The sequence below is a fragment of the Thunnus albacares genome, chromosome 3 (genome assembly GCF_914725855.1).
Source record: "Thunnus albacares chromosome 3, fThuAlb1.1, whole genome shotgun sequence".
NCBI classification, from domain to species: domain Eukaryota; kingdom Metazoa; phylum Chordata; class Actinopteri; order Scombriformes; family Scombridae; genus Thunnus; species Thunnus albacares.
In genome coordinates, this window is record NC_058108.1 from 23,808,131 (window position 1) to 24,029,209 (window position 221,079).

A 221,079-nucleotide genomic window follows, 5' to 3' on the forward strand; every position below is an offset into this window, starting at 1 on the left:
ACTATTACTAACAGAAATTTTAAATAATAACTTCTGTGTTCGGCTTAGGGAAAAATATTTTCTGTGAGGAACTCGGTGGTTTTGACTTCCAAAGACCTCTTTCTTATGTGTCAGTATATATAAATAAATAAATAAACACAATAAATAAAATGTTTTTGTTCTTCTTGCAAGTAAAGAATTATGATCTTAATTTAAAACAAGACAAACCTCCAGAGCTTCAGTACAATGCTGTGGCCTCGTATTTTTCTTCTCCTTGTTAGTAATAATTTTCATGCAGCTTTCATGATTTTCATCTCTGTCTTTGCTGCCTCAGTGTAATTTGGAGGAATTTGACCATTAAAGACACTGAGGTCATGTCCTCAGTACTTAGGAGAATGCGGGTGTTTTAGCAACCTGCCACCATGTGTAAGTTTCAATTTTGGTGGATATAATAGTTTTGGTTTTTTTGTGACCAAATTTTTATTGTTTTTTCTTCTTTCTTTCATTATGTAGGAGACATTACATTTCATAATCAATTAACTGAAATATTGTGTTGATATAACACATCTACATCTATACACTAAGGTAATCACATATGCATTATAAATGTACATACATTTACATTCACATAGTGAGATGAAACGAAATACAAAAATAAATTATATGAATAATAAAGAATGTGTACCCAGGAGAACCCAAGATAAACACGTTGGTGTGCTATGTCCTAGCTGAACTTTAAAATAAAATTTGATCGCAATTTATTATAAATAATTTTCAAACCTCTATTTAGCCCTCATATGATCCTGATTATAACTTAACCTGCTCTTTACTCATTCCATCCTTCTGTTGCCTCAGCCTTCATACAACGTACTATTACTTCTAAAGAAAGAGGATTATATAACGATGAAAGCCAGTGTTGTATATTCAGATCATGTGGATATTTCCATCTCATTAATACTATTTCTTTTGATGCTGTTATTCCACAGAACAATGTCTTTTTTGATGGCTTGTTAAAGCAAGAGAAGACTCATTATTCAATAAGATAATGTTTGGAAGGGAAGGTATAATTACATCCATTATATCTGAAAAGGCTCTTACTATTTGTATCCAGAAGGTATTAACCCCCCGACCTTCCCACAACATGTTTATGTGTGTTCTCATTTCATTTTGCGAGCATAGTGAACATGCAGGGCTTGGAGTCAATTTTTAGTTGGTAACGGTTTTTTGGACATAAATAAAACCTATGAATAACTTTATAATTTAGCAAGTGATGGTTATAATTACATGAAATGAGTGGAATATTATTCCAAACTCTCCTCTAATCTATGTTCTGATCATAGCTTTTAAGGTCTATCTTTCATTCAGTAACAATGCCCAGTGAACAGCACAAAGCCCCTAAAACCTGTAATTGTTTCTACAAACGGGTGAATATGTAATGACTGAGTCCATGGAACAACATATGGCAGTGCGCAACTGTAAATAAAAAAAGAAAGCTGACCCAGTAAATTATAGCTATCTCTCAGGTCCTGGAATAACCTCCGTCCATCATTGTTGTAGATATCTGGGAAGGTGTGAACACCACAGTTTTGCCACTGTGGTAATTTTATGGGTTTTCCACCTATTTGTATGATGTTATTATTGAATATTTGTGTATCCATATGCCATTTTGCTTCCCATTGGCCTAGCATTCCAAAATGTTGCCATGTATAAATCTACTGGCCTAAAATTGGTCCAAAATGGGTGTTACAATACTTATGTGATAAACATGAAAAAAGCACATCTTTAAAAGTATATGGTGATACACGTTTTTCTAATTGGACCCAATGTATCTTTAACTCCTGTACAAACCATTTTATCAATGGATGGAGCATAAACGATAAATAATACATTTCAAAATGTAGGACATTGAAACCTCCTGATCTGTTATCACGCTGGTGTATTGTAGTTCTAATTCTTAGTTTTTGTCCTTCCCATGTAAATTTCTATTCCAATAACCTGCTGAATCTTCTGTAGTGGATTTAAAAAGGGTTGTTTTTTTTTTATAATTTTTTTGTCACAATTTTGTCCAAAGAAGAATAAATGTTGAGTCCCAAGTATCTAAAATTTGAAACCATTGGTATACCTGAATAAAGATTTGTGTTAGTAGTATTCATTGTCGAGTTTAGAGGAAGTAGACAATGCTTTTTCAAATTTATCTTACAACCAGATATTGATCAAAATTCTTTGGGAGTCAGTACCTGGTCAAGATATATTAACAAGTCATCGGCGTACAAGGATGTCTTATGTATGGTGGCCTTCACTGATACTGTATCCCCTTCACTTCTTGGAATTCCGTCAAAGGCTTTTTCCACCTCTACAAACAGCAATGCGCATGGTGGTGATAGAGTTTGCCCTAAATGTATAATATGCAGGAGATGTCCCATATTGTGTGAAGACAGTCTGTGCTTAACAAAACCCGTTTGGCCCGGGTGGCCCAACATCGGCAGCACTGTCTCAAGATGACGGGCCATTACCTTTGTACACAATTTATCACTTATCAATTAATAAGGGATAAAAGATGCCAATTTGAGCATAGCTTGGGGTCTCTACCTTATGCAAAACATAATAATTGCAGTGTTAACATCTCTGTGAAATTCAGGGGAGATACCATTCCAACCTGGTGATTTACCCCGGTTCATATCTTTCAGTGCGGCATATGATTCCTTTAATGTTATGGGAGAATCAAATGATTTAGCATCCTTGCAAGAAAGTATTTATTAAGCCCTTCAGAGAAACTGTCTGAGTTATTTCTTGTCCACAGTTCTTTTGAAGACATAGGACATAGACATAATTGATTAAATATCAACCATTCGATCATTTTCATTTTACTATCCAGAAGAAAACTGGGTCAGCTACCATCCAGGTACTCTGTCTTGCTCTATGAACTAAAATCATTTAACTCAACTTTGACTTTGGATAATTATTTTTTATTTTGAGGATCAAAATGTTCTCTCTGTTGTTCTGCAATTAATCTGAATAAGTAAATAGTAAAAAAAGTTAAAAAAAAAAAAAAAAGTAAGTAAGTAGTAAATATTAAAATTTTGTGTCTTAGTGCCATTATGTTTTTGATTCTGTGGCATATATGGTCTTGTATATATGTGTGTGCACATTTGAAATAAAATGAAAACATAATATACAGTATGCACTTCATCATAATCTTTGTTTTAAGGTGGTTCCTTTATTTGCTTCAGAACAGCATGTTTTCAGTAATTTTAACTTTCAGTAACACTGAAAAGAAGCTTTGGGAACATGTCTGGAAATTAACACATAGTATGCTGTAACTGAACTTCAGTCATTTCTCTCAACAAACTGGATAAAAACTCATCTTATCCATAAAAGCCTCACAGAGGACTCATGACCTCAGTAAAATACAGCTCTGACTCTCACATTATCACTATTAATTAGGTCTTGGTTTTAAAGTATGAGAAAAAAAAACTTTATTGAACTATTTCTTCCTGTCCAATCCCCAATCAGACTAACGGAATACCTACACAAGCATACTGTCAGAACCCAAATTAAGATGAGTGAGATATTGCTGAAATCTTCTGAATAAGATGTTGGTGCAAAGTAACGGAAAGTTTAATTGCAGTGACTTACCAGGCTGTGAAGCTGTGAGAAGGCTGCTGGTACTGAGTCCTGCTGCAGCCTTCAGGAGCGCCGCTGCTGCAGACTGACAGAGCAGACAGAGAGAGAGAGAGAGAGAGAGAGAGAGAGAGAGAGAGAGAGAGAGAGAGGCCAAACTGACCAACATCAGCTCATGACAGCAGAGAGAGGCGCCTCAACATTCAGCCTCACACTCACACAAATCTGCACAGGTTTAACCCTTTCTTTACCACTCAACTCACAAATAATTCAAATTGAGACAGTTTTCACATGTGTGACATCATTGGTTTCTACTGATTTCTACAGTATGAAAATCTATTAGCAATAGTGCATTACTTTCTTTTTTATTTTTTTTATTTTTATTTTTTTTACATTACACTATCAATGCATGGTCTACTGTGATGGATTTCAAAAGTTGAGCAAGATAAAGAAGTTTGCTAATTGATTTTTGTATGGGACAAAAATGAATGGAAATCAATAGGCCTATCTGCCTATAGTCATTGTAAAAAAATCTGAAAAGGTTAATAGGGTTGCAACAGGACTCACAATTATTTTCATTATTGATTAATATGCAAGTGGTTTTCTAATCAAGTAAAAGAAAGAGCTTGTGGTATTTGTGTAACCATTTAAAAATAGATAAATAGCTGCTCAGTGAGAATCAAGCAAATTGAATTTCAAAGGTGTTTGATACTATTGTCCTAATAAATAACAGTTGGAGGAGGAAAAAGAGAACTTTTGAAAAAACGTTACAAAAAACGAGACAATGAACTGAGTAGCTCTGAAGAGGATGGTCATCACTTCCTCTACAACATTGTGGATGGTCCTGCAAACTGTGGCTAGTGGCACGTCAAAAACGCCTACATTTACCCTGTAGAAGGCTCCACAGGCAAGTTGGTAAACCGTAAACCTCAGATTCATGGCTCCATCCGTGGGCTTTTTGCTGGGGCAGCATCTGGACCAGCATGTTGATGCTGTTCTGGATATCCTGAAGGCTGGTTTCAAGTCAGCTCCAGAAAAGAAAATGGCGAGAATAATAGACACACAGTCGTTCATTTGTGCATACCTTTGTAAGGGACTTTGGTCCTGTTAAAAAAAAGAAACCAATTTTTAGATTTTTTTAAACATTGCTTATTAATTGTTATATTTATTATGTAGTATATTTATTACTTATTTATGTGTTTTTACTATTAAATATTTATTCAACTGTATATATATATCTAATATCTAAATACAAATTGTAAGTCTACCCTCTGACATCTGACCTGTTTGATCAGGTGTTTGCTTCTGCTTGAGAGGGTTTCTATTTCTTTCATTGCTTGATAGATATTGTAAGAGCACAGCTACCTTCCCAGGTTCTGAGTCAAAAAGTTACTGTAGCCTATATGATAACTGTATCATAGACATGAAATATTGTGTTTGTGTTTAAGTCTGTCCTGTGCAATAATAAATTAATGATGTACATGACAAAGATGAGGTACAGGTACTTGCATTGATGTATAGTGATGATTGAGTACCAAATATGTATAAGGAATGTAGGATAATCCATTTCAATATTATTAAACTATCAAAAGTATCAAACCTCACCTGTACTTGTCAGATTATTAGATGGAGAATAATAAAACAAATGCAGTCTAATACAACAGCCCTGCAATAAATGTCAACCTCAGTAAGGTTATAATGTTAATGTTTTTTTAATGTAATGTTTATGTGAGGTGTTTGTCCCATTTATATGAATGAGGATAGACTAAATATTAGAAAAATCTCTCTGACACATTAAATGAAGACTTTATACAATATTAAACTGCATTAGTTTTTATCTCAGTGTAGCAAGTAAACTGTCAAGTCTACATATAAATGGTTAACAAAAAAGCACAATGATTAGACGTACAAAGCTAATATGTCTCCTCTCCATCCTCCTCCTCATCCTGGCTCTTCTTTGACAGCATCCTCCTCTTCAGCCTCTCTATAAAGCATACAGACGAATACAGCAATTGGCATCTGATCCATTTTGATGTTTATTGTCTAATTTTCTAATGTCTTAATTTTGTTCCTCATTCATTCATTCATTAATGTCCACAACAACAACCTTCCACACTACATATATATATATATATATAGTAATATTTTAAAAAAGAAAACGTGAAGCGGCAGGGTTGTGTTTTATATTATATTTAATTTTATTTTAAATATATATTACAGTGAGGATAACCACAGTAATTCATTTATCTTTTTTCTTTATTGTACTCATGTTCATATTCAGAGGAACAAATAGATACATATGAAAACAAAAACAAAAACAAAAAAAGACAACAAACAAACAAACAAAAAAAGATTACATTTTACATTTTACAATGCCAGAGTTTGTGTTGTATGCAGCATATTATATTTGCTTAATAACTTGGTCTTAATAGCTTTTGTGTTTTTAACATTAGATAAAATGATGCTATATTGTTTAAGTTCATTAATAAAGTGCAGGAAAGTTGGTTTGGTTCTTCACCATTTTTTCTCATGAATATGGAATTTTCCAAAAATAATAAATCAAAGTTGTATGATATACAGCATGTTCTTTTCAATCGCATCTTGACTGAAATATAGCATTACATCAAAATATCTTTTTCAACATTCATCTGAAGTTTCTTTTATAGAAAGTTGGCTATGCCAATCCAGAACATTGTTGTATATATACAGTGAAAAAATAGATGGGAAATATTCTCTTTTTCTAGTCCAAAAAAAATCACACTTATAATCAATATCCAGTCTGAATCTGTCTAACACGTTTTACCAGATGAAAGACATTTCCTTAAACTTGTTATTGATACAGTATTTATCACAAATATCCCATGCTTTCTCACACTGTAGATCGTTAAATAAGGAAGACCAAAAACATCTAGATGATGGGACAATGACACAGCTGTGTTCCTAATATTAATCCTAATATTTTTCCACACCATCTTCAAAATTAAAAGGTAGGTCTACAGCTCCAGAGTATAAGGACACTTTCTGGTAGCATGCTCCTTTGGTTTTATAGGTATTTTGAACTTATCAAGAAATTCTTAATAAGATAATAAATAACCATTTTGATTAAATAATTGGTGTCAATATTCCATTATTAAACCATGTGTCATATTTTTATATCAGATGCCTTTATTGTTCCATATTAAGTACCTGTTAGGTAAAAAGTAAAGACTGTTAGCTAATAACCAAGCTGTCAGTGCTTGCTGATGAAAAACTGTCAACTTAAAGAGATTTTTATCAACAGTCACATTTTAGTAGAAATTTGATACCTGGATCAAACAGATAATGGGGAAAAATATTTCAAATACTATCCTTGTTTTTTAAGTATTCAATAATCCACTTCAACTCAAACTTGTTATTAAAGGAGGTAAAATCTAGAATTTCCAGACCTCCGTGGTTTTTGGTGTTACAAAGCTCGAATTTATTTAAATGATGAGACTTATTCCTCCTTGTAAAGCACCTTATCTGTGGGAAATAAAGTGACAAAACAACAGATCTGGATATTCCCTCCGTTTTGGATAATAGTACCCGACCATAAAGAGCTCTCTCATTAGCCGGAGGCCTTTTTTTCCTAGGATGGCGAAGTCATGACCCGCCCTTCTCCGCCTGTGATTGGCTAGTACACGTTGCTTTCGTTCGTTGAGTTGGCTATGAGGATTGAGATTGGTTAGGATTGAGATAAGAATATCAGGGTAAGCCAATCAGAGGCAGAGTAGGGCGGGTCATGACTTCGCCGTCCTGGGAAAAATATCTCTAACCGGAGTAAATACGTATCGCCAAAACGAGTTGGGATGGTGACGTCATCAAGCAGAATGACCCTTTTACGTTGCATGTTGCTTAGCAACGCAAACGGCGGGAACTCTTAAGTACAATAACTAGCTTGCTAGTTACCTATTGCAACAGTCTATATTCATGATATTTAAACCTGAAGAACGAGATTAAAAATACAGTAAATTCACTAATGATATTTAATTTGATTACAGATGGCATATTGTTGGGCAAGCAGTCACAGTATAATTAGTGGTTTGTGCTTTAGTTTGCCTGTTACAGTGAAGCTAGGTCAACTTGTTAAAGCTAACCACATAAACTACTGTCAAGACACCTGGCAATTGATTAATCTAGAGGTTAAGGATTATAGTTGATTTTGCAGAAACACTTGAATACTAAGATATCCAGGAATGAGCAGATTACTTTTTCAAACAACAGACAAGAAAGTGCTCTAATATCAAATGTTTACATGTCAGTTAAATTCTTATCTTGGCTAAAATATTTGGTTTTTAAAAATTTACTTGTCTTTCATGGTCATACTGATTTGAATAGACATGGTCAGTCAATATTAGCTCATTTGGTATTCATTTATGTCACATAAAAATGAATATCATCAATATACTGTTAAATATTAATGATCAGTGCTGGCCTCAAAAAACAAACAAAACAAAACAACAGTATTCATCAGACCCTGGTTGTCTATAACTATATCTCTATATGTATATGAGGAAATATGAAGCCAGTAAACTTGTAGACATCATATAAATGTAGTCTAAAATCTTGTTTCACGACTGTAACATTCTACAATTGATTTACTACAGTAAACTGTTTTAATGGCTGTTTCAAATTCCAAGACAATATAACTACATTCAGTAAATTTCAACAAACAGCACACATTTTGATGTACAGTTTTTTTTAATTGAAGTGTCACAAGCCATTTAGACCAAAAATACAGTACTAACAGTGTTGTTGACACAGTCACATTAAGGTCCCAGGTACAGGTCCACTGCTACAGTGATTATATTTGATATTTGACAGTAAAACAAAATACAGTTAAGAAAAATTGAATACACTGTGATAGATAACTTGAACAGATGAGAAGGCTTGTAAGCAGGACGTGTTATGTATAAAGACAAAGTCCTCATAATAAAATCAAGATTATTTTTCAAAAAGTGAATGAGGGAAAAATTTACTTATTTACAAAACATTTATAAATGGTGTTTGAGGAAAAACATTTGTAAGTTTCACAGATAGAGAAGAAGTATGCAGATAAATATGAGGTGTTGCATTTGTCTAGCTTCAATAACCACAGAACAAAAGATCATACCAACAATGAACAAAAACTGAACAGTCGATCATGGTTTAAAGGGCCAGTGTGTAAGATTTAGTGACCTCTAGCAGTGAGACTGCAGATTGCAACCAACTGAATTCCAAGCATGTACTATAGGAGAAGCTACAGTGGCCCCAAAACTCGTGAAAAACGCGAAAGGCCCTCTTTAGAGCCAGTGTTTGGTTTGTCCATTCTGGGCTACTGTAGAAACATGGTGGTGCAACATGGCCGTCTCTGTGGAAGATATATCTATATATAGATATAAAAGGGTTCATTTTGAGTTAACGGAAACACAATGATACTTATTTTCAGGCAATTATACACCAATTAAACCACACTTACATATAATATTATATTCCATTTCTGCAAAATCCGTTCCGCTAAATGCCACTAAATTCTACAAACTGCACCTTTAAGTCTTCCATAAATGACGTCACATTACGTTAGCCAAGACTTGCACAGCTTAATTACTCCTATACCCTACATGGTTTGATTATCTTTTTAGTCATGGAGGGCATTTAAGCAAACATTCACATTGTCATACATGGCTCTTAGCTGAACAATTCTTTAGTGTTGCATTAAGTGTGCTTTGCTCTTTGAGTGACATACACGGTGGAAATTAGGAATTACTGACTAACAGAGTTACACAACACAAGCTTAAGTCCAGCGTGTGTGAAATATTCTGATATGAGATTCTCTTCAGCCGAGTAATTAAGTAAATGTAACAGAGAACTATTGTTTTCCAGATGTACATAAATAGACTTATTCACACTACATAAACTGTACATTTCTGTACCCTGAACACGTCTTAGTGCCCTAATAAGACCTGTCTCAAAACAGTACAGATATTAACACTTAACACAAGCTTGAGCTTATATGTTTATATTGCAATAAACATGAATATCATATTATTATAAATGTCAGGTTCAGCCACTGAAGTGCTGTTCATTTAAACAGCTCCACTCACACAGCCCGCTAGCACACCAGGTCAAAGAACATTCAGGGTTTTGTTGATTTATCTTTGACCCTCAAGATTGTGCAATTAGGCATCAATGATTTTCAGTGGCGCTGTAGTACTTTTTAAAAGTACGATGAAAACAAGAAGTGTAGAACCTTGTTTGAGAAATTCTTAGAAATGGAGAAATGTTTAGAAGAGCGATCGTTCCATGAAACAAACTAAGAATTTTCAAAACTGTTCAGTTTTCTGTATGGTCCAATTTGGATGCTTTAACATATACAAGATAAAAAGGAAACTGACTTATTTTTTCTCATGACACTTGTACTCAAGTTGTTCAAAAGCCATGAGGTTCTATGATTATCAAAGTAGATTTTGTATTCTCAAGGGTTCAATTAATGCGGTTTAATTATCATATTTTCCCACTTTCTTCTATGCATATGGTCCAACAACAACACTGAGAAACTGTCCAAAATAAAAGACTGCTGACTTTAAAACAGCTAATAAAATCACTGTTTTTAAAAATGAAACCAAGTTAATTTCACCTTGAAAATAAAAAAAAGTGCAAAATTGGGTGCTTATGAACAGCTAAATAGATAAAAGAAAATATCTGAATGGCAGACAGTTGGGAATACTAGCCTTAAAAACTTAGCTCATGTAGAGAAGGCTACACGTTTTGCTATGTGACAGCTCACGTTTTGAATTTCTGCCTGCCAATCAGAAATTTCTCAGCTTTTAGCACCTACAAGGTCATTGGTTTGCTAGTGGATAAAACCTTGTATAAAGAGGATGTTTTTCATTTAGTGCACATCATGTATTCACCGCCTCTTATTTCAGGGGCGAATAAATATCATGCTACTCTAAATAACATCTTGTAACCCTCTGGTATTATTGTTTGGGCCAACCTCACCCTTTATAATGTTTTCACAAGGACACCATTGTTCGATTGTATTGCACACATTAATAAGGTCCGCCGACCACACCTTTTCATCCAACATCCTGCCATCTACGCCCAGCGCCCGCTGGACACAATACTTCGGCTGAAGGAGAAACTTGTGTCTGAACTTTTATGCTTTCCCCAAGCACCGAAGGGCACGACAATAATTGTGCTATTGTCTTCTGTTCCATACTGAAGAGCCTGAGAGAGAAGACATCCACAATGTAAAATAACTTTACTCACAAAATCCAATGTAGAGCAACAAATAAGAGATAAAATAATAGGAATTATGGGGACATACTGCATGCTACAGGGAAGAGGCAATTAAAAAACTACATTGATATTCAGTGTGTGCATAATACTACCCTGATGTAGGCAATTTCCAAAAACGAGAGAGAGATTACGAATTCTCTGAAATATTTAAACATACTAAAAGTTCATCATATAGAAGATAAATCTGTATACATTTATGGGGTTTCATTATGGGCGAATCAAAAGCCAGTATAAAATTCCTACCTGGTCAGATATTCTCTGTGCTGCCTCTTTGGGATCATGGCACTGGTTGATGACATTACAGATCTCCTGGCTGTTCATAATGAAGTTAATGCCGTCTGTGGTCAGTGCCAGGAAGGAGTCATGGACATGGGTCAACTAAAGAAAAGGGCAAGCGATATTTAACAACAATTACAACTTTTTAAAGCCATTTTCCACCAAGTGGGATTGAAATATTACTGTAATTTATAAGAGGTATGATCAGAAATTCAACAAAACTTTGAAAGGGGTTATGAAAGAAAGAAATTGTGAACTAATATCTTATTATACAGTGTCTTTATAGAGATATTTAGAGTTTGGAGCAGATGTGAAAATGTGTTTTGCTGCTTATTCAGAATTAATATGACGGAGGGGAGAATATTTATACAAAAGTATATCTAGATGAACAATATTTACTGTAGAATATTCACATCATCACATACATACAGATAAGGGTAAAAAATATGGACTGGTTCATATCCAAAAATAAGAAGATTAAGTGTTTGTTAAATACTGAGAGTCTGTGTTGTCGTTATGCTACCGTACACATATTTAACACATATCATTTAGGCTATAATTCCTGTATGAATTAACCTTAAACATCCAGTGGACCAAGTTGTGACAGAATAGATTTTTATGAACCTACCGATATTCTCTTGGTCTCAGGCTCAGCAATGACACCCATGTTCTTCAAGTCAAAGTCTCCGATGCTGCGCGTCATAGCCAACCTGCCGTTGACGTTCGGCTGTCCCAGACTATTCCAGGTAATGAAACCTCCGCTTCTCTTTATCCTTGTGGCAAGTGCAAAAGGGGCAGAGATGTAAACAAAGAACGAGTTATTTTTACAAATCAAGTAACAATATCCCTCTAAAGCTCATTACAGCAAATACCAACAGTGCTTATAGCATAACTTTTAAATGTGTTTTGAAGCTGTATGACTCATCAATAATGAGATTCTGAAGCTACAGAAAAATCCTGATTCGTTGGGTTATACTCCTTCATCCTGCTCTGGTCATCAGAGCCATGGTCAGACCCAACTGTTATCTGTATAGATGTTTTAAGGTCTTCTCCATCACCTGAATTTTTTCTACATCCAACATTACCTTCTCCTATGAGCTCCTACTAGGTGCCAGGTAGTCACTAGATGTTGTAATCCATAGAAAAAGACCAAAAACCAGCAGTGAGCTTATTTAACATTCAATAAATAAACATACAAGCTATCTTGAGCACTACTTAGAGATTTATAGTCTAAATACCTGTTCCAAAAATGGTCCTTTTAAACACTAAATGTTGATGTTCTCACAGATATGAGTTACATTACTCTCTGGAAGTTACATTTAGGGAAAAAAGCATCAGTAGGGTTTGCACTTCAACACAAATATTTTCATTTATTCTGCCTGGTGCCTGATCTCATGAGGTCAGCAAAATCCATGTGCTAATAGGATGATAAGGATGTAAGTTGCCCTAATAGGTGCAACAAAACAGCAGCGGCACTGACAAACATCTATGTACCTCTCTTTCTCGTCCTTCCTCTCAGGAGTGTGGTCGACAGTGAGTTTTAGGGCCTTGCCCTTGCGACACAGCATGGCACGGCTGTCACCCACACTGCCCACCACCAGCTCAATGCCGTCCCTCAAAAGCGCCACAGTGGCGGTGCTTCCTGCGTTCATCCCAGGTACTACAGAGACATAAAAAGAAACATCAGAGGAGGAACATGCCATGATGGTCCACACAAAGAAGTCACTGTTCACAACAATCACATGGTGTGTATCTCACACTCTCACATCCATCACACACACTAAAACATGAACACATGGGTGGGAAGTCATATAGTGGACTTATAGTGAACTAGAGATTACACAGTAAACAACAGAGGAGGGAGTCACACATGCAGGTCGAACTGTTTCAGCAGAGTTGAGGTCCAGAGCAAATGTTACAGCAGAGTTCAGTCTACAGCTGAAACTAAAAACAATAAATATTAACAACTGACACAAAACTTATCAGTGTCCAGTGTTGTTGTTGATGTTAGTAACACATAAACTCATCTAAAAAGAGAAAACTTCTTTCTTGATACTCCCTGAGAAGGTGATTTGTTTTACTTCTATGTTTTGCATGCATTTATCTAAAGTTACAAATGTAAAAAATATACTATGTATCTTCTATAAGGAAAGTTATATCAAATTTAATCACTTTGTACTTGGTAAAGGTATTTAATAACAATTCTCATTAATGCTGGCAAACAGTAAGATGTTACTTTCACATACTGTAGAACACAGCAACATGTTTCCAGCCAACTTTATGAGAGTCATTAAATGTCACTAAGTAGATTTATCTGCTGAAATTTGTAGGTCTGCATTCAACCTTTCTCGCTCCGAAGAAATGACTGGAGATTTTAAGCTATGTTTTTGTTTTTTTAATCCTACTCTACATATTTAACATGCTGCATCTCTCATGGACTAGATCTGTCGCTGACAACATACATCTCATACGACTTCTCAAAACTGAAGCACTGTCTCACAAGAAGCTTTGCATACACTTGGTGAGAGTAGAAAGAAAAGGAAGAGAGCGAGAGAGAGAGTGAGGAGTGAGAGAAAGATAAGGAACCTTCCAGTAGTCCAGGATTTAGGACCCGCTGGACTCTCCTTCAATATCTAGCCTCTCGTCATCCACATTGGTGCCAAGGGCCTCCAGCTCTAGGCTGGGTCAGCAGCTGCCGTAGATAACATGCACACACACACACAAGCATATTGGGACATTTCACACAGCGTGGCCGATGTTTGGCCACATAACAGGTAAACTAGCTTTCATATGAACAGATACCTTAATCAGACATAATGTCGGCTGAGAAAAGTCAAGCTAATTTGAAAGGTTTCTATATAAATAAGGGAAAACCTGCAGATCATATGATTTGTTGAGAAAGAAGTTTTACATTTATTCTCAGAGTGATGCTCAGATTAACCCTAATATTAATTTAAATGCCAGTGTTAAATACTACAGTCTGCAGTATGAGAAAATATCAAGCGATGGGTGACAAATAAAAGGAAAAACCACCATAAAGTGTCTTGGCAAGGTGTTGGGCTACCATAAGCCTCCAGAACTTCAATATTAACACAGATTCGACACATTTCGGGAGCTCTACTGGAGAAATAAACACCATTCGTCCAAAAGATATTCTCTCATTTGGTATTTTGATGATGGTGGTGAAGATCGCTGTCCAAAATCTCCCATAGGTGCTCAACTGGGTTGAGGCCTGCTGACTACACAGTATATGATTCACATCATTTTTATACACATAAAACCGTTCAAGCAGCCACATTTATTATGTTCATCCACACACGTATCCAGGTTTTTCCCTTTATTTGTTGCCCGTCTTTATGTTTAGTACTGGAAGCAGTGAAGCACTAGTGTCGGTCCTGCTACTTGTGGCTGGTTTATTGCTCATCAATCATTAAGTAATTTTGGGTTAAATGACAGACCTCTGACCAAATGTGCTCGGGTCATGTCAGTTGGGAAATCCAAGGCTTCAAAGCCTAGGTAAGATAAGTCAGTTAAGTTTTGAAAGGAAAGAAAAAAGTGGCATTACATACATATATGTGTATATATACACAGAATATCTATGTACATGTAACATGAAAGAACCTACCGTTTGGAGAGAAGTGTAAGTGCTTTGCAAGAGCTTTGTCTACTTCAAGGAAGGCTTTAGTTAAAACTAGTTCCAGATTGTCCTCCTCTGTCACAAGGTCCCTGAAACAACAACCAAAAACTACAATGATCAGAATATCAACTACAAAAGTATGACTTTTTCTTGATATCATCCCATTTGCGGACAGTCAAACTGTTGATCATATAAATTTTTTCCTCTGATAATGAGTGGAATATAAAATATTGTAATTCCCTCACTTGATGAATTTCTCCATGTATTTGTCACAGAAGTCAGCTGCGTCTGGTCCACCGTGCCCATCAAAAACAGCGAAGTAGAGGATGTTGTCAGTCATTTGGGAGACCTGGAAGCGGTCTTCGTTCTCCTTGCGTTGACCAATGAGCGAGGCGCAGCCAACCTTAGATAGACTGACCTTAGGAATGGGTTTGCCGTAGCGAATACTAGAGGGCAGCAGGATGGGCTCATCGATACGATTGTCCCAGATGCCAAATGAATCCCAAGTGGTGGGGCGGCCGCTGCTGTCGGGATCAAAGCGTGTGTTGCTATGTCGTCTTCCTGAAGGGCTGTAAAGATGTCTTCGGAAGATAGTGAACTGGAGGTGGCTGTCTTGCTGGAATGAAAGTGGGACTAGGGCCATTTGTAAAAGCCCACTGCGACCTGCATGGGGCCCACCGCACCTTGCCAGACGCGTGAGACAGGCTGCTGACATCACCCTGACAGCACAAACACTGGAGAAGCACTGGATGCAGAGGCAGAGGGATGTGCTGTCCAAACACTGGGGGAAAATAGGTTTGTTAGATACAGAATTTTCAAAACATATGCACAGACACTACCAAATCTCTTATCAAGCCTTTAATCTCCCCTCACTCTTTTTTTTATAAGCAAAGAGCCATGGAAAATATTTAGGTTGCAGTTTTTAGCTGACTGTTGCTGTCTCTGGTTAATATGAAATGCTGTTCATCACAGGGCAGATTAGATCAGCTATAATTAGCCTTGACTTTGTTATGACTAAGATTTGGCTGTTCTCTGGTTGATGCGCTCTTTGCAGCTGGTGTCTGTATTGAGCCAAAGCTTGATTGTGAGTGAAAAGAGACATCACTCCGCAACACCACTGTACGACCGCAAGTGAACTATGTGTTTTTGTTGTTTGACAGAGTAGCGACTCAACTCTTCTCAAGACAATTGATCCTATTAGCTTATCACGTCATTTTAAGAATCACTCAGTTTAACTTTGATTCATGTCAACATTTTAATCTGATCAATTTCATAGTTCTAAATCAGGACTTTCAGTATTCAGAGAAAGTAGCTCATGAAGTACAGCAGGCTACAGCTGTTCATTGAATGTGTCACATACATTTATGCAAACAATTTATGCATTACAAAATTTCATATATTATGCTGCTCATGTCATTTACAGGTTGTAGGTACAAATTTTGAATATCAGAACATAAGTTTGGCTGCCACTAAATTCTGTAGTGTTTCTGTCTTCTCAGCCAACAAGAGGTGATTAAACATCTTTGAGCTGTAGTTATTTCAGCCTTTTTACTTTATTTTTTACTTGCTAATGTTGAACAGTAAACCTAACAACATTCAATAAGGGATTTAAAAAAGAATCCCTTGTTGAAGAAGAGTAAAATGCTATCAAACTCCATCCCTGATTGCCATCGACTCTGTGTTATTCAGGTTAAAGATTGACAAGAAATGATTATTGAACGTTTTGGATTCCTATTATCTCAGAACAGACAAACAGGTTTAGATGAAAACCCTTTACCCAAGGTTAACTAAAGGTGTTTAAAACAGTGTTCAAATTATGTGAACGGATTGAAGGTGCCAAGAAACTCTTGTACAATCATGTTAAGTCTTAAGTAGAAACAATTAGTTGATTGATAGAAACTTAATTGGCAACTTCATGATATTTTAATGTTTCATTTATCAACATACTAAACGTTTACTGGTTCCAACTTCTCCAATATGAGGATTTGATGCTTTTCTTTCACATATATACTATCAGAAGGATTATTTTGGGTTTGGGACCATTTAAGAATGAAACAAGCATTTTGCTTACATAATCTTTGGCCCTGCAAAACTGACATTTAAGAATAACTATTAATCGAGAAAATAATCAGCATATTAATCAATACTGAACACGATGATTACATATTTAAAAGCTGACCAAGATTTAATCCAAATGTAACCAATTGCAATATCTTTATGTGACAATCCTTACCTTTTGCGTGTAACTGTGATCTTATTTCATATTTAATTAAAGGGTTTGTCATAATGATGGAAAATAAGCATTGTAAGTTATGTATTCATGATTGAAATTTCAGGCCTGTTGTGTTTGCAGTCATTACCAATTAATATACACTTTGACAGCATCGGATAATATTGACAACGCACTTATATATACAAGTTTATAACCTGTATACACTGCCATTCTGTTCAACAGGATTCACAAAATAGGACTTAGCAGTTGAATTACATCGAAGGTAAATATTTTTCTTAGAAAAGCAACGCTACAAGAATGATGTAACTCCTGACAGTTATAAAACTAGCTGTTTACGCCAATAATATAGCAGTTATTTTGTGATGTAAACACCAAAGTACCATACGGGGGTGTGCCCATTTCTGTCAGAATACTTTAATAGCCGTACGTAACATAAAGTTACTGTACTGATGAAGAAAAGCAGCAGATCAGCGTTAGTTTGGTTTCGAATGTGTTAGCATTACCTTGTTAGCTACATAACGCTAGCGATCTTTAGCTAGCTAGGTGACTAGCATTAGCTATGATTTCGCAGTTTGTCCAATATCACGGAGACAACCCCCCTCACCTTTCTGCGGCGTGTATTAATAAAAACTCATACCTTTGATGTTTTAGATATATTTGTCTGATTTAATCCTCTTCTGGCTACTTGAGAAGTAGCTTACTGACTTAAACCGCCCTCGTCTCCTCTCAGCGTCTCCAATGCATAGACTGTGCTTCAATGTTATCAAACAGGGCCTCTGATGTCCCCGCGCCAATCAGCGTGCTAGAAACGTCTACGCCTCCTTTGACGCCCCATGTATGGTGCACATGATTGGTCAAAGAGATGATGAATGACAGCTGTATACGCCAATCATTGATCAGCAAGTTTGGCCTCCGCAGCCAGTCAGAGAATGGAATTTCCTCAACATATTGACTTCTACAGTCACTCTTCCCTTAGTCCTTCTGGGATCCAGACACCTCCTACTTCCTCTACGACATGTGCTATAATATTATGTAATATTTACATTATTATTACATAACTCGTCGAAGGCCTGAATGTTTAACCTAATCATCCTGCAGGCCTAATCCTTGGCTTCGGGGTACAGAATTTACTGCCGCTGCTGTCCTATGTCCTGACATTGTTACTGACAACTGATTTTTTTTAAAAAACGGCCTCCTCCTTATTATTATTAAATGGAAGAATCTGCTCCTGTCACTGTATTAACCTGCACACAGTGCACCAAAACCTGCATGCACCTGTTGACCTTACACAAGGGGTCAGCAATTAGCCAGTTTTTCTCAGCACTTCTTATAAGGGCCGATATTGTACAGGCATTGTACAACATCAGTGAAAACACATCCTAATATGTTGTTAACATGTTTTGCTTATTTATTTCCTTTAATTCATTCAAGAATAAACTTGATTTATAAAACAGTTTCAGGGTTAGGCTATATCTGAGGGCATTTGTCATCGTTCCCATTAGTAAGAGAGGGTGTCTTATGTTAAAACTCAATTGGCAATAATGTCTCATTTTTTGAAAATGTTTATGCAGTAACTGTCTGATCCACTGCCATCATGCATCACCCAGGTTGTCTTGGATACTTTAAGTATTATAAATGCTATATAGCTGAAAGAGTTTTGCAGAAAAGTGAACTCACTGTGAATTAGGAGATTCTACAAGATACTTTTCCAGAGTAAGGTGAGTGATAATTCAAATACCCTTAGATATTTGTTGTAAACAGTTGATCTCTGAGTTAATCAAAACCAGGGGATTCAGTTGCTCCTGGATCTTCAAATAAAATTCAAAGAGATTTAATGAGAAGATTAAAAATATTCAATCAGGCAAATACTTAGCCTACATATTGAGTGCAATAAATGTGTAGTGGGTCTCTTCCTCACCAGACTTGGTGCTTTTAAACCTTTAAATATCTCAGATTAATTATCATTATCATTAAAGCTTCTGTCAGTCCATTGAAACTATCAAAAGAATTTAAAAAGGAGATAGCTGAAATAGTGCAAGCCACTATTTTGACAAATTGAATTATCTCTATCATGTACTGTATAAGTCAACTGTATAACAAACCAGAGTTCAAACAATGTAAATGAGGAAAACAGAGGAAGGAGAGGGGAAATATTAGACAAAAACATGATAAATTACAAATTAATTGGGATAATTCTGGTGCTATCAATGTGTTTTTCACATTAGAGGAATTGAAAAGAGCTATAAATCATGGCAAAGATATCACTCCAGGTAGAGAAGGATTGGGATGACATCACCTATTTAAACACACTGGAGGGCTGGTGCTAGAGGAAATGCTAGCTCTAATCAATAATGTGTGGGAGATTGGTCATCTTCATAAGGAGTGGAAACATGTAATAATTCCAAATTTGAAACCTGTGAAAGGAGCCAGATAACCCTAGTTCTTATAGGCACACTGCCCTCACCTCTGTATTATGTAAAATAATGGAACAGATGATAACAGACAGACTAGTGCAGATGCTGGAAAAACGGGGTTACTGACAGAGTACTGCAATACGGACTGTCAGAATACACTTCAGTCATAACCAAGTCACTAAGAGTAATGTGGCAGAATACATGGAAAAAGGAAAAGAAGGGGAGGTCTTACAGAAAAAAGTGGAAAAAACAAAGAGCAATTTTCCCTACAACAGAAAGGATTCGGTTGTCACAACCAGATTGAGGGTTGGGCATTGTGGGTTTAGGAGCAGGCTGGCTATGACTGAGAAACACCCGGATGGCAAATGTGAGTGTGGAGGCTCAGAGACAGTGAGACACATCTCATCCAGTGCAAGAATTACTCACATCAAAGGACTGAAGCTGTTCAAAGAACTGGGAGCAGTTGGAGAAACTCTGCTCACTTTACTCAACCTGGATAATTGGACTAAAATGAAGAAATTTCTGGAATGTTTGCACAGTATTAGACTACACAACAAAATATAAATAACTGTCAAAAGGAACATTAGAGGGCAGCAATACGCCATGGTAGCTTGCAAGGATCTGCAATTCTTTCTATGAATGGGGTCTTTTTTTTCTTTACAGCTATCGAAATGGGCAACCCTCTCTGAACAATATGGAGACCCCATTTTTGGCAACAGCTCATATGAAAGATAAAGATACAATGGGATAAAGCGTTTGCAATGTAAATATTAGCTAGCTGCGATTCCTAAACAAACCACAGAATCTGACGGGTCACAGAATTTGCTGTAACACCTGCACTTCCTGTTCGGCGGGCCAATCGTAGCTTTTTCTCAGGTGACGTTTAGTGACGTAGCCAGCAGTGGCATTTCCTCGTTTGTTTTTCGAGCTTAACTCATTAACTGGAATCAAACGCCCAATATCAGAATGCATCTGCCCAGGTAACATCCTCTTTGAATTTGGGACGAACTACCTACATTACATTTCTGTTTTAGTCACACTTAATGATGTCGGTTAACCAGTGGATTTAATGTTTTTCCTGCGTAAGACTTAAAGTCAGCGTTAGTGTAGCTCGCTAAGGTTAGCGTTAGGTAGCTAACTATTACCTATGATGGATTGTGTGGGTCGACAAGACGTTTTCCGTTTCCGTCACTAAACTGTTTTACAAGCTAATAATGTCAGTGGAGATATTTCGCTACGGCTGCTGACTGTGTTTATCATGTTTATCCTCTTCACTTTCTCCCCAACAGCAAGCTAACGTAAATGTCCTTTCAGATGAAAAGGGCTGGACCATTTACAGTTCACTAATAAACATAGCGACTAACTGAACGGCATTCATATTAAACTCATTGCTAATTGCTAATTTTAATTGCCACAGATCATAAACTTGGATTCAAATAGTTTCTTAGCATCTCGAAACCGAGTTTGGGATGTTATAGCAAGCTACGAGCTATATTAACGTTACTTATGAATGTGTTAGTCACTGTGGTGGAAAGTAACTAAGTACATTTACTCAAGTACTGTACCTAATTTAAGGTATTTCTACTTTACTTGAGTATTTTCATTTTATGCTGATTTATACTTCTACTCCACTGCATGTATTTGACAGCTTTAGTGACTTTTCAGATGAAGATTCGACATAATGGATGGTATAACAAGCTTTTAAAATGCACCACATTGTTAAAGATTAAACCAGTGGTTTCCAACTTTTTTGGCTTTTGATGTCTTACAAAAAGCAGGGTGTAGTCAAGGTCACATTTCAGATGTCTATGAGTTGTTAACAGCTCCACGAAATAGTGATTTTTCCCTCTAAACTTCTTTCATGGGCTGTTGAATTAGATTACATCAGTTTTAGCAAACAGCTTTTCAAATGGGGCTCAGCGTGACAACGGAGAGGTCAAATCAGGGTCTGATATGGTTCTTGACATGAAGTCATTTTATAACTCCTGGTTAGAGATACTCTAATGAGTATGATGAGGTGACTCCTGTGTGGGATGGTCCCATGTGGTTGAATCCATGCTGCTTGCACGTCTCTTTCTCTCTCTGTCTCCTTATTTATCTCCATTTGTTTATTACCTTTGGCTAACTCAGTAACATGCATGCTGCGAGTGGATTGACATTAAGGCGGGCCGCTTGGAGCTGCTTAAGCAGGGATTACACTGACAGGATTTATTTAAACACACTGCCTATTCCTCTGTTGTAGCTCCTCTTACATCATTCTCACACTCCACCACGTTCCCACCTCTAAACCCATCCTTCTTTCATTCTTAAAACATTGTCAGAGTTCACACATGGAGCACAGTGATCAGTATGTGTTCCTAATGAAGAAAGATGACATAATCACTCTGTTTGTTTCTTTTAGGGTTGGCATTCACATGAAGAGGAGAAAACGGGGCTGCTTTCGAGCCTGAACAATTTTGTCTTCCTCCATCTGGACATCACTGTCTCTGCCTCTTCAGACCGGTGCTCATCCCCTCTCCTTCGCCAACATGCTGTGTTGGGGTAACGCGAAAGAAGGACAGTTGGGTATTGGTGTGGAGAAAAACCCCATGTTTGAGCCAAGGAGCTGTCAGGCGTTCAGTGGCAGGGGACTGATAGAGGTAGCTTGTGGAGGACAACATTCAATGTTCCTGCTTCATGATGGCAGTGTGTACACATGTGGCTCTAACAGCTGTGGGCAGCTGGGCCACGACAAACCAGGGAATTCCCCAGGTAAACTTTAAGTGTAAATGGCAGATTCATTTCCTTTTGGTTAATCATTATACATTGTAGGTTGTTGCACCACCCTGCACTCTCACTGCTTGGTGTGTGTGGAAAGTTACAAAGCATGTGTGAGAATACGGGTGAGCATGACATGATCTATATCGCTAGTGCGTGAGTCGGTGGCCTTATTAAAGTGGAGAATTCATTCCCTCTCTCATTGGTGTTATGTGAAATAATATGTTTTGACTATTTCTAAACCTTTTTTATTCATATTTCAAACTTCCTAAATGATTAAAAGTGCTATTAAACTAAAAGAGGAAGGCCTATTATGTAGCAGTTACAGCCAGACGTACTGCAGTAGAGTCACCTTCTCATATGAGAATATCTCAAGATGACGTTGCTCCAACATTTCCACATTTATGTAGAACTGAAGTAGCTTCTCCAATGTGCCATTAAATGTCTTCTACAGGTCTTAGCAAGTCCAATTAGTTTGTTTTCATCGCTGCTAAATATGATACGACCTGCATGACTGATAACCGATGTTGATAAAGTTACCAGGCAAAAACATGGTGACAACACAAGCTTTATGTAACAATTCATGTATTTTATTCACTTGTGTTATACACAACACAACATTACTTTGGCTGCAAAATTGACTGCAAAGAGAAAGCGTCAATATTATCAAAATAAATACACATTTTAGTCAATGTGCCTCCATTTCTAGGTCTTTTTTATTGGTAGCATGAGATTGCACAGCTAGCTTCATTGCCATTTCTAGATTTGAAACTCTTGTAGCTTGTAAAGTGATTACAGACAGCGGTGGGTTTGTGTTTGTGTCATGTGAGCAGACGTTTGTATTATACAGGCATGTGAGAGCCTACACGATAGCAGGAAACCACTCAGGAAATGAGCACACCGACTGCAAAGTTTCTAATTGTTTACTGCACATGTTCCCTTCACACATGCTTCCTACTGCATTTCTCCATTTTCTATTATGTGACATCAAGTATTGTCTCGAGACAAGCCCATTTTTACAGCGTAGTTGAAAACAAAGATGACTCGGATTTTTTTCTGTGTATTAATGGTTTTATTTGTTCTTAGCATCTTGAATCTCGGGCGTTACTATGTTATCACATACAGTACATTAATGTTTTCTTGCTTAGGTAATTTGAAGAACACATATCTAAGTTGGTGCTGTAGGAAAGATTGTTGATGAGATAGACTGCACATGTTAAATGCCTTACATGGGTTGGGTTCATGAGGACATCATAAATGCCCTCTGTGTCATAAGATCCTAAAATAAGATTAAGCACCAGTTGTCAATTAAAATGGATATCTAGCTATTTGTAAAATGAACATTTACAGCACCAGAATCAAAACATTACATACCTTGATCTCTTATTTTTCATGCAGCTGTTTCTGTGATAGTCTTACAAGCTCTTCCTCCTCTCCGCAGAGCTAGTAGGAGCTCTGGACACTCAGAAGATAACAATGGTGTCATGTGGTCGGGCCCACTCTATGGCGGTGAATGAGCAGGGCCAGGTGTTTGCCTGGGGAGCTGGTGAAGGGGGCCAGCTCGGTCTGGGGACTGCAGAGGCGACTGTTCGAATCCCAAGGTGACTGTGTAGTGCACTATAGAGGAACTGATGCTTTGAGTCTGAAAAGAGAAACAAACACATAGACTAGGGATCCATAGTAACAATGTTCTGACTGCTTATGTTTCCATTAAAATATAATTGATTTTAAAATGTAATGAACTATTATAATGACTTTTCAGATGCATTCAGTAGCCTGAAACCAAGTTAGTTTTACAGGATTTCGGACCTGATGAACAAATGTTTTTTGTGTTTTCCTCAGGTTGGTGAAAAGGCTGTGTGACCACCGCATCTCTCAAGTAATGTGTGGGAATCAACACTGCATCGCACTTTCTAGAGGTGTGAAAGGCACAATCTCTTCATAATACACGATTATATCACTCTTTAGATCTGGAATCTCATATCCACACACTGTACATTCAAACTGATTGCAGTTCACATCTGGTGTCAGAATACACATCTCAAATTCTTCTTGAGAGACAAATTGTGTTTATTTTCTTTATTTTGTTTATGTTTATGTTGAGATTGGAGATGGTTCGGGGTTTGGTGATGGTTGGCTGTAGGTTTTAGAGGTTATTTTTAGGACTTACAGTTAACAGTGTCCTATGTGCTTTCCAAACTCTTAGATGGCCAGCTGTTCACGTGGGGCCAGAACACCAGTGGCCAGCTTGGACTGGGTAAAGGAGAGCCCAGTAAGCTGTTCCCTCATCCTCTGAAGTCTCTGGCGGGAATTCCTTTGGCACAGATAACCGCTGGTGGAGATCACAGCTTTGCGCTCTCCTTGTCCGGAGCTGTGTTTGGTTGGGGAAAGAACAGAGCTGGACAGCTGGGTCTCAATGATAAACAAGGTAAAAAAATCAGCTGGATAGAAAGATGCTGGACTCTTTACATTTTTAAAGTGCATTGTGTTTCTAAGACATAAGATGTATTATTATTTATTCCAGTGTAGCATAGTGTTTGTTGCTAATTATAATGTAGAATTAACGTTGCACATAGCACTTACAGTATTGTTTGGACAATAGAGAAGTGTGTATATTTCACCAAGTACTGTGTGTCTATATAGAGGAAATATACACACTGAACTGAAGTAATACATTGGTGTTTGGCAATGTTTTACCAGCAGTACAGGAAGTGGGTTATTCCTTTGAAAATGGTTTATAAAATGGTTATAGGTGGCCATGTTGAAGCAGAGAATAGTATAAAATGTTTAATTGAAAACCTTATGTTTCCCTTCCACAGATCGTGCTGTCCCTTGCCACATCAAATTTTTGAGATCTCAAAAAGTTGTTTACATCAGTTGTGGAGATGAACATACAGCTGCCCTCACAAAGGTATCAATATAGCTGAACCCTCACCTGTGCTTACATATATAACATATTTTGCTGCCTCTGATGGCATGCCACCAAATCTATAATAATTGTCAGTTGTTGGATAATTAGAGTATTTTCTTTTTATACTGTAGTGACCTGCTTCTTGTTATACTGAGCATTTGTTTCAAGAGGACCTTGAAAAATCTAAAACATATTCCAACCAGTCTGTTTAAATCTGCCTAAATAACCCCGACCCAATACCTGATACATGTGCTTTAATAAGCAAAATTACATTGTATTTTCTCTCTGGCAGGATGGTGGCTTGTTTACGTTCGGTGATGGCTCATGGGGTCAGCTGGGGCACGCCTCCACCAATAATGAACTTTTACCCAGACGAGTGCTGGAGCTCATGGGCACAGAGGTGTCCCAGATCGCCTGTGGCAGGTAAAGCTACACAGAGTATTAGGTAACACCTGTACAATCTGATGTAGCTGAATACAATAATCCTGCAGTAAATTATATGTTTGTGAAGTCAGAAAGGTGTTGATTAAGTTCAATAGTAGGTTAGTGGTGGTGTTTAACTTACATAGTATTTTCAGTGTTTTATTCACTTCCATTGATATACATAAGAGGGAGAGAATATAAGAAACACTACAGCCTTAGCAGTAGAGTTACTGTAGAGAACACATTTCTGAAACAAAAACTGAGCATTAAAAGATCACAAATGAATTGCAGGGTAATTTAATTGGCTTAAATTAAGACTATACAGGCATAACTAATGAATTCATTGTATAAATTGTGTCCTTCTGCATCTTTCTTTTTCTTTTTGTCAGGCACCACACGTTGGCGTTCGTTCCTTCCTCTGGTATGGTTTATGCATTTGGTTGTAACAGCCATGGCCAGCTGGGTACAGGAGTACTGGGAGATGCCAGAGGCCCATCTCCTGTCAAGACCAGTTTCCTGCATGGACATTCCAATAGAACAGGTAAGGCAGAAGACTTTGTTTGCTCACTCTATGAGGCTGTTTACGCTTGGTTTCGGTGATCCGAACAGAAGTGGACAGCCGAGACACATCGCCGTTCACACCCGTGTCTATCATGTGTCTCCAGGGTGAGAGCTGACCACTTGTGTTCAGATTTCGTTACTGCCTACGTCACTTCCGCCACAATGTCGAAGGGCCCTGCGCAGAGTTATTATGTCAGTCTGTCACCAGACAAGCGTCAGAGTTGTTTCGTACATTCTAGCTAAGAAAACAGAAATGTTTCAATATCTGATATACATGTACAACTATTCCAACTGTTGAGATTGGCGGGACAAAGTTATTTGGCGTTAGCGTGCTGTCATCAAAACAACCACCACGTCCTGCATTGATGATGTATTTTCCTGTTAAGTCCTTGTCGGGGATCCATCAGGATACATCAGCGTTTATACTACAAAAGATATGTGGTCAAATGCATCCCAGACCATCTCGACAAGTGCTTTGAGTGATCGGATCACAATGCGTCTTCGTGGTCATTTACACTTGTATTTAACGCTGTCCACTTGTGATCCGATCAGCCAAGATGCATTTTAAAACCAAGTGTAAACAGGGTCTGTGGTATAAACTTATACTGTAGTTACCAGATATGTGTGGCTTGAATTACTTTTTTGAAATCTCTGGCTACTATTTAAAACATTTTCCATTTATTAATACTTATGTATTTAGATGTGCGCTCTTTATTTTCTAGCAAGTAAAAGTGACATTTTTTGGAAATGTATTATTTAAAATATTTATTATTTACGACATGGAAAATAAGCAAAGTACAAGTATGACGACTATCATGTGAATATTTTAAGATTGCATCTACAATTGATCTATAATTGAACAGCCTTTAACACCACATACTTAGGTTCAAGTTTATTTGTGAAGCACCATGTCATACAAATGCAGGTGAAAAGCAGATACATTAAGGCATCAAAGTGAGTATTTGATTCACTGTTATAAAATGTCAGCCAGCTAACGTGTTGTATTTGTCTTTCTTTATCAGATTCAAAACAATATACAGTGACCAAAATCATCTGTGGAGGAGACCATAGTTTCTTATTCTACTCTAATGAACAGGTATGTATGTGACTTGATAAAGCGTTGAGTAATCCCCGTTTTTAAGCTTGTTGCCTTATTTATGATGTTTTCATCAGTTGGTCCCCACTATTTGTGTAGTTTGTACATCTTCTGACAATAGTCCCATTGATTCATATCACTCTCTTCAGTTTTTGCAGTTCTTCAGTCACAGAATTGATTTTTTTTTAATGACAATTTTACTGTAATTTTTAATTTTACCACATGCATACTGTATCACCTAAAGTTAGAAAACATGGATAAATGTGTGATGCAGACAGAAAATCAGGTGTCTTAAGAAGATGAGATGTATTATAAGATAGACGAAGCCAACAATGTTACATATACCATGACTGAAAAAGGTTATACAAATCTACTCCACACACACATCCTTGAGCTGCTGATCTTCTGGGGATTATCAGGATCCTCTATTTAATCTACTAATTCCTTATCCTCTAACCTTACCATCAACACTAGCTGCCTACTGTAAACCCTCAACATTGACTGTAATATAATAGTTTCAACACAAAAATGCTTTTTAAAGCAAAATAAGATGCATACTTTAAAAACTACACCTAAATAAATCGGTCAATTTAAGTTGCAGCTAATGTGGTATGTATTTTCTTTTTGCCAGTGTTGCTGCACTCCGGTTCATCACTGTCAGCGTTTCACCACAGGGTGGCATTAACGGCTAAACTTTGACCGGTTCATATATTGGCCCTGAAGGATCTATGGAGCAATTGTCTGGTACAAATATGCAACAAATTGCCAGGAATGTCCACTGATAAAGACATAACACACATTCAATCTCTACAACAAAAATATTTAGACCTCAGGCGTGGCCTATTTATTTTATCTTCATGGAGGAAAGAGATGCACAAGCCAAGCCAGCTCTGTGCTTTACTGTGCCAAACGCAGTGGAAGTGCCAGCACAAACAATCTTCCAAATGTTTGTAACATTGCTGTTCTGTTTCTGCTTGTCTTCCTCTCTGCAGAGTTCAGCCCCCCCAGAAGATTTCAGAGTGATTAATATCAGTAAAACTCTCTCCCCAATCAATTATGAAAGATTAAATTCGTGGAGGTTAAAACTGATGTACACCACAGATTCTAGTGTCAAAAAGTAAGTAATAAACAATAATTGTTTGAAACGGATTTGATTGTATATTTCAAAGTATTAACTTGTTGTACACCATCAGTTTTAATGGTGATATTGGATTTGCTTGCTTTGATATGTATAGATATTAACTCAATTTGTATTTTAATGGTCTCTGTACTTGTTGTTCAGTTTAAACTTTTCATTGTAATGCTCTGTTTTCTGTTTTTGTGCACAGTGATATCATAATACAACTCTCCTCTACGGCTTGCTGGAACGCCAGCTTCTTGGACCAAAGGTACTCGACCCCTTCATGTTTTTTCTGTATCCGAACACTTATTGTAAATGGCACAGGAAGTGATGTCTTGGCCTTTTCTCACATCACAGCAGGTTTACGTGTTTTAATAAGAAGGGCTACCGTAAGAATAAGATAAGAAAACCCTGTGATGACTGTGAGGAAACTGGTCTTTACAGCATCAAATGGTCGTAGAATATAGCACTGTAATGGACAAACGAAAGACAGGGTGATATCATGCTTAACCACCCATGCAAGATTTAATCAGGGTAACCTTGATCTTGTGTGCATAACTGTGCTCTCACAATGCACGGCACTTAAGTTCAGGACTGCAGATGTTACACATACACCTGCTGTGTTGATGACAAATGATGTGGATGACAAATTCCATTGCCAGAATAAAACTGCCTTTCTGTGTAGACTGATTGAAGGCTGTTATCAAAATTAACAACAGCAACCGTAGCATACATAAAACAGGTTAGTCTCTTTTCGGAGGTGGTCTATGTTGGTGAGCCTCCACCGATTAAAGTACCAAAAAAAAAAGCACTGAATATGGTTGCAGCAAGTGCAAATTGCACTGTGCTGCTGGATTTCCAGTGTTTGTCCTCCTCGCTTTGCATTTCACACAATACATCTGACCGTGGTGAGGATCAGTAGGTATTTTATTAGTGTCTTTATTAAAGCTAGCTGCAGGTAATGATTATTTTCATTATTGATTAATCGTTTTGTCAAAAAAAATGTCAGAAAATAGTGAAAAATGTCCATCATCATTTCTTAGAGTTCAAGGTGACATCTTCAAATGTTGTGTTTTATTTGACCTACAGTCTAAAATCCAAAGATATTCAGTTTATAATCTTTTATGACACAGAAAAGCTTCAAATCTTCACATTCAAGAAGCTACAACCAGCAAATTTTTAGCATTTTTGCTTTAAAAATTACTAAAACGATTATTCGATTTTCTGTATATTGACTAATTGGTTAACCAACTAATCGTTGCAGCTCTAGTGTCATTTACATTCGTTTTTCATCATATAGATACTGGCATGCTATCCAGACATGTTCACCTAAATAAAAATGAAGAGGAAGAGTACAGTACTATGATACTAAAAACCATGTAGCTGAATGCACAGACTCGTATGTCAGCAAAATTCTTGAGAACCGATTCACCAGCAACCTCACAGGATCTACTTGGTTTACTTGTCACATGCTCTCACTCGTGTTATGTCATCTTATCCGTCAAACATGCTGATCATCAGGGCTGAGAAAGATGCTATCTTTTTGGTCACTGAGACCTGTGAGACTCCAGATTTCTTTGACAGTCAGCCTGTGTGGGTGGTTTTTGAGGACAGACTCATCAGCAGATAGTTATCGTGTTCGGGGAATGAGCTTTGGAGACCATGAAGGACCGTTTTATTCTACTCCCTCCCTTGAAACTCAGAAGGACTTATCGAGACTGTTGGCAAAGCTACTAAAGCCACTGTTACATGTGACAGAGATGACAGATGACTTTATTCCACAACTTTAAGTAGTTACATGTGTACAACTGCGCATACGGGAAAAAGAAACAGAAAAATTAACTTTTTTTTTTTTTTTGCAGAAGACATCTGGGCATGTCACAGTAAGAAAAGCACAGGTGTCAATAATAATTAATAATCAGTAATACTTGTGCGTTTCTACTATGACAAGTTAAAACGTCTGCTGTGAGGAAAGGCTTAAGAACAGAAACAGCAGCTGAAGTTAAACACTGGACGAACACAATACAATAGAAATTGGAATCTTGAATCTAGCCATTATTATCTTAATAAATATATCAGGATTAGTTCTTTATTTTAATGCATTTTTGGCTTTGAAAAGTTTCTCTGTTTTGACAGTGCTTTGTCTAATCACGTAGTATCTTAACCTCCTTTAATAGCTTGCTTCTGTCTTCCTAAAACTTATGACAAACCAGTGTATAATGGTCAAATTATGAGTACCACACTTACCTTTAAACTGATTTCCTCTGTCCACAGAGCTAAAAAAGTAACTTTTCAAAAACAAAATAATGATAATAATAAACTTTATTTATATAGCACCTTTCATATCATAAAATGCAGCTCAAACTGCTTAGAGATAGAGAGATACAATAGAAATCAGTAACACAGGTATTAAAAACAGGAGACACAAGGAGCAAAATGTACAAATAAAAATCCTAAAGATACAGAAAAAAATAGGATAATACTAGTAATAAAAACAAGTTGATAATGGTAAAGACAATCTTAAGATATAAAAAGCAGAAAACAAGTATGAGAAATATAAAATAAATATCAAATAATAACAATGGTGTTAAAAAAGGTGGAATTCATTAAAAGCAAGATCATAAAAATATGTTTTGAGCTGTTTCTTACAACCATCAACAGAGGTTGCTTGTCTTATTTATGATGGGACTTTGTTCCAAACCTTTGGTGCATAATAACAGAAAACTGCTTCACCATACTGTTTGTAATTCATTTTTGGTATATTGAGCAAGCCGACACTAAACGACTTAAGGGAACAGTTTGGAACGTACTCAGATAAACAATCAGTAAAGTAAAAGAATTTTAAAATCAATCCTCAACATTACAGGTAGCCGGTGTAATGATGCTAGAACTGGTGCGATACTCTTTTCCTGGTCTTCACTATCACTATTGAACAGCCTGTAGGATCACTCCTCATCATGCCAATCCTGTAGATGCATTTCCTTTTTACTGTAAGATAAACTTAAAATTTAATGTACACTGGATTTGTATCTGCCCATGAGCTTTGGGGTGTGATGTAGTTGCTTGGCTACACCACACACAGCAAGTGTCGTCCTCTCCGGTGTTACATTTGGGATCCAGAACAGCTCATATCGTTCTTAATTTAAAGTAAAGCTGACAGAGTTCAGTGAGTGCTCATGGCTCATATTCACTGTTCACTGGAATGTAGCACAACCGCTGTGCTATTGACATCAGTGTTATTTGTTTGGCAAACAGTCTCCGCAAGATCAGATCTGATGTGTTTGTTTTATGACTAAATAAAAGCTGTGCTACGAGACTGTGAAGGCTTACACTGTAAATAGTTGCCGCCAGTCACGTTGAGGATTCTGTCGGCTTTTTTGGAGGTGATGCCGTGGGCGCGTCCATCAGTTAGTACTCTCTGTCCCCGGCTCTGAGGCTGAAGAGGAGATCTGCTTAGGGATTGGCTTAAATACCTTTAGCCTGTGTGTTCACCTAACAAGCATTGCTCATATCGGTGTGTGTTGATGCTGGGAGTGTTGAGAATTAGCACACCCACCCTGGCTCACAGCTGACGTGCCAAATGACAGGTTGGAATAGATTTGTGTTTAATCCAAAGCAACGTCTGCCTTTTATACCGAGGCTTCACAACAAAAGTCCCTGAATCTGAGCTCTGGTCTATTTTTATCCTGTTAGTGATCACTGGAACATTATAGGTAGTCTAGACAATCATATGTTTGTTTGCTTTCTCAGTGATGACGCCCACTTCAAAACCAATCCAAAGATCCCAGGAATTGATCTCAACTCTGTCAGAATGCTATTTGAGACGCTCAGCAAACCAGCCTTCTCTGGACTTCTGGAGCAGGTATTGGCCAATAGTGTATTCATAAATTAATGTGTACAAGGAAGTAAAACGTCTCTGTTAACATCCAAACTCAACTTCCTGCATTCCAAGGACACGGACATGCAGTACGTTTTGGATGTTAACAGTGTTTTCCCCTCTGTTGTCTCACTTTTTTTTAATCTGATCTCAAGTGATAATAGAGAAAGATAACATTTGTGAATCCTTATGTAGTCTCAGTGTCCCCTACACGTACTCTTCCACTCACTCTCCGTCAGGAAACTTAATGATAATATCTTTAAAGCTGGTCGCCTGTGGTGACAATCCTATGGAAAATGATCCCCTGACTCCGCAGTTCTACGAAGCGTTTTAGCAGCTCTCAGCCTGCAGCTTTACTGTTTTGGTTCACGTTCACTGCTCTCAGCAGAGTTCTTTTCCTCCCGTACCAGACAGCTGTTTTCAGCAAAAAAAAAAAGCTCTGATGAATTCCCAGTACTCTACCTACCCGACACCAAATGGCAGACAGACAAAGTTAGCGACTAGCTGGTGAACATATTTGAGCATTTGGTTGCTGAAGAGGCAGATATTTTTAAAACGAGAGCGACTGTTTGGTTTACATTTGCCAGATGGGTAGAAACAAAACTCCTCTTCTTGCTCTGTTTGCTGGATGTGTAAATAAGTAACTTTTGCCAACACGTTCCCCATAACAACTTCATAAGGTGAAAACACTCTCACCAAGCACTTTATTATGAACACCTGTGCAATCTGATGAAATCCAATGCAACAACTCTGCCATAAATTCTACTTTTATGAAGCTTATACATTTTCAGTTTTTGTTGACATCGTCAGTAAGATGATAATTCTACTTTATGTTTATTATGTAGGTCATAGTGGGTGGTGGTGGTGTACTGGAGTCCTCATGTATGTTAGTGGATGGACAAAATATAATGAACATAAAGTAGAATTAACACCTTTCTGATGATGTCAACAAAAACTGAAAGTGTATAAGCTTTGTAAATGTAGAATTTATGGCAGAGCTGTTGTATTGGATTACATTAGATTGCACAGGTGTTCCTAATAAAGTGCTCGATGAGTGTGCGTCAGTTATGTTTTGTGAACAACTTTCCAATGAATTTAAAGCAACCGATTTATGATAGTCTCAGAAATCGAGACAAAAATGTCTTAGTCTCGCTTTAAGGAGGTGTGTATTACAAGTTGCTATGGAGAAAACATTTAATATCAAATCTAAATCACAAATCTCCAAACACAAAGTTATTTTAAGAGCCATTTGTATCAATCAAAACCATAGAATTTGATTTTAGGAGACAACATTTCCAAATACCTAAACTTATGAATCAGATTTAATACTGAGTGAAGATTCAAATCATCTCCCAGTTTGTGTTTTTGTCATCTTAATGAAGCAGTTAAAGGAGAAGCATCTGGGCTTTTATACATATCTAGCTTGTGGTTAAAAACATCCATGTCATAAGTGAATATTCAGCTTGTTTTGAAAGCACATCAAGTTCTGCCACAGCTACATGGCACAAACTGCAGGACTGAGTCATAATCTCTAACATTAGCTCAGTAATGTTAGGTTTAGGATTCATGTGCTCAATCCAACATGATTTATAATCTGTGTGTTGACTGAGGCCGCGTTCCAAACCACTAAAAGCTTCTCCCAAATTTTAGTGACCTGATATTTTTGACTGATATTTTTCTACAGCTGTCTACTTGAGCTAAGTTGTTTTGGAATTGGAAAATATCTCATAAATGTATACTTATGGTGCAGACACACAGACTCCGACGAGGACGCACCGGACCACTGAACGCTCCAACCGACGGGCAACATGCTGCGAGTTGGGCGGTGCTCTGCCGTACACTAAATTAAAATAGGCAATGTAGTAACAGAATCTGGATTCATATTTGATCAGCACTGCAAAGTTTGATAGTTTGATCTGAGTTTCGTGAGCCGACCGTGTAGCGCTGGACGGACCTCAATTGCACAAAGTTGAGGTCCAGTGGTGATTATGCAAATTCAGATGCCGTGCCGTATCCATGATGCACTGTGCGGCCGGGTTTCCTGCTCTCTGAGATCCGTCGACTTGATATCAGTCAACGGATCCAGTGTGTCTGCACCATTACACATCATAGTGCAGTAAATTTCAATTAAGTTAATCAATAATGACAAAATGTATATTGATTCTGATTCTGATATTGTTTCATAGAGCTGTTCTGTTATTCAGTCCTACGTCTCTTCGCTCTTTCTATGTCCAACCGTCTATTTAGGCCACCAAGAGTTTCGAGAGTCTGTTGATCCCCCAGCTGCCGCGCTCTCCTCCTGATGTCGAGGCCATGAGGATCTACCTCATCTTGTCTGAGTACCCGGCCCTGCAGGACTCCAAGAACTACATCCGCCTCACCATCCCCCTGGCAATGGCCATCCTTCGGCTAGACGCCAACCCCAGCAAAGTATTGGGTATCATATATGCATGCACACACTTCTTTTTTTTTTTTTTTCTTTTTCAAATTACAATTGGTAGCTAATAACGGAGCATATCACGACATGTCACACCACACCATGTGGTGACGCCATGACACACACCATGACACCATGACAGACCACATCAGTCTTAATGACGACATCTACAGAATGTCAGTGTCCTCGTCCACATCCATGTCAACTATCCCCAGATAAAAACACACCACCAGACAAGAAAATGGTTCTAGAAACTGTAAGCTTATTGGTAATTAAATTTACATTTTAAACAAATATCTGTCAAATTTGGTTATTAGAGAGTTTAAAAAAACGACACATTACTGTTAAGAAATAAACTTTTCACTGGTCTCTGGTGAAAAACTACATAATGACAACATTGTTTCTAAATGCCCTCAAACGTATCTTTGGCACATCTGTACTGCAGTTTCTTGTTACTTATAGGTCAACATATACGCTGATTCCTTCATATCTTTGATAAGCTAATATTGATTGATAATATCGGACAGGTGATTAATCGGTTGGGCTCTACTTTGACTGATCTAATGTAAAATCTTCCTTAAGTATTTTGCAAGTTGTTGTAAATGACTTTTCCAAACACCTGCCGGCATTTAGCCTGGCTACATATCTTATTCTTTCACCAGACTCTGTCACATATGTACATGAGATATGACAGAATAAAACTCTGGTTTATAGACTAACAGGGTCCCTGTGGCGTTTTCTTGGAAACAAAGTTACATTTACAATGAGTGTTAATCACCAAAACACATTGTATGTATTCTCGAGGTCTAACTGAAGTATTAAATGCATTTTCTTCGTTATAAAACATTTGCAAATCTGATTTTTTTTAAAAAGTACTTTAAACCCTGCAAAGTTAGTGTCCATGTTTACTATCTTACAGTCTGACGCCATGGGCAGGAAAATGTATGTGTCAACCGCATGCTTTCATGCAGGCATGTGCATCCTCGTGTGCATGCACAATGCAAACAAAATGGGAACCCATTCATAAAAAAACTGCCTCATATCGCTACTGGAGGTCAGAAACTCCACAGGGTACCTTTAAGGCCAGTGGTGTGCTTGAAGCTAAGTAGTTTGTCCTTGTGTTGTCCACATTAACCAGCAGGGTAATTTGTACTGTACATACAAAAAATGAGAAACATACCTGCTGGTGTGTGAAGTGGGTGTGAATTGTTAGTTTTGGTAAATTGCAAAAATTGTTATACTCAACCCCCCCCCCCAATTTCAACGTCAGAAAGGTTTTGGCTGAAGGGGTTTCCGACGATGTCCACCAATCCAACAAGCACTTCGTTACTTACACATTTGCACACTCACAATGGACGGTGCTTTTACACATTCATTGCCCATGTGTAGAAGCACCTGCTAATGAATACTAGAAGTAGATGCTATTGTGCACACAAACAAACATATTTACAACTGGAGGCAGGTAGAACAACTTCTCACACAACTAATTCTATTACAATATTGCCAGTCATTTAATTTTACTCTATTCTTTGTCCCTGCAGATAACTGGTGGAGTTTAGTGGATTGCAGTGTGTTTACCAGAATGGTCGACATGTATAAGAGCATCGTTGTGTTCATGCTAATGGCTGGCAAGACCCTGCTCGTACCAGTGTTCTATGAGAACTATTTTCTCGCCACACTAAGGCTGCTGGAGAAACTCCACAAGGTATTTACAAAGGTCACCTGCTGCTCCTGTAAACAAGCCATGAATTCTGTATTGTTCCTCAGTACAATACGAGGAGGAAATGCTGTGTTGTTCCTGGTCAAATTGTTCTTGGTAGCTGTTGAGATGAACTGTACTTTGCCAGTTCCTGGAGTTGAGGCAGGTGTTTGTTCCATGTTACCAGGTCAACTTAAAGGCCCAACATGTGGAGTACAACCGCTTTTATATCCCTGACATCACCAGCCTGGTGGACATCCAGGAAGACTACCTCAAGTGGTTTCTGAGTAAAGCTGAAATTGTGAGTACTGAAATTCTCTGACTGTAGTTTGAAGTCTTTCATTACCTTGTTACTTGACGTCTGCTGATTCTGACCACACACACACACACACACACGTGCGTGCGCGCTTAGAGCAGCATATTCAGGATTTAGCTGTGCTGCTTTTAGCTCATGTTATTCTCAGTGTCTGCAGAGATGGTGAGGAATTTTATTCATGGCTGCTTCTGTAAGGAGGGTGTGTCGCTGTTTGTTAGTCCTTGGTTTTCCCATGAGTGTCTAAGTTGACAGACATGCCTTTATGACTCACTGGACATGGAGGGGAAGAGAATTTTTAAACAATTTTAACTATTGTACACTTTGAATAATGTCACACAAGTTAACCTGTTTTGCTTTCTCTCTCATTTTGTTTTCTAGAAAATGGGATCATCCCCTTCACAGGTACTTGAATTAACAATTGACCTCAAACATGTCAAAGTTAGATATTTGATTTGTTCCACCCTTTTATAACATTATTCTGTTTTTTCCCTGCAGAGTGACTTCCCCCCAGTGAACCTATGTGCCTATCCGTTCATACTGAACGCTCAAGCCAAGACAACCATGCTGCAAACAGATGCTGAACTGCAAATGCAGGTACGATGTGGGTTTAACTTGACGTAACCTCTTAACATCCACCAGGTCGCCGGCGACCTGCTTTAGACAGCTGTAAGCCGTTTAGCATCACACAGTAATGACTAAAAGCAATTGGCACAATTTGGCCACTTGGAGACATTTTGGAGAGGTTTGGGGACACCAGTGACACCACCAAACTAAAAAGTTTCCGTAAGGTTACGCCTAGAGGTCTGGAATTATATACAGGTGTGGTTGACAAGATGTGGAAAGTATGTGGTGGTTTGCATAGTTCTGACATAAAGCATTTCCTAGTTATTGTTGTTCAAATATGACTCATTATAGACGAGGACCAAAAACACTTTTTTGAGCCTTATTTGAACTGATGTAGTTTTGGTTGTGTTTTAGCTACATGCTAATGTGCTAACAAGTACATCTCAAGAAACTAGAAGGTGTCACCTTTCAAATGAAGCCTAATACATGCATTTTGGCCTTACAGTTCTTCTGTTATAAGCTTTTTCATTTGGGTATGCCATTGAATGAATCATTGAATGTCATCTTACTCTCTATTTGACTTTGACTAAAGCATCTCTCCTCTCCCACATGCGACCGTAACCTAGATGGCAGTAAGCGGTGCAAACCTACACAATGTCTTCATGCTGCTCACACTGGAACCCCACCTTGCGAGGAATCCTTACCTGGTGCTCCATGTGCGCAGGAACCATTTAGTAAGTGACACGCTACGAGAGCTCACCATGTACTCTGACGTGGACCTCAAGAAACCGCTCAAGGTGAGAACCAGGCGTAAGCTTTGTCTCCCACAGAGAAGTAACATTTTTTCCACAAACGTCTGCACTTTCTTGTCATCTCTCCTCTTATCTTTTATCTCTTCCCTGCCTCCAGGTGATATTTGACGGAGAGGAGGCTGTGGATGCAGGCGGAGTAACTAAAGAGTTCTTCCTGCTGCTGTTAAAGGAGCTGATGGATCCTGTGTATGGGATGTTCACTCATTACAAAGAGTCCAACCTGCTGTGGTTCTCAGACAAAGTAAGATATAGACACACAGATGAAGCAAAAAGATTCAGAAGACAGTTTTTCCATTTGCTTAACTTATTAAACCTACTTACCTACAATTTAACAGTAGATACGTTTATTTAAAGTGTAAAATCTCAGAAGTCTCAGTACACGTTACAAGAAGGTAGTTCACATTATAGATAAATAGATTCTAACACATTGAAACACATAAAACAAAATAAAAATAACAATTCAAGACAGAACAGAAACTAGTACTAAGGAAAGTAGAGCTTTTGCAAACAGTTTAAAGTGGGCCATATTATGAAAAACTCACTTTTTCAGTGCTTATGTGTTTTCAATGTATGTGTTTGGGTCACCCAGTCAGTTTGGTGTGGGCTGGCTTGCTCTGTACTCTTGTGATTCAACAAGCCAATCAGATTCGATGCCCTTTCTTATGTCACATGGGGTGAAGTTGGCTAAGCTAAGGGTGAAAAATTTGCGTGGGAAAGGGGTATAATATGGCCCCTTTAAGTATTTAACTGAAGGCGAGTGAAAATAAACAGGTTTTTAGTCTTGATTTAAAGGTCTCTGTAGTCTGAGTGTAGTAAATTATTCCACAGTAGTCAAGCTTGGTATGAAAATGCTTTGCAGCTGTTTATTAATATTTTAATAAAAAGTGAAAACTTGAAACAGATGAGCTTTTTGAAACCTTTTTATAACAGGAAGTGCAGTCATATAAGTTGTTTCAAATTCTTGACCATGGAAACAGGAGTTTGACAAAATAAAATATCAACTCAATGTCCCTTTACTACCTTTTCCGGATCTTTCAGTCCCATCAGATGAAGTCTGCCCAGTTGTTGTTCAGTCATGTGATTAAGCGATTGTACAAAAGTGTATTAAACCTTAATGCGCCACCACAGAAAGGTAATTACTGCCATTTCATAAGAAAATGTGAAAATAAGTATTTTAAGTGAGTCTTGGTATCTAAAACCAACTGTAGCACGTTTTTGTTAGTTTTCAAATGATAACATTAGAGTTTAAGCATTTTAATGTCAACTTGAAACAAAGTAGAGTCAAACAGTCGCGAGAAAAACTTCTCACAGCTGCATAAAATGAAATGCTGAGCATTTCCCTGTTGAGAAAAGCAGACATTTTTCTGCTAAACTGTCTTTGTTACACTCTTTTAAATTCCAAGGTAAGCTTGTCTGGTGAACTCCTCCTACGCTGTGAAAGCTCGGCAGTGACAAGACATCAGTCTGTTTTTGACATGAGAGAAAATGTGCCTGGAAGGTTTTTCTAAAGCTCAAAATGGATTTACCATCTGTTACTTAGAAGGCAGTTTAGAGTTTGGCGTCATTATTTCAGTGACTCAGATGACCTTTTGTTTGGAAGTTATTTAACATGCTTTGTTTTTTATACTTGATAGCAGTAAGCCTATAATGGATCTGCAGACTGGTTGCTTTGGCTTTTATTTGACCTGCTGCTGTGTTTTCCAAGAACAGCTGCGGTTTCTGGCGTTACACATAGTGATATGTCACTGGGAACATTCAAGTTTACAAAACACCACCCTCTATCAGGAGACGTGTCTTTGAACTTTGATAGAGATCCAACAATGAAACAGAAAAAAATTTCAGCTCCTTTTTCAATGACCATTTTGTCAGTCAAAGCAAGATCGAATCACTCTTTTTTTTTTTTTTTCTCACTATTTATTTTCAACCCATATAAACACGAGTTGTAATAAAATAAATTGCAGGAGAATCTTAAATACCTACACCTCTTAAAATAGAGTTTGCCAAGGACAAAATGAGGGTCATATAAAAAAAAAAAGTGCATTTATGTGTAATAATAATGAAACTTAATTAGTGGAAGGGGCTTGTTCACCACACCGACTTGTTTTGTATTAAATGTTTTATTAAAATGTTTCAGTTAACCAGCTGCTTTACTTTGTAGAAATAGCAGCACAGCTAAAAGATGGTAGAATATTTACCATGAGTCTAATCTAATAGGCTAAAAATGTTAAAACATGTGGGATTTTTTTCTGGTTAGTTTAATCAGAGCTCTAATGTTTTTGAGATGCTGGGTTTTGAGAGATCATCAGTTTCAAGGTTTCATGGTTTTATTGTCATTCCAACACATTGTAGATGTAAAGGAACAAAATTCACATTACTCAGATCCTGGTGTAATAAGATATAAAAAAACACACGTTAAAATCACTCAAAATATGGGAATAAATAACGGAAAATACCAAATAATAATAATAAAACACCAAAGTATAAATAAAGTATGAAAAGTATGAAGTAATAGCAGTTATGTTCAAACATGTCACTTTGTCGGAGAGACGGCAAGAAAGATAATCATTTTCTTGTCTTTGTCTCCAGTGTTTTGTGGAGCACAACTGGTTTCACCTGATCGGGATCATCTGTGGTCTGGCCATCTATAACTCCACAGTGGTGGATCTCCATTTCCCTCTGGCTCTCTATAAGAAGCTGCTGAGTGTGGTGCCCACGCTGGAGGACTTCATGGAGCTCTCGCCCACCGAGGCCAGGTAACTGTGGTGTTTTACCGTTTGCTGCACCTGTTTCAAGCAGTTTATCTTGACTGTGTTCGTGATTTTGGTAACTCTAGTGGTTCAAAGTGGGAACATGTTTAATAGGATTTTGTTTTGTTCTTTTAAAGGGGACATATCATGCACATTTCCAGCTCCATATTTATATTTTAGGGCTCTACTAGAATGTCTTTGCATGATTTACAGTTAAAAAAAAAAGCTCCTGTCTCTTTAAGGCCCCCCCTTCCAATGAGCCCACTCTGTTTGGATTGGTCAGTTTCAGGAAGCTTGGGGGACATCCGGCTCAGGAGACTATGTAAACAAACAGTAGTAGTAAGATTTCATGTCTTTTTCTTGTTCTTTACTCGAAATGGAAACTTCTTAAATACATCTGTACATGTTCGAGCCTGAATCTGTGCGAAACATGCGAGTGGACAACCCGAACAACCTGCAGAACAATCTTATTATTAGGAGGAAGTAGATGTAATGTTGCAAACCAAGCCTGTAGCCCTGGCTTTTGACTTGCAGGGAACATTTTTACAAACGTTCATCTCAAGTTTAGGAACTTTGACCATGTTTAAAGGGCAGGTCCATTATTTTTTAATTTTTTTTATATTATTCTGTAGCTTCCCAGTAGTGTTCCATATGTGTTCAAATGTGAAAACTCAAATCTTGGTGGAAGTACATATGTTTTAGCGTTAAAATGTTATTTTCTGAAACCCTTCTAAAAACTCTGTTCTACATGACCTGACGCAGGTTTCTGCATGATGATGTTGCTACATATAAACTGATATAGACCACCTAGCCGTTCTAGACAGTAGCCACAGAGACGGACTGAGCACTCTGCTAAACGTGCTAACAGACACACACTCACTGTAGCTGCTACTCAAAGTTTAAAAAAAATAAACTCTGAGCTCTCCTCACGCCAGTAAACGGCTCCGGATCAGAGCAAAATCCGGTGTGACTCGCGGGTGTTATTTGTCCTGGCTAAGGTGGTGGTGGGGGGGGGGGGGTGGGCATCAGCACTCTAACCCACGTCACTACTTTTCACTAATGTCTGAGTGGGTGTTTCCATTTGAACATCCCGGAAAAGAGCGCAGATGGAGTTGGCTTTTAACAGACATCTGACATCATAACACTATAAAAAGAAAAACAGAAAATCAAAAAAAGGATGATACGTCCCCTTTAAAAAGCTATAACGCAGCAGAGCTCAAACACACATAAAAAAAATTCACTCTGCAAGTTTGTCATCAGGGCACAACAGTGTGTCACCCACTTACATAACCAGTCTGGTTTTTTTTTTTTTTAATACTTGTGAAAGTTATTGCCTCTGGGAAACGCCTTTTCATTGAATTTGGAGCAGGGTGGGTAAGCATTTCCTCAGCGTCTAATTGTCTCCAGTTGTAAACACAGAGAAGTGTTCGCACTATTGATTTTAAAGATTAACCCTCTAAACAAGTCGGGCAGCTCAGCCTGTAGAGAAGCTCAACTTTGAGGGACACGATCCCGAAAAACTCTTAATGTGCTGCACTTTGATTTTGACTGTTGTTAAACTTTGAGCTGAGCTCGGCACCGTGGTCACCTCGCACTGACAGAAGAAGAATATTAGATGAATATAGATGAACTAGCTTTAATCTGTGATAAAGATTCAGATTAATCTCATTTGTATTGTTAAGATTGATTTCTTTAGTTTTTTTTAATTACTGGAAAGTTATTTCAGTCTGTATTTTTGCAAGACAATGATATTTCACCCACTTACTTCACTAATTAGCATTTCCTCTGCCAGCTCTACTTGTCCTCTTTCCATGTTTCCTGTGTTTCTGGTTGGTAAATATCCAGCATGCTATTCGCAGGAAACATAACACAACACTCCCTGTGAGTCACTTTCCGTTATGAGCTCTTATTGTTAACACTTAGCCTCTGAACTAACAGACAGTTTTTGGGGGTTCCCTGTTTATTTGATCCTTCAGGACAGGCACAGCTGATCCCTGGCTTTTGTTCAAAATAACAGTGAAACAGGGATTTAAACCTGAGATGGAAAGTGAATGCACGAAAATATCAAAAAGAGCAGCACTTGAAGACTGAGAGCGACGTATTAGTTTCTCATCTCAAATAGAACATTTGGCCTTTTGTTTGTTTTGTTTTTTTACCACGCTTTTCTTCACTGTCATGATTTGTTAATAGTGTTTCTCCTTCTTGACATTAATTCCTTTGGTTTATTCTTCTGTAGGAGTCTACAACAACTTCTAGACTATGAAGGAGGTGATGTGGAGGAGACATTTCTTCTCAACTTTGCTGTAAGTGTAACTTTTCAGCTTTTACCCTGATTTAAGCCAACAAATATAAACGAGATCGAAAACATGTTAAATTATGAGTAAACTCACAACAACTTCTACACTTCACTCCTGCAAAAATCACTTATGACCACATGCACTTATGACCAAAATTAAATACATTTTAAAAGATTATATGTATTTGTATAAATGTATATGATAAAACTAAACGAAGACCTGTTAAACATTTAAAAGCAGTGGAACGATGCTGGTAAATGATGTAACAGATTGCACAGATGGCTACGACTGTTAAACCCTGATTCAATTCAGTGTAATTCAATTTTATTTATATAGCGCCAAATCATGACAAAAGTTATCTCAGGGCATTTTTCACACAGAGCAGGTCTAGACCGTACTCTTTAATTTACAGAGACCCAACATTCCCACATGAGCAAGCACTTGGCAACAGCGGAAAGGAAAAACTCCACTTTAACGGGAAGAAACCTCGAGCAGAACCGGGCTCTTGGTGGACGGCCATCTGTCTTTACCGGTTGGGTTGAGAGAGAAAGAGGGAGATGGAGAGGGAAGAGAGAGACACAGAGAAGCATAATAACAATAACGACGATAATAATAATAGAAATATGACTAGTAATAATAGATGGCAGCTAGAATGAAGGATTGCTTAAATCTTAAAGTTTTACTTTGCAACTTTGGCAACTATTTTCATTTGATTTGAAGTCATTTTTCATGCAAAGCTACCAAACATTTCCTGGTTCCAGCTTCTCATATGTGATGATTTGCTGTTTTCTTTGTCATTTATGACAGTAAATTGAATATCTGAAGGTTTTGGACTGTTCAGACAAACTGAAAAACTTCAAATTCACTCTTTTATAACATTTCATTCACTAAATGATTAACGGACTAACCAAGAAGATAAATGCTAGATAATAATTGTCGGTTGCAGCTGTAGACTCAAATCAAACCTCAGGTGTTTGAGTTGAATGAGGTCAATCTCAGATGTAAAACTGTGTCGTCACCTCAGATCACCAGGGAGAACTACGGGATGACAGAAGTCAAGGAGCTCATCCCCGGAGGAGAGCACATCAGCGTGGACAAAAACAACAGGTGAGACAAATCAAACACAGGATGTACTGTGTGTAATTTAAGCTGACATGTTAGATTAATCAGTTCTTCGTTTGAAATCACTTTGTTTTTGGCGCATTTTGAATGCTCCTTTTCTCTCTGTGAGCGATAAACAGATGACTGTGAAGGTTTTTTAAATATATTTTTCTCTGAACACGTAATAATATTCAGTGCCAAACAGCTGGCAGCTCGTGTCCCATTGTTCCACCTGAAGGTCACGGCACGTATTGAAAACATAAAAACAAATCAGCGGGTTTGTTTAGCGTCAGTCTACGTGTTTTTCTCCACCATCCCCACCTCGTTCCCTCAGCTCGTCCTTGCTCCGGTGCCGCTGATTGCACGAAGGAGTCCTCGGAGAGTTGTCGGGGCGGGCGGTGTCAACGTGTCTGGCTGCTGGTGTTGAACAGATGGCGAGTTGGCAGTGACCCAAGTCATGCCAGCAAAATCCCCTCAACACTCTGATATAAAAGTGGAATCGGGTGTTGTAGTGTAAAACAGAGCAACAAGGACGTCAGCTTTTCCACAACACGCTAAAGGAGAGTTGATTTAGACTGAGGGAGGGTCAGTTTACCAGACAGCAGATGTACGTGTGCCGGTTTGTTATACAACGAAGGTGGCTCTATTTCCTGCGAAACAATATTTTTAAAGCATCTTTCTTCCTTTTGTTAATGCTTTTCCTGTTGAAATAGGAAGTTGTGGCGGTGTGAGAAACAGAAAGTCATCGTTTTTGTGTGGAAATCAAAATTTTGTTTTGTGGGAGAAGTTTAGAGGTGGGATTGTTAAAATATCTGTGATGTTTCTGTTTGATATTCTTTGGAGTTTTTAATTAATCAACTCCTCCTAGTTCATGATGGAGTCTCCAGTAAGATATCTGTTTGCCAGAAAGTAGAAATTAAAGGTGCAGTTTGTAGAATTTAGTGGCATCTTTTCAATTCAATTCAATTCAGTTTTATTTATATAGCGCCAAATCACAACAAAAGTCATCTCAGGGCACTTTTCACATTGAGCAGGTCTAGACCGCACTCTTTAATTTACAGAGTCCCAACAATTCCCCCAGGAGCAAGCACTTGGCAGCAGCGGTTCCTGTTAAAACTCCCCTTTAACAGGAAGAAACGTCAAGCAGAACCCAGCTCTAGGTGGGCGGCCATCTGCCTGGACCGGTCTAGTGGAACGGACTTGGTAGAAATACAATATTCATAAGTATGTTTTAATTAGTGTATAATCACCTGAAACTAAGGTGTTTTCGTTACCTTAGAATGAGCCCTTTATATCTACACAGGGAGTGGGTCCTCTTCCACGGAGGCCGCTATGTCGCACCGCCATGTTTCTACAGTAGCCCAGAACGGACAAACCAAACACAGACTCTAGAGAGGGCCTTTCGCATTTTTCCATGAGTTTCGCGGTCACCGTAGATTCCCCCAACATGCTTGAAGGGGGGAGGGGGAGGAGTATTCAGTTGGTTGTAATCAGCAACCTCACCGCTAGATGGCGCTAAATCCTACATACTGGTCCTTTAAGAGATGTTGATTTAATTACAGGAAACATTTACATTATTGGAATTGATTTACACTAAATTAATTTTATTTTTATGCCGTAAAATTCAAATTCATGAAAAATGGGTGTGCAGAAGTGTATGCAGCCCTTCTGTCAGAGTTAATGTTAACATTTTGAAGCTACACATTTTTTCACACACGACAACAGTTTTATATGATGCTTATATTAACTATTTTTATGGCTGCATCCCTTCATCAAACAGAAATAATTTAGATGTTTGTTTCATCATTTTATGTACATTTTTCTGTAGTTTAGTTTAAAATATTCTCTATCTCTAGAATCTCTGGGATCTCTATTAGAATTTAAAACAAACTTTTTGCGGGTTTGATTACTGTGAAACTGGGCCACCTGTATTTGTAATGACGGACTCACAGGTGGATCCAGCAAAGCTGAAGAGATTATCAATTTAATCTACATAAGCAACGTCTGCAGTGAGATCTCACTTCAGCCTGAATGAAGAAGTCGTTGATGAACTCCTGTGAGCCTGACAGATCTCATCATCATTAAACTTTAAAGACTCTAAACAACAGTGTTTTTTTTTTTCCCCCCAGTAACACAGTCATCATAGACCTAACCAACACATATACACACACACACACACACACACACACACACACACACAGAGACACAATGAGGGAGGAAGCGAGTGTTTACAGTCACAATTTGAAGGCTGAATAGATTTTTTCCTTATAAGCCGATTCGTGAGGAAACCGCTGCTGTGCAGAACAAACGAATGATCTAAGTGTTTACTTTACCTGTGTATGTGTACGTGTGTGTGTGCGTGTGTTTCAGGAAAGAGTTTGTGGATGCCTACCTGCGCTACGTGTTCTCAGACTCGGCGAGCGAGCAGTACTCGGCCTTCTCCTCGGGCTTCCTGAAGGTGTGCGGAGGGGAGATCCTGTCTCTGTTCCAGCCCTCTGAGCTGATGGCCATGGTGGTCGGCAACAGCAACTACAACTGGGAGGAGATGGAGAAGGTCAGTATGTGGTTTAACAAAAACTGAAATGTGTTGGTTGCGTTAAAAACATGTCCCAACAGTTCTGACTTGGACATATTGACCATCTTGCAGCAGAAAACATCTCACTTCCTGTTTTTTTTTTTTTAAATCAGATTTGTCCTTCTTAGCTCAGTTTTTTTTTTTAATTCTTATGGTCGGATCACAGTTCTTGTAAATAGAAATTGATGTGACGAGTGACACGTTTGTACAGACCGAGGTGATGATGAGCACGTTTCACTGGACAGTGTGACTTTTACATCATCAACGCTCACAGTGCAGCAGACCAAACAGGGAGTACATTATATTACAACACAGTGGTGAACAGTGACACATGACATCATGAAGACTTACGCAGACTCTGACTGGGAAATTTTGTTCAGTAGCTGCAGTTTTTTTTCAGTTAAAGTTCCTGTGGTTCGTGCGGCTCAGCACAGTAACTGAAAGAGTGTGTAGTCTCTGTTTGTTTCTGTTCTGTCTGCAAATAATTCAGCCAGGAAATCTCACCAAGTTCCTCTTTTACAGCTGTGTCCTAACCAAGAAAACACCAAAGACCACATAGAATATTAAAAAATGAGGCTACAAAACATTTAAAATAGACTAATAATGAATGAAATCAATATAAGAGGAGCAATAACCTGATGCTCAGTATGTAAAAACTCTTTAAAAATGTAATGTAATGGATTAAAAATATCATAAAACAGATAATAACACTGTTGATCATAATATATATTAATATTTTGACCAAATAGATCGTTTAGAAACACTATTTATATTGTAAGTAAACGTGTGATGTTGTTTCACGTTTGACTTGTGATATTAATTCTTGTGTGAGTTCCTGTTGTGCAGATTACAACATAGCATCAGCAGGGAAACATAGTGAGAATAAAAACTGGAGTCTTTTCAGAGATCGTAGCAAAAATGAGGAACTTTTATGATTTTTTTTAATGATTTTATTTTTTTTTAAAGGTTAAAAACCTTCAGCTTTACTGTCATTATAGATTACAGGGTTGCAGAAGGAACTGCAGCTGACTCCACACTACACACACACACACACACACAGGAAATGTATAAACAAATATTTAAAAAAAAGTTAAATTAGAATATAATAAAACTGTAAAACGGACAATAAAACAGAGCAAAGTATATAAAAGTGGCACTAAAGGAGGAAATAAAAAAGGAAAACTATGCAACAGAGGGGAAAACTCACAGCTGGACGCACGTCTGTGAGGAATTAGTTTTAATGATGAATGTTGTGTAAATGTTTCTGCCAGAGTGGAAATGGTTTAGTGACGATAAAACAGGCTTTTCATCGCCTCGTTTCTCTGTCTCTATGTCTCTCTCTCTCTCTCTCTGCAGAACGCCGTCTACAAAGGGGAATATTCAGCCACTCATCCAACAGTCCGATTGTTCTGGGAGGTTTTCCACGAGTTCCCTCTGGAAAAGAAGAAGCAGTTCTTATGTAAGCGTTTAATTGTCGCAGTGTTCGATCTGCAATGACGGTTTAATTGTCACGTTATCGCCCAAAGAGATGTTATAAATACTGTATATGTGCAGTTTGTTCCTGTGGAAAAATTTAAAGGAAGCAGCCTTGATATTTTTGTTACTTATTATTATTTAACCGAGAAGTCTCTGGAGATACATGATCTCTTTTACAAGGGAGACGTGGCCAAAATCGCTGCTTAAAATACACAAAGTTACATAAAACACATTAATTTACAACAAACTTAAAACCCAAATAAAACAGAGTCTGAGAAATATGAGCGAGATAAAACATTACCACATTTTTTTATATGAAGGCAGCGTTTCCAGGTGAAGTATATCTTCTAAGGATACTGATGATTATCAATCTAGATGATCGGGTCTGAACGCTGTTAGAAACAGGAGAAAGAATTCAAAAGGTTGTTGCGTTCTTCACGTTCAACAACATTCATTGAAATCATGATGGTTGTTATGTTGCCCTGTCTTATGTAACACAGGTGTGTGATTGTTTGTGGGGGTTTTTTAAACATTCACACAGTTACACACATTCATACCTGGAAGACACACCTGTCTAAAATTAACAGTCAAGTCCCCAAATAAACATCGAAACAGGTTTTTCTTGCTGTAATCATTCCTCCTGCTCAAACTGGCCGTTAAAAGATCCTTCATAATGCACTTAAGTGATGGGAGACAAATCAACAACCTCCTTCTGTGCAAAAATGTATTTAAAAGTTTATTTGAAGCTAATATGAAGCTTCAGCCTCCAAATCAGTCAAATCAAGTAGATAGCTGTCAACATTAGTCTTTTTAGTGTCAAAGTTCCTCTTTTTGTTACTAAACTTCCACCGCAGCTCAACAGGGAAACACAAAGAGGGAATTTGATGCTAAAATAATGTAAATGTGGCAGATATCCACTTGATATGACTAACTCTGACTACTGAAGCTTCATATAAGCTTCACATCAACTTTAAAATGAATTTTTGCGCAAAATGAGCGTGTGGATACTTGGGGTGTAACATACTCAAAATTCAGCTTTGAGTTTGCAGTTCGGTACGTTCCGGTACAGCAGGAAAAAAAGGAAAGGAAGAGAATAATACATTACTTGTAAATGTAAACATCCAACAATGGCTCTTTGGCCAAAACTATTACTGAAACTGTTTAGTTGTGCTGCAGTGGAAAGAAAACAACCTCTCTGTTTCTTGTTAGGAGTCAGAACACCTGCTGACGGCTGTTTTATGTTGATTTATGGTCGTTCAGAACTGGTTCTTACGACATCAAATGTGTTTATAGTTGATCCGAAGGGCTTCATTCAAAGGCGACCGTCACAGAGAAGAGGGGAGGGAGACGGGAAGACACAATATACAGAGATAATGGTGCATAATTTAATAATAATGACGTCAGCAACACTACATGAGCATGGGTTACCATGGTAACTTGGCTGAACTGGCGGGCATACACCCATGAGCGTCCTACATGGATGTATTAGTGGTGTGCTGCCAAAACGTTCCAGGTGGAAGTCGCGCTCTAGAATTATTCTTCCACATGTCGGAGTAAGTGGATCATTAAACTATTTTATCAGCAATTGTTTGGATCAGGGAGCATAACAAACCAAACATCCTGTACCGAACAGTTCGAGACGAATACACAAACCGTTAAACCCCTGTTGGACACCATCACTTGCGTTGAATGTCTGTTGTTTCAAAACAGAATTGAAAAATTGCGAACCCGTCCTTTAATCCTTTATTAACCTTTCAAGAAGCTCAGAGGAACCAAATCATTTGAGTGCGCTTTTAACAGTCAGTAAAAAGTTGCACACCGATTAAAAGTTTAGCAAAATGAACAGTTTAATAGTTTAGTTTATTCATTTATGTGACAGGAAGGATGCGTTTTCATCTGTAGTCCATGAGTACAGATGAAAGATAAAACATGAAAGAGCACAATATGATACAATACAAGACGAGCACTGGCATTATACTATGAAATAACTTGATATTATTTCATAATATTATTGTATGTTTAATGTTTACTGTTTCATAAGCCCTTTGTGGTTCATGTGAACGTGTTAATGCTGATCAGATTCATATTCAGGTTGTATCTGCTGGTTTCATTACCATTAATTATTGTAGTAATTCATCTTTTTTTCCCCACAAATGTGGCCTCATTATCAGACTGAATCATCATTTTGTTTCACTTCATTTGTTCTGGTTGAACAGCTGCAAAAGTCTGAGATGCGGGCGGCGGTTCAGATGTTTATAACCAGATTACAACAAAAACTCTGAGAGGAAACTCAGAGGATTTGAGATGAGCCGTTAGATCCATTTCACATTTTACGTAATGTTCCATTTGAGAAGTGTTATCAGCTTTAGTTGAACTAAATATAAAATGTAGTTTAAAGGATCAGTCTGGTGATTTTCTACATGTTTCTTACTGTCAACAAATCCCATAAAAGGACTAAAACCAACAGTGAATTGATCTCTACTAGTTAAGTATCGTCTGTGTAGTCAGAGCCTGATTTATCTTCTTCCTCTTTGTTTTCCAAAAACTATTAAAAACACATGAGTGAGTCACACTGTTGCACCGGCTGACATGTTCTTATATTACATTGAGCACCGTTAATCCCGCACACGCTGTCCTGAGGCCTGAAATACTCACTAGAGCACCAAATGTGTATTAATCCGCTGCAGAAAATAGTCCCCAACAAATTCACCATTTTGTCCTGTTTGAGTAACATTTGCTAAAAGCTTCAAACTTTTTTCGTCTAGTCTAGACTAATTGAGTGTGTTTGGGTTTTGGTCTGGTCTTGATGGGTCTAAAATGAGGAAAAATACAGAAAAACACCAGATTTATCCTTTAAAGATCCCACCAGTTAATTTTTAGGGTATATAAATATACTTAGAATAATAATTTGTCTCTGATGTGTTTTTTTTTCCATTTTTAAAATGTCATCCACAGTCAATTTTCAGTGTTTGTGCACTGGAGGCTTCAAGTTTCCACCTCACGCTCGTGTACGTTGCACATTGGACTACAATTGGCACCAAACTAGTTGTGATGTTACAAATCGTGCTCATAGTCCCGCCTCTTCTGCGGATGAATCTGAAAACTCTCCAGTGTCAAACTGCACAAACATCAGTCGATAAGAAAAACACTTAAAATATACTTTAAATATATAGAAAGTACGAATATTTTCATGACACTCCAGTCACTGATTTGAACTCCGTGTGTCTCTCTTCCTGCAGTGTTCCTGACCGGCAGCGATCGTATCCCCATCCACGGCATGGAGAGCCTGCGTATCGTCATCCAGTCCACCACAGCGGAGGAGCACTACCTGCCGGTGGCCCACACCTGCTACAACCTGCTGGACATGCCACGCTACCAGACCAAAGACACCCTGCGCCGCCGCCTCACGCAGGCCGTGGAGCAGTACGAGGGCTTCAGCCTGGTCTGAGCGGCCGAGGAGATCTGCAGCAGTTTGAAACGCACTTTCCCAGCAATACAACCCCCCCTCCTCTCCTCTCCTCTCCTCCTCCGCCGCCCCCCCCCCGTGCGTCGGTGTCAGCAGAGAGTTTTGGGAGGAGGTCATCTCTCTTAAGACGCTCTCACAAGATTGTGCAGCATCTCGAATCTTAAAAAAAGGTCTATCGATGTAAACGCAGAGTATTATTGTTTTTATCGCTTTGGTTTCTCAACCTTTCGGGACCATCTGGAGGAGATTTGAAACGTTGATTTATTGATCAACGATGACACATGACAACTGTCTAATTGCTGGAATCATGAGAATTTTGGGACCTAAAATTAAAGGCTGGAGAAGGTTGAGAAACTCTAGCTTTTTGATTTTTGTGTAGTTTTTTTTTTTTTCTTTTGTTCTTTTTTTTTTGTTTTGTTTTTGCAAAGCTGTGTATTTTATATTTAACTCCTTAAATTCTATTTTTCACCTTTTAAAGAATTATGTTATTATCTTGAGACGATATATCTGCTTTTTGTTATTTTTAATTTATTAAATAGATTATTTTTTGACAAAATAAAGATGTATGTGTGTATGTATATAGCACTTTGAATATAATCTTTTGCCCTCGACGTCGGGAGGAGGAGGAGTAGCTGCCACGCCGATCCTTTTAAATCTGGACACCAGCACGTCCTCTCTGCCTGATTTAAAGAAAACAAACAAACAAACAAACAAAAGGACAAACGAGGAGTATCAGAGCGAGCAGACGGGTGCAGGATGAAAACACGATGAATATTATTTGCAATCCCTCGTTTTGTTTTGTTGTTTTTTTTTTTTTTAATTTAAGCTGTGGATCACAGAGCAGCTGATTTTGTCTCAAACCTGCATTCAACAGTGTTGCCTTCTACAGCAAAAACCCACAAACTAAACGGACACGAAAACTTTTTAATAGTTGATTTTTTTTTTTTGTTTTGTTTTTTGTTGGATGTCGTCTGTGTGCATGTTGTTGAGTGAAAGCAAAAAAAACCCTGATTGTCATTTAAAACTAAATATACAAACGTTAGAATTAATAATTGTAATTAGTTTGATATTGAAGTTGCAGATAAATAATTATCCAATAAAACACAATAAGTGCATATTCAGGGCAGATGTCAACATCTGTCACTTGTTCCAAAACCTGCTGCTCTTATTTATTCCTACAGTCAAACCTTTAATCCAAAATGATGTTTAATTAGGTCGTGCATTGGCGTGAAGTGTGTGAAACGGTCTTGCATATATATATATATATATTTTTTTTATATATATATTTCGTACATGACAGCGTATGTGACTTGATGTGTCCTGACTAACGGGTCACACTGACGCGTCCGTTTAGCAATAACCGCTCAGTAAATGTTAGAGCTCGCTGGGTTTTTCCTCTAAAGGTCTGAAACACAAGAGACAGTTTGCTCTTTACTGCATGTTCACACACTCACACACATACACACTCACACTCACACACACACACACACTACATGTTCAGTCCATTTCTGTCCTGATTAACGAAGCTGATTTCTCCTGCAGAGTTTAGTTCTATGCAAAAGTTTGTGCAGCCCTCGACTCTTTTGCACCTTTTAATGTGCTATAACTTAAAAATTCAATGATTTTTTCTTTTTTTTTTTTTTTTTGCATATTTGTCTGAATTCTACACACAAGCTCTGTGTTGCAGCCAAACTTTTTAAATAAAACAAAACGGTGTAAAAGTATGTTTCATGACTTTATGTTCATCATATCCTACAGACTTCACAGTCGTCCAGTCTGAAGGTTGATGGTTCAGTTCCTGACGACTCCTGTTCACGTATCCTCGTGTCCTTCAGCAAAACAAACTCCAGCATCTTGTACGGCGGCTCAACCTGCGCTGATGTGTGTTGTGTCAAAAGTGATTCGTCCTACTAGGTTTAAAAAGTGCTGCAGTATAAATATGTTGAGATTATAAATTCATTATTGACCTTGGAAACAATCACCTCAAGGTTCAGCTTTCAGTCATATCACATGATCTTCCTTAGCTGACAAGCTTCGTCAACTGAGGAAGATCATGTGATTAATTCAAAAGCTCCAGGATAGCTCAGTTATATTTCATTCTGAATAGTTCATTTGGTATCAGAGCACTAAAATATGAAATATAGAAGTTTTTTTAGTTGAAGTTTTGGGATGCAGGATGAAACAAACGTTTTTCTGCAGTCTGGATTAATGTTTTAATTTAATTATTTATTTTGATCCTTAAAATAAAACAACAAACAGTCCATAATCTCTGCCTGCAGGTTCGTGTTTACCCACACATGACGTCACTGAAACAAGTTCCTCAACCTTTTTAAAGTTATTTATAGTTCAACAAAATGTGCTGAAGTGAAGCGTGCAAACACGACTACAGTTTGATGTTGTCCATCCCAAAAGAAGAGATTCTCATGTCTGCAAACAAGATATTTTACCTCATTTTCACTGAACTGCTTCGTTGTTTCACCTCGTAGCTTTGTCTTGTTCTTATATTGTGTACGACACATTTTTATAGACTTTCTTTCTTGTCTGACAACTAGACTTGTTTATTACAGCCAGATTTTAAGCTTATTTTAACTGTGTTACTTTTTGTGGATGATTTTACTTTTAAATGTCATTTTAGCTGTTGATCCTATTCTGTGTGTGATTGTCTTTCTGGAAAGTACTTTTATTATTATTATTATTGTTATTACTATTGTATTAAGAGTATAGAGCTGAAAGAATTAATTAATCCACAAATTAATTATCAGTATTAACAATTTTCATAACTGCTAAATCTTTTAAATCATTTTTCAAGAACAAGAGAGAATTTCCTGCTTTTCTCAGTTTGAAATTATTGTAAACTGAACATATTTGGGGTTTTTTTGACTCTTGGTTGGACAAAAGACATTTGAAAAGTCACCTTGGACTCTGACAAACTGTGATGTTCATTTTCCCGCCATTTTCTAACATTTTATGGACTAAACTATCAGTTTAAATATTTTCATCCCAACCCGGAAAATGCTCATGAAGGAAAACCACACGGCACAAAAACATCAGTAAAAATATGATTTCATTCTTAATATATACAAAATACAAATACAATTTATGTACTAAAATGTACACACTCAAAAATTCATTAAGCCTCGCCAGTGTTTACATTCAGTAAAAACGAAATTCACACTGATAATCATCCATTTTGGAGAAAGAAAGGAGAAATGTAGTCGCTCACAGAAATGTAAACATACATCCATATTTACAAGAAGAACGGACGAGCTCTGGAGAAGAAGGAGAAGCAGAGCGACGTCTCACAAAATGACCTTGTCGATGTTTCTAAGTGTGAACTAAAAAAAACATAACCAGTGATTTCAAGACGAGAAATAGCTTATTTGACATGAAGTTAAACGGGGGGGAGGAAAAGAAAAAGCACATCAAATGCATCAAATATACAGTCAAATGTTTTTTTAAGTACCAGTCATCACAAAAAAAAAAAAAAGCTGTTTTTTTGTGAACATGATGAGCATCTGTGTCATTTTGGTGTGCAGTTTGCTGTCTTTGGGTTGTGTTAAAATAAAAAAAAACACTTCTTTTAGTGAGCAAATACTCGATTCGACTTCTAGAGAAGTAACACAAGATCATTTCAGACGTTATGTGGTAAGAACTGAAACAGAGAACACTGTTAAGAAGCTGATTGAAGTTACACAAATATCTCCCTTACAAAAATACACAGAAATCTTGATCGCAAAATCCTTCTTTTAAAAAATAGCGTTAATTTCATCTTTTTTTTTTCTTTTTTTTTTTAAACGTACAAGGTTTTTTTTTTTTTTTAAGACTTCTACAGTAAAGAAAAAAAAACTCTTCTGCTCTGATACAAACGTTCAAAAGGATAGAAATAAATTATTAGCGATACAAGTGTGATCCTTTGCTGATAAAGAATTCAGGTTATTCATGTGCGTCTCGCTCGGTCTCGAGAAAACGTCCTTATGTATGAAGTCTGCTGGGAACCAACTTCTCAGGTGAAGAAGGGGAGTTTGTGTCGCTTTGAATCAAGTCGTGGGTCGGCGGCTCCGGAGGGGGAAACCCTCTCTCCCGCTGTGCTCGACAGAACCAACTAACAGGAAAAGCCGCTTCTTCAGCTCCAAAAAACGTTGAGTGGCAACAAGAAAGAAAACCATCAGTTCCTACCGGGTGAGACGTGTGACAGGTTTGGTATCTCTAGAGACTAAGCAGCAGTTCTTCTTTCAGAGTCTTTTATGTGTTTTTATTTCTTTCTCAGATGAACTTAGTCGAGTCTCTTTTGCTGATGAGGACTTCCAGCAGCCGCAGCTTGGCTTTGACGTGCTTGTATTCATTGTACTCCACTGCCAACGGGGAGCGGTCCTCCTTCTGCACGTTTCTATGGGAACAGGACAATAACATTAAGAAATGAAAAACGTCGTTCTGCAGTGGAAAACACACACTTGTTATATAATCTGAACAAATTCCTCTTGTTTTTTTTGTTTTTTACCTTCCATTTTGTCTAAAGAACTGGTCCTCAAACTCTTTCAGGTTCTTGCGGATTCTCTTCTTCTCCTCTCTGGTCTCTTGGAGTTGCTCCACAAGTTCTTGCCTGTGAGGAAAAACAAACACAGAAACATTGAAATATCTCCGTCAAACTAAAATATTTAACCCTTACACACCATTCAGGTCAAATTTGACCCTGTTTTTTACATTTCAGAGCAGTAAAAAACACCCTGAATTCCCCAGTTTGACCCAGAATACACAAAAATGAAAACATTTCAACTTATTTTTGTGCATCTGACACACATTTTTGAAATTTGACCTGTATTTATTCAAAAATGACCATTAAAAGATGTTGTTGTGTTCTTCACATTCAGTAAAATTCATTGAAATCATGTAAAACCTAAAGAATACGCTCTCTCTACTCTCTGAAAGCTTCATTAAAGCATTAATCACCTGTTTATTAACGACTGATTTGTTATTTATGAATAAATAATTGAGCAGAAGTTTGGTATTGAGACTAGAGACTGTGCGTTCTCTCTTTTCTTGCTTACGTGGTGGCGGAGTGCAGGTTGGACAGCCTCATGTCGATGGTGTTCTTCGAGGGTGAAAGTTCGTCCACCGGTGAAATGAAACCGTCCGCTTCCTCGTCCATGTGGTCCAGGAAGCTGAGCACGCTGAGGTCGGGCCGTACGGTCACGGTGAACTGGGTCTTTGAGTCTCCCTCGTCCTCTGAGCCGTCCTCTTCCTCCTGCAGAAGTAAAGAGAGAGTGAGAGAGAGAGGTCAGATGGTGGCTGAGAGGGGTGGGGGGTGGGGGTGGGGTGGGGGGGGGTCACATCACGCAGCGAGCGGCATCGTTGATGGAGAGCGAGGCGGGCAGCCGGCCTCCGGGCTCGAACACCGCAGCTCGTGCAGAGTTAGTTAAATCATCACGGTGCAACAGCAAAATGCACTTCCATGGTCCTCGTTCGTGATTCTGCACTCGTTAGTGTGTGTAGATGGAGTTAATGAAGGCAGTCGACTAGAAGACACACAATCCAACCGGGAAGCTACTTAGTCCTGAACCAGCTATGAAATATATAAACAGCAACTGCATTCAAACACAGAGACGGCAAAGATCTGTTGAGATTTGATCACATTTTGTCTTAAAACACACTTAAAGGATCATTTGTGTTTATTACATCATGGGTCTTATTGCTTGTAGCTGCGACCATCATTTCTATCAGTTATTATAACAATGAACTCTGAGATCTGGGAACACGACGACATTCACAGTCAGATGATTCCCAAACTTTTCTGTCCGACGTTCCTCCAAAGCTTCACTGACAACATTTTGTTCATTTGAACTGATTTTAAAGTCGTTGTTATTTAACCTTCGTGTTTTTCTGTAGGTTTAGTCATGTTTGCATCTGTATTTTTACCATTTTAACCATTCATTCCTCACTTTAAGCTACTCATTTCCACTTCTCCACTCGCTTGCTGACTAGTATCACAAACTGTGATTCGGGCTGTTGTAGCTGGTAGTTAATTGGTCGTTGTGACAATAAATACTCTTAAGATCAGTATCACGCCAATTTGTAATCCAATGTGGATGTTTATTTCCCCTCATAAACACAAATATGTGGGTTTATGATGGCCACAACGATGAAAAATAAGACCAAAGTTGCAATAAAAGACAATTATCCTTTAAAAACACGGCATGTTCTACTCATATATCTGGATTAAATTAAGAAAAAACAATCACAGAGCGATTCAAACATCAGATCCAGGCAACTACTGATTCAACATTTCTACAAAGGCTTTTTCTACAGATGCTGGTGGCAGGAAAACAGGCAACCGCCCAATCATCAGGCAGCAATCAGGTTCATTAGAGGGGTGGATGGCAGTAAATAAGTGGGGTGGGGGAGTTGGAGGTGGTGGGGCTGGGTTTGGGTTCGGGGAGCTGGTGACTGATTACTGAAGCAGCAGCAGCAGCAGCTCTTCACCTTGATATCATCGAAGAAGAGTGAGGTTTCGCCCTCGATAATGGGCTGAAGGAGGGGACCTCTGCGCTTGCTGGAGGGAGAGCCCTGTGGTGACGGTTAAGAAGGAGGAGTTAACCAGGCAGAGACGCTAACGCTGGTGTTTACAGCAAAAGGCCACGAAAGAAAAACTGCATTTCTTTTCAACAAATTCTGTTTCTAAGCTTTTATCAGAGCAGAAGCTGAGCAGAGTTGTCCGCTCTTTTCTTTCTTTTCTCTTCTTTTTCCCAGCTCAGCACCACAGAAAGGTTCAAATGACAGTTTTGAAAACCTGACTTGATTGTTATTAATCTTTTAACCTTTAAACAAACAGCGGTCTGAGTATGAGTCCATACGGGGGTCAGTTATCCTTATTTGGGAAGGCAACTTGAAGCCTCATAGTCTAATAGGCGAGAAGACATATTTTCACCATCTTTGTGCTTCTATAAATTTGGGTCAGTGCACTAATTCTGACTTTTTGAGAATAAACTCAAAAGAGTTCCCTTCCACAGGAGACCAGGATCATGACTGGATTTAAAAATGTCTCATTTTAGGCATCATTTTTCATGGCTATTTCACAAAAAAGTGGTTCTTGTTTCGGTGTTAAAAGCTGAAAAAAATAGTTCTCAGATTGCAAAAATGTTGTGGATTCATGCAGCATCGTTTGCCCTGACCTGTAGCACTTCTAGTATATAGAATAATCTACAGCAGTGGCCCCAATTTGCATGATGGGGATTAGATGGAGTGCATTATATAATGGATATAGAGTGTCCATAATGCAGATTATATCTTACATAATAAAAAATCATTATCAAACAGTTGAATACAAGAGTACAGTACATTATGGGCAGAATTAATTTATGCCGATTACATATTAAGCATTAATAAAACTGATTTTTCTGTTTCTTATCTTCATTTCATCATAGGAAAACTGACTCTCTCCTGCACTCAGCTGCTCATGTTGTGCTGTGAACTCAATCTGTCACCTTACGACCTCCTTTTGACCGGTGATTCACTGAGCTGCTAAAGCTGGACTTAAAGCCTCGCAGGTGGAAAACACGCCTGTAGCACGGCTGCCACCGGTTCCCACAGCGGGTACTAAAGCCAGCATGAGCTGGGATTAAGTGTCAGCAGACGTTTTGACAATGTGCTGATCTTTGCCGCTCTCTTGTCAAAGAGCAGCAGGACAACCGGGCAGCTGCGGAGGAAAAAAAAAAAAAAAAAAAAACGAACGAAGGAAAGACGGGGGAGGTTAAGATGTGATAACTTACAATGACGGGGATGGTGGAGGCTCTGCACAGGATCTGCTTGACCAGCCGGTATCTGTCGTACAGAGGTTTCATGATCTGCCTCTCGCTCTTGGTCACCTGAAGTAGCAAAAAAAAAGAAGAGAAAAAGAGGTAAACAAAGACACCTTGTTAATACAGTACTTCCTGCCGTCCTCGGTCTCACATAAAACAAGATGACAGCTAACCCAGTTTGGCCCAGTGTTCACTGCAACTCTTCAGGCCGCGTGACGGTCATTAACCACAAAGCACCGTGGCACACAGCGTGAGGAGGGACAGAGGTGACAGCAAGGTCAGCTGCACTTCCTCATATACGACAATACTAGCAGCGATTAGACGACACAATTATTGCAATTGGATTTGGTCTCGACATCAAACAAAGTGTCTGCCAGTCCTTTAATTTCTGTCAAAAACTCCTGTGATGACAAATGTTTTGTTTCCTTATAGCACAAATTAATAAAATTCCAGATAAAGGAAAACATTGCAAAACCTTAGAAATAAAAACATACCCATCATTTTCATTTTTCATGGCCACAAAAGCTAACCGCACGCACGCGCACACACACACACACACACACACACACACACACGCTGCGGCTTGAGACATTATTCACCCTTGACTTGCAATCTGGGTCACAATCATGTGGTAAACAAGATTTTCTCCGTTTGGACCAATGTGGCTGGCAGGAGGTCAGATCCTTCTGAAGGAGCTGCATGTATCTCTGTTAGTTTAGCTGAAGAAGTGGAGGACAGGGAGACTTACTGGTCGACCGTGTATGCTCTCGTAGTAGAGGAGAGCTTTCTGCAGGGCGACTTTCTCTGCTCCGATCTGCTCCCGTGTCATATCCTGCCAAAGCAGAGAACAGGAGGTGAGTCAACATGTTTCAGAAATGTGAAAAACAAACACGCATTTCAGCACCTTAATAAAATTCAAATCCCTGCCGCCTGCTCTCAAAGTCATGCTGTTTGTTTTTCCATTTGCTTGATACGTCTGTCTATGATTTATTCATTCCTTCCAGCGAGCGTGTCTCGGTCTTACCTTGATATCCTCGGGGCGGTTCACCTCCTCCCTCTTCTCCTGCAGCTTCTTCAAAATTGTCTCCAGTGTGCTCTCCACCGGTGGCTTCTGCACCTTCTCCTGCTGTGGTTTCTTCTCCAGCTGAGAGCCGAAGCTTTTGGGCAGCGTGTTGCTGCGCTGGCGGGTCAGAGGTGGCAGGTCCTCCTCAGACTTCATCAGCTTGTGTTCTGATGGGAGAGAGAATGTAATGATATGAGATTTACTGAGTTTCTTTTGGATTATCTTATTACAGAGAAACTATCAGTTGGTTTTAGGGGTGATTTTTCTTTTTTTTTTGTTTTACCTTTTAGGTCTTTGCGAAGCTTGGCCAGTTCATTCACCCATCTCAGCACTTCTGGGTTTGCAACTTTATCGCTGTGAGATGGCTGAATAAAAACAGAACAAAGATAAAACAACCGATTCTCCTTTCAGAGTGAAGCAGCACATCCCTCCTGATGAGTCACCACAATCCTCTCAGACAGCCAATAGCCTTTTTTAATGTCTCTCAATATGATTAACGGACAGGTTGTTACTTCTTACCCTGTATTTACGCTCCTCTTCAAACCTCTCCTCAAACTTGTGGATCTTTTTCTTCAGTACATGAATCCTCTTAGTGAGCTGGGCGGATGTCAGCTCCTCTTTCTCGTCGTCACAGGAGCCGAGAGATGAACTCCTCCTGCGACTGGAGAGACACACAAAGTTGTTAATTTACCGCTGACAGCTCCTTCTTCTCTACTTACTTACTGCAGTTTGGTGATACGAGAGCATGTGATTTGTGCTTACCTGACGAATGAGTGCGCGTTTGGCGGCGAGGGAGGCACTTCAGTGTCGTCCAGGTACTGCTGGCACTGTCCGTAGGCGTAAAAACGAGGGGACACCATCGGGTCGCTGTCCTCCTCCACTAGCTGGCGAATCAGGCGTCCTCCGGCATGGGGGGACAGTCGAGCCTCCTCACGGTCCATACTCTCCCTCTGCAGTGACGAGTACGCCGGTACTGGTTCTGTGTAAAACACAAATAAACACATTTACGGTTAGTTTGGTATCTCTATCAAACTGAAGATGCAGATAAATAAAAATAGAAGTTAGTTTGGGAAAATGTGGCTCACTCTGACCAACAACGACAACTTATCGCTCCCCTTTGTACACTAACAGCAGAGTTGCCGCATCATCCCCAAGAGCTCTGTAGCCAAAACATGATGAAACAGTTTCCTCATGAGTTCCGGCTTGATGGAATTTTTGATTATAAACATTACAAACAACCATTTTCAAGCAAAACTGCCAAATATTCTCTGGGTCCAACTTCTTACATGTGAAGATTTGCAGATTTTCTTCAACATAGAAAACAGTCAGTTTAATGTCTTTATGTTCTGGACTGTTGAGAGGAAACAAACTGAAGGCATCACTGCTCTAAGAGATGTTTAATTACTATTTTTTGACATTTCATAGACCAAATAATTAAATAAAAATAAACAAAATCAGCTGATTATTATGCATTTGATTGAATCAGAATCCTTTAAGGTTCTATTATTTATCAAAACTTACAAATAACTTAATATTTAAGGATGACATTCAAATAACTGGATTGATTTTTTATTCTACATACAGCTCCCTGAGGTTTTTTATTCCTTTTGTGTGCTTTGTACTGTATTATTTATTTGTTTGTATGTTATTGTGTTGTGTGCACGACAAGCTGCTTCAAACAAATTGCCCCCAGTGGGATTAATAAAGATGTATGTATTGTATTGTACCTACAACTCAAATTCTGCCAGTTAGATTACTTTTTTTAAATGCCTGTTTTTAATGGAGTGGTATTTACATTTCTTTTAGCTAATAAAAAAAAAGAAATTTGTTACACTCAACAGGGTAAGCAACATACAAGACAGGTCAAAATGTTGTGGGAAAGTCTGACAGCGTGCTTGTTTTTAAGAACGAGCATAAAATGTCATCATACAAACACTGTGCGGCCATTTTTCTCCCTGGTAACATCCTCTTGGATCCTCTCTAGCGTTGTGGAAGTTACTGGACATGATCAATCTGCTCTCTCTAAAATGGTTGCGAGGCAAAAAAATAAAAAATAAAAAAAACTTCCTCTGGGACTCGACAGATGTTGTTCTGAAACTGTGGGTAACTGGGTAAGACTCGCCTGCCCTTCCCTCTCTCTGTTCATCCCCTGGTTACAGTCTCCACTCTGGCAATCATTATGTCTGGTGAAAAATAGCCATGCAGATACCCCTGACAATCCCCGGGGCTATTAATAATGCCTGCCTCTCCGTGGGATAATGTCAGGGTGCGACCCCTGTTGAGAGGTACAGTGATGAGTTTGTGTTTTAGTTTCCACTCCGCATGGTGAGAGATTAATTAGTGTGTGTCCGTCTGAGCACGTGGGCTCGACGGAGAAACGGCAGATTGTCTGAGAGAGCTCCTCTATAGAAAACTGTGTCGAAACATGAAACCCTGCAGGAATAATAATGTCGATTTCATGGAGAAAAAAGAGAGAGACTCCATAACATCAGGTGTCAGGAGGGCTCTAGAAATACACTGAGGAGTCGTTACACAGGGAGAAGAGATGGAGGGAGTAAAAACAAGCTCTGAGGGAAACCAACCGTCAGTGTAAACATTCAAGGTGTCAGTATGCGCCCGTGAAAATATGCACGCCCAGTCTAAAACTGCACATGCATATTTTTCTTAGCTGGGGTGAGTTGGAGCGTTTGTGAAGCGACTTAGCTCAAATTCCAGCTCTGGAGTCCCGGGGGTCCCTCCTGCACTTGCAGGTACGTGCAGTTTATCAAGTAGGAACTCCCTGGCATGTTAGTGCTTGCTCACAGCGGCAGGTGAAACACTCAATCACGCCGAAATGTCTTCTGAGGTCTATTATCTAGCTCAGAGTGCAGTTCAGTGCAGCCGGCCAGAGAGGCTCCATGGCATTTGAAATTAATCCTCTAAATCAACTGCTCGCTGATGCTTCAGGATTAACTAGACTAATGAAACCCCCCAAAAAAAAACATGCCAGTTTGCCATTTCAGTAAAGGTTGTTGTGTGTGTGTGAGATGCTTGGCCACAATGTTCCAGATCATTCAAGCATGTTGCCATGCAGTGGGGAAAAGGTCATTCAGACAGCCTTTTCTTTCTTTCTGACATGTTATATGCAGCAAAGCAAGTCAGTGCCGACAAATGATGTAACACTTACCATCACAAACACTCGGATGGAAAATGCTTTTGAAATCAAGGAAAGGGGAGTTAAAGAACGGAGAATCTAGAGGAGCAAAGGGAACAAAAAAAGAAGGGGGGAAGAGAACGAGATGAGAGAATGAAAACAAAGAAACAGAAGTAAAAGAAACCAGCATGCACCCTTCTTGTTGCATCAAAAAAAAAAAAATATGGGAAATGAGAACTGACACGTGAGCTTTAGAGCCTCGTCTTCCTGTTCAAATGTCTGCTTATGTCTTTCAACCATCACTGGCAGACAGGCAAGGACACAGCAGAGGTAAATATCAGGTCAACATGACAGGCGCTGGCACAAAGTGTACTGGGACAAAGGTCTCACAGGGCTGCCTAAGTCCCTCACCCACTCTCATACCCATTTGTACAGTATTACGCCTTCTGTACAGTATGCACACGTCCTCTAACAATACTCACTATCATTATAGCGCTTTATGAACCGCTGACTCAGTTTGGCTCTCTCTGCCAGAACATAAATCCTTCTTTGGCTCTCCTTGGTGAAGAACAAACGCGCCAGCCACGTAGAGAAAAAAAAAACTTTAATCTCTCACAATACATTTAAACAAGTTGAGCTACAGCAAGCCCCGCTGGCTCTCATGCTTCAGAGGACCTGATTTGATCAGCATCTCAGGCACCTAACAGAGATACTGAGTGTATGTATGTATGTATGAAGTGCCTGTCACAGCCAATCACGCAGGCTTCCCTGTGGCGTCCCCGCTGCCACGAGCTCAGTTATGCATCCAGGACAGAATGTACAGGAAGGAGATTTAAGAAGGGAGATCCTGCACAAAATGTCTTCACGATGTCAGAGAAAAACAGCCACCTGGTTTGTAAATTTCCTGAACAAACAGCCACATCCTCCCTCATCATAAATTACGTTTTAATTACAGGCGCACACACACACACACAACCACACACACACACACACAGTCAGGAGACTTCATGCGCCTGGGTAGAGAGAGCCACAACAACTCACACCACACCTTCAAATAACAGCCCTGAACAGTTTGTTTGCTCACGGTCAATATTTCACTTCTTGACTTGTCTTCTCGCCTGCACCGCGGGGACAACCAACAAAAAACAAACCTCTCCCAGAGCTGTGCTGTTTTTCCATGTATCATATTTGGCCACTAGGGAGCTCCACATAACATACAATCGCCTGCTCCAAACATGAGGTAGTTGAAGTTGAGAGAATTTGTTGCATGGAACATTTTTTGTGCTCTGGCTGCCACATCAAACAGGAAACGGCGATGGCGACGGCAGCGGCAGTGGCGGTGGTGGTGGTGGGAGTGGTGACCAACTTTCGCAGAAGAAAGATGTCAACACACGTGGCAACATGCCCTTTAACTGTACTTAACTGTAGGAATGAACCTGTTAGTGATCATTCCTGTGTATAGTTCAGCTTCAGCAAAGTGCTTGGCTTCCACCGCTGAACGCAGAAAAAAAAAATCTCCACCCACCTCCGCTCTGTCACAACGTCCTAACAAAACAATCAAAGTCTCAGCGCACGGTGATTGTGCATGACTTCCTTTCTGCACAAATGCCAACGCTGCATAAACAAACGCATTAATAACAAACTAAGCAGCTAAAAGGAGGCGGAGGAGACTTGTAGCAAACGCAATGCTCGTGGCTATTTCCGCAAACTCTGCATTAGAAATGACATCTGATAAGCCAGCATCAATAAATTAACCCAACGATCGTACATTAGTTGCATCGAATTTGATCTTGTGCAGAGCTGCCACTGAATGCACATGCACAGGCATCACGCTCACTATTCCTGGATTAATAGTGTAAACGTGAGCTGCTCACAACGTCACGTTAAATGGAATGTTTAATGTTTAAATGAACGCCTGAAAATATCAACCGGGATTAATAAAGTCTCCAAAAGCAAGCCAAGTTTCTACAGCCAGCTGACTAGTGCGCTGTTATCACAATTTGACCCCTTTAATGATTGATTTTGACTGGGAATTACAGCAGCAGTCATGTCTGGAAACTATTCACTGACATAAATTGACAAATAGCTGATGCATCCTGGTAAAAACAAAAACAACAGTTTCCTCCTTTAATAACAGCACAGGAGAGAAGCTACATGTTCATATTTTCTTTGTGAAATGTGATTCAAGGTTCCCATGTGTCATAATTCAACAGCAGCAAAACAACAAGCTGTCTTCAGTGCCGTCTTATCTTGCAAACCAGAGCAAACAAACACGTCTCCGGCGAGTGTTTTCTCTTCCAGATATAGGTAGCTAGAGAACTTAAGAGGATCTTTTACAATTAAATCCTGCAGGAGAGGCAGAAGGAGCTGCATCAGGAAGAGGAGGAGGAGGAGGAGGAGGAGAGGCAGCAGAAGGTGTGCAGCTGCTACCCAGACACCCATGTGCAGAGCTGGGTGGAGGGTTGTCTGGACATGTGTGCGTTTGTGTGAAAAGGTGGGTAATCCACATACTATTAGACATAATCCAAAATTAGGTCATGAATGCATGTATGGAGAAATCTAAGCATGAGAACAACGAGAGGATCGGCTCTTCCCTCACCTCCCCAGTTGTTGTCCTCAGTCAGTGCTGTCAGGTCCAGCCGGGGGACGTCCTCGCAGCTCGTCTTTTCGCAGTCCGGGTCCGAGCCTCGCACCTCTACTCCTCCTCCGCCGCCGACCCTCCCCGTGTCACAAGTGACGGGCGACTCCTGGATCTTCATCCTTAGCGTCTGCACAACCATGAGAGAAAAGAAAAGAGCGCTCAATGGACGATGACCAGCCAGTGAACACACTCTTTAAGTTGAGCCACACACTCCCTCAGACTGGCCCTGCCCTAACAGAGGGGGCTGCTCCCTGCTCGCCATTGGCTGCCTCTGCTGGCCAAAACATCCGCCCATCTCCCTTTGGCTGTGTGTGTGTGAGAGCAGGAGTGGATTGGCTCCTCCCTCGTCTTTCACCCGCTGGAATCCCTCCCTCCTTCCCCTCTCTTGTTTTTCTTTTTTTTCCCTCTCTCTTTTCTCTACAGTAGCCCTCCTTGCTTTCTCTCTTGCCTGACATGCATATATTCCCCACCCGAGAGAGCCGCCCTGGCCTTGTTTGTTTCACAGCAGCGAGAGCAAGAGGGAGAGGAGAGGAGGGGTGTTAGTGAGAGAGAGAGGGAGGGAGGGAAGGAGGGAAGGAGGGAGGTGAGGACAAAAAAAAAAAAAAGCAGACAGATTGTGAGCCAGCACACGTAGGCTGACTGGGTGATTTTTTTTTTTTTTTCTCTTCCCTATCTGTCTCTCTCTGCAGACTAACATTGAGCTCAGAGCAGAGGATCTCCATGCAAACCATCTCTTCCATCACCTCTTCTGTTTTCTCCCATTTTGACACCGCTACTGCTTATCTGCGATCAAAGCTGTGTAATCAAATTCTCGTGGAAAGTAAATAATTTGGGTAAACAACATACTCAGCTGGTCATGCATTTAGAACGTGTCCATGGGTCACTTAGCGGTAAGCCCATGGGGTCCCATTTCCTCTGTCTGGGCGTGGGACCGAGCTATTTTTATGAAAAACAGATCAAGACACACACACTGCTACTAGACCTCATAAATGCCACAGACCGCTTTACAGGACGTGGTGCACTTGAATCCAGTTACAACACTCTTTGTTTTGTTATTTTGTTAACGATACTAAGTTGTTGTTGGCAAGTTTGTGACTGATTATGGGGAGCGACATAATTAGTCTCAGGTGTGTGTGTGTGTATGTGTGTGTGCGCATGTGTGTGTTCTTGTGCGGAAGTCTGGGGCACGACGCCAAAAACCGGGGTTATCAAGTCTCCTCAGCTGTTGCATGGGAAATAACTGATGTGATGGGAATCACTGGGGATACAATGTGGTATTATTGCCCAACATGCGGATTGTGACCAAGTAACAGCGGAAAATACCCCTAAGTAGTGCTTACCGCCACTGTTTTCAAGTCAAGAACCAACCCGGCAGACCAGACCAGCACAGCACTTACTGCATCCCATTCAAATCCCCTTATCACAGATCCACACTAAGCAACATTCAGAGGGAATGACATATCCAGTTGTACCAGCTTCCAGATCCAGCATGCACACATATAAACTACCTGTCAAACAAAACAAACCTTAGTTTATCATAGATAAACAAAATTATGTAAATATGAGTAAGGAACACGTTAGGAAGAAACAAGGGTCTAGTGTGGCTGTGTGAGCAAATAATATGACATACGGAGGTGAATATCAATACATGTTCTTTGAATATGATTATTTTTTTTTTAGAAGTGGTGTCATTCAATAACTAACAGTGCATTCCCTGTAAACAAGCAGTTTGGTAGGATGATGCTTTACTTTACTTTAGGTTACATGGAAATAATATCTACATAACAAGGAAGTAATGATTAGTTTCTTTTTCAATACTTCTCAGTCATTATTTTAACTTTTTATCACAATATTCCTGGTTAAAAAAAACCCCACAATTGATCATACAATCGGTCTTTTTCCTGGCGGACATTTTCATTTGTCGTAGTAGGAAAAGCACAGGTGTTACATAAAGATTAACGATGGTTATGTTCTGTTCTCTGTACGTCACGACACTAACAGTGAGCCAGCATGCATTCAGATGTCATTGATTTTATTATTTACACCTGTGCTTTTCCTACTGCGACATGTCAAAATGTCTTCTATAAAAAAGGCCTGTCGATTATACAACTGTGGGTATAGAGGTGTAATGCCGAATAGTAAAAACAAAACGTATCATTAATGTGACTAAAAAGTTTCTTAACTGAAGATCTATTTAATAGTTTTTGCTTTTGAGCTTCCAGCTGCATCTTATGGTCTTGCTCAGTGACTGTGAGATACAGATGAAAAGAACAAAGCAAGAGGACCTTAAGTTAAGATATATATTTTTTTGTCATGATAATAAAAATAACTTTATTTGTGTAGCACCTTTCATGCAAAGATGCAACCCAAAGTGCTTCACAAAACAGGATCAAAAATATTGTTAGTCCAAAAACAAATATTACATAACAGATACGAAGTTAAAACTGAATAAAGAAATGATAATGATTTTTTATCGTGATTGATTACTGGTTTTGTGTCAATTATCACCTTGTTTGGAGTTGATCAAGAACAATTCATATGAAAATGGAAGTGATGGCGTCTTTGATCCAAGAAAAACATGTTAATTGTTTGCTGACGAGCAGCCAGTTTCTAATTTAGTCCTTCCTCGATAACAGCTGTACTTTGTGTGACCTTCTTGTTATGTGTTGAAGGTAATCGTGCAACTGAAATTATGGACTCATTAGGCTTTGAAACAGAGGAGTCTACTGGGTCCTTGGAGTGAGTGTTATGTAATCTTATGAGTCTCAGAGGTGAGATGTGTCGAGAGGAGAGCGACTCAACAAAAACAACAACATCTAATACATGCACACATTTGTTATGTAACTCTTATGGGGCCAAAAAGTTTCGTCAGTAAACAAAACATTTGTTCTCAAATTCTTTTCTATGCAAATGACTCATTAAAAAGGTGATTACAGTAGCTATCTGATCATCTTCACCTGATGAAGAGTTTATCCTGCTCGTTATGGTGGATTGATTAATCAGTTTACTGACAATAATCACCGGCAGAGTCACTGGTGAACGGCTCCTCTCAGGCATCAGTGTAGGGCAATACGAGTACAAGATGCTCCGACGGTGGATTAACATAAGCACAGATGTTACAGCTGACCGTGGTCCTGCTGTGTACGTGTGCACGCACATATACACACACACACACACACACACACACAGTTTCCTGGAACATCAGCCACTGTGTTCACACCAACACACTTAAACCATGATTACATCATCATGATCATCATCCAGCTGGTGCAAAAGGGGAGCAAGACAGACAGAGCTACTGTGTGTGTGTGTGTGTGTGTGTGTGTGTGTGTGTGTGTGTGTGTGGAGAGGGGTGGGGATGCATTAGACAATGATTAAACTGTGTTTGGGGGCTTAAGCACAGTGTACATACAAACACAGTGGAATTAAAAATTTAAGGGGCATTTTGCTGAGATGGCACAGACGAGCATATAACCACACATGCGTGCACGCACGCACACACATACACACACACACACCAGGAGGATTTAGCCTGATATGAGCTTCATCTCTGATAGCTTTGCTTTTTTCCCACTCTCTCACACCATTTGTGGAGCTGTGTCCACATTTCAAAACACTTCAAAAACTTCAACTAACAATTATTTTTTTTACCATAGATTAATGTCATGTGCATTTTCATTTGTACAGCCCAATATCACAAATCGCAAATTTGCCTCAAGGGGTTTTATAATTTGTACAGCAAACAACATCCACTGTCCTTAGACCCTCGATTCAAAAAGGAAAGACTCCCTAAACAACTCGGAAGGAAAATGGAAAAGCAACAGAGGAGGGATCCCTTTTCCAGGACAGACAGGCATGCAATATATGTTGTATGTACAGAACAAAATTATAGTATATAAAGACAGGATGACAAACTTATAGATAGATTGATAGCTTATATGAAGAATATGATCACATCAAGCAACTTCCAGATGCTGCCAAAAAGAGACCTGAGCCACACAACCTCCTCTCACCATGGTCGATTATTTATTTGATTAATTGTTAAATCAATAAAATGTCAGGAAGTAGTATAAAAATACCCATAATGTACAGAAAATGTCTTCATTGTTTTGTCCTACCAGCAGTTCAAGCCCAAAAACATTCAGTTTACTGTCACATATGACAAAAACAAACTGCACGTCCTCACATTTGAAAAGCTAGTGGGGAATGTTCAGCATTTTTGCATGAAAAATGATCAAAACTGATTATTTTTCTATCAATCCATTAATCGACTTACTGTTTCAGCTCTACACAACAGACACATGCTTGTGCACAAACCTGATGTTACAAGAAGGCCAACACCTTTTTTTTTTTACAGGAAAAGCTGTGTCAATGCAATGGCATTTCTGTAGAAAACAAAGACAAACTTGTGCACATTATCCCAGACTTTCTGAGGAGCTCAGTGTCTCTCTGGGAAACATAAAGAGTGACTCATCATCAAGTAAAAGACTTTATCTGCTGCAAAAAATTCCACTAAAATGTTTTGAGTTGGCATATGAAGCACTGCACTGCAATGAGCCGGGTGAAAATATGACAGATCTCACTTCTCAGTTTTCTCGCGCTGTAGGTACAACATGTTCTGACGGGGGAGTCATGTGTGTTATCAATTTACAGTGACTGACACTCCAACCGATGCATTAGAACACACACTACTCAGATGGCACACACCACATGACATACTGACACACTACGATGAAGGGTGTGGGTGTTTAAGAAAGAAAAAAAAAAAAAAGGTGGCTTCATAAATGACTAACTGTCATTTAACTGTCAATTAATTTTTTGTCTATTGGCTAATTAGTTAAACAGTGAATAGAGTACAGGCCTCATGATTTCTGCCAGACCACCAAAACATACAAGTCAAATTAACAGCAGCTCCAACTCACTGCAGCTCAGAGGAAGACAAAGCAAGCCTGATGATACCAATCATATCTGTGTGATGCTCGCGTTGTAACCCGGGCATTAATGACCAGCTGAGAGGCTGCTGTACCAGCCTCCACTCGGAGCTGCGCCACTTCGGCTCCAGATGGTCGCTCAGTGGCACAATGTGGTGGTGACAAGAGCTGCAGCTTGAGCTGCTACTAGAATCCATCTGGGCTGCTCTGAAAATACTGAACCATATTGGTGCAGAGTTGCATGATCGTGTTCGGTGCTCCTGCTCCTAACTTCAACCAAAGAACCGGCTTTCCACAATGTTTCATACAGCTGACTGAAGATGTGCTGCATGTTTGTGCGAGAATAACTGCAGGAAATTCCCTTTTCTTACAAACGCTAAAATCTCCCTTTGTTAAAAGTGAAATTTCATGTTTCTCTGGAACTGCAGACAAGTTTCTGTTCAGTGAAAGCAGCTCTGTGGCAACATCCCGACACACTGATGAGTAAGAGTCTTTTGAAGATTAGTAACACTCTTATCAAAACAAATGTCAGTGGTTGTCCTTGCATGAGTTAAATTTGGGGTTTTTTATTAATTTCTCTCAATGCACTTGTTACTTTTTCTTCCGTTCTATTCCTGTTTAGTGTATTTTTAATCTGCTACTTTTTTCTGTTCCTTTTAAAAACCTATTAATATGTATCATTCTATTTTGCCTTATCTTACTTGCTTTTTGTATCTTCTTTCAGGCCCTTTAATTACCTTTTTGTTGAAAGGTGCACCACAAATTAACTTGCCATGCCTTCCTCTCTGTCTCTAACACTTGATTCATGATGGCTGGGTTTGAATATTTTTGATGCTAGTGTCCAAATGTTGCCTGGCTTTAAGTACCAATACCAAAACAAGACTTTTTCAATACTTTACTTTGGGGAATATAATCTTTTATTTCTACAAAACAGGCCAAACTTGTTAAATGTCTTTGTTTTTGACACTTGGTGACACATTTTGGTTGGTACCAAATAAAGTAGTGAGATTTCATCTTAGCCCTACTTCTTACTCCTATATTCTCTCTTCCCTTATATCTGAGACTCCATTTTTCTCTAGTGGCACATACATAGCAGAGCACATGTACTCTATTGGATAAGGGAGGAGGAGCGCTGGAACCAAGTGCAACACACCAGACAGAAAGAGAGAGACACATAAAAGCATGGTGATCCTACCTGTGGAGGAGAAGGAGGGTCTTCTTTTCTTGAAGAGTCATTCCTGAAAAATCAGACAAAGAAACTTTAGTGGCACCACTTCAGGAAAAGAAGCCTCATTGTTTACCCAAGAGAGACGTTTATCTTACAGTCAGTTTACACATACTGTACATACTGTATATCTGTGCTGCCTCTCTTTATCAGACGACATGTACGTGATAAACACCACAGTATGCTAAACAGATCTCTAGAGATAATGGAAGCCAGTAGCTTATCAATGTAAAATAAACACTTAGGCAACAGGAGGTACAAGTTGGGTGTTTAAGCAAAAAGTTGAAATAGGTGAGAAAGAGCGATACAGGATCTGTAATGACCTTTTAAAAAACACATCAAAGGGATCAAGTTAAGTTTTTGATGAGCTTACCCTTTCTTTAATGTCTCCATGTGGTTTGTTCCAGGTCTCTCATATGTTACCGACACACCAACACTCTCCTTTAACTGGAAAAAGACATGCAGAGTTTGAATGTTAATTACCTGAATAGCTGAGTTTATATCTGACTTTTAAAATAAACGGAACAAACCACTGTACATCAAACCAGAAACGAGCCTTTTTGGATTAATCATTTTCTGTGATCCTTTGGATAATTGATCTCAAGTGTTAGTTGATACTATAACAGTTTGGAGTTAATGTTTGTATTGGGGCCCATTTCATGAAAGGGATTTGCGAGCACTGCTAACACACAGATCACAAATGGTGCCACAGTCCCATTTCAGGTTGCAGATACATTTACGAGTCCTCTTGCATGTTTATGTATGGATCACGAGTATTTTGTTTTTTGTTTGTTTGCAAGAGGAAATGATCTCATTTGCTAGTCACAGCTTGAAACAGGCCCCTTAAAACTTATCTATAATCAGTTTACTATAAGTGTGCGAGTGTGCAGTGTGCGAGAACTTAAATAACCTTTATTTGTATTGTTGTTAAGCTTTATTTATCCTATTCAGGAAATCTCATTGAGATCAAGCTTACATATACACAAGATCACATTAAGACGGTTCATTCACATCACGATAACAAAACAATGATCATACACACTCACAGACGCGCTAATTAAAACAATCACAAACACACTGAAAAATATCAGCAAGTCCCTCAGAGGGATGAGTGCAGGACTTTTCAAAAATAGAAGTTTACAAGGTTCTTAACGAGCCAGAATACAATTATGAAAAGATCCCTTCTAGTTCTGACTCTTATTCTATAAAATATGACACAAGAAAGCATGATTACTTTTATGAATGTTTTGGGGTGCTGAATCATAAAGATGTAAACTAAAATCCTTCACTTGTCTCTTGCAGCAGTTGCCAAAATATATATGGATTTATATTTAAAAATGTTCATTTAATTTTAGCACTACTTTGTTTATTTTGAAAAATGTCATCACCATCCTGGAGTACAAGGTGATGTCTTATTATTGTTGGAAAAATGAGAAAAACAGCAAATTCTCACATGTGAAAAGCTGAAAACAGCAAATGTTTTGGCATTTTTTGCTTCATAAATGACTAACTGCTGGTGATTAATTTTCTGCCCATTGGCTAATTAGTTAAACAGTAAATAGAGTACGGGCCTCATGATTTCTGCCAGACCACCAAAACATACAAGTCACATTAACAGCAGCTCCAAATCAGCCTAAAATACACAAAGCAACATGTATCTGCTTTGGATGATGTCAGCAAGTATACAAACAGGATCTGTCTATTAAGGAACAAGTGACTGCAGCTCAGGGGAAGACAAAGCAGGCCTGATGATACCAGTCATGTAAGTGTGATGCTCACGTTGTAACACGGGGAATTAATGACCTACTTTGTTTATTTTATTATTTCATAATATTATTATTACCTTACTTGTTATATTTTTATTCTTCCATGTTGCGTTTGTGGAAGCAAACTAATTCTTTGTATGCTGCGTATTTGGCTAATAAACAAATTCTGATTCTGATAACACAATACATGCGGTACACAAAATACATAAATATATAAAATATAAAAACATAGTACTTTATATATTTATCAATATTCTTTTTTCTATAAAATGTTAGAAAATAGTGACTTCAGCTCAAAAAAAAGGGAACTTTGGTATGTTATGGTGATGTGGTTGCATTATCTAGACCTTTTCTCCTTTTTCCCTCTTACTTCCTTCTCAGTTTATTTTGTTATTACTGTTGCACTTTTTTTTTTTTTTTACATTTTTCATTTAGTCATTTTTTCTTATGCACTGATTGAGAGTCAAGTGGGTGCCTGTAGAACGCATCCTTTGGCTTTATAATTGTTAAATTGAGCAACAATTGACTAATTGTCATCTGTATATGAGCAAAACTGTTCAATGAAAATATCTTTGACAAACAATCTTATTTTGTCCAACCAACAGACCAAAACCCAAACAGAAGACGAGGAAAACCAGCAAATATTCACAGTGTTTGGCCTATAATCAATTATCAAAATAGTTGGCGATCAAAATAGTTTTCTGTCAATCTTACAACTCCCTGGTGGGAAACAATGGTGCAATTTAAGCAGTAACTATATCAACTTTTCAAATACATAATTCAACTTTCACACAAAAAAGGCCATTTGATTTATCAAAAAAGGTTCAATAGAACAAAAAAACAAACAAACATCACCAGAAATACCGATCAAGCTCTTTCTGGGCCGCTGATTACCTTCAAAGCCTCTTGACATAACAGAGACGGCTGTTCACACTGACAGAGACACAGACCCTCAATCACATCGAACCTCTCTTGTCAGCGCAACACTCGCTCCAGCCAATCACTGCACCAGATGTGTGTCAAGGTGTTGTGTGTCATTTGTACTGTTACATAAGGGGTCAGCATGGGTGGGAAAAAAAACAAAAAAAAAAACAGCTTGGTGGTCTGGGATTCAGTTCCTTAGGTGAGAAGGTGTAACTCGACAAATCTATTTCCATCAAGTCGGTTGGTGGGATGGCACTCCATGCAGCTGAACTTTACATTAGCACATATCATTTATGAGCCAAGTGTGGATAATAATCCAACTCGCTTACATGCAGCTGTAGTGTAAGAAGAGTCTGTAGAGACTGGATCATGTTACTGACCGTACATGCCTCACACTATCACTGTCCTCGCCGTGACTTTGACTTCTCTCACGCTCTCGTATAGAGGTCTCACTGCATGCTGTATGACTCACTGCGTTTTGGTTGGCAGGCGAGAGGTAGTTGACCAAGTTTTTTTTTTATCTGGTTGTACTGGGACACTTAACCTAGATGCTAAATGAGCTGGGGATAAAATCCTCTACAGGTGTCATGCTGGTATTGTATTAAAGCTGGTATTGTTTGAAGTGTTATATATTAGTTTGTATTAGGACTGCAGATAATGATTATTTTCATTAACTATTAATCTACTAGTTATTTATCGACACTTTATTTATACTATAAAACTCTTTCATCTCTGTGCTTTGGTCCCTCCTAGATTCACTGGTTGGGGAAAGATCCAACTGCCCTCCAAATGAAAACTGGTATCCTTGACTTTGTCGTTGTTGTACTGATATTTTTTAACTGGGTCAACACCTCTGTGTGTGTGTGTGTGTATAGAGTACCTACACTATTTGTCTGATGTTTTAATTCAATATTGTGCAGTGTGTGTAAAGTGTGCAAAGACTCATTGAGTAATGTTGCACTATAAATAAACTGAAGCTGAGTTGAAGTTGACTATAAAATGTGACAAAATATTGCAAAATACTAAATTCAACTTCCTAGAATTGAGATGTCCTCAAATGGTTTGTTTTGTCAGACAAACAGTCCAAAACTCAAAGATATTTAATTAACAATTATATAAACAAGAGAAAAGCAGCAAATCCTCACATTGGAGGAGCTGAAATCAGAGAATATTTGGCATTTTTGCTTGAAAAATTACTTTCAAGTAAAAATTAAATTCACTGATTATCGAAATTGTTATCAATAAATTATCTGACCATTAACTAACTGATTAATCAGTGAATCATTTCAGCTCTTGTTGATATAAAAGTTTCAGCACCAATATGATATTTTTTCCCAATACCCTCCTTTGAGGAATATAAACATGTTTTTCTACAAAACATTTCATTAAATAATAGAAACCTCTCAAACTTTAAATGTTTACTAAACTACTACAAACAAGAACTTAGCTTGAATAAAAGAAAATGTAAAACCGGGAAAATCTTGATTTTAATCTGAAACTTTCTGATCAAAGACTAATGAGAGAAGGGTACAAATCTGACCAGACATTCATGCTACTGTAACTTTCAGTATTCCACACATTAATGTTGATACCAAAAAAGTATTGAGGTTTGATACACAGCCTTAGTAATTTTATATCCCATTCTGTGATTGATTTACATCACAGTAACATTGTATAGAATTTTTGGGGGAAATTCAATTAAGAAACTATTACGACAAGAACGTTTGTTTTTACTTAATTTGATGACTGAAATGAGGTAAAAATAAGGTACTTCATCACATTGATGCAAAAAGCCTTTAAATTCAATATTGTCATAAAACACGGATATGTAACAGTGCCAGTAACCATTTCACCAGTTATATGGGATAGACACCTCAGTAGAAACCAGTTGACACATTTCCATTGTCTCCGTATACAGCATCATATCAACCAACCCTTGCAGGACCTACTTCAGTAGGTAAACTGTCATAACCAATACAATAAAAGACAATCAAAACTGTAAGGCTTCAGAAAAAAAGGTAAAATAAACTATAAAAGTAACATCCTACACAGAAGAAGTACTTGACTGTATCTGAATCACTTCTCCGCTGCACAATACAAATGCAGAGCACTAAACAAACGCAGCGTCTGGAACATTGTGGCCTCGAGTACCAACCAGTGAAAGGACAATCTGCTCTCTGGTGCATCATCTCCTACAGCGGATAAAAGCTGCTGCTAATTGCACACTTATAACTGGGCAATACATTTTCCACTGCCTCTGAAAAAAAGTGGTTAACAATTATTGTTTATTACAAGCTGCTGTGTGATGAGAATGGCTGTGGAACCATTAGGGAGCTGTACTGCTTCCTGTCATCCTCAAACTCACTGACGTATCCATCTACTGTTTCTTGTTAACTGCAACTGATAATTATTTGCAATTAAAATAAGAGCGACAAGGGTTGAACTGAATTTTTTGACAATTTATTGGAGAGGAGGAGAAGATCTGTGAATGTAGTGTTGCTGTTTTTAATGCAAGCCCAGTGAACAGAGAGAGAAAGCATTAACTAAAACAACAAAGGAAAAAGAGAAAGTAGAAAACAGAGAAGAGTAGCAGAGATACTAACAAGATGGTGATGAATCACAGAGATAAAAAGAGATGAGCAGAAGAAGCAGGATGACTCACTGCGTGGGCGTCCTGGTTGTCAGTGAGCTGCACCAGCGTAGGACTGTGTTTTGACTTCCTGGGTTTCGGGGTTCGCTCACCGTGACCACCCTGGCCTCCCTGCGAGTCCACGCTGCTGCCCGTGTCCTCCCCCGCGGTGCCAGAGCTGCTACCACCGCTCGACGGGATGTTCTCCTTGTTGGTGTCTGCTCTGACTGATGCAGCTCTGCTCTCGGACAGAAAAGAAATGGGTGAGGAAATCAGACATCTGCTTTCCATCTCACCCTCTCTCACACACTTTGATCTGTCTTTATCAGCTGGACATTGAGCGAAATGCTACAGGAAACAAAATGCCAAGGTCGTTCTGATGCCTCATTTACTTATACCTTCTCAAGCAGCTAATGTGCTGTTTAGCTTTGGTGCTAATTCTATTTACTGTCCACACTTTTATTGACATTTTTGGCTGTCTTTGGACTAATGCACTCCCGTAATCCACGTGTCAATGATCTCTCAGACACCACCAGGTGTCCATCAACAAGGATTAGCTTCTTACTGCTGTGACTTCGGTTGTTATGACTGTGCTGCGTCTCAGTGGGTGAGATTAAGAATACTTCCAGTTACCAAAACACCAACTGGAAGTAGTAACATTTCAGTGTAGCGTTGAGGTCACGCTTTTGTCATGAATGGCCTCTTACTGTACTTTACCAGTACAGTTTAAATTATACATAACATACATGCAAAAAAAATATTCATCTATGTCATTTTCTTTTTATATGGCTTAAAGAGGACACATCACACTTTTTTTGTGATTTTCTGTCATTTATATACTGTATATAATGTCAGATGTCATGGTGAAGTTCCAAAACTTATTTGAGAGGTTTATATTTCAAGTAAATAATAGTGAAAAAAGAAGCGAAACTTGTTGGTTTTCTGTGGAAGTTTGCTGAGGAGAAACTTCCTGGAGCCAATATATATATATTTAGGGCCAAGATAAGATAAATAAGGAGTTTTTTGAACTGTAAATCATGCACAGATATTTCAGCAAAGCCCCAGAATATAAATAAAGATTTGGAAATGTACATGTTATGTCCTTTTTAATGTATTTATTTATCTTATGAGGAGTCAGCCAGTTGGAGGGTTTTATGCGATTGCTCAGAAAGTAACAAGGTGGGCTGGTGAGTCAAATAGCTCTGTTGTTTCGAGTAGGTGTTTAAAGAGAAAAACAATGATGAAAATGAAAATATGTACAAAATAATTTTCTAGTGTCTGTATCTTAAAATTTGAGAGAGAATATGGCAGTTTTCTGGAATAGAATCAAGAAAAATTAAATTTAACCTTGATTTACTTTAGAAAAATTGAATTATTCTTACTGTAACAGCAGATTTCTTCACTTTCATTTTAGAATATAAGACTTTAAGGCCATAATTCCAGACAAAAATGAAATGATGAGAACAAGGTTTGTGCAGTGTACTTCAGTGTTGCTACTGAGGACACTGATTTCATGCTGGTACCATAAAATACCAGCATCATGTTGATGCCAGACCCACTATACCTGTTTTCTCTGTGTCTTAAGCCCTCCTCCTGCTGCTCTCTCTGATGTCGACGTCTCTGTCGTGCAGTTGGCGTCACCCTTGGTGATGACGGACATGGGGTCGACTCACAGTCCTCTGAACTTTGATCCTCTAAAGGGTTCACATCAAAGAGGTGCTGCTCCACTGTTGAACGTATTGTCCTGTCCAGAAAACTGTAGAGAGCAAGAAAGAAAAATGACAAAATGTAACACTTTATGCTCCAAATTTTATATGTAAGATTTAAGAAAATGTCTCTAAATAAAAACTGTAAATTGATTCATTACAAGAGCAATACTATGCTGCATTTCATGTGACAAAAGTCCACTTACTTTACCACATCTGGTCTGCAGTGAACAGGGAAGAGGTGGTTACTGGAAGAAACAAGAGAGAAGGTGAATTGATGCTGCAGAAACAGGTGGTCACAACAGGTCACTGAGCAACGCTGAAAATCTCCCCGGGGCTCTGTTTCTGTTTCTGGCCCTAGGTGATCAAGGCAGCTAGTGTGCATGAGCGTATGTTAACTTCAGCTGTGTTCAGAGCATAAGTAGGTCCTCTGAGAGCAAAGTGGCTGGCTTCTATGGCTACCAGTAAGTCCTACAATAAAATACAAGGGTATTACTCCCTATATTTATCTTATTCTCTCTGGCTTTCTTTTCGTCTTACTGCCTCTCTCCTTCTGTTAAAATACAGGATACATCTGCAGGAAAACAGTAATGAATGGTGGTTATACTGTATGTTCAGGGGAGTGTTGATATCTACATCTACATCTAGATATATTGGATTATTATTACACTTACGATCAGGCAGCAGCTTCAAACAAGTACTGACATGTTAACTAAACTGTTTGGTTTGTTATTGGAGGGTGCAACCGTGCTTCTATTTCAATTAAGGGCTTTTCTCATTGGGCCACAGACACAATAATATCGTCAGGTTAACTTTTCATTCTTTCTAAAAAAGCTTAAGCGTAGGATGTAGGCTGGAGTTGACATTGGTGTGTTTGCTAGGTGGGTGGGTTGTGAAAACTAAATAAAAATATTTGAGTAAGGATTAAAACAAGCAATCTATCCAATTAAATCAGTCCATAATTTAAGTTAAATGTATCTACTACTTTACTGAACAGTAAAATCTGTACATTTTATCATCTAATAAATGATAATGAAAGTGACTGTAAAATGCAGGTCTATACCAACATAATATTTTTTGTTTTGTCTTAATTAATTTAATTTTCCACTAAGCTAAATATCTAAAAAGAGGTCAGAATATTTTGACAGAGTTGGTGACAAAAGTGAAAGAGAAATCTTCCTTTTACAATCTTCTCATAAAGACCCTCTAACTGATACACAGTATGTCTGCTTTTCTTGGAGTACAGCTATATCAACATGTATAGGGGTGACTTGCATGAATCTCCCATAAACAGCGGTGTTTACAGTAACAGCACAGCTTGGCAGAGGCATTAATAAAGGAAGAGATAATAACGGAGTGATGGTACACTGTGAAGGTGACTGGTGAAACTGTGTGAAATGCCACGGACATGTACTGACATTATCACGGTTGTAAAAAAAGGATTGTTAATCAGATGAAAAGGTGACACGCCCTATCGTGTCACAACCTGATGATCACTCTGATGAGTTTAACAAGTTCAAATCATAAACACGGGCTGTAAATGTCTGGTGCTTTTAATGTCTGTGTTCATGACAAAAATTTGCCAAAACAAACATTTTTATCATGTGAAGATTAGAAAGATCCTTCACCTTATGTACGGTTTCATTTATTTGAACAGTTGGAAAGTAAAGAGTGACACAGAGGAGTGAAAGTTGCTCCAGAGGCAGCAGACTAAACCGCTCGATTATCTCTGGGCACAGCAGGAAAAATATTAGCCCATTACCTAATAATAGACCTGGCACAGACTGCAACAGGTTAAAACAACAGAAAACGGTTTAATGGCTTACTAGAGTTGACTTAACCTTAGACCTTAATGACTGAAAATGTCAGAGGCAAGACTTCATTAAGTGCAGAGGACACATTAATGCCTGAAATATGACCAAAGTTTTTAGAACTGTTTGCAACTTTAGAGGCCCGTCTTTCCACGCCACAGACCCCTGCTGATGTTAAAGTGATGAGATGGTCAATTATATAACTGCCGTGTGCGTCAGGGCAAGATGGTTATGATGCCTGGGGGCATGTTTATAGTACATCTCCATGACCAACAAATCCAGCTTACTATGCTCCTTGTTGCAATGGCACTCATGCTGTGATGGTTTAAGAAAGTGGTTCCCAAAAGTTTTGGCCCTGTGACCCTTTAGAACTTTAAGAAGTATTGTCAACCTGTAACCCCTCATCTCAGGGTTAGTGTCACAGGTTATGTTTACCCCTCCTTTTAACGCAGACTCTCGTTGGCTATTGTAGGCTGTAGACAGGACATGGAAGCTCCTATTGGGTCAACTGAGGTGTTGATTGAAAGGCCAGAGTGCAGCCGCCATTTTGATACCAAGATGTGGCTTGTTGTTTACATGCTAACATGAGTTATGACGGAGAATACGTTGGGAGATTAGGACGTCTGATGGCTTATTTGAAATGATGCAACAGCCGTTTGTGGATATTTATTGATGTAATAATGTGTTTGGACTAAATATTTTACTGGATTGGAACAATTGGACCTTTGCCAATGTAACAAGACTGTTTTTGTCGGAGTTGTATCAGTCAGTACAGTAATATGAGGCTTCATAGGTGAGTAGTGTGAATTTTGTAATAGTTTGTTTGTTTGTTGGTGGTCTGACAGAGGCATTGATTGCACTTGCTGGTATGATTGTATCTTGAAATGGTTTGCATCAATCGAATCACAAGAATCTTAGCTTTCCAAAGATGTGTCACATGAGTATGCACTTAAACATAAGAGTTGTGTACAAAGTACGTAGTATAGTTGTGTACTTCACATTCGGAATGTTGAGGGGTTTTAAGAGGCGCTGGATTATTTACACAATTTGATCATATCTGTATTATTAATATGATATCAATATTTTATGTTTTTAATATCACGGTTATTGTCAATACAGGTATATCGCAACATCCCTAGTCTCTAACTCTAGATTACTTGTAACGTCCTTGTGTAATTAGTTTGATAAGTTTAACTAGCTTGTAACCTTTCGCCCAAGCATAAATTGAAAACAAAGTACAACTCATTAACTTCTGTTGAGCGACTCTTATCAAAATTTTAGAGTGACCTACCATAAATTAGCCTTTACTTGGTTGATAAATTTGCTTCAATAAAAAATATTAAAATAATATGTAATTTTTGGATATTTTTTGTGTGTGTGGACCATTTCTTCTACTTTAAGGACACCATATGGAAACCAAATTTGTATATAAAAGTTCTCAGAATCTAAGAATGAAATCTTTAAAAAAAACAAAAAACTCCTTTTAAAGGTAGGTACAGTACTCTAATTCATTTTTATGACATCCTGCAATACACTACAGATATTGTAACCATGCTAGTAAAATCAGCCCTCTAATATATCCAAGTGCCACATTTAGTCTGTTGATTTAATAAACAGCTGAGCGTGGTTGTCTGTAGTGTCAAGTGCGAGATATTTGGTAATTAAATATCCTGTGGTTGCTATCATGGTGCTAAATAGTCTTCAGGTTGGCACAGTACAGAAGTTGTTTGGCAGTTTGGTAAATCCCTGAAGGAAGTAACATCACTGCCCGGAAGGACCTTTGCACCACAGACTAAAAAAAGACACAGCATGCAGTCACTCTGGTATGAGACAATATTGCTGCTTGGTGTGCAATGGTGACAGTCTGAGTCACTAACTGCTGGCAAAATAGACCTAAAGGCAAGAGGGGTGAGTCACTGCGTCAGAAACATACAGCGAACATCACCACCAGAATGCCAATAAGCCTTTCTTAAACACAGACTGTCTAAAAATATAAAATTATACCACCAACAATAACCAAACGTGATCAGAAACTCGTCAGCTGGTGATTTTGCATCGGTGATTATGTAACTTCATTCAGTTATAAAAGGCTTTATGTGAGCTATAAAGTCTTAATACCTCTAGAATCACTCGCTACTACAGCTGCAATGATTAATCGATTAATTAATTTATCGGTCGACAAAATATTAATTGGAAGCTATTTTGATAATTGCATAATCATCACTTTTATTACTCAAAAATGCCAGAAATGATTTGGTTTCAGCTCCTCAAACGTGAAAATTCAAGACTTTTTTTGTCATATATGACAGTAAACTGAACATTTTGTTTGTTTAAGTGTATGATAACTATGATCCCACTTCACCCCTACAGATGGATTAAAAAAGAAAGGGAGTTGTATAAGAATAACAGTTGTTTGGTCCAAGGTCTGCTCCAGTTACTTGTGAAAGCAAACATGAACTTAGATTGAGGCCGATGCAGAGAGGACAACAGTGCACTGAAGGTTTATGTAATAGAAATCATAACATGCATTAAGCTGGTAACAGTTTCGAAACTTTGTAAACTAAGAAATATTCCAGCAGTGAGCGAGACAGTGTGCAGGAGTTTTCCCATTTTTATTCAAGTTATGCTTTTCTCTTCACCTAAGAGCCTATTTGAACTTTTTGAGAACTATTTGTTTAAGAAATATTTGAAACATTTCTTATCTTTTTTTTTTTTAATTGACCCAAATGACCATTTACGAACCAGCAGTGTCAGTTGTTTTTTGTTTTCAGTTTTAATGTTGTCTGTAAGATTTGCTGAACTGTTAAGTCAGGTCTGTAATTATATGACAGCTCTGGTTTAATTGTTCTATTGTGCTATTTTTGTTCTGCTGAGTGTGCTTTAAAGCAGCCAGCAGTGCAAGTCTTTATTTTACGAAAGCTTAATATAATTGCTTCATTCAGGACCTTCTAACTAAGAAAGTTGCTTTGCAAATAATACTAAGACAAAGATAATATGTGTCTGTAGTGAATGTATCTATGTGTCTCAAAGTCAAGTGTTGCTTGGAGGCATAAAAGTGGAGAGGAAACAACTCCAAAGCCTTTGCAGCAGCAGCTTATAACAGTTAAATCCCCAGCACTGTGTACCCAGGGGCATCCATTCAGGTAATCCAGTGTTACACCACAGTCAGATATTAGCCAGGACCCTCAGAGTCTTTGGTCAACACACAGAAGAAAATTATGTTGATCTATGATCCATTTTGACTGGGCTGAGGTTAAGCTCCTATGTGGCTGCCTGAGAGTTTCTGTGTGTGAAGGAATGCGAGTAGACTTCAGTAGAGGGAGAAAACGTCTGTATGGAATGTGTGTGTGTGTATGTGACAAAATGCAAGTGGCCTTGGAGTGAGTCATTGATAAACATGAGCTGCAGAGGAGAGACGGACACAGAGAATTTGTATGTGTCAGCAGATATTATTCATTCAGAGATGTCAAAGTGAGATAGACTGGGGCTGCAACTAAAGACTTATTTTAATAGATTATTAAAGTTGATTGATTAATCTTTAAGTGTATAAGATGTCAGAATATAGTAAAAAAAAGTTCCCAGTGCCCAAGGTGACTCTTCAAATATGTTATTTTGTCTGAAAAACCCACAGAAATTAGATTTTAGATCAATTACATAACATGATTGATTGATAAATGAGTTCAACGATTAATTGAGCACCTACAATGTTGGCAACCAATTGTCTGTCAGCTGCCATGTTGATTAATTGACCATTGTTAATTGTTTTAGCAGTGAAGTGGACTTAACGAGAGATTGACAGATTGTTAATAAAACATGAATGAATATGAAAGTGAGTGCAACGAATGTTTTCCATGTAACCTCCATGTTCCCGTGACCCGTCAACATTAACTTCAATTCAAAATAAAGGCTTTTTAAATTTTTTTATTTTTTTTTTACATAAATATAAGTATACATATATGGTTACTGTACTTATACATGCATAATAAAGCACAATAACAATGTATAATAAGACAGGCTGAGTCAGTGGCTTCTTTTATATCTAAGCTCAAAATGTACTTTCATTGGTCCCTGACTTTACTTGATGCTAGTGTTATTCTGTTTTATGGGTCTTACTATGTTTATTTATTGTCTGACAGCTATTTTATGTTGTTCTTTTACCTCTTTTATTGTTGTGTGTTGTTATCTGCTATTCTACATGAAGCACTTTGTGACTGTTTTGATAAGTGCTATATAAATATAGGGATATCAGGGAACACATTTATATGCACTGTAGGATCGTGGTCCATGTAAATCCGCATGCATACACATGCAGCAGATCACTAACCAGATTTGGACTTCTACCAGCTGCTTTGTTTTTCAGAAACCCGGTTATGTGTATACATGGCAGAGAAATCAATGTTCTCCAGGATACATCTACCTGGGGAAACCAGGTAGAACCAGGTATATATATATATGTATATGTATATGTATATGTATATGTGTATATATATATATACACACACACACATATATACACATACATATACACACACACACAATATGAGTTATAGACCTATGAAATGTTATGGATGGGATTTTCTTTTTATTGCATAATGAGAGTAGTTTTGCTCCAGTTTATTGAGTAAATATACATGTATGCATGTGATTATGTTATGTATTTTAGGTTATGTCTATTGTTTTTATGATATACTACACGTACATGGCTGACTCTATGATCACATGTCTGGGATTAGTGAACTAGTTGGAACCTTTGACCTTTCATCATGGATGACTAAGCTTGGAGTTTTATTACATTCAAAGATAAGACAAAATATTTTTGTTCTGTCTGGCGTTACTGCTGCTACAAAATAATTTTGTAAAGCAACACAATTCTTACACACTTACTATGTTTGGTCATCTATTCTTTAGTGAACATTGCTACCTGTGACTCTAGTGAACATTTTACTATGAGCTTGAATGTCCAAATATCATATGAAGCATAAAATCATAAGAGTTGCACTGCATCCTATTTTTTTAACCTTTTGTCTCTGACGATTATCCTGTGAGGCTTTTGTCCTGAATCTATGACTCAGTTCTTTTTCGGGAAAAGCAATAAAAACACTTGACCACACAAACACAAGCTGCCCTAGAGCCCTATCAGCTCTAGGGTCATATCAGTGAACAACACTCCAGTCAAAATGTTCCAGTGACGAACCAGCCGGTAAGATTAACTGGAAGATCTGCTGTGTTTGAAGGCTTTAGGTCGACATGCACTGAAGGATTGATGGGAAACAATGACAGTGGTTATTGATGTTTAACTGATGATTATTAATGATGTTTTGTCGGCCTTTTACGGTATGTTGTATATGTTAAGTATATGTTGCATTTATTTGTAACAGGTCATTTTAGCCATTCTAGTGGTGTGGCTCTAGGGAAAGCAATCATCTAGGTAAGGCAATGATGGTTGGTTGGTTGGTCCAGACTGAAATATCTTAACAACTATTGGATGGATTGCCATGAAATTTTGTACAGACATTCATGGTCTCTGAAGGATGAATCCCACTGACTATGGCGATCCTTGGACTTTTCTTCCTCCTCTAGCGCCACCATGAGCTGGACTTTGGTACTTTTGCGAGAAATGGTTTGACAGCTGTTGGATGGATCGCCATGATATTTGATACATAAATTCATGTCGCCCTCAGAATAAATTGTAATAATTTTTGATCATCAGGTCAAAATTTTAATTTGTCCGATACTTCAACTTGTAACAAAATAACTAGAAAAGTAATGACATTCCCATCAGCCTCAGCTATATTTAGTGTTTAGTAGTTTAGCTTACTAAGACTAATGTAGCAAATTTTAGCATGCTACCATGCTAAACTAAGATGGTCAACATGGTAAACATAGCCGCTTATCATTGACTTATTACCATTGTTTTTGTGAACATGTTAGCATGCAGGTAGTCGCATTTAGCTCAAAGCCCAGCTCTGCCTGAGTACAGCCTCACAATGCTGCTTGCATGGCTGTAGACTCTTAGTTTTGTTTACTGATGAGTAAACAACTCACATCCACATTGACACTTAACAAAAATATATTAAAATCAGTAACTGATTTGATGGAGACAATTATAATATAATATAATAATTGTTCACACATTATCATAAAGATAAACAAATGCCGTGTGACAGACGTGTCTTTTGTTTTGTGTGGTGTGTCCACAGACTGTGGGTGTGTCTGAAACATGTGCTGTGGTGGCCACAATAACCAAACAGCGGTGAGCAAACTGTTGCATGTGCACGCTGCCCTGCTTTCCCTCTAACTGGTGATTCCATTGTTTTCGATGATAATGCACTGAGGCAGCACGGAGCCACTTCCCCCCACACTTCCAGTCCAAAACAACATGCTTTCACCCAATTTTGTCAGCTTTCTAACATACAGAGACAAGAAGCCTACCTCATGTAGAAAGGAGATATTGGTCTCTCTTCTTCTTGGGAGCTGTAATGGGAAAACAAACAGACGTTATTAATTAGCTTGCAGGATGTGGCTATGAAGAGCTATGGCATAAAAACATTACATCCCTCCCCTCACCCCACTACATGTTACTGGGGCTGAAAATAGGAGCATAAGGCTGGCTTTTGTCTGCAGAATAATAGCCATGCAGTGCAACAGATCAATGCCTTTGTGGAACTTGTCTCGGGTAATTATTATGAACCACTAGAGAAATGCTGCTCTAGAATATAGGCTGACTGCGGCCACTGGATGTATGCCCAGGAACACATGATAAAATTATGCAACGACAAGAGGAACTCTTTGTTGGCACTGAATGTTGAGATTGCTTCACATTTTCATATCCTTGCACTTACAGGGTGAAATTTCATAATCGCTCAGTCTTGTTTGCCTAAGCAGAGCTGAATACTGTATTATCTTCTCTAAAGTCAAAGCAGGAAGAAAAACACAGCAACCAAACCTGAACTGTCAGACAATGTAACAAATTAATTGTCTTCAAAACTGTCTTTCTATTTGTTTATTTCCTTCAATTTGAGACATTCTCTCACAGTTAAATTTAGTGATGTCTTGCTACCTTGACAATATGTTACAACTAAACTTTAAATATATTTTAAAACTGCAAATCAGATGCGTGGTTAAATGTAAACTTTTAAGCAAGTTAGACATGAGTCTTCAGTGTTAATGAGATGTTTTCACATGTTACAACAGGAAACACACAGGTGTAAATAATAAAATGAATGATGGCTGAATCACATTTAGCTGCTCCAGCTTCAGGGGCCTTATAATGTGCATGTTGGCTCGCTGTCACACTGTCATGACTTCCTGATTGCAGAGCCGTCGTTAATGTTATTAGTAACATCTGTGCTTTTCCTACTATGATGAGTCAAAATGTCTGCTGTGAGATATTTTCTCTTTAAAAGACACAACAGTGTGACCAAGCATCAATTTAAACCCCTTGTGGGACTTTATTTGTATGTTCACCTGTGACAAGAGAACACATATTGGGCTAGCATGAACCATAACAGCGCTCTCAGTTTACAGATATGCAACAGCAGGATTTATACAAAGGTTTGAGTGCAAAAAAAATGTTGACAAACCAGGTACCACAGATGCACATTGCTTTTTTATTGTTCTTATTGTAATATAATATCTTTAAATTTTAGTCTGTTGGTAGGATAAAATGTCATGACATCACCTTGGGGTTTAGGAAATTGTGAAGGCCAGTTGTCACAGTTTTCTGACATTTCATGGACCAAACAAACTGAAAAAATGACCAGCAGATTAATCGACAATGAAAATAATCGTTAATTGCAGCCCTACTCATTAATGGCTGAGTGGTTTATATTCAGTCTTCTACATGATGACTGACTGACAATCATAAATATCTCAAGCAACATGTGTTTTTGTTTTAGTTAATACTGTTATCCAAGTTTACTCTCCTTTACACTATATAGAGCTCAGCAGACGCCAAACAGAGCAGTCACACAATATTGTCGATAGAGCAGCATAATATTCTGTTTTGCTACTTTTGTTTTTGTCTTATAGAGGAACAGAAAACATAGAAAATCCAACATTTCCAACATTAGATAACTGTGCCTGCTGTGCCAATAAACAATCAGTCTGATCATTGGTTGTAAACATGTTGAGTCTCAGATACTCCCAGACACAGAATAAAGACCTGTTTTTGACTGGACCATTCAGGGAATGTTCAGTACTCTGATGTGTTTTGGTACGTGACTGACGTACCTTCATGTGGCTTACAGTAAGGGGCAGGCATATTGAGGGGAGGAGAAAACACATTGGCCATTCGGGCAGCACCTCAATAAGTTCAAAACAAAGGATTTAGGTTTCAAGTCAGGCAGGAATCAAAATGGGCCAAAGTTCGCTGAACTTCAAAGGTTTTGTAAAATGACACAATGCACAGGAAATGTGCACATATTCCTCCAACTTCCTTTTAGGTGCAGGTGTAGGTCACCACAAATACTTTCAAATTCTTTCAGAGCCCCCCCACACCAATGTTCTCAACTGGTGTTACACAGTCTGGCAAGCGTATTAAAATAATGTGTGCCGTCATTGCTGCCGTGAATTGCAAAAGCGGAAATCCTGCTTACCCACTACCTTACTGAGGGGATAACAAGAAGCTTTATAGGGATACTCAGAAATCCCTCCTGGCTGAATGGAAAACTACCAATGACAAGTTGGTTCAATCTGGATACGCTCCACTTTTTCAACATATTTAAAAATGTGTAGACAAAGGCAGTCTAGCTTACCAACGGATGCTGGTCACTTGAATAATCCTCCCACTGGCTCCAGCTATTTTTGGTGGGGTCCCTTCCGCCCTGCCCTGCCTCACCTTTTTCAAAATCCCTCTACAATATATATATATATATATATATATATATATATATATATATATATATATATATATATATAGGTATTTGTGCCTTTATTGGACGATGGGCAGTGAAGAGGCAGACAGGAAACAAAGGGAGAGAGACACAGACACAGGTATAACATGCAACAAGGGTCCCTTGTTGGAACTGAATCAGGGATGTTGCGATTATGTGGTCCGTGCAGTAACCTTTCGGCTACTGAAGTGCTCCCAAAAATCCCTCTACAACATGCAATAACATTCTCTTTTTAGCTAGCAGCAGTGAGACACTGATGTCTATGAAGTATGATTAAATCTTTTTGTATTGCAGATGTAAATACTAGTTCCACAACATTTTTCACCAACAACAATTTGGAAGTGCAATCAGTACATTATTGGCTGAACACTGCCCATTACAGTAGTGTTCTTGTTTTATTATTTTTTATTTTATCTTTATTCAAAAATAAGTTGTGACTGTTTTTTGAACTGAAACTGTAAAACAAAGTGTGTGACCAGTCAAGACAGATCCAAAATGCATCAATCCTACAGAGAAGTTCTTTTTTGCAATTTGTTGATTAACTAAGAGGCAAAGATGGGTAGGGACCACAGCCAGAGTCCCCTTGTGTCTAAGCCCCTCTCACCAGCCTCCACTGCTTTCAGGACCCCCAAAACCATCAGGTTTTAGATGAGTGCTGAACATTCTTAGAATACCTCTGAGCAGAAACTGTGTGGTGATCAAGACCCTAAGTATTTGTTGGATAAGCCTGGCTAAGCTATGGTTGGTATATATCGTTCTATTAGAGAAAATGGTGTTAAAGGAACACAAAGCCATCATGCATCATGTCAAGGTCTATATTTATATTCTTTGAATGATTTACAGTTAATTTACAGTCTTATTTATCTTATATTGGCACTTAATGCAGCCTCAGTTCAGCCTCTGTCTGAAACTGGCTGTTTTAGCTCACTTGTGAGGGGCTTAAAAAAGAGACTATTTGGCATTTTGGCTTCAAAATTTGTTAACCAGCTATCAGAATTGTTGTTGATTCATTTTCTAATCATGAACTCATGGATTTATTGACTTGTTGTTACAAGTTGAAATAAATATTTTTGACAAAGGACAGAAGTAGAACTGCAGTCATTCTTTCCCTTCACAGTCAAGCAGGTGTTTGACTCTGTGTTAGGTCTATAACTGAACTTCAACATCAAACATAGTATCTAGAACCACAAAGTCAAAAGTATAAAAATGAGGTATTTGTTTTTGTTCTTTGAGATGTTTTCCCCACATTTCCAAGAGGCTCCTTCAGTTCTCCTTACTGGTAAAGCATGAGAAGACTAAAGAGGCCTCTTGGATTAGTGGTGTAACATCTTCATGAATAAAACAGCAAAACCAGTTGGATGAAATCTTGATATGATTAAGGGCAAATATATGAGATTTGGGGAAAAAAGGTACGAACATTAAAAAAAAAAAAGTAGTAAAACCAGTTTGATCCAGCCAGCAGGTTCTTGCTGTTCAGGCTGATGGATGAGACTTCCTGACAGGCGGCCAACAATACTGTTACTGCCTGTACTCACACCACACCGCAACGTTCCTCACTTCCACCTATTTCCAATGGGCTTCTAAGAAACTCAATGGTTACATCACAAGACTCAGTGAACCATGGCAACTCCACACAAAAGCCAGTATGCATCCCCCTACGTGTAACTACGCAATGCTAAGAGCATAATAAGTTCACATGACGCTGCTATGTTGGCTCATGTGGCCCGTGTGGTGAATGAGGCTGGTGTCATATTTCAGGTAAAGGTGAGAGCGCTGTGGCATTTATTTGATAAAGAGGAGGCAAAGTGTTAAAGATGTTACAGCACGGTGGATGTAAGACTCATACTGCTTGATCTGCACTGCTCTGATACAGTACTGGGAAGTCAAGAGTGTGGATGCAAAGGAAGATCTAAAAGTGGAGCCACTAATAGAAAAGCCTGAGTATGACGATTTGATTTCTAGCGTGTGTGGAACATGACCTGAGTGAGCAGGGTGACTCAGGCCAGGGGTAGTTCCTGGTATGAAGGAATTACCCTTTCAAATAAAATAATACTAAACAGAACTTCTTTACAACCAACAAGATGCACACAAGAACATACTTTCCTTGATTATTTCACACCCTGAAAATAAACATAGTACAACATACAACAAAGTTTATGAAAACAAAACTTTTTTATTAAAAAATGAATTTGGTCGTTCAAGATACTTCAGTTGTGGTCAAGTTTGCTGTGCCGCTGTATGTGTTGCGCTATGCTGACACAGATTTGTCTGACACGTACCTATGGAAAGTGAGAGCAAGCTGACAAGTAGGCATGAGAGTGGCTACACACATGAACACACAGATGTCCACTCATGGAAAATTACCATATATTTGCTGTGGATTTTATGTGTCAAAATCACAGCTACTCAGACCTGAAACTATTTTCTATACAAACACATATCAACTATTTTTGACCACATTCACAAACATGCTTTGTCTTTGAAAGTTTGAAAGCTCCACTGTCTTTAATTTGAGTATCTATGGCTTTAAGCCGGTAAAATCATCTCAGTCTTTTTGGCCGCTGCGGTTGTCTATTGGTAAATACCAGCGCTGATTGCTGACGCACTTTAGTGGGGTCCCCCGTCACGCTGTCTGAAGATCAGTCACCCAATACGACCTGACAAGGAGAATTTTAGGGTGGGGGGGGTTCGCCAGAGGATTTACTGGTACCCTGCCATGACGAGGAAAGCTCTTGCCACCTTGGAAGTATTATATTTGCTACTTCACGTAGACAGGAACATCTGTTCCACTAAGAGCTGATGGTTTGCCTTGTTGATTTAATAAATTAGGTTGCACCCGAGCGGTACTCTTCACTCTCTTGAGAATTAATCAGGTTGACCTTTTGGATACAGAATATAGAAAAGTATTTGATTTATGATGAATGTGTGTTATACCTGTTAATTTGTATAACACTGCTTGTTAATACTAGTACCAACTACTAGTTACTTACAATATACCTCCACACATCCTACGATAAAAATACATTCCACAATACCCTGGAATAAAAAACAATTTGTGTTTATAGGATTTTTAAAATATATATATATATATATATATATATATATATATATATTATTATTATTATTTTGAAATATTTCTGTATACAAGTGCGTGTGAAAGAACACCAGATGTAATGTCTCAATGTATCTGGTGCTGACACGGTTTTAAACTCATGATTAATGTTCTTGTGAAAAAGGTCAGTGGTGTGTCTGACAAGCCGTAGTAGAAGCCAAAACAGCATCATCATTTCTCATTTTAGTGTTTCAACATTACGTGTATGACTTTTATTGCTTTGCTCCACATTTTAACTTTCAGTTTTTCCATTGAGACATATTTTACTTATGTCCTATCGTCAGTAAAGAGCTTTACTAATCTTGAAACATACACAGTGGATGAACTGGATTTTGGGTAAATGAGCAGAGGTTTTAAAAAGCACAGTAGCAAGCAAAGCGTGTAAGTCAACCAGTGCAGGTGTGATCGCATCCAAGGTTAATGCTAGTCTAAGCCACCAGTCAAAGCAGTAAAGAGCCCCAACAACAGACACAGCTGTAGCCTTGCTATTCCAGGACTGAGGACACTCGACACCAAGTGGTTCCAGTTTCAGCTTCTTATAATAGGCTTGTTTGCATGCCAAAGGCACATGGCCACGGGGCTCGGGCTTTAGATCCCTGATCACTGTCAGACACTCACCCTAATTCTTCACCCTTGGCCTCGGCTAATAGCACATCACCTATACAAACAGTGTTCATAACCTATTTACCACAGATAAAAGTCCCCTCTAATATCGACATTGGAAAGTTATTTTTATTATCTTGTTTCATGCTTCAATTTTATCCATAACACTTTTTATGTGCTGTTTACAGTTTTTCATTATTTTCTTTAATATTTTGTTCATTTTGTTATTTTGTGTGTCCATGTTTTATATTTATAGTTTTAATCTGTGTGCTTTTGTTTGTTAGGTTTCCTGCTGGATATGTGGAAAAAAGTATATTACCGTATGTGTAGGTTGTTTGATGACATAATAAAACCAACTCGAAACAGTGAAATCACGATGACATCGGAAAAGGAAAACAGGAATGATTTAGCACCTAATGTGAGGTATGTGGCAGTCAACATTTGTTTTGTGTTATATGACCTTAGGTTTTATTTTACAGTGGTCGTAAAGCATCGAGCTCACAGATAAGATTTTGATCCATATAAAATCATAAAACTACAGGAGTAACTGTAGTTTTATGACTAAGCATGCAACTATTTTTGGTGCATGCTTAATTATTTGCCTCTTATTTATTTGAACAAGAACTATTTATTTCATGCTTTTAACTCATGCTAGTATAAATGTAATATATTCATCTCTGACTATACTGTACATACTAATTCATTTCCAGTAACGGAACATGCACAACATGCTATCTAAAAATGTCTGATATATCTACATATTCATGAACATCTGCCATTAATTCAGCTCTAAGCTCTATTTTTAAAATTCAGTCATTATATTATTATATATTTGTATTTTTTCTCAGAGACAGGTGCATGTACTTAAACTGGACACACTGACCTGCTGAGGGCCTCCATGCTATCAGAGGGGCTGACATCGAGGTGGCTGAGGTGCGAGGAAGTATCTGGGGTGTCTTTGCGAACCAAGGGCATCGGACCCGTCTCCATGGCCTCTGGGCTGGGGCTCCTGAGCTCTGAGGTCAGGGGCAAAACTATTGGTATGGAAAGAGGCCTTGCATGGGGCAACCGAGTAGAACAGCTGGGTTGAGGGATGACTTGAGGCATGCCGTCACTCTTCCCTTTCCTCACCTGTTTTACAGAGAGACGCAAGCAACAGGTTAGTCCCGTGACAGGAAATGAGAGACAGCACGCAAGGTAAATGATACACGGCTGTGAACATTTCTGCTCGATCAAGCTAAACAACTTCATACCGCACACACACACATACACACACATTGGAGCTTTCAACCTTTGCTCAGATAAAACACGCATTTGAAGATCTTCTGAGGTGAGACAGAGAGCAATAAAAGAACCACAAAAGAGATGAGGTGAAAAAAGAGGTTAGCTTGTAAAACTGTAAGGTTAGACTGATGTTTGTCTTACCGTGTCGACCCTGAGTGGGTATAAACAGCGTGAACCACCGACCGTTGTGTAGGAGAAGAACCTTAACCTAATAACAGCCACATTGTGAACAGTACCCTTCTGCATTTTTACGGAGCTTCAACCACGGAAACCTGAGAGAGGTGTTAAAGAATGTGTCAAAGTGTTTTCTCTTGGTATATACGAGTTGTATGCAGGCTCAGGTACACTGAGGGCAAATAGCTGGCTGACAAACAGAGTATAAAATGGGTCTGACGCCAGCAGCTTAAGTATTGATAATGGTTAAAACACCCATTGCTAAAAAAAGGCTTGGCTCCCGGTAAACATGTCGGTTGAATTAAAAAGCTAACCTTTTTTTTTTCTTTAAACCAATTATCAGTGGAACATTTCCATTTGGGTTTTAACTTAATGGGTTGCTCTAAAATCTATGGATGCGGCCTCCATTTAGACATTTAGCCATTGGTGCACTTTAGGGGTGAATCTTTGGGAACGTAATTAGCTCCACAAACTTCTTTAGCTAGACCTGGTATGGATTTTGCCCCTTGGGGCTTTGAAATTGATTTAGCTAAATTTGTCATTGACACAAAACCACAGAGGACGGGAAAGGACAGGAAAAATTAATGTGAATATTAGCTTGTTTTCTTACAGGAGGTTGGAGCCTATTTTGTCACGGAGGCAACACAGACAGGTAACCATCCTCAAATCCAGGTAGAAAAGTGTGTTGTGACAATGAACTTTAACAGTGATGGTGAGATGTTGGTGTCATCTGGGTTGGTCTGTGTTTTTAGGTTTTTCTGATTATGTGTTTTGTCCGTTGTGCTTTTGTTGTTGTGTTCTTCTTAAATATGTACAAAGAAAAACAAAAAAAAAAGCAAAACCTCACATTTGTACAGGCACCTGGCGCCAATTTAGGCTACATTCACACAGCAAGACTTGGTGTTCAATTTGGATTTATTGCTCAGATCCGCTTTTTTGTTTTGCTGTTCATATTATTTTTTAAATATGGCCAATATCAGATTCGAGTGTGAACTGGTCACAGTCCTGAACTGACCTGCATGCACAAAAGAACAATAACAAAGACGTTACATGCAGCATGCTGTTGTACGGAAGTAAACACAGAGACAACTGAAGTCAGTGTTTACGATGTCATTTATAAGTTGATGTACAGTGTAAGCCAGTGAATTCATGAGCAGATGATAACGAGGACAAGGCTGAGGAGAATTGTGGCTTTTTGTGGAGCAATGGCCGCTACTTCTGTACGGAGGTGTGTGTGGATGCGGAGTCAGGAGTGGTGGGATTGTGACGTGAATAGCACAGAAACAACCTAAAAGTCGCATGAATTTCAATATGACTGTTCAGAGGTCACATTGCAACAAATCAGACCTGTATCTGATTTAGGATAAGATCAGTTTCTATATGATTTGTGCTGTTCAAATTGTTATGAAAACCCCCCCCAGATCTGACTCACATAAGAGCAAAACAATCTGATTTGGGCCACTTTTGCCTGCAGTCTGAACATAGCCATAGAGCCTCCAATACATACATTGTATATGCCTTTAAAACATGGGAACTGAAATTGTTCACCTATTCTGTACTCACTATGGCAAATAAAACAATTTCTAACACTGCTTTCTTTCTTTCATTTTGAGTTACATTTTCTCATATTTAGTGTATAGGGTATATTTAGTATAGGATATATACAGTATATTTTATATCATATATATATATATATATGTATATACACGGTATAATAATTCTCTCTATGTGGAAAACACTACAAAATTAACAACACATTACATAGTGGACTATATATTGAATAGTAAAGCCATGTAAGTAAGTCATGGAAACTCCCAACAGACAGAGATTTAAAAAAAAAATCAAACACAGTGTTGACCACTGACCCATCACGCTGCCTCCATTCCTGGTTCTCAGTTTCTGTCTACACATAAAAAAGAGCTCAAACAGAGCAACAACAAGTTGGAGGTAAATAGGCCAGATGGCAAACAAGCCTGACAGACCAATATGACCTGGTTTCTAAATCATGGATTAACTAATAATTTTCTCAAAACACTGTAAAAGAAAGCCAAATACAATGTTTAGAACTTAGAATTTTAACTTGGTTTGCTTTTTCTCAAATAACGTACTACAGTGAAAAAAGTAGTTATAGCTGAAATAAACTATACCTATGTTAACTGATCTCTATTCACTGACTGCTGACGGCTCGGCTCTCAGATGTCTAGCTTTGTGGATGCGTCTTGCAATCTGATCCATGCTTGTAGAATCACTTTCACCAGATGAAACATGTGACTTTTACCTATGTCAAAAAAGTAATCAGATTGTTCACTGTGGTTGTACCATAGCAACTGAGGGTTTCTTGCAATGTAATATTCATTCAATAACAAGGATTTATTAGAACTCTGCCTTTAATAATTTTGTGCCTTTTGGAGCCCAAAGCTAATGTATGGACATGGACGTTGGTGTGTGTGTTCAAGGAAACACAAGTTCCCCTTTGATCACATGCTTTTTAATGAGAGGTGCATCATAAATCAAACAGATACAACTGATATGTTTAGGGCTCTAACTGTGTGTATGTTTGTTTGTTTGTATGTGTCTCACCAATAGGCCTAACCTCAGGTAGATAAATACTGTGTAATCTATAAACGTATAACACTTCTGCTTTACAACGCCACACAGTATAGCAACCAATCCAAACGTTTCAGTTTTAACGGTCTGTAGCAGCAGGAAGCATCAAGGCCAAATCTCTAGTGTGTTTGGCCTTGTGAGTCAAACAGATTTTATGGAGGAGTTTTCCAGATCTGTTTGGGAAATACAGATATGAAAGTTAATATGTATAGTTATGACTAATAACCTGATAAATCATTAAGAGGTAAAGCCTTTTCCTGTAAAAGCCCATTTTCATTTTTATAGGAAGTGAGGATCTCTGTGATTCAGAATTAGTATATACAGAAATCAGCAGTTGATGTGGTTAGGCAGGGAGCAAAACTAACTTTTTGGTCCACCAGCCAAATGACTAGTAAATGTTAAAATTTTCCCAGCCACTCAATAGACTACCATTGTTTTTTTTTTTTGGCTGGTGAATGAAGCAAATCTACCAGCCACTTGCATATTTTACCAGCATTTGGCTGGTGTCTGGTGCTCATTTTGTGCTCTGTGGTTAGTATTTCAAAGGCTCCTTAACTCCTGATATTAATTATTTGTTGACTGCGGACGGCTACCTTTTTATCTTTAAGTAACTTCAGGCATTTAAAAACATTAATACCTTCTATATAGCTGCTCTGCTACAAGCTGAATATGTTTCACTGACTGCTGTGGGAAGCAAACATTCTTCATCAGCAGAAGTCTTGCCTTCCTTTGAGCTCATCCTGCTGTCAGTCAGCATTTATTTTATCTCTACAGTGATACGTCATATGTAAACCACATTTATGTCATCAGATCTTTCTTTCTACACTCATTTCAGCTTTTCTTGGCAAACTGAAGCCAACATCAGAAAATGTATTTCTGCTGCATACTGTATTTAAATATGAAGGTAATCAAAACTAATTTTACAGTTATGTGAGTTATGTGATCAAAGGAGCAGAGTTTATAACTTAACCAGATTTAAATTTAATTTAATAAATGTAGCTCTCTTAATGACCTCATATATATATATATAGATTAATTCACAGCTCAATTTCTGCTACATATACACAAACAGGAGATTTCCAAGCTTTAATTCCAATCAAATCTACGAGCAAATGACGTTTTTCTGGCAGAGCTCATTTGTAATAAAACCACAACAGAGCTGGAAGAGCATACCACAGCCCGTGTTTGTCTCGCACTGCAAATAAGCGCGCTGTTGTTTCCTGCAGCAGATTGCCTTTATCAAATCACATCATGTGACTGAGCAGCGAGGCCACAGGCATCAGAGGCTGTCTGAGAGATGACCTCAGGCTAATCAGCACCAGGGCAATACAGCAGATAAGAAAGCAGCAAAGTATTTATTGAAAAGGGTGAGAAATAGACTGTAGTAAACCATTAGACCAAGCCCTTAAACGAAAACAATTAATCACTCCGACAGTAACAAACTGTTATTTTCTCTACCTTCTTTTTCCTTGGCCTTGCCTTTGGAGTGTTAGTGGAGGATTTTGTCAGACCTTCTGCATTTTCTGGTGGGTTTTTATGTTCAGCCTGGGAAAATGTACAGAAGATGAAGAGATTAAGATTTACAGTGCAAATAAACCATATTTGTATGACATTAATTACACAAGTAAATGTATACTGAAATGTTAGGAATGTATTTACTGGAGCAACCATAAACATTTTGAACAAGCCAGGAATACTATAAAATAAAGTCAGGCAGCAGAATAATCCTGATCAATTTTCTACGTCTTATATAAATATAATGACAAAATGTGCTACAGAGTCTGTTCTTGTGGAAATAATATGAATCGAGACTTACATTTTAATAATGCTGCAGTTCATGCAATGTTTCTAAGTGTGTCTAACCGCTGTTTTAATATCAGCAAGTATGAGAAAATGCACATCTTCAAGAGTATTATTTTTAAAGACTCCTACCCTTAGAGAAAATAATAACTTATCAGTAATGTCAGAGGCGTACTATTAAATTGGTCGTCAACTATTCACACACAGTAACCTCAAATACCATTGCGGGCAGTATACACAAGTCAGCTGACACTGATAACATCTTTAAAGCTCACAGAAACCCACACAGACGCACACAGAAATGGCTTTGGTTTCAGAAAACAGCTTTTCCAAAACATGCCCATGTTATGTTAATCACGTCACACAGATCACATGGTTGGGGTTAAAAGGACTATGTAAGGGAATTTGAAGGGTTCATAAAGTTTGACCCTGGAATGTCACGCATAAACAACAACGCTGCATTTCACAGCGGACAGACTTGGACAAAGGCTTCCGTAACAGGTACGCTGAGGAGCATTAAGCGTAAACAAAAGATGCACACATGCCAGCATGCTGCTAAAAAAGCCGAGCACGCACCTTTGTTCTGGGAACTGGTGTCGGTGTCTTTGCGTTGAGGTGGCTGGGTGACTCCTTTGTGTCTGCATCTGTCACGTGCACCTCCTGGGACCAGAAAGAGGACACAGACGGTCACATTTGTAATCCACATCTTCCATACAGAAGTGTAACAAAGGGCGCAACAAATCATGCTAAATTGAGTTCAGGAAGCTTTGTTCTCCAGTTCTTATTGTTGTAGCCTCATATATACAGTAGCTATGAACTCTCTTTTTACAATTAGAGTCATTTTAGAAGACCTCCTGGGTATGTGTGCTCTACTTTTGCTTTTCCACTGAGGACCTTAACAACAGAGTCCAGAATAGATTTAAACAGGTCGACAATCTGCGTCCTCAAACACATACACCCATATAAACATCTCCTGCTCATCAGCATTTTATGAGTAAAGGAAAAGGCAACACCGTCGACGGTATGTGCTGCGTTCAAAGGCATCAAGAGGAAGGTCAGAGGGCAAGGGGCCTCCTCAGACTGTGTGTACATGCGCATGTGTGTGAGTGTTTTTGTGTAAGTGTGCATGTTTGTTTGTAAGATGATCTCATTCTGACTGAGGGGTTTCCTTTAGGTCAGCGAGGTCTCATGTAGCAGTTCTCTTATAGGCATTCAAAGCGCAGAACAGACTCTAGTGACTGAAAACAAACATGACACTATATCGTTAGCGTTTCCAGATTTGATTTTACTGCTACTAGAAATCGGAACCTTTGGATTTTATGAGCTCAAGTCGCACGTGATCGCTTAATTGCTCAAAACATCTTCAGCATGTCTTAGTTATTTTTTTTGCATGGCAAGCATGGTGTCACATGGGAATCGGACACTGTGTTTGAAAATGGTAGGAGAGGTACCCTGAGAGAGGAGATGAGAGGTCAAGTGCAAAGGGAGCCAAATCACCTGGTGATTGCCTGGTCCACCCACCAGGGCATCAGATGGCTCATGTCACGTTTCACACCGATAACACCATCATCAATCAACAATCAAGACGTTGTTCATAGACTTTGGTGATGGATGTCTTTCCAAAAGTGGAAATTCGGACAAGGTTTTGCAATATGACTAACAGCAGCTGTTGTAGTATATATTCCTCTCATTTCAGTTTCTGAAGTGGGCTGGAATGAACTTCAATTTACTGTAATTTCATGCTACACTTTCTTATTGAATTCTTGAATAAAGATAATTCCAAGGTCTTGAAAGCTGTTAAATATGTCATCCTAGTTAAGATGGTTAGCTTCTCTCTGTTAGCATTGTCACAGCATAAAGCAGTTGGCTTTGAGTCTCTGCTCGTTCTGTGTGAGTATGTGTGTTTTTGTTATGTTCACATGAGGTTGCTCTGGGTTACGTATGTAGGATTTTAGCATTTCATTGAGGAACCTGTGGGGAGATATTTCATAGGCTGATTCCAGTATTTTTTTATTTTTAGACATAATGCAGTATATTCAACTTTGACTGCCTTTAGAGCAACAAACAAATAAATAAATATGTAAATAAAGGATTCATTATTTCTACAATAGAACTTTATTCTTTGGTGAAGTGTGGAGTTGCTTTCCAGTAAAAACAAAGTATCTTCAAATTTGGTGATTTTAAATGTTTGAATAAACTTGAGAAATAAATGGTCTCTTAAGAGTTGAGAGATTTCTCTATTTCTTACAGTAAAAATGGCTATTGGATTATCTGAAAAATGCATTGTCACAAAAGCTGAAAACAGCAATATTTTTCTTAGCTCATGAAAAGTTGATGTTCTGGAGATACATGGTTTTCACAGGACAGAGACTCTCATGTTGAAGAATAAAGTTTACAGATATTTTAACAGAACAGTTAATTGAAAACATTTAAAAAATTCTAAATAACTATAAAAAATTTTAAAAAGTGGGAAGGAGGAATTTCTAAAATCCTGGTTTCCGTCTTGCATTTCCCTGTATTATTGTCTCAGTTCATTAACAGAATTCATTATGTATTTTATGAAAATTATATTATAAAACAGAATCTGACATTATATAATGGATGGAAGATGATCTGTTGCGCTTGGTTTGTTTCTTGCTACACTTTCTTAAGGATGCTACAGATGCAGAAACAAGATGCTGCCAGGAAAACCAGCTAATCAATAAAGACATCAGACATCCAAGCAGCAAATATAAATCAACAACCAGAGACTCAAAACAGGCACCTGTGGAGGAGTCGTTACTGCAAGGCTGTGATAGAAGATCAATATGTGAATCAATTTCAGCTTGACATTATATAAGTCTGTATTTATAAACCATCACTCCAAATAAATGGGCAGAGGGTGAGGTCACCGACCAGAGATGAGGAACTCATACTGGTTAAAGTACACTGGCACAACATGTGAGTGTTGTCTTACCAGTTGCACTTCACTGCGCTGACCACCAGAACGGATCTATTTCATATAATCATTGGCACCTGGTGTTTCTGTAAGTAAATACAGACCTTGAAAATGATAAGGGTCGATGGTTCTTTTGTGCCACCCTCTTTGTTTAGGTTGGTCTCGAAGATGTTGCTGTAGTTCTGGATGAGCTTGACCATGATCTTGTTACAGATATTTTGGTCCTTCAGCGCTTCAAAACCGGGAGCCACACTGGGAAGAGAGAGAAGAAATAAAAGCTTAGTGATCAGATGTAAAGTAGCAATCTCAAAGATCTCTGTTTTGTTCTCTTTGGCGGCACCTATGGTAATAAGCGGTATTTGCAGATGTGTTTTTGGACCTCCCTTCCCAGATATCCAAACAGTGTCCCCACGTGACGTCAATCAGCAGAGACCGGAATAAACAGTATGCCACTTCACATACAAGTTGAAGAGCCTGTTGCGTTAGCTCTGCCTACCCTCTCTGGCGGACCAACCGGACACCCGGTTTGTAATACTGCAAATGCAAGGGCTTTCATCAGTGTGCCATAGGTTTAATCACCATTGTGTTACCTCATTCAGCGATACATAGTGACTTAACAGAGATTTATTTAAATGAAAATCTTTGAGATTATTACTTTAATCAAAATTCTTTTAACATGACATTTTGGGAGCACCCTGTTAGCTGATTGGTTATGGCGCATGCAGCGTTTCCACCAGTGTATTGCAAGGCTGGCGGCCAACCAGGCCTAAGTTAACCCCCGGTCGGGCCTAGGCATCGGGGAATTTAAAAAAAAAGTATTTTAAGATGTTTTCTAAACTATCCCTTAAGGAATAGCTCAGTAAAGCGTTTCAGTGACGGTGAGGCTGCTGCGACCAGAGAGTATGAAGTTAGCAGTATAGCTTTGAAGAGCGCAGTGTGTGTACAGTTTAGGGTATTTGTTGGTGAATTAATGCTACAGCTCCTCAAGACCCAAGCCGAGTTCCCGTGTCTTGCTTGTTTCTGACAAACACAAGCACCAAGACCCCAAAGAGCAGGAGGGAGGATGGACTTCTCACTCCACTAGTTTGTGCTGCAGCTCTGCTGCTGCTGTAGTCAGTCACAGAGCAGACACTTTCAGTTTATAACTGTCCGTTGTCCGACTAAGTATTGATAACACGCTTAATACTTATTTGATGAACATGGGCTCTGATATGTGAAAATGAATTACATTTTATTTTATTTATATATTTAAAAAATCATATATATTAAAAAAAAAAAAAAAAAAAAAAGGAGCAACAACAGTTGGGGAAGTAACACACAGTAAGACATTTTGCTCAGCACCCTCCCTCCCCCCGCCGCTGGGCCTAACAACTTTTCGAGTGGAAACGCAACGTCCCTGGTTCGATTCTAGCCAGTGACCTTTGTTGCATGTTGAACCCCTCTCTCTCTTTTTGTTTCCTGTCTGCCACTTCACGATCCTCTACCTAATAAAAGGCAAAAATGTCAAAAAATAATCTTAAAAAACAAACAAACAAAAAAAAAGAATACATTTTGGCATTTGTGGTTCAACAGTAATTTTGTTACTGAAATGGAGAGTTAGTCATCAGTTCATCAACCTGATTAAGAAGAGCTGAATGCAGCTGTTACTGAACAGCTGTGTGAGATGTACACTGGGCTGTAAGCCTAAATGTAGGTCTAATTATATAACTTCAACACACAAGTATAGCCTCCGATGAAGAGAACAGGTTGTACAGTATGAAAGACTATCCAGTACAGTTTATTACGGGAGATGACCACTAGTCTGGTGAACAGTCAGCTGGAGAACAGTAAAGCTGAAGGTCTTCGAGAAATGTACAAGTGGGATTTAAAATGCGCTGCCAGGTGAAAATAGAATAGCGAGAAAAAGCGGTACTGACCTCAGCAGCTGAAAGGAGACACATGAAGCCACTGACTGCATCATTTATTTATGAACATAATACTAACATTTGAAAATACATCAATAAAGTTGGAGCGTTTCTTATCTGTCACATGGCATCTACTTCAAAATTGTGCACTTGACTCAATTAGTGTTCTTAACCTATAGAGAGTGACTTTTATATATAATGTCAGACTTTGAAGAATCACACGTCTAATACCACAAGTAATGCAGGTCAGAAAATGCATGAACATCTTTCATTCACTTTTGAATCATATAGGAATGTAATCAGCTCTTTATCACACAGAGACAGAGCTGTTTAAACACAAGTATCTAACAAAATGTAAAGAAGCTTACTAATAGGACAGTTATGAGCAAGCTCTGGATTCCAAGAGCAAGTCAGTTTTTAATGCTGTGCTTTTATTCTCACTACATACACTATAGCACCACCTGCTGGCCAAACATTTCAAGTCAAATAAGAGTAGGTATGAGCTATAAATTAATCTAAATCTTTATATTAATACTTTCAGATTCATTGCCTACTTCTTTCTTGATACACTTACTTAGATTTCCCCTAATATTGGCTGCACTTCATTTTCCATTTTAAAACAAATATTTACTCTGTTTCAAGCCAAAAAGTTATTATTTCTATTTTCAGTTATAGACAAAAATTTGCAAAAACAGCTAAAATGTCTCTGTGGGCTTGACTTGACGTTCATTATCTTACTCTGTGTACTGCATGTTTTTAAAGTGGAATCACTGTAGCAATCCTACTGCTCTGATATATGAAACCAATGTTTAATATCTGACTCAACAACCAGAAGTAGGGGAAAGTTCCCTGAGCCTCAGTTATCATGAATGTCTGTCTGCATATTTTTTCAGGGCGACGCTAAGTTGTTGAGAAGGCTGCAACAAACATCTTATGTAAAAGGTCTCAAAGACAGACATCAAACCTGCCAAAACCTTTAGGAATGTCAGTTATGTCCTTCAAAGATATGAACACACTGAAGTCGACTTGTTTATAGGACTGACGTTTAGTGAGGTTTTGTTTGGTCAAAGTGCCTTCTAGGCCCTTGAGTGTGAATCATTAAAACTATCTCAGATTAAGGTTTTCATTTAGCCAGTAGACCATCCTTAAAGGTAGAAAAGGTCAAAATTCCAGCGACACTTGTATAAAGAACGACTTAATTGTGAGACCAAAAAGTTTCGGTTTGCAGCCTTAATTAGGGTCTCACAATAAAGTTGTTCTTTATACTATATGTGTTGGTATATTTTTTTAACTTTTCAGACTTCTTTCCTTCTCCATGCACCTTGGAAGTAGGTGAACTTGTGCCAGAAATCCCTACTATCCTTAAAAGTAGTACAGCTTTGATTACAGATTGAATGAGCTCATTTAGAAGGCTGGCTCTATATTTAATGTTTTCGAGATTAGTTTGTGCCCACAGGTGATATTTGATGTATTTTTGATATAATTTTATGTTCGTGTTAGCAGTGGTATAATGTCTTTCATATGTCATCTGTTTTGACCTATCAGACTTCTCTCTTCCCTTCTTCTAAACTGCAGTCAGTGCATAAATGCTAAATGTGCTTACTGAACACTGACTAGATCAAAAGCAATAAGAATGACGGTGTGAAAGCCATAAAAAAATAAGTTAGACTCACTGGAAGACACTGGGTCCAAACACAGTAGCAAGATTGAGGGCAGTCATGCGGTTGTCCTTGTGGTTGCACTCCACAAGGGTGAGGAAGTGACAAAGGTAGCGGAGGAGGCTGTGGTGGACGTCTGGAAGCTGCTGAATCAGGTCTCTCATATCTGACCAGGAGCCATCATCACCGCACTCTACAGACACACAACAACATGTCAAAGCAGGTCAAAGGTTGGGATGTGACTAAATTTATTTATTTATTTTTTTACAGTCACTGTTATTTTCCTTTTAGAAACACTGACACTTTTGGCTGAAGTTCCTCCAGTGCTTGAAGCAGCTTTTATTCAAGGTCTTCTCAATCACAATTAAGTCATTAAAAATCTAATGGCCAGAGTTGAGTGACAGGAACAACTGGATCTCCTTTGGAACACTTCACAAAATGTAAAACATAAATCTACTTTTAGTTTAGTGAATAGTTTTACAGCCTGTCTCCAGCAGGCAGCGACAGCTCCATCCATCTGCTCTGTGTAATATTGAATCTTGAGTTGTGGTGACTAGTAATACGTGAGCATTAGAGCAAAGAGCCTGAAAATATGTTGATGCTATTACTCAGAATACATAATTGGGTCAGAGTTGGATAAACGGATATGGCCACTGATCCCCAATGACTGAGTGACGCAAACGTTGTGAGTGTGTGCGCCTACATGTATGCGCATGTGTGGGTACGCGGGTATGTGTGTCTGGGTATGTAGGGGGGGGGTTTCTTTTGGTTTCTTTTGACTAGGATTTTACAGGTCAATGTGTTAGACAAACATTTGAGAGATGAAACTGAGAAACCCCCTTCCTCACATATGACACAGTGTATGCAAAGAGGATGAAATGAGATCCTGTCAGAAAGCCGGACAGTCAGAGGACCAGGTCACTGCAGAGAATTACACACTATACAAGGATATGACATATTTAGAAAGACTAAAAATTAAAAAAACTTACAATAATACTTAACAATAATTTTCAAATATAAACAAACACATTAGAAAACATCAATATCAAAGTCGCACTGCACATAACCTTAACAAACATGGTTGTAGGTGTTTGTATGTGTTGATCAGTGATACCGTGATGTAGCCACACAATATAAATGTGTCTACTGCCAGAGATACTGTTTATACCATGCATCTATCCTTTAACATCTCTGGGTGTATTAAGTCGCTGTAGGCAATGTTGAAATCAATAAGCAGGACTGCTGTATGGAAATATTGACATTTATTATGTGTTTTTTGCATAACGGTGATGATGTACGTTGATCTGCACAGTATTTCATGTGCTGCAACAACCATTTTATCAATTAACAGTTTCTCAACTGAAAATGTGTTATATCATGATATATCTTGATATCACATGATAAAATGACAATTGTAGTGTGTTTGCATAGGCATTGCTACCGCAAGATGCATCTTTAGTAGCCGCAAAAGTGTGCATGTATTTAATATTTGCAGCAGTTGTACTGAACACAAACTGGGTAATAAACTGTGTCTAGTACTGATAACAAAAAATTAAGTAGTCAAAAATATATACGTATATATTAGACTTTAAACCTATTTTCAGTTGAATGATGCCATAAAAGCAATAAAACGTTATTACTCACTATTGTTTACTTTTTGTCTGTTTAGTCTAAGATACTGTAGTTTCTTTATCTAAGCTATGCAGACAAGAAAACCCCTCATGTGAGATAATGCTTCAGGATGAGATTGAGAATCTGGACTTTGGAAAGTATAAACATAATTTTCCCTCAACAGCAAAATTTCAACCACTGCAAACAAGTTGTTAATTAACATAATGTTTCTGGTGCAGTAACAGTTTAGGGCTGCAACTGATGATTATTTTCATTACCAATAAATCAAACTTTTTTTTCATTTAGGATTAATGTAAAGAAAATAATAACAACATCCATCACAACTTCCCAGAGCTCAATGTAATGTCTATGAATTGCTCACTTTGACTAAGGCCTTGCAGGTATTCAATTTACAATGATATTTAATGTACAATTTACAATTGTATTCAACTGAAAAATCAAGAAAATCAAAAAGAAGCTGTAAAGAGCGAATGTTTGGGATTTTTACTGGATAAATGACTTACAATGATTAGTCAATTCTCAAAATAGTCAGCGAATAGTTATCTGTGAGTCAACTTATCAATTAATCAATACACTACATGAATTAAGTATAACAAAACATAAAAACATCCCAAAGCTGATCAAAATGTCACTTAAGTCTTCCTATCCTTGTTAATGTGTTGATGTCTGACGGCTGAACTTACAATATGTGAATCTATGTGTTTTTTCATATTCAATGAGCATATTGCTAAGTTAGCTGTAACTTAATCTGCGGATCCATCTCTCCATCTATTCATCATACATCTCATGTTTTTAATTTCGCCAAACACTGGCGAGGACACTGGCCAATGTTATAGAGTACAAAATCATTTTATTCAGTCGTTGTGGCCAAGTCCTGTGCAAAGAGCAGTCTTCTAATGTGCCGTTTGGCCATAAGCCCTGAAAAATGATATTTATGGGGTCTATGAGGGCAAAGAAAATACTAGAGCCAAAAATTGCACTCGTCCCCCATCAAAGAGATTAAACCTCATGATGGAGGAGAGCAGGGAGTAAGCACAGCTGTCTCACCTGCCAAACGACTCATTTTACCTTTTATAACCTACAACATTATTGCCAGAAATATGAGGCCCAACACTCTTCAAATCACACACACACACACACACACACACACACACACACACACACACACACACACTTAACTCAGCAGTGCTTTTTTATGCATTTCCTGGTGCAGTGGTGCAGATGAATGCAGTGATAGTAAATTTCACCACCTAAAGATAGCCTTGCTTATCATCCAATCGGAGTTATGACCCAGATACTCACTGGTCAGGGTATTAATATCACATTGTGGATTTGGGAAGTTGGATTTTGGGAAGTATCACATGACAGTTGTAAATATTTAAGGATTGATCTTGTAAGGATACTTCCAGAAAACAAATAAACAGACAACAATTAGGGCATAAAGTTGAAGTTCTAACAAACAGAAACCGCTGTACTTCTCTTACCTTGGTGGTGCTGTATCAGCGCCTGTTGGACTGTTGAGTCTACCAGGCCCTGAGGCAGGTCCCTGAGGTACTGTTTGAGCAAGCTGGCCACCGTACATGTATCAGATTCAGACAACAAGTCCACATCCTCGCCACTCTCTAGACGGTGTTTCAGGGTCTCCACAGCACGGACATTCCCATTCACTCTGAACAAACCCTCCTGCTGTAGGGCTGGAGGAAAGTCAGAGAAACACTAGTTGCAGTTCAGTCATGTCATTAAGAGCCAGCCTATCTATCAATTATTCAATAAGAGGGATCACAAGGAATGTGATTAAGTCGGGCCCCTAAAAGTAGCTTTCTTGGTCATGTTTTCCATTTATTTTGTTCTTACAGTAGACTATGGGCAGTGATGTCAGTCTGTCCTCACAACAAATATCTCAAAAACACTCAAAACAATTAACTGGACAGATTTATAACTGATATTCATTGTCACCAGAGATTCATATGTAATGATTTTGGTAAACTCTTGATATTTTCTGTGGCACCACTGCCAAATCTGAATTTCTCCTTTACTTTGATCCATTACAGGTATCAGTTTTTTGGGTTTTTTTTTTTTGCTATCCATGGCTTGACCTTTCCAGTAGCAATACAATCAGGCCAAAAGTCCAACTCTTACACACACAAAAACACAGAGTTGGACTTTCGGTCTGATGAGCATGCTGATTTTGATGATCCCAGGCTTTTCTTCTACACCGACCCCCAGGACAAACTTCACATGTTTATCCCCACTGTGATCTAATAACGCAAATTTGTCAGTATGTTATTTCTTCAACACTTTTGAATTGTGAGGTGTAAAAAAAACATCGCAATTGGTTTTGATTTTTCACACAGGTTGTGAAAAATCAAAACCAAATTAAAGTGACGTTAATGTCTGAAAGATGGAGGATGCTTTAGACACTTAGCATTTCTGATTAATGATGTCGAGCTGACATTGTATTAATTGGACAGGTAATTAACGATGTAGCTAGCTAGTGTTAGCCAAATGCCACATTGACGTCTTGCCACAGCACTGCAGTGGCTCGCTAGGCTATTTTACAAAACGCATGCCTTTTCTTGTTGGCTGTTTGTCAGTTTATAACGTTACAGTGCTGAAAGTAGACAGATAACACTTCGTGGTATGCTAATTTAAGATTTACTACAATACAAACGTTAGCAGCAGTTGTTAATTGGCAAAATCTTGCTTCACACAGGTGAAGTGGACTTTAAGTTAGCTAACTTAAGAAACGTTGGGTAGCTATACCGACGTATATGTAACGTATAACTTTGCTATATCACTACTATGATATGCAGCCTTACCTCTACAGTACTGTTGTGGTAAATTTGAAATGTGTATATCACCAATGTTAGTATAAGATGTGTTTTCCTGTGACATCACTGGCTATCAACACGACTTTGACGGTGTTGTTGTAGGTTTCCATGGCAGCCACTAGATGTTACTAGAGAGACCTATTTAACTGTTAGGACCTTTAAAGGCTCAGTCCACTCAATATAGATAAAGCCAATCAAATACAATTAAATACAGTTTGTCAATTCCAGCCTATATACAACATCATGGCCACCTTTACTGTTACTTCACACTTTAATGACTTACCACAAACACAAACACAAAACAATAAACAAAGAAGCTAAAAACATTACCTCTGTCATGCTGGTGAGAGATATCAGATTTCTACATCCACCACATGGATGTATTACTCCACCCCACTACCATGCACGGTGAATATCATTTTGTTTTGTGGTGTTCACAACATTGAAAATCACATTTTAAAAACAGTGTTGGCGTTACTCTGGATGATCCACCAAACAGGCTGTCAGTACTTTTCATAGGGACTATTTTCTATGTAGAAAGTAGTTCCGGTGAAAACGGTTCACGGTGATGTCTGGAGGTTTTCCAACTGTTTTTTTTTTATTTGTTTGTTTGTTTTTTTTATATAATTTTCATCGCACAATAGCCGAAATCACATTCACCTCCATTGTTTTGTGGTGGCGGCAAAAACCCTAAACAAACACAGCAGCACTTTGTCTGCTGACATACCAAATAAATAGAAACAGTACTATGGACAGCAGTCATCAATATTATACTGCATGTTCACTCAGGAGACTGGCAGATGAAGTCAAATAGTTTTATACAAACATTATACTGACATCTAGTGGTAAAACGGAAGAACTACGGAAAATAATAAAATAGGTCAAGTACAATACCAGTATGTTTTCAAGTTTCAGCTCTTTAAAGACCCTGCACACCCATACAGGTGTTTTCAGTAATTCTGGCCGATTTGACCTCTGCTCAGGTTGATGTTGGGTTGGGGCTATGCTGGGAATTATGTCACCAAACTTCATGTACCAATAAGAATGATAAATTTGTTAAAGGATAGGTTCACATTTTTTCAAGTCCGTCTTAAACAACAGTCAGATGCCCAAATGAACACTGAAAGCTGTAATTATTCCTCAAGTTTACACTGGCTATTAAAAGACCCCCTTCAAATGCACTTTCAATGTAAATGTAAGTGAGTAATTTATCTGAAGCTTATATGAGACTTAAGCAGTCTGAGTTATCATATCATATCTACTCGATTTGACTAATTTGGATGGCTGAAGCTTCATATTAGCTTAAGATACACTTTTAAAGACTGTAAGTGGATTATGAAAGGATCTTCTAAGGGCCAGTATGAACAGGAGGAATGATTATGGCAAGAAAAACCTATTTCAATAATTTGGGCACCGGGCTATTGTTTTAAGACAGACTTGAAAAATTAACAGGTACAAAAAAACTTAACAGGAGAGTGAGGGAGGTGTCAATCAAGCACAGTCTATACATGTCCACACTGTCCTGAGAAGATGTCTAATCAGATACAGTAAGAGAAAAGATCAGTGTGGGTGGACCAAGACTGTATATGGGCTTTACTTTGCATTTTTGTTGATAATTTTATAATACATGTTAAGCAGTATTAGAGTATTTTGGATATATTTTTGTTACTTTTACATGCACCGCAAGGCTTCTGTACACTACAATCAGTTAATAGATTTTTTTTTTAATTTCTTGAATCGTGCAATCCGTCATACTGAACATCAAATTTGCTTTGGGTTTTGTTAGTTACATTATTAGCATTGATGAGCACTTTTTCTTACCTAGAAAATTGTCCTTTTACTTTATTTTATTTGTTCCAATAAAGTCATTTGTATTTCGACTTTTACTGATTTATAATGTTGATTCTCTGATTATATTTTAAAATAAAAAATTGCAACAAAAGTTTGGCAGAAATAAAAGTAGACTTGATGTTCTCTGTGGTGGATTACACAACTCAAGCAAGTTTCATTTGTCCACAGATAGATTTTTATACTGTAAATGGAAGGAAACAAATAAATGCCTCGAACAGTAAACAAAATAAGTCTGCAAAATAGTTAGCTGTCAAGTGCAACCAGCACTATTGAAAAAGCCAACACCTTCTATAGTGCTATTCTGCCTGAAATTGATAGACATTTCCCTATGAAGATAGTGGAAATCTATCCTTTGGATGGATTGCCCGCAAGATCAAGCACAAATCCATCAGAGACAAAAAGCCTTCAAGAGTGGAGAATCATGTGCCCTGGCAAAGTTCTACAGAAATAAGGTCCAAAAGGAAATGTATGCGGCAAAAAAAAAAAAAAACACTTCTACAAATCCAAATCAATATGCAAAACTCTGAAAAAGGAAGAATGAATCAACATTACAATAATTAATCCCCAGAACTTTGTGACGATTGCTAACGCAATCAACACAAATTTGTCAAAGTGTCTGAGTCGCTTCAGCCTCTTGAACGTTCAGCTTTACCTCCTTTCCTACCTTCCCCACCTATGCCCACTATTCCAGTGTGAGAGGTATATAGCAGACTGTCTTCCATCAACTGCCACAAATCCCCCGGCCCAGACATGATTCCCTCAAGAACATTGAAGGAGTTTGCATGAGAGATCACCCTTGCTTTCTGTGACATCATCAACAGTTCATTTGATGAAGGGGTCATCCCTGGACAATGAAAAGAGGCCACTGTTGTCCCCATGCCAAAATCTTCCCCTCCAAACACTGATGAACTGAGGTCGATCTCATTAACAGTTCAGCTCTTGAAAATATGTGAACAGTTTGCTGCACAGTGGATCCTGAATGACAACATGCCAAATCTAGATCACATGCGGTTTAGCAGCTGACAGAACCGCTCCACAGCACACAATCTAGTCAGTCTAATGGACTTTGTGTAGGCCTGTGATGTTCCGGGTTCAGTGTGCACACTAATTACAGCTGATTTTGCTGAGGCCTTTGATGTTGTAGATCACACAGTGGCAGTACAGTATCTACTCGATCTAGGAATGAGCCTGAGCCTGAGCCTGATTCCATTGGATCTGCAGCTTCATGACCGACTGTCATCAGAAAGCGCTACAAGGGACATCTCTCTGATTGGGAATATCCTACATGTGGAATTGTGCAGGGAACAGTACTGGGCCTACAGTCATCCTAGCAGTGATTAACAGTGCCCTCCATTACGAAACAGACTACTGGAAATATGTGGATGATATGACTCTGGCCCAGACATGGACATCCCAACTACCTTGTACTCTCCAACAGATTCTGAATGGTCTTTACATCTGGGTAGAGGAGCACAAAAAGAAACTCAACCCAAGGAAACTCTCTGCACTCTCAGATTGTGCATTCTAGCAGAGAGACATGCTCAACTGTGTCTTGGCTTTGCCAGAAAGCTGCTTCAGTCCAACTTCAGTGATTGGCCACCAACCCTCAGGGAGGATCTCACAGTCTGTCAGAGAAGGAACTCAAACTGACCATCCCGAGATGCCGAACTGAGAGATACAGGAGATCACCAATCCCCTATATGTGCAGACTCCTAATTGACAGCGGATTTCAGATTTCATATTTGTGACATGAGATATTAGATTTTAGCTTAGATAATTGCAAATTTTTAATTTTGGTCTGTTTGAAATTTTTAATCTATTTTAAATTTTTGGTCTACATATATTGATGTTTCATTGTAACAGCAAAATAATTCAGTGTTTTTAATGACAATTGTCTTTATGAACCTTTAATAATGTTGAAATGTCAATAAGCAAACTAACTAAATATGTCTAGATTCATAATATATTGTCTTATTTGGAGGAAACTGTGATGTCACTAAAACTGATGAAACTGAAAAATGACACCCTACAATGACAAAGTGAAGTTCAGAATGGGGCATCAAATGTGTCCAGCAGGTCCACAAAAACAATTTTGATTCAATCTTTTCAATTTTGATTTTACTCACCATGCTTGCCGAGATACTCCACCATCTTCCGCACCACCAGAGGCACACCATCCTCCACGAGGCCCTTCTCACACAGCTCAAACAGGGGCGCTCCAAACAGCTTTGTGTGCTTGGCTGCCACTGTTCTGGGTCTCAGCATGGGTATCTGGACCATCTTCTTCATGTCTTCTTTAACCTGCACCGCTGTCTTGTTGTGCTGCAGGTAGAAGAGCAGAGAGCAGCTGTCAGACACTGACACTATTGGCACAGAGGGCAACGCTGTAGCTGGCATCAGGTTAGACACCAGTGACACAGCTGTCCTGGAGGAGGGAGGCCCCCACTGCTCCAAAGACTAAAAGGTGTATGATGTGGGGGTATCTCTGTGGAGTCCATACATGCACACCTCCTGCAGTCGCGCTGTCATGCACTTAGAGGACAGTGTGTGCTGAGAGCTGGAGGGAAGAGAAAGAGGAGGGCTGGCTGTGCATGTGTTGCTACGACAAATGTCAGGTTACCACGCAACACCTTTGGTCAAAGGCACTGCAGTGATAGTGATACGCACACCTGCACAAATACACATACGCACATGTAGACACAAATGCACTCAGATGAGGTGATGACCAGCTGTTGTTAAAGGAGAAGTTCACAATTTTTCAAGTCTGTCTTAAAACAGTAGTCAGGTGCCCATGTAAACAGTGAAACATGTTTTGCTTGCAAGATTTATTTGTCCTGTTCATACTGACCATTAAAAGATCCCTCCCTAATGTTCTTCTAATGTACGTGATGGGGACAAAATTCACAGTCCTTGTTCAATGCAAAAACGTATTTTAAAATTCATCTGACGTTAATATGAGGCTTCAACAGTCTAAATTTGACAAATCAAAACGGTTTCATCAAATGTTATAGGCTATGTCTGAAATTACTCCCTCACACTCTTCACTACTCCCAATATCTGTGGTTCTTAAAGTGGGTTCCAAGGACCCCCAGGGGTCCTTAATGGGTTTCCAGGGGGTCCCTAGCAAGCATTTATTTTCACCATAATTCCATCCATAAGCAACACAATGACAGAATGTATGACTATTTGGGTTTCATACACTTTCTGTAATAAAACATCTAAAAGCAAAAATCTTATCAGATGGGGGACCCTGGGACAAAATCTTACCAAATGGGGGTCCATGGTCTAATTTGTGTCAGTTTAGGGGTCCTTGACTTTAAAGTTTGAGAATCACTGCCCTAAATAATAGATACTCAATAGTTTAATCAACAGTGAGCAATAAATTGTGATTACAATGATAATTTTCACATCTATAAAATGTGATGCAGAATGGGGTTAACAGAAAGTAGAATTTTTTGAGGACACTATATAGTGCATAAATTTACACACTCAGAATTTGGACACTCAAATAAAATGACAGACAGTATATTTTACTGTATAGTTAATAGGGAGTAATTTCGGACATGGACAGACTCTTGTCTTTTTAACACAAAAATTTCCTCTTCCCTCATTTCATACTAAAAAGACTTTAACTTTGGAAGACACCACTTAATTTGTCTAACTCAGACTACTAAAGCCTCATATTAACATCAGATGAACTTTGGAAAACATTTTTGCATAGAACGAAGACTGTGGATTTCGTCCCCCATCATTCACACATTGGGAAGCAGGTTCTGTTCATATGGGCAACTGACACCTGAAAAATTGTGAACCTGTACATGAACAGCTTGCATATTATTTTCAATGGATGGTAAGCATAATAATCTAAATTTCAGCTGTTCATTTGGACATTAAGAAGAGTGGAAGATGAAAAGGTTTTACTGGAAACCTTTCTAAGACCACTGTGTGTATAAAACGTACAGTATTGTGTGAGCCAAGAGTAAAGCATACAGGAGTTGGCTCCTTGAACAGAAATGTATTTCATCTCTTGAAATGTGTGCATGTGCTCTAATTGCCAGGCTGAGCCCATTTGCCTCAGTGGACAAACATTCACCAGCTGTACATCTTATCTGATTTTAATGCAGGCAAACAGTGCCACATGTTGTCTCTATTTCTTCATATATAGAGACACAGACTGTACAGCATGCTCTCTCATTGTTTTTCCCTGAGTGTAAACATTGATTGTGCACACATTCTCCCAACAAAAGCGTCACCTCAATTCGATGAGGCAACATTAGACAGAGCAGTGTAAATTATTGATTCATTCTGCATACTCAACTACAGTTTATTGCATTTCTGTCAATGTTAAATCAACACCAGGAGCAAAGAGGGTTAAGACACAAACCGGAAGCAGGTTTCGGACACTGGGTGAGGAGGAAAAGACCTCCTGCACCACAGATTGAGTTTTACTGTTGTTGCCATAGCTACAACCACACCATGTGACATTGTTTCGTTTCAGAGTTCACCACTTCAAACAAGTGAAATGACCCATGAAGTGAAATGAGTGGCCCTGCTCGCTATGATTTGGCATCAATGAGGTCCACAGTGACACAGTGGGTTTACTGTGTGGAGAGGGGGAAGAAAAAGTACCATTTATTCCCTATGGGGCCAATTGTTTAGACATAATGGGTACAGGCATGTGCCATTCTTAGGTCAGCTGATTAAAAGCCCACTTCACAGATGGTGCTGAGATGGCTAAGGAGACAAGATCTTTACCGTGGCAGATGCTGCGGCAGCGTTATTACGACATGCATCCACACTGAAATGAGCATCTGAGAAACTTTTACAGACAAGCTGATACGTGTTAATGGCACTCCGTCATCCATTCCTCTCTGGCAGGTGCATAAAAATATGCAAATTGCACCTTTGTGATGAATGTGAAATGATAATAAAGTATACTTCCTTTTTTATTCTGACTGCTTCATGCTTGAATGGCTGCTTGAGAAGCAGCACAACTGAATGGGCTAAGCTGCACTAATATATTGTAGTCTGACATATGGACTATAGAGCTGCAGAAATTAGATTGATTAGTCGATCGGCAGAAAATTATGACAGTTCTATGACAGTAAACAGAATATCTTTGGGTTGGGGACTGTTGGTCGGGACAAAACAAGACATTTGAGGACGTCACCTTGGGCTTTAGGAAATAGTGATCAAAATTGTTTACAATTTTCTGATATTTTATTGATCAAATAACAAATAGATTAGTCGATAATGAAAATAATCATTTGTTGCAGCCCTAATGGACTAGGTTTTAAGAGTCAGCACAAATTAGAGTATTGGTAGGTATGAAGACAATAGCCATAACAAAGTGAAGCACAAATCAGAATTCTTGTATTTTTTAACTGTATTGTAGACGGTAAGGAATAATAACAATAATAATAATAATTAGAATAATAATAATAATAACAATAATAATAATAAAAATGGATGATGTTTATATAGCTCTTTATCATGATACCCAAAGTGCTTCACAGTGAAGGGGGGAAACTCACCTCAACCACCACCAATGTTTAGTAAACACACCTGGGTGATGCACGGCAGCCGTTTTGCACCAGAACACTCGCCACACATCAGCTTGAGGTGGAGAGGGAGGAAATAATTGAGCCAATTACACTTGGGAATGATTAGGTGGCCAGATGGAGAGAGCCAGGTTGGGAATTTTGCCAGGACACCGGGGGAACCCCCTACTCTTTGCGATAAGTACTATGGGATCTTTAATGACCACAGTGAGTCAGGAACTCGGTTTAACATCTCATCTGAAGGACGGAATGAAGGATGAACTTAACCTGAAATCTGTGCATCCATTTTTTTAGTCTGATTTGTCTCTATGACATAGAAAATTGATAATACTGCCTGGATCAATATAATACAAAGTGCCTTTTAAAATGCAGTTGGTCAAAGTTAACTGCACTTTATTGATCATTATATAACTTTAGAAGGTTTACCAGATCCTACAGTTTTTTTTATATTATGCTGTACATGCATCACAGTCTGTTGTTGGTAGTAATGTTAGTAGGTCACAGCACAGTTTGAGTAGCCATGAGTAAACTCCAGTAGTACTACTACTCATGCAGGTGTTAAAGAGTTAAGCCGGTCTGAGCTAGGTCTGACTGTGATAGGCCTTACTGAACAGATGTCCCCTAAATCTGTCTTTACCCTTGTATAAACTCACATACATACATGCACACACCTTTTCTTGGTATTGAGCTATATGCAAAACCAGAGATATATTTTCAGAAATATAATCTCAGACATATGCACACTCATATGCATTCACATGTACAATAACACCAATGTACGTATGTGACACTGACCCATATATTTGTCATTGAAAAAACCCACTGTCTAACTCTCTCAGTATTGTGTCAGTGATCCAGAGGGGACACACACCTCATTGAAATTGAGTTCTACCCACATTTTACCTTTCACTTGAGCCTGTCTGTCACAGTTCACATGAGACCCAACAACTGCTGTTCTGGGGTCATGTCAGGTTTTGCTGCCTTCAGTGTTATTTTCACAGTGGTGATTTGATATGGCCGTTCAAGATTTATTTTTCTTTATTTTCTCACCTTATGAAAAGTTAATGCAACGGCTTATACTCTGTACATATGTGAACTGAAATTGAGAAAACAAGAATTTACACCCGAGAGGACTAAGTCGCAGGCAGTATCTTTGTAATCCGTGTTGACACTTTCATATCAAAGCTGAGCTGCAGTGTTGGACCCATGTAAAACTCTAGTTATAAGCATGGTCCCCTACTTGAGCTTTTATCACTTGGTTGGTGTGAAAGTGACAGTAACTGAGCATATAAAAACATTATACTCCTCACTTTGTACTCCCACTAAAGCAGACCTCCCCCCATGCACTGTAATTAATATTCAGCGTTAATAGTAATTTTCAAGGTTTTGTCCCTTTTGTCCCACAGTATAGAGCCTGTGTGAACCGGAACAGCCAAGCATAAAGGGAAACACACACTGGTAGAACCAAATTGCCTCTATTGTTTACAAGGACAGTCAGCCGTGATTAGCCTAATAATCCTCATCCCCGTCTCCCCTCCCCCATCCTTAAAATATTTTCACACTACAACTTCTGACAGTGAGAAAGAAACCTATTGTCAAGGGACAATTGAGAGACTCCGGAAGCTAAATGACTGTGGAAGTCTGCTTTCCTCCCTCTTTTTCTTAAGCATTTTTAATAAAGCGCCTGCTCGGGATTATTTTCTCAACCATTTGGTATAATTTAAATCAGTACACAAATGTTTTTTGAGGAGGTTTAACACATGTTAACTGGTAACAGATGAGGGGAATTTGTTTATGCCTTTATAACTTGCTCATGGAGGAGATAGCAAGCCCTAGCATGTGCCCTCCTTTCCCAACCCTCTACCCTCTCCCTCCCCTTGACTCTGCCTCTGTCCCTATGTGGGTGGCCATTGAAGCAACTGGTAGCAGAGGCACCACGAGAAGTAACAGCTGCAAGGCTCAAAGAAACTACTGCTAGAGTTTTTAAAAGTACATAAATATAAGTCTGTTAGAGCCATTTTGTGCTTATAAAGACACTATTTCCAGTGTGGAAAGTTTGTGGAAGGTGACCTCATTGAGGCTCTAGATCATTGCTAGGAAAAAAATTGCAGGTATGAACAGGAAACATGAAGCTCACTGTATGTGTTTGTTCCCTCTCTCTTTTTTCAAACTGCATGTACAAGGATGGCAGACTAAAAACAGAAAACAGCACTGTCTGGTAAGGAAGCTGTTTTCTCTGTGAAGACTGCAGGGGAAAGTTTTTCAGCATGATGCCAACAGTCACGTAATCACTGAGGAAAGCTACTTTAATTTAGGGAGGGAAAGAAGTTTGTCCCTCCTTGACATTTTAAAAAGCCACCAGGACATCCAAGACAGATATACACACCATCACAAAAGAGTGTGTAGACTGACACTGAAGCATACAGTCCCCGTTATGCATTCTTTAGCCCTTAATCACAGACTGAATGGGAAGTCTCTGAGCCAACCCAGGCTTTGTAGCTTTTACTCACACAGATGGTCAGAGCTCCTGCCCCCATTCTTGCACAGAAGAAACGCCTGCCGAGGCAAAGATGAGAGGAAAAGTTGGTGCTATCTTCCCTCCTCCTCTTCTCCTCACTCTGTTCCAGGGCGCACTTCTTGACTTTTCCCAATGGTGGGAATCCCTTTCACCTTAAAAAGTGCCATCCAAAAACCCCCAAAACACAACACAGATAGTCCAAGCTGGGAGAGAGTGTAAAGAAGTGCTGTCAGCATAGGCAGTCCTACCCATGAGCACAGATTAGTGCTTGTGTCTTTCTCTTCCTCCCTCTTTATTCCCCTCTCTCCTCCTAGGCTGAAATCTGAGCCGAGCTTTCCCATTGGCCAAGTTGCCTGGTCATGTGACAGAGGGGTTAAAACCCAAAACTTTAAATCTGTGCCTGCATGATTCATCTGTCTGCGAGTGAGGGAATAAAGGAGAAGCACTGAAAACTGGGAGGTTGAAGAGACACAAATTCATGTTGTAGTCAAAACTTTAGTAGCATTAAAATAACTCACAGAAAAAGGAAATATAACATCTATATCTGAGTGAAACATCTATATCTAAACATCTACAACTATAAGAGTGAAACAATGCAATGCAATGCTTATCATGGATTAAACACTTGGGCGATTTTTCACTTTTGTATGTTGTATTTATTATAATTTTAACAACATAGTGTATTATTTGTAATTTATGATCATTTATAATAGTACATATACTGTAATGATACAGAAACTTCATTACAATGTAAACTCATAATAATCATAGTCTACATTTAAACATCTGAACTATAAAAAGCAAAAGAGCAGCAAAAGAGATGCATAGAAAAATTTAATGTGAAGTTTATAGTTTCAATCATTTAAATATCACTTATTTCTCCATTAGAGAAAAATATTAGTATTGTTAGAAACTTATTTCCTTTTTCCCTTAGAACATGCAATGTTTCTTTAACTGTATACTGTATACAATGTATGAAATATTAAATATAGCATCAAATAAAGTTGTTCTACCATTACATACCAGAAGATTCCTTATTAGTCAGAAGGGTTGTAAACTGAATGGGGCTGAGAACAATTTTACTTATATAGTTAATGATGAACCCTAAATAAAAAGGTACAATGACTTGGTTAGTTGGTTTTGCCATTTTCATACGTAAACTTCTTGATGTTGTGGTGGATCCAGTCACTGAAGGCAGAGACACGGGTGAACACTGATGGTTTCTTGTCTTTGATGCAGCCCTGAGGTCCAAAGCTGACGATACCGTGCACCTCCCAGGTTGTGCTTATTCCAGTGGCCTTGCAGGCAAAAGGACCGCCAGAGTCACCCTACAGGAGAGCAGGAGAAGGAAATCATTAAAGATTTACTGCACAGGTAAGAAGATGCATTGGTGATATTTGATTTTGACAGATACTATAAATCATCACGTTGCTAGAATTTGTAGGTCAATTTTTATCAAAAACCTGACAGTTTTCCTGAGGCAAGTCAGTGTTGTGTTTTATAAAACTCTAAAAGCCTGCAGTACTTTTCCCACTTCTAAATTTCTAATCTTCCAAGGTCCCCGCTTGCATATTGGCTCATTATAGCTAACAAATAATGCTCCTATGTTATTTTGTTCAATTATGCATGCAAACTAGGCTGCCATTTGCAATCAAGGCTGAATGATCACAAACAAAGCAGTTTACAGGCTGTTACATAAAAGACAATCCAATCATGAGAGGCCAACACGCTTATATAATAATACACTTTTACTGCATATAATATGTAGTTTAATAATGTGTGAGAAAAGCTTGAAGGGAATTTCAACATCCAAGTCCCATCCTCTAAAATAGTTCAGCTTGTCCATCCAAAAAAAGTTTTAATTACTTTCTATAATTAATGTATTTTGCAACTGTTTTTGCAAGGAGGAATGTGTCCTCTCACCTGGCAGGCTGACTTAAGCTCATCTGGAGACTCGTAGCCAGCACAGATCATGGAGGGCCTGAGGGTGTCCCACCAGTATGCAGGCTTACTGCAGGTCTGGAAGTCAACAATAGGGAGGGCTGCCTGATTTAGCTTCTCAGACACTTTGGGGAACAGGTTACCTAAGATAGAAGTGGAAAGGACATGTTATTTTAGAAGGCATAGTCACAGAGACACACACATTTACACCAAGATAAACTTCCAACTCTCTTATCTTTAGTAATCAAGCCAAGGCTACAGCAAATATGAGCCGATCAAACAAAACACCCACATGCCTGATAACAAGATTTTAGTGGAGCCTGTAAAGCTGTTGTACGAGTAAACATTCCCATTACTGTTAATTGGTGCAGAAATCAGAAATCCTGGACTGAACCTTGCACATGTGAAATAGAGCAAAATTTCAATTAAAGGACGGGTTCACAATTTTTCAAGTCTGTTGTAAAACAATAGTCAGATGCCCAAATAAATATTGACACATGTTTTTCTTGTTATAATCATTCCTCCTGTTCATACTGACCATTAGAAGACAAAATCCACAAGAATCCTTCTGTACAAAAATGTAAACAAGTTTGTTTGAAGCTAACATGAAGCTCCAGCGTCCAAATTAGTCAAATCAAATCGATGTATTTCAGTTACTGTCTTTTTATTGCCTAATTTCCTTTTTTGTTAAACTTTTAAAATACATTTTGTTCAAAGCGCATTTGGAGGGAATCTTCTAATGATACGTATGAACAGGAGGAATGAATACAGCGATGAAAACCTCTTTCAGTGTTCATATGGGCACCTGACTGTTGTTTGAAGACGGACTTAAAAAATGTGAACCTATTCTTTAAAATGAAACAAATAGGAAAACAGAAAAAGTACAGAACAAAAGATCAAAAGGGGTAACAAAGCTGGAATCACAATTTTACACAACAAATTTCATACATGAAATTCAGTTTTAGAAGCAGCAACCTACAGCTACTTCTACAATTACTTCTAGTTCCAGTTGCATTACGACTACAGTTCTTGTAAAGGAAACTGAATTGTGAGATAACTTCTACCTTTCTCATCTCCCCAGCCGGTGACGAAGCAGGGTGTCCCACCAGCCATCACATCCCCAGGTTTAGGCAGACAGATGGGGCTGATCTCCCTTGTCATATTGACGGGCTTAGCCAAATGCACCAGGGCTATGTCATTCGTGATGTCACTGCGATCCTGCTCATAAACGAAGCCCTCATGGCGGATGATTCCGTCCACCTTGTAGCATGCCTCTGTTGAAGGAACATCCATGGAGGAGTTCATGTGGTGCTTCCCCAGACACATGCGCCAGTAGGAGGGTTTATTCAGTGGGCTGGAGAGCAGGTGGATGATTGAAGGTGAAGGAAAAAAATTAGAACTTGTTTTACTTTTCCCTATGGGTATTGTGTGAGCTGTTAGCCAAGATAAAATGAAGAAAAATGTATGTTTCTAAAAGCTGCTTTTAAAGAACTGTGAGCTTTTAAAATGGCATGTACTGTAGGTATTTCTGTAGTTATATCTTACACCATGAAACAATGAGCAGCAGTAAGGATCCATTCCTCGTGAATCAAAGAACCTCCACAACCGTGCATGTGAGGTATGGGAAACATTGGTGAAGCCTGGGGAAGAAAAAATACATTTTTACCAAATAAAAGCTCTCATCTATCACTGTTAGTCAGTCAGGCACAGGGAGAAGCAGACTTGACAGTACCTGCATGGAGACTTGCCAGGGCCAGGAGTGGGGGATCGCCTCTACCCCATTAACCACCCTTGAGGTGGCTGTATTGGGTGTCACTTCTGGGTTTCCGCAATTTTCTGGCCAGTCTGGAAAGAGAAAATATACAATTCAAATAAGCTATCGTGAAATCATTCATCAATTAATTCAACCTCTATTTATACAGATATAGGCTGTGGCAAAGTTTAAAATCGGAAATCAGGTGATCCAGGTTCAGATCCTGCAACAGTTCTCCACATGACAACACAACACATGAGTGGTGGCTGTGGCTCAGAGGTCAACTAACCGGCGGTTTGATCCCCGGCTCCTCCAGTGTCAAAGTGTCCTTGGGCAAAATACTATACCCCAAATTGCTCCCAAAGGCTATACCATCGGTGTGTGAGTATGTGTGAATGGGTAAATGTCGGCATGTAGTGTAAAGTGCTTTGAGTGGTCAGAGGACTAGAAAGGCGTTATGTTTACCATTTACCAGGCCACATTTATCATTTACCATGAGATATAGGGGTGCTATAAGTTGGAATAGGCCAAAACTCACTGATAGTAATGTTGTCCCATAGATTAGGAAGTGGAGGAGGTAAAGTTGGGATTATATTGGCATCGGTAGTCCAGTAACCACGAAAACCCTTCTGCTGATTGGCTCCGTTACTAAGGAAGCGAATGACGACTGTGTTGCTGGGGATGGCAATTTTGGGTGGAGGGGCAAAGCCACAGAAACGACCTGCATAACAGACAAGGAATTAGTTTTTTCACCATTAACATATGATAATGTTACACTGGCCTGTACAGAAGATAGTTTAAAAAAATTGAACACAAAATGGAAACAAAAGAGCATTTGAGTACAATATCCAACCTTGTGATTTCATGCTTTCTCCATTGAAGATCTCCACATAGTCCACACAGTTTCCTAACATGTTTACAGCTTGAAGCTCAAAGTGAGTGAAGGCCACATGGACACTTTTTGCTGAAGGAACTTTGATGCGCCATGTGCACACAGACTGAGCGTTGTAGTCACTGGGCCAGTTAGGAGAGGTGATTTCATCCTGAGCACTGTTGAAACTTCCTCCACAAGGAGCTATGTGTGTGTGCGTGTGTGTGTGTGTGTGTGTGTGGACAAGAGGATATTGTGATGAGAAAGAAGGAAAGGAGAAAAAAAAGAAAAAACAGACGATGAGGTTAAATCCTGACAGAAGAAACATTTGTCTTGACTGGAGGTTATTCCCTCAGTGTTTTGTCAGGCTCATTTTTCTCTTGTCTTACCCTCTTTAGGGTCCACTGCCTTCCAGGTGGCAGTGAAGCCTGTATCCACCACCTTGTCATTGGAGGAGAAGCTGATGTGAAGTGTGTCCCCATCACTCACCAGATCTTTAGGTGGTACGTGGCTGCAGTAGGTGCCTGAGGAGAAATGAACATGATACTGACTTTTCTTCAAACCTTTGGACCTCCTGTCCTAATGATGGTGTTATAAATATATTAACAGCGTTATCTGCCCTGTTTTTATATTATGTATGTGAGTAAACAAGTTAACATTTAAGGCCAGGACATATCACAAACAACACAGCAGTAGGCTCTGAGCTATATCTGTCAGTGTGTTTTATATGTCTCTCAATGCAGAGTAAAAAGCTGAAGGGAAACATACACCTATTCTAGTGAGGTGCTGGCTCATAGGCAGAGATAAAAAAAGAATGGTTAACCACACACTTGTAACACCAATGCAATGATTTATTTCAACATTTTAGACACTTTTTTGGACAATCATGTACTCTCCCTGTTGATATACAGGGATTAAAAAGGCTGACTTTTCCAGATGTGGTGGGGACTTCTTTAATTCTTTACTGTTTAGACAACAGACAGCCTGACTGTAGTATTTGTACCAATGTTTTTCTATTTTGTAATTTTTAATATTGTAAATGGCATTGACTAAACATTGACTAAAGATATTTAGAGTCAATTTCTGTATTAGAATTTATATTCATTATATTGAGTTGAAACATTATATGTGTAGATATAGATTTGAATTTAATTCGTTCCCTAATTTCAATGTAAGATGTTTTCCATTTCGACTCATATCCACTATGTGTACGTGTTCTCCAAGTTTGTGCAGTTGTTTTCTTGATATGTAGACATGTTTTTGTTTCAGGCCTTCCTTGGTTTGGCCTCTCAAGTTGTTTGTCCTGATATGAAACACTAAGTATACTGTAAATGCCAGCCACGTGACTTTTTGACTTTAACCATACGAAAACAATTTGCTGAAACATCTATATTTATAATTTGAAGTAAATAGTTGGAGTTATAGGTGTGAGACACCGTGAGATGCCATTCTCACATAATATACAGTAATAGATAATAATAGACCACAATAACTATGCTGAAGTCTTTGAGGGGTGGAGATGTGATGTAAAATAAGGTAATCACATCACAGAATGACTCAGGAAATTCATTATCAAGGAAGATAAAGAAAGCAGATATTTACATACCTAGAGTTCCTGTACTGTCAGACAGACTGACTTTGTCCTTCATGCACATCTGACTCTCCTCCAGGGAAAAATTGTGGAAATGGAGATGGACCAGTTTGCCGACGGGCGCCTGGATGTTCCACTGGCAGCGGGCGTTGTTGCTGTAGCTGACAGGGTAACCCATAGAGGAGATGGTGCCACTTGTGCCAGTCAAGTCCTTTGGTCCACCACAGCCAGATGCTACACAGGGAGGATAGAGGGTGAAAACCAGCAGTGGATCCTGACTTTGTACCGTATTTAGTTTTTGAGCAAAGTAGGTCAGTTTAGACCAGCTGGAATCATACTGTGCTCATTGTAGATGTCTCTGCGGATGACATTCTTGATCCAGGGGAGGTAGGCAGAGGAGCGGGTGAACACGGAGGGCTTCTTATTCATAATACATCCGATAGGGCCAAAGCTAGTTATACCGTGAACTTCCCATGGACCAGTGGGGTTATCCTGGCACACCAGAGGACCACCTGAATCTCCCTGTCATAGTTGTGAATCAACATCAAAAATACCATGAGCATGTTGTAAAATACCGTGTGTGTAGTCAGGTGTGTTCTTCTCATTGTTGTCATCTATTAGTCCTACACTTGGGGTCTTGTTTTACCTGACAGACAGATTTGAGCTCCTCAGGCAGGGTATACCCGCAGCAGATCATGGAGGTCTTGACCTGGAACCACCAGTAATCCATCCTCTTGCAGGTGTCATACGGCACAACAGGCAGGGCAACCTGGTTAAGGGCCTCTGAGGCTTTAGCATTCAGTGAATCACCTGATAATCACAGGAAACAATTTAAATGGTTACAAAAAATTCAACTTGTCACACTTGGGGGCATAAAAACAAGAGGTATTTGCACATTAAGTCCAGCAGAGGGCATGCAAACTATGCAACAATGAATGTTTAACAGCATAAAAATATTATGAGGGGCGAGTGTCTCTCCTTAAAAATCAATTTTAAAGCACCGAAGCTCAGAAACAGCACCTGTTTCATCTCCCCAGCCGGTGGCGTAGCACTTCTTGCCCCCAGGTAGTATTTCTTCCTCAGAAGGAAGGCAGGCGACAGAGATCTCATCACTGAATATCACGTCCCCATCCAGCCTGACCAGGGCAATGTCAAACTCCACTGTGGGCACTGTGGGATACTTGAAGCCCTCATGGCGATAGATACCAGTCACATTGAAGCAGTGTTCACTCGGCTCTGTGTTGGTCAGGTTGTGTTTGCCAAGACACATGTGCCAACGCTGCAGCTCATCAGCATAGCTGGGTAGGAAATAAGCAGATTCATAAATAATAAAACTTTGACTCTTTGGTCTTGTTCTTTGTAAATCTTTGTAATATTGTGCCTTTTGTCTTGCAATCATACAATAAATAATACTTATAGTTTACAATACAGTTTAGAGTAAAGTAAACAATGATGTATATAGTGTAGTGGTACATGTCACTGTCACTGCACAATGTAAGCTGAAAGGATACTGGAGCATTTTTTTTTACAAAAACAAACACAATTTTACTGTGCACACCCCACCTCTGTGGCATATAAACTTGTATACATCCTACTCAGGCTCACAGCAGAAAATATATAATACGCAGGCTCCACAGTGCACCAGCTACAAAGGGCACTGTAGACCATTAGCCAAGGCGGCGAGGCATCTCTAAGAAGACATTGTTCTGACACTGTAATAGGCCTGAGGTAAAAAAGCACAGACTACAGACACCAATAACTGCCTTCTGAGATTACGCAAATGGGCTTCCAGGAAGTTTGATAAAAACTTCCTGTAGCGTTAAAAGGCAAGGCAAGGCAAGTTTATTTATATAGCACATTTCAGCAACAAGGCAATTCAAAGTGCTTTACATAAAACTTTAAAAGCATCAAGACAGGAGTGCAAAAGAAACACACTATGAAAGGACATTTAAATACAATTAAAAACAGTCATTAAAGAGCTAAGAGAATAGAAAACAAAAATAAGCTAAAATAGAATAAGACAAGTATAAAATACAAGAATAAAAGTTACAGTGCAGTGTAAGAAATGAATAATCATTTGATTTAATAAAAGGCAGCAGCAAACAGAAAAGTCTTCAGCCTTGATTTAAAAGAACTGAGAGTTGCTGCAGACCTGCAGTTTTTAGGGAGTTTGTTCCAGATATGTGGAGCATAAAACCATAGAGGGCTGAACTATCTCCTGTTTTGAAAATGAATGACTGGAAATGAATGATGTCATGAGGCATCTTCCTTTTGATCGTGTCTAAACTCATTTTATATAAGATTATGAAACAGAGCTGCAACAATTAGTTAATTAGTCGATTGACAGAAATTAATTGGCAACTACATTGATAATTGTTGAGTTGTTTTATAATAATTTTACTCACTTTTTAGGGAAAAATACCAAACGTTTGCTGGTTTCAGCTTCTCAAATGATTTAAACTTTTATGTGTATCATACCTGATAAACTGAATATCTTGGAATATTTTGGACTGTTGATCAGACAAAACAAGACATTTAAAGACTTTAACTTGGGCTTTAAGAAACTATAACATGCTTTTTTTTCTACTGTTTTCTGACCTTATAGACAGAGCAATTAATTTAGAAAATAACCAGTAGATCAATCAATAATGAAACTAATTGTTAGTTGCAGCCCTACAGAGCACTCACTTTATGAAGCAGTGGGCGGCTGTAAGTACCCAGTTCTTATGAATAAGAGTACCGCCACAGATATGGGAGAATTTTGGTTCTGGACGACTGGGCGGCCAGACCTGAAACAAAAGCACAAGGCAAGCAGAGAAGAAAGTCACTATGGAAACAGCATACTGGTCATTAAAGATGATATATGCACACAATTGGCTGATGTCTTTTAAGTTTAGATTCATGTCAGTCAATGAATTTATATGAGATGAAGACAGTATGGAGGAAGATGGAACAAATTACTCTTTGATATCAGATTATCAACTGTAACTCTGCAAGTTTAACTGCATCTGAATCTGTATCCTTTGAAATCACAGTAAATTCTGATGTAATTTGTTCTATCTTCACGTGAAATCTCATTAGGGGAGTCTCTCACCTGCATGGACACTTGCCAGGGCCAGGAGTGTGGCTTGGCTGGCTCTCCATTCACAATGCGTGACATAATAGTAGGAGGAATGGCTGGTTTTCCACATGTACTGGGCCAGTCTAGAAAATGAAAGGAAACCACTGTAATCTATCATGTTTCCGGTTGTCTGTGCTTATGTGAATTTGTTTGTGGTTTGTGTGTGTATAAACAAAGCCTGAATATACAGTACATGTCTGCAGCTAACAGATAAGCCTGCATGTTGGAGGGAAGTGGCTTTCGATCACTGGCTCTGGCACTCTGATACATATTTTTAAAATAATTTTCTAATCGCACCAAGTTGACAATGCTGGCTACAGTGAACTATGTCCCTCTGTTTTTGGCTTTCACTAATCTGCTAGTTTGCAGTCATGTATTCAGTGTATATTTGTGCTCCTGCTGAAAACAAAGGATGGGTCCTGAACCAGATTTGAAAAATTGTAACTTGCAGGCCAAAGTCAACATCACAACAGCAGCACACATAAAGATATTAATGTCCCTTGGTCATCCAAAGAGTTGACATTAAATTCTTGTATCCAATATTTTCTCCCTTCATGACTTTTTCTTACTCTCACTCTCTCTTTCCTTTCTTTGTCCAACACAGGGCACCTCTGCTCAGAGCATGGGTAGGGAAAAAAAAATACCCCAGAGGCAGCAGAGTCCATTTATATAACTCTATTTCAGCAATTGGCTTGGCAGGGGCCTGGACCACCTGGGGCCCATCGCTGGGTGAAGAATGGGGATTGGGTGACAGCCAGCTTGGAAGGAGAGTGGAGCACTAGGACACTTCACATTGTGTTCTCAGCACACCAAATCACCTTGCCTTACTGCACATCTGGGCGCAACAAGGAGGAGATGGGTGAGGGGGGTGAGGACGGGAGGACGCATGAATCAATGTAATATAGAGCAGGCCTCTGTACAGCAAGGAGCAGCTTTGAAACTAGATGTTGTGACTGGTGATAGGAAAATATTGCTTGCTAACCCGAAGACAGTGTACAATACAATATGATTTTAATGTGTAAATAAATAAAAATCCAGAATATTAAATGTAAAGCCTAAATCATCATCATTTTAAAACTATTTACAGCTTTCAGTCCAGCTGAGGACACTCATTTCCCGTCATTTCTCTACTAACAACTTAGTAATAAAGGTGCTTCAAAAGAAAAGAGGCCAAGGTCATGTCCCCAAATTACTTGTTTTGTCCAACCAACAGTCTCAAAACTCAAAGGTACCTTACAGTGATTATGTATCAAAGAAAATAAGCAAATCCTCACATTTAAGAGGCTGAAACCAACATTGTTTTGTTTTGTGTTTTCACCTAAAAACTGTATTGTATTCTTTAATGAAATGAAATGAGTTGAGTAATTGTTTCAGCAATGGGCAATGTAACAAGACAAAACATCTAAAATACTTGGCATTGCAAACTATTATTGGGTTCATCACTACGAGCAATCAACTTTCATATTACACATCATCATTTGATCCATTGTTAATATGAAAAATACTGACTAGTGCAGCTTTAAATGTACTTATAGTTGTTAGTAGTTAGTAGTTATGTAAACGCAGTGTAATGCATTTAGCTGAGGCAGATACTCCACCTATGGAGATGTCGTCCCAAGGGTTGGGCTGAGCAGGCGGCTCAGTGGGAGCGGGCAGACTGGGGTTTGTTGTCCAGTAGGCCCTGAAGCCTTTGGCCTCAGTAAATATGTCACTATGGAAGCGTATCATCAGCCTGTTGCCTTTTGTCCGGATGGTACGAGGCAGTTTAGTCCCACAAAATGGACCTAAAATCAATTAAAAGAGTAATTTGTTCATAAAAATAAAGTGATACAGAGGCTATGCAGTACTTTTAGCAGTGTAGATACATAGTTTTATTAATTAGGATTAAAATAGGGTGAACGAATTCATGGCTGGGTCTTATGATTTTATTGACCATCATGAAATATACAAGCAGTTTTGTGATCAGTCAGTAATGTAGGAACCAACTTACCGTGCTTTTTAATCAGGCCATTGGTCAAACTGTTGATTTCATACACCACTATATTATCAAGGCATTTGAACGTTAATAAATCTTTGTTTTCTAGGTCGAAGTGGGTGAAATTCAGTGTGATTTTTTTCCCAAAAGGCAACACGATGTTCCACATGCACTCAGTGTTAGCCTTGTAGTTCATAGGCCAGTTCTGAGACTTGATAACCCCTGTTTCCTCTCTGGAAAAAAATCCACAGCCCTGGACTTCTGCAACACAAAGAGGAAAAGAAATTGTATGAGATTCATGTATGAGAAAAGTTACAGTATCTGTCTGTGATAAGAAAGACTCGTGAGAAGTAAATATACAACCATCATGGCAAAATGTGAACATGTATCTTATATCCTTATTTGAGTACAATTCCATTTTATTTATTTACTAGAGGTAAATATGGAGTATTCTACTACATTTATTTGACAGCTATAACATCTATTTTCAATTTATGCGATTAAAATTTTACATACTAAATAACACTAAATATGACATACATTATATATAACAGTAGTTAATAGTATAAGAGATATAGAGGAGTATTTTCACTTTAATATACAAATACACTTTGCTGATAATCATTATGTATTTCTGTTTAAATAAAATCTACAAGACTTTATCTTGTAATGAAGAACTTCTGTATTGTTACTTTTAGTTAAAGGACTAGTACGTAGGATTTAGTGGCATCTAGCTTTGAGATTGCAGATTGCAACCAAATGAATACCCCTCCCATCACCCTCCCCTTCCAAGTGTGTAGAAATATCTACAGTGGCCGCAAAACTCGTAAAAAAATGCAACTCTCTCTGGAGCCAGTGTTTGGTTTGTCTATTCTGGGCTACTGTAGAAACATGGCGGGCTCCGTGGAAGGGGACCCACTTTCTATGTAGATATAAAGGGCTCATAACGACAGGTAACGAAAAGTACAGCAATTCTTATTTTCATGGGCTTATACACTAATTAAACATAGTTATGTCATAGTTAAGTCAGTTCCGCTAGATAACATTAAATTCTACACACTGCACCTTTAAGTACTTCTTCCGCTGCTGCACGTGGGGTCACAAGACATTTTTCTTGCCTGATAATCATGATAAAGAAAAAGATAAAGGACTTTTATCTTTTTTTATGCTTAACAGTGTACTCTGACCTGTGCTTTGATAGAGTTGACACTGTTTATGTAATGACTTTGCTGTTTTTATAAATATGTGACAGAGGGGTGCAATGTTTTATTGTTAGTCTTACTGAGGTGCTGAGCTGCATCAGTGATGTCTGCCTCAGGTGTGAGTATCTCCCTGCGTGTCCCTGTGTGTTCCTGTGTGTTCCTGTGTGTTCCTGTGCATGCATGTTTGTGTGTGCTTGTTGTGTGTTGAGTGCGTATGGGCATGTGTGTGTATTAGTCCTCACTACCTGCGATATCCGCAGGGTACACAGCTTCCCACTTGGCAGAGAATCCTCGGTCTGTTAGGCGACTGTCAGACTGGAAGGTGACAGACATTGTGTCACCGGCACTGACCACCACTGGAGGAAGGATGTAGCCACAGTGTGTGCCTGAAAATGAGGGAGAGGAAGGACAGAGGAGGTAAAGGATGGCAGGAAATGGAGAGAGCAGAGAGAGGGGTGAGGAGATGGTTCAAAGGATGCAGCTAAACATTAAGAGCAGAGGGGGGTAAATAAGCACTATTGGGTGTACATGAGTGTGTGTGTTATTGTGAGGCTGAGTGTGTCAGGGTGTGGTCAGTGGTTGGTGGATGTGGATGCAAATGAGGGTGACTTTATTCAGTACTGTACATCAACCACTTATAAACTAAACACAAAATCAGTTATCAAATTAATTCTGTACCTACTTACCCAGAGCAAATGAACACAAAAGACAGCATAAACTAGTAATTGCTTATTAGTGCAATAAGTTCAGTAGCTAAATCAACTTCTGATGAAGATATATTTCTGGGTGACGGAGGATAACGTTTTAGCAATCAGGAGCATTCGATGTGTGATTCTGCAGATAAATGCAGATTGTAAATCAGGACTGCATGTAAACAGTAGTAGTTTCACATTAATGTTTAGTTTTTATTCTTTGATGAAAATTGTTATACATTTTGAACAACAATTTTCATTGTCGAAGGTTGCTTTTTATTTGGTTTTTGACTCAATTGCATTGTGCAAAATATGATATTTTTCATCATAGTTTTCATTTAGGAATACATACATATAATATGCAAAAAGCCTATGCAATAAATATCCTGTAAAATAAATGCAATTAACTAATTCCTGTGCATTAAATCACACAAATCTCTTCACACATACTATAAAACTAAACCTGTAATGACTCATTTTGTTAATTTTTAATCACAATTTACTCAGAATCTTTAATTTGGTTAATGTTAGGAATTTACAGGGGACATATTATGTGTTTTGTGATTTTCAAATTTCAAACGTATGTAGAAATGCCCTCTGCGAGGCGAAAGCCCAGGCTTCAACCTGCCCTGAACACTGTTTTTACATTGTCCACTCTCAGTTTTTTGAACTGTAAATCATGTCAATGATTGTCATGTCAATATTACTATAAGAGCCCCAGATTTAAAATATAGACATGGAAATGTACATAATACGTCCCTTTTAAGTTTTTATTTGTAAATGGAAGAATGTATTGTATCCTCTTTTATAAATTACAGTCTCACCTTTAGCTGCTTGCTCTAACTAACTAACAGGACACACCACTAAAACACTCCCATCATCTACAGTATCTGTGTGTGTTTCACAGACAACGTGTGCTTACACCTCAGCTCTTTAGTCCTTGAGAACTCAGCAATAGATAAAGCTGTATCAGCCTCACTGCCGCCACTGAGGAGAATAATAAGGACAGGTAATTTATAGTTTAATGGGCTCTTTGCAAAGATCCTAATCAACATTTATTACAGCAAGGGACAGATATTGAGCTATCCTGCTGTACCAGAGCTGTTACCTTAGCAAAATGCACCAAACACAAGCCAAAGTCCTCATATTTAATGACACAGTGCATTCTTAGCAGGGTTGCTTGTTTGCTGTGTTCGTCTTGGTGCCTGACCACATAATTTTGAAATGCAAGAAGAAGAGGAGTTTATAACTGTGACTATAGTGGCTGCTAGTCTTGCTACACAAAGACAGACATGGCTGATAAAGCAAAAGCAGAGAAGATTTTCTAAGATTATTTAAGATGCATTTGGGGAGTTAAAACAGTAAGCTCAACGCACACAAATATACAGAATGTCAAACTTGGAAAACTTAAATTGTAGAAATAAAATATATACAAAAAAACAAGCAGATACAATTAATACATTTAATGTAATGTAAAATGTAATACAAAGAAGGTTAAGTTATGGCTCACCTAGTACGCTGTAGTCATCTGAGATGACCAGTTTGTCCTCCTTGCATTGTCCAGTCTCTCCTGTGATGGCCATGTCAGTAATCTGCAGTTTAACCAGGAATCCTTGGGGTACAGATATCTTCCAGGAACTACTCAGATGAGCAGGATATGAATTTGGGAAACCCAAAGACTGGATCACTCCTTTACGTCCATGGAGGATCACTGGACCACTTCCTGCCCAATAACAGTGCGGGAAGTAATGTTGAAAACAATATTTATTCACATTCACACTTTATTGTAGAAATGGTCTTTAGAAGAAGGGAAACTGGATTAAAGGCTGGGGTTTCTGTGCATCTGAACTCCATTTAATCAAGTTTATTCTTTCTTTTTCTTCAGTTGATGAGAATCAGCTTGCTTTGATACAAAACTGCTCCATGAACAGGTTCATTATGAACTACCTTAATTGGCCACTGGAGAGAACCGCTCCGTCTACCAATAGCTTTAATACAGTGATGAATAGATAAACCTCAAGGGGGATCTCCCCACTCCTACGCAGAGAGCAACTTGCATTCATCCTTATTTAGTAGCTGTCACCTGATCAGAGCAAGGAAATTGCAGAGGAGGCAGAACAGCAAGGTGTATCAAGAAGCTCTCATTGGCCAGGAACCTCATAGATCATGATATTATAGTTTATTGTGCATCAATATTTACTTTCAAGAGATAAGCGATTATAGATTGGCAGTCTAACTGATAAAATTGCTCTGGAGTGGACTAAAAAAATTAGTTGTGACGGCCAATGTCTTCGGGAAGCCGCATAAATATTGATGCTGTTATCTGCTGGTGAGGCAATCAGGTATGTCTTATGTTGTATATTTCCACTGAAATCAAAATGGAGACATGCAGGGAAGGGTACGAAAAGTCAATTGAACCAAACGGTGTTGTAGGATTTATTAGTATTTAGTGAATATGGATCCTAGTTTACAGGTTTATTTAAAGTACGCAAGAGGGAAACGTAGGTTAGGGCTTGGAGAGAATGCTTACCAGAGGATGTGGGAGGTGGATTGGTTTGTGTGGTGGTGGGTCCTGGTCCTGGTCCTGGTGTGGTGGGAACAATAACGGGTGGAAGGCTGGACTTTGTGTAAGTTGCTCTGAATCCTTTAGAAGTCGAACTGCTGTCCGATTTGAAGCGGACCATCATTGTGTTGGAACTGGACTCCATTGGCTTTGGCATTGTTCCACCACAGAATTTACCTTTAATGGATAATATGTTAAAAAGTGGAAGATCATCCATGCTACTATAACAATGAAGTTTATGCAGACAGACTTAAAGTCATTAAGTTTAAAATAGACTCCAGAATCTTTGCCCATTGTACAACTTCTCAAACATTTAATTGAGCTCATCTTTTATTCATGGGCCCACACAGTTGACATTGTTAATGTTGAACAAAGCCTACACTCTGTTCTGATATTCTAACACTTCCCATTGCCTTATAATAGCACATCCAGCTTTCAAAATAAACTTCGCTGATGCGTGAAGATGTTTGGTGTATTTTAAAATCCCTGTTCATCATCATCTTGCATTCTTCAGTGCATACTGGAAACATGTCATGCTCACCTAATAAAGAAGAGCCAGCCTTGTAGCCATCATAGACCTGAATAAAGTCTCCACAGACTTCAGGCACCAGGTCAAAGGAGGTGAATGTCAGTCGAACCTTCTCGCCTTCAGGCACCGTGATTCTCCACTGATCCAACAAACAAACACACACACAAACACCAATTGCAGTTGTCAAAGTGCAGTTGATTTTAAACAACATAAAGAATGCAAATGGATTCACCCACCAATCTTTAATCAATTCAATGATTGATGAATCACTGATGTACCAAACTGCTATCTGCATCACCCCCTTTGTTTTCCTGCCCCTAGTTTCAGGGTTGTAACCTAGGCTGCATTTTAACAAACTGTTACTCATAAATCATTTTATCACTGACTCTGCTCTTATTTGGACAGACAGTGACCCGTCAAGCTAAAGCAAAGCAAGATGAAATCATGATGACAGTCAAATAACACCACATGACTCCACGTCCAAACCCAGCATGGAAACCCTGCCATGAAAACTGACTGATTTAATTAAATGCATTAATCACTGATCAAGATCATAAATTCTGTCAACATGACTGTGTTGAAATCCATAGCTAATGGATTTACTTTAAGATGCTAATCTGAGATCTAAACTTGTTTAGAACCATATGCTAATCAGTACTAAGGCACTGTGTAAATGTAATATGGTAATGTGTTTTGCACACACAAAATGCACAAAATATTCTGGACATCTTTCTAGTATTGAGTTGCAGTTAATTTGTATTAGTGCCAAAATTAGATTTTATTTAGTTGTAACAACCAGTGAAGGTAACTTTGCCAGCGACTCCAGGAGGTCTCTGGCACTGCACACCATCTATAACCAGTTGCCTCTTTTTACATTCAGTAGATATGGAGTAACGTTATCGTTGGAGACATGTTTCTGGTGACTTGATATATGTAAATCTAATATTCACTCTCCTTTTAGCTCTGTTGTTGGACTCCTGAAGGAGATATCTGGCTCTGGCTACCAAATGCTCCATTATGTTCATCAGCTAGTTAACTTTGTCTTCTGTTTGGTACTGGATAGGTTGTGTACAGTGGGTTTATCAGAGCCTTTTCACTGACAACAGTTGCAAACTGTGTCTGGAAATGACGCAGATGAGAACAAATGACTGCATTTATATAGCGCTTTTATCCAAGGCGCTTTACAATGTTTCTGCTACTCATTCACCGATACACAGAGCAATTTGGGGTTCAGTATCTTGCCCAAGGACACCATGACATGTGGACAAGAGGAGTCGGGGATCGAACGACCAACCTTCTAATTAGTGGACGACCCGCTCCACCTCCTGAGCCACAGCCGCCCCAAGAGAACAGTGAGAATATATTATCTATACTAATATTCATATTGATATTAAAAAATTCTCTGTAGAACTGAGGGACATCTGCAGAGACAGGTCACAATTCTCTATGGGTTACTACAAGTGTCCCTCTCACTTACAACATGATCCATATATAAAAATATTGATTATAGCCACTTTAAAGAGAATAATGTTCAGTTTAAAGTATATGCTGTGTTGAATACTGTAGTAGAGTGCGCACTGTGTAGTATATTTTACTACAAGCTTGCAATTAGAGCTTTTATTGTGTGTGTTTGTTCATGTGTATGGCAGTACCTGGTATAATGCTGTGTTCAGGTAGTTCTGCTCAGGGAAGCCGGGGGTCATCAGATCCCCCTGGTCACCTTGGAGAAAGCCACCAGCTCCGGCTATTTCTAGCAGTGGGGATGGAGGGCACTTGAGCTTCACATACACCTCAAGGATACCCGCAATATAACCCCCCTTTCCCACCCCATTTCATTTCCTCACCCCTGTTCATCCAGCGGCCATATACGTACAACATTCAGTTTCTAGGTCAATCATATACTTTAATACAGACATCCGACATTACAGCAATTTTCTTGCTCAAATGGATTTTTACTCATCCTCTTACCTGGTGTGAGTTCTGGAGCCACAGCTTTGTAATGAGCCTTGAATCCTTGGTCTGTTTTTCTATCATTGGTGTCAAAGTGGATTGTCAGGTGGTTTGTCAGTGACACTAGTGGATTTGGTTTGGTGTAGCCACAGTATTTCCCTAGAAAAAATACAGCTCAAGGTTATACAGATCTGCACAATGTTGCTTATAAAAACTAAGTGCAGTTGTTAATATATTCTTTTTTATATAGAGAACACAAAATGGGGGGTGCATGATAGCAAATTATTCCAAATTTACAGAAATCAAAAATGTGTGTGAACTAAACTCTACAGTCTGGTTGGAGAACTAGTGTTAGAGTGGGTGTTGGGTGGGTGCAGTGTGCGGTGGACCAGAGGACTGTGTGGCTCACTAGATGAGTCTGCCCATGGATGGAGGGCTGATTTGGGCATGACATCAAAGCTCAATCCCCTTAGTCTTGGATGGGTGGATAGCACTGCAGGCTCATGTATTTATGCAAAGTAAGTGTGTGTATGTGTCTGTATGTAACCTAGATCTATCTAGAAAAAAGTAGGAACAACACCATATTTAAAATTTTCCTTTCCCCCCATATGTTGGAATTGATGTAAGATTTTTACCAATGACTCCCATTGAGTCTTGTAGTGTGATGAAGTCTGCCGTGCAGAGCTGAGTGTCCTCTAAAGCAAACTCCTCAAACCACAGATGAATCACCTGCAACAGAAACATGTAGAGGTGTTTCATCTCTCTTTTTTAAATCTGAGAAGTCGATAAGAGAGACGGGCTGCCGACAGGGAGAGGCAAGAGCTCAGTGTGAAATGTGAGTGTGTGCATGTGTGTCTGCATGCACATGGCCCTCTCTATGTATGTTTATGTGTGTTTGAAGGCAGCAACAGGAAGAGACAGACATGCAGAGGGAGAGAGAAAAGCAGCCACTGCATCAGGCAGGCAGCCATGCTAGCAGAGAAAGAAGAATCAAGGATTTAGTTTTTTTTCTCCTGTGGGTGGGGGGAAGAGCTGAGGAGAATGAAGGAGACAAGGCAGCCATCTGTCTACGATGCTGCCACTGCATTCCTCCCAGCTGTCCTCCACCGCTTTGGCCTCACATGAGACAGTTTCCCCAACAGTTAGTTGACAAACTCTACTGACAATTTGGCACCAGACAGAATCACTATAAAAGACCCTGTCGGAAATATAGACAAGGGTGAGTTGTTTAAATCTGCATCTTTCTGTTGATGTAAACAAGAGAGAAAATGGGTGTATTGGAGGAGCTGTATTGCAAGTAACATTTTCTTTTACTGTAAGTCAATTAAGCTGTTTTTTGTTTTCAAGAGGACGTTTATTTCTGACCATCATTGTATAACCTTATATCTTAACAACACTGTGTTTGTACTATATTAAACTCTCCAGGAATTTTATTGCACTCATGGCATGTTCTATAAACTGAGATGAAGATGTAAATTAACAATATTAAAAAACAAATAACAATAATATTGTCATTAAGATGCAGTGTCCCTGTCAGTAGTCCTCATCATTGTCCCGTATTGTCAATTATCCTACTCTAACTAACTAATTAACTAACTAACTAAATAACTAAGAAGCACTCTTGTTGCTTGCATATTGAATTCAATATGCGAGGTTGCCCCAATAAGTTGTTTGGCGCAGCATTCAAATGCATTATTTTTTACTTAAATGGTTTTCAACAGAAGTAAACTTACTTCTACTTGAGTAAAATTAAAATCCAATACTTCTAGTTGTGTAAAATTTGAAGTACTTTCCCCTAAAGTCAACAGTTTATCATCACATTCTTTTTGATCAGAGGGAGAGAGGCAGTTTGAAGAGGGGACTATTAAAAAAAAAGGTAGTGGAAAGTAGCTAAAGTAGCTGCTTGAAAAGTCACTAGATGTTGCTAGATGACGCCACATGCTAATTTACATATCTGTGACATCAAGACTTAACACATATATATAAAAGATTTTGAAAAATGAAGTAAAGTAAAGTAAAGAAAATGAAGTAAAGAAAATGAAGCAAAGAAAATGAAGTCAATTTGTAAAAAACACACTGGAATAAAGCCACTGTTGTAAAATATTGGCACTCCTTTAAAGGAGAAGAATTAAGGTCTGATAAAAGGGTCTTAAAAGTCATCAAATCTTGCGAGAAAGCCGCTAAGTTGACAACACTGACTGTACGTCTCCAGACTGTAAGACTTCACTGATTGAGGATTAGAAGAGCAGTGATGCTGATCTGTGTCACCTTGTCAGGGTCCACAGTGATTTGCCAGGTGCAGCTCTTGCCGTTGTCATAGCTACTGGGGTAGTTCAAGCTGGTGAAGGTGCCTGACTCTCCGGAGAGCTCCTGAGGTCCACCACAGCCCGGCCCTGGAAATGTATGACAAAAGAAGACACTTGTTATTGAGCCTTTTTGGTAAAATTAGCAAAATAAAACCTGTTTTATCAACAGTTTATCAATATTCTCCCTTTTCTTTCACTAATAGGGTTTCTCTATTGCCTTCACTGTTTTCACTGCTGTTTTGTTGCTTAATTTTTAAAGTTTTGACACAAAGCTGACACAAGGCTGTTACAGGGCTGTGTCCCCATTGGCCAATTTCGTTTCCTTTCCTCTCGGAGTGACAGGTCAATGGTCTGGAAGTGCAACAAGTAGTACAACTTATTTTTCCTGGCAATCCAAATAGAAGGTAAGAGTCTTCTGGATTTTTCTCAGGGTTATTATTAGTAAATATAAATAACAATTTGCTGTAGATATGTTGGCCGCTGAGTATATATAAATTTAAAAAATGTGACGCGATAATGTTGTGTTTATTTTTGTGTTAATCAGCTGCAAGCTAAAGCTAACAGACTATTTAGCCAGGCAATGTGTGGCCATCCATCCTGTGTCCGGTCTCATGTCATCATGTTGTCCTGTGAAATAGTCTGTTAGCTTTAACTTGCAGCTGTATAAGGCCTAAACAAACGTTACATTATCGCATACAAATGTAATGTTATTGCATCACATTCTTTAAATCCATATATTCAGCAGCCAACATATCAATATGGTTATTTATAATCACTAAAAATAGCCTGAGAAAAATTAAGACTCTTTCCTTCTATTAGGATTGCCAGTTAATTAATTGAAATCATACTACTTGTTGCACTTCCAAATCATTGACCTGTCTGTCCGTGAGGTAATTGGCCAATGGGGATGCAGCCCAGTAACACCCGCCCACAGGAAAGCTTTGTGTCAGAACTGAAAAATTAAGCAGCAAAACTGACAAAAAGTGACCACAATAGTGAAATAGTGAAAGAAAAGTGAGAATATTGTAATCAAATATAGCTCTCTTGTATAGTGTGATTGTAAATTTTGCCTTTGAGGTCATTTTTTTTCTTTTTAATTTAGTTTTATTCATTTCCAATTCAATTCAATTCAGTCTTAGGAAACTTAAAACCGACTTACTATGAGCTATTAAATGTTTTTTACTCATGTAAAGGATCATACAATTTCTATTTTCAAGCCGTCAGCAGACAAATCACAGAACTTGAGATGTTTTAAAGAAATAACTCATATTGTACACGTAGCAACACTGAAAGTTAAGAGGGAAAATGTTTACTATGAAATTCCAGTGATTAAAAAACACCTTCTGGTAGCTGCAATGCTGCATTAAAATCAATTGAGAAGCCTTGGTAACAGCATTGATTATACAGTATGTCATCACCCACAGCAGCAGCACACTGTAGTGGCTTCTGTTAGGAGTCTGGAGCACAGCTGTGTTTAACAGCACAAAACTAGAAATATATTGTGTCATTTAGGCAGCACATTACCGTCAACATAATTACATTGTTGTCCCGTTATGTGCAACAAGCCATCTTATTTTGTGAGCAATGATCCTTTTAATGCTTTTCATAAAGATGGACTGCTTTTTTTCATTTGTTGCGATGATGAAGACCCCACAGTGAAATAATGTGTAATATAATGTGTGTAATATTAACAAGCGACAGTAACAGTCCTCACTCTTCAGAACGTGTTTTATCTGCCAACACACTTGTCATAAGGACATTTATTAAGATGTTCAGAAGACTCTGATGACTTGTGGCGCTTAAAGCAAATTGGTTCATACGATATTCATTTCATCACTTTACTCCACTCATGCAAACCCAAACAATTCACCCACTTCAATTTCCAAGATTGAAGAAGGCGTGTTTTTTCTGCATAAGGCCAAAGTAAATAATGAGTTTCCTAAATGATAAATGACACATTGGTTAAGAGATGAAGGAGACGCAGAAGAGGACCTTTGGTGTATTATATTAAATAATGCAGGTGTGGCACATGTAGGGTCATTTCTTTCAGGGAGATTGATGATACATATATTATTACTATGAAATCAAAGTGACTTTTTGCTTAAAGGCATAAACATAACAGTGTAAATGTAATACAGTATGTCTTGCTTTTGGTTGTCCACTCTTATACGTTGTATATCCAGGGGGCAGACACCCTCTCCACGTTTAAAAGTAGGCTTAAAACTTTCCTTTTTGATCAAGCTTATAGTTAGGGCTGTCCCAGGTTTGCCTTGGACCAGCCCATAGTTATGCTGCTAGGCCTAGACTGCCGGGGGACTTCACATGATGCACTGAGCTCCTCTCTCCTCCTCCCCCTCTCCATCTGTACACATTCATGTACCATTAATGCATATTACTAACTTAGCTTCTTCCCCGGAGTTTTTGTGCTCTCACAGGATAAGGGACATGGACCCCCTGGTTATGGACAGTAGGCCTCCGTGGACCATGGCTGCAGGGACGCTGCTTGTTATTTTTGTTCTTATTGTGCTTCTCTGTGTCTCTCTCTCCCCTCTCTCCCTCCCTCCTTCTTTCTCTCTCAACCCAACCAGTCCAGGCAGATGGCAGCTCAGTTCTGCTTGAGGTTTCTTCCCGTTAAAGGGGAGTTTTTCCTTGCCGCTGTCACCAAGTGCTTGCTCATGGGGGAATGTTGGGTCTCTGTAAATTAAAGAGTACGGTCTAGACCTGTGAAAAGTGCCTTGAGATAACTTCTGTTGTGACTTGGCACTATATAAATAAAATTGAATTGAATTGAATATTTTAATTTTCTGTGGCTCAGAAAAGAGAAAATGAAGATAAATCTAATTATGTATTTATCTGTCCAAGGTATTTGCATGTATACCTTGCATGTATACCCCCCCCCCCTCACCCCAACAGCTAAGCACAATCCTAACTCATATCTCTTATTTAGATCACAAGAAATTATATTTTCAATATTGATTTTCAGTGAAAACTCCTGCTCCTGCTGAATAAAAGTGGACATTCTCCAGTTCAAGGACATCTTTTAATTTTTTAAAGAACAAGACTTTCAGTTTTGATTAAGTGAAATAATTTTGTCACTCTGAAATCACAATTTCATCACCATTAGTCCTCTTTACAAATACAATTATTATAAAAGTATAAAATTCTTGGCAGTATTAATATAATTTCATTTTGGTTAATTATTTGCAGTTTCACATTTTAGATAAGGACTGCAGACTTCTGTGCACTCTCTCTATGTACCTCCAAGGACTGTAACTCTATGTTGACTTAATGTTCACTGACAGTCAGACCTTTACATGAACCAGAGGAGAGATTTATGTTTTATTTGTGTGTCTTCTGTATAATTTGATTTGCTGCTTAAATTTCAATTCCAAATGTGTTTTCCTATTTCTTTCTTTCTTTTCTTCTGTAAATATGTCAATCAGTTGTATTACTATATGCTTGTCCCGTTCACACAATGTAAAACGAACCAAAAATAATAATAAGTTGGTCATAAAAAAAGAAAGAAGCTCCATGCAGATTGTCATTTGCCACCTTGTCAAGTTTAAATCACCTCCTGCAGCTAAATTGACAGTGAAAAACCACTGACAGTGACATTTGATCAAAAATAGACTGCAAGTCCATCTTGACAACATGCTTTTCAGTGATGCTGAGTCACTGATGCAGTGGCCTCAGAAAGCTCTCACTTTGGATTTTTGATGAAATTCCTCACTGTCCCTGCCTTGTCTTGTTGAATTTCTTCACAGCTACTTAACGCTCGACTACACATTGTGTCTGGATGGAAACGTCCAGAGTTTTGAGTGTATTGTTCTGCTTGGTTGAGCTGATTTTGTATCTTATCTGAAAGGAACTGTAAGCAAATAACTATAAGAGATAGAATCAGTATTACATTGTGTTTTTAAGGATTGTGCTGGAGATACACATTGGTATTGAAACAGTACAATTCTCACCTTCTGCATGAGTAGCATCATCAGCTTTATCAGTGAAGTAGATGACCACGAGGCCGATGCAGGTGCCGGTCATGGCCACAAAGAGAAATATCAGGATCTTCTCCAGGGTGCTCAAGCCCCTGGACCGATGACGACTCTTCTCCATATCCATTTTCCTCTCAGTGGAGGAGATGCACCAGACTGTGCCTCATCCAACAATTCACCGGCTTATTACCAACACAAGGAGCGTCAGGGTATCTGAACTTTGACAGCACAGATGAACCTTGAGCTCTCTCACATGTGGTATTGCAGCATGCCAGCCTGGATGTTATGGAGCCATAAATCATTAATTATCATAACCACAAGTTAATGAGTATTGATGCTGTTGTTATCCTTATCAAAGGGTCATTAGGATATCTTTCAAGGGAGCTGAAAGAGAAGGTTAAAGGCAAATTGCTCACCTGCAGCACAGAAAAGCTGTTACATGTCCGGTGTGATCATTATTCAAAAGTCCTTGTATGTCCCAAAATCCAATTTTTAACATTCACTCATGCCTTTCTTTGACTCTGACCTTTCAGTATCAAGGAACTCATTATTTAAAGATCTTAAAACATATGTAGGATGCTGGAAAAAAAGGGAAAAGGTTCAGCTGGGCCCCTGCGTGATAATCAAGGGTGGACAATGACTTCTGTGACAATATACAGTATCATAAGGACTTTAAAGATGCAGTGTGTTGAATTTAGTGGCATCTAGCAGACAAGACTTGGCAGAAATGGAATATAATATTCATAAGTATGGTTTAATTAGTGTATAATCACCTGAAAATAAGAATTGTTCTGTTTTTGTTATCTTAGAATGAGCCCTTTATAGCTACATAGGGAGTGGGTCCTCTTCCATGGAGGCCGCCATGTTGCACCGCCATGTTTCTACAGTAGCCCAGAATGGACAAACCAAACAATGGTTCTAGAGAAGGCCTTTCACCTTTTTCCTGAGTTCCGCAGTCACCGTAGGTTCTCCTACTCGCTTTGGAAGGGAAGGCGAGGGGAGCGGTATTGATTTGGTTCCAATCTGCAGCCTCACTGCTAGTTGCCACTAAATTTTACACGCTGCACCTTTAAAATTAGCCTTTTTTTATCACATCTCAGGCAGTTTTTCTCTTTGAATAGTTTATAAAAATCAAGTGCTGTGTCTTTTATTTTAGTTTCCCACTACAATTGAGCAAAACCAGCATTTTCTCAGCTGTAAACAGCAAATTCATTACATTAAAAATGGATGGCTTAATGTTTTATTTATTGCTCGCCATAAACAAAACTCAGCATGAAATTTATTGATAGTCAACACATTAAAATGAGCAATAGGCCTTAAACAGAGATTATGAGGACCATAGATACCATTGAAGACACTGAGGTCATGTCCTTTGTAGTTTTTTCTTTTTTTTTTTTTTTTAATGTGGATTTGGGTTAAAACAACCCTGGGGTTCACAGTTTCCAATTATAAACATACACATTGTGAATACTTTATGAGCTGATTCCAATGTTTTTAGACTCAGTGTTTAAATTTGACTACTTTCATGCCAAGAAAACAATGAATAGATGAAGACATCATTATTTTTCCATGAGAATTTTTATTCCTGGCATTGTGGAGAAGCCTTTTTTTTTTTAACACTGTTTATACCTCCATGTTGGAAGGTAAAATTTACATAAAGTATAACTGAACATTTAACTGAACTAAAAAAATATATATCTATGTATATATATAAAACCTTCATTTTGGTTTCTAGTCAAGACTTTTGAGAGTGGTGAGGGGATTATTGGGGATATGACTTGGCTACACTCCTGGTGATTATAATAAGTGAAAAATTAGACATTGTAACATTTGTAAAGTTGATCCAAAGTGTCTTTTTCACAGATATGTAAGAGCTCATTTGTGTGTCTGTCAAGGTAAAAAAAAAAAAAAAGAAAAAAAAGAGGAGGTTTAACTTCCTTTGCAGTGTCTCAGACAATGCAGAGTGACACAGATAGCGTGGTAACAAAAGCTCTGAGGTCAGAGGTAATAAGTTTCACACAGAGGATCTTCGTCTCGGGCTGAATCTCCATATAAATCCACTCGACTGGGTTTTATCAGAATCATCTCCTTGACTCACTTTGGATGTATTAGAATCTGAAGCAGCAATCTGTCCGTCATTCCCCTTTAACACTTCATTTTTCTTTCAAGATAAGGACTTTCCTTCCATTTTCTATCTGTGTGACAAAAGGCGATGATGTAACAAAAGCTGCTTATCGCTCTACAGGGACGCCCAAGATGAAGGAAAAAAAAATCTTTAGGCAGTGTGATAGCAGAGACCTATTGTTCAAGACACTGTCAATAAATACAATATATTGATAAATGTGTATGTGCTTCCATGTCTGTCTGTCTGTCTCTTTCTATCTATCTCTACCTCTCTCTCCCATTCCCTCTCACTCTCTGTGTTTCACCTTTATGAGTTTGTTTTGGATCTTCGTGCTCCACCGGGGGGACCTATGATTTATGGGCACATCTGTCAGCCATAATAAAGCAGTCTCTAATGAAGCTGGGTAAGGTGACCTTTGTGTATACTGTATGTGTGTGTATATTTGTACGTGTATACTGTTTTTATTGGTGTATTTTTACACCTATATGCTCTGTTACAAAGGTAACAAGGGCAATGTGCTTGTGAGCTGAATGGTAAGCAATCAATGATGAGCTCTAAAATACTGGATATGTGCGTGTATTTGTGTCTGTGTTGCAGAGAAGACAGAGAGAAAGAGAAAAGGAAAGAAAAGACACAGGCAGACAAATAGAAAGACAATGTATGGCCACAAAATAGTGACCGTACGAGGAGACAAAAGGGGGCACAGTGCAGAAAACTGGAATTGTTTGATAAAGGAACACACTCACACGGCCTAATGCTGCACTGCAAATAAATGTAGGCCACATATTCCACTGGGAATGGAGCGGCCATCAGGAGGACGAGCCTCACTTCCAGCTATCTCACTATAATACAATAAGAGGGGGATAAATAAGGGGAAGGAGTAGTAGTAGACTGCTTTATGGGAAATATTCTGCAGAGTGGAAGCCAGCCGAAGCTTTAATCACATCACTGTTACTGGCTTAGGATGCTTTATTATGATATCATCATCAAAGATATCATCGTCAAAGAGAGAAAAAGGAGCGTCTGGGACAGAGAGGAATGGAGGCGTGAAGAGAAAATGGGTAGTTGAAGTTGAAGGGGGAGGCACAGCGAGAGAGAGAGAGAGAGAGAGAGAGAGAGAGAGAGAGAGAGAGAGAGAGAGAGAAGTTGACAGAGATGAAGAAGAAAAACGATTATGAAAAATGACACAGATATTGTTGAAAAATGAAGACGTTCAAAGCTTTCAACATTCAACAGTTAAATCTCCAGAGCAGGTTTCAGAGTCTGGGTTATGCAGAATTAAATGGCAGCACCACCCCTAATTACCCACTCCACAATCTCAAAATATGATCTGTAAATAGCAATTAACATTCACCCCCATGATAAAAGTGTGTCTAATGTGCCACCAATGATGCGTAAGGGAATAAATTTTATTATTCTGATGATGGTCTGGATAATTGTGATGGCTTCTGTCCAAGTTGTATCTACAGGGACTCGGTAAGGGTTTCTATATGAGCTGAAGAAGCTCGCGTGTTTATGAAGCTAACTGGGTCACAGCAAGTAGATCTCAAATCCCAATACCAGGCCATCAACTTATCTGTAGGGCTTCAATTATAGCTCAAAAATGTTGCTGCTGCCCTGAATTCCCCTCAGAATCCCAAGATGCTATTACTGAGTTACACACAGGGGGTGTTTACACTTTGAAATGTTAAAAAACACATCTGTTTCATCTAAATAGGACTACAGTAAGTCAGGGCGAGATAGTATATAATGTTTTCTACTCAAGAAAACATAATTAGAGTCGCCTCTATTCATTTTTTCTAGATTACCATAAATTATCCAACTGTAGATGAACACAGCCTCTCATACTGTAAACTGAATTTAGTAATCAGAAGAGATCTGCGGCTTAAAGTGTATTTTTTTTCATCAATTAAATCAAATCTGATAACGCCTTGAGCTTTTAAAAGAAGGTGAAATTTTCCATTTCAAAATGCAAGATTTTTCTTTTTATCAATGACCAAAAATACCTGTTTTTACGTCTGTTACATCTACATAGGGTGTCCCTACGGCCCAGCAGCTGCTCGCCCAGCACCATTAGTTTCAACATCTCAGCATGAGTCATAGGAGGCCCTTGGGCTCCTGCTTCCTCTCATGGACTATCAGTCTTTAATTTTACACAGCCTGGGAATTTCCTTGTTAAGTAGTAACACTTGAGAGATTATTATTTTGCTCTCAAGCCAAGTATTAGTGCAGTGCTGTCACTGTCTTGGTTTGAAGATGTGAAAATAATCACCAGTGTTTTTAACAGTGTATTTGTTATAGGGGCTTAGTTTTGTTTAATACAGACAAATATGAACTAACTTTACACTTCAGCATCAAGTCATGATAGATATATTATGCAATGATTCATTATGTCTTTGTTAATATCCTATTCCAAGTGTTAATGGTTAAGTGCAGCTACAGGAGAAAACTGCAGAATCACTTATTTTATGATAATTGTGGCTGAACAGACAAGTAAGCTGCTAATATATCAATAAAAAATAAAATAAAAAGTTTAAGTTAAATATTTAACTTTTTTAGTATACTTATTTTAGGATACTTCGGCTTTAATGTAATCATTATTATTATTATAGCCTTGATATTTTATGTTTTTCTTCCCATGAAAATGATAATTTATTCCATTAACGACAAGTAGCCTGTTATATCTTATTCCTCTGCGCCACAGAGCTCCATTGCTGTCTAAAAAGGATTAAAAACACATAAATTAACCACACTGTTGCACTGGGTGACATGTACCTTCATTACCATGAAAACACACACACACACACACACACACACACACACTGTTACATAAACCATAAGCCGACATAAACCATCTTGCTGCTGTAAATAAGGACTAGTGCACCAAATAATCCTCAATAAATAAACGATTTACTCCTGTTTCAGTAATGTTTGCAAAAAACTACAACTGCTTTAGGAAATAACTGAAACTTTTTAAAAAAAAATTTTATCAAACTATGGATGACTTGTTTTCATTTTGAATAAAGCCACAGATAGGTGAAAGGAAATCAGAGAGTATTTAGAGATGAACTGATGTGTTGTTGTATTAGGTCTTTTCATTGGAGAAAAACGCTGAATAATGACAGCGTTATCCTTTAATTTGGTGAAAGTAGAGACAGGAAACATAAGGAGAGAGAGTAGGATGACAAGCCCAGGCCAGGTTTGGACTGATGATGTCTCTGACATACAGTATGAGCATTAAATTAAAATCGGTAAGAATTGAGAGTGCAGTTATGTGCCCAAGGCATCAGTTCATTAAAATACCTGAGGAGGGCACGGAGCACAGCTGGTGAGGTGAATATTGAGAGCAAGTTGAATGCTGTCTTCCAGTAACTATGGCAGTGGGTGGTATTTGTCCATATGTCTTTGAAATCCCCCTCCATGTCCCTTGTCTTTGGAATAAATCTCCCTCTCCTCCACCGCCTGTGGCCAAATCTAATCTGCACTTCCAAGTGGAAACCAGTCATAACGACACAGCCAGTAGGGGGTTATTAAAAATCGAAACAGAGCTAATTAAAGCTAGGGTGAAAGAATCTGAGTTAAGGCTGGTGACCGGGCATACCATAGTAGACAGAGTTGATGTATAGAAGACAAACTGACCTAGACTGGAAGAGGAGGGAGAGAGAGATGTGTTAATCTAGCTGAGAATTGTCTTAAATAACAGAGTATGTATATAAGGAGGTCACCGGGGCACTGCCACTTCCAGAAACATTCACACGCCCTTGTTCTCGCACAAATCTGAGCAGGTAGGATGGACCAGATATAAATCCGACTTAGTGGCTCCGTCGTCTGATCCCAGAGGATCAAAAAAGTCATAAGGATTCAACGCATCATCCTGGGTTGTTCTTGACAGGTTGTGACATTTCACAGCACAGACACTGCGGATATAGAGGACTTTTTTTTTTCTTCCCCTTGCTATCACATCCTGACATTAACAAGAAGTGACATGCTTGTTAAGACAATAACAGCAGTCTCCTGAAATCAGTGTTACACCCGCCAGGACAGTAAATTCACTCTGAAGGCAAGCTTTCAACATCAAATAATGGTATATTCCTGTGTGTTTTTGGTTCATGCAAAGCAATTAACCAGGATTTTTAAAATTTTTGAACTCCATACATTTAACACTCAATATTGCCTCTTTGTTTATAATGCTTCAAATGTATCTCCTGATTTGCTTTGTAAACTACCAAACCTGGGGAAAAGGGAACACTCTCTTTTCCTCGACGCCTAAATCCAATCAGAAGCATGAAATCACAAAACACCCACAGAAAACTAATGCAACAGATTCCATGTATTTTCTCTCTTTTTTATCTTTATCTTTGATATCTATTTCTATAAGAAACAGTCTATTTTGTATTTCCTACCTTCACCTCCTTTGATCACAAACATCAACCATAGAAAACTAATTTAACAGATTCCATGTATATTTTTTATACATGGATATTCTTATTTTAAACATACATTTTCAAAATGCATCATTTTTCCAAGGATCTGTCTGGTTCTTCTTTTGAATTCATTCTGAGCTTTATAAATCTTTAAAACCCCCATGGCCCCACACTCACTCATGTTTCCTGTTTAGACCTCTCCTCAGGGTGTGTACAAACTGTGCTTGATTAGCATCTCCCTTTCTCTCCTGTTAGTTTTTTTTTTTTTTTATAACTTGCTGAGGCAGAACACATTTATCATTCTTATTATTACATAGAGTTTGGTGGCATCACATAATTCCTGTGTTCACATCATATGGTGATGGATGTAAAGATTCTCATGTTAAAGACTTGTGAGTGTCATTGGGCGGTTTTATGATTACAGAGTTGGTTGTGTGATGGTTAAAAATAATGTACAATGACAAAATAACACTATGTCCATTTAAATTTGGTTTAATACATTGAGCAATGGTCTTTGGCTGAAGTGAGCCATCCATGTTTGCTTGGTTTTCAGGTATTCTGTATAACTAAGTGCCAATGATAAAGATATATCAGAGCTTTCAGAAAAGTCTGGGTTTCCCAATCTTAATTACAACCTGGATGTTGACGTGTCTTTTAACGTCCAGTATAAACAGGAAGAATGATTACAGCAAGACAAACCTGTCGTTCATTTGGGCACCTGACTGTTGTTTTAAGACAGACTTGAAAAATTGTGAACCTATCCTTTAATTTTATCTGCTAACGTGTCAGCAAGGTCTATTTTGGTGCTCCTCAACACTCTCAGGTCTAGCATCTTTCCTGTTCTCTCTCTACCTGGTAAAATGGTAAAATGAGATGCACTTCTGGCACCTTTCTAATCTCTTATCCACACGGTGCAAAACCTTTACATAACAATAAACCACAGCAATAACTAATTTTCAGCTGTCTCTCCCACATACACTTATTGCAAATGATCTGTTCAAAATCTTATCTTTGCTTCAGACTTACATCATAATACGACAATGCTTCAAATGCTACAAATATTACCAAGATCTCTTGTCCTTTACTGACCTACAAAAACTTGACATGCTTTGCATTTTTGTATGACTGACCCAACTCAGTACTTAAGAGCTCTTCAAAGCACACAAAGCTATAATGCAAACTATTGTACTCAGGTAAAAGCATACATTGATTATGAAATCTTTCTATAGGCCCACCTGCAAACATTACAGGGTGTCAATCAAAAGGAAATAGTTGGGAGCAAACTGGCCTTTCCCTCTGAACAAACTTGATGCCCTCGTTAGAGCTCAGGAACTGTCTCGTTAAGCTTGTGACTAATTTATCCAGCACAGTCTCCAACCTACAGCTTCTTTACTCTCAGCTGCAGTCTGTCACTCGCTCACATCTTCTGTTGACTGCCCTGATGTTGCGTGCTGCTCTCACATCCCCTGACATTCAGACATGCACTTGGCTTCAACACAAACACATTCGCTTACTGAGTTATTGATATCCTCGGTCTCCTTTTTCTTAAGGTTTTATGACCTTTTCATGTCTGTAAATCCCTAATGTGATGAAACTTCCTGTCTAGAAATTCAATTAAACACTTCAAACATTCTTCAAAATCACCAGAACAGTGATGATACACCTGCTTAAAGTCACTGCCAATAAGTCAGAAATAAAGAATGTGTAAAGCTCAACTTTTTTCTTTGTTTTTAATAGAAAACCAAAGAACAGCGATTAAACAACGCATGTGTGCATACAGTCCCTTTTTTTTTTTAAATCACTCACTAAAAATAAATGTGCAAGAGAAAAGAAAATACAGCAATCTTATAAATATAGGGCCCCAAAAACACCTCAAAAACATATACCAAATGCACCAAATGTAATGAGATGTTGGGTGAATATATTTGCACAAATATTTTGACAGTAAGTAATATGTCTACCCCATAATCTGAGCCTTTTACTGTGAAGGTCTGGACTTCCTTTCAGGTCATACAACTGCCAGTATAACTAATATACATGCGTTTCACTATTATTGCCTTTTTTTAATTTAAAAACTGTTAGATATTTTCTCTCTTTTTTAATATCTATTTCTATAAAATAAGTCTTGTGTTCATTTTATATTTCTATGTCCTACCTTTATCTCCTTTCATCACAAACATCACAAATGGTTTGACTCTTTATGCTACAACATTTCAGTATACTTACAGGGACCGACGTTCCATTAATGTTTTACTTGGCATTGCAATCATGACGAGGGGAGGACAAACGTTTTGACCTCTAGGAAAAGGGAGGAGTCTGACATTGGCTACCTGTGTGCTGTGCTACTCGAGGACGGAGGAGGGAGGGGGACGCACGCAGCAGTTGGGCCGTCTGACATTTTGCAGCATTGACCTGAAAATGTTCTGCTGCCTCCTTTTGTTCTTCCTGCCATGTCGCGGTGAGTCCACACCGGAGATTGACTTTCGGAGGGAGGTCTGGACTATCAGTTTCCTCTCTTGTTCCTTGATTTTGCACTGCAAGTGGCTCTGAATGGCAAAACCGAGGGATTCTGGGTCCACAGAAGCCCCGTAGACTTCCCAAGTCATCCCTTGTTCATCCCAGACAACATCATGGACGCTCTTTCCTTTCTGCTTCCCTGACTGGTCATCCTCCTCGTCATTTCTCTCTGGTTCCATCTTCTTCTTGTCAGAATTCGTCTGCTTCGTCAGGGCTTTACTTACAGCTTTAGTCTTTTCTTTAGGACTTTCAGCTTTCTTTTTTGTTGAATCTGACTTTGTGTTTGCTGTAGTTACTGTTGGCAGGGCCTCCTTGGGCTTGGTTGTTACAGCAGCCTGAGACAGCGCAGCATTGTTACTGTCAGCAGATCCAGGCTTGGTAGCAACATTTGTCTCTGGGGGTGTTCCTGATTTAAAAGAGGGAGCTCCAGCAGTGGATGTTTTCGCTGCAGATGTCTGAACTGCAGTTTTATTTTGGGAGTTACTTGTCTCTCCCTGCTCCTTGTGATTGCTGTGTTCAATGTTGATTTGATAAACTGGCTGGGTGTTGCATAGAGCTGATCCTGGTTCATTAGGCTTTGCTCCCAGCTTGGTGTCTTGCTGCTGCAACAAAGTTTCTGAGAGAAAAACCTTGCCAGCATTCTGGTTGGGGCACATCTCTGCCTCAACAGTGAGTCTCTCTGACTTGGGATCAGTAGAGGTGTTAAGAGAAGTTATGTTCATCTGTGACGGCCCAATCTGATGGAGGCCCAGACCCCCGTCGACCTGGTACACTACAGCCAGGCTCTGCGCCTCCTCCCTGGGTACCGCACCAGTGCTTGGCCTGCGAGTCACAGGCAACAGACTCGGACTTGTGGACACAGCCTTACTGCACATTTTTGCTACCGCTTGAACCTCCATATCATGAAACTGCTTGACTGGGGTGGATGATAGGGATGAGGTCATGGTTGAAGCTTCCTTGTAGAGCTTCGGCTGCTGCTGCTGCTCCTCAAAGACAGCTGTGTCAGTTTGGCTGTTTACCTCAGCCAACTGCCCATATGTCGGCATGTTTCGTATAGCCTGGGGCAGAGTGGAGGAATCCTTCTGTGAAGATACTGGCTGATGCATATCTGTGGAGACTTGTGATTTCTTTACTAGTTGCAAATCTTTCTCTGGATGTATTGAACTTGAACTCTTATTTGTAGGCTCAGCCTCTGCGTCTTGGCTCTTAGCTGGAGGTGAAGTAGAGCTAAGTAGAGCTGCTTTTTCCATACTTTGTTTAGGTTTGGGTGACTCTTGCAGAGAGATGGAGCTTAGTGAGCACTTTTGTATATGATCTGGCTCTTTAGATTTCTGTGGTAAAGCAGTGTCCTTGTTTAAAGCAGCTGAGGTACTTCCTTTATTATCCTGTTGGGGTGTCAGCACTTCAGATGCTGCTTGTTTTAAGTCACAAGCGTTGTTAGGATTTTGATTATTTGCAGAGACATGTTTTGTAGTGTCCTCTTGTGCTGTGGCTTTGGCTGAGGATGTTCCACTTCTCACGGCAGGCTTTGCACACTCCTCCTCTGGTGCACTTGGCCCTTTTACTCTGCAGTCATTGGTTGGTGTGTCGACCTTTGACGCTGTAATAGCAGATGACAAACCGGCCTTAAAGATATCCTTTTCATCAGCTGGGCTTAACATTCTCATATTAGCATTAGCATCCCTCTGGTCGACTCCTACCTCACCCACACCTTGGCCTGCGAGAGACAGGTTTGGCATCTGTTGGTCTCCACCTGCCACAAACTCGGATTTTTGCTGGTTTCCATTGGTTGGTGTTTGTATGTCCGACACAGCACTGCTAAGTGGATCGCCTCCCTTAGAAGCGGTTTTTTGGGGAGGTGGGATGGCATTAGCAGGAGCAGCAGTCAGAGATAAGTTATCCTTTTTGTGATCGGTAGATGTGAGGCTGGGTTTTGGACAAACCTGAGAGAGGTTTAGGTTGGGCTCTTTAGCCCAGTTGGCATTCGACTCCTTATTGCCCAGCGTGTCCGCCACATCCAGCTGAGGCACCATCTGGACCGTCACTGTCCTTTTTGGGTTAGTTCCCATGCTGGATTCACTGTTTCAGTCTTTAAATATTTTCGTAATCCAAAGATGAAAACAGAAGCAGAGTGTGATATGAGTCACTTCGTGCAATTTCCTATAGGAGGAAAATAGACATAGACTTAGTTTTTGGAAAAGTGACTGTTCTTTACTAAATTCAGATCTACAAAAACAATCAGATCAGATAATCTTCATGTAAGTTGCATCTTGCATTCCACTTAGTTTTGTTTGAACAAAATGCACTCAGACAATCCTTTTTTAGAAAAAAAACCCCAAATGCCAGATCAATCAATGACCTGTATTTGCCTAATTCAATCACTGCTTTCAATCCAAATTAATTTGAATGCAAGCCTAATCATCAAATAAATCATAACCATAATACTCTTTGTCCAAGTCACTATAATGTGGAGTGCAGGCCTCTGTGTATTTCAAACATGTTTTTCTGTAGTGCAGTAAAGTTTTTATCTGTAAAGTCCTTTAATGTTTGCTTGTGGCTAAAGAAATTAGCAAACTCTAAATTAAAGCAGGATTCAGATAATTCTGGACACACGTCATCTTTTGATGATAATATCTTATAAATCTCTTTATTAGAGAATTTAAATACATATCAAGCAGTTTGGTCCACCTGTAGCAATAACACAAATATAAGAGTATCTACAGTAGGAGTCATCCTTACAGAGCACACATAAATACTGTGTCAGACTAAAGCAAAATAAAGTTCATAAAACTAAAAAAAAGTAAGCAAAGTGCAGAAAAAGACTTTGACATATGTAGGCTGAAACTGCTTACAGTGGATGTTCCACATTTACCACCAGTCCAAAATATGTAGAATAATGAGTGTTAAATTATATAAGGAGGTGGCAAGTAAAGGTTATCTGATGAACGCTCACATGTTGCTCACAAAAGGGCTAACCACTGTTATATCAGTTCAATTGAACCTGTGTTACTGTTTTCTGCAATAACATTGTTCATATATAAATCAACAATGAAATTTCTGTCTAACACAATTTTATTCACACACATATTTGAGGCAGAACAATGTCAGCTTCATTTCAATTTCAAATAAATAATACTGCCAAACACCAAACATACTGAATGTGTACCCTGAAAACAATCTACTAGTCTTTTAGTTTATCTACCTTTTTTTATCATGACACATTTAGTGAAAAATAAACAGAGCAAATTATGTCTTTAGATCCTCTTTTGTTTCATAATCAATCTTGTACAAATTCTAAGCAGTAACCTACAGTTTTACAAATGTCTTCTTCATCCCGAGCTTGATGAATGACTCCATCTCAGTCTGTCTCCTAAAAGTGTAAAAGCATCTGGGCCAATCCTGCAAGTAATGTGCCAGCAGCCAGCAGACCAGATATGTGAAATATCTGCTCCTTTGGAGTCAGACAAATGATTTCCACTGTGATCAAGACTTTAATCATACATAACAGCCCATACGTATAATTCATCGGCCCACGGAGAGCACTGGTTAGCCATTTCATTGACATTATTGATGATGAGTTCTATCCTACATACTGTGCTCTGAATATTAAACTCATCTGTTGAATTGTTCTGCTTTCTCTCAACAGCAAGCATCATCACCACAGTGTTCCTCTCTGGCGAGGGAACACATTTGGAGTAGGTTTTGCACTCATCAGGCAATATTTCTGTCTAGAAATAAAGCAACTCTAATTAAAATGTACTTGGTAACCTGAAAACATCTTTTTTTTTTTTTTTTTTTTGAGTGTGACTAGAATAAAACCAGAATAGTGGGCTACTGTTTTGGGTCACAGGCAGGTGTTGCCCATTCGTGTGTGTTCATCTGCCTGTCTGTTGTCAAAGTGCAAATATTTATGGAAAGCATATCCTGGCTGTAATTAGAAACAATAAATAAAACGCACCGGTGTCTGTGTTTCTTTGCCTGCAGCAGTTTTAGGAGAGTGGATGGATGGAGTGCATGCAGAATGTGAATTCATGCAAAACGGCAAACATAAACATACGTGCGACCAATTCACGCCAATTAAGATCTATGTCATGTACTGTAGCCTACATTTGCAGTCCTGTCCCACCCCAACATCTCAGAGGCCACTGATATTTGCTGATTTGATTTGACCTTGCGGACGAATTCAAACATCTGACACGAAACAAACCTCTAGTGTGATGAAAAGGAGGGAATGGCTTACCTTGAGAGAGAGAGAGACGCTTTATGTCCCGTACAGTTGGGTGCCGTTTGCGCGTCCGTGTCAGTGAGATGAGGCTAAACCCTAGATATGAATATGGAAAATCAACCCCTGTGTCGGTGACATCAAGCCACGCCTTCTACCAGAATATGGGTCTTTTTTTTTTTTTTTTTTTTAGAGGTATCGATCCTCCGCAGCAAAGCGCAAAAAAAATAAAGCGCCCTGGCTGGATGACCGTGCGCAATGAGTCACCGACTCCGACAACCGATGGATGCTTCCTCCGAGGTCTTTATTAGCGTCGCCTTGTGCCAAGAAAAAAGTGGACCCCTCACAAAACGCATCTGTCACCAATTCACGGTGCGTGTGCCATCCCGCACTGAGCTGCTCCGGTGCAGGCAACGTGGTGCAGCGGAGTAAACCAGATGAATGGATGAATGGAGGATGAAGAGGGAGGCAGCTCTGTAATCCACACAGCCGCAGGCACGCATAGGAGGGTCACCTGCACTTGAAATTGATTCACTTTAAATCCTAGAATGAGCCTTTGTCTCCTAAGGCAGAGTATAATATCGCAGGAAGATATATGATTTATTTTGTTGTGCCTTTTTTTGTGTATAGTTCAGACAGTGATTGGAGTCTGTGTCTTTTAGGTGGGGGGTGTGTTTCTAAATAGATCCCTTTATATTAGTAACTGCGTTTTGATATGCAGAAAAATGAGGTTATAAGAGGTCTGATGAAGAAATGACCTTTAGAAACAGGCTCGGTGACATGAAGAAGCATGCTGTCATTGCAGCCATTTCAGTTTAGCTCACTTTTTATGTGATATCTGATCTATACAGAGAAGATTCATATTTCTCTCTTTATTATATTGCTTTACAAAATGGTGCAATGTGGACAGAAAGGGTTGCAATTCTCAAATACAGAATGATGAATCATAAATCAATTTGTGTCAGAAAGTCTTGAGATTCTTTAAACTCCACTCATGAAAAATATAAGTTCAAATAAATAAATTCAAATGAAACTATTTTATTACTGAATATTATAACTCAACTGCAGTGGGGTAGTAATATTTCTTGTTTTACTACTGAGAAAAAAAAAAGAAGGGAGCCGTCAAATGCAAAAAATTGAGAGAATTTACTGAGCTGAAATACAGGCACTAAATGGCATGAAGAACACAGAAAAGCTTGGATCAGCAGCTAGTCTGGATTGCAACACGTTTCAAACTTGGCGCTCTTCCTCAGGCAGCATTGCTTTACTACTGCAGAGAAACTGCAGTTTCTTTCTCTGTGGTTACAACTGTTCCAGGTGGACACTGGACACTGTTAGATCAGTGGTTCCAAACCCAGGGATCAAGACATGCCCGAGATGTCGCAAGATGAATCTGATATGGAAGAAGCTGAAAAATCATAAATCTTTTTTAAGGTTATTTTTTGGCCTGTGTTTGATAAACGGTAGAGATACAGACAGGACATGCTGGCATAGAGAGAGAGATGACATGCAACAAAGGTCCCTGAGCATGAATCAAACCAGCAGTTATATGGTATGCACTCACCTACTGGATGCCTTTAAAAAAACATATTTTCGCTGTTTTTACTTGTGAAATATTAATAGTTTGACCCCAACAGGCCTTTAAAATGATTAAAATGAAAATATTCTGAGTGCCTTTAGCTCTCAGACTTGTACAACCTATGACAGGAGCTTTGTAACTAGACAAAGCTTTGTTTAAGGTGTCATAAGGGTTGCTGGTGTAAACTGGTTTGGATGGGGTGGCCACAGAGACACAGTGTCACATTGAGCATGACATTTCAATTACTTGCTCCTGATACAGAGCATCAATATCTTACTTAAGCATCATGTTAATCAAACATATAGACTTGCTTCAGATAAAGAATGGCTGAGGCATGCCATTGTAAAAGATAATTAGAGGGACATGTTAATGATCTCAAACCATCATTCTCTGCCATATCAGATAAAGAGCTCTGAAATTAGATCTTGGTTTTATCCTTAGATCTGTGCTGTGTATATACTATGTGTGTTTGATTGAGGCTGTCTTCATCAGAGAAAGGGCAGCATTTGTTGTTTTTTCCCTACTGACAGTCAATGCAATGCGACTTTGGAAAGCTCCCTCCAGAGTCTCAGAGGACAGTAGACCTCTTTATGTCGAGTAAACTGAACTTCATGTGTAAAATCAGTAGTGTTCCTATAACCATAACAATGCAGATCAGAAAACAACATGAATCATTTTCATAACAGTCATATTCATTTTGGAAGGCATTTACACAACGTCATCCTGTCAACAGGGACCCAGGATACTGTGTGAGAACACAGTGATGACCTATTTTGTCATTAAATTGGAGGATTTTTAGATTTGGTCAGAAATATTGAATTTACTCATGTCAAAGGAGTCCTGCTTTGGTTTTCTCTTAATTAAGGAGAGTAGAGAGAAACAACAACACAACATTTAAGGCCTCAATTAAATTGCCGTGATCACATCTGATTTTCCATCTCACCTATGGTGCTGGAGGAAAAAAAAGATTTTGTGTCACATCTGTCAATGCTGTTATAAGTGATTTAATATCAGTATTATTGGCTATTATAGGCTAATCTCTCAAATTGTTATCATAATCCAAGTCAGTGGTCAACAACCCTGCTCCTGGAGAGCTACTGCTCTGTATGTTTTAGGTATCTCCCCACTCTAAAACACCTGATTCTAATTATTAACTCATTATCAAGCCCTTGAAAAAGCTTCAGTTGCCTTATAACGAGTTAATAATTAGAATCAGGCGTGTTAGAGTGGGAAAATACTTAAAACATGCAGGGCAGTAGCTCTCCAGGAGCAGGGTTGGTGATCACTGATCTAAGTTGTTACTTTGGGGATTTGGTTTTCAAATATAGCCTGGGCCTGATCTGAGACAGGAGTTCCTCTTGGAATGCAGTAATTGTATAGGATAGACCTCCTGCCTTTAAAAGCCCAGAGGGACTGATTACTGTAGGTGAGAAGATAGACCGCGACTTAATTACAGTAGAGTGCACGGTCAGATAGGCTGCACTCATTGTTGAAATGCCAGACTTGTGCTTCAGGGTGAAAGTGTGCACCCAGTTTGGAAAAAATGAAACAATTGGTGAGAGGAAATATCATTAAGCGATAAAGATGTGTGGTCTGTCTGCCACCATTTGTGGCTAGACGTTATTATGATGACACAGCAAGTGTACAACTTTACAACTCAGATGTGTCAATTGAGTCATGGCTACTTAATGTTAAATATCAGGAAAATTATATGATTTATCTATATTAATTATAAACAGACTTTGATAACAATTTAAAACACATAGTTATAGTGGGGATCTGGCAGCATCTTGTGGTTGAATTGGGGATGGCAAACACAGGGACATATTAGTTGTTTTTTGTTGTTTTTTCATCCAAAAGTTTCATCCAAAACTAAGAGGTACAACAATTGTCATACAAAAACTGTAAAAACAAAACAAAACAAACAAACCTTTGTGGAAGCCAGATGAGTCTTGAGTCTGGTCATTGTTCTTTTAGAGTTAAAATAAAATGTACTTCCTTTAAAGGACCAGTGTGTAAGACTTATTGGCATCTAGCAGGACAGACTATAATCTCATGAAAATAAGAATCGTTGTGTTTTTGTTACCTTAAAATGAGCCCTTTATATCTACATTGGGAGCGGGTCCTCTTCCACAAAGGCCACCATGTTGCACTGCCATGTTTCTACTAGGGGTGTGCCCGAATACAAATACATTATTTGGCAAAGCACAAATAGTGGGTTTTATACGAATATTTGTTTCATACAAATATTTTAAAAATTATTTGTTGGGGGTGTTCCTCAGAGATAAAGCTGAGCTACTGACACATGCAAAGTGCTCCAAAGGGACTCTCCATAACCTGTTGTTCCCCTTCTCCTTTCCACAAGTTAGATTGTAAAAAATAGGCAATAAATGAAAAATGCAAAGCAATAATTGCCTGTGAAGTTCCTCCCTACATGTTACATGGTGTGCTGTCTATGTGTTATGGGTATATAAATGGGAGTCTGTCTACAATAGAGGTCTGTCTACAAAGAGGCGATGAGTAAAGTTTTAGCTCAGTAATCAGCGCAGTTGTCTATGATCTTGGAGACTCCAGTTCAAAACCTGGTGTGGGGACCTACTTCGTAAGGTAGTTTATTCATGAATTCTTATTGTAACACTTTAATTTTCTAAAATTAAAAGTGCAATAAAAACAAAAACAATATTTTTAAGCCTCTTTCTACTTTTATTTGAATACAAATACAGATACAAATAGTTTTGCTGCCTCAACAAATACAGATACAAATACAAATACTGGGGTATCTGCACATCCCTAATTTCTACAATAGCCCAGAATGGACAAACCATACCTCTACAGAGGGCTTTTTGCTTCGTTTTTTGGAGAGTTTTGCAGCCACCTTAGGTTCTCCTACACGATTGAAAGGGGGAGGTGAGGGACAGGGTATTCAGTATTCAGTTAGTTGCAATCTGCAACCTCACTGCTAGATGCCACTAAATCTTACACACTGGTCCTTTAAAATATTGAAAGTCTTCTTAGATTTATTGTTCTTCACATCTTCAATTAAGGCATTATACTGCTTGAGTTCAACAATACACCGATGAAAGCAGGGTTTGGAGCTGGACCATTTAGATTTATGGGTGTGAAATTTGCTGAGAATAATCAGCAGCTGAATTACAAAGGTAATATTGCTCTTCATCCCACTGAACACAAAACACAACATCACATCAAACACATCAATCTGTACATTAGAGGGTCCTATTACTACAAATTGGACAGTAGATGGCGCTGCAGCAACATTGACGTCTAGACCGTCATTGACAGGCTGGCATGTGCTATGTTCAAAGACGGCATGTGAATTGCATTAATCATGAAATTATTATTATTGTGTTATTTTCCAAAAGTTTTAAAAGGTTTTTTGACATTTATTGCAATACCTCCAACCACAAAAATCATTTAAATAAATCTATATATAATTATGAATGTTATCCAAAACAACAAATCTCCAGTTTCTTGAGTGCCTGTTAATGCTAGCTTAGCAACGGCTGTTAAACCTGAACGCATCACAGCCAGACTGTTGTCAAAGGAAACGTTGCTAACCGTTCACACGGCCGTCGGCTATAGCTTGTATGTGAAGTTAAGTTTGGGTATATTTTTGTTATCAGCGACAATACTAGGGTAAGAATCACAAATTAACATCAGCTTCTTGCTCGTCGTAAATACTATCAAGCACATTAATCCTAGCGACTAAACCTGATCTAGGTTAACAATAGCTACCGTTAGGCGAACACAATGACAACCTGTTGTCTTTACATTGCCCCGGTTAACTGTCATCTGTGAGTTTTAAAGCCGGCTAGTTTGTCAATTGCAATCAGAGGTAACTAACCAGATATCACTTTGCTAACATAAATGTGCAGTAGCGATACTCAACTCACGCTGGATGTAATGTTATCGTTAGCTAAATGGACACGTTTAAGTTAGCCTTAGCTATAATGCTAGCTAACCGCAACACTATTGTTATGGCTGTTTGAATAACTGAGTTCAGTCTAAATGTATCGATTTGGATTTAAATGACCAGCTGATCTTCTCATACACTGATTAATGAATTATATGGTTTTAAAAACACATTATTGTCTCATCTTCGAACAATGGTCATTGTCAAGTACTCTGAATGACACAAACAGCAGTCACAGTAATCCTATTCATAGTGATCAGATCTGTGTGTTTCGTTGGCAGTCGTTACTTAGGTAACGTTACAGGTAAGAAGTATTTGTACTTAACTAGAGTATTTTCGTGTCATGTCTACTCCACAACATGTCAGGGAGAAATATACTTTCTATTCCACTGATAGCTAGCTGCCAGCAGTGGTGGAAAGTACATTTACACAAGTTAGTGTAAGTTACTTAAGTTCAATTTTGATTTACTCCACTACATTTCAGAGGGAAATATTGTACTTTCTACTCCACTACATTTATTTGACAGCTTTAGTTACTTTTCAGACGGAGATTTGATACAATGGATAATATAACAAGCTTTTACAATACAAAACATTATTAAAGATGAAACCAGTTGTTTCCAACCTTTTTGGCTTTTGACGTCTTACAAAAAGCAGTGTGTAGTCTGGGTCACATTTCACATGTCTATCAGTTGTTAACAGCTCCACCAAATAGTGATTTTTCCCTCTAAACTTCTCACATGGTCTCATTTCAATAAATGTTCAAATGATCCAATATTTCACCAAAAATCAAAGATTACAGATAAAGTCCAAAAGACTAAAACAGATTTCTGTACCAGAACTTTGTTTTTTCTTCTTTCCTCTTCCATTAATCATCTCACGATCACTCAGATTTATCTGGTGGCCCTTTGGAGGGGCCCAACCCCTAGGTTGGGAACCACTGGACTAAACTTGCTAACTGTATATAAAGTAGTTCAAACTAGCTCCACCTCCAGCAGCTACAACAGTAACATGCTGCTTACACACTGATGCTTCAGTATTAATAATCTAATGTTGTCATATATATTAATATATCAGTCAGTGGGACGAAATGAGTACTTTCACTTTAATAATTTAAGTGCCTTTTGGTGCAAATACTTTTAATGTACTTTTACTTAAAAAGGGTTTTTCATGAAGGACTTTTGCTTGTAAGGAGTATTTTTTCATTGTTGTATTGGTACTTTTACTTAAGTAAAGGATCTAAGTACCTTTTCCACCACTGGAGGTACTTATACTTTACTTGAGTATTTGCGTGTTATGTCTACTACACAAAATTTCAGAGACAAATGTACTTTTTACTCCACTGACAGCTACAGACACCAGTTACTTTGCAGATTAAGATTTTCATACAAAACATATCATCTTCAACTTCTGCCTTCTTATAGATTATAAAACCCCAAAGTGCTGCTATCAATAATAATATTCAATAACAGAGCTGCAGCGTTTAATCGATTAGTCAATCAACAGAAAATTGATCAGCAACTATTTTGATAATTTATTATTCATTTCAGTAATTTTTTAAAGCAAAAATGCAGAATTTTCTTTGGTTTCAGCTTTTCAAATGTGACAATGTGCATTTTTTTGTCTTGTCATTTGACAGTAAACTGGAGACATCACCGTGGCCTCTAAGAAACTGTGAACACATTTTTTCACTATTTTTACAAATAATTGCTTAATCAAGAAAATAAACTTGAGATTAATTGATAAAGAAAATAATCATTAGCTGCAGCCCTATTCAATAATATGATATATATATATATATATACGCAGCTTGTTCATGAGACACTAGAGGTTCAGAGGAATGTTGAAAATACGTGTTAATTGGCTTGTTAGACTTGTTAAGTTGTTCTGTTTGAATTTTGTTCTTCTCTGCTCATGTTTGTAGAAATTGAACATGTTTGGGTACATCTGGCAGTACGTCTACACATCCTTCCTGAGATACTGGCTGAAGTGGCTCATCAGGCAGGTTACAGGGAAATGTGAGCTGCAGAGAATCTGCTCTGGATACAAGCCAGGAGCAACCAGGACGACAAAAGCAGGTGAAGTAAATCATCTTGAATATGTCCTATTTTTGCTGCTCACTATATATATTTTTTCCACTGTTTGTATAAAGTGTTTCATCTGCCTCTTGTGTCCAATTGTAGAATACTCTCTCAAGTCATCAAAAAACAAGGTAAGAAAATCATACCATTGGCAACTGTCAGTTTTATGGCAGGTAAAAGGGATCATTTTGTTTCTAATAGCCAGGACAGTTTCAGTATTAGTTTAAAAGTAGCACTACTACCAGTATTTCTATTATTGTATGTTCAAGTTTCTTTAAATAGCTGTTAAAAGACAAAACATGTTTGCTTTAGTGCAATCAAACATTAAAAATCTTCTGAAAAGTGACAATTTGCTTGTTTTAATCTGTTTTCATATCCTTTCATATCATTGTTTGACATTGATTTGTTTGTTTTTTGATTTTGTTTTTTGACTGTAGGTCAGAAAAAGTTGTTGGTATTTTATTAGTACCTTAATAAAAAAGAAATTAAAAAATGATTAATTAATTGACAAATTACAAGGGCTCGTCATCATATTGCTGGTCTGTAATCAGTAATGAAGCAAGTCACTAATCAAAATGAAGCAGACATGAGTCTACATATGACTGCTGCATATGGAAAAATCTCTGTCCTGACAGTCTCTGTTAAGGTTTTGGGTCTGCCAGCGGTCTTTAATGGGTGGACCTGAGGTGTCTAACAGAAAGTCAGAACATCATGTAGAGCTAGAAGACTAACAGGGTTTAAACTACATGGGCCCACAGAGAAGTGTAAAAGAAACACTTGTTCAGTACCTGTCAGGCTATAGTATGTGTGGACTCTATTAAAGACCCACCCTGTGAACTTCATCAGTCTTTATCTTTCGCTACACTTGCCAGACTCTGATGAAATGACTCTCCTTGTTATTTATGATTATAGCTTGGTAAGCATTTCCCAATCAACAGTCCATACGGTGTAGAAACAGAAGTGCCTGGTCATCTGTTTCATTGTTTCGGAGGCTGACTTTGAAAAGCAATTTTTCCACTGGGGTTGACAGCTTACAGTATATTATATAGCAGCCACTGTGCCAGTTTTCTGCCTGTCTTTACTCTCATTGCTTTCTTCCTCTGTAGGTTTTAAGAGGTGCTTTGGAAACCAGAAAGGATGATTTAGAACAATGTGTGGATCAAATTATGAAAGAGAAGAATGTCAAACCCCAGAAAAGTCCCATGTAAGGTCACTTCTTATCTGTTATTTTGCTGAGTTTGCTTGTCACCTGCAGTTCTTTAATTTTCAAATAATATTCAGTCCTGAGTATTTTTCTGATTTAGTGGTTTAATTATTGGTCCAATCTTCCTTCTTTTCCAGGTTCAAGGAAAGCCTACACATCTGTTTGTTGCAGATAACAGGATACAACAGCCTGTTTATATCTGTGGAAGACTTGAGAAAGGAAATCTTCAGCTCAGAGAACCAAGAACACGAGGCCATGCTGTTGAAGGTGTGTAAAGCAGTGGCTGTAAATGTTATAGCCACATGCTTACCGTTTCATAGAACTATTATATGTCCCAGCATAAATTAGTAAAATAATATGATGTAGAATGTAGTATTTTAATATTGATTTCTAATCTGAAATGTTGTACACTATGTTAGATCACATTAGTCATTGCACCTGTCAGCTGCCAGCTTTAGTACAGCAGCAATAAAGATGCGTAACTCTGGAATGATTTGTACCTTCAGCTTTGGGACCTGTTGATGCCGACAGTCAAACTGGACTCGAGGATCACCAAACAGTGGGGAGACATCGGATTCCAAGGAGATGACCCCAAGACTGACTTCAGAGGAATGGGACTGCTGGGCCTAATCAACCTTGTGTGAGTACCCAATGAATGAGACACATATACAGTATGATAAATTACATGGCTAATACCAGCACAGAAGCAACGTGATCACCATGGATCTAGGATCATGGAAATACCTTTTTAAACATAGCTACATTCACATTAAAGGGCAACAATGAGAAATATGTTATAAAATTTGAAGTTGATGTAAAGCTCGCAAATGTTAGTGGGAAGTATTCTGTAAATGTTTTGTTGTAACGTGTACAGATGCACAGAATTTTTATAATTTAGTTTGTTTTTAAATGGGCTTAAATCTCTTTGGGGCATTCTTATCTCTGCTGCCGTGCGAAAAAGAAGCGTTAAACTAGAATTTAAAAAAGGAGAAAAAAAAAAAACCAAAGCAACAAAAAAGAAGAAATGAGTAGAAAATGCCACAGATACAGAGAGTTGAACAAGCAAGCCACAGAATGATGACCCTCAGACCAGCTTCCCAGCTGTGTGCGTTAATAGGAGGATAAGATACAGTAAAACCAAGCAAAACAAAGGTTATCAGATATATTTTCACTATAATAAATGCATACTCACATTAGTTGCTGTTTCACAGACTCATTGATGAGAGTGAAAGAACCTCCTCCTTTTTTCTGTATTTATGATTTGAACACATAACTAGTACATAACAACACTTAAAAACTGCATTTTGGAAAACCCCATGCTCTCTATGTCTAAAAATTAAACTGGACAAATCCATTGTCAATAATTTATCTGTGTGGAGCCGTCTACATGTTGCTTTTCACCTCACAGTCTCGTAGCCTATAATGTCACATACTGTCGCTTCCCTATGAAATAAAAACCGTGTCAGAATATTGTCTTTACTCTGCTTGATGGAAAAACAGGCTCTGCAGTTATCAGTCCCCCAACTGATTAAACACTGGGGAGCCCAAAGGCTACAAAGCTTAGACAACATAGATGAAATAACAGGTGAGATGTGTGCCTTTGTCAGATCATTAGAGCGTATAGCACTCACACAGATCAACTCTGACTTTATTAAGTCTACAAAAGATAAAAATATGAGGTTTTAGTGACATCTTAGCAATTCAAATAAAAAAAATCACCTTAAAAAGTAACAAGTAGCATGTTCATTTTTTTTCTCAATGGTTATGATCACTCCCAGTGAATACAGGTTTACTGGTGAACACTGACCAGCAGTGTAAGTTTAGGATCAGTACTGTAATGTTTTTGTTCTGTCACAGTTTTTTCAGTGAAAACTACACAGAAGAGGCTCGTCAGGTGTTGTCTCATGCAAACCATCCTAAACTAGGGTAAGAGACATTCTGTTGTCAATGTTGTGTCAATAGTTGGATCTTCATAAAAAATCAATGTATTATTATTGCTGCAGATCTTTTATTTCCATGTGTACACTTTTGGCACTTCATTCTTATTTTATGTTATATATTCCAGGTATTCATATGCCATAGTTGGGATCAATTTGACAGAAATGGCCTACAGCCTCATGAAGAGTGGTGCTTTGAAACCGCATTTCTACAACACAGTACTCGGCACACCTGAGCTCCAGCACTTTCATCAGCTATACTGTAAGAAAAAATCATATCACTCTTTAATATTTACACCTCTGCCGCACAAATACAAAACACCTTCTTTTAATAGAGAGTGATATAATTAATCCTTAATCCTGCTTGTTTCTCCTCTGACAGGTTACCTGGCGTATGAATTCGATAAATTCTGGGTGGCAGAAGAACCAGAAAGCATCATGGAGTTCAATCAGTACAGAGAAAAATTCCATAACATAGTCAAGACACATCTAGAGGACCCTGATGTGTCCCTCACACTCACTGACCGCACTAAAAACTAACATGATTCAGGAATAATATCCCCCCTGACCTCTCGGTGACCCCCTGATGTTGTTCGATCAGGTAGAAGGAAGCAGTGCTGCTCGTAAAAAACATAAACGAGCTGCTCGAGTCACTCACGTTCCTCAAAAATTGATAAAAGCTGTTATATTTGGTTTTGTGATTCATTAGTCATGCTCGGTTCATGTTGTTACAGTGATACTAAAGGGAAAACTAAAATATAGCACAAATCTACCACCCTATACCTCAAAAGTCAGCCATTCCAGTGGTTAATTGTCCTTCAATAAAGGGGTAATGAGAGCTGTAGTGAGGACGGGTCTGAGTGTTTAAGCACTTTCAGTGAGCAAGCAGCCAAATTGTTGCAGTTTAAAGACAGTTATAGAAAAATGGTGATTAGCCACCATATTTTTAACTGTCTTGTTTGTATTTATGTAAATGAGGCTCAGGAATTTGATATTTATGTCCAGAGACCATGGATTTAACTTGATGTAAGGAATCATTTCCATTTTCTGACGCTCCGTCGTGGTGCCGTCATCTTAAAATGTGTGCTCAGTTTAATGTTTCCCCCGCTGATGGCATTAATACAATCTGTATTATGTAATATAGGTGATGTCAAAAATGGTTATTTGCCTCTTTTTCAATATATTTGTATGTCTTAAGCCTGATATTGCATTTTCATTACCGGTAATTTTTTTTTTTTTAATGCTGTGATTTGCTTTTGAGGAAGGTATGTAATGACTAACACATCTTGCTCAAACTTAATAAATACACATTTTGATGTTTTAAAATGTGATTCGTGTCCGTGTGTGAGAAGGCGAGTGAAATAAGCAAGCAGGAAGGCTGTAAAACAAGTCAAATATATATTTAGGATTTACATAAACCATTAGTACTTATCATATAAAGGTGCACTTGTTAAGCTGCCTAAAATGTATAACAGGCAGATTTAGATTTACAGGTCTGTAAGTGCAAGCTCAACTTCTCATTATGACAAATTATAAATATAAAAAGGAGAACTATGAGTCTTTTTATACATGAATTCAGCATATTGTTGGATACAAGCATCCTTTTTCAACAAAGGATTTTGTTCTCTGTCACCAAGACAAGGACAAGAAGAATAAAACGGAAAATATCAGTTGACATTCATGAGGTTTCTTCATTGATGTGCCAACCCGTCAGTGGTTCAGGTTTCTCAGTCAGACTTTGAAACAGGAATCTCAGTTGTTGGTGTCAAACCTCTTCTTGGTGACCATCATGGCTCTCTTGATTTGCTCAAATGAGACGAACATGACGACGTTCCACGATCCCAACCTCAGAAACGAGGGCACAAATCTACAAGAGGCAAAGAAACTGATTAGATGTTTGTAGGACAGAATTAAGGCTGGACTTTGCCTGCTGATGTCGCATTGTTTATAGTGATGGAAAGCAACTAGGTACGTTTACTCAAATACTTTTTATACTTGAGTATTTCCATTTTCTGCTACTTAGTACCGCGCTACATTTCAGAGGGAAATACTTTTTTCTTCACCACATTTATTTAACAGCTGCACAAAATCTGTTACTTTTCAGGTAAAAATTTACATGAGATAATATATGATAAAATTGTAAATTACACTGCATTGTTTGAGGTTAAATTAGGTTCCCAAACTTTACATGAAATGTAAAGTACAGTGTGTACTTGTGTTTCCTTGTTTCAGATGTCTGAGTTAGCAGTTCCACCAAAGGGATATTTCCCCTTTAAACTCCTCACATGATTTCAAATAAATAAGACCGAAAGAGATAAAACCTCACAACAAAAAGAAAGAGAAAAATTCTAAAATGTAAATCCAAATTAATGTATCAGAGCTTAGTTTTTTCTTCTTTCCTACACAAATTATTGTCTCACACTTGTAAAGTGTCGATCGATCAAATAATAACAGTAAAATGCTCCGTGGTGGAAGAAGTAGTCAGATCCTTTACTTAAGTAAAAGTACTGATACAATTAAAAGTCCTGCAAGAAAATTCTACTTAAGTAACAGTACATAAGTATTATCAGCTTGATGTAGTTAAAGTATTGCAGTAAAAGTAGTGGTTTGGTCCCTTTGACTGATATATTATTATATATGACATCATTAGATTATTTATACTGAAGCATCAGTGTGTAAGCAGCATGTTACTGTTGTAGTTGCTGGAGGTGGAGCTAGTTTGAACTACTTTATATACAGTTAGCTAGTTTAGTCCAGCGGTTCCCAACCTAGGGGTCGGGCCTCTTCAAAGGGTCACCAGATAAATCTGAGGGGTCGTGCTGATTAATGGGAGGGGGAAGAAGAAAAAAACAAAGTTCTGATACACAAATCTGTTTTCAGCTTTTGGACATTGGACAACATTTTTGGGTTGTTTTGTGACATATTGGGTAATTTTCATGTCAGAGAGAGAGAGAGAGAAATTCACCCTTTGTAGAAAGCAGTCGGCCCCTCCTTAGTCATCATGGTCCAGGCGCAGTTGATCGCACTCTTGTACTGGCCCGGTGGTGAGTTCATGTACCTCGTTTTCACCACATCTACCGGGGAAGCGATCACAGTGGTAACAAAGCCGGCACCAAACGCAGACACAAAGTGGCACGGCAGATTATCTGTGGAGAGAGTTGTGGAAAAGATTTATCAACTGATACCTGAAGCGTGAAGCCTTTGTTCTTAGATGTGTTCTAATCTGCATGTCAGCAGATTATGTAATCTTGTGAATAGGGCAATATAAATGATTGAGATATGTAAATGTAATATTAATCATTACACCACGTTCTGTACCAGCATGTGTTCTGTTATCTGCTGAGGTGGAGTTGAAGGGGGGGAGAGGAGGGTGTGTGGATTTCTGCCCAATCAGCAGCTGTCTCTCTGGGATGACATTGTTTGTGTGTGTGCGTGTGTGTGTGTGTGTATGTGTGTGTAGGCTCAGGCACACATGCACGCTCGCTCACCTGACATCAGTTTGTGTCTAAGGATGGCCTCTTTGATCAGATCATATGTGACCAGCTCTGTGCAGTTGACCAGTGCGTTTCTTGTGATGTTGGGTAGTGTACCTGGAAGAAGCCATTTTCATTTAAGAGAAAATATCCAAACTGGTGCTTTACTAGTAGGTTATAAAGCATTTCTGAGTCTTTGTTTAACTGCTGTCATCATGATAATTTATTAAGAGGAATGCTTCTTTAACGGCACCTTTCCAGAGTCCACGTAAGCCCTCATTCTGGAAGATGAGTTTGTAGGCCTGCATAGTTCCATTGTAGCGACGAGCCACGCCATCCAGGTTCATCTGGGCTTGGAACCGAACCTTGACCACATCAGTAGGTTGTGCAAAGGACACTGCCATGGCGCCTGTAGTGCAGCCGGCCAGGATACGAAGCAGTACACCCGGGTCTAGAGAGGGATAGATGAAAACAACCAGTGGTGGAATATAACTTAATACTGTAATACTGTACTTAAATACAGTTTTATGTATTTATAGGAGACAGTGCACATTAATCAACATTGACTTTTTAAGAACATCGATATAAATGTGTCTCAACAGCTAATTTGCGCCCGTACTGTCGTCCCAACTCAACTTAAAATTGACAGATAAAACAGAGAGAAAAACAAGGTTTCACAACTCTTTGTCCTAACAATGTTAAACAGTACAAGCAGACAGGTATAAACACTACAAACCAGTTAGAGTTAATCAATAAAAAGATGTCGTTCATGAACGCATATCTGACTAGATTTTAACAGTGTCATTTTTTTAGGCACTTAACTCAAGTATTTTCATTTTGTGCCACTTTATACTTAAATTCCACTTTTTTTTTTTTTTTTACATTTAAGAGGTAAATATTGTACTTTTTACTCACTACATTTATTTCAGTTATTTTTCAGATCATGATTCTACACGTAAAACACATGATCAGTTTAAAAAATGTATTTATTAACTTGACATGAAATGCTGCCTACATGCTAATGAATCAGTTAGTCTTACAACAAATATATCTGATAAACATAACACTCAATGGGTTCATTTTGCATAATTATATGCATAATAATTTTGCCATTTTGCTGCTAATTCTTGTGTACTTTTACTTAGTTAAGATTTCGAATGCCGGACTTTTACTTATAAAGGAGTATTTTTACATTTTGTTATTGATCTTTGTAAAATTCATATTCCACTAGTGGGAAAAGGCACAAAATGTCTTTAACACCTGCCTGAAACTCTTGACCTTATTACACTTAATATTTACTTCATATTATATGTGCTGTGCTTTATTTACTGTACGTATATTGTAATTCTGTTTCTCCATATTGCAATTCTACCACTGCCTCATCTGTCTATACTGCACATACAGCACCTATTACATGTTTGTCTGTCCTGGAAGAGAGATCCCTCCTCCTCCTCCTCCTCCTCCTCCTCCTCTTCCTCCTCTTTCCCAATCCCCCCCCCCCTCCCCCCATGTGTTTTTGGGAGTTTTTCCTTGTCCAAATCAAAGGTCTATGGATAGAAGGTGTCGTAAATTGTGCAGATTTTAAAGCCCTCTGAGACAAATTTGTGATTTTGGGCTACATAAGTACAACTGATTGGGGTTGACATTCATCTTTCATCTAAGGATTTTTGTTAATGACAGTAGGACATTTAAATCTATAACCCAGGTATAACCTGATTTGTGAAAGCTCAGTTTATGTGTCGTTAAAAAAAAAAGAAAAGAAAAGAAACCCTGAATGTACTTAAAAAGTAACCACTTACTCTCTTTTCCACCAGTGTAGAAATCTCTGACATTGTCATAGAGGCCAATTCTAATGGAGGCGAAGCACAGTTGTCTCTGCAGCCCGGCTACCAGCCCGTTATACAGAGACCTGGGCCCCTCAGTCCGGATCATAGTGCTGATCGTCCCAAACACTCCTCTGTAGCGGATGTTTTTGGTTGCCTCCATCGCCTTCTCTCCCTGAATCTGGGGTCACAGATAGTACTCAAGGCTAAAACCAGCTTTACAGAACAAAAGTTTAAAAGGTTTTTACTAAATGATGCATCATGAAGCTACAGAAGTGTTAATGAGTGCATTGATTCATGGGGTACTGAGGTGGACTAAGTTGAAAGTCAAGCTACTCATCACACTGTGTTTCTGGAGATGGATGAACAATGATTTCCCTCTGTCTTTGTCAGTGTTGTTGAACCACATACCTGTAGTCTGACTTTGGCTGTGTCCAGAGGAAATGTGACAATATCAGCTATACAAGCTGCAGCTCCAGCACTCGCCATCTTCACCCCCAGCGGAGGGGGAACATCTGAGGGTTTAAGTCCTACCATGTTTTCCTATTTCTTGGGTTACACAGACACACATACAGAATGCATAAATCAGTGTTGAAACCACCATTTGAACATCAACCTCATATAAAAAGCATTCATCTTTATATGGACTACAGTGGTTCAACAGTCAAAGTATAGATTGATCATAAAAAAAAAAAACATAAAACACACTTACGTTGTTTGTCTAAAATTTAAGATTCCTTTGATCCTTTGTTGTTTGTGATTCAGGAAGGATTTTGATAGACCAGATTATAATCCATAAAGGGCACCACTCCACAGAAAGGAAAGATGCATCTTTTGCTCTGTACTTATATATTTTCTGGCTGGCGTCTTTATGACATCCACAGAGAGGCGTTACTGTGTACTCCTGTTCTGCCGGGTCAACTCAAAGTCCACCGACTGTCAGAAAGTCAATGTTCAATTTACCCCACAGTGCAGGCACTTTTCAGAAAAACAACAAGTTTTACTTCCCCATTCTGTGACTCTAACTTAAGTATCTTTTCATCAAAATGTTGGTATATTTTCAAACATGTCCGTATGCTAATATTAATATTTCATTTTTTTATTTTTCTGCCTTCAAATGTAATCAACACCATGTTCATGTTTACATTTGCATTCAGCACAGTGAGTAGAAATGGAAATATCAGCAGATTTTTGTCCTATTCTGTGTCCGGATTAATATTATGTAATAATTTACTTCATTAGACCAAAGTGTCTGTGCTTAACAACAGCCATCATAACAATATCAGGCAGGGTCATTGGAGGCTTGTCTTTGCTTTCAGCCAGTGACAGAACAGCTGAACAGGGAAAGCGTTCGAAGCTGATTGGCTAAATGACAGACTTTACAACCACCTCACATCACGTTGTCCTTTCACTTTTGCAGTGGAGTTACTGTATTTTGCAGTATTTGCTCATTTGTTCATATAAAACTAATCATATCATGTTGTTCATTCATGATTTCTTAATAACAGCTGTCACAGCCAGAGACTTTCCACATTTTTGGGAAAAAGGACACTAAAAAAAAGTGCTGGGTGTAAGTTGTGACGTGAGCTGGTGACTGAAGTTCACTGTGGATCAGATAAGGGCTTTGCATCACACAATGTTCGGCCTCTCAGCAGTTTGGCAGTGCTGCTCGGGCCTATTTCATAATACCGTTCCCCATACCGTTACCTACGTAACAGAATGGAAATTATGGAGAAATTAGGTGTGGTCCCACAATACTCAGTTGCCAGGTACAAGTAGCTAAAACTAATGTATTAATGCAATGAAATACCCACATGAAGGTTCTAATGTTCACTTTTTGTTACAAATGTTTTAAAGAGGCGTTGATTCAACTTTATGGTAATTTTGGAGGCTGTAGTTTGTGATGTTACTGAGATCTGTTTCTAACATTTAGGTCACTTCTTTGATATAAATACGGTGGACAAAATAAAAGAAACACCTCTCAGTATTACCCACACAAAGATAGGATTTATTACTGGGTGGGTTGTATAAGACTGAATTCGTTTTTGAATAAAGTGCATCATTATAATTAAAAAACAGGATCTAAAGCAAAAAATATGTTGAACAACAGGATGTCAATTATCCTATTTTTCACATCTTTTTTTCATTTACATTTATGTGGTAATTTTCTCCAAAATCTAGTTTTATCATCTACTCTGTTAGAGTTTTAAAGTGTTTAGATAGCTGAGTTTAGATATAGTGTAAAGATTCTGTGGTATAAATTGCTTTTGGAGTTACAGGTTTACAATAAGAGAGATGGACATGCAGATGCTGTCATGTACCATAAAGAGTATATCATGGTGGCAGGAACTAAAGTAATGTAGTCATGAAACCAAACCTGTCAATGTAGCACAATTAGATGACCTCAGTCACCCCCTATTAATGTTTCAAATACTCATTACATCGTCATAACAAAAGCCACATTTGCAAGTTATGGTGCAACCTGACAAGAGTTTCTTCATGAATAACTAATTCTTTAATTTGAGCTGATATTACATTATAATCTGTGGAGGAAAGCAAGCTTGACGATCTTGTGAGCATTTCATCCATCCGGCCCTAAAACACATTGTTTCTGATTGGTTAATCATTGATTGCTTGGCCATGTGTCTAAGAGAGGATGCATCAGCTGAATCTGCAGAACGTCCTGTTGTGAGTGAGCTCACTGAGCTGTGATTGGTCAACCTGAGCCACAACCCCAGTGTGTTTGGTCTACAGAGAGAGAGAAAGATAGAGAGAGAGAGGCCCTGTAACCAACAGAGATTTAACGCCGTTGTCCCCAGGGCAACACATTACAGCATTATGTCTCACAAACTACTGTCATTTGCTCCTGTTAAAATTTCTCCTGTGTTATTAATATATTTCTGGCCAAAAGAAATTTTAATGAGAGCAGTTGACAGTGTTGTGAATCCTTTGGGAGAAAGAATTCAGTTGCAGTTTTTTGGACTTAAACCAGATAGATGTGATTCCAGTTTTATTGCATCAGTGGTGGAGAAGTATTCTGATCCTTTCCTTGAGTAAAAATAATACTGCTACAATCTAAAAATAATCTGTGTTTGAGTAAGAGTACAAAGAATTATGGCAAATGCAAATAGTTATATATCAAAAAGTACTTTAAGAATAAAAAGTTAAAAAATACTCATTTTGCAGTAAAATGGCTCCTGTCAGTGTTACACTGTAGGCTTTTTGTTAACAATCAGTTGTCATTGGTCGAGGTGAAGAAAATTTTAACTATTGTTTTACTTCATAAACTGATCGTATGCTTTCTATGTGAAATATTAAAGGCCCCCCCGGTTAAAAATGTGTTTTTCTTCTTGTTCCTTGACTTCGATGTTTGAGACTCACTGTGCAGAATGATGCAGTTTGTTTTCATCCGTCTGCTGAAAGTGAAAAGTTTCTCTGTGCTCACTTTCAATCCAAGTTTAAGACGCATGCTTATGAGCAGGATTTGTGACATCACAACTAGTTTGGAGGACCTGTATACAACTTACACAAGTGTGATGTGTAAACTTGAAGCATCCAGTGCACTAACACTGAGAATGGACTTTAGAGTGACGTAAGAGACATCTTGTATCCAACAGTAAAACTTCTGAAATGAAACATATTTGTATATTATTAGATGTTTACATGGGAGAGGCAGTAGATGCCATTTAGAGGTTTTTTTGACAACATAATTACTTTTTTTGTGGAAAGACTATTCATTATTCCAAGGAGAGGATTTATTGTCCTAAAATGTGTCTGAAGGGGATCTTTAATCTTTAATTAATATTTTCTTCTGAAATGCAGATGAGTAGAAGTATAAAGTACTATGAAATGTAAATAGTCAAGTAAAGTTCAAGTACCTCAAACTTAGCATATTACTTGAGTAAATGTACTTTATGTCACCACTGCTGTTTCACAGATGGTCATTGGAACTTAACGTCAGTGCCACAAGGCTAGAAAACTCAATTCTGCCTCCAAAAGTTGTGAATTAAGTTGTTTAATTCACTCTCAGACAGGGCTTTGAAAAGCACTTTTCACACAACATATTGTATCTGAACTACAGTCCAGAACATATTTGTAGTTAAACATTTTGTGGTCTTCAGGCTCTGTGCTTCAGCACATTCAATTTGAGATAAAATAATGGATACTATATTAAAGCGCCAGGTCTCAGCTTTAATTTGAGTAGGTTTATGTCAATACAGACAGAACTGTGTATTGGACTTTTGACACATTGTACTCATTGTTTTATTTCAAAATGAATGTGCTGAAGCTGGCTGAAGGACAAAAAATGTGTAACTGTCCAAATACTTACTGTCTGGACTGTATAAACTGTAAAGCATCAACTGCAAACTGTTATTTTTATCTGCTCGATCATTACTGACTGGGCTAAAAAGCATTTCTTTATGAAATGAGGATTGGAGGCCTGTATGATCGTCCACTAGATGGCAGTAACATTTTGCATAAAGAGGTTGTACAGCAGCTCCCAGTCGGATAAAGTCAATGATAAAGACTTGAGACGTTGTACTGTGACTGTGCAGTGTTGAATTGGTCATACTGTAATTTTAATTCGATGGAGTGACTCTCAATGCATCAGAATCCAGAGCATAGACAAATGGACATATAAAATAAAAATTATTCACATAAAAACAACTTAAAAAACAGCAATGTAATCATATACAGAGCAAGAAGGTAAAAACATGTTAAAAAAGGCCAACATTTCAGTTTGGAGTGCAGACAACAGCTACGCAAAAGGCAAGCAAATACATATTAGTGGATCACATGATGATGTAAACAAAGAACGAGCAGGCTCTTCATACAACAGCATTTTTTAGTGTAATTATTTTGTAGCACACACATACTTTCCTTTGAATTCCTGGACCATCAAAAATGCTTTTGCCCATCGTAACAGATGAGAAATGACTTGTTTTGATTCGAGTCAGTGGTTGTGTAATTTTTACGTTTTCCATTATTGTTATAGTTGTTTGTTATTACCAATAATAATTTGAAAAAAATAACTAGAACATTTACAGGGCACATTATTTTGCGGAGTGAATATGTAGAAGGTCATATATTTGTGTGTGAAAAAGGCAAATGTGATTTGCCAAAGTGAAACATCATTTCAAAGTCGTGTGGAGCCAAAAGAACAATTTATACAATAACACCTGAAATTTCACTTTCCTTTTGAAGTTTCACAGCATTGTTTAGTTTTTTTTTCCCATATTGTCATTTGATCAGAAACTAAAGAAAAAGTATTGATTAGCAGCAAAAAAGGATTTAAAGTAAGGAAGCAATAGTTTGACCAGGTATAATTTTAGGTGATCGTACGTAGACTCTTAATATCCCAGTTTGAACCTGTACTGTATCTGTGGACATTTACATCTATAGTCTAAGAGTACTAGAGATTACAATATTAACACCTATGCATAATGTCTTATAAAGTACAGCTACTACATGTACACACTGATTTCATCTGAGCAAACCTTAATATTAATGTGCTGTTTCCTCTTAGCTGGGCAGAATCTAGTGATTGTTATAATAAAAGTCTTTCACATCTGATAAAATACATTGCTAAGAGCAGTTTTTGGTCACATTCATTCAACTATCATACACACACATTTTACATTTACCTTCATCAGCCTCTAAAACCCACTGAGACGTTTTTACACCAATGACTGATAATCATGTTTCCCTTTTAAAACAGCACAAGTCTCTGTGTGAAATCTCCTTAGAGGCCTCAGCCGGATAGCGAGATCTCATAGTCACTTGATGACAGCAGGGGGCGCCCGACTTTACGCACATTCTTGGCGTTAGTTATACGAGCCGCCACCTCCACTGGCTTCTCAAAGTAATGCACCAGGGCCTGCTCAGTGAGCACAGAGGCCAGGAACTGCTCAAACGTGATGGCCCAGTCTTTATCGATGCTCGTGCTGTGAGGCAGCCCTCGGCTGTGAGGTCCGCTGCCGTGAGGCCGGTTACTTCTTTCTCCGTTGGACCCGCTGTCGCTGCGCACCAGCACCGTGTCGTCTGCAATGTCCTCGCACTGCAGCTTCTCATCCAGCTCATGTGAGCCTGCGCTGAGCACCGAGTAAGATGACATTGATGTGTCATCTTTGGTTTCATCATCAGAAATAAGCATGGCGGATGACGTGCCTGTGTCTTTTGGAGACGAGTCCTCCAGCTTGATGTCTTGCATAGGTGGCAGCTGCTCGCAGCCTTCGTCCCCTTTCTCCTCCTCACAGGGGCTCGGCTTGTTCTCCAGACCTGCAGAGACAAAGGCGTCTTCCTGATCCCGCTGCTGGAACACATCATCAGGCCCTGCTTCCTGTGAGGTTTTGGGATCTCCCATACACATGCTCGACTCTGATTTGCCTTCCTGGTTGTGGTCCTTTCTACCAGAGGAGAAGAGCTTGCCCACTTCTCCCATTTCCAGCAGCAAACTGGTGACTGTGGCTGTGGCGTGATAGAGCTCCTGTTCCGCCACATCCTCGCTGAACATGCTGTAGAGAGTCTTGCAAAGCTCGATGAACTGACTCTGAAGGAAAAAACATGAGGTCAGTTATACCCCACTGAGTTTCTTCTACACACACTGTATATAAACATCGTATAGAGAGTAAAAGTCTTACCTGATTCAGTTTGGGAAGGTCTTTTGTGTTTTCCAGTTTAGGCTTCGTCTCCTGATTCCACAGTTTCAGGTAATGACGGTAATCAGGAGTGTTCAGTTTCTTCACTGTGATATGTACAAAGATGTGTTATAATATTAACATAAAGGAGTATTTTAATCATAAACTCACATTACATTATGTTGTAATAAAGAGACCAATTTCTTTTCTGATTCCTGTGTTATGATTTAAGAGAAAATCTATTTAAAAATGTAGAAATGATAACATAAATGGCATTTTCACTAGTAAATAAGAACGTGGCCTTTAACATCAGTGTTTTGCATAATAAATAAGGTTCACTCTAAGTGTATGCTTATAGCTTCATTGAGATATACTGTTTATTGTGAGTTGTTCAAAAAGGAGGAATTAAGCCTCTTTTTTTGTTCTTTTTGACCCAACAAAAAACTTGTTTGTTGCTGATCAAGACCAAGGGCAATTTCACACCTGAAATGTTTGCTCCTTAGATGGGCTCAAACATCTCACTGTTCATCTTAAGCTAATAGGTTTATATGATACACTGCATTACATCTCTATACTCAGGTGTTTATAATATTTTTGTAATAAATGTGACTATGTAGCTTACCTTTTTCAGTCTTGAATGTAACTCTGACAAAGCCATCATCCTTCTCACTTCTGCACTTTGAATCCTGGCCTGAGGAGAGAGGAGGATGACTGAGATCAAACATTTATCAAAATGAACATTTTCTGTAAGAAGACTGTTAGATTTATTCATTTTCAGTAGCTTGACTGAACATTCAGTGCCGATTTGTTCTTAGAAGCATCCTCTATATCTTGAAGACAAGCATATTGTATATTATACACTTGGTTCTGCTCTACTTCTCTACACCCCTGACAGTTCACTGTTTACTGCCTAATGTGGTATAACACCATAACATCGGAGCCTCCGAAGTCTCTGATATCACATTTGATCAAATGCAGTTATTTCCATACACTGTAACACATATGATACTTGTTCACAGGTTTAGAGCTGTCAGATTAACAGAGACATTTGAGGCAGTTTTTCTCTCCTCTGCATATTCCTTCAACATCACAGTAAATGAAAACAAGATACTCCCTGCAGGCTCGAGCCTTACACGCATAATTTAATTTGTATATACATTTGTTTATGTGCATCTGCTTTTAACACTGTCAACATGCACAAAGCAGGCTGCAGGCGATACCTGTGGTTTCAAAACTAATGCAACCACATTGTCCCCCATAAGTCATGTCATGTGCTCATAACCACAAAAACAAGCTACTCTCATGCAAAGACCATAACGATCTCAAGTGCTCAGTATTATGAATAGCAACAATTCTGCACCAATATTGTCAATATTGTTATTGTCAATAGAAACATGAAGATTATATTCCTGCTATAATCAACATGTCACCTAGTGGAAGTGAATATTTGCTAAAAGCTAATTAAGACGTCCATTTCAAATAAAACACGATCAACTCCTCAGAAAGGAGCTGCATTTCCTGCAAACTGCACATCAAAGCACAACCTATATATATACATATACACACACGCACGCACGCACACACACACACACACACACACACACACACACACACACACACACACACACACACACACACACACACACTCAACTCATATTTACACAAGTGAAGAATACGGTGTCTTGATGTCTTATTGGCTGAAACAGCTTTTCTTGAAATACCTGCACAATCATTTTTAAACAGCATTTCCATGAAGGCCAGTGATTGATGTTGTTATACTCCTGAGAGTGACATAAATAATAAATTATAATAAAGTTAAACTCCTTACCGATGGATGTTTCTGGAGTGATGTCTTCAAAGAAGTACTGAGTGGCCTCAAAGGCAGAGTCAGGCTCTTCCTGTTCATGAGTGAACTCTGATGGAAAAGAATTTGTCCAAATTTAACTTTGCATATGAAAACATCATGTGAACCATTTTTTTGTCATTTAATTTTTCATTTAATCCAACCATATACAACCTTAATACATTTTACAATGACATATGAACATAAAGTTACTTTTGATGGTAACAAAAACCATGTCACCAGGTTGCCAAAATGTTAATGAAAGCCAGGCCACACAACAAACTGAATTTAAAATACAGTGAATAGTTAAAGTTTTGATTAATGCCAGTTATTTCATTTGGAAACATGCTGACAAAGACAAATCCTGAGAAAGTGAATTGCCCAGTGAAGTGAGACTAAAGAATACAAAGTATACTCTATTCTCTCTCATTCACAGCCTTCACTCAGCCGTCTCTACCCTCTACAGCTGTTAATCCTGCTCCCTTGGAAGGAAATATATTATGTAACTCCCTAAAGACGAACTTTCAAGGACGAGTGAACTGCATCAATGCACACTCACCAGGTAAAACATGCATCTTGTAGAGGAGCTTCAGCTTCTCAGTGAGGTCGCCATGATACAGAACACCTACAACACACCAGCAGCCTTTAGAGATTGAACACATCTGAACTGCCTCCAACTGTGATACATCATCTTGGGTACAATACTACCATAAATAAAGATCATCACACAAAAAGCATCCACTTATCAAATAAACAGCGAGTATTTACAAGGACACACACACAACCTTTCTGTACCTACCAAGGCCGTTGATGAACTCCCGGAAATTTATGAGGGCATCTCCGTTTTGATCAAGGAGACGAAAGAAGCGCACGGCCAGGGGGTCTGAGTGGGCTCCGTTGGCCCAGGGGAACAGCAGGTTGAACAGGCCTTTGAACTGTTCCACGTCGATGCGGTACTGCTCCAGGTAGGGCAGGCTGGGGTCATGGCGCTCTGTGGGGTTGCTGCTGCCGCCCCAGTAGCAGCTGGTCAGATGCTCTGCCTGGAGAGAGAGAAAGAGAGAGTCGGGTAGAAACTTTAGGAGATCATATGCAATCAAATCGAAGTATTAAAAACATAACTGTAGAGAAGATGAGGACAAAGCTCTTTGCTGCGTTTGAAGAGGCCAATTTTAAAGATGAGAATGAGGCTTAACCAACAAACAACCAATAATAATCTCAATCACTATGAACACTGCCACTGCCACTAAAATTAATCTTTACAGGCCTGCAGCACAGGAGAATAGCTTATGCTAGATAAAAATAGTCAAAACATTACCATTTAATTTTTCTCTTTAGAGACCAAATGACGCATCGACTTCCTGTCTGTACTTAAAGCTTTAGCGTGGCAGCACGACCGTAAGTGGAAGCTGGAGGTCCACAAATGCTGTCAAAGGGTGAGAAGGTGCTTTTACAAGGTCTCACAACGAGAATATCGAAGCTGTAACTCACCTTGAAGAGCACGAAGAGCTCCTCCAACTCATCAATACTGAAGGCAGTCTCTGTTACAATAGTTCTGACCTGAAACACAATATAAATACATTAAGTAAAACAAACAGAGAATAACTGTATAATAAGTGTGAAGAAGGAGCAGAATATCTAATAATCACTAGAATTCTTTCTTCTTCATTGCTCAAATCTAATTTTACCTGCAGACTAGAGTCTTTTAAAGTGCACAAAAGAGCCAGCAAGAAAATTCTAGTAAATACAGCTGGTAAATCTGACTGTACTTGCTTACTTTTTCAAACCCATTCCAGTATTTATAATAGTAAGTCAGTAGGTTCATACCACATTGCGTTTTGTTGTATCTTCAATAGTCTGGATGACCCTCAGTCTCTGTTTGAAACGCATCTGTTCGATCACATCTGCACGGATGGAGCCAAATTTCTTAAACAAAAAGGAGAGCAAGAAACATTTAGAAACAACAAGGATGACTGGAGACAATAATCAGGATTTATTGAAGAATTACAAAAACATTTACAGTACAGACTGACTGCAAAGAGGAATCCATATGGGCCTCTCAACATGAAAAACATTAAAATGGGATAAACTGAACGCACACTGCATCTTATTGAAAGCTGTGACAACAATAATATAATGGCTTCCTTTAGCAAAAATGTAACAAATAGATGACAAATGTACAGATAACTGGGCAGACAAACAGAAGGACTTGTGGAGTCACATGCTCATAAATCATCAGCACATCTTTAAAGAATATCCAACTAACAGATGTGTGCAAAGCTCCATTAGAGGCATTTTTAAACATTTCATATTGGTCTTGTTTTGTTTCTTGAGACAAAACACAGAGGTAGACATTATCAGCCGTCATTACAGTATCACCCAGGTCAAATACCTCATAGGAGCTGCGGACCAGTTTGAAAATGTCGACCTCTGGATGTGGTTCTCCGTTGTCTGTCAGTAAAGAGTGCAGGTGGGGGATGGGAGGCAGGGTGCTGTCCTTATTGGTCACACTGTCCAAGTACCTACAATACACAAACAGTTGGAAGATATGATACCAAAAAAAAAAATCAGGCCTGTAGGAAGAGTTTGTCACTCAGACTGAGACCAATAAAGACAATCTAAATATCCAAAAACAATGATATCTGATGTTTTTTGCCTCTCCTTACCTGCCCAGTACAGTCATGGCCTCGCCGTCATCCTTACAGCCCAGCAGCTGGTGGATGTTGGCGTGCAACACGGACAGCGCCAGCTGGAAGATGACCTTGATGCCGTCGTAGAAGAAGCAATCTACCACCACCACCGCGCTCTCAAACGGCATGACAGACAGGAAGAGGGTGAGGAACCAGGAGAGCGAAATAGTAGAGATGACCCCAAGGTCCTGCATGCAGTCGTATAGCTGGGGAACGTACTCGCGAGCGAGCTCCTCGAACACCCCCTGATCGACTAAAGCTCCTGGGGAAGAGGAGGTGGATGGTAAATGAATAAGATCTTTCTTTCTTTTCCTTTGTTTTAAGCAGATAAATGTCTCATTAAGATTAAAATCAATCTTTTTCAAGAGAGACCTTGCCAAGAAGGCAGAAAAAGAGAATCATGGCAAACAGAAAAGTGTCAACCCTCTGTCAGATTAAGATGGTCATACAGATATTTGAATTTTTCATCAATTTGAGAGCATCAATTAAACACCCACAATCCCATAACAATATGAAAATACTGACCTACGACTCTTGTGTTGTAGTAGTCGGGTAGCATCCTCTCACAGAGCGCCACCAGCAGCCAAAAAGCCTCCTCTTCTTTGGCATAGAGCAGCAAAACCGATGTCACAATATTCATGGCCTGGGGAGAGGAAAAAAAAAAAAATCCTGTCACGGACTGCCAGTTTTCTGCTAGTTCATGTGGATCGAAACAAGAACGTGTGTAACCTGACAGTATCCAATGTTGGGGTTTCTGAATGCATATGCGGTGAGGACCCTGCGGAGGGCAGCGATGCCCATCTCGTTTTGAAAGGCAGGGTGCTCGGGGAGAGAGCGGTGCAGGTCCCTCTCTATCTCCTCTGTTGCCAGGTTGTATTTGCCCATCGACTTCTCCACCAGGTCTTCGTAGTAACCGGGGTGGGTGGCCATCTCGTTGATCGCCCCTAAAAACACAAAACATTAAAAAGGTGTAAACCAATATTCCAAAAATAGCGATGTACAGTATCTATCACAGGATATATACACGAGGATGTGATCACTTCTGTAACTCAAAAGTGCAACAAAGTAATTTTCAATAATTTTAATAACTCTACGAAAGCATATGTTTAGATTTAAAAGATCAAGTGGTCATTTAATTCTTTTAGAGATGTTTTCTTCTCTACGTCCAACCCTTATCCAATAAAACTTAATACATAAACGGACAAAATAAGGATTAAGGATTGTACTGGTGAGATTAACTTTAAGATAATATTAGTGGGGTTTTTTCCATCCACTCGACTACATTACATTTACATTATTCCTGTTAACATCTACACACAGTCAGAATACTACATCTGTTATGCTTTCATTCAAAGCTATTCTTACAGTGTGGTAAACTACATGACCCATTTTAGTAAACACAAAACCTTAAACTGATTTTATCTAAGTTTCAATTTTACAATTATGTCATCGTGTATTGCAGTATTTACGTATCATTGTGCACACTGTTATGAAATGCTAGACTCCACCACCTCTCACAAAAGTTGCTTAACAATATTTTTTTTTTTTGGTATCTCTGTTAAAAAAAGAGAGTAGCTGCTGATTTCAAGCTAGCTTTGAGACAGTAATGGTTGTAGCTTAAAAGAGTGAAAAGGCTGAATAAATGTTAAATAAAGTTAAATGACAGAAGGGAAATGTGCAGTAAACAAAGACATTAACAAATGGGCCGTTAGTCAAATGACACTGCTATTTGTTATTTACACACCATAAAGACCTGATAACAAATTCACTGGGTTACATGAGTAACTTCACTCATAAATATTTAAGACAGATATTTTCATATCAGTCCACGACTTGATTGAGATAACTGTGTTTTACTCACCATTACCAGTAAACATGTTAGTGGGACATGCCCGGGAAGAGAAGCTCACCAAACTGGTTTTTATACTGTTTGGTCTAAATATAGACACTATTAAGGCAACAACTGAGTGTTTCGAATGAGAATGGTATTTTTTTTTTCCTGGAAGATTAGTGTAAAGGAAACTCCTTTCAGAGAGTGCAGGTAAGTGTGACTAAGGTGAACACAATGCAGCTATGACAACAAGCAGACTGTGCCATAAGTAGGTGACAGGGGAGAGAGCGGGGAGCTGTTATTATAACCCGGCTCTCATTAGGTGAGGGTGAGTACAAGCTGCACATGACTGTGCTTGTAAACAGGAAAATCTGGGGCCTGTGCATACCTGAATATGCAGCGTGTTGTTAAAGAACGAGAGTCAAAAGCTACGAGGTTCTCTGTATAGTTGACAGGTAATGGAAACTTTCCAGTTCAGATAATGTTTGATGGATAGGTTTATAATTTTGTATAAAGACACTCGTGGAAAAAAAAAAATATATATATATTTTTTACTTCAAGTGAATCTTTAAAACCCCATTTCCTCCAAAAGAAATTCTGTTGTCAGCATGATGATTACAATAGTGCCATTACTGATGTCAGTAAAATGTATCCTGACATGACCAAGTCTTTTAATTTACTAGTTTAAAACCTATGAAACCAACAGAAATTAATAATGAAAACATGTTTTTAAAAGTAGCCCGAATTGCTTTCTAAAATAATTTGTGCATATAGACACAGTAAGTTCATATTTGAAGTTCAGTATAATATCATAACATTAGAAATATACTGCTTTATCTTAATCTTTATTTTTTTTCTTCAACTCTCCTCTCAGCTCAAACCAGTGGTTTCCAACATGGGAGTCAGGATCCCCTCAAAGAGTATGTTTATTTTTTTAAGACTTTTCTCTAAAGGTGTAATTACTTTTTTGTCTTGTCTCAAGGGGTCTTTAAAATGAAACAATCTGAGAAGAAAAAAATGCTCAACAGTTCTTGTCATAAGGGGTACAAGTGGACATTATAAGGGTCCACAAGACAAAATGGTTGGAAACCATTAAACTGTCTGCTGCTTTTTAAGGGTTACAGAGGATGAAAGTAGTGAATGTGATCATTTTATCATTTTAAATAAATGATTTTGCTTATTTCTAAAGGGGCAGGGAGGTGGTGACATAAGAGCAGCTTTATGCCAGAGGAAAATAATATATCTAACAGTTTGTATGAAATGTTTGAGAGAAACTAAAAAGATGTAACTTCATATCTGAGTATTCATGTCTCACATCAGCTCCTAAAATCCTTATCTTGTTCTTCCATTGTGTATTCCTCCATAGGATTCTGTGGATTAATTACATTTGCATAAAATATGTATCATGTGGTGTTGTTCTTAAGTACGAGCACGTAGTACACAGGGTGTGGTCCCATTAGGTGCAGTGTAAGGCTGAATCATTTGCAGTGCTGTATGCTCGCTCATGTGTATTTTAGGCCTCCCTCACCAGAGAATAGCAGCCAGAGCTCCCCTCTCATGCTCTCAGGAATCCCTTTGAGGACCAGCTCCTTCGTCTTCTCAGTGCGGTACATGCACACCCCCTGTCCAAACTCAGTGAAGTGGTTCTTCCAGGCCTGCTCCTTCAGGAATTCCTTCGCCTGAGCAGAGAAGGAAATACATTTGTGAGATGCAGTAGCTCATGTAGAATCATCAAAAACCACAACTCTAGCTTCAGTATTTTATTTGCTGCAGCTTAACTTTGAGTGTAAAAAATATACAAATTTAGCCCACACATTGTGAAATTGTGAAACTGGAAACTGCCAGCCTTTAAGCAGAACAGGGCAGAACGTTATTAGTCAAGGCCTTACTACGCACTGTTCCACGCTTGATGAGATTAAATGCTTTTGATTGTTCTTGACAGAGTGTAATTTAACTCACCAGCTTGGGATTGAACTCCTCGGGTGAACGGCGGCGGTACATAGTCATGAGGGCCTGTGTGGCTGTGGGCACACTGCTGTCGTTAAGGTTAAATGTTCGCTCACTCTCTGAACCCAAACTGTGCTGCGGGCTGCTGGAGAGCAGGGATCCATGCTGGGAGTAAACCTAGAGGGTACACATGCCATCTTTAGCCTTTTGGAGCTTTTAAACGGACACTGTCAGCACCACTATGTACAATCTTTCCGATTATTTTCTAGATTTAATATAAAAACCAAGTATTTAAGAAACAAATTCAATTCCTGGGGGATAAACCTGCTGGATAACCATCAGGAACACATCAAACAATTCTTACCTCGTCATCTGAGCTGTTGAGGCTGCCGGTAAGTTCCCTCTCGAGGTAGATCTTGGAGGTGGTCTGCTGCAGGAAGTCGGAGATCCTCTGTACCAGGAAGTCTCGATCCTTCAGGTTAGCAAAAAGGAAAGTCATACGATTCTTGGTACTGATGGAGAGCGGGCTGGGCAGCACGTTGGAGCTGTCTGCCTTCTCCACAATGGTCACCTGGAAGACGTTGGGGAACATTCACAATCTCAGTCTCAGAGGAATCATTTGGAAGAAAGACCACAGTAACCAGCTGTAATGACTATGTTCATTAAGCACTTGTTACATAGAGTGTTAGTTGTTACTAAATATTTACAGGTACCAGGTGTAACTGTTTAGCACTAGCTAGCCAACTAACAAAGCTAGCGTTAGCTTGTTAATATACAACCCATTTGGACTGAAGGTAAGGGATATTTGATCGCAGTGCTGTGAAACTGTGTAAATTGGGGAGATTTAAAATTACTTTTCACAAAAATAACACAATATACTTCAAGTTACAAAAAATTTGATTAAAATGACCAAGTAAAGTTGATTAAGTTGCGTTATCCTGCTCGATCTAAATTGCATAAATACTACTAACTCTGAAACATGTATTTCTCCATGTATGCATATAGTATAGGAATAAAAAAAGGAAGTTATGTTACAGCTTGTGACGCTACAGTGACTTCCTGTTTATATAGTTGATTGCTTTTGATTGGATGGCACTACAGATGTCGCCTAGCAACTGTTATACATTATAAAGTCTGACACCCTCTAAGTTTCAAGGTTCAACACGACTGCGTTAATCACAAGTTGAAACTCACTACAATCTTAGGAAGGAGTTTGAACACAAAATAAGTTATGAATTTACAAAGACCCAATCCAGAGCTGTAAAATGGATTGTGATTCAGCCTGACAGCTGCATTATGTGTGTATATGGGTGTGTGCGCCTCTTTATAGATGCAAGTGCTTTATGTCTTCCAGGTATAATAACACTTAAATCTACCATCTTACAAGCTGTTAACAAATAAACATTTAGGCAGAACGACCTACCTCACGTAGGGGGATGATGAGGCTACATAGCGTCTCTTCCTTACTGGTGAAGCAGATGTAGTTGGTGGAAACAAACATCTGTCCCAGGATGTGCATTTTGTTAAAGGGAGTCCACAAGGTGCAGTCTGTGTGACCGTCCAGTTTTTCATCTTTGGGCAGACGGAAGAGCGCCCGGTAACGCTCACTCTTAGCTCTCGCATCCAGATCCCTAAAGGATGCAGAGAGCAAGAATTGTATTAGATGACAGACTTCTGCACAAACATACAAATATATAATGTTACAGCTTGGATTGAGGCTGGAATAGTCAAAATAGTCATCCAGATATTAGCATAATTATAATGTCTATATGGCAAAAAGGTGATGAAAGAAAAGGTAAAAAAAAAACAAAAAAAAAAACTTTCAACAATTTTTCAACAATTAGATCCCAGTGGACGGTTTCCTTTCCAAATGTTATGCAAGATGGATGAGTGTATGAAGATACAGACAAAGAAGTGTTTGTGTAGACACAGTGAAGTGTTTCGCAAGACCAACAATCGCACAACCCCAGATGTAACGCTACACTGCAGGGAAACTAAGTCATGATTACATAAAATGGGTTGAATAAACAAAATTTGAGGCCATTTTTAAGGGCTCACAAAGACCCACCAGAGCTTAAAATCACTGCACCCTTGTGTTTCATAATACATTGGTGTTGTGCTTCTGCACCCAAACTTGCGTCACTGTTTTAGACTTTCAACCCTCTGTCCTGAATTATCTGGATAACCAACCACTATGCTATAACACATTAATGTTCAATCGACCGCATGTCGTAAACATGTATGAACAGCATTTTTTATTGATGAGCATAAGCGTTCCTGCTCTTCATCAGCTCTTACCTCTTGAGTGCTGAAACCTTCTTGGGTGACTTCTTCTTGAGTTTCGGCAGCGAGCGGTCCTGTTCAAAGCCTTTGTTGTCCAGGAGCTGACGCATGGCGATATTCGCCAGCTGCTCCGCCAGCTTGAAGGTCTCATTGATGTTGAGGAAGACGGAGAAGACGTGTTCATTGGAGCGTGTGCTCACCTTGATCACATCAGGCAGCAGGAGCGTGGCGCTCTTCTCCAGCTGGGTGATATCTGCCCAACGCACCACCAGTTTGGCTGACAGGGAAAGAGAGACATTAAGATAGAGATATCAGATATAAGACGTGGTCTAAGGTAGCCATCAAGATATGGTGAGCATGCAAAAATATGGTCATGTGATGCAATTTAAGCCCTCTGGTCTTTATATGCCATTTAAGCATTGAGTAGAGAGGGGTGTGACAGCTTATTTACTATGACTTGTCACAATAGTCTGGATTCTCAAAGACATAGAGCCTTGAAAAAAAGACTTCTCCAGATATTTCCAAGTCAGATAGTATTTTAGTTAAGAAATTAAACAAATGGAGGATAGTTAACTTAATTTAGTCGACTATTCACAGAGGAATACAACACACCATCTAATATCAAGATTACGCAGTACAATAGAAACTAAATATTTGGGTCCATGTCAGAAAGAAATGGGAGACAGAATCAGGCCTCGAGATATCTGAGAAAAAGATTAGAATAATATTTAGTCTAGTTAGACAAAGGCAAACCAAATCTAGCCGTGGTGAGAGATCTGTTGGAAGAACATAATCTGTTTTCTTGTGACTCCAAAGCTGAAATTTAAACAAAACGTTTTCTCACGGACAAAACCAATGCTGTAGGCTGTGTTGTTAAAAAAAATGTCTGATCACTTTCACATTTTGTGGGCTTGTCCTTTGATTTAAGCATATCGTCAAGGATTCCAAACAAATAATAAAAGTATTTGGAATAGAAGTTGATTGCTCTTTTATCAGATTATCCCTGGGCAAAAATCCCAGATAAATTCATGGAACAAGACGAGAGTCTCTTTGAAATTTGCGTGCTACTAACTGAAAAAGGCATCACATTGAAATGGAAATAGCTGCAGACAAACCCCTTAACCAAGAAGGACTCGATTGCAATTGTCAATTATTACATTTTATGTTGTATCTGACCTTTACCTTAAGACTACGATATAAGCAATAATTAAAATACTGGAAGAAAGATGACCATATACACTTAATGTGCCTATAGGATGTAACCCATTACATACAGTATGTCATTGCAAGATCCTGCAATGACTGTGTTGTCTATGTCAGTCCACTGATTGATATTGCTTGGAAATATCAGTAGAAATAAGGTTGGGGAAAAAAAGAGAAAATATCCAACCTTCTTTTCCTAGTAAGTAGGAGTAGAAGCAGAGGTGGTTGATGCTGAGGTAGAGCCATCCCTGCCGTGGAACTTTGCCCTTCCAGTAGCTGCAGGAGTAATAGTTGACCAGTTTCTCCTCGTCAGGCATCCCAAACAGCTTACGAAATTTAGCGCTGGCCTCCTTGAACTTGTCTGTGTCATCGTCCTCTTTGACGTCGTGGTTCTTGTTGTACTCTGCAATGATGCCCTGCAGCAAGATGGAAACAGACAAAAGAAGGTAATGAGCTGGGACATGAAAACTAGGACTTAAAGTAAGGAGCAACAGCAGTATTTTGATTGATGTTTTAAGTAAAAACACAGATTTCTAATTCCACATTATTATATTCTATCTATTTACAATTTTTCTATGTAGAAGTTTCTAGTTAATTGGATAATTTGTGTTGATTCATGTATTGTATTTAACTGATTTTTTGTGATGTGTTAGATTTAACATGCAATAATTAAGTTTCAGCCACGTACCAGAGATGGAAATGTCAGTTGATCCACTATTTTGTTCCAGACGGAAATATAACAACAACTATTGAATGGATTGCCATGAAATTCTTTACATAGATTCATGTCACTCTCAGAAAAAATTGTGATTCATACAATACTGACAAAACTAACAACATTCCCATCATCCTTAGCTGTCTTGTGTTTAGTGCTACTTAGCTAATATTAGCATGCTAAATTAAGATGGTGAACATGGTAAACATTACACATGCTTAACATCAGCAGGTATTGTTAGCATGATGTTAGCATTTAGCTTAAAGCACCTCACAAAGCGGCCGTAGACTCTTAGTCTTGTTTCTACATTCTATTAAAACTTTTTTTTCCCCTCTATATCTTTCCATCTTTTTGCTTTTTGTCATTTTTTTCCCAAGTATTAAAATACTTAGTCCTCTTACAGAAGTATCAGTGTTACTCAGCACTGCTCTGATTGGTCCAGTCTACAAGTGGATTGACTCTTGCAGATAACAACAACCTCAGTCAGTGTGTTTATGTCTATATACAGTATATTACTTGCTCACTCTATGGTGTATACTTGACAATATCTGATGTAGAGCTTTCAATCTGTTGTTTGACCCAGAACTTATAAAAGTATGTAATGTGCTCTATGTTCTGTGTTCTTTTAATTGTAGAAGATGGGTAGTTACCTGGACCTTTCCTTTGACAAAGGTGGTAATGTCATTCTCATTTTCAAAGATGGAGAGAGTCTGCAGCAGGTTATGCTCCAGCCACTCCCAGTGCTCTGTGATCTCTTTACGGGAGGTTCCTGCAGAGGAGGGGAAGTCAGAGCACTGAAGGTGTTATGTTTCAGAAATAAGTGGTACTAAACTGTGGTTATGATCACACATTCATTTCTATAACAAATACTATGCAATGATTCAACCTTTTTCTTACGAGAGTTAGTTTATATTTTTAAACAATTAAAGAGACCCTGTTTGCCTATTTTAGGTCGGGTTCATGCCAATGATGGCAAAAGAATGAGTTCAACAAAGAGTAAAATGAAATGTGTATCTTCTTTTCCATGTTTGAACAGCAACACTGAAATGACCAATTTGTTATTGTTATCAGTAAGCAGTAAGGTTAAAACAGATTTCTCCGGCCACAGGACAAATTGACTGCTGTAATGGCTGCCACTGTGGACCATTATCCCTCAACACTGCTGCAAACAGCCCTTCAGTGAGTGCACATCTACTGCATTAGCCATGTCTTCAAGACTGCTCCAATCTCCTGCTATCTCTGGGCTGAGGAGAACTGGGAGGGGTGGAGAGGGAGGGGAAGAGGGGAGCCATTGCCATTTCATGTCTTTTGTAGGCCTCCATTTCAGATGGGCAGCACAAACAATATTCATCTCATATTCAAAATTTACTGTACACATATTACATATATCTCCAAATAAATTCAACTTTGCCACGGCGTCTAAATAGGGTCCCATCTTAATGACATTTGACAAACTACAACTAATTACAGCCTTCCGTTACTAATACTGTAATCTGATTAAGCATCATCTTGATTTGTTTCTATGCACTCCCAAATGTTGTGGGTTGCATGCTATTGCCCTTGAAATCCCACATACTGTATACTGTATGTAAATATATGTAAATAAAGCATTCAAATGATACTTTACTGAACAACTGTACACGTCCATGTGTAAATGTAACGGAGTTCAGCACACAAACATTATCAGAGTCTGAGGCCAAAATCTGGCTTCCAGTGAAGGCTTTTAACTTATTTATATCTTCAAGGTGCCTCAGATTCTTCTCTCTTGGTTATTTTTCACCAAATGGTTTGTGTAGGACTGAAATTAATAGTCAATTTACCAATAAGATGTACGTACATTGCGCATGTCTATAGGCTTGTGTCTACTGTCCTAGTTTGTCTTATTCATGTTGAAGTATGAGAAACACAACTTTGTTCTGCTTTGCACTCCTTGTTGTGTGGTCTTGAATGATAATAAAGCTCACTTTGACTTTAACTTTAAAAGGTGATCTGCAGAAAATGAATAAGCAACATTTTTGATAATCAATTAATTGTTTAAGTCATTTTTAAAGCAAAAGTGTCAAAAATTAACTGGTTCCAGCTTTTTTCTTTGTCTGCATGATAGTAAACTGAATATCTCTGTGTGATTGTTGATGGACATAACAAGCACTTCGACTATGTCAACTGGGAGCTTTAAGAAAATTTCACCAGTAGACTCAAAATAACTGATAGATGCAGCCCTAGCTCTGTGTTGGAACTGTCAAGGTTGAGGTAATTTTATATCCAGTGTAAAAAAAAAACCGGATATAACACATCACAGTAACAAAAAAAAAAAGAGTGCTGATTCTAATCAGTCTGGTGTGCGGCTCCTAATTTGCATGATTTACTGCCACAGACTGTCTACTAAGCACTCTCACCCATAAAAACAGGAGACCACAAATGTCAGTTTGCATCCACAGATTATGGAGATTACATTGTGTGAAAACCAGCAGATGATATGAAATCATAATGAAACCCCATCAAGTGATATGCGGGCAAATCTCTCTCTCACACACACACACACACACACACACACACACACACACACACACACACACACACACACACACACACACACACACACACAAACACACATATATTTGAGCATCGACTCCGGCACCCTGTATCCTGTAATCCTGCTCTTTAAAACCACCGGGGCATGATGTAATGCTTGGCATTCGGCAGCACACATGGAAAAAGGCAGGATGTTTCAACATCATGTGTTGTGTGCGGTGGCTGGGGGGTGGGGCGTGCAGGGGTATGAAAACAACAGAGGGGCCTTCCCTGAAATGTACCTGTATCCCTAAATTGTGAGTTTAAGTGTGCATACCATGAGCAATGATCCAGTAAGCTAAAGAGTCAGGGGTCTGGTACAGAATCCTATACGGGGCCATTCGAGCGCTCGAGTCCAGGACAACATCCAGGGTGCCCACCAGCAAACCTGTGAGAGACAAAAATACTTTGATTAAAGACTGAGAAACACAAATAAACTTCAGTCTTTTCACAGAGGCTAAATAAAGAACTTACTGTGTTGTTCCAACTTCAAACTCGTTTAAATGAACTTAACTTATAAATTTGGTCAGCTGTGAAACAACAGACCTACAGACAAATGTTCATGGGTATCACCAAAGTCATAAATGGCCTTGTGAGATGCCTAACAAATCAAGTGCTTTAATAGTTTTAGACCATGTTGTTATGCTTAAAAGGAAGGGGAAACCCATGAGGTCTTGTGGTTTAAAATTTGAGCATATAAAAACATCCTGTGGCTTAAATGTCAGTGCTCTGCATTAATGCATTTGTTTACTTGTTAGACTTGCTAAATGTGTGATGGGCTATTTACGACTTCATGTGATTTTGATAATAGAAGCTCAGCAGTAAGAACAGGCAGTGTGAAACTAATTGACAGGTTAATTAGGTGAAAGAGGATGAAAGAACCTGTAAGAAGAAATGTGATTCTGCTGTTTGACTCACAGAAAAACGGTGCCACAGTGAACGAGGTCATGTATAATGTAATGGAAAAAACTAGTTTATAAAAGATGTGTCTCTGCAGTGTGATACTACTGTAAAGCTTCACTAGAGCTGCATGGTATTGACAAAAAGAAAAATGTGTTTATGTTTAGAGCAGGTCAGATTAGATAAAAACAGAATAAGGGTTGCACTTCCTAAATAATTCATTCTTTATAAAAGGTTTTAACTAATAGCTTAATGGTTAATAAATAATTTAATAATGGTTTATTAACCGGTTATGTAATCCGCTGTTAAGAACCACTTTTAGTTCACCAGGCTGTGAAAAGAAAAATCTTTTTGGCTTCTGTTTGTTTTACTCTGCTTCCAGAATCGACACCCACATCTCTGATTTGTTAAGTCTGGCATCGCACCCGCTGATGGCCGTCTCCGCCAGCCGGAGAAACAATCGACCAATCAGAGCTTTGTAGGTGAGATTAGGGAACGTTGACAGCATCTTCCTGCAGAGCCAGCTAGCAAGCAGGCCGCATACAAGAAAAATGGCGACAAGCGTGTCATGCTGTGAGTCCACATACAGAGATAACGACTCTTAAATCAACATGAAAAAAACGTTAACTGCTCCTAGCAGCTGCTGTGTCAAATAAACATGACATTGGTGGGACGGATGCTTCACTTACTGGTAATTGGTTAGTACAAAACAAAACAAAATAATCCTGCTCCCAACAAGAAATCAGTTAGCATGAACACAATGTCAGGCTAAAGTAATCTTCCTCCATCTTTGTCTTTTTAGCTAGCTCCTTGACCCAACAATAGAAAATTTGATCAGTTACATCCTGAAAAAGAGCTACAAAACATCTGGACCGCAGCCCATTTTCATCAGTTTATTAACAGTTACAACAGCAGACTTGATGGGTTATTATACAAATCCTTTATTAATGATTTATTAAAATATTAAATTACTTGACCTTGTTAATGACTTGCCATTTTTCACAACCTAGCAACCCAAACAGTCATGTTCATAGCTTATGACTTGCAAACCTTTTAGAAGGAAGTACATCAATTACTTTCTATTTGGAAACCAGTTAGCAATACTACAATGTTGATACCATTTTCAAAGCAATTGAGCATCCCTGTGCTATAGGCTGTTGATGAGCTCTGCCCTTGTAGCTGTAGCTAATATTCTCCCTGCTTCAGAGTAGCTATAGGTTCAACTGCCATGAGAGAGACAGGTTATTTTTGTTCAGCAGCTCATCAGGGCAAACACAGAGTGAGTCACACAGAGAGAGGAGGAGGGGGAGGAGGGTAGAGAGAAGAAACGAGACAAGTCAGAGAAACTGAAATGTTTTCAGAGTTTTCAGAGGAAAACAAGCAAGACAGAAGTGTTGAAAGAAGTATCTCTGTCTGATTCAGACTCACTGAACTTCCATCACATAGTTTCTGATGTTATTAAAAGACCTTGGACTGGATCCTTTGCTCTAATTGTCTCCCTTCTACTTTTACTTGTCATTATCCTCTCTGCCTTCCTTATATCTATATACCCCCTATTTCCTCTTGTCATACTGAACATATCAGTTCCTCTCACCATTTTGTTCTGATGAATGTTAAAGCAAACAGCATTAAAGCGACTTAGGCCTTGAGGAACAGGTGACTACCATGCTAAATTGTATTGATTGCCTTCCTGTCATGTGTCATGAGAACTACATACAAAAATAAAGAAATAAAATATTAACTTGTATTTGTTACTTAACTGTATCCACAGGGCTAAAAAATTCAATAAAACAGACTATCAGCTGTCGTTGAGTGGAGTCTTAAACACACCAAAACTAATGAGATAATACAGTCTGACTCTTGATGAAGTGCCTTTGTGAGAAACAAACAACTTGTTGGTGTGAAGACAACTTCCCCTTTGACAAAAAGAAAAATCACAAGGTTCAGCAGTCATAACAGCACTACAAATAGCCAAAGTGCAACAGTTGCTCACACGTTGACCTCAGAGAGGGCTTATATGCGTTTTCCAGTAAGCTTTGTTTCCCTGTAAGAATGCTTAAGAAAAACAATCTAACAGCCCGTCCTCACAAGCAAAAAACAAGAGTATAGATTGAAAATTCAACCCGCAAAAATAACCTGAAGTTTCCACCATCTAGCAGTTGCAGTAATCGTGACTCGGGGAAATGACACAGATCAGATGATGTCAATATAAAGCTGTCAAATTTCCGTATAAATAGATGTCAGAAAGTGGAATTAGCTGCAGGAGACGGCTGTTCACCTCCTGCTTCCAACCACGAGTCGGGACACCTTTTTAAAAACCGTAACTTCGATTGTCGTGTTGTTTGCTGTTGCCATGATGGAGGTTGTGTAACTTTTAGGAAGTAACTTTAACCCACACCATGTCTCAAGTGATCATTTTAACCCAAACCGTGATCTTTCCCTAAACCTAACCGTGTGTTTTTTGTGTCAAAACCTAAACAGTCACTCCATAAAACAGAATTACTTTTTACAATTACTGCCAATAGAGGCGGCATATTAGAAAACGCTCCTACTAGTGATTCTGGAGTTCAGGTACAATCGACCTATGTGGTCGTTTCATTATGAGGATGTGTTGAACACGAGTGTCTTCAGTTCTTTCCTGAAGTCTTGCGGTGAAAATTCATGAAAAGCGACGATTTTTCAACTTTCGTTACACTGCATGTAATGAATGGTTCAGCCTACGACATGCACGCTGAGGTTTAACGCAGGAAACTCGGGGGTTGCGCACAAGAAAGGAGACCACGGAGGGTGTAAGACCACTTAACATCCATCCTCTTACCTCCTTGTGTCAAACTTATGTAAGTGGAAACCAAAACAGAGAGTAGGAAAGCTAGTTTTTATTCACATCTGTGTAGATTCAGGTGTTTTTCAAACATTTTTAAAAAAAAAATCCATATATATATGTAGAGAACATTGAGTTGGTTGTTGTTGTTATTCAACAAGCAACCCGTGTGACGGCATGTTCCGACTCACACCTCTGCCTTTTACAGTGATAAATTTCCTTTCACACACACTGATTGAGTGGGTTGCACAGCCAACAAAACAAAGAAACACACAAGGCCAGAAACAAAGCAGCTGTAATGGTAGATGTTCTGTTTATCATCTCTGGGTGGCTGGAAAACTCCTCATAGCGAACAGTCTCCTTCTGAACAGAACAGGCTATAAAAAATCATGTGATGTTTTTGTGCTTCTCTCCATTCAGACACAAAACCACAATAAGCTCCCTATTTTAAGATCAAAACAGATCTTCTTCTCTGTAACATTAGTGTTTTAAACTCAGTGAAAGAACAGGAAACCAAACCAACAGCATGAGAGAAAAGCTACATGTTGTTTTTTCATTTGTTTATTTGTTTGTATCCTCTTTTTGCCAATAAAAATATCTGCTTGGGGGTGGGGTGGTTGCTGGTGGAGGATGTTTGCATTCAGCACACAAAGGACCACAATCTTTCCCAGACTTCTAATCAATACTGTTTCAGATAACAGGAATCCGAGACAAGCCTGGATCATCATCATTATCATCACATGCAAGTTTCAGTGCATCCACATTTGTGATTAAAAGTGTTTTCCACCATTTCTCAACACCTCTAAGTCAACCGACATAAAGCACGAGTCATAAAGTTCAAGATAACCGATTAGCTGACAAAGAACAGGGTCAGTATCTTTCTGACATGACACACTTCCAAACATACAGTAATTACCAGTTGGATTGTGAAATACGTTGCACTATGACTCGAATTATTGTGCAATTTTTTTTTTTTATAAGCTATAAGCACCATTGTGTACAGTTATGCAAAAAGTGACATAGTGGCCTGTTTCTGAGTTTATTTTGATTCTGATGAAAACAGTATTATTCAATTTTCTTCTTCGGTGAAAGACATCAGCAACATATTTATAGATACATTCAGAGTGTGGATTTAAGACTTCCAGCTTCCTCTCTGCACTCACCTACAAAACACCCCAACCGCATGCAAACTCGGTTATAAGAACTGAGCGTGTGAAGTATAAGATAAGACTCAGTGACAGTTAGAAGCTGGTAGCCTAGCGGCTTTAACTCTATATGCAAATGACATTAAACGTTCGACTGGGCAGTGCTCTTTGTTAGGTAAAACTGTATCTACATGCAGCGATTGGAAGAATACTGACAGCTGTATTACCATTTTGTGAAAGGAGAACATTCTTAACTGGTATGAACATCATTTAACATCTATATTATCCTTTATAGTCTTAAAAGGAAAACTACAGTTACTCCTCCAGGGCTCCAAAGACGCCTCGAAGATAAATCCTTTATGCGGTTTGTTTAGATAAATGAGGTGAAAGGGAGTTAAGAAGGAACTGATGAGGAGTTAAACACCTTTGAAAACAAAGAATTTATGCAGGATCCAGTTTAACTTGTCAGCCTCAGGGGTTTCTGGGTAATCTGTAACTTGTGGACACCCAGCTTCCATTTATTATTATGCGTTAAAAAGATGAGGGAGGAGCACATCAGATCCTTCACCATTTCCGGAGTATTTCTTACTTTTTCTGTCATAAATTCTACAACTCTGTACTGATGTTTAATGATGCTGCCAGCCTGTAGTGTAGCGATCTGGTGGAGAAAAGCAAAACACACATTTGACATTTTTCACCGAAAACTCGGAGGCTGTCTGCCAGCTCAGACATTAGAGCTCGAACCCCCAGTTAAACGAAATATGCAGATTTGTGCCTGAGCTGCTGATGTCTTCCCCTGTCTCTGGAAGAAAAGCTTGTGGACAGAGCCAGTGTTGCTGGGCGCTGGGTGCCAACTGGCACACAGTACAAGTCAGCAAGCTCAGCATTTACATAACAATGACATCATCCCCTCGCACCACTTAGCACACTTTGTGTTGCCACAGAAAGAACTCACCAGATAATTTTGAATTATTTATATCACAGAGGATCAAATCACTAATATTATTTCCTAAATTTGTTCCCAAGTCTGTTGTATGTTCAGTCTGAAACCTGCCAAAAAGCTATTGTTTACTTTGTGCCTTTATTAGGCAGACTAGGGTTGGGAAATATGTTGATATAAACCGTAAAACAATAAAAATGTTTATACCATCAGAGATTATGTCGCTACTGTTTTAGTTTTTAGATTTTTGCATTAATGTTATGCAATACCTTGATTTATCATATATTTAAATCTCTGAAGAAACTAAAAACAGACATTTCCATCAGATTTTTTCTCAAATATGTTTGTTGCTTTATCAGTGGTTCCCAACCTGCGGGTCTGGACCTCCACAAGGGCTCACAAGATGAATCTAAAGGTTCGCAGGATAACTATAGGCATGAGAAATAAAAAACAAAATTTTGCAACATAAAGTAATGTCTGTTTTTGGATTTTTCTCTACGTTTTGTTCTTTTCTTGTGAAATACTTGACAGTTTTATCTCATCAGAACTCAAATCAAAGGGACAATCATTCTTCAATTGAACGGCTTTCTATTCATTGACATGCAACCTATGATGAGGGGTCTCAGGAGACATTTTTTAATCAATATATATCAATACTGTAACATAAAATGAATATCATAGAAGATTTTTATCCTTATCAGCCACCTCTAAGTCAGGCTGGTCCTCAACAGCAGAGATTTTACTCTTGTCATAGTTATTGGTGTTAGAGCTCAATGAGCAGTGACACTGACTGACGCACAGTGAGAAAATCTGAGCAGGGAACAGAAACTCAGCTAATCAACACTGATCTCTCAGCGATAGATAAATATTTTTCAGTTCAGCTCTGAATCCAAAGCAATAACAATAATCCTGATTTCTATTGCTATGATTGGTGACATTTGGCTGCTTGTTGAGCACAAATGACTGCACCACATATAAATGTCATAATCAGGACCTGAACAATGGAGGTTTTCATGTATCAACATTTGTTAATCATCCTCCTTATTTACACAACAGTATCTCATCTGTAAAGCCTGAGGAAGTGTCACACGTTGTAACCAGATCTGCTCAGTTTTGTCTTCAACCAGCTGAATCCAGGTCAAGAAATGAACCAAATTTCAAAAATCGTAAAATAGAAAACAGGACAGTCGGCTGTTAGCTGTGAACCTTAGCCCGTGATTTCCATAACCTGTCCCCCCTCCTCCTCCTCCTCCTCCTCCTCCTCCTCCTGCTGCTGCTTGACCCATTTTGGATGCAATAAGCAAGAGAAAGGAGGAGTGAGAGAAGGAAGAAGGGGAATGATTCAGCATGAGCAAGCAAACAGACCATGTCTCTGGCTGGTGGTCAAACACAGTGGATTCACTGTTGTTGAGACTCCACAGACATTAGCAGCTGCACAAGTGACCCTAGTCTGCTATTGTTTTTTTGTTTGTTTGTAATGTTTAAATTGAGATTTTCCTAGCAGATAGGAATAAGTATACTCCAACTGCAAGACACCTCATTTGTCTTGTACTATAATATTTTATGGATGAATTTAGATACGTGATGCACTTTGCACTTCGTTGTTATCACACTTGATTTGGCCTCCTTTATTTCAGGCTGACAAGGATCTGAATACATCAATTATTAGGCCTTAAACAGAGATCTTAACTCTTCTTTACTAACAGGCACATTCAGGTGAAAGGCCACCTGTGACAGCTGATTAGTCACGTGATCCTCACATTACCCGTCCATGTGTTTCCTGATGTCCATCATCATCAACAAAACACACTCCACCTGACGTGCTGTCACTCAATCACCTTTTCATCATCGCTTATCTCTGAATTTTAAATAAATATTGTTTGTTGTTCATCCGTGACCACAGAAAGATGGGACTCACCCGCCAGTCCTCCGCCTCCACCTCCGTGGCCCTTTCGTTTCTGGAGGATGAAATATGGATTCGCCCTCTCGGTGATCCATAATGCGCCCGCCAGTAACACATCTTCGGGACTGACCCACATAATTCTCCTGTTTGTTTTAAGGGAACATTGAACACACAGGGTTGCTGACGGCGACCATCAAACTAGTCCGATCTGGATGTGTGTGATTGTGTCCACAAAGGATTATTAAATTATTAAAACCGCCGATGGAGGCCTGATGTTTTCCTGAGCGATCTTCGACCCTTAAAAATATCGTCTAATGATGGATGTCCGAGCCAAAGTAAGAGCGCAAGCAAGTGTCGCTACTATAATTAAACCAGCACGGCACGGATAGGACCGAAACGGCCTGCGACAAGCGATATGTGGCAGTCCAAACACTAAATTTCGTGCACACAAACCTCCTTATGCAACAGCAACGTCTCTGTGTGCAGTACAAAGCTTTTAGATAAATTAGTTTGTTGGAGGTTTCCTCGGCAGCTTGGCTCGGTTTGCTTCGCTGCCGCACGGCGCAGTGCTGGATCAGGCTTTGTTGTCCATGCTCCGTGTCAGGTGCGACTCAGTCAGCCTGTGCCGATGTCGGTTGTTTTGCGGAGAAAACCGCGATACAGCCGATCGAGATGAGCTCTAATCAGGTTATACGATCATCCAGCTGCGACGTCTGTCCGTGTAGTGAAGCGTAAAGACGATACTTCTACAGTTTTACACCGCTGCGGTCCTCTCCTCCTCCTCCGCTGCTGCGGTCGGGACGGCACTCGCAACAGCCGACCCTAAATTTTGGAGTGCGTGCGTATTCTTACCTTTACGGTAAATGTATTGGAACGGCCCAGCGCGAGCTAACAGGAAGTTAGAGACTTTATTCTGTTACATGTCTCATTGTCTAAAGACAAGTGTTGCAGGATGAAACTCTGTCCTGAAAAGAGGCTGTGATGTCTTTATTCTACCCGAGCACACCAAATACGATACAATTTATCAAACTGCGTCTTACTTGACGCAAGGATACACAGGTGACTACGAGCGGTTTTCAAATTAAGGTGTTAACACAGGGAGTGTACAGAAATCATTCATTCACATTTATGGAAATTAGATTCATTGGATTATATTCACAGGAAGCATAAAGCATGTTATCCATGTCCCTTTCAAATTATAACATTCCACTAAATTGTGGGGGATGTTGCTTTATTCTTTGATTTTGGGTTGCAAGAAAAAAAAAAACAATCCTGACAATGACTGAACCCTGACTACACACTTACTTTGGACTGGTGGCACAATGTCTTGCCCCTCCTCCAAAACCCCTCCCCATTGGTCCACTGCGTGTCCTCAGACATGATATCATATGGTTTATATTATTATTACTATTACTATTATTAAGAGCTTTTATTACCTCTCAGTTAGACTATTGTAATTCTTTGTATGTGGGTGTAGAACAATCGTCTCTTCGTTGTCTGCAGTTAGTCTTCTAACTGGTAAAAGAAAGTGTGATCACATAACACCAGTATTGACCTCTCTCCACTGGCTTCCTGTCCGTTTCAGAGTTACCTTTAAGATTTTATTGCTGGCTTTTAAAGTTTTAAATGGACTGGTGTCACCTTATTTAGCAGAACTCCTGCATCATCATATCCCAGTTAAAGCACTGAGATCGACCAACCAGATGCTCCTGGATGTTCCCGAGATCTTTAACTTTAACTTTTAAATACTCTAAAATGATACAATTATTTGATTTTGGGTCAGTGTGTAGTCAGAGTTGTCCTGATCTCAAATATATCAGACATTGTCAGGATTTTTTCTTTCTTGCAACCCAAAATCAAAGAATGTCCCTCACAATTTAGTGGGATGTTTTAATTTATAAGGGACACAGATAACATGTTTTATGCTTCCTGTGAATATAATCCAAATAATCTAATTCCCATTTATGTGAATGAACGAATTAATGAATTATGTTTACTGTATATACCGTGTGTTAACACCTTATTTTGAAAACCGGACGTAGTCAATTGTGTCCTTGCACTAAGTGAGACGCAGTTTGATAAATTGTATTGTATCTGGTGTGCTCGGGTAGAATAAATATGTAATAGCCTCTCTTCAGGACAGAGTTTCATACTGCAACACTTGTCTTTAGAACGTTAGACGTGACAGAATAGAGTGGCTGACTTCCTGTCAGCTCGCTCTGGGCCTTTCAACCGCATTAGCCGTAAAGTTGAGAATACGCGCGCATTCCAAATTTAGGGTCGGCTGTTGGGAGCGACTGCTAGCTTGACCGCAGTCCTCCACTGTAGCGCCGCCGCCGCCGCCGCTGCCGCACGCAAAATAGATCACGTCCACTGTCAACCGCGCGACGTCAGCGGGCAGGAGGTGGAGGCGCGTGAGGAAATGATGAATGATTTAATGATTTAAAACCAGAATAAATGCAGGTTATCCACAGCTGTACAGTAGCATTAATCTTGTGCGTTATGTACGGCTGCGCACTCCAAAAATTCAATCGGTTGTTGTTGTTTGCCTATTGATGAGCAGTAATGGAAAGCCTGCCCACGAGTGTCACTCACGTTATAGAATTTTGAGTGACGTAAGTAAACAGGGCAGCTGGAAACTTTGAGGTGCACCATGCTACATTAAAAGATTTCCTGTTTATGTTTTCATTTTCAAACCAGACCAGAGCCAGACCAACCTGCTATAGGGCCAGGGGCTGAAATAAACTGGGTCCTCCACAGAAACCCATCCCCCCCCCAGCACATTTCGTCCACAAACCAACCAGTATTTTGACAGTGGATGGAATACAACCCTGACCCAAGTTTGCTTTATGTCAGTTTAGTTGTAGACAATTAGTCACCAAAACCATTTTAAACCCCACAGTCAAATATTACTCAAACCAACACAACTTAATTTTAAATTCTAGTAGAAATCTGAAGGTTTCCAAAGTAGGGGTGAGCAATATGGGCCATTTTTACATGGTTTTTACATAAATCTATTAAAGTTTCTTTATTTGTCAGGTATTTAAATGACTGGATTACCTCGACAAAAACACACATTCCAATTAGTGGGTTAAGCTTGGTGTTTGCATTGTATTACATGAAATTAATGTGTATCTATGACATTCCTAATTCACAAATAGATGGTCCGTTTTTCTGTGTGTGTGTGTGTGTGTGTTGGATGTGTGTACACAAATGGATATGTATGACTATGTACTGTAGATAGAAATGATACATACTGTATATGCACACTATTATTATTTTACTAGTGGTGGTGGTAGTAGAAAGTAGCAGGTTTTATTCTAGTTTTTTTTTTCTCTGCCATCTTCTTAGTATCCAACTTAACATTATGTACATAACGTTGCTTTAAGCGCAAGCTTGTACATATGAGCTCTTGAGAAAAGCAGCCATAGGGAATGAGGAAAGGTTTCAGTAGGGGACCTTTATTTTTTTGTATGGGGAATTTGAGATGAAGTCCCCCATGCTGGGAATTATTTTCTTTATTTCAATTTTGCTTTCTCCTGCCTCACTCACACAGTACATATATGTATGTCATGGGTTAAGGTTGAACTATATATGAAATAAAATAAAAAATGGTCAGAACGGGGGTTTCAAATAAGTTGATTATTGAAAATGTACTATATCACAATATTCATTTTGCAGTATAACATTACATATACTGTGATAGTGAGTTTATCCATATTGCCCACTATCATTCTGAATATTCAAGATATGTGTGAAAATGTGTATAAAATCATGCTACAATACTATGAGGAAAGAACAAATACTGTCTGAACACAAACACCATAAGAATGTTACACACCTGTGAAAGAGAGTTTTGTTGGGTTTCCTGCCCTTTGTGGTATTTCAAAAACAGGATATAGGAACAGGGGTTGAGGTGCTTTATTCACTGGTTGACTCAGCGCAACTGAAAGGTGACTTCAGGTGGTTGTTTACAAACTTTTCCCTCCGGTAAACCGCATTGAGTGAAGAGGCTGCACGTTTGCAGGACTGCTAGTTCTTTCTCTGTACATGCTCGGTCAACCCTTACAGTTACTCCAGTATGGTTTCCTCTATGGGTTTTCGCATGAATAGATTTCACTGTGGGTGGGTGGGGGTTGACCTGACATAAATATCAACTCTCAATGACCTTTTTTAGTATTTAAATAGTCGTATAAATGTCAGCCTGTGGTATTAGTCTGCGCAAAAGATGAAAAATGTGTCTTTCTCCTGCTTCTGTAGGCCTATTTCCTTACAAAATCAACTAGTTTACAGTAATAATTACAACTATAAGCAGGATACAAACTAAAAACTGCATGTATGGATTATGAGGTATAATGGCAACAGAAAAGTCCATTAACACTTTATATAGTCACTACACAGTAAAAGGGATATGTCCTCCTTTTTGAGAAACTTGTGAACTGGATTTTCTTCTGGTAGCATCCAGTAAAGATTTCTAGCTTTCTGTTCTAGCTAAACGCCAGCTTAAAGTTGGATATAGTAAGGAAAAATATTTTTTGTCTATGAAAAGTTTTCCTTATCAGCCCTCATGTGCTGAGTGTATCTCAGACATTCAGTTCCATTTCTTAGTTCCTGAATCACATCCCCATTCTTTACATGCAGGTTCAGTTCGTCCTTTGAAAAGGGAAGAAGAACACTGCATGTTTGTCTTTTATGGACTTTACTTTCCCTCTCCGCCCAAGAGAAGCAAAAAAAGACAGTTTGTTTAAACACCAAGAAGTGTTGGTTTATTCTTTGCTTTTCATAGGATCACTCTTTTTAACCTTCCTAAGAAGACAGTTATACGCAATCATGAAAGGAAGATGAGACAGAAACATAGAAATATAAAAGTTAAGGTTCAACTAAGCTGTAACAGTATCTTAAGAGCAGACTAACGATCTACAACAGCTGCATACGATGCAAACGTCTTGGGTGAGGAGACAATAAATAAACGTTCATTGAACGTCCAAATGATCGATTCAGAACTGTCCGTTTTTAATTTCCTAGGACACTGCAGATAAAGAAATGTTGAGGAGAACATTGTCTGGATCTTAGATATAATAATGCATTAGATAGATTACACCCTTCAAAAAAAACCAAAAAACAGTTCAAAGGCTGTGCATACTGATAAATAATACACTGACTCATTTGCCATCATTTACCAGCATCAAGCATCAGAACAATGAGTTGCAGTTTCTGAAGAACATATAATTAAGGCAAAACTAACAAAACTAATTCTGAGGTCATCTCCATGCTGTGACTCATTTTTAACTCGTTTTCATACTGTAAAATAAACCAGCGACCTTTTAGTGTTTCTGTTCTCAAAAAGGGACTTCTGCACTGTGGAATTTCATCTACTGTTCTGTGGAAATGACTGCTGAGGCGTCATGGGAATAAGCATTTATATTTTAAACATTCCCCAATCAAATTCTTCTGCAAGAATTTCCCTTTTTCATTTTCCCATGCTAGGTAGGACTACCAGTCTCTGGGTGCGACTGTACTCCTGTATGTTCTCAAACCCACATGCTTTACATCATCATGGGTACTGTAGTGCCATCCTCTGTCCAAATACAGAACTACAGCTTTTCATAAAAATGGTGCGGCAGTATTGTTCATATCTGTCCAACAGAGGGCAACATACTGTTATCATTTCACTTTGCTTACACTCCAAAAGTATGTGTACACTCAAACACGACACCCTTGTGGTTGTTGGACGTGTCATTCCAAAACCACGAGCATTAATACAGAGTTGCCCCCCTTCTGCTGCAGTAGCAGCCTCCACTCTTCTGGGAAGGCTTTCCACAACATTTTGGAACCTGTCCGGCTGCAGGGATTTGCGTTGAGCTATTTCAAGCAGCTCCGTTCATTTATTTGATTTCACTGTTGTTCATGGTTTGGGCTTTGCACACTCCCTTGCTGACGACTTCAAAGGCAGCTCCCTTGTAGGTTGCGACACACTGGCCGTCCGTGCGTAAATCTGGCTGAACCTGCTCCCACACCTTCTTTTTGGGGTTCAGCTCTTTGTCTGGTTCACCTGCAATAAGGAAGTCAGTTTGATACATTAGAACCTCCTCTGTTCTTAAGTAAATATCAACATATGCAGGATTTATGGATCAAGGCCACATACTATAACTTTTTCTTGGTGTCCTCACATAACCTACTTAAACACCAAAGCCGCGGGTAGTAATATGTTGCTGTAATAGCTTCCAATCTTCTGGAAAGGCTTTTCACAAGATTATGGAAAACTGGCTGCAGGGATTTGCTCCCATTCAGCTGCAGGAGATCAGTGAGGTCGGCGGTGAGGTTTGGCAATAAAGTCTGGCTCACAATTGGCATTCCAAATCATCACAAAGGTGTTTGATGGGATTGAGGAAAGACCTTTTCTTTATGGGTCTTGTTTTGTACACAGGGGGCATTGTCTTTTTTTAAACAGGAAATGGCTTGTGTGATGTGATGTGTGATGAACACCTGGTGTAAACAGAATAAACTGACGCAAGCAGAGACATGTCATGAACTTGTATCATCCATCTGCACCCGTCTCAGGCTTTGAAAATGTTGCAAAACAAAAAGTTTTGGTCATAGCACTGCCTCCTCTATGCATCCAGGGATGCTCACAATTAGCAGCATTAGGCCCGCCAGTGTACTTTGTCATTTCATGTTGTATTCTGATTGGTTGGTTTGTGGCTTGTAGCAGCAGTTGCTTTGACTTGATTGCCATTGATTGACACTTGCCGCCTTTGGTTGGGTCACAGTGTGATATGGGACCACCATTTCTGATTGACAGATTTCTGTCGCAACTGTCAAGTTTTATCTGGGACAGTCCAAAAATCACACAGTGTAAAAGGGCATCAAGGGGCCATGCAAGTGGAATTTTGGAAATTTCAAAGAAAGAAAAAGTTCCTTTTGTAGGCTCAACTCAGCGACAATCATTGACAACGCACTTATTAGTGAGTATCCCTTGTGTCCGGTTAAATGGAAAATGTTGTAATGTTTTATGCTAATGATTCATCTGTGTTTGGAGGTAGAGTATTCAGGTAATAGTACCTGGAAAGCCCTGGAAAGTGACTCTGTCCCCTGGAGCTGCTCCACTCGGAGGATCAAGGATTTCGACTTTGTCTGGTGAGCTGGCACACATGACCATAGCCTGGGACTCAACTCCTCCAATCTTGACTGGCTTCATGTTGCATAGCAGAACTGCCATGCGGTTCTGCATCTGCATGGGGGACAGAAGATAAAATACATTTTTTTACAACCAAAATAATAGAGAAGACAAACTAATTATACCCAATTTACATTAAGGAAAAAAATAACCTTCAATTGATGTGGTCAGTTTGGGTACATGAAAAATTCATTATCCAATATGAACAATAAAGCCAATTCTAATCCCTTAATTTAAAATTACTGTCCGAGGGTCTGTGGTTTGTTTGCCTTTTAAATGTGTCGCAAAACAGAAGCCCAGAGGGAGAAGAAGAAATCCAGCATTTCATGAGATGATGTATGCCAGATCTTAGTAAATAGTAATAACAGCCCTTGAAGCTCATCCTTTTATGATTACACTGTATATGTTTGTTGTATGACTCTAAAATCACTCATGTTGTCATTGTTGATTGTTTTGGTGGTAAAGTATTATTACACTTCATGTTTCATCTCTAGGCAGTGACAATATTTACAGAACAGACTGTTTAACATAGCAATATTTTATGTGTGCTGTAAACACTGTTACTCTCTATTATCAGGGTAGTAGTATTTCTAAACGGTGCCTAATATTTATCCTTCTATAATAGGCAGTTATAGAGTATTTCCATAAAACACATAATGTATTTCCTTCTAGCTTGACAGAAATTTATAACGGCTCATATAAAAAGAAAGTCAAATAAGAATTTCATTTTAGATTTATAGGCGCTTTAGGTCAGGACTCTGTACTGTCAAGTCAAATTTTCCACACTAAACTTTAAAACCGTTTCTTTGTGGGCTTTGCTTTGTGAAAGGGGGGCATCGTCATGTTGAAACAGGAAAGGATCTTCGCTAAACTGTTGCTGCAAAGCTGGAGGCACACAGTTGTCTAAAATTCAGACAGGAAATCTTAATATTACAGCATACAATGATAAATATGTGTTCTGTAACATTAAGATTTATTGTAATTGGAATTAAGGGGCACAAACCAGACAAAAGGCAGCAGTAACAAGAGGGGTCTGCTTTGTATTTCCAGCTGCAGTCACAAAGCACTTCTTAAGGCTGTACTACTATATGTCATAACTGTAACACTGTCAGCAGTTTAATAAGCTGATTTCTTATATTTGTCTTTGTGCATAGAGAGGTCGCCCCTTTTCCAAACATTTTCCTAAGGTTTTACAGCTTTTATGGCAAAATCTTACAAGGTTGTGCAGGCATACGTTACTATTTAAATGATTCACTATATGGCTTTTTTTCATAGTTTTGGACTAAGCCCCCTTGTTACATTAAGGGGTATATTACTGCAACAGCATACAATGATATTTTAATCAACAGTGTGCTTCCAACTTTGTGGCAACAGGTGCGGAGAAGGCTTTTTCCTATTTTATCATGTAATTCCCTGTGTACAAAAGAGCCTGCCTGCACAGAGCACTGACCTCAATCCCACTGGACCCCTTTGGGATGAACTGGAATCCTGACAGTGAGTCGGGCCTAAAATCAGAGCTGGAGCTCACTAAAGCTCTGGAGGCTGAATGGGAGAAAATCCTTACAGGCTGGTTCCAAAATTTAATAGAAAGCCTTCCCAAAAGAGAGGAGGCTGTTATAGCAGCATATTAATGCTCATGGTCTTGAAATGAGATGGTCAACATTCACATATGGGTGCAATGTTCAGCTGTCCCCATGTTTGGCCGTGTGTACACTGTCTATGTACAGTAATATAAACAGGCTCCCTTATCTCCTTTACATGTACGAAGAGATAAACTCAGAAATACACTCGACCATTAAATTGGTGATTGATTTAGATGAAAATACCACATTTAACTTTGTTTGCTTCAGGAACAAATAAAAAATTAATGAAAAAGCAAAGCGAACAGCAGTTTAGTCAGACACAAGGAACTAATCATTTATAGGTTATTGAAGCTAAATTTGTAAGAAAAGTCTGAGAATGACCAACAAAAAAGTTGAGTCACTTTAAATTGACTTACAAATCCTTATACATACATTTGCTTGTACCAACCTCCAAAACGTTTATCAAACATCATTATGGTGTTAGTCAGACAAAACAAGCAATCTGAAGACGCACCTTGGCTTTAAGAAATTGTGGACGGATATTTTTCACATTTTCTAGGGAATATAAGGGAACTGGTTTCTAACAGTAAAGTTGTTTTTTTTTTCCATCCCACCTTATAAACACAGTAGCAATACGACACACGTGAAATCAATAAATGTTTATGAACCCGTACACACACATTCTTATAAGCTTGCCAAGTTTAACAATTACAAGTTCTGCAACCTAACTTCTGTTAATTATGAGAGCTGAAACAATTAATCGACTGACAGAAAATTAATCTGCAAATATTTTGATGATCCATTAACTGTCACTTTTCAAGCCATATATTTGCTAGTACCTGCTTCTTAAATATGAGTATTTTCTGCTTTTATTCTTTTTCTATCATTGTTTATGGAACAGATTTGGGTTTTGGACTATTAGTTTGACAAAATAAGCAGTTGTTAGGCAAAACAATAATAAAGATTGTTCAAGTCCTATTAATCATATCTAAAAACCAAATTATTTTCCAGAAACTCCTTAATCCCATTACACAAATGACAAGAGTAATACTGTACCTGGTGTACAGGTACATGCTTGACCAGTTCGCTGACCACCGTCCTTGGAGAAGCCTCTCCAACATCGACCTCCTCCATGTACAGACTGTCAGTCTCTGGAAGCTGCAGGGCTTTGATTATACGTCCAACACGCAGGTCCAGACGAGACACGTCCACTTGGGCTTCATCTTGGCTGACGGCTGCCTGCTTCTTCTCTGCTTTCTCTCTTCCTGGCAAAGAAAGGCAAATTCTGTTATACTTCTCATGTACAGAAACACACTGTGGATTGAGCCTCAACATAATTTGTCATTGTTGCATTTTTTTGCTTTTAATTATGCTCTACGTAAATGAATGTACAATTATTGGGGAAGGGATTGTTGAAGAGAGGCCTCTGTGAGAGTTTTCTATAATACTAGATGTACATATTATATGTAATGCTGCTTCCAACTTTGCGTCAACAGTTTTCTTACAGCCTTTTCTGTTTCAACCTGACATTGCCCGTGTGTGCACAAAGCAAGGACCATTAGAGACGTTTTTTCTCAGTTTAATGGGGAAGTCCTTGACTTGACTGGCCTGCACAGAGCTCTGACCTCAACTCTAACAGCCAACAGCTTTGATTTGGAATGCCGACTGCGAGCCAGGCCATATTGCCCAAAATCAGTGTCTGACCTCATAAATGCTTTTTTTGGCTGAAGGGAAGCAAATCATCACAACCAGGCTCCAAAATCCTGTGGAAAGCTTTCCCAGAAGAGTGGAGGCAGCATATTAACGCTCATGGTTTTGGAGTGAAACTGAGTTTTCAGTAGATATACAGGAAAGCAAGGAGTGAAAGAAATGTTTGTCTTTCTACTAGTTTTTCTAGTTATTCTCGCCGTAGCCCATGGTATGGATTCATTTATAGCCATTGGGGGTATCGTGAGGGTACACAGTTGTAATTGTGTCATTTCCGCAACTAACGGTGTCTGATATTTCTGCTTGAACTTGAGTGCAAATTGCTCATCAAAACCTCGTTCATGCTTATGGGAAAATATGAGCACTGCTTGGCAAAATCACCTTGGGAAACCTTGGGAAATGAAACAATTGTGTCCAAAAGGTTAAAACTCAAAAAAAAAACCTGAACCACCTTAGATCTTGTGTAGAGCTGAAACAACTAATTGCTTAGCTGAAAAATAATTAAACTATTTTGATAATCGATTAATCATTTAAGTAATTTTTTCAAGCAAAAATGACAAACATTACATGTTTCCATCTTCTTAAATGTGAAGATTTGCTGCTTTTCTTCGTCCTATGTGATAATAAATTGAATCTCTTTGGATTTTAAACTGTTGGTCGGACAAAAACAATCTGAAGAAGTCACCTCGGGTTTTAAGAAATCGTGATCACTAAGTACAGGCCTAGTCTTGTGTAAGTCAGTTTCTCCTTCATATTGTGCCCCATTGTTGTGGTTAAAGCGTGGGTTAAGTTGCATCACAGAGATGACTGAGTGGGGTTATTGGTTAAGGTTGGGTTGAGGTTAAGGTGAGGGGAAACACACATTCTTGGAGAAAAAAATACTTTAAACACACCACTGGCTATGAAATTTTAATGCCAAGCAGACAATGTGGGCAACTGGCCTAAAAGTCACATGTTCACTGCATGTCAGTAGGTTATGATACCAATAAAGAACAAAATATATCAACAAAGGACGGTTCTGTATATTAGCTCATGTTGTGCCCTGACCCTGGTTTACAGAGAGGCTCTATGTCAAAATCTAATTTTAAGACTACTATTTTTGTTTATAGTATGCTCACATGTTATAGGTTCATACATTTGAGGTCCAGACTACATCAAACTGACAAACAGAAACCTTTGTGTGAGATAATATTATTCCCATATTAGAGTACTGGTTGGTACATTCACAATGCACAGAGGTAGGCTGGGGTTTTTTTTTTGTCCTGGATCCTCCTGACAGGTTTATACGGCTGTAACAAGCAACATCAAATTAAAAGTCAAGATTAAAAGAACATTCTTGACCTTGACACACACAAAATATGCACACACAGTTGACTGAGTTGATTTGAGATGAGAAAAGACCAGAGCACAGTGATTGATTTGCAGCCTTTAATTGTGCAAACAGACCAGTGTTTCACCACGACTGTGTCTTCATCAGAGTCAAAACAGCTAAACTGAGTCGATGTTTCTGGAGTTAAGCTTAGATGTAGATCTTCATATTTTACATGTGCTGATGAAAATTGTGTGTTTCAATCTAAAACTCCAGATCAGATACTGACTGGATCTTGTGGTGAGATTGTTTTTGTCACTCAGTGTCTCCAAAGTGATCTTTCAATTTCAACTTTTAAAATCAACATTAACAAGAATTTTCCTGCCTAGTGTCCATAAAATGCCTCTTTCCTTTGGAAAAGCACGGTGTTGTTGAACTGTCTTGCTGCCAGAAAATAGGGGCAACATTTTAAACAATAGTGTGTTTCCAACTTTGTGACAACAGTTGAGGAAAGACTCTTTCCTGTTTCAACATGTCAAAACCTCTGTGCACAAAACCGGGTCTATAAAAATAACTTCAATTCAATCTCATTAAACACCTTTGTGATGAACTGGAACACTGACTGCGAGCCAGTGACCAAACCTCACCACTGATATTGTTAAAGGGCGGGTGCACAATTTTTCAAGTCCGTCTTAAAACAACAGTAAAGTGCCCAAATAAACATTGAAATAGGTTTTTCTTCCTCAAAATCATTCCTCCTGTTCATGCTGACCATTAGATGATCCCTTTGTAATGCACTTACAATGTAAGTGATGGGGGCCAAAATCCACAGTTCTCCTTCTGTGCAAAAATGTATTTAAAAGTTTATCTGAAGCTGATATGAAGCTTCAGCGTCCAAATTAATCAAATCAAGTGGATATCTTTTAACATTACAGTCTTTTTAGTGCCAAAGTCCCTATTTTTGTTACTACACATCCACCGCAGCTCAACAGGGAAACACAAAGAGGGAATTTGATGCTAAAAAGTCTGTAAATGTAGCAGATATCCACTTGATATGACTAACTCTGACTGCTGAAGCCTCATATAAACTTCAGATAAACTTTTACATGCATTTTTGCACAAAATGACTGTGTGGACACACTGTGAATTTTGGCCCCCCATCATTGAAAATACATTTGAATGGGATCTTTTAATAGCCAGTATGAACAGGAGGAATGATTACAGAGAGGAAAACCTCTTTCAGTGTTTATATGTACACGTGACTTATGTTTTAAGACAGACTTTAAAAACTGTAAACCTGTCCTTTAATAGTCTCGTGGTTGAATGGGAGCAAATTAAGTCCCAAAATCCAGTGGAAAGCCTTTCCAGAGGGGTTGGAGGCTGTTACAGCAGTAACTTGGAGGGGAGAGCACCAAGAAAAAGATGCAAAGCAATCACATAGAGGTGTAACGTTGGTGCATGTCTCAAACTACACCCATATGTGATTGGAGCTCTCATTCCCAAACCATTTGAACCCACCTGCAGGCTTGTTGTACGTGGATACTCGGCCGCGGAAACCCATCTCACGCAGCTCCCGGCGGACGGTCCTGGAGCTGACGTCGGCTCCAGACGCGCTCTGAAACTCGGTAGTGAGAGCATCTACCGAGGGCAAACACTTCTCCACCGCGATCTGCTCCAGCACTTGTCGGTCCTCCTCTTTCAGCTTGTGTGGTCGGCCGCTCCGGGGCAGAGCCGTCGTTATTCCTCCGCGTTTCCACTTCAAGATAACGGAGCTCACAGTGGACCGCGGCAGGTTTAACAGGGCTGAAATCTCACGGACCGACTTTTTGCACAGGTGGCATCCTACGACAGTACCACGCTGAAAATCACTGAGCTCCTCGCCGCGACCCATTCTCTCGCATATGTTTGGAGAGGTTGCATCTTCCATCGATCCTTGTGCTCCAATCTTCCTCCTGTTCTTCCTCGTATTTGGTTTCTGGCGGTTTAAACGCTGCCGGGTACATTGCTGCCCTCCACAGGATTTAAAATACATTACTGCAATCACGATACCTGTAGACTATGTAGGAACACATAACTGCCTTTGCAATCAGCAGAGGTGGAGAATAAATACATTTACTCAAGTACTATACTTAAGTACAATGTTGAGGTACTTGTACTTTACTCGAGTATTTCAATTTTAAGGCTCTTTATACTTCCACTCCATCACATTTCAGAGGGAAATATTGTACTTTCTAGTCCACTACATTTATTTGACAGCTTTAGTTACTTTTAAGATGAAGATTTGACACAATGGATAATATAACAAGCTTTTAAAATACAACACATTGTTGAAAATGAAAGCAGTGTTTTCCAACCTTTTTGGCTTTTGACATCTTACAAAAAGCAGTGTGTAGTTGGGGTCACATTTCAGATGTCTATGAGTTGTTAACAGCTCCACCAAATAGTGATTTTTCCCTCTAAACTTCTCACATGGTTTCATTTCAATAAATGTTCAAATGATCCAATATTTCACCAAAAATCAAAGATTAGAGAAAAAGTCCAAAAACTGAAAACTGATTTGTGTATCTGAATTTTGTTTTTTTCTTCTTTCCTCGCCCATTAATCATTTCATGACCCCTCAGATTTATCTGGTGACCCTTTGGAGGGGCCCGACCCCTAGGTAAGGAACCACTGGACTAAACTAGCTAACTGTATATAAAGTAGTTCAAACTAATTCCACCTCCAGCAGCTACAACAGTAACATGCTGCTTACACACGGATGCTTCAGTATTAATAATCTAATGATGTCATATATAATAATATATCAGTCAGAGGGATGAAACGAGTACTTTTACTGCCATACTTTAACTACATTTTGCTGCTGATACTTATGTACTTTTACTGAAATAGGATATTTCATGCAGTCATTTTACCTGTAATGGAGTATTTTTACATTGCTGCATTGGTTTTTACTTTCAAAAAAGGAACTGAAAACTTCTTCACCCAACATCAGTTCTTTTACTGTTTTAACAGAAAAAGAAAACCTTAGATCTTCATATAGTTTAAAAAAACATGTTGAACTTTCTTTCAAAAAGAAAAAATCATCTGTATAAAATATAGAGGAAATGATCAGTGGTGGAAGAAGTATTCAGATTCATACTGTGGTCTAAAACACTCCATTACAAGTAAAAGTCCTGAATTCAAAAGGTTACTTAAGTAAAAGTATGGTAGTATATCATATAGCATGTGTATCATGTTTTTTAATGGTAATAATAATAATAAACTATTTACATAGCACCTTTCACACAAAGTGCATAACAAATTAATAAACAAAGAAAAGAACAAGGCAAGGCAAGTTTATTTGAATAGCACATTTTCAACAAGGCAAATCAAAGTGTTACATAAAAGGCATCAAGACAGAATGTCAAAACAACACAAGGCAATATAAAAAGACATTTAAATACAATTAAAAATGTTAAATTGGAAATAAAAATAAGCTCAAATAGAATAAGGCAGACAAAACAAAATAAAAGTTACAGTGCAGTGTAAGAAATGAATCAAAAGCCTTTGTTTTTTTGATTAAATCAAAGGCAGCAGCAAACAGAAAAGTCTTCCACTGTTAAATGAACTGACAGTTGCAGAAGATCTGCAGTGTTCTGGGAGTTTGTTCCAGATATGTTGAGCATAAACACTGAATACTGTTTCTCCATGTTTAGTTTTTGCCTCTGAGAACAGGAAGCAGACCCGTCCCAGATGACCTGAGAGGTCTGGATGGTTCATAATGTAGCAGCAGATCATAAATGTATTTTGGCCCTAAACCATTCCGTGCTTTATAATCCAACAGTGGTATTTTAAAATCAATTCTTTGACGGACAGGAAGCCAGTGTAAAGATCTGAGAACTGGAGTGATATGATCCACTTTCTTGGTCTTAGTGAGGACTCAAGCAGCAGCGTTCTGAATCAGCTGCAGCTTTCTGATCAATTTTTTTAGGGAGACCTGTGAAGATAGCATTACAGTAGTTGAGTCTACTGAAGATAAACGCATGGACAAGTTTTTCCAAATTCTGCTGAGACTTAAGTCCTTTAATTGTTGATATATTCTTACGGTGATAGTAAGCTGACTCTGTAATTGTCTTAATGTGGCTGCTGAAATTCAGGTCTGAGTCCATAACTACACCACGATTTCTGGCTTGGATTGTGGTTTTTAACATTATTGATTAAAGCCGAGTGCTAACTTTAATTGTTCTTCCTTTGCTCCAAAAACAATTACTTCAGTTTTATCTTTCTTAAATTGAAGAAAATTCTGAAACATCCAGTCACTGATTTGTTCAATGCACTTACAGAAGAGGCCCCAGAATGGAGCCTTGGGGAACTCCGCATGTAATTTTTGTCCACTCAGATATGTAATTACCTATAGACACAAAGTAGTCCTTGTCCTTTAAATAGCATTCAAACCAATTTAGTACTGTGCCAGAAAGTCCCACCCAGTTTCTCAGTTGGTCTAGTAATATGTTGTGGTCAACTGTGTCGAATGAAGCAGAGATCCAGTAATATTAATACTGAAATTCTGCCACTGTCTGTGTTTAAGTGGATGTCACTGAAGACCTTAACAAGAGCAGTCTCAGTGCTGTGGTGTGGTCGAAATCCTTTGGAAGACACCTAAACAGTTGTTTAGTCTCAACAAATTGTTCAATTGTTGACAAACAGCTTTTTCAATGATTTTACTTAAAAACGGGAGGTTTGATATGGGCCTATAGTTCCTCATTAGTGATGTGTCTAGATTGCTCTATTTTCAGAGTGGCTTGATGACTGCAGTTTTCAAGGCCTGTGGGAAGAAACCCAAGAGAAGAGACATGTGGACACTTTGTAGAAGATCTGAGGCTATGCAATTAAAAACATTTTTGAAAAAACCGGCAGGCAGAATATCAAGGCAGCAGGAGGAGGATTTCAGATGTTGTATAATGTCCTTCAAGTTTTTGTGGTTGATTGGATTAAATTGTGTCATGCTATTTGAATTGATTTTAAGTGGACACAGGGACAATACATAGGTACCCTGTAGCTGGTATGGAAGCACTGATTGCTTGTCTAATTTTCTGAATTTTGTCAGTGAAGAAGGCAATAAATTCATTGCAGGCCCTGATGGATAGAAACTCAGGGGCAACTGACACATGTGGGTTTGTTAGCCTGTTGACAGTAGCAAACAAGGCACGTGCATTATTATTGTTTTTGGCGATGATGTCAGAGAACAAGGACTGCAACAGACAATTTAAACAACAGTTCGAATATTAAAATATATTATTTTATGTAAAATCTTCACTGAAAAATAAATAGTAACTATAAGTGGCAAATAAACGTAGTGGAGTAAAATTTACAACAATTTTCTCTGAAATGTAGCAGAGTAGAAATACAACC

The 221,079-nt window shown here is 38.7% G+C and overlaps 9 protein-coding genes across 19 annotated transcripts; 2 read left to right on the forward strand and 7 right to left on the reverse strand.

The window, feature by feature from the left end:
• Nucleotides 1-8,300: 8,300 nt before the first annotated feature.
• On the reverse strand, nt 8,301-17,827 carry ppm1kb (protein phosphatase, Mg2+/Mn2+ dependent 1Kb). 2 transcript variants are annotated; one of them, XM_044347154.1, is made up of 8 exons: nt 17,683-17,827; nt 15,058-15,593; nt 14,801-14,901; nt 14,634-14,687; nt 12,670-12,835; nt 11,804-11,948; nt 11,143-11,277; nt 8,301-10,827 (listed from the first exon to the last, which is right to left on the reverse strand). In XM_044347154.1, exons 2-8 carry the CDS (start codon nt 15,525-15,527, stop codon nt 10,696-10,698), a joined length of 1,203 nt encoding a protein of 400 aa, XP_044203089.1. In that variant the 5' UTR covers nt 15,528-15,593; nt 17,683-17,827; the 3' UTR covers nt 8,301-10,695. The 2 variants fall into 2 exon arrangements, with proteins under 2 accessions (XP_044203089.1, XP_044203090.1); XM_044347155.1 differs by lacking the exon at nt 14,634-14,687.
• Nucleotides 17,828-20,310: 2,483 nt separating this feature from the next.
• On the forward strand, nt 20,311-53,418 carry herc3 (HECT and RLD domain containing E3 ubiquitin protein ligase 3). 4 transcript variants are annotated; one of them, XM_044347156.1, is made up of 25 exons: nt 20,336-20,439; nt 21,861-22,210; nt 23,658-23,817; nt 24,059-24,135; nt 24,423-24,644; nt 25,036-25,127; nt 25,420-25,550; nt 25,940-26,091; nt 27,134-27,207; nt 28,200-28,324; nt 28,536-28,595; nt 32,078-32,189; nt 34,452-34,641; nt 36,183-36,346; nt 36,528-36,641; nt 37,035-37,058; nt 37,152-37,250; nt 37,847-38,017; nt 38,130-38,273; nt 40,619-40,785; nt 43,016-43,082; nt 44,101-44,183; nt 46,548-46,731; nt 48,109-48,211; nt 51,468-53,418. In XM_044347156.1, exons 2-25 carry the CDS (start codon nt 21,988-21,990, stop codon nt 51,674-51,676), a joined length of 3,147 nt encoding a protein of 1,048 aa, XP_044203091.1. In that variant the 5' UTR covers nt 20,336-20,439; nt 21,861-21,987; the 3' UTR covers nt 51,677-53,418. The 4 variants fall into 4 exon arrangements, 2 of the variants coding, with proteins under 2 accessions (XP_044203092.1, XP_044203091.1); XM_044347157.1 differs by lacking the exons at nt 44,101-44,183; nt 46,548-46,731; nt 48,109-48,211; nt 51,468-53,418 and adding an exon at nt 43,489-43,624 and having other exon boundaries at nt 20,330-20,439; XR_006402880.1 differs by lacking the exons at nt 37,847-38,017; nt 38,130-38,273; nt 40,619-40,785; ... (3 more) ...; nt 48,109-48,211; nt 51,468-53,418 and having other exon boundaries at nt 20,315-20,439; nt 34,452-34,634; nt 37,152-37,165.
• Nucleotides 53,419-54,741: 1,323 nt separating this feature from the next.
• On the reverse strand, nt 54,742-120,950 carry fam13a (family with sequence similarity 13 member A). Of its 5 annotated transcripts, XM_044347158.1 has the most exons (26): nt 120,676-120,950; nt 114,731-114,926; nt 109,407-109,616; nt 106,306-106,483; nt 102,833-102,980; nt 100,367-100,450; nt 99,449-99,535; nt 94,809-95,056; nt 87,749-87,790; nt 79,712-79,753; nt 79,364-79,555; nt 77,833-78,037; nt 72,854-72,927; nt 72,451-72,493; nt 66,283-66,451; nt 63,717-63,782; nt 61,313-61,529; nt 61,070-61,211; nt 60,834-60,915; nt 60,512-60,717; nt 60,236-60,319; nt 59,458-59,553; nt 58,172-58,255; nt 56,740-56,936; nt 56,193-56,294; nt 54,742-56,081 (listed from the first exon to the last, which is right to left on the reverse strand). In XM_044347158.1, exons 1-26 carry the CDS (start codon nt 120,700-120,702, stop codon nt 55,958-55,960), a joined length of 3,345 nt encoding a protein of 1,114 aa, XP_044203093.1. In that variant the 5' UTR covers nt 120,703-120,950; the 3' UTR covers nt 54,742-55,957. The 5 variants fall into 5 exon arrangements, with proteins under 5 accessions (XP_044203093.1, XP_044203094.1, XP_044203096.1 ...); XM_044347159.1 differs by lacking the exon at nt 63,717-63,782 and having other exon boundaries at nt 120,676-120,949; XM_044347161.1 differs by lacking the exon at nt 58,172-58,255 and having other exon boundaries at nt 120,676-120,949.
• A 445-nt stretch (nt 120,951-121,395) lies between these two features.
• zgc:154142 (uncharacterized protein LOC555481 homolog) lies at nt 121,396-145,335 on the reverse strand. The gene is made up of 25 exons (XM_044345522.1): nt 145,146-145,335; nt 141,140-141,264; nt 139,507-139,600; nt 138,890-139,030; nt 138,574-138,671; nt 136,934-137,060; nt 136,360-136,569; nt 135,340-135,552; nt 133,383-133,523; nt 131,951-132,196; nt 131,559-131,744; nt 129,934-130,043; nt 129,528-129,628; nt 127,860-128,137; nt 127,486-127,649; nt 127,178-127,361; nt 126,855-127,073; nt 125,638-125,772; nt 125,231-125,452; nt 124,916-125,098; nt 124,357-124,469; nt 124,170-124,264; nt 123,689-123,978; nt 122,607-122,767; nt 121,396-122,011 (listed from the first exon to the last, which is right to left on the reverse strand). Exons 1-25 carry the CDS (start codon nt 145,294-145,296, stop codon nt 121,814-121,816), a joined length of 4,185 nt encoding a protein of 1,394 aa, XP_044201457.1. The 5' UTR covers nt 145,297-145,335; the 3' UTR covers nt 121,396-121,813.
• An 8,138-nt stretch (nt 145,336-153,473) lies between these two features.
• On the reverse strand, nt 153,474-159,298 carry gprin3b (GPRIN family member 3b). The gene is made up of 2 exons (XM_044345583.1): nt 158,476-159,298; nt 153,474-156,395 (listed from the first exon to the last, which is right to left on the reverse strand). Exon 2 carries the CDS (start codon nt 156,302-156,304, stop codon nt 154,061-154,063), a length of 2,244 nt encoding a protein of 747 aa, XP_044201518.1. The 5' UTR covers nt 156,305-156,395; nt 158,476-159,298; the 3' UTR covers nt 153,474-154,060.
• A 4,263-nt stretch (nt 159,299-163,561) lies between these two features.
• elmod2 (ELMO/CED-12 domain containing 2) lies at nt 163,562-170,518 on the forward strand. 3 transcript variants are annotated; one of them, XM_044347167.1, is made up of 10 exons: nt 163,565-163,690; nt 164,249-164,271; nt 165,892-166,045; nt 166,151-166,179; nt 167,155-167,252; nt 167,390-167,519; nt 167,759-167,892; nt 169,110-169,178; nt 169,318-169,451; nt 169,572-170,518. In XM_044347167.1, exons 3-10 carry the CDS (start codon nt 165,901-165,903, stop codon nt 169,727-169,729), a joined length of 897 nt encoding a protein of 298 aa, XP_044203102.1. In that variant the 5' UTR covers nt 163,565-163,690; nt 164,249-164,271; nt 165,892-165,900; the 3' UTR covers nt 169,730-170,518. The 3 variants fall into 3 exon arrangements, with proteins under 3 accessions (XP_044203101.1, XP_044203102.1, XP_044203103.1); XM_044347166.1 differs by lacking the exon at nt 164,249-164,271 and having other exon boundaries at nt 163,562-163,690; XM_044347168.1 differs by lacking the exons at nt 163,565-163,690; nt 164,249-164,271 and adding an exon at nt 163,721-163,889.
• A 47-nt stretch (nt 170,519-170,565) lies between these two features.
• Nucleotides 170,566-175,359, reverse strand: ucp1 (uncoupling protein 1). Its single transcript, XM_044347165.1, has 7 exons — nt 175,198-175,359; nt 174,897-175,034; nt 174,462-174,666; nt 172,916-173,113; nt 172,678-172,779; nt 172,155-172,335; nt 170,566-171,056 (listed from the first exon to the last, which is right to left on the reverse strand). Exons 2-7 carry the CDS (start codon nt 175,020-175,022, stop codon nt 170,942-170,944), a joined length of 927 nt encoding a protein of 308 aa, XP_044203100.1. The 5' UTR covers nt 175,023-175,034; nt 175,198-175,359; the 3' UTR covers nt 170,566-170,941.
• Nucleotides 175,360-179,043: 3,684 nt separating this feature from the next.
• tbc1d9 (TBC1 domain family, member 9 (with GRAM domain)) lies at nt 179,044-204,743 on the reverse strand. Its single transcript, XM_044347169.1, has 21 exons — nt 203,928-204,743; nt 196,481-196,591; nt 194,283-194,401; nt 193,105-193,333; nt 191,730-191,991; nt 190,855-191,062; nt 189,796-190,002; nt 189,444-189,608; nt 189,013-189,163; nt 186,383-186,597; nt 186,179-186,296; nt 185,630-185,915; nt 185,356-185,485; nt 184,791-184,889; nt 184,455-184,523; nt 183,766-184,006; nt 183,526-183,591; nt 182,952-183,038; nt 181,746-181,814; nt 181,127-181,230; nt 179,044-181,035 (listed from the first exon to the last, which is right to left on the reverse strand). Exons 1-21 carry the CDS (start codon nt 204,046-204,048, stop codon nt 180,238-180,240), a joined length of 3,855 nt encoding a protein of 1,284 aa, XP_044203104.1. The 5' UTR covers nt 204,049-204,743; the 3' UTR covers nt 179,044-180,237.
• A 3,908-nt stretch (nt 204,744-208,651) lies between these two features.
• On the reverse strand, nt 208,652-217,662 carry LOC122979599 (aminoacyl tRNA synthase complex-interacting multifunctional protein 1-like). Its single transcript, XM_044347170.1, has 4 exons — nt 217,207-217,662; nt 213,729-213,937; nt 210,975-211,143; nt 208,652-209,964 (listed from the first exon to the last, which is right to left on the reverse strand). Exons 1-4 carry the CDS (start codon nt 217,613-217,615, stop codon nt 209,798-209,800), a joined length of 954 nt encoding a protein of 317 aa, XP_044203105.1. The 5' UTR covers nt 217,616-217,662; the 3' UTR covers nt 208,652-209,797.
• Nucleotides 217,663-221,079: the final 3,417 nt, after the last annotated feature.

What these genes read in the sequence shown, in the direction of transcription:
- tbc1d9 (XM_044347169.1), bottom strand. Translation starts at nt 204,048, where the DNA reads ATGTGGGTCAGTCCCGAAGATGTGTTACTGGCGGGCGCATTATGGATC. An exon ending in ATACAACAAAACGCAATGTG is followed by an intron (nt 184,524 to 184,790) that starts GTATGAACCTAC and finishes ATTGTGTTTCAG; the next exon opens with GTCAGAACTATTGTAACAGA. An exon ending in AGCTCTTCGTGCTCTTCAAG is followed by an intron (nt 184,007 to 184,454) that starts GTGAGTTACAGC and finishes CTCTCTCTCCAG; the next exon opens with GCAGAGCATCTGACCAGCTG.
- fam13a (XM_044347158.1), bottom strand. Translation starts at nt 120,702, where the DNA reads ATGGGGGCAGGAGCTCTGACCATCTGT. An exon ending in AGAGCATACACGGTCGACCA is followed by an intron (nt 59,554 to 60,235) that starts GTAAGTCTCCCT and finishes TTGCTACTTCAG; the next exon opens with GTGACCAAGAGCGAGAGGCA. An exon ending in CCTCCACCATCCCCGTCATT is followed by an intron (nt 58,256 to 59,457) that starts GTAAGTTATCAC and finishes CCGTCACCACAG; the next exon opens with GGCTCTCCCTCCAGCAAGCG.
- gprin3b (XM_044345583.1), bottom strand. Translation starts at nt 156,304, where the DNA reads ATGGGAACTAACCCAAAAAGGACAGTGACGGTCCAGATGGTGCCTCAG.
- elmod2 (XM_044347166.1), top strand. Translation starts at nt 165,901, where the DNA reads ATGTTTGGGTACATCTGGCAGTACGTCTACACATCCTTCCTGAGATAC. An exon ending in TCAAGTCATCAAAAAACAAG is followed by an intron (nt 166,180 to 167,154) that starts GTAAGAAAATCA and finishes CTTCCTCTGTAG; the next exon opens with GTTTTAAGAGGTGCTTTGGA. An exon ending in GCACTTTCATCAGCTATACT is followed by an intron (nt 169,452 to 169,571) that starts GTAAGAAAAAAT and finishes CTCCTCTGACAG; the next exon opens with GTTACCTGGCGTATGAATTC.
- ucp1 (XM_044347165.1), bottom strand. Translation starts at nt 175,022, where the DNA reads ATGGTAGGACTTAAACCCTCAGATGTTCCCCCTCCGCTGGGGGTGAAG. An exon ending in CTACACTGGTGGAAAAGAGA is followed by an intron (nt 173,114 to 174,461) that starts GTAAGTGGTTAC and finishes ATCCCTCTCTAG; the next exon opens with ACCCGGGTGTACTGCTTCGT. An exon ending in CTTACGTGGACTCTGGAAAG is followed by an intron (nt 172,780 to 172,915) that starts GTGCCGTTAAAG and finishes GGCTTCTTCCAG; the next exon opens with GTACACTACCCAACATCACA.
- herc3 (XM_044347156.1), top strand. Translation starts at nt 21,988, where the DNA reads ATGCTGTGTTGGGGTAACGCGAAAGAAGGACAGTTGGGTATTGGTGTG. An exon ending in GCCAGCTTCTTGGACCAAAG is followed by an intron (nt 28,596 to 32,077) that starts GTACTCGACCCC and finishes TTGCTTTCTCAG; the next exon opens with TGATGACGCCCACTTCAAAA. An exon ending in ACTGGGAGGAGATGGAGAAG is followed by an intron (nt 46,732 to 48,108) that starts GTCAGTATGTGG and finishes CTCTCTCTGCAG; the next exon opens with AACGCCGTCTACAAAGGGGA.
- zgc:154142 (XM_044345522.1), bottom strand. Translation starts at nt 145,296, where the DNA reads ATGGATATGGAGAAGAGTCGTCATCGGTCCAGGGGCTTGAGCACCCTG. An exon ending in GTACCCTGCGGATATCGCAG is followed by an intron (nt 132,197 to 133,382) that starts GTAGTGAGGACT and finishes TTTGTGTTGCAG; the next exon opens with AAGTCCAGGGCTGTGGATTT. An exon ending in TGGCCTGATTAAAAAGCACG is followed by an intron (nt 131,745 to 131,950) that starts GTAAGTTGGTTC and finishes AATTGATTTTAG; the next exon opens with GTCCATTTTGTGGGACTAAA.
- LOC122979599 (XM_044347170.1), bottom strand. Translation starts at nt 217,615, where the DNA reads ATGGAAGATGCAACCTCTCCAAACATATGCGAGAGAATGGGTCGCGGC. An exon ending in CACGTACAACAAGCCTGCAG is followed by an intron (nt 213,938 to 217,206) that starts GTGGGTTCAAAT and finishes TTTCTTTGCCAG; the next exon opens with GAAGAGAGAAAGCAGAGAAG. An exon ending in AGCATGTACCTGTACACCAG is followed by an intron (nt 211,144 to 213,728) that starts GTACAGTATTAC and finishes TCCCCCATGCAG; the next exon opens with ATGCAGAACCGCATGGCAGT.
- ppm1kb (XM_044347154.1), bottom strand. Translation starts at nt 15,527, where the DNA reads ATGTCAGCAGCCTGTCTCACGCGTCTGGCAAGGTGCGGTGGGCCCCAT. An exon ending in TACATGGAGAAATTCATCAA is followed by an intron (nt 14,902 to 15,057) that starts GTGAGGGAATTA and finishes TTGTTGTTTCAG; the next exon opens with GGACCTTGTGACAGAGGAGG. An exon ending in CCGAGCACATTTGGTCAGAG is followed by an intron (nt 12,836 to 14,633) that starts GTCTGTCATTTA and finishes ATGTCTCTGTAG; the next exon opens with TACCTGGGATGAACGCAGGA.